The sequence below is a fragment of the Cydia pomonella genome, chromosome 3, assembly GCF_033807575.1.
Source record: "Cydia pomonella isolate Wapato2018A chromosome 3, ilCydPomo1, whole genome shotgun sequence".
Classification (NCBI taxonomy): domain Eukaryota; kingdom Metazoa; phylum Arthropoda; class Insecta; order Lepidoptera; family Tortricidae; genus Cydia; species Cydia pomonella.
The window spans coordinates 12,208,162-12,445,681 of NC_084705.1; the positions used below are offsets into that span (position 1 = coordinate 12,208,162).

Below are 237,520 nucleotides of genomic sequence, written 5' to 3' on the forward strand. Positions count from 1 at the left end.
TTTTGCAAAAACTGACTTGTATTTATCAATTAATGTATTTATTTTAACTTTTTCTTCTCCATTCAAATGATCTATATTCATTTCAAAATCATCTTCCTTTACATGTTCATTAAAGTTTATTTTGTATTCTGTTTCACCTCGAGTCGAGAGTTTCTTTAATACTAAATCGTTAAAAATGTCTACTTTTTTATCATTTATAGGATCTTCATTATTACTTCCTTCTTCTTTTTGAGAGATTTCTAAGTTTTCATCTTGTCTCAGTCTGAATAATTTTATTAGGTCTAATCCAATCAAAAAGTCATCTTTGAATTTTTCATCATCTAGAATATCTATATCTACATTCTTTTCCAGATCGAAGATTTTTATTTTTAAGTTTGTCAAACCTTTTGTCTTATTAACACCACTAATTGTAATTAAATTTGCTTCGTTCAAACTGTTTCCTTTCCCTTTCAGTCTTAAAAGCTTGGAGTTAATAACAGAAACATTTGAACCTGAATCATAAAGGGCCTTCAATTCAAATTTATCATTTACTTTCAGTTTGACATATATTAATGGTGTTATTATTCGTTTTTTTGGTGCGTTTCATTTAATTCAGCTTCAATAACTGAGTTGTTGACATGTCTCACAACATTCCTTACATTCTTATCTTCGTCTTTTGTTCTAAACCAGCATAAGTTTTCTGGGTGGTAACGGGGTCCTTTATTTAATTTTTCGCAGATTTTACATGCGTTTAGATCTTCATTTTTATTGCTAGTTTTGGAGCTTCCCACTCTTCTCTTAAACACGTAACTTTTTCTATTTACCATGTGTTCCAGCTTGCTGACCTCATTAAATAAATCAACAGTATCATTTAATATTTCCCTGTCAATCTTGTTTATTATGTATTCCGGCAAACCAGATGCAATTAAATCCACCAATGTGCCGGCATCTATCGATCTTCTCATATCCAATAATAATTTCTCTTTTTTAATAGCGTAGTCCAGCAATGAACCGTCTTTATATTTAAAAAACATTGCATTCGTAACTGGGTTCCATCCTTTATTTGCAAAAGAGTCACAGAATTTCTTTTTCCATTTGGACCAATCCGCGTCCATTGTTAATTTTATGATCATTGAACTAAACCAATCTGCACAACTCTTATCCATGAATAGCCTCAATATTTCAACCTTCTTCTCGTCTGCAATTTGAAAACGCTCACATTCTCTTTCGAAAATGTCTATCCACTGAACAGCGTTTGAATTCTTGGTTGAAAATTTCTCAATAACAAACTTCTCCGCAATATTTTTCAAACTCTGTTGTCGGTTTTCTTGTGTATTCTCTATTAATTTTTCCAATAATTTACCTAAGGCATCCGTATCTTTTTGAGGTTCGGTGGAGGGTTGTTTTTCATTTAATTCTTCTAGGTATTGATCTCCGAATTGTATGTTACCATCCTCGTCTATATAATTTTTCTTAAGTTCTTCGGTCATTGTTATCCAGACTCTTCTTATCTGATATCTCTTAGTTAAACTGTTTTTTACTTTACTATAAGCAGCTGTTTTCAGTATTTCTTTATGATAACCGACTGATTGTAGCTCTTCCGGAATAGCATAGATTTTATTATCACTCGTAGTTATAGAAGTAACACAGTAAATATTTGTCTTTCCATCACTTCCCGGCAATATCGTAAATTCGAAGCGAAGTTTCTCCATTTCCGATCGACTTAATAACAATAATGTCGTTTTATAAGATATTTCTTTACCACTAATAAGATAGACAAATAAAAATAATGCGTTGCTTTATCTGAAACGAAAATATTTTATTTAATCTGTGTTTCTACCATTGAAACCATTTGTAAGAAAATAACTAAAGGAAAACCTACATACCTGAAACGAAAATAAACGACATTAAATGTCTATTCGTCTATCAGCATGTAAACTTAATCACTGATATTACTATTTGATAAATTATTTTAAATAAACGTTTTCTTTCGTACATTTCACATTTTTTATGACATATGTGACATTATCGACAGCCACGCATCCATAGAGTAGGCGGCGGTCAAATAGGAAAAATAATAAAGTATAATTAATACTTTTTACATTTATATCATTCCGCTTTTTATAAAGTTCATGCGACTTTGATTAAATAAACACTAAGTGTTCCAATTATTCGTTTTATTCGGATATCCGGATAGTAATATTATTAATATTAGAAATATCCGGATACGAAAAATGGGCGGATATTGCAAGCCCTAATTACGTGGAGTGCAGGTACGTAGTACTTTGCTTAGCCACTGTAACTTAAACCTTGAGGTACTACCCATTGCATGATTAAGGAGGGCGCTCGTACTGGTTTTCCTTAGCGTTGGTCACAGAGGCGCTTGATAAGCAAGTGGATGAAACACTACATTTGATTGGCTATAACATTCTAGCATCCCTTCCTAATGTATTATGCTTGCTATAGTATTGCATAAATCGAAACAAACGAGTACAGTAACCATATTTTTTTTATTTTTGATGGATAAAAATGTCAATTTTTTTTAAAGTACCACTTTTTTCCAAAAATGTGTTTTACTGCTGATCTCTAATGACATATTCAAATATGGCTAACGGTTCTAAAATAACCCTGTATATGTAGATCAATTCGACTGTAGCAATCTTATGAAGGTGAACTGTCAAAATTGATCTCTACCTATTTGGTAAAGAATTCCACGGGGGCAGATACTTTTGGGGCGTTGTTTCATGCTCTACTTTGATACCGACTGTACTACGCCAATACCGTGTTAACTGCGCATCATGTAGAAAATTACAGGGGAATCTTTTTTCAAACTCAGTTTGCATAATATTAGCTCGTGTGCCGTGAAATCGCGCCTCTGAGGCATTTTCCGATGGCATACAAAGAAAATTGAAGATGGAGTTCGAGTACCTGAGAGACCGAAAACGAAATTGTTCCGTGATTGTTCAACATGTCAGTCGCGGTATTCGAAAAGTTTGTAAATAAAGATAATTCTGGGTACGAAGATTCACTACAAGCACGTACATATAAACAGAAACGTAAACTTAAATAGCATCAAATAGTAGCTTACTCATGCATAAAACCTTTATACTTACTCTTTTAGTAGGGGAGCCCAAGAGGAGGTTACGGGAGTTACTAAAGCGCGGTAGATTCACATAAGGGATCCCCCTTGCATCCTGTTGAGTGCCTCCACCATGTATAGGAAAAGTAGAGAGCTATTCTACATCGCGACTGTATCGATACTGAATCACGACTTTAGCTATGTTATATAGCGATAGTAGCGATGCAGAATCGTGTTTACGCGCGCGAGGGTATATGACTGCATCGCTACTGAATCGCTGCAAAAAATCGCCATGTGCTTCCCTAAGATGCCAAAAAAATATCATTATACTTATCACAAAACAGTTTTAAGACCTGTAATTTCAATACACTTATTGTCAACCTTTGGGTCGGGAAATGAAGATCTCATATCAGAAGTCAACAGGCAGTGCAAGGAGCTAATCGATGGGGAAAAAGTAATCGATGAGTTCGATTTGATCAAAAGTGAAATTGCCCATTGTAGCATGATTTTTAGAAGCAATTTTCATAATTTTAGCTTTTGTGCAAAAATAATTAAAAATAATAATAATGGTGCATTTTAGACCTATGTTTGTGATTATTTTTCTATCGAGCAAATGGCTGAGCAAATGTGGTTTAATTAGGTTTCAAGTTACTTGTGTAAGACCTCAAGATTGCCATTGATATTTATTGGCAACCGTATTATAATCTAAAAAACTACAACGATTTTACAATAACTGCCGGCTGAACCCACGGCATCTTAAGTATATATTATTAAAATAGATTGCCTATTTAGTTGCCGTTGTAATAATCAAACAAGTATAAGTTTTAATGAATATATATGTCGCGCGTGGATCTGGCTAAGGTTCACCTCGTAGCCTCTTGGAGCGGGTTCAGCAGCAATAATGTAACGACGCCTTTAGTTTTAAATACTTTTAATGACCATTTGGTACAAAAAAACAGAATAAAGTAATTACGTATTAAAAAAAGGGCACGTATGCGTGCGTCTATTAATGAGGCGAATAGCGAATCCGTGGAGTGGGGTTCGGTTCCTCCGTGGCAACATCCTGGGCCAATCACATGGGCTGTAGATGACGTGATATCGCCGCTGATTGGCTGCCGATGATGCGATATGCGTACGGTAGGCTGCGTAAGTTGCATCGGGTACGGTCTCCCACATAAGTTGCATTGACAATATATATCATCTTACCTCAACTTAAATAATAACTTTGTAAGGAAAAATAAAAGATTTTTTTTAATAAAGCATGTAACTTCATACATTAGGACCTATACTAACCGTATAATATTCGGTATAACTCCACAAGAGTGATAGTCATCCAGATACCTATTTTATATGCCAAAATAGGTATGAACACAGTTACGATACAAACTCGTCGAGCTCCAGGCCACAAAGTAGGTTACAAGTAGAAACAAAATACATAGGAGATAGAAGCCGGGCATAGTAAATCAATTTGCGACGACCACCATCGCGTACTAATTGATTTACTTTGCCACCAGATACCTCAATTAAAAACCTCCTTTTATAGACAATAACTGGCAAAGAAGGGGCAATAAACAAACCGCTGGACACGGATCCGTTTAATTAAATTACAACGCAGAGTACATGGCCGTTTACTGGAACAATTTGATACTTGGAAATATTAATCAACCGAGAACCTCAATATTAAATCTAATTTTATTAACATTTATTTATAGCGAAGAGACTCGAATATCTTATGAAACTCTTGCTAGGTGGCAACAGAATACAGATTTCGGATAGTCCACCGGTTCCTCTAACTGCGGCTCTGACTACCGACAGCTAGATTAGGTTTCTTTATATATATTTTGTATTGTTTTTGACGCATACGTATTTTTGTATGTTACTTTTTAATTCACTATATAAATGACGTAACTTAAGAATAAAAAAATAAAAGAAATAATATTACTTATTAAAAACAAGTATCTTGTTGGAAGTATGGATACATTATCGGATCATCTTATTGTCAGTTACAAGTACTTAGTACCTAATGTGTTGAATTTATTCCCACAGTAATAATTGGAATCTATATTGTAATTTGGGTTGTTATACCTATATCCGCTCTACAGTCTGGATAATCGGTAATCTAGTCCGGATTTACCCAAATACTACCTAATTAACTCTATTTGCATCCAACTATGTGCGTTATACAGTGAGTCATTTCACGAATTTGTCGTTACTGATTTAGAAAATTAAGGCCAGTTGCACAAACTACTCTAGACGGACTGATTCAACGTCGGTCTGCAGTGAACTATGAATATTCTCATACAATAAAATTTATCGAACGTTGTATAGGTGACACACCGTTACGTCAAAGGTTTGGTACCACCGACCCGACCCTAAAGGGCCGCTTTCACCAATCACTAACCCAGGGTTAACCGGTTAAATCTGGAGTTACCATGGTTACCAGGGTTACTAGTACAATTTAACACTGGGTTAACGGTTTGACCAGTTAACCCCGGGTTAGTGGGATGGTGCAAGTGGCCCTTAGTCATACACTCGTTACAATTTTCGAAGGATTACACATTTCACTTCTTATGAATGTTATTTTTAACGACCGGTCTGGCCTAGTGAGTAGTGACCCTGCCTATGAAGCCGATGGTTCGAATCCCGGTAAGGGCATATATTTGTGTGATGAAACTGATGAACACAGATATTTGTTCCTGAGTAATGGGTGCTTTCTATGTATAAGTATTAGTATGTATTAAATATGTACGTATGTATATCGTCGCCTATGTAGTATCCATAGTACAAGCTTTCCCCAACCCTTCAACCCACCGATCTGAATTTCACTAAACCTCAACCATTGATCACTGAATCCCGCCACCCTGAACACTCAACCCCTCAACCGCCGACCGTCAACCCCTCAACCCCACACCCCTTAACTCTTAATCCTAACCTCGCAACCCCCGACCCCTCTCCTCCCAACCTTCCGAGCCCTCAGTCCCCAACCCATCAAGTCCCCTCAACCCTCAACCTCTGATTCCTCAAACACCCTCAAAAACACCCTCAAACATCCTCTGCCTTTACCTCTCACGCATAGTCCTCACCTCTCAGTCCCGTTTGTCTTTTCCACTACTACCTACATCCACGTAGTCAGTTCCACATAATATAATCTATAAGTTTTCATTATCAGGTCCACTCCATCAAATTGGTGATTTTCGAGAAGAAATGCTTGAGTTGCTTAAGAAAATACACAAATTATCATACTTGTGCCTTTAAAACTGGGTACGTGTCGTTGGCTATAAATATTTTTGTTATAATATCAGTCGCAATAACGCTAAGCGCAACCTAGCGCCGCCTAGCCGAGACAATTTTAACAACTCCAAACACAATTAGTTTGTATTGTTTTATCACAGAGATCCCATAGTCATTTCCTGTCTCCATCATCAGATCATCATGATATGGAGTCATCATGATATAGCAGTCATCCGATTTACATATATAAACTAAAATTCAAGTGTCAAGTTTAGCTTCCAAGATTAAGTTTTATAAAAGCTTGTAAAAGCTCAAGTATCAGAAAAACACATTTACAAAGAAACAACTTGATATATATAATAAATAGTTTGTATTCAAAATACTATGGACTACTTATAAAGAAATGTATCGGAGAACTTTCCCGAGAATATTCTTGGGAGTAATGAGAAATTTGCTCTATTAAGTTTAAAATATTGTTTCGAGACCAGGTGGTCGCTTTACTAATATCAATAAAACACATATAAGAAATTTATTTGAGCTAAAAAAGAAACATTATCCCAATAAATTAGTACGTTTCCTTCAATAAACGGACAAAGAAAGTGCAGAGAAAGTGCTCGAGAAAGTTCTCGCGAGAACATTCCCGAAAATATGCTCGGAAATTTCCCGAGACTGTAGAGAAAGTCACCTTTATAATATAGTATTGCATTTGAATGTTTGCAGATGTCTGTCAATTACTTAAATAATGATAAACGAATACTAAAATTTGAACGTTTTTGCAAATTTTTAAAATTTGTACACGCGTATGTACCATATTTTTTTCGTACGCGATATTATTAGCTATATTTTGGCGTAAGAGTTGGACCCCAATACGCTGTTATGGTTGAGAAAAAAAATAAAAACTGTTTTTCTTTAAATTGCTCTATCTCAATTTCTGTTGGGTGTACAGAGCTGAAACTCGGCAGAATTGTGTATTGTATAAGGGTCTAATTATAATTCAAACCCAAAAAAAAATTAGTTTTATAACGAATTATTCGTGTTTTTATTTTATTTTCCGGTATCGGAGTTTCGCTAATTTTGAAAATTATTATTTTATAATCTATGTGCACTAGAAACGCGGGAGTTTCATGCAGTCTAGTGTTTAAATCCACATAATCTATCATAATGTGGAATAAAAAGACCGATTCACTTTTTGGGGTGTTTTAAAAGACTGTGCGGACGGACAAACAGACAGACATGACGAATCCATAAGGATTCCGTTTTTTGCCATTTGGCTACGGAACCCTAAAAAGCCACAACCAAATACAGAAGGGGTGGTACTCCTTGGAATTGAAGTCGGTTAAAATAACTAAGTTCACATATCCAATTTTACAGTCCCCCGCAGGGTGGACATGCAAAAAATACTTAGTCAACGCAGCTCATAAGTTTTGTCACAAAGGTTTTGAATGGTAAAATGTAATACAAATATTTTAATTTAAAAAATGTAAAGGCATGATTTGAAAGCTTATTCAATGCTCATCAAGACGTCATACAATTCATTAAAATTTTAGATCATCACTTAATATACTTTTTGATTACTTTGTGATTGTCGTTAGACGCGAGCACGTGGCTGAATCCTGAAAAAATATCCTTCACAAAGGGGAACATTAGTACAAAAAACTCGAGGTAGAGATGAGTATTGAGCAAGCTAAAGGCAGTAGGTATCAGGCAGGAATGATTTCCATAAATAAAGTGGGTATGTACTTTTACAGCTCGCTGTGCATGGTTTCTACAATCTACAAATTTACTGATGCCGCCTGGCATTTTTTAAGTATTTAAAAAAAATGTTCTGCATTACCTAACATTTATATGAATGTATGTATTTTGATTATGAAAGTTTAATGGTTCGTCGCTTACATCGCCAATTTTTTTTAAAGCCGCTATGTCAACAGTCGTTATAAGAAAACGTCAAATTTGTCTCGTGCAACTCGATTACGGCTCGGTAAACTGGCCCTACCAAAATGGCTATTTGAATAGATTTATCCTCGCCCCGAAACCAAATGCTATTTCACGATCGCTGGAAGAAGAAACATGGACGGCACGTTAAAAATATTTCCTCTCAGTTTTCAGTATACCCGGCTTTCATTTAAGCTAGCCTCTTTGAGAGCTGGTGTGAAATTAGTCCCAGAGCAGTGTTTATGCGAGCAAAACGAACTCTGCAAAATAGAACCAGTGTTCATGCGAAGTTGACAAAAACAAACTAGAAACATTGCCTGAATAATTGAGTATGTTTACGACAACATAAACGCCTTGTTTACCTGTTGTTGGATGTTAACAGTTTATATTCATTATTTGCAGTTTTCCATGAAGTTTACATAAGTCCAGCTATCAACCAAGCAAAGCAAAGGTCTTACTTTCAGCTTAAACTAGGAACATCTGTCAGGTCAGCTAAGCGAACCTCATTTTTTACAGTTTGTCTCACTATCACAATCGTGATTTGAATCGTATTGAAAATTGATAACAGCGTAACTGAGATCAATAACCGTATAATTATGTTAATTTCAAACATACAGTAGCAATCATAAGCCAACATTTTGACAACAGTATACGTTTTGATATTTTAGGAAACGTATAAGCTATTTCGATCAAACTAATTTGGAAGTAATTAACAGCCTAAAACCTTATCCAAACAAGCAAAAAGTTTTACTTTTATTACTACATGAAAAATCTGGCTACAAAAAAGAGCATTTCGCAAGATCATAAGTATTTTGACAATAGTTTTCGTTCCATTGCACCTACTAGTACCTGGGCGACCGAGCTTTGCTCGGTTATAACTATTTAATGTAATATGGTGGTGTATTAGGTGATAAACTTGTATAAAACAATAAAAATTAAAAAAAATATATAAATGTTTTATATTTTATATGTAATATATTTTATATGTTCTAGACATATAAAAAAAAACAAAAGTTAATCACCGGGCGAGATTCGAACCCGTAACACTCGTTTCTAGCCGTCCGCGTCTTACTCGTAACCCGCTGGACCAGACGGACAGTGGCCGGTAACACGAAATTAGCAACCATATTCTGCGTCGAAAGAAAAACGCATGAAAACTCGAAAACACGCGTTTTCCCAAACATAAGACTAATCTAGATCGATTGTATAACCCCAAAAACTCCCATATACCAAATTTCAGCGAAATCGTTAGAGCCGTTTCCGAGATATGCCAGAGAGAATATGCCACCTCACTGGGTTTTTCAGCACGAGAACGACCCTAAGCACAAATCCAAACATAGGCTTTCCTAAAACAGAAAAAGGTGAAGGTTTTTGAATGGCCGAGTCAAAGTGCCGATCTCAATCCAATAGAGCATTTATGGGAAGAACTGGACCGCAGAGTAAGACGCAGAAATTACTCTAACAATGAACATACAACATACCTTACGAACAGAAGAAAACTTACAGAAGATTCGATGCCGGCTCGATGTGCTGCTGTTCGGAAGGCTAAAGGATTTGCAACCAAATATCGAAGAAGTTTTTTATTTAGCAATCTTACCACTTAGACTAGGGAATTTTATATACGTGTCAAAGTACTTTTGAGCGACCAGATTAGTGAATTTTAAGTTTTTCTTTCATGGTTGTTTTTTACTTTTAAGAATAAAATCTAAAAAACTATGCCTAAACAGGCTGACTTAACGTACGAAGAAGTAATGATCAGTGATTGGATTTTCCGGTGCAACACCGTGGGATACCAAATAGAAAACGTAATATGGATATGACATAAATTCCCGGATTTCGTTTGAACAAAAATTATATCGATATGATAGGTATATTTAGATAGGCAGCTCAAATTACGAATATACTCGAAAACTAAAACTTTATCAATGCATTGAATATTCTTTAATTTAATGTAAACCTGTATAGTATTTTTAGTAGATACCCATATTATTATTTTTTCTGTACTTCAATAGGTTGTATACATATATCATTCGATATCTTAATGTTACTGGCCACTTATGGTGCAAAGCAAGAAAACAAATAAATATTAGTGAATCGTCAAACTGACTGGATGACTGAAATATGTTTAATTATGTTCTTTAATTCTTTACTTTCGGTAGTGATTTTTAGTTGTTTGCTAATTAGAAGACTTTGGCTTGTTTTGTGGACTCTAACTGGACATAGGATTTTGCATCTAACTGGACTATTTTAGTGCCTTTGTTGGTGTTGAAACCATTCTGTCTACTTACTTGCAACATGGCTTCAAAGGCCAAAGGCAGACCTCGCTTCAAAGCTAAGGAAGCTACAATTAAAAGTTGAATTGAACCCTACCCTGAGTTGATCTACCAAATGTAAAATAGACATTGGATGTAGGAAAAGTACAATGAAACAACATATTGAAGGAGTTGTGCACAAAGGATCACGGAATCAACGTCGCGATTTTTACTATGACTTGATCCAATTCTTCATTCTCTGTAACATTCCATGGCTTCAAATAGAAAATCCAGCATTCATAAGTTTTTTCAAAAATACTTATGTTGCAATTGTGCTAATGTGCGTACTCGATATTTACCTAGTGAATCGACACTGAGAAAACACTACCTTTTTTTTTCTAGGGGGGAAAATGCATTCCGCATACCACCCGGGTGCGGGGGGTGACCCGAGTGGTTATGTGGGACTCCCGTCTAGGCTAATGAGGCCCACGGTATACCCACTAAAAACCCCCCATATGCCACCTCGCCGCCTTATTGGTGGGGTTACAGGAATGCTTGCGTACTCATCCGCGACCCCACCGGCGTGAAGGCCCTTCACGCGAGGCGCGCCAGATGGATTGACGCGCCTTCCTCCTCGGCCTCCGTCCTGCAGTGTAGCGGACCCCCCCGAGCCCGCCACAAGGAGGCCACGGGCGCCAGAAAACTCCCCAGCGCCCGGCGGCAGATGAGGTCCATGGTTCTGCCGCAAACCACAACTCGGCTGCAGAGGACAGGGAGAACGGCACACCGTAACACCAACACTCCTCTTCCTCTGCAGCCCCACCAACGCCGGTACAGCGGAACGGCCCCGCCAAGGTCGCAGGGGATAGGGAGAGTGGCGCATCGTGATACCATCACGCCTCTTCCCCTGCGATCCCACCTCGGCCGTCGAGGATAGGGAGAACGGCTCACCGCAATACCGACACTCCTCTTCCTCGACGGTCCACCTCCAACGCGTCACAAGCGGGCTTACCAAGCCCACTTGGAGCGTCCTCCTCGGGCCAGCCCGCACCTCAAATAGGCCGGCCCTGGTTGCCTCTTCGCTTCACCGTGGGAGACCAAGCCACGGCTACTAAGCCCCTCCACCACGACAAGGTGGGCAACCCTCGGGGGGGGGAGAAAACACTACCTGGACAAGTTTTACCAAGATAAGATAACTGTTATACACGGCGAGGTAGCTAATGAAAAAGTATGGATATCCCTTGATGAGACTACGGATTTTCTTGGAAGATATGTAGTACATTTTTTAGTAAAGCCTCCAAACTCGATTGCTTCGAAAAAGACATACTTGGTTGCGTGTAAAATGCTAGAAGTAGTAAATGGGGAAAGTATTGCTGGATTTGTTGTACAGTGCTTAAAAACTTGTGGGACGAATCGTACGAAACCAAAGTTGAAAATGTTCTTTTAATGTGTTCGGACAGTGTTGCATACATGTTGAAGGCGGGGTGAATTTTGAAAAAAACTTTTTCAAAAATGAAGCACGTTACCTGTTTGGCCCACGCTCTTCACCGGGTTGCAGAGCATATTCGATCTCAATATCCAAATGTTGACACGTTGATTAGTAACATAAAAAAAATATTTTTGAAGTCTCCAAGTAGGGTAAAAATACTCATAGAAAAATACCCTAACCTGCCTTTACCCCCTAAGCCGGTGATAACAAGATGGGGCACTTAGCTTTCAGCAGTTTCGTATTATGTGAAATATTTCAAAGAAATTAATGACGTTGTATGTAGTTTGAAATCCTCGGAAGCAGTTTCCATTAAAAAAGCTAAAAGGATTTTACAGATGCCAAACATTCAACGAGATCTGTATTATATAAATGACAATTTTAAATGAATCGAGATCGCCTTAACCAGACTAGAGAAACGCGATATTACAATTGTTGAAGCTTTACAAATTTTTGATGAAGTGAGAACAATTGTAAACTGGAGTTCAAGTTTAGCTACACAGTTTAAATTAGAAGCAATTATGGCACGAAATCCAGATTTGGATGACATAAGAGAATACGCGGACCAAATTTCAAATAATACCGCACCCAATGAAGTGTCTCTTTTCAAATTCGCTCCACTGCCATCTGTAGAAGTGGAAAGAACTTTTTCCGCGTATAAATGGATTTTAGATGTGAAAAGAAATCGATTGAAAATAGAAAATATAGAGAGAAAAGAATTATATGCTATTTCAATTTTTTACAACCTAGTAAGCCATAATTGTTTGGTAAAATATATATTTATTATAATGTGTTCTGCTACCTATGTTAAGTCTTCATACTTAAATAACATTTTATTCGATGTTATATACAATATGATATCTGTGTTTTATTTTTACGTTCGAAATTTCTCGAAGTGTTATCTGATTCTGCCTTAATAAAAAAAACTTCTATTTTTAATGAATTTAATGATGAACTATGATTTTTTATTTATGTACCCAAATTTTGTATTTAATACCCAAAGGCTATTTGATACCTAGGTCAGTTTTAAACAGAGTTTTACAACCTATCTTTTGTAATTGTTGAAAGAACATACGATATATGTACTTTCAACAGTTTCAATAATTACAATAATAATAAACGCCCTGGCAGCATCCTAGGTTAGGTATTTTATGATGTGTTTGTATGCATTTTTTTATGTTTTGGTATTTTATTATTATATGCATATTATAAAAAACCTATATCTAAGAAAATACTAACGCTTATTATATGCACAATGCACATTCACTTATTTTCCGAAAATATTTATTTTACGCGAAAAAATGTTACTAAAATTTACTGAATGTAATATAGCCAGTAACTTATTAATTAATATAAGTTGTGGAATCCCAGGGTATATCCATATTAATATAATGTTTGAGGTCATTCACCGCGTGTTGCACCGGGAAATCCGATCACTGGTAATGATTAAATATTTACTGTTTTCATAATATTATTTAAATATTATCTGTCAAAATACTTATGATCGCTACTGTAAACACTGCTGAAAGAAGTAAGGCCTTGCTGTATATGCAACTGCTTAATTTACATTTAAGTCATTATACATGTATCCATATTGAAATAAAAAGTTATTAAACCTCGCTCGGTTATAGTTTTTTTTAGTTTAAGATCTTGGTCAATTTGACAAAATATCGCACGCTACCTATATTTCATAGGAAGTATACCTACACCTATACCATTATCTCAGAGTCTCACTAAAGTCCACCCGCACCGTGACCGTAAAAACAATAAATCGGTTATTTAAACCTGAGCTGTAACGATGCGTTTTAATCGTGCAACAAAACACAACTTAAACGAGAACTAGGAATTCCTCTTCAGTGGCCGAATTGGTATTTGTTAGAAGGCATTTTAAGTGAAATAAATTACCTGTTCCGGTCGGGGTCGCCACCGAGCGGGGATCAGGCGAGAAAACGAGAATGGAATTGTGGAATCGTCGAATACTAAAAAAAATTATTAGTGTTACAATAAAGTATTTATTTACAATAACAATATACATAATGAATATATACAGATGATTACTATAACTAGCGTATATCTTAAATAGACCCTTGAGACTCCTTGTATCGCAATGTTGTGCGAGGAAGCCGCCAGCTCTTCGTTCATCAGTTACGTCAACCAGACGTTTCGCGATTTCTCCAATTTAAGTGTTATTATATACATATCGCTAAGTAGTTTCAAAGTTTTCGGATTTTAAATTGTGTTTGTCAAAGTGTGTGTAGGTATCTAACAGCGAAGCCAATTAAATTAAAATTTAATTCGCATTTTTTACGTCACCGTGTAAACATTGACGGACAGGGACTGTTACCTGAGGGTTCCCGTCTCGAATTATTTAATCGTTTTATTTGTTTGGGAGCTACACTTAATCTATATACTCGTAAGGTACCTACATCGTAGCTCTCGAAGTGTGTGTCTGTACACTTTACTCTTTGTTGTTTACTGAAACACCTGTCCGCGTACAAAAAACAAAAACTTAACCCAGTCATAATTTTTATAAGTGTTTATCGCATTGAACACCAAAAAAAAAGCTTTAACTATTCTGAATTATCTTTCTCAGCTTTTGCCACTGGTAGAGTCCGTCTAAGCTATCTCTTCATTGTGTTTGATAGCAGAGTGTGGAGTGTCATTTTAAACGTCAAACTTGCATTGACGTTTATAATTTAACTTCCATACTATGCTTTAGCTTAGACGGACTCTAAATTAGCGAGAAAAAAGATCCCTTTTTTGTGGTTCCAATTAGTAAAAAATATTTCAAGCCTTTATATTACAAGCCTTTGCAGACATGGCTCTCTGGCCTCCACCAATGAACAGCTCAGTAGGTACCATATGGTCGAACTTAGAGATAGGGATTGTTTCGTTACTATTTATAAATAAATATTCATTTTACAATGTGTTGTTAAACCACTGGTGCTAATATTGAATACCCGAGCAAGCGAAAGATTGCAAAATTGAACCACGAGCGTGGCGAGTGGTTCGAGAAGTGGAATCTTGAGCGTTGCGAGGGTTTCAAATCACGCGGGTTAAACAAATTTTTTGTATTTTTCGAGGCGGTCTCTGCTAGAATTTATATTCAAGCACAGATCGCCTCGAAAAATACAAAAAAAAATAGTCACTTGGTTATCCAAGTGACTATTTTCTAGCAGTCAAACTCTTTGCTTCAATACCTATAGTATGATAACATTATGACGTAACCCAATTTAGGCGAAGGCTTTTGTACAGGTATTTGTTAGTGCACCGTTACAGTCATTACATACAGATCGGGCCGAAATTGATGGCTATAATCCGACCATGTTGGCTCGATTTTTATTGAATTTGAGCTCGCTGGCATCAGCTCAAACACTACGTTAGCAGAATTAAATTATGGTAGCGGCAATTACAGCCGTTTTTGAACCGCACGATGGCCGAACGCCAATTAATGCACTTTCAGAGTGTTGCAGTATCAATAATGCTCAGCATTATGCGTTATAGGTAAAAAACTTAGTAAGCCCCTCTTGCATGTCGAATTTCTATTCTACATGAAGTGTAGAATAGAAATTCGAATAGAAATTCCAATTTTGGAATTTGCAATTATTTCAATAAAATGTATGGTTTGCAAACTCGTTATTTGCTTAACTTTCAAGTTTGGTTATTCCTGACCTCTTATTTTATGATGTAAAACAATACAGTTCAGCACAAAAGTAAATTTAAAAACATCGAATTTGAATTCAGCTAGGCAAATTAGTATCGCACCATTTTCCTGAACTTGGTAGAGGATGAGCACTCCATAAATCGAAAAGAGTTTTGTGTAATTTGTTAAAATATTTCCAAGAGGATTGCGGTGAAGACTCAAATAGGATGAACAAATGCCAAGTAATTAAGGTGAAAAATGATGTAGTGAAAATTATTAATAATATGTAGAGCTTATATTAAATATTTATATAATTTATTATGCTTATGCATTTTAAGGCGTGACTGATTTTTACATAATCTCAGTTTTACGTTAGTAGGCACAGTACATTTACTTTGGTAATCATTATTATTATTAATTTTTTAGATACTTTGATAATTGATGTTGCAGTCCGTACAAGAAAACCAAGGTTCTAGTTTGACTGTATGATAACGGAAAGGTTTGCCCGTACACAACAAGGTAAGTACGGCTTTTTTTCTATAAATTTGAGTTTGTGTATTTTTTTGCAATGATAGAACGCAAGTAAAATATTTTTTTACTCACAATAAAAACGTTTGTCTGAACTTCACCAAAAAAAATATACACTACTACTTCACCAAACAAAATATGTGTATTTATGTATCTTACAAAATATTTATATGCAGAAAAAGACCAGACAATTAAAGGACCATTTTATTCTGAAAAATAACACTAAAAATATTTTTTTTATTTAAAATTTTTGCCTTACGGGGCAAGCAAAATGAACCTACTTTCCTAGTCTTTAAAAACATGATTTCAATAACTAGTTACCTATATTTAAGTCACAATAGGTATTATTAATTTGCAGAGTACCAAACTTGACAATAATCTATTACTTATGTCAATTACAAACACCAGTAAAAATAATGCACGATAATTTGTACCGCCAAATTCATTCAATAAAATAATTTCTCTGATCAGTCTAAATATATCTCCAATACGCTCGTGTCAAGCATGTCCGAATATTTCCCGGAATCGTTAATCAAATCTTGTGTTAAATGGCCCGACAAACAGTGGCAGAGAATAAACGATTTCGACTCTTAAGATATTTCCGCCCATTGCGAGGTTACTGATTATTTCCTGCGCTATATTTTTTTCTTAAGGAATCAATGGAGAGTGTAGGGGGAACAATTTGTCAAAAGTCTATTTTGTCTGTTTGGATTTGGGCGGTTTGTGTTTGCGGTAAAATCGATCAAGTATTTGGGCCTTGTCTATAGTTCTTAATAATAAATAATAATAAAAATATTTATTTATCAGCTCACAAAGGATTTGTAACAATTTTACAATAAGATAATAAAATAAGAGATGACGTTGTAATCCTTTGTGAGAGACTGGAGTCTGAACTAGATACCTGTAGTATTACACATCACCAGGCTCTCACCCCGGAGAAAATATTATCAAGCAACTCTCACGTTTACGGCCGGTATACGTCGGGTTTTAAATAGTTATAAAGATAAAATAAAAGTAGCAACAAACAACAAAAACAAAAAAAACAATAAAGTAAAAAGTAGTTGTTTATAACTTTAATGTAAGTTACGGAAGCGAGTGATAATTTATTTGCTTTTGCTCATTAATGCTGTTTAAAGTGTAATACTGTTTAAAGCTTATTATACAGTAAACGAATGTGTAAGTATGCGTAAGTGTAAATAATGAGGAATTAATAGTATATTATTGCAGAGGCCGGGAAAGGGCAATTCGTGGACGAGTTTGCGTCGTCCGACAAAGAAGACGAATCCACGAATTCCTGTTCCTGCCGAGGCATATATAGTGCTTTTCTCCAAACATGTCAGGAAATCAGGTAAAATAATCATAATTTAAGCATTAACCAGCACTCAAAATCTCAAATCGAACCTTCAAATCAAAAACATCAAAAACAATTTCCCTCTTTTATTATTATTTAAAAGTTAAAGGCACAACTATTGAGCCATTCAGTACCATTCAATATTCGCTCATTCAATATAATTGTGCAATATAAGCTGTTTTTGTCCTCATGAGATCCTTAAAAAAATATAAAAGTTATAGTCTTTGATTTTATTAAGCAGTATTCGCACGATCATACACGACTCTGTCATATAGCTTGAAATGATGTCAGCATCATGGCAGGGTCGTGTAAACGCAGCCCGCAGCTATATTAATTGGCTGTTTACGTTTTTCTTAGTGGATACATGTTTAAAAAAAGTAAAAAACAATACAGTAATAACTTCCCGTCCGCTAAAACACGACAATAATAGTGTGAATTTTTTTTTTGTTTTGAGTGTTTTGACCATAACGAAGAACTTCCCGTACTATTTTTGCTACAATAAGGTGAACATTTCCGAGCCATTATGCCATAAAGTGTCTAAAACAGCCATGATGCGCAAAAGTGTGCAAGGAATGGCACCTCAAATATAATTATAATAGAATTCCGAACAATATTAAAGAATTAAATATTGCACATTTTAAGAAGGCGTTAAAAACGCTACTACTCAAGAAATGTTACTATAGTATACAACAGTTTTTGTATGATAATGATTTATAGCTCTTTCCTATTTTTGACATTATTTGTAGTTCTATAAAATTTCATTGTTGACATTCTTTAATATTTTATTGTTATTGTGAGTTTATCTTTCTGAAGTGATTTATTATTTTTGTAATTGATTTGACTAATGAAGAATGAATACCTTAGACCTGTGCATGTTAACTTAATTTTATATAAAAACGAATTCGTACGCCAAGCGGCAAAACATAGTGTTCGCAATATGCTTGACCTCTAAGACCAATACAATGTACCTATGTTATAACGAATAAATATATCAATCAATCAATCAATCACAGAGCATATTGGAAACAAAGTTTAACCACCATTCTGGAGTCAACGCCAGGTTACCCACATCCACGGGGCCCATTGTAAAATTCAGCTTTTGCTTTACAAGAGCGAATAAATAACCGTACACAGTCTTGTACCGTACAATATTCGTCGTATATATAGCGCCCAACACCTTGGCTAATAGCCCCACTGGATTGAAGCCATTTAATATTAAAAAACCTGAACCTGAACTCGAGTCTTTTGGAGCAAGTAGGAATTGAGATACTTTCGCGATGTAACGTAAGCGTCGACAATTGTCTACGAGTGTCACAAGGTACGGTATGGTATGGCATAGTTTGCCGCATAGCCCCGAGCTTCAGCCTCCTGACCGCAACCTAAGATGACAATGTTAGCGCGATATTCAGACTATGTGAATTATCTTTCAACGGCAATGTAGGCGTGAATTATTGATGCTGGCTTGTTTAACAGGAATTTGATTAAAGTCGCAAGACGAAACTCCAACGTAATACGCCTTGGCTTGGGATCTTATATAATAAATTGAATTGATCAATCATTACCGCACGTTTTCATTACCATTAGAATAAATATACATATGTCATATTCCGTTTGCAAGAATTTTGGACATTGAATATTAGCTGTAATTTAGACAAAAAACAAAATACATACCTATGAAAATAAGAGTAAGATACTTCTTACAGTTTCAGAAATTGTAGCGAGGTCTAGAGATTTCTCTATCACGTGTAATTTTTTCATACCGGCTTGATATGATATGTGTATAATATTTGGAATCATAACTTATTTACTCTCTGAGGAACAGCCTAGTTAGACATGGGCACAGTTAGAATAAGTACCGCACTTAAATAGTAAATACCTATTACTTAACTTAACAATTGTGCTCATAAATTGAGATGAATAGAGCTTCAACAAACTTTTATTGAATACGCTCGATATGTTTTGGCAGTGCCGCAAATACAATGGTTGTTGAATTAAATAATGGAAAAGCCGTTTTCCGCAGGTTTTAAGCGGAATGGCAGAGCGCCAATGTTTGTCGCGACCCTACTCTTAAATATTTTTAGTCACTACCAGATGGTCGGTGTGATTATCATTATTAAGTCTTGGGACAACGTTTTTATTTGCCTTACTTTCAGTGGTCTACTTCGTTCGTTGGATTTCATACCTACCATGTAGTCCTTGCAACTTTTCTCAAAGAGTATAAAACTTTATTGCTTTGTTTTGTTTGACTGGATTGACGTATTTAAAAAAGAATACCGTCATGTTGTTAAAAATATTTTTTAACCAAACGAGCTTAGAAAGGTTCTCTTTATTAATTTACCGACATGTACCCTCTCGCTTTTCTTGAATCGAGTTTCTTCGGGATTCAGTCGGGATTTTTAAAGCTCTCATTGTACAATCTATTATGGCAAGTTAAAATGTGATTTCATGACTTAATTTAGAAGCAATTTCATGCTTGAACATTAATCAGCTAACGTCGATGCGTCGTCTTGTGCAATCATATTTTTGTTGACGCAGAAGCCTTCAGATCCATTACTGCAAAACACACAAGACTAAGCGGCATGCTCCGTTCTAAACCATTTATATTAAACGTCATATATTGCTTTTGTGGGTTTGCTCAGTTTCAATTAACAGAGCAAACTATAGGGGTTATGCGGACGTTTTGTCTATACAAACGAGACATTTTAATAAATCATAGATAAATATTGACGACTCATGGACAATCACCTAGATTTAGCCCGTACAAGTATGAGTAATTATTGTGTTCACTTCATCTTCTGACTTCTTAGCATGTCTTCAGTCTGATCATTTCGATGACCTTGTCCACCGGCCTAAACCTCAAATGAGATATATGATTTTCCTATGTCTAGTATATTGTTCCGACGGAGATTCTTATAATTTAGTTATTGTTAATTTATTTCGGGTAATTTTCTATATTATTTTTATAACCGACCAAAAAACGGTACCTTTTGCCTGTTAACGATACAAATAGGTATAACGTCTCGACATAAACTCGGCGGTGTGGATAGCGCAGTTGGATGCGAACGTCTGCAGTGTATAACGTATTGCTGCTCACGCCTCGGCCGCAGCATGACAAGGCCTGTCTAACTTGGCGAGAGGGATGATTGACTAACGGCAGTGAAGTGTAATAACTTGCAAACCATTGACACAAGTTTGGCTTGCTGAACAAACTGTGGATAAATTTAAAAGAAAAGATTATTTAGGTATTATTATTAGTGTGATTTTTTGATTATATGATATTATAGGGATATAATTACGAAAACTGGTACTGAAAGATGCGACAGACACGGCTGTCAACACCGCTGCCTACTGGGCATTCATCGTATGAAAAAGGAACCTCGACACGAAAAGAAGAATAACGAAAGGGTATAATTTAATCGACCACCAAACCATGTAACTATTTTCTATGGCATACTTAATAGTTATGACTGGTGTCTAAACTAAGAGACCTATCACCAAAATTGAATGATCAAATAATTTCAAAGGGGTTAGGTATTTAAGTTAATTGTTAATATCTTTGGCAAATAATATCAGTCCTCATAAATGAATAAAATAAATAAATATTATAGGACATTATCACACCAGTTGACTAAGTCCCGCAGTAAGCTCAATAAGGCTTATGTTGTGGGTACTTAGACAATGATAAGCATAATATATAAACATTTATAAGTATTTACTTAAAACATAGAAAACATCCATGACTCAGGAGCAAATAAGTGCTCTTACCAAGATTTGAACCCGGGATCATCGGCTTCGTAGGCAGGCTCACTACCCACTAGGCCAGACGGTCGACAAAATATAATTTGTATTAGTTCATAAAATAATGGATCCCACCAAAAACATATCAAGTAAAATTGGCAGCCCTGATTTTACTGTAACAAAAAAGTTACCCTATATTTCGGTGTAAAAACTGTGGCTTGACCGTTTCATATATGTATCTTCTTTTTAAACTTATTATGTATCTTTTTCTTAAACTTAATTTCTTACCATATGTAAGTGCCAGACTGTCTGATGGACTTACTTACAGTAGGAAGTAACCTACATCGCAGGACATAAATGTTATGATGATCGACTGTTATGACAGGCAAATAGAGCTATGCAACGGCCAAGCTATAGTTTTTAAACCAAGGTATAGGGTTAGTAAAGTAAGGCTTTTGGTGAGATCTGTTTAACTTTTGTTCAGTAAAAGCTAGTGAGACTTAGCCGCCAATTATGCATGAGATGTTTTTGGTAGGATTTCCTGTTTCTTTGTAAGGTCTTGTAGCTCTCTGAGGACATTGGCAAGTTTCCTAGGTATGTAAATCCTAGGCTCCATACCATACCAAATTTTAGCTTAATAGGACATCGGGAAGTGTTACATGTTATGTAAAAACTATTCAAAACTGTACCCTCTTTTTATAGGGATGGGAGGTAGAAGTTGCAAATAGAGCTAGATTGATTAAACTTATTATATAACATATGTTCCTACATCTTATCCTGTGAATTAGAGTTCTCTGGACAAAGCTATGAGGGTTTGAGAATGAGACGAATCGGTTCGAGAAAAGGTATAGGTAGTGGCCCGCCTTTTTTGCTCGTTTTGGCGGAAGTACTGCCGTGGCCCCAGATATATCACTAAAATAGAGTCATCATCATCAAATCAGTAATAAATTGAGAGCGCACTATTCGCCAGGAAACTGTCTTCAGTTCGGCGAAAACATTGTATACCCAGCCTGAAGTGTTTATTTTTTTAACTAAAAAGGATATTTTAAAACGATTACCGATGCCTAAATATATATCAACATTGTCTATAAAATGTATCTCAGGTCATGTAAACATAGTTTATTTTTCTCGGTGCAACAGAAACAGTATGAGGATTCCCTACAAGTGTTTCTCTAGCTCCAGTGGGTCTCTAATCCCATCTAACTACTGTCTAGTAAAGTAAAATCCATCCATATCCAGTATATTAGTGTTTCTTATTTTAGTCAGCAACGATATTTTCTGGTACCTAATTAATTTAAGCAGTTCAGTTCAATTAGTAATACAATTTGTTCCTGTTGGGTATTTTTTCATAACATCAAGAAACAAGTGCATTTATTTTGTAACTAATATTCATACCCCAGACAGACGGGGGCAATTTAGGTTTGACAACAGTTCAAAGGAAAATGAATATTAAAAATCAAGCAGATATGACTGCAAATTAAATAAATAGTAATAAATTAAATAATAACGCAGACATATCTGCTTGATTTTCAACTTTCATTTGTCTTTGCACTATTGTCAAACTTAAATTGAACGACTGTTTTGTTTAATACGATAAATAAATAAATAATAAATATTATAGGACATTATTACACAAATGGACTAAGTCACACGGTAAGCTCAATAAGGCTTAAGGCTCAGGGGGGAGACATAGGAATATTTACAAATACTTATATACATAGAAAACACCCATGACTTAGGAACAAATATCCGTGCTCATCACACGAATAAATGCCCTTACCAGGATTTGAACCCGACGACGACAGGATAGGTATTATAATTAGGTGATAAAAATTAGTAACAAATCAAGATTTTGGCAAACGGAAATATGGTAAGCATTACAAAAAAAAAACATACTTAATAAAATAAACCTTTTTTTAAGTAGGTTTATTGTTTAGGCAACAACGCTGGATAACAATGACCATGCGTCGGTCACCTATTGCACCAATCTTACCTCTAAAATTTTTCTTACTCCAGCCCAAGCATTTCGAACTGAAATTACTTAAAAGTCCGCAGCAAGCTCGGCCGAATTTCACCTTCCCATACAAACCGAGTTACGTTCTCATTTTAAAACTACGTGTTAAATTGTAGTGAAACTTTGCACATAGAACGATATGAGTTATAGCAGAATAGAACAAACCTCGAATATTTCTAAAAGAAAGCTTAATTTTAGGTACATAGTTGTACATATCATTATTGTGTGGAATTTAATAAGCTTCCGTTTCGCGATACACAATATTCACATAAAACTCATAGATCACGTATACTTCTCATGATGGCGCCTGATACTCGTGGTCCCCAAAGCACGAATTTTAAGGAACGTTAACATGGATCCCAGACATTGTATGTGTCAAAGGGTCTAGCAGGATAAGCTAACAAGAGTGATTTGGATATACTTTAAGGTGGAGTAGTGGTTAAACCTGTGTCCTTAGGTAATTTTTAAACTTTTATATTAGCTTAACTAAGCATAAAGGTGACAGTCCATTTCTGACCGCAGCTGCACTACTGCTCCGACATTACTGCAGCGGCCTGATCGTGTCGGTGTTATTGTCAATTTCCATAGTAAAATCAATGACGGTACCGACTGCACGTAATATGGTAATTTTAACGTATTTCCGACCGCAGCTGCACTACTGCTCCGACATTACTGCAGCGGCCTAAATACGTCAGTGTTATTGTCAAATTCCATAGTAAAATGATGACAAGACCGACTGCACGTAGCATGGTGATTTTTAGTGTTTCGTGTACATACGACCGCAACTGCAAACCGCACGTCAAATCTTTACAGAAATGTCTTTGGTCACAGATATTAGTAGCTCTAAGCAAAGAGGATATAACCACTACAATATAAGGAGTTTATTACACCCGCGGATAAACAACCCCGATAGTTTCTGTGTTTCGTGGTAGTTCCTCTGTATCTTGGCGTTGCTCTTATTGTTTTTTGTTTCCTGATAAATTCATTTTGCCTACCTTGAAAATCTGAATTTGAAAATCGTATATTTGGCTCTCTATCGTTCTTGCCCTTTCGAGCTTATAGCTGTTCTCGGAAAACTACGAAAAAAGGAAAGAACTGTTTATTTAATGAATTTATCAGGTAACTAATAATAGTGAAAAACTGGAAAACTAGTTCGCCTTTGTATTAATGATGAGTGTTTTTTTCCTGTTTTGTGTTAATTTTTGTACAATAAAAAGTTTTACTACTACTACTACTAAATTACAGGACGCACTTATGTGTTAGAATAAGATCGATGTAGGTATGCTAACCATAATCGTACAATCATGTACACATAGCATAAAAATGTGACAACATAATATTTCTATGATGATTCTAATACTGAACGGAGTGGTCGTATGCAATTTCCTCTCTCTTTCCTCTTTCTCTCTTTTTCCAAATTTTGACTGAGAAAATGTTTTGAATGAAATAGCTGACTCTGTATCCTCTATATTTGTGTTAGGATACTACGAAACCACAGTAGATTACATTTTTTAGTGGCAACAATGGTCGCGCACTGTGCGGCTTAAGAGGAATTTCCTCCCGCGGGCGCTCCGGCTTTAGTATGAGCTCCCTGGCGAGGTTTTTCTGAAGGTCTACAGTAGGGGTTCTTGAAAAAAGAAGTGTACAGATTTTTAAAGGGTCGGCAACGCGCATGTATCACTTCTGGAGTTGGAGGCGTGCTTAGGAGTTTCAGTGACGCTTATATTTAACAGGATTAATTACTGAATTCTCGCTGACAGTACCGTGGCACAGTGAATTTGGCGTGATAAAATGTGAAAGTGTCGTAATATCATATTATATACACCGTGGGTTGGTAAAATCCGACAGATCTTAACCACGCATTCCTGAGGATCAAAAAATGTTTAGTAAAATTCGGAAAAAAAAATTCTGTTTTTTTTTTTAGCCGATTTAAAAGCCATTTTCTGCACACAGCACGTTATTTCTTTCTACATCTTGGCGAAAAAAAAAACATTACAACGAAGATGTAAAGTTTTCTTAATTCATCTATAGATCAAAATTGCGAGTGTTCTTTTTAGTTGAGTAATGTTTGTCAGAAGGTATGACTAAACCAAGTCACATAGAGGCAGCGCCGCAGCGAAAAAGGCGTTTTTCATAAAGTTATTGCAGAAACAAATTTTCGCAAGAATTGCCATTATCTCTGAAAGAAGACCGATTACAGAAAATTTGTATGATATTTTAGCCTCTAAATGCGATTAAGAATACAACTTTAAAACTATCAGGTTTTACCAGCCCACGGTGTATAATATCGTGACACTTTCTCACTTTGTCATTTCAAAGCCATTTTTGAGATAAAATAAGCAATAATTCAGTTGTATTACCTAGAAATACAAAAGGCAAAGTTGTTGTTTAACACCTCATGGTAGCATATGGATACTCAAACGTAAGAAAAATTACAAAATTGAACCACAAGAGAAGCGACAGCGGTTTTAAAATAAAATTGTATTGACAGTTGCGGGGACTTCAAGGCATGAGGGTTAAACAAACTTTGCTATAGAGCGCAACACGAATTTATTTTATCACACCATCACGAGGAAAATATTTATTATTCCAATTAATTTATTAAATATTCTTTCTATCAGCCCCTTGGCTAACGTAAATAGCTTTCTTCATAAAGGATTTCTTGTCTCGCCCATCAAGTTTTATACGGTCTAGTCATACACTGTATCTGCCACGACCACGAGTTCCGTCACCCATGGACACCTGCAACACAAGAGCGATTATAAGATTTAAATTTGTGCTTTAGTTTGAAATAGGAAACTGGACAATATTAAGTGTAAATTGCGTAATTATAGCTCTTACAAATCAATTTATTCGTTTATTCTTTACTTTTAGGTAACTAATGAAAGATTGGTTTAATATGAAAACTCAGAAAGATAAATCTGTAATATTTTGCTAACACTGAACGACTGCATTGGAGAATTTATTTTGTCGCATCGCCATCTCCGAAGCCCACGAATCCCTTTGCAAAAATAAAGTAAACCCGGGATAAAAGAGCCTACCTAGCTTTTTGAGGGGACGTTTATCGCAGACTTCTACATCCAGGCGGTACTAGGCCACTAAAAACGTGCAGACACCACCGGCTGGATTTGGCTGCATCACGTGATGCAAGTGGATCAAGTGCGCATACCGTATCCATCACGAGCAACATGAGTCCCGCTCTCGTCGGGTTGCTGTGTGCAGTGGTCACGCATTTAGTCAAGAGGATGGGGAAGATAATTTCAAAATGTTAACTTACCTTAAGTGAAGAAATATTTCTCCTCTGCATTCATTTAATTTGAGTAATTTGGTTGTATTTCTTCAATTTGAAGTTAAATTGTTATTCATTTAATCGGCAAACAAACGATCACCAACAATATCTGGTTTTTTAATAATATTGCGTAGCTGCCTTCGACTGAATGTGACTTTTGTAGAAAGGCAAACTGCTTTTCGTTTTCGTGTACCATGTAGCATTATCGTCACTTACTTCTTCTCGTAAAAAATACAAATAAGTAAATTAGTAATTTTATTTATACGTCTGACAGTGACATTATTCATTGACTTTGGCAATCAACTGACGAACGCTGCCGCGACTGCACGCCGCAAACAGCAGCAGTCGGCCGCTGCAGTAATGTCGCACCAGTAATGTCGCAACGGTAGTGCAGCTGCAGTTGGAAATGGACTGTCACCTTACGAGTGAAACCAAATGAATTCAGAGTTGGGGAGGATAGAATGGGGTTAATAATCCTTATTTTAACAGACATTCATGTTTTTCATCTTAGATGAAAGAAAAAAACATTTTTTTTTCACTTCCTTTTATTGCTATTTCTTGCTTACACAACTGCCAACTACCTAAACATTTTTTTTTAATATCTTGGTGCGTCATGTCAAAAAATTAAAATAAACGAACTCGTCTTAGTACCAACTAAATGACGACCTGTCTGGCCTAGTGAGTAGTGACCCTGCCTATGAAGCCGACGGTCCCGGGTTCAAATCCTGGTAAGGGCATTTATTCGTGTGATGAGCATCAACATCAACATAAACATCAAACATTTATTCAGCAAATAGGCCACAGAAGCACTTTTATGTCCATTTTTACAAACAATAAAAATTACAAAAAAACAATTACAAATTATATGGAATCGATGAAATAATAAATACTTTATTAGAGATGTATACTGTCTCTAAATGTCAAATTACTCAAAAAAACTATGATAAAAAATAAAACCAACAAATACTAAAATTCTTTAGAGATGTATAAGTCTCTAAGTGTCAGAGATAAAATATAGAAAAAGATATTAAATTATCCTTAGAGATGTAGAGGGTCTCCAAGGCTTGAATTCTTATATAAATAATTAAACGACAAAAATTAAAACAGACAAGAACCGAATGAAGTGTCTCACGTTAATGCCACTCAAAAGTAAAGTTAAATACTTATAACATAACCTGTACCCCGTGTAAGCTTAAACAGACCGGTCTCCACAAACAGCAGCCGTTGACGAGAATGACGTGTATCCCAGCCATCGCCTCCCTCAACCTTCATTCGGGAAAGTGGCGACTCGATCAACGACGCCACAGTAAGTAAAGACTTTTAAGCGAGTATGGCATGTTCAAGCAGCATGGATATTTGTTCCTGAGTCACGGGTCTTTTCTATGTATTTAAGTATTTATAAATATTTATATATAATAAATATCGTTGTCTAGGTACCCTCAACACAAGCCTTATATATTGAGCTTACTGTGGGACTTAGTCAATTTGTGTAATAATGTGCAATAATATTTATTTATTAAAAAAAAAGTAAACGTGTCTTAATCATTCTTCGAATCGAGCCGATAGTTAGTGGAAAACGATTTATCCCGAAATGGAATTTCATAGAAAAAATACCTTTATTTCGCTAGAATCGCAACGCTAATCTTCCCTCTTAAGTACCTACTAATAATTTTATATGTCACGATAAGATGATATACAAATATTAAACCATTTACGTAAATATTACAGGATTGGCAAGTAAACGCAATTATCTCCATCAACTCGCCTATATTTAATCTACATTGATGAAAAACAGTATTGACTGTTCAATAACATTACAGATTCCGTTACCAGCGCAAAATACTTGCTGGCTGAGAAACAATCCCGACCTCGTATCTTCTCCCTGCGGGATACACTAACGAGAATGGAGTTTCAAATCATTCTATTTTTATTCAATTTATTGCTTTCGTTGTTGTAGTACCTACATGCAGTTTAAATGAGCAAATTTCTAACCGTTTGGCTTAGGTACCTACTGAAAATGTGAAAAGTGACATTTCTCCAACCAAAAACGTCACTTTTGACACTACCTGAATTTCCTACTTTCCGCACTTGTATGGTAAATAACTATTAACTACATTTTGCCTGAACGTTATAGAAACTATTTACCATGATGCCTAGGTATTATATGGATAACAACCCAAGGATAGATAAATTGTTTTCAATAGATAGCTAGCTGAGAAAGTGTAAGCATTACTAAAGTTCATTGAAACGGTTAAATTGTAAAGTTGTTAAGGAGTGACTTTGGTTTTTTGAATAAAAGTGCTATAACTTAGTAAAAAATGTTTCGGAAACTTGCCGCAAACTGCTCAAGCGAAAGTAATTCAAACAAAGTAGATAAAAGTTGTGGCGCTAAGGAAGCGATTAAAAGAAAAATTAGCATTCTTTGAAATTAATTACTCTCGTAATAAAAGTTTTTATGAGGAAATATGAGAGTTTAATATCATATTTTTATCAAACAGTATATTTTGTACCATATTTTAGCATAATAACAATAGCAATGGGAGAATAAGGTGCTACACGGGCGGTTCTACAAGGCCCTCCTGGGATCCGACGTGGACCTGCTCGCGTCGGTGAACTGGTTACGATTTGGGGATCTCTTGGGAGAAAACGAGGGTTTTGCCTGTGCAATTGCGGACGAAGTTATGATGACGAACAACTATCGGAAATATATCCAGACGGACGGTACGGTCGACATTTTTCGGGCATGCCGCCATCCCGGAGAGTCACTCAGGCATATCATTTCCGGTTGTTCTCATCTTGCTAACGGTGAGTACTTGCACAGACATAATCTCGTAGCCAGGATTATTCACCAGCAACTCTTCTATACAGCCTTGTGGACCGCGAAGTACCGTACTACAAGTACTCACCTGCGCCAGTTCTCGAAAATGGTCGTGCCACGCTCTATTGGGATCGATCTATTATCACTAACAGGACTATTGCAGCCAATAAGCCTGACATCGTGATACTAGATCGATCGCAACACCGGGCCGAGCTCGTCGATATCACCATCCCCCATGATGAGAATCTCGTGAAAGCCGAGAAGGACAACTCCAGTAAGTACCTAGACTTGGCTCACGAGATAACCGCCATGTGGGATGTTGATTCGACGATCGTTGTCCCGATAGTCGTTTCAGCGAACGGTCTGATAGGGAAGAGTCTCGACCAACACCTTGAGAGACTCCTTGTGAAGCGGTGGTGGCCGAGTGGATATGACGTCCGACTTTCAATCCGGAGGTCGTGGGTTCAAATCCTGTCTCGTACCAATGAGTTTTTCGGAACTTATGTACAAAATGTCATTTGATATTTACCACTAGCTTTTCTGTGAAGATATGTGATACATGTATAAACGACCCACAAGAGATTGCCAATAGTTTTAACGATTTCTTTATAAAGACTGTAAGCACTAATTCAACTACTAACTCTATCTATGATATTGATACTGATAATAATCACTTTTCCATATATCTCAAACCTGTAACTATCACTGAACTCCATAGCATAATCTCGACTCTGAAAAATTCACCTTCAGTCGGATATGATGAAGTGAGGACTGATATTGTTAAAAAATGCGTAACGTCTATTATATCGCCCATGTTACATACACTAAATCTTTCATTGATCCAAGGTAGCTTTCCAAGTATATTAAAAAGATCTGTGGTAAAACCCATCCATAAAAAAGGCGATAAAACTAATATGGTAAACTACAGGCCAATTACTTTAATTTCAGTTTTCTCAAAAATATACGAGAAAGTAATGTTCAGTAGATTAACAAGTTTTCTTGACAAATACAATATAATATCCGATCAACAACATGGGTTTCGTAAATCTAAATATACTTCTTTAGCCACATTCAAACTAGTAAAAAATGTACTAGATGCGATAGATAATAAGATTCCTGTCACTGTATTACTATTAGACATGAGCAAAGCTTTTGATTATGTATGTCATAAGCGCTTGTTGGTAAAACTGTACAAATACGGGATACGTGGTCCAGCTCTAGAATGGATCAAAATGTATATTAGTGATAGAACCCAATGTGTAGAGACTGTCAGATACTGTCCGGTAACTAAATCTCTAAATCATTACAGATCATCCTTCATCAATAATCATTATGGAGTGCCTCAAGGCAGTATTTTGGGCCCTCTTCTATTCATAATTTACATTAATGATATGCCCAAAAGCCTGCCACATAAAAGCCTGTTGTTCGCAGATGACACGTCAATTATTGTGAAATGTAGAGATTTTCCGACTTATAATGATGACCTAAACAGAACTCTAGCCCTAACAATTAAATGGTTAGAAAGAAATAACTTGAAAATAAACCTAGACAAAACTAGCTACATTCAATTCCATACTAGTAAAGGCAAGTCACAACAGTTAGACATACAATATGACAATATTTCCATAAAAGAAGTACAGCATGCGCGATTTTTAGGTATTTTTATTGACAAACATCTAAACTGGAGAGAACATGTAGACACATTATGTTCCAAAGTAAATAGGTTTGTATTTGCCCTGAGAAGAGTTAGCCAAACTATTTCCATTCAGGCAGCGTTAATAGCATATCATGGATATGTACATTCGATTTTAAGATATGGCATAACAATCTGGGGATACTGCACTGATAAACATAACGTATTCATTGTCCAAAAGCGCTGCATTCGAGCCATATTTTCAGTTCATCCTAGAGATTCATGCCGTCCATATTTTATAAAACATAGCATTCTTACTTTTCCCAGTCTCTATATTTATGAAGTTTCTGTTTTCGTTCACAAATATAAATACCTATTCACGGATAATAACCCATTGGATTGCCGCGTAACTAGACCTAAATACAGACACAGATTACCTAAGCCATATGTAAACTTGTCACTCACTGCAAAAAATGCCTATATTATGTGTATCACAATTTATAACAAGTTACCTGATCGTTTTAAGGATATGGATCTCAAACTGTTCAAATCAAACACAAAAATGTGGCTTATAGAAAAATGTTTTTATTGTGTTAATGATTATTTAAGTGACTCATAAGTATCGTTATTCTTTAGATAAATATGTAAATACCTATATATGATGCAAATGTATGTACTTACACCTGAAAAGGTAAAGTCTCAGTGTAACGGAATGTGTAATTGTATATTCGACCTGCAATGTAACCTGATTCTTATATACAATAAATAACTTTGAACTTTGAACTTTGAAGGAAAACATGGTGAGGAAACCTGCACACATCTGCGAAGAAATTCAAAGGTGTATGTGAAGTCCCCAATCCGCATTGGGCTAGCGTGGGGACTATAGCCCGAGCCCTCTTGCACATGAGAGGAGGCCTGTGCCCAGCAGTGGGACGTATATAGGCTGAATTATTATTATTATTATTCTCTTTATTCATTTAATATCTTAGATTAGGATTTTTTATAATATGGATATAAAAGTAAAATATAAAACCACTTACAAAACAATACAAAAAATATAAACACATTATAAAAAAAACCTAACCTAGGGTGCCGCCAGCAGCGGGGCAAGGCCCAAGCTGCCGGTGGTCAGGGCCGCAGAGAGAGGAACCGCCGCACTATCCGCGCCGTGCTCAAGATCACCGCCTTCTGCATCTGACCCTTGATCCAACCACCTAGCGAGAGTCTCTCAAGGTGTTGTTCGAGACTCTTCGCTATGAGACCGTTCGCTGAAACGACTATCGGGACAATGATCGTCGAATCAACATCACACATGGCGGTTATCTCGTGAGCCAAGTCTAGGTACTTACTGGATTTGTCCTTCTCGGCTTTCACGAGATTCTCGTCATGGGGGATGGTGATGTCGACGAGCACGGCCCGGCGTTGCGATCGATCTATTATCACGATGTCAGGCTTATTGGCTACAATAGTCCTGTCAGTGATAATAGATCGATCCCAATAGAGCGTGGCACGACCATTTTCGAGAACTGGCGCAGGTGAGTACTTGTAGTACGGTACTTCGCGGTCCACAAGGCCGTATAGAAGAGCAAGTTGCTGGTGAATAATCCTGGCTACGAGATTATGTCTGTGCAAGTACTCGCCGTTAGCAAGATGAGAACAACCGGAAATGATATGCCTGAGTGACTCACCGGGACGGCGGCATGCCCGACAAATGTCGACCGTACCGTCCTTCAGGATATATTTCCGATAGTTGTTCGTCATCATAACTTCGTCCGCAATTGCACAGGCAAAACCCTCGGTTTCTCCGAAGAGGTCCCCGAATCGTAACCAGTTCACCGACGCGAGCAGGTCCACGTCGGATCCCGTTAGGGCCTTGTAGAACCGCCCGTGTAGCACCTTACTCTCCCATGCCGCCTTGCGATCCGCAGTACTTAGTACCACAGGTTTGCGCCAGTTCTCGTTTGCCAAGGAGAGCGGCGTGAGGTTCCTGTCTACTGCCACCACATCACGATGCATCCCACACTCGTTGTTAAGGAAATAATTCCTGAGATTGCACACCTCGCGGTTGGGGAGATCTTTGGCGTTTAGGAAGCCTCGACCTCCACACTTCCGTGGGATGTACAATCTTATAATTGACGAGCGTGGGTGCAGCATACGGTGTGTGGTGAGCAGTAGTCGGACCCTCCGGTCCAGGGCGTCCAGTTCGGTCTGAGTCCACCTTAGTATGCCAAAGGAGTATGTGAGTAAGGGCATTACCCAGGCGTTGAAGGAGCGCACTTTGTTGCCTCCTGACAAAAGACTGTTAAGGACTTTTGTGAGTCGACTAAAAAAGCGCTCCTTCACCGACTGTCTAATACCCTCGTCCTCAATACCCAACGACTGTGACATACCAAGGTATTTGTAGGTTTCTGATTCAGAGATAGATCTGAAAGACATTGCCTCAGATAGTTGTAAATTTGTTGAATTTACAACCTTCCCCCGCTGTACATGCATAACCGCACATTTATCGACACCAAACTCCATGTTGATGGCACTACTGAAAACTTCGGTGGTTTTCAGTAGCTCCAACAAGTCTTGGCTATTTGGTGCAAATAATTTGAGGTCATCCATGTACAGAAGGTGAGAAATGACTTCACCCTCTCTCCGAAGCCGGCAACCTAGTCCCGAATCCTTCAGCAGGGTGCTGAGGGGATTCAGAGCTAGGCAGAACCACAGGGGACTCAGACTATCACCCTGGAATATTCCTCGCTCAATCCTTATAAAATCCTGCGGGCCAAGGCGGTCATCCCCACCTCCTGGTTGACGAAGGACTGTGGTCCACTGCCTCATACACGCGCTTAGGAAGGCTCTTAAAGCTGTATCAACTTTATACAGCTCTAAGACCCTCCCCAGCCATGAGTGAGGCACCGAATCATAGGCCTTCTTGTAGTCAATCCAAGCGGCAGAGAGGGCCCCCTTATTCCGCCGGATTTGTTGGCAAATGGTCATGTCTATGAGGAGGAGCTCTTTAGTACCACGGGACCCAACCCTACATCCATTTTGAGCGGAGGCCAAAATGTTGTTTGCGACAATGTGCGCGTTTATTTTTGATCTCAAAATGGATGTAAGGAGCTTGTAGAGTGTAGGCAAGCACGTGATGGGTCTGTAGTTCTTTGCTTCCGTGGTACTACCGGACTTATAGAGCAGGAAGGTGACACCAGTTGTTAATGAAGGTGGGAGAGAACCAAGCTCGAGGGCTTGTTGAAATTGTGCTGCCAAGCGTGAGTGCGAGCATCGGAACCATTTTAGCCAGAAGTTGTGCAATCCATCCGGCCCAGGGCTTTTCCAGTTCTGGGCCGTGCGGATGGCACAACTTACGTCATCGGGGCTGATGGTAATTGCCCCCATAGGTTCAATGGACTCGCACTCACGCTCGACAACACTCATCCAACCCCCCTCGGTGTGTTCGACAGGCACTGACCAGATGCTACGCCAGAAATCAGTCATGGCAGTAGCATCCGGCGACCGCGTGTCGGACGCATGAAGGTTGGTTTCCTCCCACTTTCGGTATACCTTCCTTTGATCACTCTGAAAAAGACGATTCTGCTGGAATCGATCCACACGCTTTCTGTAGCGGCGAATACGGTTTGCCCATGCATACACTTTCTGCTTAAGAAAGTCGATGCGCTCCGTGAGATTGGCAATATAGTCGCGGGGCTCAATACCCGTCCCCGCGAACGCCTGATTCACAAAGCGCATTACTCGGGGGCGGTGGTTGCCCCCCCTGAAGCAGATCAGCTTTGCAATGAGAGTCCTAAACGAGTTGATACGTCGCTCGATCCGTATTTGCCATGCGGGGGCACCTCCGGCGGTCCTAGGTGCACGTTCAGCGTCCGGAAACTTGACTCGTGCAACACGGCACGCCGCGATGGCTCCGCAATACATGATCGCGTGCGTATCATCTAAATCTTTACTAGTCCGCAGATATGGCTCTAGTAAAGCGTTTAGGGCTCCCATTAGCGCTAGATTGCGTTTATTCATAGGCAAACGTGGTAATCGTGGCCTAGTGTTGGGTGTGGACCGATACTGCGTAATCACCTCTTCCAGAGTCCTCCTCAATTGCTCATTGGCAGATGTACTCACGCTCTGACTCGCAAAGTCCCCCTCATCGGTACTGAAATCAACCCGCGGCGCCCCCGATGCCAGGTCGGGTGCGGGCATCGGATCCGGCGACGTGGCGGGCAGATCTCGCACCGAGGAGTCCGCGCGAGCAGAGAGAGCCTCCTGGCGAAGCCGATCAAGTGTCGCGTCATCCAACCGCTTTAGCCGCTGAATGACGCGCACCTGATCCGATAATCGTTGTTCCGATACGATGATGGTAGGTTCAAGAGCCTGAAACAGAGGAAGTATTCTTGAGCGATACGCGGATAGCTGTGTTCCCCCCTCTGTAGCCCCATAGTAGGCGCGCATGACGTTCTCATTCATGGATTGAGACCATCGCATGCGACGCACTACACCACCGGCAGCGGGAGCCGTGGGCGGGGCAGGATGTCCCGCAGGCCCCAAGCATGCCGGCAGCGGTGGCCGCCCTCGTCGCGCAGGTGGTCGTGGCGTCGGCGGCGGCGGCCCGCACTCGTCGCTCGACTCGCTGGTGTCGGGCGCGGTGGCGAATTAATCGCCCGACGACGATTGCGAGGAGACGGACGAGGCGGGCGAAGGTGGTGGGCGTGCGTTGAGTGTACTTGTAGACGCTTTTTGACGCGCTTTACTTCTTGTTAGCATCTTTTCATCTTCCCTGTCATTGTCGTGTATGTTGGCAAATTCTTTGCATTAATGCGTATTGCGGTCACTATCCCTTTGCACGGTGGCGCATTAAAGTGAGGGTAAGTTTTCCCACAAAATTTCTACAAAGTAGGTGTAAAAAGCCAATAAATTGCATATTTTATCAAAAATAACAGGAAAAATGTGTAAAAACACGTCTGACGTTGACTGCATTATTATAGGTAAGCAAAGTTTATTATATATTTTAATAAAAATCGATTTCGATCACTTGAACGCTTAATTTAAGTAGCTGTATATTCAGGGTTTCGTACCCCAAAAGTAAAAAAACGGAATCCTTGTGTGATCACTCGTTTATTTTTCCGTCCGTCTGCCATGCCTACACATATTTAAGCTAGAGACGCAAAGACAAAAATTACCCTAGATAGAAACCCTAGTCTCCGAAACGGAGGCCTAAAATAAAATAAAAAGTAAATACAGAAAATAGATATTTACGTTTACATTAGGTAAGTACCTACAACTTAGAGCATTTAATTTCTGTACAAAAAAGTCTGCCGATTTTTGCGGGGGCGGGGCACGTCATGTATCACAGATAAACGTCAGTCCATACAATAAGTACCTATGACCATTGGCCGAAGTTTTCGACAGAGGGGTAAGCTCTTAAAGGCGACCCCGGTTGGTTAAATGCTCTAAGACCTCAGTCTCACACCTAACCAAAAAATTTAATATACCTTTAGTATCAATGAGCATCCATATTGGTTATTTATATTTATATACATCCTTTACCAAGGATGTGTAAAGAGTACAATAACCTGTTTAAGGAAACCAAAGTTGACATTCTTAATATCTCTTTACACAGGTTCAAAACGTGTTTATACTTATACTTATAAGGCGAAGACAATACAGTTAATAATCCGAGCTCTTTCTAGATGTAACGATGTCTCTATCCATACATCCATCTCCTGCTGTATACAAATACAAATAATTTATTGAAAAAAGTATAGTACAGTGGTAGCTCTTAAAGACTAAGGATTAAGGATAAGGAAAAGTTTACAAATGCCTGAACTAGGAGCAATAAATAGGAGGTGTGTAAATAAGTGCGGCCTTTGTGGTTTTTAAATGTTACGTATGGCGCAAACGTATATAACGATTTTTTTTTCATCTTAAATAAATTTGACACTAAAAATACTTATTGAAATAGAAATCATTGTTTACATTGAAATGTAAACTATGACTTCTAATAAGTAATAGGTAAGTAATATAGTATAATAATTGTTGTGACAAATCAACTGGATAGCCGCTGTGTTTCGCCTGATACATTTTTTAAAATTCATGCAATTGTATGCACCTACCTCAGTAATAGTATGTTGGTACATAAAATTGTAGTATTCTTGGAGTCTTTGTAGTTTCTCATAGCTTAGAGGTTAGTTCTAGAATAGTACATCTGTTTTATTTTTCATTTAGCTTTCTTGTATCTTAATGCTTGTAGTTTTTTTTTTGTTTTGGCTAAGGTTAAGAATTTTGACATAAGTACAAAATGTAAGCGAGTAGTTTTAACAAGTTGTGTTTGCCTATTGGGTGAATACTTACTCTGATATGTTTTTGTGGTTATTATTTAAGTCCATTTGTATTTGTACACCTGTTAGCAAACCTTAATAAATAAATAAAATAAATATTCTGACTGAATATCCGTTCGTTTTGTCAGAACATTGACTGCAATATTATCTTGTTGTTAGGCAGGAAGGAACCAAACCCGTTTTGCACTTATCGATTACTCGTTAGCTAAAAGGCAGTTTTTACTGGCATAGATTTCCCTAACGGTTCAGCTGCCAAAGTTTGCCATCTGTTGATTTTCGTTCGCAAATACAAAAGCCGATTGTCAAACTATTTCATAAGTATAGGTAAATATATGTAGTCAATATAGGTAATCATATGGTGATTTTATACATGCAATAAATTTTTCGTCATATCGCCTCAATAAATATACACTTGTGAAATAAATACTGCATACATATTAAGGCAATCCATGTAAAAAAAAACCTTTCAAGTGCGAATTCGTTTAACTCGCGCACCAAGGGTTCCGCACAAATTTTCAATTTTCTCATGTATAATGAAAATATTACAGGAAAAATACAATTACAACTTTAACCATCTTTGCGGATGTTTATTATACTTGAAACTTCAATGAGATTTTGTATTTCACTAAAGACACCTTTTTTCAAATAAAACAAAAATTGTTGAAATCAGTGTACATGATAAAGAATTATCCCTTTAAAACCAACATAGGTACATAAAGGTCTCACAAATTAGTGAGCCGATTTACCGATAGACGGCGCTGTATACAATTATGCTTAGTATATTTCAAAGTCTTTTGTGTTTATAGTTAAATAAAATAGTTGAAAGTTTGTACGGAACCCGAGTGCGCGAGTTAAAAAAACTCGCACTTGTCTGGGTAATTTTATCTAAGCATTGTATTTTACCACTAAACGTGACCAAGAATAAGCCAATTAAGAGGAATTCCTAGTTGCGATTTTTCCATACAAACGCTCTCGACTGATTCCTCCCTGGATTTTTAACCTAGAGCAGTGATTTTTTCAAATAAGATCAATATCATCAATATATCTGTGCCGCTATGTTTTGCTTTTTTGGATTATTTTACTTTGAAGAAAGATACAGCGCCTCGAAAATCGCAAAAACGGCTCAATTGAATTGGCTGTAAAAAAAGGCACAGTATACAAATATGACAAAAAATATCCAAAAAATCAAAACATAGCGGCATAGATTATTTCTTCCTCTTGCAATTTCCAAAATTTAATAATGATTAGTTGCGTTTTGGAGGAGGAAACAGTCGAGAGCGAAACCTCGATTTTTGAGTTTTTTGCGAGTGAATTTCGGTCCGAGCTGCAGTTGTCCTTATCGCACGAATTGGAGGCGGAGACAGTTCCTAAATATACGTACACAGAAGGAATAGTGATGGGCATAACATCCTTATTAGGGATTGCAGAACCGGTACTGTTTTAAAGAACCGGGATTTCCCGGTACTTTCGGAACTGGTCTAATTATTTCATTATTTTAAATAAAACGACAGCATTTTGCTATTTGACCACCTTTCGTATTATAATTTAATAATCACATTTTCTTTTATTACGTAGTAGGCAATTTTTTTTTAGAAATATAGTATTTTACATTGCTCACACTTGTGCGTCACAAGTAAAAGATAACTACTTTGATGTTTGCCACTAGATAGCAAATTTAATGAAATTACATTGACGAGGGGATTTATATATAAGTATCGCAGTCGTATTGTATAATCCACCGTATTACATTACGGCTAGCCGATATCAAAATAAGGGCCATTTTGAAATGCGGCGGTTCAACGATTAAGGTATGTTGGGTAAATACCGGATGCGGGTGAATAACGGAGGACATTCATTTCCCCCTAATTTGGCTTTATTTTTTAATGTTGGCAACATTGTGTAAGACGCCATTTCATTGCGCCTCGACTGTTAGTGTCCCCGCGTCACTCAGGGAGTCGGGCTTGTGCTATGTGCAATCACAGAGAGCAAGGTAAATTTCGCGAATTCTTCCTTCTATCCGATCTTCGCTCTGTAATTTATTTTGCGTATTGTGATGAAACTGTGTTTGTTTTTGTAATTGTGTTAACAGACCTAGCACTGCTGTAGACCGATATCCGATCTTGACCCTTCCAGGTAAAGATCGCACCAGAAACAATCAGATCTTTACCTATTTAAAAAACAGCAGTGATTATCAAACTTTAAATTTTCTTCAATTTACCTACTGACCTTAATTATCACATTTATTGTTTTCTTGATCACACTTTCGTACCATTATTTTTATCCAGTACCACTACCAGCGCGACGGTTACTGACAATGTAATTTTTTTAATTTCCGCAACCCAAAGGTTGCCTTTTAGCGATAAGACCGCATGTTGTTTACCTGTGCTTATGTGTATGTTTTCTTTTGTATTGTTTTCTTTTATTGAGGTGTGCAATAAAGAGTATTTATATTGTATAGGGATGATGATACATGTTGAAATTTATAACAAAATCGAGTAAAATAGATAGCAAATGAGCAATTTTTCGCAATAAAGTACCTACACATACGGATGCATATATAAATGTGCACGCATACATACATTGCTAGTTTCGGATACAAAATAGAGATAGGGCTTCGAAATTAGTTTCCTTAAAATGCTTCAAGAGGGTTCTCTTTTCCTATATATGTACTTTACTCTTTACATACGATCCTTACATTTTATCAAAAAAAAGATTGTATATCAACTATATATACATATATATACATATATATATATATATATATATATATATATATATATATATATATATAAATAATTGCAAAATTAAAACAACAAAATCGCAATTTTAATTTTGATTTCTAAGTTTGATTCTTATTTTTTGGCGACCTTCATTAAAAATGACTGGGCACGATTATTTTTTATTTTGATTTTTGTCCCTCCTACTTAAGTACTTAATATCTTCCAGTACATTCCATTCAATAAACAATACATTTACACTTTCCCTAAACCTGTACAGTTCACGAAATCTTAAATTGTCAAAACTTCGCAACGTATCTATTATTTTAGTGTTTTTTTTTTATTACTTCGGGTAAACCTTACAATAAGAGGTTTCTTAGCACATTGTTTACTTATCAAATTGCCTTATGACATAGGTATCAAAGTTTAAGAGCCACAATTTTAACAATTTTTGTATCAGGGTTAAGATCGGATACAAAAGGGTAGACACCGGACCTATTTCTTTGTGATACCTTATTCTCTTTCCATTAGAAGCAACTTTTTTTCACCATCCAATGTTCTCCCTTGATGGCAAAACACTCGTTACCCTAAAAAAAAGTATGTCTCATTTTTACACAGGTACAAAACTAAAACCGTTCTATATTGAAGATTACCAAAATTCAGGCCGAATCTACGGTTATTAATTAACGATTCGCTACGTACTTCAAGAATCTGTCACGTGTTGAGATCTCGAAAAAACATTTTTCACGAGTTCTCTCAATTGGTCCCAAAATTGTCCGGCATTATCCCAACATACTTTACCCAGATTGTCATATATATACGTTCGTACGATACGTTCTTCAATAAGGCGGCCCAAGTTTAGCCCCATCGTACTACAAGTTAAATAGATTGTAGTTTAACCATAGGTATATTTATACCTACTTACAAAATTTCACAACACACCATGATCACTCCCAACTTACTGATACGGATAGGTACAGTCAAGTGTAAAAATATGGGTGTACACATCTTACTCAAAAATATGTCCCATAGCATCTTATTCCAGTGTAATAAGAGCGTAGTACCATATTTATGAGACGATTCTTTCGATACATATTTTTGCACTTGACTGTACGACGACAACCGAAGCTGAGACATCATTATTTTTTGCAGTTTTTACCTATATGGTAATTAATATCATTCAATCAATCAATCATTTATTATTTCGTCATCATAGGTGTAAAATACATTTAGTACAGGTGATAGGGTGTTTGGTATTAGGGTGTAATAGATACAGTATAATATAAAAATGAAAAACAATATTACGTGGTAACAACAAAAACAACTTGCGTCGGGCAGCGCAGAATAAATTCCGTCTGGCTCGCGGGCGATGTCGACGGAACGCCGCGCAATGAGCGAGCGCACGAGTCTCGCGTCGGTGTGCGCGCACTCACACTTAGATAGCTCCGGCTCCCGCCCACCGCAGCGCGACAGAAACATAGCTTCAAAAATTCGAGATTTGAAAAGTTGCTCAGCTAGGAATTGCTCTTAAATCCTTTAAATACCTTTCTTAGAATTAGGTATGGCCATTCCATCTGATTTCGACAAATTTAAAATAATAAATGTGCGCCGCATGAATTTAGATTTAATTGAAAAAAATTGAGGACAACCTTTAGAATACCAGAAGTATTAGACCACCATCGTTTATTTTTATTTTTTATTAGTGCCAAATCCAAAAGAAAAATCGGGAAAAATTTCTGCTTATGTAATGTGCTCTAACTTTTGATTTGGAATAGTTAATCAAATAAATCTTTCTTTATTTGATGATAAGTCATAAAATGAGTATTTTATATTGTATGACAAAAGTTAGCTTAACAAACTACAAACAAAATGGTGGCCACAGAAAATAGTTGAAAATCGTAAAAATTGACCAAAAGCGTGAACATTTTAGCTGGTTTAGCTAACTTTGTCATACGTTATAAAATACTCATTGCTCGTCTAATCAAATAAAGAAAGATTTATTTGGTTACCTATTCTAAATCAAAAGTTATAGCACATTATGCACAAGCAGGAATTTTCCCCGACCCGATTTCTTCCTTCGAATGAACTCTGCTCTCAAATCAAAAGAAAAAAAAATATAAGCATCTTTCCTGACTCCATAAGAATGGTTCTCATTTTTTTTATTCAAATTTGAAATCACACGGTGCACCCCATTTGTCGAAATCAGATGGAATGGCCCAGAGTCTGTTCGGAAAGAGAAGAGTTGTGGAATGTATTGGGCCCCATACATTCCACGACTCTTCTCTTTCCGCACTGACTCTATTCTATATATATTTAAATATAGATTGAGACAGGAACTGGCGGGTCGATGTACCTACAAAATTTCTCGCGTTAGGCGTCCTTTCTTTAGGTACTACATTGTCAATGTCCAAATTTTGTAAGTAGTCAAAATTTTGCACTGTGTTAATATAATTACTATATCCTTAGCTTTAAAGACATTTTCGCAGTAGGTAATGAAACGAACACGTACCGGTTTGTTAAAGTAGAAAACTTAGTGGTTTAATCCTTGGGCATGCTTCGGGGATATTGACTTACAGTTGCCTTTTATTTTATTTGAGTTTTTCTCATCCTCGCTTAGTTTTCTCCACTTCGTGTTTTTGTTAAGATTTTTTTCTAAGCTACCGGTAAATCCGATCCATTGTTTTCTGAATTCGAACCATTAAGCTCCACAACTTACGGCAACGGAGTTGTTTATAAATAGGCATCGTAAATTCATTCCATTTGTTTGGTTAGAGTCGTTCAGTTAAGGAAAAGTCAATGTCAATTTAAAAAAATAATTAGTTAATAACGTTCATTATCATATTTCTAGCCTTGTTCCAGTTTTTTGCGATTATTCGAGGCTTATGGATGCCTGGGGTTCCATTGACAACCTGATCCTATGAATTGGCATAGACACTAACAATTACCTAGTTGGTTACTAAATTCTGTTACTGCAATAATATTGATCTACATAAAATATACGAAAGAAAGTTGAATAAACTATATATTAAAATGAAGTACACAAAATCAGGAATAACATATGACAATATCATTCAAAATGGCCTCCTCTGGCCTTGACACAGGCTCTCAAACGACGAGGCCAGTCATCAATAGCGGCACGCACGATTGTCATGTCTAATTCCGTCACTGTCTTAACTATGGCCCGCTTGAGGGAGTCAAGATTTGTGTGGGGTTTAGCACAGGCTTTCTCCTCAATAACCTGCCATATGGCATAATCCAGGGGGTTAAGATCCGGGCTGGAGGACGGCCAGTCTTCGAGGGCAATAAAGTAAATTTTGTTCCTTCGAAACCAGGCTTGAGTTGATTTTGCCTTATGTGCAAGAGCTGAGTCCTGTTAAAAGACCCATGGCTGGTTTAGAAATAGGGTGTGGCTTAAGGGCTTCACTATTGGTTCGAGAACGGTTTCCTGGTAAACTTTGGCCTCAGTTTTCACACCTTTTTCACAGAAATGAACCTGTGTTAGCCCTGAGTATGACACACCCAGCCAAATCATCACATAAGAAGGATGATGGCCTCGTTGCACTCTCGGAACAGCCGCAAACATCTCTTGACTGTTTTTTGTATACACTCTGTCATTCTGGCGGTTACAAAATTCTTCAATGGTAAAATGTTTTCATCTGTAAATAGTATTTTTCGGTGGCCATTTTGTGCGTACCGCTTCAATAGCACGCGACTTCTCTCTAGCCTCATAGCCTTTAATCGTCCATTAAGCAAATGACCTTTTTATCTGCGGTAAGCGTGTAGTCCAAGATCTTCATTGATAACCTTTTTAGGGAGTTTCTCTTCACAGACATCTGTATTGCCAACAACTTTTGCTTCCGGAAGGGGTTTCTTGCAATTCTCGCCTTCACTGCCTTTATTAGAGCTGGGGTCCGAACGGTGCGTGGTCTTCCAGACCTCTTGCTGTCATCGAAGCTCCGAGTACTATTGTATCTATTAATTGTGCGATAAACAAATTGTTTGTTGATTTTTAGGTTTTCAAGCAACTTCAAAATCATGTTTGGCGGCTGCCCACATTTGTGCAACGCAATTACTGCGATACGATTCACTTTTAGGCCCCAATTCATTATAGATACGACGAGATGAGCGTTATGTGTGGTATATAATTATAGCTCACAAATCCACCACATTATGTATTTTTTTATTTTTTCGGTAGCATTTGTTTTAACGGAAATAAAGAAGTTGCAAATCGAGTAACAGAACTTAGTAACCAACTAGGTCGTTTTTATGAAAGCGACTGCCACGTCCAAAGCAGAGAGAGAAAATTAACTCTCATTGCGATTATATTGAATTAGAACGGCCGATTAAAAAAAAGCTTCCCATGGGTCAAAATCAAAAAAATCAAAATCAAAATAGTTTATTTGGTATCTATTTGAATTTAAACAATATTGGTAATGGATACCTCCTGGTAAGTATAGCAATACTTGTGTTAGGAGAGGAGGTACCGCTCCTTCCTGACGGAGTTTTTCGGGTTTATCTCAGTTGACTTATTATTTTATAAGGTACATTTTGCTAGTTTAACTATATCTAGCTAACTATATATAGCTTATTTATATAAATATTATTACAAAACCATTTTATGAAATTTGTTTTAACTATTCAAAGAAAAATATAATTAATTATGATACATTTCATTTCAATTCAATTTTAACTAAATTTATTATACTAAGTATAACATGTAATTACAATCAATATTCAAATTATAATTTACAATCATAAGTATAATTACAATAAAGCCTAATTTATTTACTTACTTAATCCTAATTCTATTGTATTAACTTTAAGACTAGGCTAAACCTGTAAGTTTGTGTGTGTGTGTGTGTGTGTGTGTGTGTGTGTGTGTGTGTGTGTGTGTGTGCGTGTGTGTGTGTGTGTGTGTGTGTGGGTGTGTATGTGTGTATGTGGGTTTGCGTGTGCATGCATGTTTAGCATTTAAGGCTTATGAAGCGATTCAGTCTCATCATAGGTAAGTGTCAGTAACCATTCTGTGATTTTCCTTTTACAATTTATCCGTTGCATTGGATAGATGTTGAGAACTTTGTTAATTTTATTATACATCTGTGAAGATATTGCATAAAATGGGTGTTACTAGATAGGTACTAATCAGTAATCAATCAATGTCATATTTTAATTTATTTACACAAAATCGTAACGAATTATACATCTAAACCTTCCTACTATCTAAAACCACACTAATATTGGGTAATTTAAAAACATCATACAGACGGATACCTATATAGCTCAAGAAAATTAGTAAAATCAGGAGAAATAATTCGTCTAGTTTTGGAAATTGGTACAGTTATAATAACTCGTGGTGTCCAGATAAACATACTAAAAGTCCTTGGGGGTGGGGGTTATGCTGAGGGTGTAGGGGGGTGTCTCTACACCCCCTACACCCTCAAAAGCTTCTAAGCAAAAATCTGAAAAAGCTACCTTCAACCCCTGTTGAAAAAGGTACCTTTATTCAGATTTTTGCTCATATCTCGAATATCAATAACATAAGTTTAATAAAATTGCCAACAAAATTGGTCATAATTATTTTTACACTACGATCAAATACTCTAGGACAAACATGTTGTTTAAATTAACAAAGAGATAAAAAATAGACGATTTAAAAAAACGTCGTTTTTGCGTAGTTGTTCATCAGAACTCAAATTTGTAGGTTAGAATAAGCAAACTCAATCTCCTGCTGATCAATAATAATAAAAACCGGTCAAGCGCGAGTTTGTTTTACTCGTGCACCGAGGGTTTCGTACAAACTTTGAATTATCTTGTATAACTATAAAGGCGAGAGAGACTTTTGATCAAAAGTACCTATACTAAGCTTAATTGTGTACATCGGCAAATTGTCTAACTAATTTGTGCGATGTAATGCACGTATGTTGGATTCTCGAGGATAATTCTCTATCTTGTGAACCGATTTCAAAAATTGTTCTTTTATTTGAAAAAAGGTGTCTTATATGAAATTTGAAAAATTGCAATCTGAATTCGGAAATGTTTTTTGTTAATTAAAAAAGTAACGTAGTTATGATTTTATTATTCCTGTAAAATTTATCGTAATGTTATAATATTATGTAATAATTGTATTTTTTTTCGGTAAACTTCGGAGATAAGGGGTGGGGGCGGTATTTTTTTTCACATTTTCCTCCATAAATCATTGTTTATCTCTAAGAAAAAAAAAATATTTGGAAAGTAACTCTTCTAATGATACCCCACTTGACCTTACTCACTAGAGTTTGATATCTTGCCCCCCCCCCCTCCCCCTCCCTCATATTGCGCATTTTCCATAGTTAATACATTTAAAAAAAAAAATATTTTCAATGTGTCTGGGTTAGCATTGTTTATAACTATTCTAAATTTCAAATCGATAGCTTAGATATATAGTACTTAGATAGATAGTGGTTGTCGAGATATTTAGAGTTGTGACAGACGGACGGACGGATGGACAGACGGATGGACGGACAGACGGATGGACGGACAGAGTCGCACCGAGTCGATTGATTGATTGAATATGAGTGCCCCCTCTAACTTTTGAACCAAAAAATATGTTTTTTTGTTTAATACTACGTCGGTGGCAAACAAGCATACGGCCCGCCTGATGGTAAGCAGTCTCCGTAGCCTATGTACGCCTGCAACTCCAAAGGAGTTACATGCGCGTTGCCGACCCTGTTTTTGGAAAAAGTTAATTTTAACGGGCGGGTAATAACGGAACCCTTCACTGAGCATGGCCCGACATACTCTTGGCCGGTTATCCCAGAAACTGTAGGTTTCAAATTTGATTACTTTCACTATTGTTTGAACCTCATTTAAGTCAAAATCTGTTAATTTTACTAACTTCGTATTGCATAGCACTTGTACGGGTCGTACATCTGAGCTGATATGATTCATGATGGTTGATTGTAGTCTTGATGGAAACACTGATTTTGGTATATGTATTTATTGATAATCAAGGTATATGAGTACTAGCTAGGAGCACGTATAAACGTAAACTAATTCATAAATCGATGTATGGCGTAATCGCAAATACAGCAATTGTTATAAAGTCATTATATTTAATTTTAACGCTGACGCGAGAAATGTACGATGCTTGCATTGTAGCACTCATGTACCAATTATGAATCTACTGAAGTCTATTTTTTTTTGAAATATCTACACTATTAGTTTAGGCGCTAGAAAAAAAAAAATATTCAAACGGAAACAACGAGGATTCCAAAATACGACGAAACGTGCCGAGAAAAGATAGGCACTGCCTTTAGACCTTTGTCTCGTCTTGGCGGGGGCACGACCGTGCCCCCAGATTTAGTATTGGGCGTCCTCTCAAGGCGGTTGTATTGATTTTTCCTTAATAAAACAAGTGTAAACAGGTTGTGAACAGCAAGAGGAACCTACCGATAAGTCATTTAAAAAAACCCGTCCGCTATCGTAAGCTACAGGATGTTCTGAATCATCTACACTTAAACCCATAACCCTACTTTCTGGTTAAGTCGCATTCGATTGGGGTAAATTATGTACAAATGTATGGTCAAAAGTGGAATCCATATTCCTACAAGTTTCCTATCGAGAACTTATCCCCTGAAAGGGTATACGCGCTAAATCTGGGTTGAGCAAGTATTTTCTATAACAAGATGTATTTTTTCCGCAAAGATATAGATCTAGGACTTTTTGTCGAATTGAATAAGCTTAATAAATCTTCCTTTACACCATATTTTCATAGAGAACGTAGATTTAAAAGAAGTAGCAGAAGACAGGGAAGGCCTTTGCCCAGCAGTAGGACACAAATTAAAAGAACCGGCCAAGTGCGAGTCGGACTCGCACAGCAAGGGTTCCGTACCATTATCTATAAAAACGGTCACCCATCCAAGTACTGACCCCGCCCGACATTGGTTAACTTCGGTGATTGGATGAAAACCTCGAGATTGAAAAGAAATATTCATTTTATTCTGTTTTTCGTATTTGTTGTTATAACGGCAACAGAAATATATATTAGTAGACATTTCAACTGGCTAACTATCACGGTTTATGAGATACAACCTGGTGACAGACGGACGGACGGACGGACGGACAGCGGAGTCTCAGTAATAGGGTCCCGTTTGACCCTTTGGGTACGGAACTCTAAAAACAAACTAGAGACCTGGAGAAACGCGAAATTCTCCAGGATGGTACGATTCCTCGAGGTCCCGAAATGTTATGGAGTGGGCACGAAACAGGAGCTTCCAATTTATACTTACACATACCAAGTTTCAGGACTGTTCCAGAGATTTCGAGGTCGGTCTTATTCCGATAATGTACAAAAAATAACCTACAAATATGTAATATATTTACAAATATCGAAGTCTTTAAAAGCTTACTTCGAAACATTATTCATCCTATTTTCCTGTTTAGAAATTACAATCTTTTTCGATAGGTGTACTATACGATAGAATAGTACATTGTGCTACGAGGGGGGTAGGTGAAATATTGTACGAGAGTTTATATGTATATTCACGACAGCCGCAGGCTGGAGGGAATTAAAGACTCGAGTAACAATATTCTTACCCCCGGAGTTATACACAATATTCTTCATCACACTTGCGAAGAAAAAACTAAATTTCAAATATTCGTCCGCCATATTGTTATTCTTTGACAGGTTAGGCATCGAAGGCCCAGACCTATCCAATGTTCAGCCACAGTAGAAAATAGTGTAAAAATATTTCAAATGACTATTAAATTAATCAAATTAAATATTTTAAAACATTAACAAAAATACTAAATAATAAACGTTAATATTTTAAAAGTAAAACTCATTTATACCCAGTTAATTCATATGAATTAGTAACAAAATTTAAAAAGCTTTTTTTTCACAATCCTTAACTCTCGCGGGAACAATATACTTAGGCCTTTCTCCTTCAGTACACCTGCGTGAAATAAGATCTTTTTCGAGCGAGTGTGATGAAAAATATATAAATTGTACATTAACACAAAAGTCACCGTAGTTAGTAGTTATTTCGATTTGTACAATTATATTTTTAATCAAATTTCAGGTGTGTATAACTGTATAAGTCCCTCATATTCAGAAATTTCAGAATACAAAATACAGTTCCAAAGCAGAAATTCGGTTCTCTGTAAGTACAGCTAAAGCTAACAAATATTTTATGGAAAATTCAACTGTTGTGTTTCTGCGCGAGGAGCAAAGTAGCCGTGAAATTATTCTGTACTCGACTCCAAAGCCAGTACGCAATCGTTTGAGAGAAAATTAAGTCGTATGGAAACCGGAGTCACTTGATAAATAACTCATAGTCAACGGTGCCGAGTCTACCACGGCCTTGGGGTGATAAGAGGGTGGAAGTGATCTAAATTCAGTTCGACGATTGAGTAAATTCTAGGACCTGATGTATTTTCTAACCGACTTCAAGATTTCAAAAGGAGGAGGTTATCAATTCGGTTGGTATGGTTTTTTTCTTATGTTTGTTACTTCATCGTTATCCGTCATTTCTGAACCGATTTTGAAAATTATTTTTTTGATTGAATCTATATACACCGTGAGCTGGTAAAACCCGACAGATATTAACCACGCATTCCTGAGGTCATGAGGAACAAAAAAAATTATATAAGTTTTGGGAAAATTCGGCAAAAATTTTTTTTTATAAGACAAATTTGTTTTTTTTTGCTTTTTCTTCATACGACACGTTATTTCGTCTTACATCTTGTCGAAAAAAAAACTAATTAGTTACAACGAATAACTAAAGTTTTTTTTATTTACACTAAAAATTGCGAGTTTCTTACAAAACTTTTATGTCTGCCAACAGGTATATCTAAACCAAGTCACATAGTAGCAGCGTCGCAGCCAAAAATGCATTTTTCACTAAGTTATTACAGAAACAATTTTTTACAAAAATTGTCATTATCTCTAAAACAAGACCGATTTCAGGAAACTTTGTATCACATTTTAGTCTCTAAATGCGGTCAAGAATATACCTTTAAAATTTGTCGGGTTTTATCAGCCCACGGTGTATATACAGACTGCTTCCGTTTTTGTCAAAACTCAGGTCTGATGATGGGATCCATGAGGAATCGAGGGAACTCTTCAAATGTGAAGAGCATACAATACATATAGTGATTTTTGTATTTTCATCAACAAATCAAGCATTTAGATTTAAAAAGTGTCATTTGATGAAGTGGATCTGCTGATGATGATCAGAATGAAACTCTTCAACGACGCATAGTTCACGTTAAGTGATTTGTCCTCTTCGCTGTGATTGTGAAGCAAATTAGATTTTTAAGAAAAAAAAATTGTCAAGTTTGAGTTCTGACGATGGATTCCATGAGGAATTGAGGGTACTTCTCAACTCTTTTAAGCAAACTTATAGCCATTTTTATTATTATTTCACGCATGGTGTGAAATAATTTATTTTAAATACAGTCGAATACCCTATTGCGGGTATTTTACCTGTCAAATAGCAAATCTGAAATGTGTCTAGATGGGTGCAGTGACAAACCTCCTTTTACCTCCTTTTCTACATAATTAGGCGTAGACGTAAATAATAGTTTCGCAAAGTGCCTAACTAGGAAAATCACGTATTCGCTAAAACTTGTTATACTGAACATCACATCTGCCCATAGTGTAGGCATGCAAATTTTACTTACAATCTAGCATTTAATGACTGCTTTATTTGATGACAGTCGTACATCGACAAACACCAAAGGTAAATATACTACTGCACAAACTTTATAGCGTGGGAGTCCGTGGCATTACGCATGAATGGTTTAAATCATATTTAAAAAACAGAACCCAGTATGTCGAGATCGAACACATACATAAAATTTCGCAAGAGATACGTACTATTAGGTCTGAAGTCCAACCAGTTACGGATTCCATCCCTCAGGGGAGTGTGATTGGATGCGTACTTTTTATTATATACATAAACGACCTCCCTAAAATATTTAAAGAACCGTGTGTCATGTTTGCTGACCACTGCTCTCTATTGGTTTCATGTGAAAATAATGAAAATCTTAATGAAAACCTATACGAGATTATGTCTAACGTTTTACTTTGGATGAAAGACCATAATCTTGAGATAAATTTTTCTAAAACAAAATTAATGCAATTTAGGCCTTGTCAGAAATCAGAATTAGACGTAGATTTTACTTTTGATAATACCAAGATTGATTGCGTTTCGACATTTTCTCTTCTTGGTATAACAATAGACTGTAATATGAACTGGAAAGCCCACATACAGAAAAAACAAAAATAAGCCAATTTATTTATGCATTAAGGGAACTTAAAAAGTCAACAAACATCCAGTCAGCTATGGTGGCATATTATTCGTTTGCACACGCATGGCTTTCTTACGGAGTTAATTTGTGGGGAAATAGTAGGTACTGACGTTCAGGAGCTATTCATTCTACAGAAGAAATGCGTTAGAATCATTGTAAATATTAAACAGTTAGATAGCTGTAAACCTTACTTGCAAAGCTTAAGAATTCTAACTTTGCCATGTATCTACATATTTGAGACCTTTAAATTCGTGAAAAATCATCCAGAATTATACTCCACATTCGGTGGTGTGTCAATACGAATTACGTTTCAAAAACAACTTGCTCCAAACGTCATCAAAATTACAACTTCATAGAAATGGACCATACTCTATGTCAATACGAATTTACAATAATTTGCCAGAAGAACTAAAATCGGAAGAAAATTATAACAAATTTATAAAAACTTTAAAAAATTACCTAATCGAAAATGCTTTTTACACCGTTAATCAATACTTGAACTCTTAAATTCATCTTGACATTAAAATATAAACAGTCCTAGTCATAATGATATAATATTATGTTCACCTCCCATCCAAATTTGAATAAGTACCCGTATTGTTAATTTTCTTATTACTTTGTCAATTTTACCAATGCTTTATACAGATGTTTTACTAATTTATTTTTACAATGTTTTGCCATTATTATTACCGTAATTGTAGTGAATTGTGCGTCATTCATTTTGATTTATATGAGTTTTAACGAATAATTTTAGTTTACCTAAAAATATAAATGAATTATGTATGTATGAAATCTAGATTAGGAATATTCTGTATTTTGCTAAGCCCTATCCGGGTCCTAGTAGATATGTATGTACCTAGCATTAAGTTGCATTTGTCTACTGTAATCTACTTTGGTTGCAAATAAATATTGAAATTGAAATTGAAAATAAATATCGAGATGACAGATGCTACCAAACGTCACGTGACTATTTTTATAAGTACATTATATTATATTTAAGTCTCGATTGGCGTTTTATATCCACGATTGTCATCTTGGCTAGACAGTAGTTAATACGGTCCGACTTGCTTCCTCTTCTTTACTTTGTCTGACTTCGACCTTCTATTATGAATGACATACCTACGTTTAAATACATATTCTCTAATTATTTATACACATCGCCTTCAACTGTAAAATAGATTTTTAATGGCAATTTGTAGTTATTAATTGATGGAATTGGGTAATGAACTTGCCAATGAAGCCCATGGTCCCGGTTTCAAATCTTGGTAAGGGCATTTATTTGTGTGATGAGTATTTGTTCCTTAGTCATGGGTGTTTTCCATGTATTTATATATTATTTATTATATATCGTTGTCTAAGTATCCACAACACAAGCCTCATTGAGCTTAGTGTGGGATTTAGTCAATTTATGTAAGAATGTCCTTATAATATTTTTCACATTGTACCTAGTCAATTTAGTCAATGACCGATTAATATATCTACATTATATATATGTACAGTCAGCTGCAGAGAAAAGGGACCTCCCTGCATAGAAATTTTGTATGCAGGGGGGGTACCTTTTCTCTGCAGCTGACTGTACTATCCAACTATTATGTACTTATATAATATCTACCGACACAATTTATTTAGACAAAGTGATAATGTTCACCTATAGGTACTCGTTTTATTCATATTATGGGTACCTATTTTCTAATGCTATTGGTAGGTACTTCAAGTAACTTTGAGAAACACGGCAGTTAAGTTCCTACCTAATGCAATACCCCTGGGTAGAACTTATAAGTAATAAAGATAGATTTGCATACGAAATAGTAGTTTTAAACTGTTCAGCAAGTTTTGAATGTTGGCTAAACTTTTAATGGACTGCATTCAGTTTGCTTGGTCGGAACGGCCTCCGTACCATTATTGTATTAAATTTTGACATAACATTTGCGTTTATACAAATATGTGCAAATACCGAAATGTTATGAATAGGAAAGGAACTTACGTAATGCGGTTGTTGTTAAATACCTATATAAAACACTGATTTAAACTTTCACGATTTTTACACACGTTATTGACGTTTCCTTCCGATATGCAGTCTGCAATAATTGCTGTTGACTGCATTGTATTCTTAAAAGTATTCGAATTTGCAAGAGCATCAAAACCAAACATCTATTAGCTAAAACAAATGTTGTACCCCTACCATAGGTTTACTTTATAGGTATTTGGTTTTTTAAAGCAATTATATAACAATTATATTTATAGCATATAATATGATCAATTGATCATTTATATTCTTTTGGTTTCATATGTTTAAAAAAAGACCTTTTTCTAATACAAAAAGTATACTTAAGTAGTATAAAATAAACTAATATGCTTAACATATATATATATATATTTCAAAATACAAAGCGGAACCGCTTTCGAATTGCTTTCCTTAATCGAGTGAGGTGAGACCGCAGTTCACTCTGTCGCTTCCACAGCCTGTTTTCAATACACCTTTAAATTGGTCTATTAAAACTTCGCAAACTGCCTTAACCCGAATTGTTAGCGCTCTGCATCGAATGCAAAATATCGAACAATGACAGAAATCTCACAAAGTGCTCTATTATATCCCGCTGCTTGTTAGAAAATAATGGCCACTTAAACAGATAATGATGTCTCACGAGAAACCAGATGCATTCGCAGTAAATAGTGCTACTACTAGGGTTACCAGTCCAGATAGCATCCTGTGACCTAACCAGACAGTCCTCACAAAATACCTGGTTCTTGCACAAAATGGCTGACGTCTTGTCAGATGGGACTGGGGCTGGTGGTGTTTTCTTCTTTCAGTACGTTTACGCCTTCCTAAATTTAATAACTAACAACAGGGACGCAGAAATACATATAATTGAGGTAGAGATATCTCCAACAAGGGATGCATTGCGGCGTCCTGACAGCTAGGTACTAAATTCATGAAGGTATAACAAGCATTTTTACACTAACATTTATGTAACGCTGTTTAACAGCTTCCTAGCCCTCTCGGTAGTGAAGTAACCTTGCTTACGAAGCTGGAGTTCCCAGGTTGAAATACCGGCATTTATTTGTGTGTTATCACGAATATTTGTTCTTGGGTTATGGATGTTATCTATATATAGGAGGTACAAGCACGTACTGCTCACTCTTATAGTTGGTCAAAGACGCCCAGTCTTACTAAGATGGCATATACAGTTGAGAAATTGGGACCGGTTCCGCCGTAACGGGGTGACTTAGGGGTTCAAGGCGTTAGCCCGCATAGCTTAAGACGCCGGTTCAAATCCGGCCTTCACCATTTGGGGTCACCGTGTCTTGGCATCTACTTGAGTTTATTATTTATATAGGTATAGCAGTTTGACTACTTACAACACAAATCAAAATATTTGGAAAAAAATAATTTGATTTGTTCCTAGTATGTATAATGTCGCCTAGTACCCATAGTACAAGCTTTTCTTAGTTTGGGGCTAGCAGGCCAATTCAAACGTGCACCGAGATCAAATCGATATTAGAATAACATTGGAATCATACCAATTAGCTGTTATTCGCTTCACGGGACATCTCGCTCGCACTAATTACTTGTACGGACAAGTCTGAACAAAATGAACAAGCAAATGACAGCTAACTGATATGATTCCAATATCATTCTAATATATCGGTTTGATGTATGTGCACACGTTCAAATTGTCGATGTGTGTAAGGTTGTTCCAAAATATTTATTTATATTATCAAAGGCTGGCTGTAATAAAAAACAATCAGACTCTTAAGATTTTCATATAGGTATGTCGTAGTCCATCCTTATGCTTGGTAACCCTAGTGCTCTTTACATGCGAGACAATGTAGCTACTTAGTGTGCTGTGATGGATAATGTTGCAGATGCGCCTGGACGTTAATTATCTACTCACTCATTCCGTTAAGTATGGCTAAAATTGTATTCCTAATTGCCTCAAGGGCCATTTCGCTCTACTCTTTTGTTGTCTCTCTGAACTTTACTGACAGATCATATCCATAACAAGTTCAAGTTAAAATCATAACCTTATTACAATCAAAATACGCCGCCTATAATATTAATTGAATGTTTACGTAATGTATTTGTCCACGTATAGTAGCGCCGTTAACCAAGTATAGTACGATAAATTTTATCGACAAATCACCCCCCATACCTATGTTTTCTCTCAACCATTTTAAAAATGCACCCTTGGTTAATGTACCATCTGTCTATTTACCTGTCGTACATTGAAAAAAAAAACAATCGACATTCGATAGCTCATGAATTAGGTCATAAATTCGAAGCATAAATGTCACAGAGAATTTTCCACAATTACTCGAGAATTAATAACAAAGATAAAAAAATATCTTCAAAATTTAAGTTTTTTTTTTCACATTTTCTCTTTTTTTCAAAAACGAGGTACTTGACCTGTACTTTGTTATTGTTAAATGATAGTACAGGATATCAGCTAAAAGATGACAGCAAAATTATAGCCCTTATTATAACATTTCACAAGTTACACGAGTCCAAACAAGACCTTCTTACTTACTCAACGTAACAATGAAGCTGCTCAAAAAATGCTATTTTGCTAATACGAGTAGAAATATACCGGGATAATTTGATTTATCAATAGTAATTTAGTTCTGTAATATTTGTTATATTACATGGCCCTTTACATAGGGTTTTTATTGAATTCCGTTAACTCCGGGGTATGGTAAGTACGTTTAAGGAAACTTAAAAATTTTTTACTAAGTAATTTTTATTTTTATAAAAAGTTATTAAATGTTGCATATAATCGTTGATGTAACATGGGCATAACATTTAATTCAACCAAACAATTTAAAACTATGACATATCAATGTCATTTCGAACATCAATCGTCCGAGATAGTATTTACGTTTAGTAGCAAATATACACAGTCGTCCTAAACACTAATCAATATGTAAAGAGGCTAAGTCAAGTGTATACGCTCGGCCCTATAAGATAAAAAATAAATTATTGATTATATCTCCGAAATGGAGTTAATTAGAATACCGGTGTCTTTGAGAAAGTTACTTAATTTAAGCTCAAGAATGCACCCTTGAAAAAATAAAAAAAAACACGGTGTTAGTGTATAATTCGTCTTTTAGCAATTAGAAAGAAGATAATCGATCTTGATATGACTTTTGAAAAACGCTTTTGAAAAATAAGTCGCGGCAAATATGTAACAATTACCTATAATCATATACGATTTTTTTATACTACGTCGGTGGCAAACAACCGTACGGCCCTACTGATGGTAAGTATTTACCGTAGCCTTTTTTGGACCCGGGTACGTCCTTAAACTACGTCCACAAGAGAGGTATATATTTATATTTATATATATATTTATTTATTTATTTTCACCTCACAAAGGATACATTTAACAATTACTATTATTAAGGCAAATTCGATTTATACCCTTTGTGAGAGACTGGAGTCTGAACTAGGCGTAAACCTGTAATACAGATCTCCAGGCCCTCACCCCGGAAACTAGGAGTAAGATTTAGAATTTATATATTGGTATGGGCATTGTAAATGCCGTCTAGCTTAGTGTGTTAGGGCACAGCACAGCGGATGTCATTCCTGATCTAGAGCAGAGCTCAACTGGGGAAGTACCTCCACCTTACAGAAAACCGCAGCCAAATAACACTAGACCCTATTCATAGTGTTGTTTTCCTGCCAGTGAGTAAGGTTGCCAGAGCTCAACGAGGGGAGGGAGGGTATTTAGGGTCGGCAACGCGCATGTAACTCCTCTGGAGCTGTAGGCGTACATAGGTTACGGAGACTGCTTACCATCAGGTGGACCGTATGCTTGTTTGCCACCGATGTAGTATAAATACAAAAAAGCCTATGCGCGTTGCCGACCCTTAACACCCCACACCCTCTTTAATCGTTGATTTACATTATTTTGCTTCCATAAGAAGTACTTCCTAACTTTTTATAGTTTTTTAATGAAGTAAAGTAATGTAATGAACCTAAAACGAGACGAATTAATGCGACATTTGAGGGTTGTAGTTTAAAAGTTTCAAAACATGAAAATCGATTGAAGCCAGAACGATAGGGGACGGAGCAAGGCAGTTTTTATTTCGTTGGTTAACTAATAAATGTTTAAGTAGCTGAAAATGTGAAGGTAAAGAAATACACTACGGGCACATCACGTGTTATACGCGTGTTTTCTTTTTACTTATCACAAGATATTTATTTATGGCGTTCTCGATGCGTTGAGGTTTTATTTCGTTTCGACGAAGGAAAAATTTCTCAAGATTTCTCGTCTCGAGAATTCTTGAGCAGAAACCTCATACTGAAGGCAGATAGTCATTATAGGAGCTTTAAAAGTATACCCAAAAGCACCGGAAACTTGTCTTCCTAGTCAACCTTAATTGTCTCGTAAGCTTCTAATTAATTTCAAAGTGGTTAAACTTGGTATAACTTGGTTGGTTGAGTTAGGTTTAGAAAATTCGGAAGAATACAATTTTGTGACTCATGGGCTTTAAAGTATTAAGACGGGGCAACGATAGGCAAGAAATTGCATCGTCTTTACAAAAAAAGGTCAGTTTACTTTGCACGAAAATTAGTTTTTAGGCAGTCAACACGATCTGTTTAGGCAGTTTTTACCCGACTACGGAAAACTGTGTATGTTTATGCCATGTGTAGCGTTAAACCTACTGAGCCGATTAAATGAGGTGTCTTTAATAAATGAGGTGAAATTAATGAAAAGCGATATTACCTATATTGTTCTCCTACTTGGTCGAACAATCTTCTGTAAATTATTCCTTGTCTATCGAGCAGGCAAAAAAATAATACCAATTCATAAATATTCATAATGTAAAGTTGTCTAGGTATACCTACATAAATCAACTCTCTCAGTATGAATTTTAAAGACTATGTAATAGCAAGCAAACAACTACGGAACTTTTTGAAGGAGTCGGTGTAATCATCCAAATCGGTAAACTTTAACGACCAGCTATTTGGCACACTTTCAACCTTTCATAGCTTAGCTCGCCATGGCCTTTACTGTTTTACTTTTTGTAGTTCAATTAAACCATGCACTCGCTATTTCCGTTCTGCGATCGTGTATGCAATGCACTTGATGTTTTTGAATGATGCAAATATTGCACGAATTGTATTCTGTATACCTGTTAAGGCTTCGTTAGGCATTTTGAGAGCTAGCCTAAAAATTCTATTGTAACTTTTTTACAAAATAATACGTTAGGATAGGACTGTATTTTCAGGAATATGGAATTTGCAGTATTTTTATTTCTACTTTAGCATAGCATATAATCAAAGTAGCAATTTGCTTGGACAACAATCTGTACAGAAGTTAGACGGCTTAGACATTTTTGCATACTTTGGAGGACAATATTTCTCCTAATTGGTTGAAATTGGGCAGCCAAAAAAATACGTGTCGGTTAGACTGTTATTCTAGGTGACTCTCTGACATACACAGTGTAACCTCAATAACACGGACCTCAATAAGAGGAAGTCCTCGTAAACGCGAAATAAAATGCTTTTATTATTAATAATATGCTATTATTTTCCCTTCCCTTCAAAGTCCTAAACCTCCATAACTCGAAATATTTAACCTCATTAAGACAAGTAACCAAACATTCCCTTCACGGCTATCCAGTACAATTTTTACCTCTATAACTCGGAAAACTAAATTTGACCTTTATACCTCGGAAAAATAGGCGTATTGCCTTTGTATAATTACCTCTCTTAACAAGATTTTTTCATACGTTTTACCTCTGTAACTCGAAACCCCTTTGTAAGAACAACAACCTATAAGAACCTCCATAAGTCGATGCCCTCTATATGACGAAACCTCGTTAACAGAAAGTTTTTGGCGTTTTCCTTAAGATTCGTGCTATCGAGGTTCCACTGTACATATCAAAATAAATCAAATCGGAGCCGGACAGTTGGGTGCCTTTCAAGTTAATTTTATATGACGGATGCTAATTCAAACTTACTTATATTTTTACATCATATTTTTATTACTCGCCCGTGAATATGATATAAAAATACATGTACAGACAAGTACGAGAAAATGCACGTGCGAATAATAACTAAATTACACTGAAATTACATCATTACGATATCAAACTGTACGTTCGAATTGGCGTACAAGTAGGAGGTACAATTCTATTCTAATAAAATCATAATAAATACGAGTATACATATGCGTCGATGTGTTATAGGCTCATCATTCCTATGATTTGGAGATTCATAGATTTATTTAGAAAAATGTTTGATTATTGTCTCTTTAAGAGCCCGGTAACGATTTTAGAGCAAAAATGTAAAATTGCCTACCTAAAGCTACCTAAAGGTTGTCTGGAAGAGATCGCTTTTTAGCGATAAGACCGCCTGCTGTTTACCTCTTCTTAATGTGCTGTATTATTTGTATTGTTTCTGTATTGAGGTGTGCAATATAGAGTATTTGTATTGTATTGTAAAATTGATAGATTTAGTCGTTGAAATTAAATAAATAAATATTATAGGACATTATTACACAAGTCCCACAGTAAGCTCAATAAGGTTTGTGTTGAGGGTACTTAGGTAACGATATATATGTATATATACTTAAATATATAGAAAACACCTATGACTCAGGAACAAATATCTATGCTCATCACACGAATAAATGCCCTTACCAGGATTTGAACCCGGGACCATCGGCTTTATAGGCACATAGGTAATATCGAAATAACAAGTATTGATTTCTATTAGCACGTCTTCTCATCTTGCCTTTTAATAATGAGGTCGCAAGCGTGCGTCCCCGGTAATATGTGACGAGAAGGGACAGTTTTTAAAAAATCATCAAAAATTATGGTAGTAAATTATACAAAATGATGTATAAGAACAGTTTCATCAAATGTTGGATTGTTTAAGTATCAAAATTACGTTGAAATTAAGTCGATTTTCAGAGAAATTGTCACTTGATTGAAGTAATTTCGGGAGAAAATTGATTTCTGCTAACTTTCATTTACACTACTTCAAATTTATAATAACGCAAAATGTAATTTATTAAAGTTGAAGTACAGGATACGTGTAATAATACAAAATTACCATTTTTAGCAGTCCAAACTTTACGAATTTTACGAATCTCAAGAGCTTTAAAATCAGTGCTCTACGCGCGTTTACCTAAACGTCCATCAGAAAAAAAAATACTACTTAATTGAATTACCGTTTTCAAATTTTTTTTTTACTAAAATGAAAGATAACAAGACGTACTAATAGAAACCAGTTCTTGTTATTTCTAATAGTTAACAAAAGGTGTAAGTACATACAATTTCATCGACTAAATCTATCAATATGAAATTTTTGCGACTAAAATCGATAACGACCTCTTAAGTACGAGAGGGTCATTTATGAATAAATATTAAGGATTTTCGTCGTTTACGTGTTACTCTCTCATAGTAAAAAGCCTGACAATAATGTTTGTATTTATAAATCGTACTTCCATACGTATGTTTGAATGCGGGGCAGAAGTGACTCCATTAAAAGTTTGAAAGCGCTCGTAGTTTAGATAATTTACGGAACGAGTTATGCCTTGAAATAAAGGCATGTGGTTAATGAAAACTAATGAATTTACGCTCATGTTTATGTTCAGTACCCCTAGTGTAAATTTAATGGGCATCATAACGTGACGAACGCGTTTGCGTTAAGTCTCATTTTGTATAGGATTTTGAGTTTCCAAAACGTCCCGCTTGGCGCGCTCTTTCTAAATCCAATACAAAATGAGATTAAACGCAAAAGCGTACGTCACATTTCGAAATCGAATTTATTTACACTAGGGGTACTGGTCCTGTCATCACAGACAAAGTTCGACGTAATAACTTAAAAGTGATGATGGTCTACAGAATCGTAACTCCTAAGTTTTTTTAATGAGATCGTATCAGAATCATTTAATTTAGTTATCGTGCGTCTCGCCCGCGCCAATACTTGTACGAACAAATACGAGAGAAACTCACTTTGCACGATAATTCGATGACATCGGTTGGATGTCATTCTGTTGTCAGTGTACATTCGAATTGGCCTGCAGTTCATTGAATTAGGCGTAAGCAAGGCAAAGTATCATAATTGGAAATTATACTAGCAAAAACACGCTTACAACAGTCTCAAGACTACAATTTTTTCGCTCTTATATTGATTTTATATCATCGTATAAGCCCGGATTTGGGCACAAATTATAAGCGTATTTATTTTAATATCGTTCTAATATCAGTCTAATTGAATGCTGTTTGCGTTTACAGTAATTTTCCCAAAACTAATTTAAGCTACCTCAGGCTAATATCGCTTTTACATAAGTATCTTGTAAGCCTAAATAAACTTATTTTGATTTTTTGGAAGATCACACAGAGTTGAAACATTCTATTTGTAAAGTATAAGTGTACGAATAAAATTAACTGCAGCGTGACAAAAAAAAAGTGTAAATATTTATCAAACTGTTTATGAATTATGTTTAAATATAATAACGTGCTTGTTATCATCGTGTGTGTTCATGTTTTACGGTAAGTATTCACGTGGGAAAATATTATTTACTGTAAAGTAAACCCTGTTTTACGCTTCAAACTTCATGCGCCTGATCAAATATGGGTATTTGTATCCTCTTATAATTATTTTATTTATTTATTTGTATTGATAGTGAGCCATTGCTGTAGGTGTATTTTTCAAGCGCACTATTAGAGTATTTTAAGATTATTTACACTAACTTTGGCATTCTGAATACAAATGATATGGCCATGTTGAATTAAGTAGGGTTTCTTGCTTTACTTAGTAAAACCCTTAACATATTTGTTTATCCTTACTTGATTACTAGACACATACTAATAAACTAAATGTCTTTTTATTTAAGTGACAAGGTTGTTGATGCGAAATGGTTAAATTTATGGATTCCCAAAATCGATTTAAGATCAAACCATCTTATATTGAACTTGTCTTGTGTGATTTAGTATCCTGATCCTATATCACTCCAATATCTTACTAAAGTGCCGCTGTTGTTCTTATTATAGCTTTAAATAAGATCAACGTACGTACTTACAGTGTCCTTATGCTATGCTGATATTAGCCTTACATTCTTACAATAGCATTTAGAAAGTCTAATATAAAATCAAATGAACTTAGAGAATGGGGATATAAGACCAGGTACTCTCAAGATCAATGAGACTTCGTTAATGTTATTGTAGGAGCAAGAGGCTTATAATAGTATTATGCTATGCTGATATTAGTCTTGCATTCTTACAATGGCATTTAGAAAGTCTAATATAAAATCAAATGAACTTAGAGAATGGGGATATAAGACCAGGTACTCTCAAGATCAATGAGACTTTGTAAATGTTGTTGTAGGAGCAAGAGGCTTATAATAGTATTATAAAATGCTCTTATAAACATATATAAGACTAGGTAATAAGACTGACCTTCCTAAAGTCTGTCCTAGCTTGTCTAAGACTCATATAAGAGCGATTGTTATTCCAAAACAATAATAAGAGCGCTATAAGCTCACCACTCTTATAAAGTGCGCAATCTGAGACTTTTTTGCTTGTTGATGTATCAATAATTTTTAAGAAAAAAAAACCGGCTTCAATGAGGGAGACCAGTGAAAGAACGACTATTATTGATTGTAGATTTCATCATCATATCAGCCTTTTATCGCCCACTGCTGAGCATAGGCCTCTCTTCTAGTACGCCACTTATCCCGGTCCCGAGCCAGTCTCATCCAGAAGTGACCCGCAGTCTTCCGAATGTCGTCCACCTAACGAGCCAACGGACGCCAGGCACTCCTTTCGTCTGAAAGCGGCCACCATTCCGTTAGCATTTTGGCCCACCTGCCATCACTCTGCCTGGCAACATGTCCCGCCCAGCTCCATTTTAATTTGGTAATGACGTGTCCGACGTCTTGCACCTTGGTGCGACGTCGGATCTCGATATTCCTCACTCGGTCTTGAAGTTTGATGCCGAGCATGGCGCGCTCCATGGCTCTCTGTGCCACTCGAATTTTATGCACAGTCTCCTCAGTGAGCGTCCATGTCTCGGCACCGTAGGTCATGGTGGGCAGGACACATTGGTTAAAGAGGCGAGTTTTCAGGCATTGTGGAATGTTAACGGGTTTGAGGATGTCCGCCAGTTTATTGAATGCTGCCCAACCCAGCTGGATTCTCCTGGAGATCTCCTTCCGTTGGTGTGTTTTGTCAAAAGATAGAATATGTCCAAGATACACGTATTGCTCGACCACCTCCAGTACTTCGTTCCCAACCATAATAGTTGGAATCGATTCACTAGAAATGTTCGTCATAACTTTAGTCTTGGACATTATTCATCTTAAGACCAATTTTCAAAGGAGCATGGTAAAGGCTTTCAACCATGACTTGAAGCTCTTCCAGGGTCTCGGCGAACAATACAATGTCATCGGCAAATCTGAGATGCGACAAGAAGACACCATGGATATTGATACCAGTTCTGTCCCATGCAAGCGTTTTTATCACGTCTTCTAGTACCGCCGTAAAAAGCTTGGGTGAAATGGTATCCCCTTGACGCACTCCCCTTTTGATGGATATTGGGTTGCTGAGTTTGTGAAGCCGGACTTGCATTGTTGCCGAGCTATATAGCTCCCGGAGCACATCCACGTAGCGATTGTCGATTGAGCAGCGATGGAGAGAGTCAAACACGGCCCAATGCTCGACACTGTCGAAGGCTTTTTCGTAATCTACGAAAGCCATGCACAGGGTCCGGTTGTACTCGTGACTTTTCTCCATTAACTGCTTTACCGCATGGATGTGGTCAATCGTAGAAAATCCGCTCCGGAAACCAGCCTGCTCGGGAGGTTGGCATTCATCGAGTATACAAGTTAGGCGTTTACATAAAACTTTTGCGAAGAGTTTGTACGTATGGGAAAGGAGGCTTATGGGGCGATAATTACTCAGCTTCGATATATCTCCTTTTTTATGTAAGATGGTGACTGTGGCAGTTTTCCAGGATTCTGGTGTGCTCCAGGACCTCGCAAAACCTGATTAAAAAGTTTTACGAGGACATTGATGACTGGGTCACCTCCAGCGCGAAGGAGATCAGATGTAATGCCATCTTCGCCAGGAGATTTATCGGCTTTCATTTGGTGCAATGCCTTTTTGACTTCACTTGCTATTATTGGTGGTATGCTCTCGTTATCTTTGCAAGGAATTGGGGCTGTTTTCGGATCAATTGTCGATAATTGTGGTGCGTCTGATTGCGATGAATATAGTGTGCAATAAAACTGCTCAACAATTTTAACAATTTGGTCACGGTCCGTTACTAAATTGTTATCATTGTCTTTCAATTTGACTATTTCCTTCACTCCTGTTCTTAATTTCCTTCTGAATACTTTTGGACCTCTGCAATCTTCAATTGTATTGACTATTATTTTAGTTTTATGTTTCCTTAAATCTTTTCTGATACTTTTACTAATTATTTTGCTAATGCGTTCAATTTGTTTCTGATCTACTACTGTTGCATGCCTCATTTGCCTTCTCTCTTCCAACAATGCTAGAGTTTCAGGTGATAATTTTCCCTCCCTCTTCTGTATTTTGCGAAGATGTTTCTCTGCTGTCTCCGTTAATGCCTTATTTAACAGACTATTATTGTAATCAACGTCAAGGTTCTGTTCTTCCAGCCCCTTACACTGGTTTTGGAGGTCTAGCCGGAAGGCTTCCTGAAGAAAAGCGATATCCTTCTTGTAAAATCTTGGAGGAGTGATAATCATCTTGGTTCGCTCTTTCTTTAGGTTAAACCTCAACGTTGCCCTAACTAACCGATGGTCACTCCCAGCTCTGAAATTTTGTAAGACGGTCACATTACATATGTAGATTTCATACAATGTAATTAAAAAGACAGCGTCCTACGCCTAATTATGTTGAAAAGGAGGTAACATGTTTTTTTTGCCACTGCACCTTGACACATTTCAGATTTGCCCTATGGTTGACTGGTATAGGGTATTCGACTGTATTTAAGATAAATTATTTCACACCATGCATGAAATAAAGCACCAGATCATTATTAAAAAAACTAAATAGGATAGAAATATAAAAATGGGCCTTAAAAACCTACCTGCTTGGCAAAGAGAACAAATTGCCAAACGTGAACTATGCATAATTGAAGAGTTCCGTCCTGTTCATCATCAGCAGTTCCACTTCATCAAATGTCACTTCTACAAATGTAGATACTTGATTTGTTAATGAAAATACGTTAAAAATAGTTCCCTCGATTCCTCATGGACTCCATCGTCAGAACTCGAACTTGAGAAAAGTTTGTCCTGAAAATCTGATTTACTTAACAAACACAGCGAAGAGGAGAAATCGACAAACGTGTACTATGCGTCGTTGAAGAGTTCCGTTCTGTTCATCATCAGCAGTTCCACTTCATCAAATGTCACGTTTTAAATGTAATTGCTTGATTTGTCAAAGAAAATACGAAAATCACTATATGAAGCCTTTCATATTTGAAGAGTTCCCTCGATTCCTCATGGATCCCATCATCAGAACTGAGTTTTGATAAAAAACGGGACCAATCTGTATAGATATAAATTAAAAAAAAATCGGTTCAGAAATGACGGAGTTATGGAGTAACAAACATTAAAAAAAAAATACAACCGAATTGATAACCTCCTCTTTTGAGATCTTGAAGTCGGTTAAAAAAAGATAAGACGGGTACTTTATATATTATGTTCATGCGACGAGACGGTCTTTCCACAGAGATACAACCGGCTGACAATTGGGATGTTTCCAAATATACTTCTTTGTGGGATATCGATGATGTCCTTTTAAAAAAAAATACATAGTATACATAAGTACTTCTACTATGACTACGACTAGTGACTACGTGAGCTTTACTCCTCGCGATAAGATCGATTAGGTAAAAACAACAATAAAGAAGTACTTACTTCGTTGAGCCATTTTCACAGCGTACTCACAATAGTACGCGCATGTAACTCCTCTGGAGTTGCAGGCGTACATAGGCTACGGATACTGCTTACCATCAGGCGGGCCGTATGCTTGTTTGCCACCGACATAGTATAAAAAAAAGTCTTAAGTGCCATAGACCGTAATGGCACTTAAGTCTTTTATGGTAATTTCCACCATTTTGAACATTTTCCAAAAAACGAGACCAATCAATGAAAACGAACATAATATATCAGTACATGGTTTTTCTTAGAAGGAATTCTTTGACATGGCGCCTGGCCATTTTTAAGACATAATTTTAGAGTTATTTGAACTGGCTAGATTAAACTTAAAAGTACTAAAAATAATTGTACCGTAGCGTTGTTTGCAAAGCCTGCAAAAGTGTAAAGTAAGGAAGCAAAATGTAAAATGAGTAAAACTTGGAAACCACAAATAAATTACTCATATTATTTTTTAATTTATTTCTTTATTTCAGGCCAATTTGCCCATAGATGATTATAATTGAATAAGAATATGAAGGTACAAAAATTTGGTTCTTATTGAATTTATCAATAATCTCGGAATCACGTAATACCTAAAGTACACTCTGACTGTCAGAATGACGGGTGTACGGCTTTTTGGTGATAACTTCAAGTACAGTGAGGTATAAATTTTATTAATGGAGGTACTAAATAGTAAAAATTAGGTACAAAAACATGGTAAGCTTTTTTAAATTTTTATATAGGTACACCCGTCATTCTGACTCACAATGTGAGCATGCCTCATGTCATGTGATATTAGGTAATAGGTAAATGGGCGTGCAGTTTAAAACTGATTTACTTAACTTATCTACTTATATCTAGTCGGTGAGACGGTATCATGTACCCATTAACTATTCAGTTCTGTGCTAAGCATTTCACAGAGTTCTTGTTGACTACGGAACCCTAATGGAAGATGGGGTCTCCTCCTCAATAAAATCGTTATTCAATTATTTTATATCAAATTCAAGTGTGCTTTACGTTTTACTTAGCAAAAGTCTGATAGTAATAGATCAGTACCCCTAGTGTAAATATTTTCGACAGCGAAACGTGACGTACGCGTTTGCGTTAAGTGTCATTTTGTATGAGATTTTTGACTTTCCAAAACGTCCCGCTTGGCGCGCTGTTCAAAAACCCATACAAAATGAGACTTAACGCAAACGCGTTCGTCAAAATTAGGATACTCAAATATGATTCGTCAAAGTGTATGATAAGATTGATAAGCATGAGCTCTGTAATCCCAAATAAAAACTCTTTGATACATAAAACTGACACAGTCTAATGCTACGGCCACATTATAGGGCGAAGATTCGTGGCGCGTTGTCGCGACAAAAACTTCGCGGTACAACGAACACGAACTACATGGCCACATATTGTCGCGATAAAAACTTCGGGCGAACTAGATCGGTCAATGTGGATCTGGCGGCAAGATGGAGGAAGCGTGAACTCTTGAAGTGTAGCCACTTGCACGAACTTTGTCGCGATAAAATTCCTTTGATGTGTGGCAAGAAACCGACAGGACCCCGAACACAGTTCGAGTTCGCCCAAATGATTCGCGCCACTGCGAACTGCGTGGCTATACGTGTCGCGACAGGTCGAACATTCGCCGAATCCCGATAATGTGGCCGCAGTATAAAAGTGATAAAGATATATTTCTGTTTTCAAACCATATTTTTGCCACTAGCTGGGAGTCTTAGTTTTTTGTTCATCTATAGAATTTCAATATTACGATACGTCAGAGACGAATGTTGTCATTTCATTCGATTCACACTAAGTACTCGAATTTGCATTCTATGTTCTCTGTACCAGTTTCCGCTGGAAACACACCGTGGTCAGTGGTACAGAGACATAATTGATAAGAGAGCTCGGAGCAGGACGCAAGTAATTAGGGGAGCGAAAAGCAATTAGGACTTTAATAGAACAGCTATGTTCGCGGCTGGAATAGGTAGTTATCCACCGTTAACGTTTGCTCTTTTTATTGGCTTGTTTCCGGCTAATGAAATATGTCTACGTATATTTCAAAGTTCACACATAACGACTCAACAGAGGCACGCCATCCTGTCTCATATAGGTATAATCATTGACATACTCGTATATATGTAAGGATGGGCCTTACGGACAATAAGAATTGGGCCAGTACAGCGGTGTCACGCAGACGAATTCGAGCCAATCGTGCATTCTAAAGCCGCAACGCGATTGGTTGATGAGTTGGCACCATGCGCGCAATTGGGCGCAATCATAGATTTAAAAAGCATAGATTACTAGTCCGCACATCCTTAGTGAAGCCACTTCAGCTGCGACATAATGTTGCACTCGTTCGTACGGCCCTCGCAGTACTCAAGGTCGAGTCGGTTTGTGTACACCTCCCGGTTGTAAATTAAAAAATACAGGAAAGATGGCTTTTTGTGCCGTGAATGGGTATCACAATTTATCACTTTAATAAGCATCGAGTTTAATATGATATTTTTACGTAATTGTGAATACACCCGGGTACGTCCTTAAACTTACGTCCAAAAGAGGTATGGGCATTGTGAATGTCATCTCGCTTTGTGTGGTAGGGTTCCTGCCTGTGAGTAAGGTTGCTAGAGCTCAACGAGGGAGAGGGGGAGGGCGGGTTTATGGTCGGCAACGCGCATGTAACTCCTCTGGAGTTGCAGGCATACATAGGCTACGGAGACTGCTTACCATCAGGCGGGCCTTATGCTTGTTTGCCACCGACGTAGTATTAAAAAAAATACAAAAATCCAAACCTTCGTCAGCCGCCATTGCTTATAAATGTTGCCAGTTAAATGAATGATTTTTCCTCCAAATGAGGCATGGCGTTTACATTCTAAAATAAGTAGGCTTACTTTAAGTTCCTTGTATTATTAAAGAAAATTATATTTTTCATTATTTTATTTCAAAGTGTATTTTTATATAATATTTCAGTTTAATTTTTATTTTATGTAATGTTCGTTTTAGATTTCCGACACTATAGCGCCAATACTGAACATAGTCGGCTTGTGAGGTACCTCATTGTTTGTAAATAAGGATAAAAATGTATTAAAATATTATATTATTTTTTGCATATTTGTAAAACAAAATAGTAAAAGCTTATTTATTTAAACCTTATTGCCAAAAAACAGGCGTGGCTCTCCCCGCGATTTCGTCGCGTCACTATTTTTATTGAATTTGTATAACAATAGGCACGACATAGTGATACCATAGTACATTATGATACAAGTGTGCTAAGTTGGTCATTACACACGAGGCGATATTGTGCGCGCGAGCTGTAAGCGAGCGCGCAATAAGAAAGCCGATGTGGGTAATGACCAATGCACACGCGTTTCATACGACGTTTTTTAACACACTTGCGAGGAAAAAACAAAACTAATAAATCAGATTTTTTTGTCAAAACAGTAAAGGTATCTACAATTTTCAAAATGGTAGCTTACAGTTTTAACATCGAATAATTGCACCAAAGCGTGCTGGGCTTGTAGGCAAGTTTATTCGCCAGTTCATTGGAATAAGCTACCAACACGCTTTCCAAGAAAAACTGGGCGTTTTTGCTGATTTTCCATTGAATAAAAGTTTCATATGCCGCCAATTATTTTTCACCCGATTTTGATGGTAAAAAGCTATAGTTCTCGGCTCTTGCCTCTATTAGTATTACTGCCAGAGTCAATTTTATGTGTTCTTCATTTTCAATGCTTGAAAATGACATGTTCGTCAATATATAAACTAAAAACATGCAAAACTATTTCAATTTTATGACGAATACGGAAAATGGCTGGCGCGTTATTTTTTTTTACGCACGATTCCAATGCGCGCGCAAGGCAAAGGCGCGCACGAATTCGACAAACAGCCAATTAAAAAAATGAAAAAAAGCTAATATTTTCGTATTTCTTTTCGACGGATGGAGATCAAATCGATAAAATGTTATGTTTATTAATTAATGTAATTTACGAGATAATAAAAATAGCCTAAATAAAAACAATATACTTTTTAAAAAAATCTTTAAATAATAATATTGAAATATTATATGTGTTTTTATCACTATTTTATAGCTCATTATGTCAAGTCAATTCAAATATGACATTATCTTCTATTCATACATAGGTGAACCATGAAGGCCTAAGAGACGCCTTGACAGGTTATTCGTATAAAGATTTAAGATACAAGCAAATCTCGTTTTATTATAAGTGGGACTTTTGGCGGCCACGGTCACAATTGTATTTTCCTGTTGCAGAATTATAGCCTGACAATGTCAAGTCAGTTTTGGCAGTAGAAAAGGGCAGCAAATTTTAATTTCGCTCCTTTTTCTGCTGACAAATTGGTTAACCAAACTAAAAATTATCCTCTATTCAAATTGATATCAAAGTTGATGCACCTGTAAGCCCCCTTAGATTCGAGTAATAATTATATTATCTTTGGATTTAAGCGTCAATGTCAAAACACTAGTGATCAGAAGCAGAGTTGCCTGGCGTACGATAATTATCGTACATATACGATAATTTGGACTCCCGGCTACAACCGCGTAAAGTTCGTAAATTTTAAGCACCTATCTCTGACATTATAATTATGCATTTATTGGAGTAAAAGATAAAGATGCTCCAGTACGATGAGCAGTATACCTTTGGACGATACCACCGAAGAAGTCTAGTATCTTATGTTATGTAAAGCAAAATATGACTCTGTAGGAAGTAGAGAAGAGTCATTGAGAGAGTACTCTCTCCAGGCGGGTGTTATGCCGCCTGGGGACCGAAGTACCCTGACAGTTGGTCGGTAGTTGTATATAATGTTATGTGCACGTATAGTGGAGCCGTTAACCACGTAAAGTACGATTAATTTTATCGACAAACACACCTATGTGTTTTCGCAACCATTTGCACCCCTTAAAAGTTTTATGGCGTCAAACACGACTACACTTGATTAATGTACCATTATCTAATATCTATCCATTTACCTATCGCACATTTAAAAAATAATAATCAGTCGATAGCTTATGAATTGGGCATAAATTTCAGGCATAAACGTCACAGATTTTTTCCACAATTACTCTTGACCTCAAAAATTTACTTTTTATTTACATTTTATCTTTTTTTTTTCTAAAACAAGGTCGTTGACCTGTACTTTTTTTATTGTTAAATGATGGTATAGGATATCAGCTAAACGTCGACATGAAAATGATTGCAATTTAAATGAAAATTATGTGTTATATACACACCGCGTCACATGAATAGGACCAGCATATTTTTCTTTATTATCTAAGACATGAAATAAAATAAATATATAAAATGGTATGTATAAGCATCTTAGGACATGCGAAGTTTAACTATAAACAATTGAGCTGCTTAAACATGCAGCGCGACCACAAGCGACGCTTATGTGGATAATGGAACGCGTCATTTGAATACCACCAACCAATTTTCCTCCCCTGCGCGGACACATCTGTAAAACAAAAGCAGCACAGTGCGTAAGTATTGCATATATTACAGTGAAAAATATCAAATGGTGACGATATAATATTATTTTATTAAATATGGGTTGGACAAGGTGTTTAAATGTAGAAGATATAGGAAAAACAAAAAATATTTGTGAAGAGGGCTATACATTAAGAAAAATCTAAAAAAATGAACGTTAATACCAGGTGATAACTATTTTTTTAATGATCCTGAAAATCATGGTATGAAATTGAAAGGTCATACTAAATAAATTCACTACAACTGAAAGACAGCGCCGAGCAATATTACGCGATGCGTCGAATTCTACGCTGACAGCCGGACAAATAGCTCATAATGTTGGAGTTAAAGCATCTGTAAGGACTGTTCAAGGGATTAAACGCAGTTGTCCACATTTAAAACGTTTAAAATTGAAGAGGACACTATGTTTGAAAGAATATTACTGTACGGAACGTCTTCGGTTTGCTCGACATAAAATGCATTGCACCAAAGAATGGTATAAAGTTATATTTAGTGACGAAAAAAAAAACTTTAGATTATACTGGCGCGTATTCTTACTATTTACATGATTTAAGAAAAAATAAAATAAATTTTGCCTTGTCGGCGAAATGATGCAGGCTCAATAATGGTCTGGGGCGCGATATCATACAACGGACCGATTAATTTAGTGGTGATACAAGGTAGACAAACTTCTAAAAGCTACATTAACCTTCTAAATACAAAAATATCTAAGTTTAGCAGTATCACAGATGGCGAAAACTTTACTTTCCAACATGATAATGCTAGCATTCATAGATTACATGATGTTCGTAAATGTTTTCAAGAAAATAATATCGATGTTCTCGATCGGCCATCGATCTCGCTCGCCTTAAATATAATAGAAAATGTATGGGGATGGTTGTCACGTGAACTTTATAATAACTGGAAACAATAGCAACAAGCAAGAACTCGACAAGGGTGTAAAAAATGTCTTGGAGCTATCTATCGATTAAGTAGATACGATATAGCGAGAATACGATAAGAACTCTTTATGATTAAATGCCATCTCGGATTTTTTATTTAATTCAGAAGAAGGGAACAAATCTTGTTTATTAATCAATATTTCTTTTTAATTATATTATTAAATGTCAGATTTTATAGTTTTTTTTTCAATGGTCGTATTCAAGTGTCGCGTAATAATTGCCTACCAGCATTGCCACACGTGCTCGGTGATTGTTTAAGCAGCTCAATTGTTTACAGTTAAACTTCACATGTCCAAAGATGCTTATATATACCATTCATATATATTTATTTTATTTCATATCTTAAATAATAATAAAAAATATGATGGTCCTATTCATGTGACGCGGTGTATATATATATATATATATATTATAGGAAATTTAAGCTTATTTTTATTTCGTCGGTACGACAATTATTTAATCGGCGCCATAATTTCGACACTCATCATGAACTACAATTCTATTCCGCTCACCTGGCAACCTTCACCAGGAGTGTCACTAATGTCAGTGACGTCAGTGTCAAAACTGTCAAATTGCCCGCCAGCGCCGAGTCGATTTACACTGTTATTATGCTAAATTAAAACCATTTTGTTTCTCTTGCTTTGCATTATTAAGCAAATTGGTAAAAATTAAATTTGATTAATGTATTTAATGTTGTGGAAACTCTATAATTAATCCTAATACTCTTTGCATCATTTCTAGGAGTGCCAGGAGTGTTAAAGATCAATATGGCCTACGGCAGGGTCCATAGGTTCTTACTAAGAACCATCGCTAGCAGAGGAGTGCTAACTTTTAATGAAACTCAGCAAGTAGTGAACAAATTTAATGGTATGTAACTTTTGTAGCAAAGTATATTAATTAATTAAGTAATTAATTATTCAATTTGAAAGTTACGACATGCGAGAATGCTGCTAAACTCTACATTTGTAAACCGACTAATGCTGGCTACATCTAGCCGCTCAGAGGCTTATAAAGAGGCCTTTTATTTTATTTTATTATTTCTTTCAGACTAATTAAAATTGCCTTGGCAGGTTTTTTTCGTGGGCAGCTAGTTTGTCGTATTTTTGTCTTGAAACATTATTACTTACTTAGATTAATAATTTTTACTTTTATTTCTTCAAGGGTCCACTGTAAATGTGATGTAATCAGAAAGTGCCTGCAATTTTGTACTCCATGTCTCACTGTTGTTCTATAAATATCTAAGAGGTACTATGAAAATCTGAACCCTTGTTATCAATGTCAAATGATCAAACTGCATGTCTGATCATAATTTTAGATAGTTTTATTTATTATTTGGGTGATTCAAAGTTAAGAGGTATTAACAAATGTAAATTATGTTCCCTTAATAGGTTGCAGTTACTTTATAGACAGTTAATTTTAATTCATTAGGCAGGTCCACACTGAGTAAGCATATGCGCGAGGCAATTTCCTCACACACAAATTTCCTCACGCCAGTGTAGACGTGCCTAGGCTGAAGCGACACATGCATTTTCCTCACCCGAGCGCACTGTCTCGGCCAAGGCATGTCTACAGAGGCCGTTTTATGCGTGAGGAAATTGCCTTGCGCATATGCTCACTCAGTGTGGACCCAGCTATTAATTAACTTAGTTTCCTCATAATGGCAATTCAAACATGCAAAAGTCTCTCCTCTGGCCTGTCCCAGTTTTTTACAATAAATCAGTAATTTTATCTAGGTCTAAATCTCTTAGATCTGTTAAATTTGGTATATTTTATAAATAATATAAATATTGATAGTAAATTGGGAATGTGGGAGACCCGAAGTATAATTTTACTGTGACATCATTTGTTCAACATTTTCAACTTATTTATTTTCAGAAAATAATGAAGCAACAGTAGAAGACTTGGTACAAGAAATAAATGATGAAATAAGAGCACTACAACAGCAAATTAAAATAGCTGATGATGAACTTACAAATGAGCAAGTAGTCATATTCATGTCACTTGGTCATGATGCAGCATCTAAAGCACAGAATATATTTTCTGCTACAGAACTTGAGTACTACAGGGTCCTGATTGAGGAGATAATGAGCACAGAAACAAGACAGATCACTGGGATACATGCCATGAATTTGGTGAATAGATTAAAATCTTCCTTTACTAAAACAGATGGACAGGTAAGTGTAAATTTCTTATATTATTGTATTCATGTACAGTCAGCTGCAGAGAAAGGTGACCCCCCCTGCATACAATCAGTCTATGTAGGGGGGGTCACCTCTCACTGCATCTGACTGTACCTACAGTCAATCCCCTAGTTGGTTTCCTAATATAAGTATTCACTTTTGGATACTTAAGTTGGGGCACTGTGTACAAGTAACAAAATTAAATCATCACCTTCCTTTCTATTTATTTAATCTTCATTCTCTACCAGTCAACCAATGGGCTAGACCAGAAAGATTAATTAGGTGCAGGGTCTTTTAAAGTAAATGAATTTGTAACCAAGACCATTTATGAATATTAAGCTATATTGATAAACTTAAATAATACATATACTTTTTCAAAGACATATATGAATATAAATAAAATAAATAATTATAAATATTTTAGGGACATTCTTACACAAATTAACAGAGTTCAAACATTGATACATATATTTATTTTTCTTATAATTTTTCCATCCCTGTATTATTCTGGCTTTTTGCCATCACTCATGAGAGTCTGGGGTCCGCTTGGCAACACAAGTAGAAAAGCAACTGTAATCTGGCCATCTAACTCTAACCTGATTGTAACTATATGTAATAATAATAATAATAATGTACAAATTTAAACTATAGTTATGACTACCAATAACAACTGGACAAGAATCTATTAAATAAAGAAGACAATGACATCGACCCTTACAACGCCTCAAGAATCGTCAATGTTGTAGATGGGTGTATTCCCATTTGTCCTCGCCACGTGACCATCTCCATACATGAGGCAATGATTCATATGAATGCAAATGGGAACACACTTGTAGATAAAATGACATGAAGTATTATTTGTACATTTTAGTTATTTGCATAATTATGAAAACTGCCACCCTTTTGCTATTTATAAGAAGCTTCACATTGTTTAAGTTTAATTAATTTTGTTATTTATTTAATTTTATTGATGCTGTGATTATTTATTTTTTTCCAATGCAGTGTAACTATGACTATAATAGCATTTTTATTTTATTTTTATTTGTATTTTCTTTGTCAATCAATTATTTTTTTATGAAATACTTTTATGGAATGTTTATTAAATTATGGAATAGTTCGAATTGTAATTATATTTTAATAGCCATTATATACCATAAGATTAAAATTAGTTTCATGTAGTCTATAAGGTTTTGCTGCGGCCTATCAGGGTCCACATACTGTACACCTAGCATTAAGTTGTATGTGTTTTGTACTTGGTTGCAAATAAATAAATTGAAATTGAAAGTTGTACTGAACTCCATGTATATTGTTAAAAAACATCAAGTAACACATGAATTAACTGATTAATTTTTGATCTGTTTCAGAAACTACTCGATACTTGGTGCCGCATGCGCTACTTGGACAAAGATCAAAATAATAATAATTATGCTTTGGGTGTTAGGGCTATCCACGAGTTTGAGAGCTATCTTCGGGAAAATATGCCAGACGCCATTGAAGAATGCTTTTTGTGCAAGAGAATTGTCTTCAGGGTATGTATTTGGGACATGTGGGGAATAAACCTATCACTATTTAGCAGAGATCTATAGCACAGTTAAACCAAGAAAGTGTATACTAGAAAATTTATTCAGTGTTTACATGAGAACTGTTATTGACCGACTGACATACATAAAAGTAAACAAACAATTCATAGAACCGTTGCTACACAAATACAAATTTGACAGGGTTCCGTCTACTGCCAGTACTGTGGTCCCTTAAAATAGGCGTAACCAGATTCTACAAATATCACATTAACATAATATTTCAATACGCCCCCTTAATGTGCATATTCAAAATAAACGGTAACACAAATAAAACATATAAAAACAAATCAAAGTGATATCAAAGAACAACAATAAAAAAATAAAAACAATTAACAAGCAATGCCCAAACCGCGTATGCACATATAGTGCTTTTCTCTAGGCAGAGCCTTCGTTAATATGTCGGCGAGCATTGAGTCGGTCGGTAAGTACTTTAACTCAATACTCTTATTGTCCTTTAATACACTTCGTACAAAGTGGTACCTTATGTCAATGTGTTTACTCCGAGAATGAAACATTGGATCGTTCGCAAGGCAAATCGCCCCCTGATTATCTACATGTAAAGATAATGGTGCAAACTTACGTAACCCAACTTCAGTAAGTAAGCTGTTCAAGTAGATAGCTTCCTTCATTGATGAGGCTAGACTTACATACTCTGATTGACAGCTTGAGGTGCTGACACATTTTTGCTTCTGCGACTTCCACGACACACATCCACCTCCTAACATGAAAACATAACCGGAATAAGAACGCCTATCTATCAAACATCCTCCCCAATCAGCATCCGAGTAACCATGCAAAGATTTACCTGTCTTTTTGTAAACAAGTCCATATTGTTTTGTATGCTTTAGGTATCGCAGCACACGCTTTGCAGCATTCCAACATTCCTCATTAGGGCAATTCAAGAATTGACTCAATACAGCCACGGTATTCGTAATATCAGGTCTTGTTCCCGTAGAGAGATACATCAGTGAACCTATAATCTCACGATATGGGTACTGTTCACTGTCACTGCACTTATTTACAGATTTTTCAATCTTTTGCTTAACTTCCATAGGCGTAGATATTGGTTTACTTTTATCCATATTAAATTTGATTAATAAATCATCAATGTATTTTTCTTGTGACAATTTCATGCTTTTGTCACATCTGTCAAACTCTATGCCTAACATATATTTCACAATGCCATAATCTTTCAATTCAAACTTAGTGGCCAGTTCCTTTTTGAAATCTTCGATGCATTCACCTCTTTGCGAAGCGACGAGAATGTCATCCACGTAAACTAATACAAAGAGTTTAGTTTGCGAATCTATATTTTTAAAATAAAGACAAGGCTCATTTAAAGATGCTTGTAATCCCATGGACTTCAGCTGCTCGTCCAGTCTGATGTTCCATTGTCGACCAGCTTGTTTAAGCCCGTACAGCGATCTTTTGAGCCTGCACACACTGCCTCCAGACCTCAGGTCACATAACATCTTGCTAGCTCTTTCATGTATAAGTGAACCTGGCTGCTCCAATCGTGTTAGATCTTGTAAACATTCATCTAGGAGATCTGGCACCTTCATATATATCTCCTCTTCTAATAATCCATTTAAATATGCCGTATTAATGTCCAACTGATGAATTTTAAGATCCAGCTCCACTGCAAGTGCAACTAATAGTCTTTTCGAGTCAAGCCTAGCGACTGGCGCAAAAGTTTTCTGATAATCGATGCCGTAACGTTGGCTAAAACCTTTTGCCACTAGTCTGGCTTTCTTCTTCTCAGTTCTATCGATATTCAACTTCTTTGTTAATATATATCGGCAACCAACAACATTTCGACCCATAGGTTTCTTAACAACATCGAAAGTATCGTTTTTGATTAAACTTTGAACTTCTGAAATTATTGCGTCTTTCCATCCTTTTCGTTCGTTACCGGATAAGGCCTCCTTTAGAGTTATTTCGGCGACTCCAACGAAATCCACACAGTCTTCATACTCTCCAGTCGACTCAACGCCTTCTTCCGTGGAAACCTGTGGCTCTACATCAACCATGTTGTATATCTTCCGTGGACGCCCAACATGACCTCGCTCCAGTCGTGGTCGCCCTGGACCTATCTTTACTATCCTCCCCCCATCAACATGAACATCGTCTTGATGATGATCATGTTGAGATGGTTCCATGACAATATATGGATCGTCTGTCATTTGGCGGGTTTCAACGGGAACATCATCTCCTCCTTCAGGTTCTGTATCACGACTACTCGATGACTCGATGCACTCATCCTCGTGATTGGAGATATGTATTACCGGATTTTCACTAGTTTGAGTCGGATGGAACTCTACATCTACCGATACAGGTTGATTTTGAACATTTATCGATTCTCCCAAGTCGATTTCAAAGGGGTCAATCTTCAGGTTCACGTTTTCTTTACCTTCACTTTTTGCTTCGTGAAATTTCACATCTCTTGACATGATAACTTGTCGTTGTTTTGGCATCCATACTCTGTAACCCTTGCGATCTCTAGGATAGCCTACAAAGATTCCTTCCAGGCTTCTTGGTGCGAACTTATCTTTCCCAGTTGACTTGTCCAAGACGTGTACCTTAGATCCAAACTTGTGTAAGTAGTCTAACTTGACAGGTCGTTCAAACCATTTCTCAAAAGGTATCTCACCTTCAAGACTTCTGGTCGGACAACGATTTCTTACATGGCAAGCTGTTGCTACAGCATCTGCCCAGAAACCCGGAGAAAGTCCTGACGAAATCAGCATACATCTCGCCATTTCTAACAAGGTCCTGTTTTTTCTTTCCGCGACCGAGTTCTGCTGGGGTACTCCAGGAATTGTCAATCTTCTTGCTATTCCTTCTTTCTTCAGGAACTCGTCGAAATCCCGATTACAGTATTCGCCTCCGTTATCTGTGTGGAGATAAGTTATTTTACGTCTGAATAGATTCTCTACGTGATTTTTATATACCTTGAATGTAGTGAAGACTTCACTTTTCTTGCTAAGAAAATATACTTCACACCATCTCGTATGATCGTCGATAAAGGTTACGAAATATTTCGCTCCATTTATTGACGTATGCCGCATGGGTCCTACGAGGTCAGAATGTATGATTCTCAACTTTTCATCGCATGGCCCACTCGATCTAGAAAAAGGCAACCTACTCATTTTTCCTTTCGCACAAATATCACAATCGTACAACTCGGCTACATCTGTCATCTTTAAGTTCATGCCAGATTTGTTTAAGACTCGGACAAGATCTTTCGCATTTAAGTGACCTAAATACTCATGCCATGACCATACGTCAACCTTTCGCTCAGAAATCGCTGACACTCCATCACAATGTTCCTCGACGTAATATAGATTACCTTTACGATTCGCGACAAGTTTAGTGTTACCATAGCTATCTTGAACACTAGCTATGTTTTTCTTGAACGTAACGCTATACCCTTGATCAGTAATTTTAGCTACTGAAATTAGGTTACATCGCAAATCAGGAACAAATAGAGTATTTGGCAGTTGCACTTCAGTTTTAGAACCATTATTACATGAAGAAAATCTTACTGTCCCCTTACCTTGTACGTTTGTGCTCGAATTTGTCGCTAAATTTAGCTTACCGGGCAACGGTAGTAATGTAGTACCAAATTTATCTGTATCGTTGCACAAATGTGACGTACACCCACTGTCGATGATCCAATTTCCATTCTCGTTCCAAACAGCATTAACATCTGAAACACAATTGAATGTTACAAAATTGGAATCAACATCTGGTAATTCATTTAAGTTCGACACATACTTTGTACTATCATTACGTTGTACTTTCATCTTCTGTGTACACTCAGAGGCTTTATGTCCATGCTGGTGACATTTGAAACATTTATACTTAAATTTCGAATTAGCCTGCTCAGGGGCATCATAATATGCGTGTTGACGATGCTCTATTTGTTTCTTAGGCTTAGAAGATCTCTTTCCTTTTACAAGAAGTGCCTTATCTACACTTTCTTTATCATTTCTGGAATGTTCCTCTTCTAATATCTTAATTTTCAATGCGTCTGGTTTTGGCAATGCATCTCGAGATTCTATGGCACATCTAAAATTGTCAAAACTGGACGGCAAACTATACAGAAGCATTATAGAGATCAAATCATCATGCATTTCAATATCCATGTCCGCTAATTGGCTTACTACATCGAAAAATCGCATGACATGTTCTCTTAAGTCACCACCTTCATCCAATTTACGCAGTAACAACTCTTTTAATAGCGTAGCCTTTCTCGCAGGTCCCTTGGAAGCATGAATGTTCTGTAACTTTAACCATACGTCACGCGATGTCTTACAACCTCTCAAATGTCGTAATTCGCTGGGGGTTATGGATAAAATTAGGTCAGACTTAGCTTTAGAATCGCCAATTTCCCATTTTGCTGCTTCGGCTACCTCAGCTGGTTTCTTGATACTCCCATTAACGTATCCCCAGGCGTCGTTTTTTATTAACACTGCTTCAGCTTGGATCTTCCATGTTTCATAATTACTCTCGTTGAGTTGATCAATTTTTACAGTACTCATTTCCGCTGAAAATTTCTTTCTTTTACCGTTAACACTATTATTGAATCGTGCGTAGGCTACATAACCACTGTGGGGAATAAACCTATCACTATTTAGCAGAGATCTATAGCACAGTTAAACCAAGAAAGTGTATACTAGAAAATTTATTCAGTGTTTACATGAGAACTGTTATTGACCGACTGACATACATAAAAGTAAACAAACAATTCATAGAACCGTTGCTACACAAATACAAATTTGACAGGGTTCCGTCTACTGCCAGTACTGTGGTCCCTTAAAATAGGCGTAACCAGATTCTACAAATATCACATTAACATAATATTTCAATAGGACACAACAATAAAAGAATTTTGATAAGTAGGTATGTTAAGTTTATTTATTAAATTATTATTTTGATGTGTTTATACTCTTAGATATAATAAATAAAATACTAATTGCAGAGTCTTCAAACCTAAAAAACTGGGTTAGGTACACATTGTCCTTGGTATGTAATCTGATTAACGATTATATAGTATAATCATACATCTTAACTGAAATTTCTTATTACCCTAAATTTACCATGCTTTATTTTGATTGCAAATGATGGCTGATGTATGAGCCTCTGACGTTTAAGCAAAATATTAAGTTATTTCTTGATTCATAATCAATGCTTTAAAGAAAATTTGAAAAATAATAAAACCGAAACCATACGAAACCTCTAGAATCCATATCTTAATGCTCTTGTGGACAAAAATATGGTGTAGCATCCGAGGCACAAGCTGCGCATCAAATGGAATTTTGAATATTTGACTTTAAAACTTCAATTTTATAATTTCAGGGTTATAATTGCCCAGTAGCTGCATGTGGACGAGCGGTGCACACAAAATGCCTTAACCGGTATTTACAACAAGTGAAGAAGTGGCCGTGCTGTAAAGCAGACTTCAACCAATCTCAGCTGGACAGGCTGAATGCAGATAGGTTCGTTTGTTTTTAGGGTTCCGTACCCAAAGGGTCAAACGGGACCCTATTACTGAGACTTCGCTGTCCGTCCGTCCGTCCGTCCATCTGTCACCAGGCTGTATCTCATGAACCGTCATAGCTAGACAGTTGACATTTTCACAGATGATGTATTTCTGTTGCCGCTATAACAACAAATACTAAAAACAGAATAAAATAAATATTTAAAGGGGGGCTCCCATACAACAAACATAATTTTTTGCCGTTTTTATAAATAATGGTACGGAACCCTTCGTGCGCGAGTCCGACTCGCACTTAGCCGGTTTTTTTGTATATTATCTTCTTACTCGTACTTCGTTTCGTATGCATCCGGGAATTGGCCAAACTAGCCACAGACTGGATCCCACAGGATGGATCTTTGCAGAGGAAGACCAGAAGGAAGTACCAAAACGTGACCTTGATACATTTTGAAAAGAGTAACGCACACTGCGTTTGATAGAAATCTGATAACCAAATGGCGGGAAAGGGGCAAAGGTCTTTGCCCTGCAATGAGACACTAGTATAGGCTAGAAAAAAAAACTTCTTACTAGCATACTCGTATCGCTTTCTGGTGCCAGCATGTAAGCATCAACGGGGTGAGTGCTATCAGTAGTTCTGTGGTATTCACACTTTATCCAAATGTTGGCTCGTCGATACAGAGCATAAAGTATACAGACAAATGTACTTAAAAACTAGTCCTAATTATTGCATGTTTATTACTGCACCTGTGAAGTATGAAAAGAGTATATAAACAGTTCCAGGCTTACCCAGACTCAAGTGTTGGACCAATCCAGCCAGCAGTCCGCCGCTTACGACACTATCGAGGAACCCACGCAAGACTTGACCCAAGACCAGACACAAAGCTTGTTCCCTGAGCTTTCTCAAGGCTTATTGCCTGAGATATCTCAAGATGTGCTGGATGAACTATCGCAAGAACCCAGTCCTGAAGAACCACGAAGAGTCACGCGAAAGAGGAAGAGGAACTAAAGTCTGGTATATTTGCTCATTTATTTCTAAAAATTGGGGATTTCTCCTTAAAAGTTGTCGTTTAGCCAAGCTGCTTATGTTAATTTGACATTTCAATTTGTTTTTTACTCTAATTGTTGTAGTGTTATTGATTATAGATGTTTGCTTAAAACATCAAAGGTTAAAGGTTTAGTTATATAGGTATTTTATGACTACTTATTTTTTTTAGTAGGAATGTAAAGTATGAACAATACCTATGTTCCATTAATGATTTCATAAGGATAATTAATAAAACATTTTGCAATTTACGTATATCTATATTTCTACATTACTAAGTCCTACATATTCTTAGCTCATATTGCTAAATATACATTTTGAACTTTCTTTTGAACCATTTTGGCGGATTTTGGATAGAAGTCCAACAAATATTTCCATTGTTCCAACTTGAGGTATACAATATCGACGACGGTTCTCGCGCGGAATGAGAAATGGTGTGACACGCCAACAAAAAGACCCTGATAAAGGAAAAAATAAGATAAGAATTTATTCAGTAAACTAATAAAGATAAGAATTAATGGGGCTTCCCAGATAAATTACTTACTTGCGCTAAACCAAAGCAATCTTCAGGTCCTAAAATATCATAAATAGATTCTGTCAAATTTGGATGCACAGTCAAAACCTCCACCTAAAATAAATATTTACAAATGAAATCTCAAGTATGTAGGAATATTTAACATTACAATATCATGCAGTACTAATAAAACACCGGTTATATCTTATATATTTCCTTTCAATAAGGTTTACGAATTATCAGTTAATTGTTTTGATGATAAAATAAAATATTACAGTGTATAATAATACACGGGAATAAATGCCCTTATGTCTGACGGCGTTTTTACCTTCTTTATGAACCTTAACTTAACATAAGCGTCTCGTCGTTTAGAATTGTTATATAGTCCATAATTTTGATAGGTGGATTTGTTGGAAACAGACAAAATTTAGTAGAGGTTTGCTATATTTTATGAATAAGGGGATAAATTAAGTTCCTAATCGTATTATTTATGTTATCTAAAAATCTTGACCTCTCCTCTATGAATGAAGTAAATGCATTGGTCGGAATCACCGCACTGCACGATATAGTTTCCGGGGAAGAACACGCAGTGGTTTATCCACATAGCTAGCATCCTTCTAAAATCAGCATCGGTTCTACTAAATATAACCGATTCTCTGATGTGTGAGCCGTATACCGCTTGCATGACTTGGCAGCGAAGGCGAAAAGGCAACTCGTAAACTAGTTCGGGCATCTGAAATAAAATAAAAATAAACTGTATTACACGACATATTATAATTGAATAAATATCTTAATTGAACTTACTCGTACCTACTTTCCGTAGATACTAAGTTGTAGAACACAAATCGAGTTATAATAGACTAATGATTAATGGAAAGAATCGTATATCGCACACAAAAAACAAAAAAAAAATACATTGGTTATCTCTTATAAATAAGAATCAACAAACCTGCCTGCCCTGCTGCCTATTCCAAAGCTCTCTAACATAGTCCCACATTTTGTTCATCTGGTGATCACTCAGGTCCATGTCGCGCAAACCGTCTCGAAGCTCGTTTATGCCGTAATCGTAGTCGATTCGAGATGAAGAATGAGCTGATATCATAGCTGACATTTCTGATATTAGGAGGCCTGCAATTTTATACAAAATAGCTACAATGGAAGCGCTGGTGGCCTAGCGGTAAGACCGTGCGACTTGCAATGCGGAGGTCGCGGGTTCAAACCCCGGCTCGTACCAATGATTTTTTCGGAACTTATGTACGAATTATAATTTGATATTTACCAGTCGCTTTTCGGTGAAGGAAAACATCGTGAGGAAACCGGACTAATCCCAACAAGGCCTAGTTTACCCTCTGGGTTGGAAGTTCAGATGGCAGTCGCTTTCGTAAAATCTAGTGCCTACGCCAAATCTGGGATTAGTTGTCAAGCGGACCCCAGGCTCCCATGAGCCGTGGCAAAATGTCGGGACAACGCGAGGAAGAAGGAGGAGCTACAATGTTTGTTATATTTATATTACAAATTTTCAGATAAACACGTCACGAATCCTTCATAGTTTTGCCATGTCCGTCTGTCCGTTCGTGTGCCCGTACACGTTTTTGCTCAGGGATTCGAAGTATCAGAGAATAAGCTTGTTGACACGTGTTAAGTTAAATAGATTGAAAATATATTTAAAATAAATTGGAATCTTATAAAATATATGGAAATAATAAAAAATACGAGACCTCGAAAGATTCAAAACTAAGTTTTTTCAAAGTTCTAAGTTTAAAGTTTTTTATTTGCTAGAATCATGGTCAGGTACAATGTGATGGACTTAAAATAACATGGATCAACACAATTCACCATTTTTAGTGGCATGCAAATGAAGCCAAGGATTTTAAACATCCAAAAGGGGAAATTAATAATGTAACATGTACAATTCGATTCCGAAACAAAATATTTTAAAGCAACTATACAATGTGTTTGTACACGTATAGTGGATCCGTTACTCATGTCTAGTACAATTAATTTTATCGATAAATCACTCCCCCCCTCCCCCCCCCCCCCCCAATATAAAAAAAAAAACATTCGATAGCTTATGAATTAGAGCATAAATTGAAAGCATAAATGTCACAGAGAATTTTCACAATTACTTTTTTTACTTAATTTTTTTACATACAGAAGGTCTTGTTTGGACTCGTGTAACTTGTGGAATGTTTTAACTAGGGTTATCATTTTGATGTCAACTTTTAGCTGATATCCTGTTCTGTTCACATCAAAATGATAGCGCTTCCTCTGAGTTCAACGCAATATTTCACCTACAAAATCGCAATTTTCTTGTTATCCATACATCAAAACGGCTGCAAATAATATAACGTGACGTCACGATGTATTGCCATTTTGTTAGGAGCGTTTGGTCAGTAAAATGCGATTGTCAGACTTTGACTATCATTTCTGACTTGTTAGGCAATGGGTCCCATATAGACATTTGATGCTCAAAACAAACCTGATCGATTGATACTTGATACCATAAATAAAAAAATGTTAACTAGCCTATTGGTGTTGACTGTGGCTGGATATAGCTATGAAGGATATACGAATATATAGGTGTTTGGAAGTAGCTGTGAAGTTAATATGCAGATATTTTTTAGTATCAAGTAAAAGATACTTGACAAGTATACAAGGCGCTGAAAAAATATATTTTGCTCTTACCTGTACAGAACTTAATTATAACGATAATAACGATTGTTTCCACCATTTCAAACGCGTTTCTAGACGATACATCCCCGGTGCCAGCGATAGTCAGCAAGTTAATCATGTACCACAATGATGCTATGTATAACGAGAAATAGTCCTTCTGTAATGTACAATAGCGTATTTATTGCATTGTATAAAATCTATATTATACAGCAGGTTTTTAAGCGATACAGCAGAGCAGAGTGTTTTAGCTTAGACAATCTATAGGTAGGTGTTTGGTACTTAGGTGCAAAGCGAGGGTGTGAGAGCCGAGGTATGAGGTATTTTTACCTAATAAAATGCGTTCTCATAGTTCAGGTACGTCAACGACACCAAATACTTTTGGCATGAATCCTCGCGTGCGTTGTCTAAAGTATTATATATTTTTCCATGAAATCAAACTAAAGGACATACTTTAGTTACATACCTGATAGTATTTTGGTCGTAAATTGAGTTCTGGCTTAGCCATCCAGTTAGACGATGTACATTGTAGAGGAGTCAGGCATGACAACTTGAAGAACAAACATGCGTTTATATGGGAAAGAATCGATGCCCAAATACCAATCGTTCTGAGAAACAAACGACACATTCAATGAGTTTATTTATGGCCTCAATTGAGTAGATATTCCCTACTAGATAATTGTTATTTTATTTTAGATATCCCCGTTTTTGATGTTACTCCAATACGAGTACACATTATGTCGCGCGTTTTACAGTAATGAGTTGATTTGGTAAATGATGACTAGATGAGGTAATCGATTCGTTCTTAAATATGACGTGGATGCCGACGTACCTTAGGTACATTTTTAACCGCTTTGAAAGAGGAAGAGACTTTAATTTTGTATTAAGAAAAAAACCGTAGTCATATTAAAGTATTTGAATCGTTGCTTGTTCGGTACAGTGCTTGTAATTAACGTCATAATGTCAAAAACTTGAATTCAAAATAATAATGTACTTACGCTAGTTTAATGAAGAGATTTGCCGAGCCTATGTTTACTTTCCGGTGAGTTCTGTTGGTAAATAAATATGAAATCCTCGAGAGCTGTGGCGTTCGCAGATAGCTGAAGAAAACCATTTTTATTCCCGGATTCAAATACTTTAGCGCATAAACAACGTATGATATAGGCAAGTTAGCCAAAAAATCACGCCTTCTTTGAAATTTTCTTGAGAAGAACCTGAAATAAACCGTAAAAATAAAAATAACGGCTAGATTACTTGGTTTTCTCTGCATAGTCTGCATAAAAATTATAGACTAGACGCACAATGAAATCCAAAGCATAGGAATATCAATCAATATCATAAATATACAAAATATTGACAGTTAGCTTTATATAGTTCAGCCTAGCAAGCTTAAAATCTTTTAATTGTACGCTGCGGGTTTTTATTTTGAGAATTAAAGTTAATCAAAAGTTGCTTATTGTAGATAAAAAGGAACTTACAGTTGTCTTACTCTCTTTGGGTTTAATACATATTCCCCATACCGGTTCATGTAACCGGTATGTATGTCCAAGAACAGTTTGTATAAAAAAATCATGTCTGTCATAATACATATATGGAAAAAATATGGCACTGATTGGAATGCCAATTGATAAACTAGAGTCATGAAATCTACGTAAGCCAAGAAACTGATGAAGTACTCTGAAACCGCAAAGATACAGCATTAAAACACTATAATAACTAAAAATAACATTCATAAAGCAGAGTTATAAAATATCAAACAAACATTTAATTTTTTTTGTTATTTCATAAAGTCAATATAGTCAAAGAATTAAAACCCTGTTGGGTATAAGGAAATTGCGAAAATTGAGCTAGCTATTTAAGATACTTAAGCAGGAAACGTGATACGATTTTTACTAGTAAACGTACCTAACTAATTTTAAACGTACCTATATGATTCAGTCAAATTATGTTTTTTGAAAAACAAATTATATCCAAATTGAAACTAACGCAGTATCATAACTCAGTGAATAACTGTCAACCGGGACATATTTCATGCTAAAAGGGGGGGTTGCGTCAGGGGGAGGGGAGGGACGCTAGTGCATAGTGTGTGTAAAGCACCATACCCAAAGGCATTATACTACATTCATTTTAAGCTGGATATAATTTGTTTGCCTTCCCCACACATTAGAATACAACTTGACCGAATCAATATACGGAGTACAATGATGATGATTGATGTATGGGTATTGACATACCCATAAATTGTATCCATTTGCAGTCCGGTATCACGCTACTTCGAAACCATCTGTAAATAGTACCTATCTATATTAGAATCAGGTAGATATAATATATGTATAGGTACCAGAGATAATATATGGGTAGGTATGGAGAGGTGGATATTTACCAGTCGCTTTTCGGTGAAGGAAAACATCGTGAGGAAACCGGACTAATCCTAACAAGGCCTAGCTTACCCTCTGGGTTGGAAGGTCAGATGGCAGTCGCTTTCGTAAAAACTAGTGCCTACGCCAAATCTTGGGATTAGTTGTCAAGCGGATCCCAGGCTCCCATGAGCCGTGGCAAAAATGCCGGGACAACGCGAGGAAGAAGAAGATAATATATGTATAGGTTTATTATTACACTGTTAGTGAACATATGGTACTTAGTTACATACTTACATAATAGATATATCATAGAAAGTGAATTTTTATGCTTCATGCTTATACACTTAGGAGCAAAACTGTCCCAATAGTAGCATATTAGTAGAATGTGGAGAAGTTGATGTCGATTAAGGGGAGGGGCACATGATTAATACATAACAATACTCCTTGAAATTTTCTACAAATCGGCCTAACATATGATGTACTTGGCATTTACGGTTTTTTTGTAATTTCGCATCGAAAAGTAGAAAAAAAACATTTATATTTTTTCAATATTTTTATTTCCTCCTATGGAAACTCCAAATAGGGAACCATATATAATTAAGAATCCCCTTGATCGACATCAACCTCTCCACATTCTCCTAATATGCTACTATTGGGACAGTTTTGCTGATAAGTGTAGATATTACCTGTGGGGTTTAAACAGTAATAGTATAGCTGATACATATTCTATATTCCCCGCCGAAGTGATAGATCGTGAACCATGCGATTCGGCTATGCTTCTCTGCGGGCTCTAAAAAGCAAAAATAACTATTAAGTCTATTTTTGAGTGAAGTACAAAGTAAACGAGTACTTACAGCTTAGTGAAGGCTAGGATTCAAGGAATGATCAAACTAATTGTGGGTTTTTTGATTGCCAAAATAGATATCATCGAGTGTACACTGTTTTCTTTAGTTAGTTGTTAGTTGATTATTTGGGTATTGTCAATAGTTAATGTTAAAAACTTACTATGCGCTCGGTTTGATCATATCATGTTAGATAACTCGAATAACTTTACTGTAGTCTACTCCACTAGGCCTTTAAAACAATGTAAACAAAATGCCTAGAATCTGAATGAATTATCTCGATAAACGAAATGAGACCAATGAGATTCGACAGCTGTAGAATACATTAAGAATTTCAAGGTCCTTAAGGAATATACTATAGGCGAAATGTTGGATTGTACAGATGGTTTAAATTTATGACTGGTTCTATCTTACTTCCATATACACGTCTAGATCGTCATTGTCCTCTTCATCCGAACTATCTGGCATTGTACTGGGCCTGTGAACCTGTGTTAAAACCAAAGTTGCAATAGGTAAAAAGCGTTTAAAACTTGAACCAACTTTTTTGTGCACCTAGTTGCCATGTATATATTCTCTACATCGGAGGGTAGAAAATATGGCAAATTTTCTTAGTACCTACCTACTATTGCACGGGGTATACTTAGGGTTAGGTATAATTATCACAGTATTTTTCGATTCATGTTGTACGTTTTTTACTGTTGTTAAGATGAATTTAATTTAATGGTTGTTTTAACGACGAGCGGAATAATACTTGCGGACCTTTTATACCTACCTACATTTGAATAAACATCTTTCGTTCAACTTTATTAATTAATTTTCAAGCCGGTATCTACCACAAAAACTAAACAAACAATACCAAATGATGAAAAGGCGCAATAAAAGGGTTATAGAGGTAGTCCCCGTTGGATATATCAGGGTGGCCACTTTTTGGAAAATCGGGAAAAGTTAGGGAATTTCGCGAGTCATGGAAAAGTCAGGGAATTGTCAGGGAAATTTAATGGAGGTCAGGGAAAAAAATGTCTCTGTATGTACATAATAAAAAAAGAAATTATTAATTTTACCATCTCCAAACATCATATATCTACTATAATAGGTTAATAATAGGTAAATGCGACCCGACCGCGCGGCGCGCGTGCCACTGTATTACTCGGAAATTGCCGCCGGCGGGGCTGTCAAAGGTTGTAGTGTTTATACGTTCTTTATACTGCCTATTCTGCTATACTCGTAGCCCCGTGCGACGTGAAGACTATACAAGGTTTTCAGGCTCGAGTATACATTCCCACTAAAATTTTGCTCAGTACGTTGGCTCGAGAAATTTAGCGTTGTTAATCGCGCCACTAAAATTATACCCAACGTTGAAAAATATCTGCAGGGAATTAAAAACGAAAATAAAGCACCTGACAGCGCATACTTTACAGTAGTAAATGCTGCATTGGAACACAAATTATAAAGGCTAAATTGGCCTTTTTTTCAATCGGTGACGCAAGTGGAGCCGTTGTTAACATTATTTTTAATCCAACCTCGCTCCACTTTTATACGAATCACTTTTGGTGACACTGAAAAAAATCATGCAAAGAGTTGTTAAAGCGGATGTATTGGATTCTGCAACTGATATCACGTCGATTGACTTGAAAAAGGAGTCTAATCTGATAAACGCGAAAGAAATCGACTTGGGCTTCGCTGTAAAGAATGCTCTTCGAAATAGCCGCGATATCAAAGATATCGATATATTGCGTTTTCGTTAAGACTGTCGAAAGAGTTTAATAGAATTTTGCGTGTCATTGTGCCAAACATCCCCACTTTCGTATGCTTTGACTAAGGGATTATCTTGTTTTGATCCCGTAATCGCAGTCAATGCAGAATTAGGACATGGCGAAACTATAAGGTTTCTTAGTTGACTACGGAACCCTAAAAACGCCAACAAAAATCATAAAATAAAAACTAGTAGTAAAACATTTTTTTAGGGTGGCTCCACTGGTTCCACTACACCAAAAGTGGCGATGAATTATTTTTTCGGTTCAACCCAATAGTGTTGGGTGTCGTTGGATAGGTATTTCAAAAATAATATGGGTCTTCATTAACCATTTTTTGATAAACGTAATATTTTCGGAAATAATCGCTCTGGAAGAAAAAATAATATGTTTCCCCCTCTACTTCCCCTAACTTCTGGACCATGGGTCCAAAATTCATGAAAAAAATCGTGAAAGTAAAGCTTAGTAAACACTTTTAAGTAAAACTACAGCGAATCTGATCGGCCTAGTTTATTTTGACGGACGGGTAATTACGGATCCCTACACTGAGCATGGCATGCGACATGTTATTAGCCATTTTTTTTTATTGTATTTTGCTAGCAGATAATTCTGCAAAAACTCAAAAATGTATTCCATTCCAACTATATATTTTATATTTATTACATTTAACCCTTTAGTCCGTAGCGGCAACATACAAGTTGCCATCATACTTAAAACAAAAACGCATCTCGACTATAAGAATTACGGTTCGAATTCGAATGACTCGATAGGAATGTCAATTGGTTAAAGGGTTAAGATTATGGTCAGGGAAAAACTTGAAAAAACGCCTGGAAAACCGGGAAAAGTCAGGGAATTTTGGTTGTATGAAATAGTGGTCACCCTGATATATGGATATTACGTATCATTTTATGATTAATATGTACCGTATCTGCAGTACAGTTCCATAAGTCTCTTAAAATAGGTACTGCAGTAGAACTGTGTCACTTTATAATATTGAAAAAAAAAAACTAAATGACAGACTAAATCAGAAAGCCCTTTCATACGATACGACACACTATAGGTTTCTGAAAGGAACTTTAGGAACTGCGGGTCAAAAAATTTGTTTTGACCTAGCATGTGTGCCAAACGGCTAAACTAATTCAATTTGCGGTTTTTTTATGCGTACCTGCACGCACAATACTGTGCGGTTTACGAGTAAGAGGAATTTCCTTCCGCAGACGGTTCGGCTGTGGAAGTGTGAAATGAGCTTCCTGCCGAGGCTTTCCCGAGTGTGGGGCTCTACAGTGTGGGGTTCTTCCAAAAAGGAGTGTACAGGTTTTTAAAGGGTCGGCAACGCGCATTTAATAATCTGGTGTTGCAGGCGTTCATAGGCTACGGTGACTGCTTGCCATCAGGCGGGCTATATGCTTGTTTTTTTTCTTAATACAAAAGTGAAACACCCAGTACATATGGTGTACTTTACCGCACTAGTGTGATAATTAGCACATTACGTGACTATGTCGAAAATTTCAAGGGCCATATGTATTTATACAGTATAACGTTGTACGATACAAGTGGGAATAGGTACTTGTGTCGATTTAAAACACTCCTATCGGTCGTGTTTTAATTTATCGCCGTTGCGAGTTTCCTCTTTTCCGCACTTGTATCGGAATGTACTATTTTCTAACGATCTGTGGTATCGCTATCCCCTGACTCACGGGACAGAATGTACAATACCTTTTCCACTTTTTATTTATTTATTTAAAATTTGATTCAGGCAACAAGGCCCATATTACAAATACCTTACAGACTAACATACATATACATTTTATAAAATTACAACTAAACACTATTTAGGCGACAAAACGGCGTGGCTCCGTTAAATCGGCTGCTCTGTTACCATACTTTCCTCAACTTTGCTACCATACATTCCTCAACTTTATCTGTATTGTATCCAAGTCTTTCGTAAGTGTAGATAACTGTAAGTATATTCTTTATATGTGTAAATTAGTTCAAAGGCTCACATGTAGGCTGGATTTTATTGTCACCATTGAAGGCAGAACGTAATCTTTCGGCGCGTTGTCAACTGAATTCTTTACTTTTTGCAACACTGATGGGTAACTCTGGAACAGTTATGTAATACAATAGTATTTTGTTCAACAAGTATATATATGGGTTCTTACCACGTTCTTATTAATTCAAGAGCCTACGTTTCAAAAGGTTTTGTAAAAATAAGCCCGAAAATTGTATGACTATTTATGTACCGTCGCACACAATATTTCTAAGACAGCAGCAAACATCTAAATAAATGAAGTCGAAGTATACAAGAGTAAATCAATTCTATTTATAGATTTTTCTGGTAGCAAATCATTTCTTACTCTTTGGGCAAAACGCTTCGTAAGTAGGCACACTGCTTATTATTTCTAGTCATCCCGCACACTGTAGGTATCCAGGTATAATATGTGAGGAGCGTCTTGTCAAAAGGCCTTATTTTTGTATAGTTTTTATAGAGAAATAAACCCTTTTGAAACGACATTCCATGTATTCCTTACACTAACTTCTTCCTTAACTACGTATATATTTCTTCTCCATTACATTAAATCTTGCAATTAAGTGACTGATAGTGAATATTTATTATTACTTAGTTTAAATCAAAAACTTTGTTACTACATATTTGTCGGTATATTTTTTTAACTTTATCGCACAACATTAAAAAAGAGCGCCTGTGATCAATATTAGTTATGATGATATGTATCCAGTGTGATATCTATTTTTGCAATAGACATGGCGCTACTTTACCGCACTAGTGCCGTAATTAGCACTTTACGTAAAATTTAAAGGGCCGTATGAACTGTACAACGTTACACGTTCGAATAGGTAATTCGCCACTTCTTGCGAATTTCCTACTTTTCGCATCTGTAGGTATTCTAATGTACTATTGCCAACGGTGCGGTCCTTAATGCTGCTATCGGAACCGGAAGTATGTAATTTGAAAATTCACCTTTAAAAGGGCATAGAACTCTACGCCATCAATGCGTAGCAAATCTATATTTCTTGAGGCTACAACATTCGACATAGTTAGATACATAGATGCCCCTCGTATATTGCCGAAGATCCCACCAGGTCCCATACAGGCTTCAACTTCGTTGTATTCTGATATAATGTCCACCTAAATTAACCAAAAATAATAATTATGCTACACATAAATTAAATAAATTCAGTGATCCTATTTCATGAAATGCACATCATTTCAAAAATGTTATGTCAATTTCAAGCAAAATATTTTTTCTTACTATTCAATGATGTTATTCGAACTGGACGAAGTTCCTAATTTGAACATATTTTTAAATTGAGTGATTCCGTCATCAAGTAGCAACATTTTTTTACCTTTCCTCTATAAATTATGTACATGTGGCTAATCACTTCGTTAGCCCGTATAACCATATATCTCTTCTGAAAATACAGCTCACTCAATTTCTTCGCAAACGCCCTAAAAAATGAATATTCAACACCTTCAAAGAGAGGTATCTCTTGCAATGTCTTTTCATACATGTATAATACTGCGTCTTCATTCAGGTTGGCATGCAGCTTCCCCAGGATGGTCTGGTGCTGTTTGCAATAAAATATATGCGGTGTTGTAACTTATTAAAAGTCTTCACGCCGTTTGTTTATGCTAAATAGCAACATCTGGCTTTTAAATATGGAATGCGCTTACTAATTTGGAATGTCATTAGTCGTATCAAGTTTTTATTAAATTATTAGTTTAGGCGAGATTAGAAAATATGAGGTCATTAGATTTTGCTGTTATTTGATGCACTGATTTGATTTCATCCCGGTACCAAAAATAAGGGCCCTAATCATGATACCGTGAATTATCAAGTAGGTATTTTCAATTTCTCTTTTAACAAAAAAAAAATGTCAAGACATTGTCATCGCACGACGATCATTTCATGGTCTTCGTCAGCAGTTCCGGTTTATTAAATGTCGGTTTCCGAGAACAAATGCACTAGTAACCATAAAAATACAGATATCAATATAGGTAATTATAGATGTGCCTATAATAATTGAAGAGTTCCCTCGATTACTTACCGACCAACCGCCAGTTCGCTTCCATTGATATTTCCAGTGTTCCATCACATTTTGTTTTAATACCGTAGGTACTTTTTCTCTGGTTAAGAAAAAATCTAATTGTTTTAGGTTTTCTTGAAATTTGGTTACCATCTGATCCGCCATGGCTTTTAGTGACGCAATCCTTGCATAAACGTATCTGGAATAAATAAAAAAATGTTCCTTTATACATACTGTAAATCCTTCCCAGGAGTCTCAGGTCACATATAAAAATATTGGATTTTGATAGTCATATAGGTAACACATAACATTCGGACAAAGTCAAACATAACCCTTAGAGGCTAAAAGTGACTTCTTCTGCTTACAGTTGGGCAGTTGAAGGACTTGAAGGAGGTTTTGTTAGCGATAGAGTCAATAAAGATATTTGGGATGCAGCCATACATACAAACATCTACGAGTATAAGTACAGGGGTATAAGCACAATTGTTTTAATTATTGTACACAGTTACTTACCCAAAGAACAAAACACCGTGTATTGATATGCATATGGACATGATCATGTTGGTAGTATCCTGGGGCGTGATGTCTCCGAAACCGGCCCCACTGAAAGTCGAAGCAGTCCAATAATAGCCCAGTAAAATTGCTGTTTTGGGCGATATGTGATCTGAGATAACAATATCTCTTGCATTATCTATCCACGAGCCTGTAAATATTAAAGACATTATTTGTTAATTTGTTACCGACTTCTTATTTTTCTTTTTATTGAAAACAGGGAAACTTAGAACTCAATAACGCTCTTGAAATAAATCGCTTGAAATAAAAACCAAGTTAATGTTTAATAGTTTCAGTAAAAGCTGAAAAAATTTACCTAGAATTAGTTGGTTAATATCGGCAGTTAGTTTAACTTTTATGAATCAATTAAACTAGACTAACCTTTTTTACATATCATGTTTCCTGCCGGGTAGAATACGGTATCTAAGAGTGGCCCTTTCAACGTAAGATTTTTTAATATAACTGCAAAGTCATGAGCATTCGAAGCTATGACAAAACGACAGGACATCATTATTATTAACGAGGTGTACAAGTTCAGAAAGAACAACATTAAAAGAATGAATTGTACTACACTCATGACGTAAGCCTGAAACATAAAATATCAGCTATTAGTAGGTAATCATTTTTAAAAACTCATCTACTCGATGAGATTATTGTAACGATTCCCAATTCAATGAGATTGCGCTGTTTTACTGCTATTGTATCCTCCAGTCTCCGTCAAAACACTCAAAACCCTAAACTAAAGCTCTAAGAGCGTTTGTACATTGTCGTATCCGATATCCCGTACATCGGATGACCCTTGGAGAAATAAAGCTTGTACCTAGAGAGTGCCCCGTGGCATCAAGTCAAGATATCTATTAAATGAATAGGTAAATATGAAACACATAATATAATTATGTACCTATACCTAAACCAGATTCATCTCGCAAAGATGACGAAGATTTTATTGATTGGTATGTTAATGTAATGATTATGTAAGGGAAAGCCTTTGAAAATGTGGGACTTGATCAATAACCCATCAAATAAGAAAACAAAATCTGAAAACTCAACCTAAAATTGAAAACGGGATCGGAAATAATATCAGATACTCCACAAATCTGCGAATGTTTTAATAACTACTTTGCCAATATAGGCACCATATTAGCAAATCGAATACCTAGCGAATACAAAAAAAATATATGCGGGCTTACAGTATTTAATAATAAACTCACTAATCTTAAACCTGCATCAAAAAGTGACATTTGACAAATTATTGACCAATTAAATTCAAACACAAGCTCAGGAACAGATGGTATGACCACAAAAACACTAAAGTGCATTAAACCTCTAATCTGTGATACCCTCGCGAAATATATTAATCAGTGTTTCGATAAAGGTATATTTCCTGATTCTTTTAAGGTGGCTAAAGTCCGACCCATATTTAAATCTGGTGATAAATTAGACCCCGGCAATTATAGGCCAATATCTGTCCTACCAATCCTATCCAAAATTTTCGAAAAGATCATCCATCAGCGACTTACAGAACATCTAGACTCTAATAATTTCCTTTCCAACAAACAATACGGTTTTCGTTAAAAATCAAATACATTATCGGCAACTACAGACCTACTGACAGAAATAAAAGTTTACATCGACAATAAAAATATAGCGTTTGGTATTTTCGTTGACCTAAAAAAGGCTTTTGACACGGTGAGCCATTCTCGCCTACTGTCAAAGCTGAGTTCGATTGGCATTACTGGAAATGCATTTAAAATCCTACAATCGTACCTGACCAATCGAAAACAAATTACCAAAATAGGTCAACTGAAGAGCGAAGGCCAAGAAATTAAATACGGCATTCCGCAGGGATCCATTTTGGGGTCATTACTTTTCTTCATTTACGTAATCGACATGCATAACATAGGGTAAAAAGCCCATTTAACATTATACGCTGATGACACCTGCTTATTTTACTTTGGTCCTAATGTGGATACTTTAATTGAGCAAGCGCAAAATGACTTAAATTTACTGCACAGTTGGCTTCTTAGTAACCTGCTAACTATAAACGAATCAAAAACTAAATACGTTATATTTGCTGCAGAAAATAAAGTCGTATCAAATCATGAACCGCTAATTATAAATAATGTAACACTGCAGAAAGTTCAACAAGAAAAATACCTTGACCCTTGACAACAAGCTAATATGGAAATCACATATTGACTCTTTACGCTCTAGAATCATGTCACTAACCGGTGCACTTCGACAAATTGTACGTTGTCTGCCGAATAAGGTTCGCTATACTATCTACAACTCTCTTGTCAAACCTCACCTAGACTACTTAATAGAAATATGGGGATCTGCTGCTAAATCTAACTTACAAACCCTGCAAACCGCGCAAAATAAAATTGTGAAATTATTAATATTATTATTCAATTATAAGCATCTCACACCAAGTAATACTGTATACAAAGAAACTAAAATATTAAACATTTCACAAACATATATTTATAACACTTGCATCCTGGTAAGAAAAATAATATATAAAAATATACACAGCCACATAACATTTACAAAAAGATCAGAGGTGCAAAAAATACTTACAAGACAAGCTAATAATATAATACTACGTCCACCTAGAACACTGTATGGGAAAAAGAATATATGAAGGAGCTCAGCTATACAATAAATTACCTACGGACATTAAAGATGTGAAATCAATAAAAGTTAAAAAAAAAACATTAAAACATTATATTTTAATAAAATAAATGTCTTAACTATCCGAACTTCGATGATACTATAATTAATATCACATATTGTAAGGCTCGGTTATTGCAAACATACTTGATCACAATATATAGGTGTGTGAATATATACATATATATATATATAATATGTTTTCTCAGTAAGTGATTTATTATGTAAATCTTATGAGAATAAAATATCTTAAACCATAATTGAAACAAAAAAAAAACGTCAACCTACTCAAGTATGTCGTGGTAAATATTACCCGTTTCAAAGCTCCTATTGATTCAGTCCAGAAAACAGCGTACAATTTATAAATTTGCAATACGTTCACCATTCTTAGTAAGCAGTGATACATGTGAGGGCTTCTGTAATGTTCACTGGCGGTATGACCTTCATTGTGTTTGGGCATAAATCCTTCCCAGATTGCATACCACGGCCAGCATGTTAGAAAATCTATAATAAATGCCCTCTGAAATGATACGATGTATTATTTTCAATAAGTTTTTTAGTTATAATATTATGTGGTCATTATTTTAGGTATTCTTTTAATGACTTGTCGTTTCCAAGCGTTAATAAGTTTTATTTTTTAACATACTTGGTTAATAATCGTATGAATACCTAGTACGCTAGGCTAAACAAGGAAATAGCTTTGCGTAAAAATAAACGTGTAGCTTAAACGAAAACTCTAAATTACTTTTAGCACTTAATTAAACATGTATGTAAATGAAATATAAAGTAACCTTTAAATAGTTTTTAGCAGTCAAATACGGATGGATAATCAGTTGGTTTTTGGAGCCGTAGTAAGCGACATGGAACATCAAGTATAGATCTATGTAGCAAAAAATTTCCAACACTAATATTGGAAAGTTAAACATTCTGAACATTGGAGCCATTGAAACCGTGATCTGAAAAATTAAATCGAAATCGATAAAATATCTCTTGTATTTTGGAAAATATATTATGTACTTATGTAGAATACTTATTTATTCTTTAAAATAACACCGTTCAATAGGAATTACTCTTACTAGGATGACATTTTATTGTAAAAATAAGATCTAAGTACTAGCAATATCAAACTGTAAATGTTTTCCCAGAACCTGTGTATAACATATAACACACATAAGTGGCATCAATGTGCCTGCTCTTCTTGAGCCGATCGGAATTATCAGGGGTGATAGCAAGGTGAGGTGTTCTTAGCTCCTTGGACGGACGGACTTATGTATGTAAAAGCGGGCGGAGCGGTGGAAAGCGCCGAAATTTTGAACCGTAACAAATGTAAGAGCATCCTTGATACAATGCCTCAAGGGTCTAAATATTTTAGATTTAAGCTACAGTAATACTTCTTTAAATAATTAACTTACAGGTATCATTAAACATAATAAAAATGCTGCTGCCACACGTAGCAAGGCCCAAGTTTTGAGGAAAATACCGTCAGGTTTGATAACTATAGGAATTAATAAATATGGAGCAATATATTCCAGAGTATTAAATTGTTTGTATGACTTCAAGTAACTCTGTTTCTTATTCGTATACTGTTTGTAAACATTTATAAAAGACTCTGAAAATATCAAAACGTATATATACCTACTCGAGTGAATAAATATAACAGGGTAAATAGTTTCCATTAGATTGATTAAAAGGAGTTAGTTATGTTCTATGAAACAAAAGGGTTTTTGGTGGTTGGAGAATTGACACAATGTTATGTTAATATTGCCACTGACTGCCAAATCTGGCGATGATGACGCTTGTAGATGAATGAATCATTTTCTATTTCTAATTATTAAATCAGGCATATGATGTTCTAATATAGTACAAAAAAACACACACACCGTCAAAAAACTTCTGAAACATGCTGGTAATCTTGATTTTTTTATCTGTATTATGCATATGATGTTTTAAATAGTCATCAGTAGATTGAGATGCAGCTAGTTCTTCTATATACTGCAGTTCATTAGGTGTCAGCAGGTCGTCATGTTCTCTCATAGCGGGAAAAAGGCTTAGGGCTGAAGTATACGCTGAATGTCCAATGCTTATTAACTGTAACATCATTAATTGCATGATCGTAATTATGTTTAAACCTTTACTTAACTTTTGGTGATATTGTGTGATATAACGCGATTTTAAAAGATTAGGCTGTAAAATAATGAACATACCTTACAATGTGTCAGAGTTACCACCGAGCTCACAGCAGGCACACCGTAGAGCAAAACTAAGAGGCCTAGATGATTACCAGGTCCTATAACCCGTTCTTTCTTTGTTTCTCTGAGTTCTTTGGAAGTTAATAGGCAGTACCCACTTTCTATAACGTAAAGCTCCCTTGAAACAGTACCACCGTAGTAAACTATCTCCCCAGGAGGAAGAATTATATCTCTTGCCGCTGAAAAGTGAACAGCAATAAAGTAGGTGGTCGATCACAAACTGTTCTAGCCTTCTAGCGACTGTATTGGACAAGAACTTACATTCAGTCAAAGTATGAATAAATTCCTTATTCTTCACTTGAAAGAATTTTATGGACGTAAGTGTTTTAAATCGCGCTTGATGCAGCACTTTCTTCCGTAGCTCCGTAGGGACTACGGTCTTTTCTAGCCAATTGTCGCTCGTTAGTTCCACTCCCTAAGTTAAAATGAGGACTGATTACGAACTAATACATAGTTAATCGGACATTTATAACCCTGAACTTTTTCTTAGTTTTGGCCCAAATGCTGACTGAATACTTAACACAAGTGTATGAAATTTTGAATTTAAACACGTTGTACCTAACTCTAAAATACATGTAAGAAAAAATACCAAGTTGTAGTGCCATTGCAGTTCATAGAATGCCATTATTCTTTCTTTGATAGATCGATGCATTTTGTTTTCTTCCATAAATTTGTCGATTGTTAGTATTACTTCTAAAAATGCAGTTTTTGTCCTGTCAAAAAAGGTTCATGGTAAGGTGCAAAAAAAACCAAATTGATAACGACTTTGTAATTCTAATAAGTAAATGAATAGGTTGCTGGGAAAATAGGTACGAAGAAAATCTCCTCAAGTGAAGTAAATGTGACCTATTTGTTGTATACAAACCATTTTGTATTTGTACATTGAAGTGCGTCTATCTCCACTGACTGCAGCTCCACCGTCCGAATAGATCAACATCTATTTCCATCTCTATTACTTCTAAGGATTTGAACGATTGAGATACCGGTGGCCGATCGTAAGTTCAGGCACATTGTGAAATTCCTAGGCATCGCGATCCGTGAAAAGCTTTGTCTCGTACCCTGAGGCGACCGAGGCTCTTATTTCTGGATTGTTTGCCCTTGGGGCATCTGAAGCAATCTAACGAATCCATCCTACCTATCTATTCGTTTAACGTGACTAGCGTCAAAACATTACTCAGGAACATTAGGATCTACCTGATCTTTCGATCGGCCGCCGACAGAGATAGGCACTCTTTATTTCTTCATTCTTCAAATCTTTCCTTGTACCTACATATTGTCCCAATAACGTAATCTCCTGCTATCTTTAAATTTACCAGCGATGTAGCTCTCAAGACACCAAGGGTAACGTACAGCCGAGATATTTATGCTCTTATATGTTTATTTACCTGGACGAATGTGTAACGACGGCTGAAAATTCCGCAACACAGTATCCGATTAGTAATACACCATAAAGACTGAAAAATGCTACGAAGCTCATGTCGTACATGTCTCCGGGAGCTAAGTCTCCGTAGCCAACCGCAAGTATCATGGTGGTCGCAAAATAAATAGATGTTACTAACGGAAACTCTTTTCTAAAATATATGAAAACCAATGGTAATTAAGCCAGTCCAAAGTTTAAAATATGAAATATAATTTAATCACAGGTCGCACCTGCTTATAGTAACTTCTGGTACCAAATTTTCCCAATTTAATATTATGCTGTACCATGAACCTTCTGAACATCTTGGCACAAAACATGACTCCATATATAAAATAACACCACACCAGTAGCATAGCAAACAAATATACACACAATATTTCACAACCTGCAATTAGCCAACATTATTCAGTTATTGTACATTACTATAGCGACCGGGAAACTAAGGGTTGCAGGCGTTGCAGGCCATGTAAATTATAGATAGTAGCGGATAGTGATACGCGGCCGGCAACCCCGTGTCTCGCCGAGATTTGTATAGTGCTTTTCTGAAACTTGCAATTATATAAAAATATATAATAATCGTAGTCAATTTATTTTATTCGTAGGTTTATACGGCTATAGTCCGTTTATTTAGGATTAGAAAGAAGTTAAGCGATTTGGACGTGTCTTTTTATTAAAAAACACTTGAAAAATAAGTCACAGCAAAATTCGATTATTTACATTATTGTGCTTTCATAAGTATTATAAACAAATTTATAAAAACCGTTTTTCAATAATTTTCATTAAAAAGACAGGTCAAGATTGTTAACCTTATTTCAAATGCTAAAAAAACAAACTATGAAAACAAATTACGAATCTATTTATGTTTGATGGTTGAATGCCAAGACGTTGTGTTACAATTTGACGTTTAAAAACAAAAGAAGGTGGCTTTACAGGCCTGGGTGTGTAAGGCTGTATGATTTTTTTTACTACTCGTATCTCTCATCGCACCGGATACGTAGTATTTCCAGACGTAATTTGAAGAAGAGATGTGAACATTTCCTTGCAAGTTTGAGAATAGTACATTGTGCAACGAGGGGGGTAAGTAAAATTTTGCAAGAGAAGTCTTTAGATGCACAACAGCCGCAGGCTGGAGTGCATTAAAGACTCTAGTTTTTTCTAATCCAGTACTCCCGCGGGAACAATACATGCCTTTGTCCATCAGTATACCTGGATGAAATAAGATCTTTTTCGAGCAAATATGATGAAAAAATATAGGTATGTCCAGATGGACTGGACGGATTTCTCATTTGTCAACCTAAAAACGCATTAATATTACTTACTTTAATAACAATAGTATTTAGTAACAACTTTTTCTCCAAATTTTCAAAAAAACTTGAAATTCTCCAAACAAGGCATAACTTTATTCCTTTACTCATATAATACAAATGGTTTCTGTGGTCGCTTCGATGCATTGTATATGTGTGTATCCAAAGAATATATTCCAATGGGATGTTTGCTAGCAAATCTAGATAAAAACCCAGCGTATTTAATCGGTATGAGACTATACCACGAATCTTCCTTATATATTTCTTTTTAGTCTTAACTGCAGTAGCGCATGTTATGACGATGTTAAATAGCAGAGATATGCTTATCACAATTTCGAAGTAATACAGGATTCCTCCAGGGAAAGTTCTCATAAATCCGATGTAATATGGATATACGATACAGATGTATGATACCAAAGAAAGTATATAGAGCTCCCAAAATCTAACGAGATGACAATCAGCTTCCAGTATCCACGGAAATTTACCGCTCATACAGGTAAACATTGTGGTCTTCTTCTTTACATGCTCAGATAAAATGTAAAGATCCAAACAATTGAGGTCTAAGTTTTCGTCAACGTTGTCGGTTTTAACCATTCTACCTGGAAAAATATATACGACGACTAGGTTCACAACTATCTAATCTTGGATATAAAAAAAAAAGTTCTAGGCAATAATAGCGTAAAACTGACAAAAATACTTGATCTATCAGTTCTATGACCCCCTTAAAGCTTTGCACCTAGCTACCAAGCACCCTGCATTAGTGTGATAACCGCTTCCTGCAGAACTGAATACATAATAACAACTTTTGGCATGCTATTGGCAGGTATTACCTTGGATAGATCTCAATTTGTCCTTCAAACATTTGATGCTGCTTTTCTTGATATTTTTAGAAATGTAAATATTGAGTGTCAATTTTTTTTCATTGTTTCTTGTTTGCTTCCTGCGCTGGCAACGCTTAATTCTGTCTTCAATTTGTAATCGAATTTTGTCTTCTAAATCCGGGTAAGTAATCATCAGTTTTATGAAGTCTTTTTTGTGAAGAACTTGACATTCAACATAAGTAGCGGCTTTGACTGTACATTTAGCTGCAAATCAATATGTAGGTAATTAATAATGAATAGTGGGAGCAGGGGAGTGCACTTCATAAAGACATAAAAACTTTTTACAAAAAAAAAGTAAACCGACTTCAAAAAGGATAAAATAAAGTCTTATAATTGTTTTAGTATATGTGTTACCAACTGATATGTTTGAAGTCGGTGCCCAAACCCCTCAAACTCCAACCTCAGACCCCCGTCTACCTTCACCACCACCGTCTACCTCATATACCTTTCCAACACTGCCTACATCAAAAATCATAATACACCCATTACATTTATTTATATTAGCATATACAACTTAAATAATAAAAAAGTTATTCCAAAAAAACTTATATAAATCACTATTATTACAACAAAAAAATACATCCAATTATAACAGGTAAGTTCCACATATCGCCCGTGGTCTTCATAATCAGTAAGTAGACTTACCACGAGTTTGACACTGACATATTTGCTATAGCGTAAGTTATTTTCTATGCATCTCGCTCGCACTGGCTTCTTATTAGTGCGAGCGAGATGTATAGAAAGTAAGTTACGAACACATCAGTTAATATGTAGGGTCAAACTCGTGGTAAGCCTACATTTGCACTACATCAAATTGGTAGTTTACGAGAGGAAATGCTTCAGTTGCTTAAGAACTCAGTCAAATCACCATACATGTGCCTTTAAAAATTGAGGAGCTCCCTCAATTCCTCGTGGAACCCACGATCATAAGATCGGAACCAAAAATATTATGGGACCACCTTGGAAGTAACTCCTTTCAAATAAAAAAATAATTACTTACTGAAATCGGAGCACGGGTGTCGGAGTAATCGGTGAACATATTAACATTAAAAAAAAACATCATTATCATCAAAAAATCATCATGATCAGATCCACTTCATCAACTTGATGGTTTTTGAGAGAAAATGCTCGGTTTGCTTAAGAAAACACCGAAATCACCATACACGTGCCTTTAAAAATTGAGGGGTTCCGTCAATACCTCGTGGATTCCGTCATCAGATCAGAACCAAAAATATTAAGGGACGACCTTGGAAGTAACTCCTTTCAAACAAAAAATGAATTACTCAAATCGGAGTACGGGTGTCGGAGTAATCGGTGAACATATTACATAAAAAAACATCATCATTATCATCAAAAAATCATCATCAGCAGATCCACTTCATCAAGTTGATGGTTTTTGAGAGAAAATGCTCGGTTTGCTTAAGAAAACACCCAAATCACATTAAAAGTGCCTTTAAAAAATGCGGAGTTCCCTCAATTCCTCATGGATCCCATCATCAGAACAGAACCCAATTAAAATGGGACCAACTTGGAGGTAACTCCATTCAAACAAAAAAAGAATCACTCAAATCGGACCACACAGGTGTCGGAGTAATCGGTGAACGTATATAAAAAAAAATAGCCACAACCGAATACAGAACCTCCTCCTTCTATGAAATTGAAGTCGGTTAAAAAAGACACGGTCTAAGTAACACACGCACACGTAAGTACGCCGTGATAATGACTCGTCGAAAAGTATTATTTTAAATTTTTAAACTTATGAATCTAACTTCATATCGCGAGGTCTATAACTCACAGAACCACTAGTTTGTTTTTGTCTACCCAGCCTCAAAACTCTGTGCACGCCACTGAGTGGGAGGCATACTTTATTAAAAGTATATGCATATGCAATTTATTTTTATACTCTTATAATTATTAAAAGCTGAATCTGATATTTTAGAATATTTGTACTTAAGTATTTTAATGTTTTTAAGTATACCTTCGAGATAACGCACATTATACCTTAGAATGTATGATTAGCCAGTAAGTATTTATAATAAATAGCAAACGTCATTTTTTATCCTTAAATACACATTTATATTTATTTTATTTTTGGGTGTAACATGACTATCACATTTATTATGATGTCATTATATACCTGGTATGTTGTAAACCAATGATACTTCGCCCAAGCATGTGCCTTTCGTAAAGGATATCATTGGACTTTCATCATCTTCGTCAGACAAAAGTTCTAAAACTCCATTGGTGATGCAAATCTAGAAAAAAAAATGACACTAGAGAAGTTAATTAGCTATAAGTAGTGCCGTACTTATTTGTATTGGTATGTAGGTAGTACTTTTATTTGTAATCCCAACCTAGTTTTTATGTTTTTAGAAATGGGATAGCAGCAATGAGAAACTGCAGGAAGTTAAATACGTGAGAGGTGACGGGGCTGACGGGAAAAGATGACCAGTGACCACACACATTTCTTCAAATCATTTTGCTTTTATTTTTAGTGACGCATTTGGATAGTCCAGAACAAGTAACTTCTAAGTTGAAATGAAGTGAAATACCTACTTACCATAAGCGTCTTTGTTTGATTTTGGTTGTATACTATATCCCCGGGCAAATAAAATTGGTGAGACATAGCCAAAGATAATCTTCTAAGAAATGGCTCTGGTAACTTTCTAAATATTAAGGAACTGTACAATGGCACTGCGTTCAAGTCATAGCAGATTTCCATTCGCAAAGGGTAGGGTAATAGGTTCATGAGTTTTGGTTTGAAAACACCTGATTTTTGGTACCACAAGTCTTCGTAATATCTATAATGAATAATTTGATATGACATGAGTGACTGAGCTCGATTAATTACATGTATTCGCTAACGTGTTCGTAACTTATTTTCTATGCATCTCGCTGGTATTGGCATATTAGTGCGTTCGAGATGTATAGACTTTCTGCCTCGCACAGCTAAACTGTGGAATGATTTGTCGCCTGCGGTATTTTTGGACCGATAAGACCTTCAAACCTTCAAGAAAAGAGCGTACTCCCATTTTAAATGCCGGCAACGACTTACAAACCCTCTGGTGTTGCAGGTGTCCATGGGCGGCGGTAATCGTTGACCATCAGGTGATCCGTCTGCTCGTTTGTCTCCTCTATCATTAAAAAAATTAAGAAATAAAGATATGTAGATGAAAGTAAGTTACGCAGATGTTAGCAAATATGTCAGTGTCAACCTCGTTAAACGCAACTTCAAAAATAACCAACTTAAAAAAATCACAGAAGTTACAGGTGACGTTTCGAAACGTCACCTTCTGTAACTTCTTTCTTCTTGCATTGAAAGTATTGTTTGTTGGTCAAATGGAAAACTAAGTACAGTCAGCGTCAAAAGTATCTACTTCTCTTATATCTAACTTAAAAAAAATTGAAGTTCCTGTATGCATAACAATTTGACTATGACAGATATGTGCTTAAGAACGCAAAGTGAAGATATACCTATAATCTCTGTTTAGAAAATAATTTGCAGGATAGCAAATCTTTTGGAGCGTTGTTTCATCCGCTATTATTGAAGCTGGCTGTACTACAATACATAATTAATTTAAATATTCTCGTTAACCTTACCTTATTATTCGTCTTGTGGTATCATCATTCATACGTATCAATTTTAAGTGATTTTGGATCTTCTTTAGTTGCCGAACGTATTTAGAACGTCTTGTAGTAATTGTCAGAAATTGAGAAGTAAGGGAACCCACAAAAACAATTGTAGTTAATAAAAAGCCTATCACAATAGCCACAATTGCAGTTATTCTCTCGGCCGTCGTTATGGGATACAGGTCGCCCAGTGAATTTGTAGTCAACATCATGATAGACCAGTACGCACAGACACAGTACCAATCAGTCACAGACGCAGTTGGTAAATGTATGGCTCCAGCAGACCACGAAGAACGAAGGTTCTTTAATTCGAACCCTCTATAAGCAAATTGGAACCATATGCAAGTTAATGTATGAACGCCCAGTAAAAAGAGGATTAGATATTGAAATAAAAATGTTGTCCATTGATTGCGTCCAGCTTGTGAAGACTTGTTATAAAAGTACATTATAACTCTATAGACACGTATGCCAGCTACCAAAGGCGCAACAAAACTTAAATCGAACTCAACAACGTGTAAGTCAAAAAAATAGAATATTCCGTAAGGCATAGCAAGTATGACATCTAAAATTACTCGAAAAGTTTCAGGCTCAACTAGGTTCAGTGTTCGTCTCCATCTCTTTATGAATTTCAAACAAAAAATAATGACGACATCAAATGTAAATATTAAATTTAAACAAATTATAAGCGCTATGATGCCGATGGTTCTATCCTTTGTCACACAGAAGGTGTAGAGCCAGGTTTCTAAGATGTAAGTGGTGATCACTACGGAAAGCATCACAAAATTCCAGATGTTATTGGTGTATATCAACATGACATATCTTAAGTTGCAGTTGGTAAATTCTGTTCGATTCTCTTGCAGTATTGCGTAGACCTTCGGCTTTTCCGCCGTACCGTCTTCAATGGTTTCATTTTGAACATCGTATGTATCTCCATCTGGTTCTTTGAAAAGTTCATTTCGGTCTTTTCGTTTTCTGTATTTGTATATATCCAGACTATTGCTATTTGAGCCACTGTCATTATAGCTCTCGTCTGAAATAAGCATATTTGAAAAATGTTCATTACTTATAGTTTTACTATTTTTGACGCGGCCAATAATGATCTCTATGATAGTTCATTTTTGTATGGAGTAACTGTCAATGTCAAATGTTTTGGACTTTATTTGGTACTTTACCCATTTATCCAAAAGCGAATTCGAGGAACTGTCATACGCAGCGGCTTACGTGAGCGATTACTCGCGAATGCGACGCGACGCGGCGCGGCGGCCCAACGGCATTCGGAGATCGCCCGCGTAGGACACTTCCATAGGTATCAAAGGATTGAATTCAACCTCGCCGCGCCGCTTCGCGTTCGCGAGTTATTCGCTCACGTAAGACACTGCCATACGGTCATCATTGGTTGCGTCAAGTATACCTAGTTGGTTACTAAGTTCTGTTACTCGATTTGCAACCTCTTTATTTTCGTTAAAACAAATGCTACCGAAAAAATAAAAAATGACAATGTGGTGGATTTGTGAGCTATAGTTATATACCACACATAACGCTTATCTCGTCGTATCTATAATGAATTGGGGCCTAAAAGAGAATCGTATCGCAGTAATTGCGTTGCACAAATGTGGACATGATTTTGAAGTTGCTTGAAAACCTAAAAATCAACAAACAATTTGTTTATCGCACAATTAATAGATACAATAGTACTCAGAGCTTCGATGACCGCAAGAGGTCTGAAAGACCACACACCGTGCGGACCCCAGCTCTAATAAAGGCAGTGAAGGCGAGAATTGCAAGAAAGGTCCGGATGCAAAAGTTGTTGGCAATACAGATGTCTGTGAAGAGAAGCTCCCTAAAAAAAGTTATCAATAAAGACCTTGGACTACACGCTTACCGCAGACAAAAAGGTCATTTGCTTAATGGACGATTAAAGACTATGAGGCTAGAGAGAAGTCGCGTGCTGGCACAAAATGGCCACCGAAAAATACTATTTACAGATGAAAAAAATTTACAATTGAAGAATGTTGTAACCGCCAGAATGACAGAGTGTATGCAAAAAACAGTCAAGAGGCGATTGCGGCTGTTCCGAGAGTGCAACAAGGCCGTCATCCCTCTTATGGGATGATTTGGCAGGGTGTGTCATACTCAGGGCTAACACAGGTTCATTTCTGTGAAAAAGGTGTGAAAACTGGGGCCAAAGTTTACCAGGAAACCGTTCTGGAATCAATAATGAAGCCCTTAAACCCACCCTATTTCAAAACCAGCCATGGGTCTTTCAACAGGACTCAGCTCCTGCACATAAGGCAAAAACAACTCGAGCCTGGTTTCGAAGGAACAAAATTGACTTTATTGCCCACGAAGACTGGCCGTCCTCCAGCCCGGACCTTAACCCCCTGGATTATGCCACATGGCAGGTTATTGAGGAGAAAGCCTGTGCTAAACCCCACACAAATCTTGACTCTGTGACGGAATTAGACATGACAATCCTGCGTGCCGCTATAGATGACTGGCCACGTCGTTTGAGGGCCTGTGTCAAGGCCAGAGGAGGCCATTTTGAATGATATTGTCCTAAGTAATTCCTGATTTTGTGTACTTCATTTTATTATATAGTTTATTCAACTTTCGTTCGTATATTTTATGTAGATAAAGATTATTGCAGTAACAGAATTTAGTAACCAACTAGGTATATACCTAATTAAATTACCTTCTTGGACGGAACATACTATCAAAGATGATTAATGGTTTTATTTGGAAATTTTATCGAATGCAAGTTAAAGACCGCTGTGTTAAAATTTTGGTACCTCTTACCTAATTTTTTTTTATCTTTATTTAACGAGCTTAGTCGAAAAGACGATGCCGCTTAATAGTACACATCGAGAAGTGTTCTTACACTAAAACATTTAAAAGCTAAACAGATCATTAGGTATGTTCGTCTTCGGATGCCCACCATCACCATACTGAACAAAGCTCTCGCTTCCCTTGATTGAGGGAAAGCTAAAATCCTGTTACAGCCGTCCAACTCCTTAATATTAATGCCTTGGAGCAAAAGATCATTCCTTCTGTCCTCGTTCCGAACACACTCCATCATGATATGATAGACATCTTCTAATTTACCACACTCTGAACATTCCGGTGACTGGACTTTTCTCATTAAAAATGCAAATTTATTGAACCTACCTAATTAATATCGAAAACTGGCATCTGCTCATGCAGCAGCTTATAAGTAATTTAATCCTATGGACCTGTATTTCCTGAATGTAACCAGTGCAACCGAAAGTGTGTACCTATTTTTTATTTCTTTTCCAATGACACTGTAGATGCATATATTATGTTTTTGTTAGGCTAACATAAGCGTTACATACTAACAAAACGGGGGGGTAACAGGAATTAAATGTTTAGGTACAAAGTTAATTAAAAAAGGTACATTTAAATAAATTAGACTTACTTACCTTTTTCATTCATGTTTTGATTAAAAGGGTCCTTGCAATAATAATAAATTAATCAATACACGTATGTTAACCGATACTCGAATGCCATAGTGTATACAATTCTAATTTTATTAAATCTAGTGGGTCTGATGTGGTTTTAATCTAGTAGGTCTCTTTGTTAATTTAAGATTCTCTGGTTCTTGTGTCATCTGCTCATGATATCAAGAAATGACGCGGAGTTTGGTTCAAAGCGATCGTATTGGTGCGCAGGGTGACGCAATGTTTTCATCGCAGTATGAACCGTAGGCCGAAAGGCGGACATGTAGATCCAAGACGCAAGATGTGCGCACGGCACACCAACCTACATACATGAACCTAAAAATCTGCGGACTTGACGTTTACTATGATATTAAATTTCATATGCCTGTAGCATCGGGGAAACTGTTTTCATTTTCAATTATTGAGCAAGCTCAATTAGAAACACATGCTTCAAACTTGTCATGATTTACTGCTGGAGCAATTTAACTATTGATCAAAAAATATAAAAACATACTGAAATCTACAGTCTGCGTTTTTAAAACTTAGATCTTACAAGGGTACCGTCAACTTGGGTAACTGGGACAGGAGGGTCAGATTAGACAAAAGAAATATTCCGAAAGTATATGAACGTGGCTTACAGCAATGTAGGTACTTTTATAGTACCGTACCTCAAAAGGAAAAAACGGAACTGTTTAAAGGATCACTTTGCTGTCCGTCCGTCTGTGCGTCTGTCTGTCTGTCTGTTTGTCAAGACCCTTTATCTCGGGAACGCGTGGAGGTATCTAGTTGAAATTAAAACCATAAATATACTTAGGTCTACAGTCCCTTGAAGTTGTAAAAAAAGTTAATGTTAAAAGAGCAAGCCGCAAACGTATATTTCGACATTCTCAAGGGAATCAAAATGTATAGGGTACTCTTTGACCTGGTACTATGAAATTTGGCAAGTCATATTGTATTACACTAAAAGTACCTACAGGAAAAAAAACAGAAAACTAAAAATAATTATATAAAATAATTAATATTGTACTGTCTTGACAAATATCTGAACAAAACCTCTGTTATCGAGACATTAAAATAAAATGCATATTGAGATATTTTAAGCACCCCTCGACTAGCGGGTGACTCTGTTACAGATGAATAGATAGTGACCGCCACAGTAGCTAAATATATCGGATCATAATATTATTCCTGTGATATTAAGGTTGTTTTGATAGGGTTACCCTCATGTGGCAGAACAATATTGGTCAGAAACACACTTGGCATAACATGTTTCGCAGAAACACTTTCGGTCGAATGGTAATTTTGCATAAAGGTATAGTTGGCATTATTAATACCACGCATACGACACATTTTGCAGCACATTGTTTCGTAGAACATTACTTTGGCCGACTTTGGTTTAGCATCATTTTAGGTACCATAATAATCCTATAGCATACTATTACAATTGCATAATTATTTTCTGCTAAGTAGGCATAATAGGATTGTTAGGTATCTTGCGTCCCCAACACACCCGACTCGCTATCAAAAAGGAAATAGAGTCCCAGAGTCACCGTTAGGTACGACGACGAGCGTAGCGAGGAGGAGTGTTAGGTATATTGCGTCCCCAACACACCCGACTCGCTATCAAAAAAGAAATACAGCCCCAGAGTCACCATTAGGTACGACGACGAGCGAAGCGAGGAGGAGTGTTAGGTATCTTGCGCCCTCAACACACCCGACTCGCTATCAAAAAATAAATACAGTCCCAGAGTCGCCGTTAGGTACGACGACGAGCGAAGCGAGGAGGAGTGTTAGGTATCTTTTCCCAACACACCCGACTCGCTATCAAAAAGAAATAGGAAGAATTATAAATAAAACAAGAATAATAATAATGGATTTATGATAAATAAAGAATAACAATTGTAATCTTTTTATTTTAATTTCAAATTAGCACCTAGCGCCTTCAATAAACCAATTTAGGCGGCATGACAACTTTATGCCGCCTAAATATTATGCAAAAAAAGTATCTGCGAAAGTACTATTCGTTTAGAAGACGGTTATGCTCATAAACATTATGGCAATATAAGATTCGATATTATAAATATCTGCGAATTGATTTATGCCAAAGCATACTCTGCGTAAGGTGTTTCTGCCAAACGTTAATTCTGCCAAGTATCATTATGCGAAACAAATATATGTCAAAAAAGTTTCTACAAGACAACAGTGAACCGTTTTGATATACTTGACTAATTTGGTCTTCACTATCTACCTCTGTACAGGTATAATGCTAACTGTATTAAGTAGGTAACAATCTAAAACCGCAACCGTTTTCTTGTTTTATATAAAGTTACGTAGTTCTTCGTAGATCCGAGTCCCAAAGCGCGCCTAGATAATTAAACCCCAAGCAAGCTACCATAGGCGGCGCGGCCGCATAATCGAGAGGCTTTTATGGCGTCCTAGCGCGCGTATCGGTGAAAAATGTTGTCATAAAACGATTTTAAATACCTTTTGCATCTAGCAGTACATTCAATTCATTTAAGTAGCTAGTCTCCTTGTTAGTTACTATACCTACTGCAGAAGGCTATTTGTGAAGACACCGGCCATTTTCGTTCTAGGAGAAAAATAGCAGTGAAACTAACTTTTAACGTGTTCTTCTGTAGGTAGGTACTTAGGGCCAAGAAGATTGTAATTAAACCTTTTCGAAAGAATGTAAAAAGGTAGTTAGTACATTGCGCCCTCCCCAAGTCAAGTCAGACTATGGGTCGGTTGCACCAAACAGTCTGTCACCGCTCGCAAAGTTTTAGTGTAGGTATGGTAGGTTTCATATGTCTGCTGAGTGACGTTCATCAGCTCTATAAGTGTGGTCGGCCCTAGATAGTGAGCATCAGGGGGCTCGCCACGGAACCCACACATTTCGACTAACTCCCCTTGCGAAGGCCGCTAGCTAAATGTAGAGTTGGAACACACACCACTATTATACCTATAAATAGGTCATTAAAATTATAACATTAGTGCGTTAAGTATTCCTATTTTGTATTCCATTCCATGCCACATATAGATTATAATATACAGTTATAAACAAATACAAAGCTCACGGCAACATAAGATGAATTACTGAATACAGTTATATTAAGGTATTTTATTACCTAATTAATTAATTAATGAAAATACCTACCAAACAAAATTAAAATGGACAATAATCAATGAACTTATTTAGAATAGCAAAATAATATACAGAATAAATCTAAATAATTAAAACGTTTAAATGACGCATAGATACACTAAGCTTATTAAGTTGTTAGATTCGACAAACGTTTATAAGTAACGCTGCTACTATTATTTTAGAGTATATAGAAGAATAAACAACGATATACTATATGAGATACTAACGATTATTGACCAAAATGTGGAACGTGGAACTGTTTAATCCGCTTAATTTGATAGAACTACCAGTTCATCGGATAGGGGTCAATTATCCATTTATCCTTTTAACTAAATTGATAAAACGTACCAACTGGGTGATTTTAATTGATCGAAGGCATTGCTCTATTTAAAGGAAGTTTGGCCACTGCGTTGTTAAGCTAATTCTTTATTGGGAATAAACGAAGTCTAACCGATATTTTGAAACTGTAAGATAAAGGTTCTTTATTTATAAGCTTAATTTTATTAAGAGATGAATTGTGTAGATCAAATAAGTACCTATATTAATTATGCTGAAGAAAATAATTTCCTACTCATTGTATTGTATTTTCCCCAAAAATCGATGATAAAAACAAATGCTGATAAATCAGAGTTTGGCTGTGTGATAGTGATGGCGAAGGCACCGATGACCGGCAACAACATTTCAAGAGTTTTTCTATTGTTTGGGTGCTCTAAATCGCATTGCTGTGGCTGCATCCGAAGACATAATCAGTGAGATAAACGTGTTAGCTTAGAGCTAAGCCTTCCTTTAACGCTGTACTTAGGTACGCTGCCCTGAGCTTATGACGTGATATTGTATTGAAATACAGCATATTATACAGTACCTATACGAGTATAAGTAGGAATATTTATATTATAGTAATACAAGACTACAAGGCCAATATTATTTTAAAAGAAAACTGTTGCCTGTGGACCTCGTAGCCACCACCACCAGCACCAGTAGCAGGGACCAGCGGCCCTAAATTTGAAAGGGCACAGTAATCAAGTTATTTCAATAAGTTTAGCGTAGTTTACTAACCAGTCCAATAAGCTATTTATTAAAATGAAATCTGTGACGTCACAAAGTGCCTATTTTCTTTTAATATGTTTTTATTGATTATAAAATAATTGAATGTGCCAAATGTTTCTGATCTCGTTCTTTGATATGATTCCATACACTAATAATAATAATATGGCTGGAAAACAATTAAATTTATCATTAGGAATAAACCCTATTAATTATTAGTTATTTTGAAGGGTAGGTGTCGTATATGTATATTATTTGTCAAATACTCGTACTTTGTGGTTACCTAGGTGAACCTATTCAGTTATTTAAATGTACTTACTTAGTGAGTAGGTACATTTAATAACAAATATTATTATTTTATTGCCATACTTGATTCATAATAAACAGAGAGACAATTAAGAAACAAATTTCTTGCATAGGTATATCATAATTGTTTGAATATGCACAGGAAGTTATAATAAACCAGGTGTTTAACTGCGCAATCAGAACCATAATGTTTTGCGTAACCTTATGGGACTAGGTATAATATTAAAAACAATTCGACGCTCGCCCACTACTTCCTTTTAAGAGAATGAGAAAAAATGTAGGCTCTATTCACTCTCTAATCGTGACAACTCTGGCAACCTCCAAATACGTGTGGAGCGTTGGCGTAACGTAGGTTGTTGATGTTGCACCTTTACCGGCTCGGGAGCAAAAACTGGCGAGTCGGCTTGAATTGCCGATTATCGGATAGTTGAGATTGCATGACGCGCTAGTCGATGCGGGGCAAAGCTTAACGAGGACTGATAAGAACCGAGTCGGTCTATCTCTGTTTCCTCTTAGGCAGTATATTTTCGCCTATGTAATTTCATAACTACTATACCTAGCTAGGTCTACCACTAATCTCAGGATGTTGGTAAAGAAGTAGCGCGGTGATTTTTCAGTACAGATTTGATGAGTTATGGGACAAAAATAGTGGAAGACCCCTTAATAAGTTAGACTTTCACTGATCTGCCTACTATCGGAATGAAACTTGCATTTTATGAAATAACATACGTTCCTGAACATATGCCTTACAAAATAAATTGGTTGCCTAAAAATATAGTCTAGGCTAATTTCTAAAAAAAAATTGTTTTTAATTTCACTGACTTGCCAACCGATTGAAATTGAACTTAGTTCCATTGGAAAATATACAACATCCACAATATGAATCAGTTAGGTTGCCTAATATGGCTGGACGACCTGTCTGGCCTAGTGGGGTAGTCAACCTGCCTATGAAGCCGATGGTCCTGGGTCCAAATCCTGGTAAGTCCGATGAACACGGATATTTGTTCCTGAGTCATAGGTGTTTTTTATGTATTTATTTTTTATACCTATCGTTGAATCCCATCACGCCTTTATAAGAGGTTCAAGTATCTTCGCTGCGTGACTATGCATACTATGCGTATATACCAACATTACTAACCAGAGAGAGGGCGAGATACTAGTCCGGATCCAGAACGCTCTACGCTGTGCGGCTGCCCTGCACAAAGTGTTAGTGTCCAAGTTAGTGACCAGGAACACCAAGCTCCGAATATACAAAACGGTGATAAGGCCAATCCTTATGTAGGTACATACGCGAAGCTTAGACACTAATAAAAAAGGAAGAGCGCGCGCTACTGGTAGCCCAGAGGAAAATCTACCGAAAAATCCTAGGAACCACACGTGGAGAGGATGGAACCTGGAGACTCCGCAGGAACCAGGAGATCGAAGATCTGTTGTCCGAGCCGAACATATCATTGGAGAAACGACAGCCGCCAGACTTCGATGGCTCGGGCACGTAGTCCGGATGGGTGAGGATAGTGCAATCTGGAGGGCGTACTCTGAAGTTCCAAGTAGCCGAAGAGCCAAAGTGCAAAAAGACCTTAGCGAACTCGGCGCCGTCGACTGGACAGAAACGGTTTCGGACAGAGAAGCATGGCGGTCGTTGGTGTCGGAGGCCAAGATACACTTTAGGTCGCTGCGCCACAGCAGTAAGTAAGTATACTTAACTTATCCTTGTCTACCCACAACGCAAGCCTTATTGAGCTTACTGTGGGACTTAGTAAATTTTTGTTATAATGTCCAATAATATTTATTTTATTTAATATCTTTTTTCTGGTCCCTAAGTATTATCTGGTTGCCATGTACAAACAGGTAAAATGATAGCGAAAATTGCACTTATCTGCCTACCCTGCCACATGAAAAGTATATCAAAATGATGGCAATTTTATTGCGAATACAGTAATATACCTACGCTTGCTGCATGGGAAAGATCTTTTTAATTTTTTAAATCGCTATGCAAAGTTGTATTTTATCCACATGTAAGCAAACCAATTTATTGCAAATTTTTAGTTTCTGGTAAAATTGACTTTTGAGCGATGATTTAATTAAGATTAGAATAGTAATGTTTCAGAGGTACCTAGTATTTTCATGGCGGTGGTGAGGTGAACAATTTTGTGATACACTTGACAGCAAAGTTTGTTTACGTCTCTTGCTTCGGAAGCCTCGCCATGCTCGAGGTTCAATCTTGAAGTCTTATTTGCTCGGATTTAAATACTAGAGTTTTGAGGCTTGGCACTGACTTCAGAAATATAGGTTGCTAATTAACGCATAAGTATAAAAGGGATAACATTTATTTACCAATTTTTAAGTCGGTTTTTCTTTTTTTTTGTCTTAGTAATTCGGTATTAAAATTGTATTTATCCAGGTCCAACCTTTCTCATTCGCAACTAATCTGGTTGTTTTGTGGTGACAAGAGATTCTACTAATAATAAAAAATGGCTAGGTAAGTTTAAACCAATCATTTCTGTATCAACCCAATGTCTTGTCTATTCACTATCTTAACCTAATTGCTTAATCGTAAACCTCAAAGAAACTTATGTATCTTTAATTTCTTATGAATTGAATTATAAATGTGTAGTTAAAAGTAGGTTGACTAGATGGCGACTCTTGATCGGTCTCCAGCGCTAAAGTAGAACAGTCTATAGGCATAAAATGCGAGAACGAGCGAGACCACTATATATCATTGCTACACCTACACTGTGAACGGCGCCGCACGCGCATAAAAAAATCGTTCGACAAGAGCGCATGCGCGGCACTATACTCGCCCACAACTTCACTTCGGTCAACTCCGTCATTTAGTGGTGTTCGAAACGTCGATGTGTGTGGAAGTGAAGTTTAACTTTTCTAACATACTTATCTCAATAAAATAACAATAACCTAGTAACAAAAGTACAATCTCTTATTTCAACGTGCTTGAATAAACATTTTACGTGACATTAGTTGTTCAAACAGTATCAAAGATGTGTGATAATAACAATCCATCGACGCAAAGTATAGCGGACTACTTAGCTCAGTTGCTCAAAGACAGGAAGCAACTGGCCGCGTTCCCGAATGTTTTCATGCACATGGAACGACTTCTGGATGAAGGTAGGTGGAGATGATAATCTACTGTCTAAAAGAGGTGATCTAGCGAAAGTGCCGACATTATTGTCGAATTTTGTCACCGAGGTCAACATAAATTGGATGCGTCGACAACTAGCCGACAAATGTAACATACAACGCACACGATATTAAGTTTATTTTTGTCTTCGCCCGCCGAGTTATGGTCCAGTGGTGTTTGTAATGCGATCCTTTAATACGAAAAGCGATATAAATCTGTGCATTTTATCCGTCGCGTCGGCGATTTGCGGTCAGTTAGATTCTCGCAGAGAAGAGACAGATGAATTGAATGTATCCAGGTAGTAAACGGGTTTAGCGAAACATTCTTCATTTGACAGGACAGCTGTTGTAAATAAATATCTGTTAATTATCGCAGTGCATACACCGATGTGGGAGATTACATGTTATATAATACTTATTGGGGGCAAGCAGAGCGAAGGATATTGGTCGCCCTGTAACCTGTTGTAGGGCCGCGCATTCCGCGGGACTGGCGGAATGTCGCCGCGCGTAGGTACCGTACGGTCGGTCGGTCGCCACGAGATGTGTACGGCCGGTCGCGGCGCCGGCGCACGCTGTAGCCTTGTTTTATTGCAACCAGCCCGCGGTAGTAGCCCTTATCTCGGCTACTTACGCGGCCTTACAGGCGTGTCACTGTTTAGATTTCAATTAAACGAGTTGTCATTTGTGTACCTAGATGTAAATTCCTTCTTCTTCTTCTTCTTCGTCGTTCCCTCATGCCTGAGGATCGTGACCAACAACTATGTCCCTCCATTAATTCGATGGTGATGGCCATTCGATTTAATGTAAATTCCTTAGGTTATTGTTTTGATTAATATTGGAGTGATTATTAATTTGTAATTTAAGAACAATTTGTAACTTATTTACTTACAGCCTGCTTTTTATGAGCATTTTTATTCACAAAGGGGACAGGTAAACATCCTATCTCTACTGTGCCGGTCCTATCCTCCTCGTCCTATATCCTATCTGTACAGCCATTGGAAACTGCTGGTCTTCAAGTAATTACTTCTATCTCAACAATTACAATATTTTCCTGCCTTCCATCCTATCGCACACCCAGTTTTCGGTAAAAGTGTACCAAACACCTAAAAAAAATTTCTGCTCTTTGTTTTGTTTTACCCAAGAATATATGACGGGATTTCGTATTTCCTACCTATACTCTGTATCTCTAGGTATTTAAGTAAAAGTAAACAAAATCTACCCTTAAATGGCTCCTTAAGCCAGTTGAGGGTAGATGAAAACATTACGTAATCAAATAATGTAGGTTAGAGTCAGGTCGTTCACTCAAAGATCCAGGCGGTTTTTGGTATTTGGTTGGTTAACCAATGGATGTTATAACTAACCGAAAATTTACAAATTGTTAGTTTACTTTTATTGAAATGCGTGTGACATTTAGAAAAAAATGGCTATATGTACAAGGCTTTATTAAACTTGGTTATTTTGTTTGTGGAAGTGGTAGCAGATATCTTCATACAATATGAAATTGATGCTAGCATAGGTAAAAATGAGCGTGTTCATATAACAGGTTATAGACTAAGAGTTAGCCCCGAAAAATGCTTAACGATTTCAAAATTAAACCGTCTAGTCTACTGTCTCTTTAGTATCCTTATTCTTAGATCCGGCCGCCTGGCAACTGTCCTTCGGTGGAGTGGTGAACTTACAGTTGGACAATGCATTGGCAAAGTACAAAAAAGTGCCGAAATTGTCTTGGCTTGTAAATAAAAAATAATTTCAATTTATACGTATGTAAGTTAGTACTTACATAGTAGGTATGTAGTCATACCTACTACATATTAGGCCCGCCGATTTATTTCTTATCTTATCTTATGTTTTTTTCAATAAAAAATGTATATCAAGATAGAGGTGATTATCTGATTATATTTAGTTTTTTTTGTTAATGTAAAAAAAGTAGAAAAAAAAATGTTTTGGAATGTTACAACTCAAGCTCTCTTAAATAATACTCTACTTGAAGAAATAAGTAGACTGAAATGTTGCCCTCCTCCCTCAGTCAATAAAAAAACGGACAAGTGCATGCCGGGCCATGCTTAGTGTAGGGTTCCGTAGTTATCATTGTTAGAATAGGCTAAACGGGGGATATTAGTGTACTTTACAAGCATAACTTTTTTTTAATACCACGTCGGTGGCAAACAAGCATACGGCCAGCCTGATGGTAAGCAGTCACCGTAGCCTATGGACGCCTGCAACTCCAGAGGTGTTACATGCGTGTTGCCGACCCTTTAAAAACCTGTACACTCCTCTTTTGAAATTCCTCTTAAACCGCACAGTGCGCAACCATTTAGGCTCTAGGGTATAAGGATGAACACCCTGCCGACGGCGAGCGGGGCGGTGATAGAAAGTGGCCGTTGGCATCATGTCAAACAAATCTTCAGAGCACAGCCCATTGTACAAGCGGTAGAACACACACAAGTAGGCAAAGTCTCTCCTTAAACTTAAAAGGTTGAATGCCGCTTGTGAGTTTGAGATCGTCGATGATTCGTATAGCGTGACTGAGTCGAAGGGTCCAAGCTGGCATCCAGGTGCTCCTGCCCAAAGGTGACAGCAGTACTCTACGTGGGGTCTGACTTGCGATTTATATAGTAGGAGTCTTTGCCCCGGGGTAAAGTATCGCCTCGCTTTATTGAGCACACCGAGTTTTTTGGATGCAAGCTTAGCCTTCCCTTCCAGGTGGCTACGAAATTCGACGTCACTGGAAATGTCGACACCAAGGATCCCATACTCCCTGACATGGTAAGAGCCTTAGAACTGTGGGATTTGCTCGTTTATTTGAAGATTTTTTTAAATTATGTATTTACCTAGTTTTAGGCGTTTTAGAGGGCGGGCAAAGATCTGGAGTTCGCCAACATTGCCCATATATTATGATGATTTGGGCAATACTACCATTCCCTGTTAATAGGTAAATAACTTAGCGATAAGAGTATAGACTTTTGAATAAATTGGGTGGGCAATGTCACACAACTCGCCGAAGCATTTTACAAATGCTAGGGTTGCCACGGCTTAGAAAATCTGTTACAATTGTTTAATAGCCGACAATAAGTTTTTTGCTGTATTTTTGATACGTCAAAAGGAGAAAAAATCTAAACAAAGGATAACGAGAGAAATTAAATAGCGTGTACATTTAAAAACTTACCCCGGAAGCAAAGTTGGCTAGTTTAACGGTGCCTGTTAATTTGCTCGTTGCAAATTTAAAAGAGAAAAAACTATAAAATAACTACCTATACGATCTACCAACGGCTTAAAAATCATTATAATCCAAGTCACGTCCAGTGGCAAAGCAAGGTCTATTGGGGCGACATTGCCGACTATCATATTTGTCGTCACTATAATGATTTACTGTTACTGTACTAAATTACAAAGATTACTAATATGCGAGTATGGTTGGTTCTTGCCATAAGCCCGAGTTTTACACAAATACGGAGTGTTTAAAAATAAGTAAATACCTATGTAACACTTGGCACCAGGGCCGGATTTAGGGGAGGGCAACCGGGGCTACTGCCCCGGGCCTTCACAAAAGAGGGCCCCCCCACAATAGAGAATTCGGTAAATTTACCATTTTATTTGGAAAAAATTTGGGGCCAGGGGGCCTCCACTCCTTTATTGCCCGAGGCCTCCAGACCTCTAAATCCGGCATTGCTTGGCACCAGCTGATTAGCATGTTGAAAATATCTTGTTAATAATTGTATCTGCAAAATAAGTAAGTAGGTACTTCATGAATGCCTGAAAACGTAGTACTCGTAAACTTTATAAATGGGTCTTTAAAATAACTATGAAAAACAGGGTATATACCATGTAAAGCTTAACCAGAAATATATGATTACAGAATATCATTATTGCGCCATATTGCGGAATTTCATTGGAACTAAATTTTTCATACTAAACTGAACTGTCACCCTATGAGAATCTCACATGAGAATAACAGCGCCCTCTTGACAATGATCATATTTTGAAAATTCTCTGTATTCCGGCACAGTTGCATAACAAGTAAGCAATTTTCTCGTAGTCGCGGGGGTTTTTCATAAGTATAAGTAGTGTACCTATGTTACAACCGACGGTTATTCCCACTAGTTACCACCAAGTTGTTACCAGTGGTAACAACTGGGAAAATAAATCCCACTAATTACCACCAACTCGGTTTGGTGGTGATAAAAAGGTGGGATTTTTTTTCCAAATAGTTACCACCACAATTTTGTTAGAGTTCAATACTAATAGTAAAGTATAAATAATGAGTGCTTTAATAAATAGTTATATGTCGATTAGTGTTTCGGTTAACTGCTATAAAAGTGATCAAAACTGTAAAACTGGTGCAATTGCATAAAATTAAGAGATAAAGAGAAATTAACGCTTGGTTGAAATTTATCTTGTTAATTGTAAATTTAATTAATTGTGACGTTATCTATGAAATCTGAATCTTTTGTCGAGGGCGCTTACGCCGCACTGCCTAGCGCAGCGTTGTATTTATATATTGGTTTGAACGAGATCTAGTAATAAGTTTTTTTTTAATACGTCATAAAATTAAAAAAAAAATTTTCATCAAACCCATACGTGTGGGGTGTCTATGGATAGGTCTTCAAAAATGATATTTAGTTTTCTAATATCATTTTTTTCTAAACTGAATAGTTTGCGCGAGAGACACTTCCAAAGTTGTAAAATGTGTCCCCCCCCCCCTGTAACTTCTAAAATAAGAGAATGATAAACCTAAAAAAAAATATGATGTACATTACCATGCAAACTTCCACCGAAAATTGGTTTGAACGAGATCTAGTAATAAGTTTTTTTTTAATACGTCATAAAATTAAAAAAAAATTTTTTTCATCAAACCCATACGTGTGGGGTGTCTATGGATAGGTCTTCAAAAATGATATTTAGGTTTCTAATAACATTTTTTTCTAAACTATTTAGTTTGGAAAAAGTTTGCGCGAGAGACACTTCCAAAGTGGAAAAATGTGTGTGTCCCCCCCCCCCCCCCGTAACTTCTAAAATAACAGAATGAAAAATCTAAAAAAAATATATGATATACATTACCATGCAAACTTCCACCGAAAATGGGTTTGAACGAGATCTAGTAAGTAGTTTTTTTTGATACGTCATAAATGGTACGGAACCCTTCATGGGCGAGTCCGACTCGCACTTGCCGCTTTTTTTCCCAGTAGTTACCACTGGTAACAACTTGGTGGTAACTAGTGGGAATAACCCCAACCGACCTATCTAGAGTAAATGGTAGGTAAAGCAGGTGTTCTGACTCTCGAAAAAGATCGGTGAAAATATGTTGCTATATTGTTTATACTTAATAATAACATCACAGTGACCTAAATATGACGGTACCGAGGTACCGACCTACAAGATACAACAGAGGATATAGTTATCTAAGTACAAAATAGGTACGACAATGATATAGAAGGTGAAGCATTTGGCCGCATATTTAAATGGACTAGCCCAACTAATGTTTACACAAATTTAAATGAGCTGTGTACGGAATGTGCCAAATTGATTGGTCTCGCTCAGAGGTCTAGCGGCAGTGGAAATTTCAATAGGGACAAACAAGTACAACACCATATTTTCTTGAATTAGGTACTTATACTCGTAGAAGACAAGAGTATTGTTTGAAGATTAGCACATAAGCGAATATTTAAAGGAATACGGATTAAATTACGAGTAACTTTCTGATTATATTGCTACATAAAGTTTGGCATGCCAGGGGGCAAATTAAAAAATGTATTTACAAAAGGTTGTCTGTCCACAGAAAACTTGAATTTCGCGCCTTTTATACTGACAATGTGAGTTTGCCAGAATATATGGTCAATGGTCATACTCACTAGAAGAAACCTGGAAAACTGAACTGATGCGTATAAGATTAATTTACTTACGAGAAATAAGCAGATGGAAAAATACCACTATGGGCCATATTCTGATTACCCAACTCTGAAAAAACTTGTTGATTTAACATTTACCATAAATATCAAAGTGTTTCGAAAAGGCTAGCAATACTTTTTTTTATTAAATTCAGCTTTGATAGCTTTGCAGTAGGGAATTAGATTGAGAAATAACAAGCGGTTTAAAATTGGTTTAAATTATTTGCTGTTGTCCAAATATAAATACGAGCGCAGATCGTTTTATGGTTTGTTTGACGCGTCGCCGGTCCAGTCGCAAAGAGTTGACGAAAATATCGACGGCAAGCTGACAGGCAACAGGCGTGGGCATCGTGTTACGCCAAATTGAGGAACTACCTATTCTGGAAAAGAAAACAACATTATTATAATGACTGACGTCATGTCAAAGACTGGAAACCAAGCAGAGAACTTAAGTTAGGGAACAGCGGGGCATATTTGAGTTCAACGCGTTGTAATGCCGAAACAGTTGGTCTTAGAAAAATCGAATCTACTCAAGTCAGAAGAACATTTATTTGAGACAAAACATCATCAGACAGAAATTCATGTTAATAAGCGATAATTTACTAAGTAGGTAGTAGGTACTAATTCTTACCTGATGCCTGAAACATGCGTTCTTACAATTTTAGAAAACCAATACTACAGTTAACTTTTGGGTCCCAAAAAAAAATTAAGCATGTTATAAACTCCTGCGCTGCGTGGCAACTAGTATGGCGGATTGTGTTCCTCTCCCGTAGACCTCATTTTTCGCCATATTAGGTTCCCGCGTCGTAGGTATGTTTAGTTTTGTAAATATTTTTATTTTCCAACTTACACGCTTGCTCAACATGCCATGCCCCTTCCCACCCTACTTCTTCTTCTTCTTTGCCTAGCCTTTTCCCATGTCATTTGGGGTCGGCTCTCCTCGTCATTGTTCGCCAGGCGTATCTGTTCTGGGTCGTCGAGACATTTGTTTGAGCTTTCTTAAGGTCGTTGTTTATGACGGACATCCAGGTCGTAAGGGGTCTACCTCTGCCCGATCTTTTGGAGCCAACGTCTTCCCACCCTACTAATTACATATTACTGAAATGTCATTCGAAGTTCAACAAGGAATTCATCAGCCTGTATGTAACATTTGCCACATTGTTGTTCCTTGACATTTAACAATACAGAATCATCACAAGCAATTTCATTTGATCATATTTACATATCGAACTGAGCAATTGCGCTGTTTACATTCCGACTACATCCAATGTGAACATCGCTAGATAACAATGTGTTCACGAAAGTAAATATACCAATTTGTCAGTCGCAACAATGCCTGTACCGATAATATTTGATATATCCACTACAAGATAAGGGCCATCAATGAATAATCAGTTAGCAATTGAACGATTATGGATAAGAGAGAAAAGAATGTGGTTTTAATATTAGGTACGTACCAGATTTACAGATAAGGTTTATCAGTCATGTTTCACATGCTCCATTTGCAGATTAAACTGAGATAAGAGAAGAGATAAAATGGAGTTTAATAGCCTTACTAAGGCGCTGACGTCTACTTGCTAAACAACTACGAGTATACTAATAGGCGTATTAGAATGCGAATTGAAGGGTTTTACATTGATACTTACACTTATACTTACTGTAAACTAATAATTCTATATTTATTGAGCTAAGGCCAGTATTAATATTGTAAATACTGCGTTCGCGTAGGCGTAACGTACTTTGATGTTGACGATTCCGCAACCCTGTAGCAAAAGTGAGTTGGATCATTCATTATGCAGTTGCTTAGCGTGTGATTAGGCGATTGCGCCTACGCTGATGACCAAATGAGGGTAGTCGTGGGTAGCGCGGAGGTGTAGAAGCCAAGGTTGTGCCAGTCCCTCTCCAACAGGTTGTAACAGGCTGTGGGCTGCTTAATTAAAATGTCTAAAACGTCTGACGGTCTTCGAATTATTGCTTTGTTATTATAGACTAAATTATTTATGGGTCAACAGCGCCGCCGCTGTCGCCGTCCGCACCTTATAAGGGCGTCTTTTGATGGCTCTGATCTCAGTTTTTATGAACAGTCATGTATTTTTGCTGCCGTCTCGTGTTTATAACTGTACATTAGTTATTCAAATTTTAGACGAACATAGTTATTTTTTTAGACTAATTTAGGTACATAATAATACATTGCATGTATCAATAGATGTGGAAGAAGTATTTTCGTAAAATCTGTCTCTTTCACTTCCCATTTCAAGTTAATCAGGTCCATCACGCGTTGAATGATTGAAAATGTGGAAAGCCAAGTTGTCTCGCAGTTTACATAGACATTTTCTACCCTAGACAAGTTTCAATCTGAGAAATGCCCTAGAAACTTAATATTGACACGCGACTCATTATCTCGTCGGTGCGACCTCGATAAGGCTACGTATTGCATCTCTAGAAAACTGGATCACACTGAGGCCTATTCTTCATTGTTCCCACGACACTGCCGCTACACGTATCTCCGACTCGTTAAAGCGACGTGATCACTTTACTAATGATAAATATTGTTCTAAGGTCGAGAAAAATTATGTTGTGTTGCGAGTGCACACAAACAAGAAAATGTAATGATACGCTTACAAAGCAAGCTTAGAACAATACCAGCAATCATTCCGTTCCCGTGTGTCTTCAGCCCAGAATAATGGCGTCTATAATTCAAGAACGGCAGGAACATTGCCTTTTGTTCCGCCAAACCACAATCAAGCGACAAATACTTGGAATGTTAATGAAAGCGGGTGACCATCGTGCTTAGTGTACTTGAACGCAACAAGAATGCGTTCGGGAAGGGCGCGTAGGCAGCGTGCGCGTGAGCACTGTAATTTGAAATGAAAATCAATCGCTTCAGAATGCAGAGCGAACCTGTCCTGTGGGTGGGACTCGAGGCCTACGCTTACTGACAAACAAACCTAAAACGCTTTTAGCTTTTCGGTTCCGTAATATTTTACAGTTTAGCCTCCTATGCGGTAACATGATTTATTGAATTGGATAGTTTGAAAAATGGTTATTTGTTCTCTATGAAGAAATTCGCTTTTGTCGGGTAAAAGAAGCCTAATTCATTCACAAAAGCGCTCATGAAGCGCACTTAATAATTCCATTTCCATTACAAAATCAAAATTATACTGAAACGGGATAATTTTATTGGAATGCATAATTAGCAACAAATTTATCATAATTGCCGCAAGAAACAACATGATTGAATTTTATCACCTACCAGGCAAACATTGCTTAGCATATGTGAATATTCAGCAACTAAGCAAGCCAGCTGAGATCAGCCAACTAGTCGTCAGTCTTTGTGGGGAAGCAAACAAAAAGGTTGATTCAAAGCGTGGGAGCTGGCAGCCTACAGTCGACGAAGGTGACTTGATGGGTGGACCGGGTTAGATTAATTGTACGCCTTACGACATCACCTTCAACTACTAGCCCATTTAAGATACTTGTTTTTAATTAAATATAATATAAAATACCGCCCCTGTACCTGGTCGAAAGATGCAGACTCTTTATCTTAATCGTTATAATGCTATAGCAACCTCAGAGCCAGAAGAGTTGCCTTTTTATATTTGAAACCCTTATATATCCAATAAATTCTCAGAATATAATCTGGAATGTGTACAGTAATTTGTGCACCCCCGTTTATTCTATTCTACCTATCTTTCTCAGAACTCAGGCGTTTCAGGGGTATAGGGTACATTACATGTGCTATGTTCTGTATTATTGTAAGATCAACAACTTTAGATAAATACTAGCTGCGGTCGCACCCTACAGACTCAAGCTAAGATATGATGCATAGTCGTAACATTTTTTGACGCCGACCATCCTGATAAGTAATTTCCAAGTGATGAACTTTAAGAAAATCCGGCGGAAGTCTGCGTTATCTCGACTAAATAAGGTATTCCGTGGGAGTGCTGTGTGAAACGGACGCTATGGACGCACGAGACTGAAATGAAAGGATACGAGAAGGCAGCCTAAATAACGGTCGTAATGGTAACCGAACCGTTTAAAAACATTATCACCAGTTTTTCAGTTGGTATTTATGTAATACATGTGGGCGCATTGCATTTCGTTAAGGGAAATAACTTTTGACATAAGTCCGTCATACGAGTATGATCTCTCTAACTTACAGCATATTTTAATCTTTACGGCAGTTTGGCATAAAGGGTACCTGGCACATTCCGCTTCAGTAAGTCTCTATATTTTGTAAACAGGAAGGCAATTAGATATACATTCTATTTGTCCGCTTCGCTATGTTTTGCCAAACAGCGTTCTAGTCTCCAGTGTGTATTGATCTTGATGAATTTACATTACTAATGCGTGGCAATGTACAAACATGCACTGGTTTAATACACCAGTGGTCACAATGAACGTTTGTTAGCGGTCAAAGTAAACACAGTGTTGGAAAACTGTTGACCCACATAGTAGTACAATGGGCGAATAAATCTTGCATGTTTAGACAAAAAAGGTTTTCGTTATTTTAATGGACGGTGTGGGTCGTCACTGCTATGGATGTGACTGTTGATATTTTACGCAGCACCCAATTGAGGTGATACTTGAATTATGTCGAAAACATAGGTACTTTGTCAAGATTCACTGTTATGCTATCTTTGGCCTCTTTTATATCCCTACACAGATTAAATAGATAATTTCCCAATTATAAAATATTTTCTGTTAATTAGGAAAGTAAATATGCGGGAAATAAGTATGAATAGTTAATATATCGAACATTTTTATTTCTGTCAAATTAGTCGTCAAAGTGGCTGTGGTAATGAAGGACTCTACAGAAAATCGCTTACCATCAGGTGATTCGTTTACTCGTTTACCTCCTATATCATAAAAAAAAAAACACTAAATCTTATCTCACAAATGGATCCTTGAATTATAAAAGTGTAAGGGTGCGTTACCGTAAATCTTATCCTTTGAATATTTATTGTATCACTTTGTCCGCGTTGTATGTAACTGTGTCAACTAGCATTGTAGGATTGTAGCTTGTATGACAACTAAACTAAACCGCGGACGGATGGACAAACAGACACCCAAGAAATTATAAGACCACGGAACGAATGTTTGACTTATTTATATATTTCTCGTACCGTGATATCTAATACTTTAACAGGATTAAGTTGTTTTTGAAATCTGTGGCGCCTTTATCTAATGTAGTGGAGCGATAATCCCCAATAATGATAGTAATCTCTTTAAACAAGGCAATAAACTTATCGTAAATCGTAATCAATCATAATAATCTATCTGTTCCTGTTAGATGCAGTGTGTTTTTTTTCCTTTCATTAAAAATATAACAAAATGAACATGCTAGAGTTGTGTGGCAAAATAAAAAAGTCTAGTTTCCGCAATATCTTGCGAAGAAATGGTAGTAAAATAACACGATAAAACTAGTTTAATTATTGTGAGAAAGTATTAGAAATTGCTGTTACGTTAGTAGATTAGCATACATTTTAGTTATCGCCCAGACTCATGACATTTTGGCCGAGTATATATAGGTACTTTTATGTAGATTCAGACTATTCAGAGCCGATTGAATAAAAAGTGGTAGGAATATTAAAATAGACATCTCACGTATTAAATTTCATTATTAGATGTGCTTATTTGATTTTTGTATATCACATAGACATTTTAAAAACGTTGCCTCCGTGATCTTAAAAATGCTTCCACATTTTACCTACAACGAAAGTAAAAATAAATTCTGTTCTTTTTTTCAACTTTATGCAGATTGCGATAACGCAATACGGAAAATTAATTGCGTGCTGTTCTTTATTTAATTTTAAAAACATTTTTTCTTTTATTAAGTGTACATAATTGTGTAAAAGTGAGTTGTCATAGGTTTAAAGTTATTCTGTCTTTTATGCAATATCATTTAGGTAGGTACTACTTATTTCTAATCCTTATAAATAGTCCTTAGTCCTTATCCTTACTGTCCTTAGGCTAACAGGGATCGCGAATGCAGGAATAAATGCAGAAAAATAGTGCACTTAATTTTCGCCCCACCACTCACATTGGTGTGTAAATCAATCAAATTATATGTTCTACTGTCGGATACCAATTTTATTTTCTTTCAAACCAGTTAGTTACCTCTACCTACACCGCAGACAGTCAACAAAATTTATGTCTAATTTGCATAGTCGATCGCTACGCAATTGATAAATTTTCTTACCGTCCATTATCAACATTCAGATTGCTGGGAACTTCTAAATTTGATGACATTCGCCTACGCGTGTTCGTATTTGCTTCTGTTGAGTGAAAATCAAAACAGTCCGTGTGAGTCATTTCGTAATTCGTCCAAACAGGGTCGGTCTAGTTCTTCAACTTTCTACGAGGCATGTAGGTGGCGAGCGGCTTGGCGCCGTTGTGGGACTCGCAGTGACAGTTTCTTTCTTATAGATGCCACAATTTGCCTTTACCGATACGTGAGTTATTGCCGACTTATTGGTTATTCTAGTATAGATTTTTCCTGTGTAATATTTATCTTCTGAAGAAGTAGTTATAACACAAAAAATCATTATAACATAAAAGAAAAGGTGAGTAGTTCTGTTTCTTTTTTTTCTTCCCGTGAAGACTGCTAATCAGCACCAATGTTTAGCAAGTTTTCTATTGCGTGGTGTGATTTACCCTTTCTGCCTACATTTTTAACAATCTATGTGCAACATCGGGTGCTAATTAGTGGCATTTAGATAGTGGTTATGACATTATTAAGGTCCAAAATCCTATTTTTCACACGGATATCTCAGATTCGCTCTTCGAGCATAATCGATAGGCAACGCTACACTAACAAGCTGCATAAACAATGTCGAAAGTGCCTCTCTTACGCCACCACGTGTGGGATGCGCTGGCGCCGTTTTGACCGTGCAATTCCCATTGATAGCTAGTCGCACGCTCAGATGAATCATTGTAAGGCCCTAACCTAACATCGACAAGTCGGGGTACAGAATCCATACTTCAGTAACTGACGACAGGAACGCAGCTATACGTTAGGCAGGGTAGAGATCTCTGTATCTCATTTCTATGTATTTCTGCGTCCCTATTGTTGGTTTGTTCCTGATTAATGCGGGAATGAGGGACATCCGCGTCTGATAGGTAATATGGGCCGATTTCTTACTGCCTAGTCAGGTTCGACCTAACTGAAATCTCGAATGAATAACAACTATGCCTAAGGAGTATAACAAGTCGGACAAGGCACGGACAGCGTAGCGTGAGTTACTTATAAACTGGTAGCACCGTACCTTATAAATAAATAAATATTATACGACATTATTACACAAATTGACTAAGTCTCACAGTAAGCTCAATAAGGCGTGTGTTGAAGGTACTTAGACAACGATATATAAAATATATAAATACTTAAATACATAGAAAACACCCATGACTCAGGAACAAATATCCATGCTCATCACACGAATAAATGCCCTTACCAGGATTTGAACCCGGGACCATCAGTTTCGTAGGCAGGGTCACTACCGACTAGGCCAAACCGGTCGTCAAAATGTCTAGTAAGTCATTGGAATAATTCCCCTTCCGTCCTCGGCGGTGCGTACACGGCTTAAGGGTCCCCATTCATTTCGCGTCAAGCAATTTGTTAAAGGCTGAACGTTTACCGATTCATTCATGCGATTGTGCAACTGTTCATGTCCGGTTTAACTTCACTTATAACGATGTTAATGTCATCTTGAATTCTGAGCTTCATAATTCAATTATAAAGCTAATTTTCTAGCTGTCATTTGTACTTATTGTAAGAACAGTGATATCTTTTTGTTGGCATCAGTACTGTTATGAAATCAAGACAAAATTAAAAAGACACACGTGTCGTATAGGTCCATCATCAAATTATCTATACGTAGCTTTACGGCCATCAAAACTGACAAAATAACACTGAAAATAACAAAGACTTTTAGTAAATTGAAACGTAGAATACAGATGCAGTGACTCATCCAAGAACTCGGCACATATGTTTTTGTTTCACTCTAACCAATCTATTCCCCATTAACCCATCTATTAGACATATGTCTTTCACCGTCATTCGCTCCGACTCGACGTTAGCCGCCTCTGTATCACGTTTGTTAAATTAATTAAGTTTAATTTCTCTGTAGTGTAATAGGTAGGTACGTAATTATCCATACTATGTATTTTTATGAATGCGAAAGTAACTCTACCTGTCACCTCTTCACGCTAAAACCGCTAAACCGATTAAGATGAAATTTAGTATGGACATAGTCTGAGGTCCGGGGGATAATGCATATTTTTGTATAATCATCATCATCATTCCACGCAGATGAATTCGCGGGCAGACGCTTGTACCTAAGCATATACGCGAATGCAGGTCATGGGTCACATTATTTGATTTGGCGTAAATCGCACATTCTCTGGCGTTTTTCGGTACTAAACAAAGTCGTATTTTTACCGTGTCTTATAGGTATTTATTTATAAATAAAAAAATATTAATAACGCCGTTTTCCATTTCACGCTGAATAGGCAATATTTTGAAACAATTGGTCACTCCGGTGTACAATAGTTAATAATTTTATCAAACAGGTAAATAGAAAAGCAGGAAGTAAGGTAGGTACTTGTTTATGTAGAAATATATTTATGAGAGACGTAGCCCGTAGCCCGCCCTTATCGCTGTTAATGAACTGAATATAAAAAAAAGCGGCCAAGTGCGAGTCCGACTCGCCCATGAAGGGTTCCGTACCATTTATGACGTATTAAAAAAAAACTACTTACTAGATCTCGTTCAAACCAATTTTCGGTGGAAGTTTGCATGGTAATGAACATCATTTTTTTTTAGTTTATCATTCAGTTATTTTAGAAGTTACAGTTTACACACATTTTACCACTTTGGAAGTGTCTCTCGCGTAAACTATTCAGTTTAGAAAAAAATGATATTAGAAACCTCAATATCATTTTTGAAGACATATCCAAATTTGACTTTCAGTTCTAAGTATGGGGAACCCCCAAAATTTATTGTTTTTTTTTTCTATTTTTGTGTGAAAATCTTAATGCGGTTCACATAATAAATCTACTTACCAAGTTTCAACAGTATACTTCTTATAGTTTCGGAAAAAAGTCATAGTCAAGTCGGACATAAGCGGACAGACAGACGGACATGACGAATCCATAAGGGTTCCGTTTTTTGCCATTTGGCTACGGAACCCTGAAAAAGAGTTCGCTAGTCTATAAGCCATAATGACGCTTATGTAGCCATATGGTCACCATGTCACTCAAATTTGTGGTCATAAAACATGGAAACGATGTATTGTATAATCTACTCATAATATAGCTGTAAGTGCGTACCCACAGAGTCTGTATTACGTCATTTACAGGATTGGAATCAAATATTCTTGACCTCATTTATGGTTAGGGCATACTGCTTGATTATCAATACGATACTAAAGATGTTAGCAAACACACTATTGGTAAAGTCATTAGGTGTTTTTAATAACGCTTTGATCTATATTTAATAATGCTAAAGTGCATTGCGTATGCGGTTATATTTTATTACTTCAGCTTAATTAAACTATACGACGGAACCTCAGAATTCCTAAAACCAACAGACAACTAAGGCTTCTTGAATTCTAAGCTAGCAAGCTTCAAAATAATTTAATAATGTTTATCTACTACGAACCTGTCCTGGTGATGACCGTAATATAAATAGTTGTACTGAGGTCAGTGGGTTCCTCACATGCATTTGATGTTTTATCATTATGCTTCTTACATAATACAACATTAATGAAGATAGTGTTTTAGCAGGCAATGTTGTTTATATTTAGATACTAACAATGTTGATTTACAACTAAACGTCACCTTTAAAAGGCCGCATGGGCGCGACAGATACGAGATACTTTTGTGCATAAGTACTTACTTGTGATCATCAAATCCAGCTGTCAGATTTTTCAATGCATTTTATACTGAAATAGTCATGTGTGACTAGAAAAATACATCAAAACGCCCACGCATTAATAATCTAAATAGAGCAATTTCATGTGATTCATAATATCTAGATTGTAGGTATCTGGATCCGAGCCAATTTTAAATACAAGAAAACTTACTTTAAAGATATGTTCCCTATTTACCACGCCAAGTATTAAAATCGGAGCTCAGTTAGATACATTTAAACTTTATTATTTCATTGAAACAAACATTTCATCCTACAGTTTCAGAATGTTTGTAAAGATTCTAAATAACTCAATAATGATTGTAGCTTTTGTACGTTCCTGTCTACCAAACACTTTGCCAAATATTGTACAAGGGTAACTTGTATCATACTGTAAATGAAAATAATTTATATAGAATTGGCGTCAGGCCCGCATACGCCGTCATCGACCTCTCCTGCATTTCATTTAATATTTAACGGTAACACTATTATACCCCGATAAAGTACGCGATAGTGTCCCCTCCGATAAACTACCGGTCCAATAGCTGTTCATATTTTCGTATTGGACATTATGTTTAATCACAGCGAGCTATCGGGTTAAGCGGCTAACAATAGCAGCATTGTCGCCGTCTAAAACGGGAGTCGTAACTCTCATTTCTAAAGATTAAAGGATCCGAAACACGCATTTAAAATTATTTCTTTTAAGAAAACAAGGAATAAACCGTCTTCTGAGTTAGTAGGTGTCGAAATGTTTACGTAACGTGTTCTTTTTTTTATTAAAAATTATTAAACATTTGCCGGAACCCACCAACGACTTATACAGACGTCTGCCTAATTTGTCCGAAAGGCACAGGGGCCGTCGTCTACAGTTTTACTCTTCCTCACTCGGAAATGAATCTTCCTGCATTTGGTTAAGATCTAATTTTGCCTGGTAATGATCCGCAAATAGGTCTTAATACGAATTAATTGGATATTTTTAATGACATGCCGTTGGTTATTTATAAAGCATCTGGAGCGGTGGCCTCACGGATGTGTGTGATATTTGGGAATAGGCAACGCAAGGGTTTATTTTAAAACATTCGAAAGGCGAAATCAATCTTCAAAAAGAATGTTTGATATGAGGCAAATGAATTTCATAGCGAAATAAGCCTTTTTGAAAAGACACTTCTCATATGATAACTGAAATTACAGTAGTTTTTTTATTTATTCTTATACGATTTTTTTTTGTTGCAGGTTTGTAGCAGTTCTGTGGTTGATCTTACAAGCAGATATCTAAAAAAATCACAGATAGTTAGCTGGTAATGTATTTAAACAGAACATTGTATTCAATACTCAGGGTTCTTAGGCCAAAATGCTAAAAACAAAACAGTATGTATTTGGTTTATGTCTTGCTATCTTTCTTTCTGACATTGGAGAATACAAATTAATAGATTATATTAGACCTGTCTTGTTGTAATACATATTTAGGTTCAGAACTGTAAAGAAAAACTCATTACAGTTGGAATTTTGTTATCCAGGCTGAACACATGCAATATTTAATAGAGATTCTTGCGCTGAACAGAACCGCTTAGCAGCTACTTACAGTCATTTCCTGTCTAGATTTTAAACGCATAAGATACAATAAAATCGACGTTTATCTAAACGCTTCGTTTCCGCTCTCATAACGATTGAAATGGTTGTGAATTACCAAATAGCGAGCTGGCAATGTCTTTAAATGCCTTAAAATAATCATTTGAAAAGATATTGTAGCCCTAATTTAATCAGTGCTCTCTAGATATAATGTTATAGTCATTCATAATTGTTAATTGTAACAACCAGTTTGACTCCTTCGCCATGCATTATTTATATTCAACTAGTAACGAGTAGGTACCTACATTAGCAATGTATAAGTAACTGCAACTCAATACTATACAAAATCTTTATTTACAATAGATATATACAGAGGTATTACTATAACTAGCTTAAATCTAAAATAGGCCCTTAAGGCATTGTACCAAGGATGCTTGCGGCATTTCCTCGTTATATTGCAATGCTGATACGTTTACGAGGAAGTCGCCAGCTTTTCGGTCACCCGTTACGTCAACCAGACGCTTCGCGATTTTTGTAAAAAAAACTTGTGAGCGCTGGGACCCCATAAAGGCGGACCTTAGAAATTCTGGGTGCAATCACCTACAATCTTGTCGTTCTTCCATTTATTTGGGGTCTTCACATTGTAGACTTTAAATGTCCGATTTAAAAAAAAATTGCCGTATCCAGCGTTTTATTCTTTGGCGTGCGCCATCGCGACGCACGAAGGCACAGGCTGTGCACGCTCATTAAGTCCTAAAACAATGCAAGGCGGGGTTGTCAGCGCAATAAAAATTACAAGACAACCGGGATGGGAGCGCCTAATGGTTCCGTACTTGTCGCTCGATGGATCACGATAAGAACTAAGTGTCGTATTATAATTTCTTAAAAATACCTTTGAAAGAGAATATGGGAGAGAACGAGAGAGAAAGAGACAACGTTCTACGAAAACGAAAATCCGATGTGCAATATTTAGAGCCGTGTACTGTAAATATGTGACAAAGATGACGCCTGAAAGTTGAAACTTTGTAAGAATCTGAGATACAATTATTTAATATTTATTTACGATTCTTTGAAGTTTTTCATTGAAAACTTGCAAATATGGTTACCTACTTCCTCTTGTCTTCAACCAAAAGTTTCAAATAATCCGTCATTGAATATATTTAATGACGGTATGCTGTTTATTTTAATCTGGGAGATGACGATAACGGAGTGACGCAATGGTCTATGGCTATAAGCATGAATGGAGCTCAGGGATTGGATTCCTCTCTGGCGGTCACGGGCGAATCGATATAAGTATGATCTATGGTTACGCATAGTTATTATAAATCTAGAGGTCACAGTTACAATGGTTTTTGAGTCGAAAGCCAGGTTAAACGATGGGAATCCAGGGTCTGATGCCCGGCCAAGTTTTGGGCGGTCGCGGGCCAATGGCGCGGGGATCCTGCTTCCGGCGCCGCGCCCGCGCAGCTACGCGTAAACAATCGCACAGATTCAATCTAGGGGAAAAGGGAAAGGTTCCAGTGAATAGATAATAGGAATAATAATGCCCTATTGGGCATATGACTTTTATACCTGCGTTATCTGCACTGATACTATCGCGGTTATCACATTTTGCCCGCTCGCCTACCCCGCTGCAAACGTGCATGGCCACTTATTGAATGAATTTCATTAATAATGTGTCCATGCAATTTTGGTGCTCGCTGTACATCGCACTCCCTAATATATTAGTGAATACTGCCTATCTTCGTTTTATTTAAATAGAACTAGTGGTTATCTTTGCTTTTTTATAAAGTAGTAATTCGTGTCAAACATTTAAGATACTTTGAAGTGACAAAAGTTTGGAAATCACACAGGCGGTAGTTGGCAGCCAGACGCAAATTTGTAAACCACAACAAATGAGCTGTCCTCTAAAAGAAAGCACCCAGTGTATTAATGTCACGCGCGTGTTTTATAATACCACGATAGTTTTGAACGATCTTTTATATCATATCCACATGTAAAATGTATTCTAACCCTCCTATTAATACATGGTACAACAACATCATAGAGAATATTTAGATAACGTATACCTCGCAGATGACTTGGAAAAACGCAATGAGTCACAGGTTTTTAGTAACAGCCGACTCTAATTTATTAGACCGGGCGCGAACTGGAGGTTCTCTGTTTAATTCAGATTGCAACCATTCGTAATTATTTCGACCTTAAACGGTTTTCTCTTGCAAAGATCGCATTTCAGGTTACGTAACGAGTCGGCGCGGATTTCGTCACCGCGGAAAGCGCGCTGGCCCATTAAATTGTTTTATTATGAACCGACGCCATCTTGTGTATTTTTGGCCGAGGTTTAGGTGTTTATCTCTTGGGACTCTGTCCAAACAGTAATTAGTAGGTATGTTCAAGTTGTTTTCGTTTTCTTGCTTCGCGTGAAAATCGCCCCGGCGATCTGGCCTACTTACTGACTTCACTGGCCTGACGTATGGAAACGCTCGATGCGAGGAAATTGTTGTGTTTGTCTTAATTATTTCATACGAAAATTTCTTTAGACTCGTTATAATTAATCTGATGTTATACCAAGTGACACCACAAGGCGAAGATTTTTTCTTCTAACTATACCTAGTTGAACGACCGATCTATTTGTCATCCCACTTCTCGTCCGCATCACCTGCTTCATTTTTCACTATAGTCGTAGTCGCAGACAATCTCTATTTTTATTTCCGAGACTAATGTTATGAATGAGCGGGCAGCGGACATGGGTGACACCGGACTCGGAACGCCCTCGTTAACTCGTAGAAATAATGATTTCTAATCAGCTTGCTTCTCATTCAGAATCATTAACTAGCAATTTTCCAATGTCCATGCTACTTGGTAACCTATGCGTTAATCTAATTCATTGGGTATGAGTATATTGGGCATGACGCCTTAGAGTATGTAACAAGTAAACATCCCGGAGATCACGCTTTGTGCTAGTTTGCCGTAGAATAGGGATAGCATGCGTCAATTCGCGAAAGGAATTATAGACCAGGGGGTGTCATTTCAACATTTACTCAGCACGGGCGTATTGATCGCTCTGATGAACCAGTGTAAGAGCCATTTACGATTACCCGTAGTTGTTGGAGCTCGAGGTCACGTAACACTGATTTGCTCAAGCTCGCTCAACTAATAAGACAACATGACCAGGTTTCATAGCGTGTGATGTAACCTACGTTTTTGTGCATTGAATGTAGGGGTCGTAAAGTGCCCAGTGTCCGTAATAGGCAACGCACGAATTGTCGTCGTTGCATTAACAAGCCTACTTACTCGCTTACGGTTTGCCAGTTTCGCACCACTAACATGGTAAACACTAGCCCATACCTGAGTAGGCCAATTATTACGAAGTTAACTATTCAAAATGTACATTAAAAATAATCAACAAGTTTTTCCATATCTTCTATAAATAGAAGTTATGAGGTTAGACTCATTTAGAAAAAAGATGAGGATGACAGTTTTGGATGATTCACGGCTAGTTTCACTAGTACGGAAGGTGGAGGTAAGGAAATAAATCTCTATGTACCAAAAAGTGTCATCAAAAAACCTTTAATAGGAGGCGCTACAATACCTAGAGTACTTGAACAAAAAATCAAATCATAGACAGCGCACTTCAATCCGTCAATAGCGCCTAGGTTCTTAGCTACTCTAGCGCTACTCTGGAGAGATTTGGAACTATTATTTATAGCTAACAGCTGGACACTTTTGCAACAGTTCTACCATAAGAGATGTCACTCCTCTTAATTCCACACTCCATATTCACTAGACTTAAATCGTCCGGGATATAAACCGAATATCGGGAGCTCAAAAACAATATAAAAGGTAATCACGGTTTATATCCCGGTCGATTTAAGTCAATATGGGGATGAATACGGAAAATTCTCTGCACGTGTGGTTTGTAAATTATATTCGAATCCACAAGAAATAATACATGGAAATCATACCAAAAAGATGTGTTGCCTTACATCAAATGAGGTAGTTCTGTTTTTTATATATATTGGTAGTGATGAAATGTAAACCTTTTGAAAAACCGTATCTTAGAAACTATTTGGCTTACTAAGACTAAATTATAGACAATTAATTGCAAATATCATCTTCTTAAAAGTGTGCATAGTGACTTTTGCCTTAACTCCGGTTTTTAGTGGTTTTTTTTTACAAAAACTGAAAAAATCCTCAGGTGGCGTTCTCTCGTTTCGGAGGTCAAGATTATTTTTGGATCGCTGAGCCAAAGCAGTTAGTTAGTTAGTTAGAAAAAAATCCTAAGATTTAATATATTTTCATATACTTTACAATGATCCCAACGGCTTTCGAGGTCGAAAACTTGGATTTGTTAATACCATTTCATCACTACCAACATATTAAAAAAAACAGAACTACCTCATTTCATGTTAGGTAAAATGTACCAATTCTATGGGCTAAAAATAAAATTCATTTTAATTTTAATCGTTCTAATTTCACTTATCTAATGACTTGTCAGAATAAATTTAAACCTTAATTTTGCTGATAAGCAGTACCGGTAGAGCGCATCACACAAAGAAGACACAATACCTAACCCAGCTTTAGTACGTACGTATGTTATTTAGTCTCACTTACTTATTATTATTATTATAAGTTACCAGCATAAAGATTAGACCCCGAGTAAGACCCCGAGAAATGCCCGAAAACATCATCTTAATCAACTACCTACATGCACTTATAAATTGTAGTAGTGTGATTTAGTAGAAGTTAGATTTGCGTTCAAATACTACTTAAATAACTGGTTTCATGCCGCCAAAAGCGGGTCAGTTGCACTAATTATCTCAGCAGGCGCTTACAGTTTCGTTGTAACTTAATTCATAAAACATTCGACATTCGTGTAACTGTTTTCTAGATCCCCTCGCGTCCCGTGTGCGCGGCGTGGGAGACGTGGCACGTCGACCCCGCGGGCGACTATAAATACTCGCGTCGCTTATCCACCCGTCGAGATTGTCGGAAACTCCCTTGCGGCTAGCTCCGTATTTTTGAAAGTAAATATAGAACATCGGGAAAGCTTAATAATATAGATATGCCGCGTGTTGCTAATTTGACTATACACTATTCACTGAGGGATGTTATTTGTGACTAGGGTTGCCATCTCTAAAATTTGGAAACCAGGATTTTAGAGTCCAGAACCCGGACATGTCCACAGGTTTTTTTAAACAGGTTGTGCGTGTGTCGCGGGCGGCCTAAGACTAATTTTTTAAATCCGGACTACAAATGAAGCCCCCCCCCCCCCCCGCATGCTCCCCGAATGCCCTCTAAACTAGGACAAATCCGGGGAAACCCGGACGGAACCCTATTTGTAACTCGTGATCATAAAAGACATTCTTTATCGCTGTTAAAAAAAATCACAACTTTCTTGGTATCCATTAGGCGAATCATCTTTATTGCCAAGTAATAGTGAACGGTTTTATTGTAATCTAGGTATATGTATTTATTGTATATACGATACGATAGTAATCAATCTTAATAACCTCACGGTGTCAACAGATTAAGAGAAATACCAGCTGAGCTCCTCAGATTTGAGAATTTTAGGTAAATATATATCTCCGTCACGCTGAAGGGGGCGGCTTCTTAAATTAGTGCGATAAGGACAACTGCAGCTTAGATGAAAAACCCTGTGTAATAATCTCATAAATCGAGGTTTCGTTCTCGACGTTTTCTCCTCCAAACTTAACCAATGTTAATGAAATTTTAGGAACAGAATGAGAAAGAAGTTATGTGTCTGACCGTTTTGATTTTTGCGTTTAGTGATGCCGATTTTGTATGATAGGCGTCTGTTTACGGCGCATATTTGGCTGTTTTTAGCGCTGTTTGAAGTGACCTAGTTTTAATAAAAACCAGAATATCAAAAAAGAAAAACGCACAGACACAAGTAATAATAATAATCAACTCATACAAAAAATAAGAGGTAAATGTCGAGAACGTTTGTGTGGAAAAATTACCAAGTATGTTTCCCCTTAATCTGTACACAAACTAATAGAAAAAAATGGAGGCTAATGATATGTTAAATGCAAATGAATCCATTTTAAGCTACTTTTTTTTTGCTTATAATGTTGATTTAAGTCTAATATCTTTTCGTACTTACTTAGGTGAAGAAATAAGCCTTAAATAAGTAAATGTTATATTCTCAAAGCGATGTGGATATAGGTTCAATAAGGACTTTAAAATCTTTTTTATGGAAGTACATCGACATCATTACACTTATCACTAAATATTGACTTTGTCCAGGTACATAATTATATGACATGCATTAAGTACTTATCTATGCATAGTATCTTCTTTTTCTTATATAAAGTGTGCGGCACGGGTCAATGCCGTCTGTAGATTGGTGATAGCAATTGAATCAGTTCCACTTGCATCAAATTAATGTTCATTAAATGAGTACAACGTGACACGGTTGACCACCTAGTTACACCACTAACACAACGGCTCAGAATATCTGTGCAATGTTGATCTGAACGATCATTAGGATGTCCTGTTCCATTAAGTTCTCTATTTTGCCGTATGACATCATCATGATTCCATACCGAGGTTGCGTGTTTTAAAAGAAGATTCTTAATTTTCACAGTAATAATTTACGCATTCGTAAATTCTCTTAAAAACCTGATGTATCATGGTCGTAAAGACGGAACACGGCCGTCCCTGATATCGTCCCCGCACTAGGTCAGTTCAGCGCGACTCTTGTAACGGTACAATCAGGTTGTTGCCGTCCACTGCCACGTAACACTATGATTGCAGTTTTGAAACGTTTACTGTAACAATTCTATTCAATTGTCGTGCCCGAATTCAAGCTTTATTACGCCGTGATAGGCGCGATTTATGTCAGAGAGTAAATTGAAATGCGGTTGAGGTGTGTTCTGGTTTTAAATTGTTTGCGATCTCAAGTAAAGCTTCATCGTCTCTGAAGTCGTAAAGAACCTTAGTTTCAGTCTAAGCATAACAATCGAAAGGAGAGCCATCAAGAATCAGACTGGGTGACAAACATTTTGAACAGTCTTACTGCAAGTAAATAATACCTACCTTTCGGCATCGACGGTCACGTTTAATTATCACCGTGCTGTGGCGTGGTCCGTTAAGACATTTCCTAATTTGCTTCCAAACAGAATTTCATAAAAACCAACTTAGAAATAATACCATGTTTAATAAAATTTATTTAGTTTAGTGTATTTTACAATATCAAATCTTCGATTAGGAATTAGGAAATCGTGAGTTAAGTAGTATGACATCACTTTTAGGCGCTAAAAAGATTACTAATTGTGTAAACACTCTTGTGTACATTTTATACGTTTTGTAAGTAGCGTCACGTCTTGTTTATTCTATGAAGCTAAAGCGTAGTGAACTGACATACGATACTGCTAGTTTGTTCTGAAGTAGACATGTCACCAAAATGATGGTCACATGGAAAGTAAGACACAATTTTATATAAGTAAGGAAAAAGTGCTCCACAACTTACAATGACGTTCATTTGTAAACATGCCATAACTTGTTGATGTATAATTTATTCATACAAAACTCTCAAGAGGCTTAAGTCTTAAAACAGTCTTCTTCGAAAGTTAAATTGATTCATAGTATAATATACGATATATAAATTTATATTGTATCACATGGTTATTTTGTTATCGACACACCTAATAATGACCTAGTTGGTTATATATTTTTGTATCTGTTATTTTTCTACGATAGTTCCAATCTAAACCGTTGTAAGTACCTACATAAAAACCTTTCCCCCATATCGCTTACAATAAACCACAGGTGTAATATTGTACCGTTTCTACCTGCTGCGATGCAGGTTCCCATTTGTGTGCCGAAGGATCCCCATTATCAACTGTCTCGGATAACTGCGTGACGTCATGTGGGGAGCGCCATAAGAATGAGGTAATCTTAAAACGATAGAAAAAAGTGTTAGGACCTTTTTTTGTCTAGTCCTTATAGATTACTCATTGATTTTGAATAATAGTACCCGTCGTAGTTGGCAAAAATGTGTTTTATTTTATAATATTATTAATGGCTTTTAATAGTACATTACGATACAAGTGCGAAAAATATGAAATTCAAAACGAGTGGCGATAGAAAACACGATCGAAGTGAGTGTTTTAAATCGACACGAGTTGCGAATCACCTATTCGCACATGTATCGTACAACGTTTTACAGAACATTTACTTAGCCCTTTAAATGTTCGACACAGTATAACGTATTATGCTAATTTTCGCGCTAGTGCGGTAAAGTAGCACCATATGTACTGTAAATACAATTAGATGATTTGAATTAGCTAAAAATTATACCTTTAGTAATATACATATATTATAATTAGTTTTTTTCATTCATATTTTCAGAGTCAAGGTATACTACATACGAGTAGGTATACATATTTAAGAGACATGGTAAAATAGGTACCGTATATATTTTCGTTTCAATACCAAATACAATTCATAGTTCTATATTACCAGTTGTTTGAGAAAATTGAGGATGATTTGGAAAACTAATACATACCTATTTCAAATACAATAGCAATAATAATAAAAAAAAACAATAATTTACGCCGATAAATTGTACGTTGGGCTATCCATCACTTAGGTATTTCTAGGAAAACATCTAATCTATTGACGCAAAATCAACAGCTGCAAGAAACTAGCTTCCAAGAATTATGTTTTGCTAATTAATTTGGGACAGTTACATCTATTGCAGTATATTCAAATTAATAAGCTCTTTATCTAATTCAATATATTATTTGATAATTACATTTAAAACGTAAGTAATATTACACTTCTATTGTTCCAGGCCAGTAACATTTTATATGCCATGTATTCTACCTACCGCGTCATAGAAAATTATCGTAGGCTTCTTGCAAACAATCGTCAGATTGCACAATGGCTAGACGTTTCTTGTACTCCGTAAGACAAAGGGATGACCGTTAAGTTGCTTTTTCCCTTTTTTGTTCTCCTGCCGTTGTTACAACGTTTGTCTTGTTTCCTGCCGTTCCACATGCTGTACTAATGTTGTCTTTTGTTGTGGTACGACTCCGTTGCAGAAGGCTTACAAATTTTGACCGACTTAACTCATAATTTGCTCTCAAATGCTCGTTGGGAATTTCAGTAATGATTGGATTTTAACTTTCAACTAAGAAAGAATGTTTGAAGGACTTTTTACGTGACTATGTTGTGGTCAAGCTGCAATGCCTGCAATATTACAATCAGAGCACAAATCCGTAACAACACAATAACAAGTGATCTCGGTACTATTGTGCTGTAACCGCAAGTATTACCGAGTAAGAATATCACCTACTACTAAAGATTTCAGTTCTCACGATATATTTATATTTTAGTTCCACTGATTTTAGAATACGTTTTGGATGTTTCTTGTAAAAGGTATTGTTTTACTGACATTGAATTCTATTGCAATAATACCTTTTTTAGGAGAATTGTTTATCGCACTGTGTCGGCCGCGTCAGTTGGAGTAGTTGCAGAGATCATGTTTCAAGCAAGCGGAGTAGGTGTAGGGTACAGCGTCAAGAGATCAACCGCCCTTTGTGCTCCACTCTTGAGTGATAGACTATTATTTATTGTTCCTTACCTAAATTTATAACTGTTAAACAGCTATCATTCCTATGTATTATTCTATTATTGATCTTGACCTTGAATACACCGTGTTTTTTTAAACTCTGTTAACTTCGGGGTATGGCTAAGTACATTTAAGTAAACAAAATGGTAAATAGATTTTTTTTCTTAAAAAGTAATAAAATGCCGCATACAGCGTGGTTATAATGCGGGCATTATGTTTAACTTAACCAAATCCGAGAGAGTACATACTTCTGTTCAATAGCAAATGTATAAACTCATACTAAACACTAATCAATATGTCAACGCTCGTAGGTTCCTTATCAGATAAAAATAAACAATTGATTATCTCCAAAATTGAATTCATTAGAATACCGTTGTCTTTGAGAAAGTAACTTAGTTTAAGCTCAGGTATGCACCCTTGAAAGACCACCGTAGGATTTTAAAAAAAACCGTGTATAATTTAAATAAGTGTGATTTTTATCAGAGCGACACAATATTATTTAATATCTATACGTTTCAAATTTGTGTTGATCAATGTTAAAGTGCTTATCTATTTTCAATGGCATTCTTCTACATGAACTGTACAATCGATCTTGAGGTCAAATTGTAAAACTTTTAATAATATGCAAATCGCTAACGTGAACTTATGATAAAGATCTATAATATTTTTCGTGACAGATTATACGCGTGACTAGGTGCAGATTATTTTCATTGTGACTTCATTTCATAGGAGGTATTTAATACAAATGTTTACAAATAAGAATTAATATACTACAATTCGAATTGTTATTGAAATTAAAACATCAGCTGTGGTCGCTGCGTTCGTGACTCGTGAATATCAACATTGGTGACAATGCTCGGCCTCGAGTACGCAACTACTGATCGTTTTATCTTCATCATGATACCAGCTCTGACTTCATAGGCTTCATAGGCGAGCTATTTTGTCTCAAACATAAGCTTATTTGTTACAAAGACTTAAAGTCAGCCATGCTTTAGGCATAGTTCAAGTAACAAACTCTGTCAGTTACAAGGTAGGCTATTATTTATAAACCTGTAACAACTGTAAACAGGGAAACAATCATTTGCTAAAACACTTAAAAATGAATTTATCATTCAGCCATTTGATTTTATTTATTCGTAGTTCTTAGATATTTAGGATATTTACATAGTTGCTATTTTAAAACAGGGTCTAGGGTTTTGTATATCTCACAAATGCATCTGCGGCTCCATGGTGGAAGCTAATGGCCATCATGCATTGAGTTGCTGTCGCTGCTCTGGGAGGTTTCCCAGACACCACGCGCTAAATGACATCGTCCGGAGGGCCCTAGTATCTGCTAACATCCCGTGTGTTCTGGAACCGCCGGGCCTCTGTCGCACTGATGGCAAACGGCCGGACGGGTTAACTTTGGTGCCATGGCAGAAGGGGAAGTGTCTGCTGTGGGACGCCACGTGCGTTAGCACGTTCGCCGCCTCGCACCTCGGCCGGACGGTGCGGACAGCCGGCGCTGCGGCAGAGTTGGCAGCATTGAGAAAGAGGGCAAAATACTCTGTTCTAGAAGCGAAGTATTATTTTGTACCTCTCGCCTTCGAGACAACGGGGTGTTGGGGGTCTGACGCCATAGCGTTTATAAGGGAAGCGGGACGTAGGATTAGGGAGAAGACCTCTGATGCCCGCGCGGGTTCGTACCTGGTGCAGAGGTTGGCCATCGCTATCCAGCGCGGTAACGCGGCAAGTGTGATGGGCACCTTTGCACCCGGTGCAGCCGATGGAGGTCTTTTAGAATAAGATAGTAGTTTATTTATATATTATTGTTTTGTGTGTATTTATTTCTAATTGTATGTCACTTTTTGTTGTACCTACTGTAAAATGTATGTTTCAATAAATGATTATATTCCGTCTAGCAATTACAGCACCAATAACTTGTAGTTGGGGATTTTGCGCATATTTAATGAGAATTACTTTTATAACGTTTATTCCATATGCAATATAACAGTATAATAGGCACAACTTGTTTTACAGCCGTCCTTCTAGTGTCTGAATAATGATTTAGAAAGGGCTTCAAGCATTACGGTTCTTGTAGTTCGTAGAGTGCCAGAAGTGCCATAACAATTTGTCATAGGGTTTACAATTCATTGTGAGATATGAAATACTGTGCTCTCTTGATGTAGCCATTTGTACGAGCATTGTCGCGCTCTGCGCTTATGCTTTTGTTGACTATAGACAAAATACTAGTGTAGTATGTAGTACCTACATACGCGTTGAAAGACAATGACATCATTATTTATGAATATTTATTCTCTGGTTAACTGAGATATTTGACACTCCCAATAGAGCTCTGTCATCTTTTACTGTAAATGTCTGCAAGCGATTTTTTTTGTTCAGACTCCGGACGATCATATAATGTAACGAAAAATTAGATTAGCTTACATCTTATTTCAATCATGGCTTTGCAAGGTAATATCGCCACATAAAACCATGCTCAAAAAATGTTTCATTTGTCAAACTATTATAGTTCAAGTTAAATACTGTTAGCATAACACTACTAGATAATTTAAAATTAATCTTGAAATCAATATAATTATTTCGCTACAGACGCTGTATGTGACTCAATAAAAAACAAATATAAGTTGATCAAATGATGAAGCTTTTGAACCACCTTATAAGGGCCGCGGCAGAATGGTTCTTCCTACACAGTATTCTAAACTAATGTCCATATTCGTCAGTATGGGCGTTCTGAGTAACGCCGCCGACGAATCAGCTACCTTTGTTAGAAGACGATGATGACTGTTTTTGCTCTTCACGTGGGCGGCCAATTCACCTTCGATACTAAGATCTTCATGTAGGTGGTGCCAGCCACTTATTCTTGTGTTAAGGAAATGTCATAACATGTTATGCTTCGATTTTGTAATTACAGCCTGTACTTTGCTACGTGGGATGCCTGAGTTGCAATCTAGATTGTGTGATTACGATTCTGTTTAAATAATTGCGAGTACATTTTTTAAATATCTTAGTACTCGTATTATCTACGTCCCGTACGTACCTACATATTAGGTCTCTGCATACGTTGTAAACATATGTTTATCCGACCACCCGCCAAATGACTATTACTTAACTAGACCCCATCATATTTAAATGCATAAGTCGTTTCTACACGGATCTCTTAATGATTCATAATACTTACTCCAAAATAAATAAAGCCGTAGGTTTGCAATATAGCAATAAACCTTAATTTTATAAACATTTGTAAGCACCGCTTAGCATTATCCTTCGTAAATACATGGCATTAACTTGATGGCGATTCGAACCTGTAATTTTGTCATAACTGCGGCATCGAATTGTTTCATCTGGCTACCGCGCGGTAGATACCGGTAATGGATACCCATGTGAACGAATTCAAGTACCCGTAAGTAAGCCTACAGAGCTATTTTAATTTATCGTTTCTTTAGTGGCCGCTTGGATATTTTACGCGTGGCTACTTAAAATACTTATAAGTATCAATGTATTTTGATAGGTATAATTCATCTTTTTAACGAATATGAAGGCAAAATAAATAAATAAATTCACTTTTTGTATTTAAAATACAGCAGAATTTAACACATCTACATGAGTATAATTATTAAAAATATGCCTATACCTATTTCAGTAATACAGACAATGCAAATAAGTATGTTAACATAATGAAAGTGCAAACATAATTACTAGGTTACATTAGTCGGCAGTAGTTTGATTGATGATAAATTTATAGCCTAACACTACCGTGCGTATACGATATTATTCTTTAGAGTTGCATTAATATCAGGGCTTGGTTTTTTAAACTGTACAAATAGCTGTTTAGTTTAGAAATAAATTAAAAGTGGAAAAAATCACTTTTAATTTATTTGTAAGCTTAATAGCGTCGTTCGCGGATGTTTCTGCTTGATACAGAATTAATTTAGTTGTATATTTGTACAAATATTTTCATAGTGAGAATCATTGGCTGGTACTCGCAAAATCTGTTAAACACCTGTGTATTTATCTACTTTCTTAAAAATAATATAGGTAGGTACTGAGACTTATAATTTTTTGAGATGCATTAGAAGACAAAAAGGAAATACACTATTACGTTATCTTACTTTTAGAAGAGGAAGTACTACCTAATTGTTTAGGTGTGTGATGAAGGTTGACTCATACTTTTCTTTATAAGCATTTTTCTTTGATATGTTCTACAAAAAGAACTTGATTGGCAGGTAATCGGTAGACCTCTGAACTGTTAAATTCGTTCACAATAGGCATGATCAATTAGAGGCAGAAGCACTGTGGGTGGTCTAAATATAACGCAACACGCAGTGAACTGTTAAAAAAACACGAATATGATTAATAATAATAATGCTCACCCGAACACTCAGGATACAATCTTCTCGTATACGAAAAAGACGTACTAAATAATAAATATTCTGTATTACACCATACACCATACACGGTGAACACCAATAGATAGACGGTCGCGGGACGGGGTGCAGGCAAACCGAAAGGAGATGGCGGGACGACTTGGACGCATCCTAAACAAAATGGTGGGAAAATGCTAATGACAGGGTCGAGTGGAGAAAACAAGGGGAGGCCTTTGCCCAGCAGTGGGACACTAAAGTAGGTAAAAAAAAATACACCGAAAACTAATTTTGTTACAGAGTACAGTAATAAGTTCTTAAGGAATAACAGGCGAATCTCTTTAAGATCACCTATTTTTATTAATTTACTAAGTATTTAAAGGTTGAAACTTCTCTATGCTGGTTGTGTATTTAAGTAGATACCTAGAAAACCTCCAGCAACAGTTTCTGTTGTACTGCGCCTAGTGGTTATGTTTCAAAATGCATAATTATTGACATTTACCGAAGCCCATTTGTAATTAAGTAAACGAGTTGGGATGGGTCCCAGACAATGCTGTAATAAAACTGGCACGTTATGGACATTAAGTTCTATAATTTTGTCTTTGCCATTTTGCATGGCATGTTAAATATTCTTAGAGATCTATTCAAGGAAGTTTAACTAACATAACGTTATGCTCGCATGTCCCGTTTAAGACAACAAAGCGCAAGCTGTTCTTAGTGAGTTGTAAGAACTCAATGTAACACTTTTACAGAACACTCTCGGTAGACACTACGCAAAGTACAACCTGTCGTTCTTATTCAGTACCATTTTGTATGTTTTCAGAGTGTAAGTACTTTCTATAAAACGGATGAAAGGATTTTTACGAGTATGTGATTACTATATGATGATCGACAAACTTGTGCTTGTGCTTGTTGTAATAAGAGCAATGCAAACTAATCCAATTGCAGTGTTCAGTAGATAAAGGTTGGGACCCTAGCCAAGCCGCGGCTCATGAGCAATATTTGTGTCTGCCCCAATATGATTTTAATAAAAGTGATCCAACACGATCCTATATATTATACGAAATGTTTGTATAATATCTACTTTCAAACTATATTTATCAATCATTTCCCTAACTGAAAACTGTTAAATATGTGTAATTGTATTCATGTGAATTTAAAGATCATGTTCTTATTGATTATTATTCCTAGCCTATATGGTTTCCCACTACTGGGCAAAGGCCTCCTCCATTCGTCTCGTTTTCGAAAAATCTCCGGCCAGCTGTTGAGATATGCGTCCAGGTCACCCCGCCATCTTTGCCTAGGCCTGCCAGCTTCTCGCCCATTTTGCGGTACCCACACCGTGGCTGTTTTCGCCCGCCTCTGTGGGTGCATTCGGCAGATATAGCCGGCCCAGTCCCATTTCAGCATGGCGGTCTTGGCGCCAACATTTTTGAGCACAGTGTAGAGTTGCGGACTCGATCAATTCGTTTAATCCTAATAGCATGCTGCACTCCACAGCTCTTTGGCAAAATTTCAATTTGTTGCGCCTCGGTGAGTGACCACATTTGAGCACCATAGGTTAGGACAGGCAAAATGTACATGTCGACGAGTCTCCGCTTTAAGGTTAACTGAATGTCGCCCTTCAGCAGTTCCTTCACAGACAAAGCTTTTCCATGCGTTTTGAATCCGTGCCTTTCGTGATAACATTAATATTAAGCTAAGTTTTCGGCTTAACTGACGTGTTTTGGTCACTCGTGCGACATGATTCTTAGAGCCTGGGTCTCCTTTTTCAAGAACTAACAGTGGGAGTAGCGTTCACGACAGTTTAAATTCGAAAATTCATATTGTTCCTTTCTTTTTAAATATTGTATGTATGTATGTATGTCACTTTATTCCACATAAACAGGTTAACATAAAACAGACAAAACAAAACAAAAAAAAATGTTATGTAGAAAGGCGAACTAATAAGTTCAAAACTGTCCACACCTCAGATTCAGGTGTCGAAATGTTTAACTCATCGCTGTCCGAAGCGGAATGTTCGTCACAAACAGAGCGATTAACCGGAACGTATCTTTAGCTTCGCTTTATTATTCGTCGGTTCCTATGTATATGCGTGCATACTCGATGCCGTGCCAAAGATTCAGACGCATTAGCATGCTCTAGTAAGATATAGGGACACATCGTTCAGAAGAAACTAATACTAAACGAATATTTGTTCGCCAAATACCTTGTTTTATGTTTGAATGCAGGCTACATGGCCACATGGCTGCCTTTCAGATACTGTTAAATATTTTTTTAAAGTAATATCACCCCTGATCCTTTTGGTATATTGGTTTCTTGTATGATAAATGAATTAATTGCATTACATTTCATGTTAAAACCGACTGATTCAATAGTCATTGTTACAAAATAATTGACGGTCCGGTCCAGTGAAATCCGAGGCGCACCCAGTAGCCACCACACAAATGCTAAATATTTCCTCAAAGTGTGATTGCGTCACTTGCGCTAAAGAAACAAAATACTTTACTTACTCGTTACATATGAGACAGGGAGTTACTGAGGACAAGATACATTTTATGCAAAATACATTATGAACTCCGTGTTAAAGTTAGATACATCATGAAAAGTTCTAAATTGGTGTTGCACATGTCTATTTGGCATTTCCTTTTAAGTACTTTTCCAAATTATACCTATGTATGTTACGGATTATTTTGATAATCCTTTAAGATATAGGCCCTAAAATGAGATTATCACAGGCTTTGTAAATCTAATATACTACTTTTTGCGCTCTCAAACTTACTTGTTTTAGGGTTTATTTCTGATTTTGATCATAAACATTGATCAAATCATAATCCCCGCGTACCTTGTACCGACGTTCGTTTCTTCGCCACGAACTAATTAACGCCTTGGGCTTCTGGCGGTACAGACCATCGCAGCGGGACGTGGAATTTATCATCCAATTTATTGAAGACACTCATAGTGACTGCTGCCAACTATCACTGATTTCCTACGATTGTAGTCTGCATTCATTTATTTCCAAGTTGAGAACGATAGAATCACAACAATACCTCTATAATGACATTAATAACCTGAATAATTTTACAAGAGGGTTATATGTTATATTTCCTAACCAATTTCCAGTAGTAAGTTAAGCCTTTTATTTATTAATATTGGTTTTCTTTTTTCAGGTATTTAAGACATTCAAAGCCCCGTACTATTCACAATGGGTGAGAAATTCTACAAAGCGTTGTTACTCAGGAGATACAAATTAAAATAATGTTCTAATGTCTTGCACCGTGGTAAATGTGTGACTTTCAAGCTTTGCTTAATATTTAACACATTTTATTTAATAACAAGGCTGCCAGATTTATAAGGATAGTTGACGACCGCTTCTTCATACAAAGTCCCCATTTTTCTTTCTGGATATTGGCGGTATGGAAAATGTTTCTACACAATTTATTTATTTCCTGGGACCTATCAAGAGAGATGCCGTCATCTCTCTTGATAGGTCTTGCACCTGGAGGATCCGTAAGAATGCCGAAATCGAGGAGTTAGTGGCCGAACCCAATATCATCGGCGAAACAAAATGCCACAGACTTCGCTGGTTCGGCCATATACTGAGGATGGGTGAAGATCGGGGTGTTAAGAGAGCTTATTTGGGACGACCGACTAATCGCCGTCCAGTTGGTCGGCCCAGATACCGCTGGAGCGACAGTGTCCAGGCGCATCTGTGCCAACTCAAAGCCGATAACTGGCAGGAAGTGGCACAGGATCGGGACAGGTGGCGTTCTCTCGTTTTGGAGGCCAAGACCCTCTTTGGATCACTGCGCCACAATAGTTAGTTAGTTACAAGTGATTGTATTATGACCAAAAATTAGGAGCGATAAACAAATTCCATTTGAGCAAAAAAAATTAAAAGCTTATAACTCTTATGATAATAAAAAAAATAGCAAGAAATGAAACGAAGGGAATCATAATGATATACGTGGTGCATATACGTCAAATCGCGTAAAATACCTACGTTTGTATGGAGAAAAGGTCGTCGCCTTTCGTTTTACAAAAGAGGTTCATATTCAATTTCCAAAATCACAATACAAAATAAGTTCCGGATCGGTACACGCATGCATAAATCATAGGCACATCTCCAGCATTTGGCGTTTTCCGGTAATGTTCATTATTTTGAAGCAATTTTTGCTTCGCATAATTATTATCTGTTTATATCATCTGTATTCATGGTTGGCTGCATCGCCTGCATTGGATGATTTACTAGTTTATATGGACGTAAATTACTTCGGCTCTGAGTGTTTGTACGACCTTTTAAATGAGCTCAGCAGATCGGCTCAGGCGGCATCACAAAGGAGCTCGTACATCTTTCGCGACGCCTTGCCGTGGTCAGGAATGGCATGTAAATGTTATACGTTTATTATTGCAACGGCATTCCACATCGTATTGGGTTAGGGACGTTAGATGCATTAGAATCATCACTGTGTCAACAATATAAGGCGTGTCTAATAGTTAGAAAATACACCTATATTATTTCTATTTATTTGATACAAATGTTATTATTCTTAATATAATTAGGGGTCTCTTTGTAGGTACCCACGCAAATAACATAGTTAAGAATAAGTACAATTCGGGAACCGCATTAGTATGTATTGCAAGTGTGTCACTTATTACAGTTATTACTAAAATGCACCGAGAGCGCAGTTTCACTGTAATTAGTAGACAACGTCATCGTACATCATGCTCGTTCTCATATACATATACAAATCAATTGTTGAAATTTATACAAAAATGTAGGCTCGTTGACAGTCATAAATACCTTCAATGTTCTGTTTAGTGTTTCCTATGAAATGTCACAATAAACTAGTTGGCTCAGCCATTAGTAGGTACGACTCACAATGCAAGCATTAATGTCACAATTATCCCTGTATTTACTGACTAGGTGGTATATAAACATAAATGGTTTTGCATACATTTAAACGCTTGTTGTGATGCAAGGCGAAATCTAGTGGTTCTAATGGGCGGTCCTTACAGACCCATGTTATGAATGAGCCGATTGACAGGTATTGGATTGTCCGAAGGTGCCAAATGCCGTCGGGGCTGGCACGTGTCTCTATTGTCAAATATTTGGACATGCGTTAGAATAACATCTGCAGATTTTTAAATACAAAAGTAACATAGGTAAATCAAAGAATTACCTAGTTCCTGAAGTTAGGTAGGTACTCTATCTAACTTCAGGAATCAATCATTCTTTGATTAGATTAGTATCTATTTTAATGTATATACACTATGTAGTATAACCTTAATTAGCAAATTCTAGTCGTTTAAACTATATCTGACAGAACTGTGTTAAAATAGATAAATTGTGTCACGATGAATCATCCAAGTTAATGACGCTGTTTCATCTGACACGAAGCAAACTTGTATGGTGGCAACTTGTGTGATGGTGATTCACATAAAGTTCATATTTCAAGACCCAAGCTAAGACTTATATTGCGATGCATCTAAAAATAAATATGGTTCTGTATTGAACTTCTTTTCTTAATGACTATATCAGATGTGCCAAAAATCGTAAATAGCAGCCACGATTTTACTGTCACATTTCACATTTCAAAATAATTTATGCTATTTCGGGTCAGCAACAAACACAAGATTGACGCTTTTTGCTAGTTCAAGTCAAGTTGTCAATATTTGTCATCGATATGAAACTACCTGTTGAATGCTATATTAGATACGCCCACTAGACCTCAATGCATATTGGAACCGCCCTATTGACAACGTAGGTATTGTAAGTCGGTTTTACTTATTCCGTGGCCAAATTTTTTTCATTTCAATCTTTTTTGAAGCTTTATGTTGTTAAATTCATTAACTATTTTATACGGTCGCTACTGTCATGATCCTATTAACGTCGAAGTCACCGGAGGTAATAAACTTTCTATTATCTATTGGACGTGCTATATGATGCATAAAACTTGCAAACTAAAACATCATGGTTAAGTATATAGCTTCCGCTGTCCCTAATTATTTTTCCGCGGGGCTGACTTTACTAGTTTTGTTTATCGTCAATATACATTATCAAATCTCATGTCAAAAACGGCATATCTATGTAATAAGTATTTGCAATCGCTTTAAACGGATGAAAATATCCAAATTGCAGGCACCAGATTTACAGAACCTGTTGTTATATAAAACCCTTGATCGTGTCCATAAGAACTATAAGAACTAACTGGCTTCTTGCGTTACGGACGTTTGTTCTAAAATAACATATTAAAAGAGAAATCTAGTTTCCAAACCGTAAACCCGTCCTGTTTGCGTTTGGGCCAGCGAGTAAACCGTGAAAAATAAATATTGAGCGATATATCCGCAAAATCGTTAGCCTGAGCTTTATAGCTATAATAAAAGAACCGTCAACTACAGACAGTGTTCGGAGAATAAATAATAACACAACGTGGCCTGCATTCTAAAAGCGCAAGCGCGGAACTGCGTTCATTGGTTCGGCTTTAAATTCGACACATTTAGCTGCTCCCGACCAACGTGCTATTTACGCGCGTCGACGCGTAAATTCTTACAAATAGATAGTAAATCTAAAAGCAAAATTTCAATGAATACCTACAAAAGATATTGAGTTTGCATATACAGTCTTTATTAATGGAATCATCTTAAACTTGTAGGTTTGTCTAGCTAGCTAGATGCGCTCAGCTTCATTATACAAATCATTACGCCACCACATGCTCGTGTACTGTCTCTTTACCTATTTGCTAACTTGAAATTGCACTTCAACAGTGTTTTCTCTTTTGAAACTGACAATGTCGTTCTAAGTTTTATGATCTTTGCTAGAAAGTTATTTAATAAATCTGAACGTACTTAAAGCAGCGTGGAGATGGGGCAATAGCAATAGATCAGTGGTCAAAAACGTCACCAATATGGCTATATGCCCCGTTCATATCTATTCCAGTAGCATTCCAGTCCAGTGATCGAATCCAGCACTGAACTGGGTCGAATCGTAAATAAATGTAGCAGTCGGGTATTTTTATTTTTATAGTTAATTTACTTGTTATCTTTACATGTGATTAAATTATTTATAATGCAGCATGAAGTACAGCAACTAACTACTAACTCCAATTGAAGATTCTTATTTATCGTTTACTTTTTACTTCCGTATACTTAAGTATTTGCCGTATATCAATAAATATACAGACATGTAAATTGTTTAGTGCGTTCGCCTCTGCGAAACGAAACCGGACAATTTCTTAACCAAACTACTACAACGAACAAACATAAGTATCCCCGTGTTTTCTTTAACATTGCTCGTCAGCAGAGAACTGTCGTTCTTAAATACGACCTAACGCTTAACTCGAATATGACACTTGCGTTGTAATTATGATAAAATCATTCGCTTCTTAGTAGGTATATATATCGTATATCGTTAGATAGTCCAAGTAAGTTGAACAAACACATGTTTCAAATTGGAAAGAAACAAGATGCGTCATGCAGGTTCTGCCAGGAGTCCGAGGAGACTGCAATGCACATTCTCTGTTCCTGTGGACCACTAATGTCAAAAAGAAGTACTTACTTAGGGCGGCATGTATTGCAACCCTATGAGGTACAGAACATTACGGCCCAAAGAATCTGGAACTTCCTGGATCCCACGGGCATTAGTAATGAACTTTAAAGGGCCGTCACAATAGATCACTGCTTGGTCGATGTGGCACTCAAAGGCCCGCAACACCCTAATAATAATAATAGGTAGTCCAAATTATTCATCAATGAAGAGCGCAGAGTTAACACAGTCATTTTCTCATTTACATATTATAAAATTTATCAATATACCGTGTCATCAGTATTTTTTATACATAATTGGCGCGCCCTTTGACTTTGCATATATTGAGATATCACGATAAAATCATTTCAATCAAAACGGTTAGGCCTACCTGCTCTGACATTTCGAAACTGGTTTCCTTTTGAGAAACTTCAGCCTAGCCTTCAGCATGACCCATATCAGCCGCAAATACAATTTGAAATCTCGGTCTGCGTCTATTTGCATTATGTCGGGACTTACTTGAGGATAATAATATACTTATTCATTCATATTAGAGTCATCGTTAATGCAAATTTCGTCACCGTTCTATGAATGCAGGAGAATAACAATAAGCCCACGCGACGTCTTAGTACTTCAATCAATCTCGTGTCACTGCTGCATCGACCGCTTCGGGTAGCTTTTTGCTGTTGTACTATTCATAAGTCAAAATTGTAACGTCATGTCTTTGAAAGTGGGTACTGGTTACTGACAACTGTAACTGATCTACTCTTACTTTAAGTGTATGTAAGATAATTCATGTACCTACACACACTGAGCTCATCCGTGGCGTGTGATATCGTCGACAGGAAGGTTCCTCTTATGTTAAAATTTCATCTCGTGGTACTTAAATTGTGAAGAGTTTATATAAAAATGAATAATAATGAAGTTCACAAAGTCAGACCAAGATAAGTTGGCAGCGATTTTGATAGGCCAGTGCAAGTATTAAGTAAAAGTCATAATTTCATAGAAGTTTGACATAAAAAAAACTTGTCGGAGCTGTCAAAATTGCTGCCAACTTATCTTGGTCTGACTCTAAAATCATACATCTATGTTCACCTCAAAGATAGTTGATAGCCCGTTAAAATCTTGAGGTTGTATGAATTGTTTGTATGCGCCAACTAAAATGAGTATAGTATATGTTTTTCTTAGCAACAAACTCCACGAAATACAACGGCGACCGTATCGATGGCAAGTATTTGTCTTTAACTACCGTTCCGGCACCCTGACGTGTGCCGGCTAGATTATCTTACCTCTATTCATCATATCAAGTGTGATGCATTCAATTTGTACTTTATTGTTATTCATCGAACATTAATCTGACAATGTGTTTTGATTTACTTATGCCCGAAGTGATCCGGTAATTTGAACTTTTTTATTTATTACTTATTCTTAGGTACCTAGGTTCTTAGGTACCTTGTTTGCTACTTAGTTACGTATGTACTTAAGACTTAAGACAGAGGTGTGCTGCGAATATTCGTTCTGGTGGTGGACAACCGAACCGAACTAGAACCGAAGTAGGTATCTATATAAGCGAAATAATGCACATTCCATTGAATATATGACGAATGTAATTGATGTAAAATTAGTAATTAATGGCCGTGATAGCGTGCGCGATCTTTGTTTCGCCGGGCGGCCGAGGAAGGCGCAAACTAACCGTAGCGGCGTACGCGCATGGCTGCTTCGCGTGAGAAAACTAAGCTGACTCACACTATCCCAATTTTGACATTATCACATTGAACTAGAATATTTGAACTAGTGCATAAAATACGAACTTACGTACCTTTGTTTGATTAATCTAGAGAAACCTTTATTCCACTTGTCTCTGTTTCACAATATGTATCCATTCAAAGTTCATAATTAATATTAACCTTCTCCCTACTGTTCGACTGAGCTCTTATATTTTGCATACATAACTGTGTGAGTTTGGTGACATTAACATTTCAAGATCAACCTCGCCTGATGATAATGGTGGAAGGCCAAGTAGTCGACGACGATGCAAGGAAGGTAGTCGTCTAAAAATGATTTTTCTATAAATGATTGTATATGTTTTATATAAATACGCAGCGCTCGTAAAAAAGATCGTCTTGATAAGACTGGCCCTACGTAAAACATGCACCACTTGCTGTCGACGCTAATTAAATCGTTCCACTGTAATTTCTCCGTCTAGACACTACGACCGCAAACAACTTCACGTTGTTATTACGATGCACCGAGCACTTACATCCGCAAACATCAGTTATGGTTGTCGTGGAAAAAATTGCAGTTTCCATAGAGTAGCACTAATAATGAAAGTGATTTTGACACCGAGTCTATGCTACTTGTACTCGTACATGCAATCAACAATGTGTAGGTGTAGTCATTGGAACTAAAAATGCAGTAAAATAATTAACGTAATTTATAAATTGATTAATAAGAGCAGTTTTCAAAATCATCTGCTAATGTAGCCGTAGACATTAGGCTTCAGCTCTTGTACTAGTAAATTCGATATGTAACTAGGACAAATAAAAGCGGCGACAATGATTTTCTCTATTCCTTTTTAGAGTTTATAAACGGGTTAGAATGTTCAAAGATCAAGTGGGTGGGTGGGTTTATTGGAGGGGCACGGCAAGGATAAATCTGTTATTTCACTGCACCTAAGTAAGATTGCCAGTGAGCTATAAAAGTATTCTAATGGGGATCATGATCATGATGCAAACGTAGGCGTTAAGTTGGACGTAAAAATCTAATCACGTAAGTCAAAGATTTCAATTCCGCGTGCCGATGGTATCATATGCCTTAAAAGCGACTGGCTACATTTATTAGCGTATGGAATAGAATGAGGGACTCGGGATTACGGATGCAAAGAGGCGACTCGCAGGCTGCCATTGTGGATGGTGACAATGGAGATTGCATTATCTGTAACCAGAAAGCATACGTGCACTCCGGGGAGGAATTGTACTTTGTTAATGTGATTTAAATATAGATGGTATGATAAAATATATCACAGACGCCCTGTTCGCTCATATGTATAAGCATCTAAGCTAAACTTTCTTTCAATCATGAGTACCTACAAGTACGGAATGAGCATTTTACATACTAATTTATTCTGATTACGAAGTATTTTTCTACTCGTATTTATAATCGTCTTTTAATACCTAGCTTCAAATTACTAACACCAATGGACGAGGTTGCGTACTGCGGTTATAGTAATCTGAGGCATTAACAACATTAACTGAGATGGTGTATCTATTATGTGTGTATTATACTATTAAATGCGAACCAGTAGTCTATTGGAATAGTTAGGCGGTATTTGATTTCAATGGATATTAGGTTTAAGCGATTAACGTATCTGTAAATTTCAATTTAGATGTAAATTATATTATTTACAATTATTTTATTTTACTGTTTTTATAACCTACATGTAGATATTAGATAATTTTATTGAATGCATTACTAGACTCCACTGTAATTGCAGTCAAGCCACATACGGTGGTAATTTCAACACAGAAACGGCACAACCCTGTCCGTACTCCTTATATGTTGTTTATAATAAACACTGCAATAACTGCGTGGTTAGCTAAAGTAAATAAATCATTATACCATCAAGCATCAGCACTTCAAATGCTTGCGCAAGTTTACGAGTCTCAGAGGTGACAACCTTTCTGACTTGAACTGGTCCCGTCAAGTGAGACTACATTAATCAAACCAAAACTGTAGTCGAGAAGTGACAGACGGACAGCCCCCAATATCACCTGTGTCAAAACACAGGCTATTAAATTCAGCCTTTGTTTTTGTTTAGAAGCCTCATTTACTACACAAAGCTGTATTGTTCGAACGTCCATTACAAATGTTTCGACACCCGTCAACTCTGTGACAAGTTTGAAAAGTTTTTTTAACATGCTCTGACCTTGCTATGTAGACCATCAGGTGATTCAGTCAGAGCCAAATTGATTTTGTTGTCAATAATTGTTTGATCTATTGTATCGAACTTCATAAGTGCCGAAACGAGCTTGATGAGTTTTATGATTAATTTTTAAAATATCGCCCAGTGATATACTTACGTCATTAGAAATATTAGCTGCGGGGCGTCACACATAACATTTCTATTTGTCCAACTTTTCTTAGAGAAGAGGTTCTGATTATTGTTAAAATAGTTGAGCAGGTGGGAACCGAGTTATATAGACGCGACCCGTCACTTAAATGCTAATTCTTCATTAAAGCCACATTATGATAGGTAGGTATTTAAAAAAAATCGTAAACCTTTTGATTCTAAAAGCATGGTTTTATATGCGTGAGAGGGTGGCAATTAAATACATAATCCATTGACGATCACACGTCGCCGTACGGGTTAAGGCTTGTCTACCCGGCGTGACCCTTATATGGTGTGAAAGCGGCGCATTGTCGCACGCTGCGCTGGACATACGCCTCTTATCTGAGAATCGGATGTACAAAGTAAAATAGGTGACATGCTAACCGGTTTCACGTAATTACCAAAAGCTGCGTTTTGTTTTCAGTCGTAGCGAGTGGAAATATACGCTACAAGCTATAATGTGCACTTACGAAAAAGGTTACCAATAGTTTTCTATCTTGAATATTTATATAGTGCAGAATGCATCTTGAATATTTATAATCAGAGAACAACCAATCAGATAGTGCCAATTAGTAAAACTAATTTCAATATGTTATTGACATATTGTGACGAGATTTTGCAATTCAAAGTCGACTTTGAACCGTAGAGTGTTTATAAGGTTTGCAGTGTCTTCCCTGCGTTTCTACGAACATATTGGGTCTTTTCGTTTTTAGACGCCTCTTTATCCTTCTTATAAATTTGATTGTTTATTTTTGCATGTGTCAGCGATTTTGAAACGATATTTCATTTCTGTGGCCTGAAGTTTAAGTCCAACATTACAGGATATTTCAGACTACGAGTACTAAACCATTAAATGTACATTTGTACATTTATTTTGTTGAAAAGGTACATATTATACGTTATTTTTGTTTGATTTACTTATATTAATGTCAAATAAGTTATAATAAATAATAATAAATATTATAGGACATTATTACACAAATTGACTAAGTCCCACAGTAAGCTCAATAAGGCTTGTGTTGAGGGTACTCAGACAACGATATATATAATATATAAATACTTAAATACATAGAAAACACCCATGACTCAGGAACAAATATCCGTGCTCATCACACAAATACATGCTCTTACCAGGATTTTAACCCGGGACCATCAGCTTCATAGGCAGGGTCACTACCCACTAGGCCAGACCGGTCGTCAGTTATTGATTATAATAATAATGGTTTACTATTGTAGGAGAAAAAAAAACATTTTTCTACTTATCGACTGTAATGGGTGAATTAAAATTTCATATACCTAACTATAATTGCGTACTTTTCATTTATGGTCTCCCAACTCAACTATAATATTCTAATTCTTTTCTATACGCTGTAGTCAACTATAAAAAAAATACCAATTACGTGCCGCCGCGCTCTCACCTCATAGAAAAGGCTAAACGGGTGACTTCGCGCATTTATGTCTTACCAATTTGAGATACTTACCAATTTTCACTGATTATTTAGGTTTTATATAGTAGTATTATTTTAGATGACTCGTAGAAAAAGTATTTTATACTTACATACATACAAGTAGTGATTATAATCAAGCTTTTCAATCTCGTACCTTACTTAGGTAACTCAGCAAGGTTCGTTGCCTAAACACGGAACTCGACTGTTCTCTATTATATTACGATTGTATAAAATCTCTTATTTCGCCATAACGCTTACATTCAGAACATACCGTTAAGCACGAATTTTGCAGAACCAAAATAAAACTACAAGCAACATGCAATTTACTCGCACTCATTGTGCGAGTGTCAAGATTTGACACACTTTTTATGCACATCGCATAAGCATATGGTGTTCCTTATTCGGACGCCGGAAATCATCTGATGACTCACGAGATTCTTATCGGATAATGGCGATAACGTTGAATACTTTACGGTTACAAAATAAAGAAGCTCTTTACACAGATTTTTTAAAGATAAGATTTGTGATTGAGGTCACAATTCAAAGTTAGGCTATTTAAGTTTACATACATTAACTATTAATTTCTTTCCAAATTCTCATAGTGAACATTTTGGGAAATTTATTCAAAGTTTTATATTCTGAATGAATACAGTGAGCTGCAGAGATAACTGACCCCCCTCCTCCTGCAAGAAAGAGTATCTGCATTTGGTGTCAGTCACCATAGGGGATTCTACTATGTAGTTTATAGGCTTACCTTAACAATAGATTAAATATGTTTTATGCAATTGCATTAGGTACCGTAGGTTGTTTATACCGGCGAATCGCAGTGTGTCATATAATTGTGAGGTTCACCCATTGGTGCATTTATTAAATGATGTCATGATGACTGATCAAAGGCTTGATCAAGTTAAAGAGGCGGTCCTTATGATGATAACAATGTCGTCATACTTTAGGTAGGTACCTTGAAAATCAACTATATAATGAAAACGAACGGTTCGAGTCTGTATTAGGGATGTCACGAATGTCGCATTCTTCACATTCGCGAATGCGAATCCGAATGTCCGAATGCGAATGCGAATACGAATGTTAGGGAAGTAGTTCTATATTATCATTCCTAATTAGAAGAAATTTGTTAATACATAAATATTATGTAAACTTAAAACGGAATGTTATGAAGTAAGTATTGAGAAATGCTGTCTACTTACAAATCGACGAGACAAATTATTCGCTTCATTTGATACGAATGTTTAAAATGATGCGAATATTTATTTATTTATGTAATCTTTATTGCACAAAAGAAAACCTTAAAGTACAAAAGGCGGACTAAATGCCATGAGTCATTCTCTACCAGTCAACCTTTAGGCAAAGCAGAGAGATTGTAATATTCGTATATACGAATGCGAATATTCGTGACATTCCTAGTCTGTATCCCTTCGTAGGTTTAAAGCGTTTTTTATAACTTTCATAATTATCATATCACAAAACGAAAACATGATCATGATTAATCAACTTAAGTTGGGCTTTCATATAATAGTTAAAATTATTTACTTAATGGATTTGTACTAAAATAAAAAAATTAACGTAGCTAAATGCTTGCTATAGGTAAATACAATAATTGGAAACGTTGCATTAGCATTCCTAGATTTGTAATAAGGTCTCGTAAAACTAAATTCTCCGAGCCACATAAACATCACGAGGCCAGCATACAGTAAACGTTAGGACAACATTCTAAAATTATCAGACCTAAATGATATTTATCTACGAAATTTAGGATGGCACAGCGGGAGTATTTGCGATACTAATAGCTGTATTCTTCTTGTTTCAGAAATAGCAAAAGTACGAGCGAGTCTATTCCAAATAAATGGCGTTAAGAAGGAACCACTTATTCTACCAGAAGCAGAAGGAATGGTCACAACACTCACAGAAAAAGTATACGTGCCAGTCAAAGAACATCCAGATGTAAGTGTAGTAATTATTACCCAATAGTTATTAATATTCATTCAAATAAAATCACAAGAGTTTTCACATGCTATATATCAATAACAATAAATATTATCACTTGGTCTTCCGAGAAAGACCAATTAAAACTGTATCTGTGGAAACTTGGAAAGTTAATGGAGGTGCGGGTAGGTTATACGTGCCGCTGATTTTATGCCTTACGTAGCTTTTGCTGAGCATTTACTTCTACACTGATCAACACTTTAGTGTTACTGATGTATGTAACTTGAAGATCTTAGTTCTTTTTTAGAAAATTAAAAATATCAGAATGGTACATAAATTATCACACATTCTCAGTAGGTAGGTATTACTAGTTCTTGGAGCCACGACTATAGTAAATGCTAATCCATGGTGAAAGCCATGTTTTAGTCGAAACAAATTAATAACTTTAGTACTAGTTAAACGTAAATCAACCAGAACTGGATACGGTTTGGTCTTAATATTGTGGCTAACAAATTCCTCTTGTCCTATAAATCTGTCTTGGACAGATTAAATGAGATATTGTTATTCATTCTTGTTGTTAACAAGAGTAGCTCCGAGTATGAAACCTAAACACTGCTTCAGGGCAGGCATTCCAAAACGGTTATCGGTAAAATTCTTTAGTTTCTTTAGCCTCAACCCTTTAGTTTTGTATATGGCAAAGATTATTCCGAAAAGACTTTCGACGGCTTACTACTCTAACTAGAATTAATTGCGATAGTCATACCTGCATGTCGTCACAAGGTGTTCAGCTTGCTACATTTGGTGACTTATGTCAGGGCTACCCCGCTATTGCTACGACACACGAAGCGAATACGTTATCAGATTTCTGTGTATAATTTGTATGTTACTCATATTGTGAAAGTTTATTCAAGAGCAAGTTTTAATATTTGCCGTTTAACGGTTTTTTGTTTGGTGAAACACGTCCAATACTAACTTTATAAAGAGTAAATATGCTACACAGGCTACTCGGTCGACATCCATGATTGTGTGTTGTCCATTCATTCGCATCATACCGTTCCAGGCTCATTTGCAAAGCACGTTTCTACAAACCTTTATTCGGTGTTCAGAGTTCGTCGAACCGGATGACACATGCTCATGTTACTATTTAATTAAATAACTTGTTATTCTAGGGATTATGTCTTGTAGTGCCTGAGGCACTTTTGTAAATAATGTTAAAAATCAAATATGTCAATTTTAACTGCGGTGCACGGTAAATACCTACAATATAATTATACAATATATTATATTTTGTGTTTTGTATCACGATAGTTTTTTAATTGTTAATATGAATACTTTCGAAAGGAAAATTTTGTATCCTTATACTATAATGTTCGAATAATGTCAATAATCTTTTAGATTATTTTGTCTAAAAGGGCCTCTTCGCTGTTGGCTTCGGCCCCCGCACGCCTACCAACGGTCCGGGACTCTATGGTCCCGAGATGCGAAAAATACACAAATAATAATAAACTAAAAACATTGCACATCGCACAATAAGTAAAGATTTCACAAAAATTCAAATGACAGAAGAAGTATTTTCTAGAAATACACACATGAGGTAATCGTGATTGAAGTAATGGTTTCTTGTTACCATGGCTGAGAATGGCTAATGCCGGTGAGAACCAGGGACAATTACATCCTTCGGCGGTTCTTAGTATTGGTAGGCACTAGCAATATCGATGATTTATAGAAATTCAATGAACAAACGTTGTAACTAGTATATTTGTTTTGCTACGAGGATATTTGATTTCGAGTAAAGTTGGTGCTTTCACTTGGGTATCCACAGGCACCGACGGTACTGTACTACAAAGGTCTAAGAGAATATGTAACTATGGATATTAAATAGAATCCTCATCAATTTAAATTGTTCTTATCATAATTATATTTGGAAATTATAGTTTTAGTAAAATCTAATAAAATATAAACAGATTTCTATTTATTATAAGGTAATGTAAGTAATTTATGCAATCATTCAAACGTATATGAGGTTGAGTAAACGATTAACCCAGCGGTTCTTTGTAAAATAAAACTGAATCCGCTATGTGTATACCTGTCTCTATTGATTCCATATTCTCGTAGATCATCTAGATAATTGTCAGGAATTCAACAATGTGAACGTAAATCTTAAGATAAATTGAACGTTGAATGATATTGATTGTCGATCAAAAGGGCCGTACGAGACATCGGTCACGTACTGAAATCATGATGGAATCTGTCTTAACGATGTTGATGTCGCGATTCTAGTCGGCAGGCCTTTCGGTGCTTATTTACAAAATAAACGACGACATTCCCTCAACATATTATGTCGTCTAAACAGCTTAATGTAAAGCTTATTTTCAAAATGAACTACTTTTCTATAGCCTCATAGACATTTTATAAAATTGCCTCAAAACGTGATTCAACTGTTCCTAGTTGCAAAAACTGAACTGTAAACATTTTCGTCCACGGAAATAGACCGAAGAAAATTTGTTTCGTATGTCGAACAGTATTGTGTATTGTAGAAACAATAGTTTCGAAACCTTGCTGCCAATGAGTAATATCTCGAAAATGTTTTTAGTTTTGTGACTTTAACGTTCCTCTTTATAGGTAGTTAACGCTTTTATACTCGGCCGCGCACATGCTTCTGTTCAGTTTTCGGAAACAAATTCCAAACCGTAACATCAGTTTAATGTTGATGATTCGTGCACTACATTTTCAAGACTTTGACTAAAATCAAATCGCAATTGGAACTCTTTAGTCATCATATCTCAATGATTAATGCCAGTAACTCTTAAAAAGGCTTAATGCGGAACCTACGATTTCGTCTACTGCCGACGTAGTGAATGTTATGCAGGGCACACACGACGGAACGCAGCTACGCTCAATCATAGTTGTATCGCCTTGACGGGACCTGGTTTCCAGGACTCGCTTCACTGCTTACTAGTCACGACAAGATAAACTGCAATAATGTTAATATCGATGTAATTTTAAATCTACATCGTTTAAAAAAAATCTTTAAATATTCGTCTGAGATTTAGATATAAATAATTAAATAAATATTTGGGGACAATCTTACACAGATCAACCTATCCCTAAACTAAGCAAAGCTTGTACTATGGGTACTAGGCGACGATAAATAAGTTATTGGGCTTTGAGCCTAAGTTTTAGAGAGTCAGCAATAAAATTAATGTAATGGCCCTTTTAAACTTCAATTTTAGCGAAGTAAACCTAAGTTTTTTTTAGTTTCGTTGTTTATTTATGTATAGTTTTGGGCGAAAATTCACATTGTGCCAGCATCAGAACTGCAGCATGTATCAATATCTTACATGAACAAAGAGGCACATCTTCAGCAGATATTCAAATGGAGATATCAGCCTGCAGTATCATATATTTTTATGGACTACTCCATAATATTGGAATCTTAAATACATCTTAGTTATCAGCTATTAAGCAACCTTCTCATTAAATTTCGAATTTATTGCCGTAAGCGCTTGTTCACGTCATCATCATGTACGACGCCTACAATACATACATTAACAACATATTTAATATGATTGTCGATATCGATGTAACGCGTGTCCCCGCGCGGAAACTGCGTCTTCCCTTATAGGGAAAGGCGCGTTATTAAATCCGACCATATCAGTGTGCCCGTTACTTCGACTTTTTGCTGGCCATCATGAGAAACTTGCCAGCACTCGCGCACCGACGGCGCAAACTGATTCCTTGTAAGCAACGCCGGAGAATAATGAAAATTGTTCGTCAGTCGCAGGAAGTAATTAACGAACAGATGCTTTGTCTAATTATTGCCCCTTATTTTGTTTAAATGCATGTTTATGTCTTCAATATTAAGATGGAAAAAGAATTTGGCATGTTTTATGTATTCGTTTATACTGCAGCAAAATAGGTACGACTGTTGAGATCGGCAATGTGTTGACGAAAGGTGCACCTTTGTAGCTTTGTACATTTTCTTTACCTAAATGCAAAAAACTATCAAAGGTTAACAGGAAGAGATCCCTCAAAAGAATAAGTTCGCCTTTGTACTTATTACTAACTGTTACTTTATGTATTTTTGTACAATAATGAGTTTACTACTGCTATATATTAAAAAACGATGCATGTTAAGTATAAATTAATAATTCCTGTAGTGATTTTCGATAGCGAATACCTAAACTGTTTATACGATATTCTTGTTTTCATAAAACATATCAGCAGACGGTATGCGGTTTATCATTCGCAAGTGCAAACATCGGTAAAAGCTCGCGAATGTGTTTCAAACATTAAACACTTTCAGCTACGTAACTAACGTACCTATGTATCTATTGTACTTACTCACTAGCTGCTCATTGCACGGTGCACTAAGGAAACTCGCAGTTACGATTACGGCTGCCACAGAAATCTACATTGCGTTTAGATCTTCCTGCATCATTCAGGAAGTTTATAAAAGTGTTACTTGATATTTACGAACACCTATTTAACGACGTCTGTGTAGGGTCATAGGGAATTGGGATAGCAAAAACGGAATCCTTATAGTTTCGTCAGATTCGTCATGTCTTCACTTATAATAAGTGTAGAAAAACATGGCTTTCCTATACCTGAAAAGTGCAGATAAGAAAAAAAAAATGACGATAATACCGTAGTAGTTATGTTATTCTTCGCGGTTGCAGAATGTACCATGTTGCAGAGATTTTGGACAAACGTCGAATGTGGGTGTCTGGTGTTTATCTTGTTACTTAATAATAATTTCTGTATTTAACGTTTTTTTATGGAACATTTCTTTTGTATTAACCTATAACTTGCGCAGAAAATGCCTGCGTGGGTTGTTAAAGCATTTCTCATTGAATACACTGTGGTAGCATAAACATACATGATTCTTGTTTTTTGACACAGTTCGATTCTATTCTTGCATTCGTTTTTTCAACTGTTTTTGTTATAATTTGTATTGTTTCATTATTTTTCCAAGTAATACTCAAGTCCAATACAATGCTATTAGACAATAAAAACTGGTCAATTTATAGCGGAGCATTTAGTGACAAACTGAAGTATTTAGTTATGCAGCACAAATCCTGAAAAAATCTAATAAGCTATCTAAATGAAATATGTATTACATACTTTATAATTTTTAAGCAAAATAAACCGACTTCAATGAGGGAGACCGGTGAAAGAACGATTATTGTTGATTTTAGATTTCATACAATGAAATTAAAAAGACAGCGTCCTACGCCTAATTATGTATAAAGGAGGTAACATGTTTTTTTTGCCACTGCACCCACCTTGACACATTTCAGATTTGCCCTATGGTTGACTGGTAAGATACGCTCAATAGGCTATTCGATTGTATTTAAGATAAATTATTACACACCATGCATGAAATAAAGCACCAGACAAAATCTGCCTTGAAAACCTAACTGATTGGCAATGAGAACCAATTGCCAAACGTGAACTATGCATCATTGAAGAATTCTGTTCCATTCATCGTCAGCAGTCCCACTTCATCAAATGTCACTTCTACAAATGTAAATACTTGATTTGTTAATGAAAATACTTAGATCACGATATATATGCCTTTAACATTTGAGGAGTTCCTTCGATTCCTCATGGACCCCATCGTCAGAACTCGAACTTGACAAAAATTTGTCTTGATAATCTAATTTACTTAACAAACACAGCGAAGAGGAGAAATCGCCAAACGTGTACTATGCGTCGTGGAAGAGTTTCATTCTGATCATCATCAGCAGTTCCACTTCATCAAATATCACTTTTTTAAATGTAAATGCTTGATTTGTTACAGAAAATACAAAAATCACTATATTATTATGTATGCCTTTCACATTTGAAGAGTTCCCTCGATTCCTCATGGATCCCATCATCAGAACTGAGTTTTGACAAAAACGGGACCAATCTGTATACATATAAATTCAAACAAAAAAATAATTTTCAAAATCGGTTCAGAAATGACGGAGTTATGGAGTAACTAATATTAAATAAACAAAAAAAAACATACAACCGAATTGATAACCTCCTCTTTTAAAATCTTGAAGTCGGTTAAAAAGTACGTAAATTTATTACAGAGTTTTTTTTTATAGGTAAATATTAAAACACTCATTTTATTGCACATGAACAGATCGGCGTTTTGTGCTTGGCTGTGATTAAAATCCATTAAGAATAAAATCTGTTTTTACAATAAATGAGGAAAAAATACCTCATAGTTTAATTTGAATTTGAATCAAATGACTGACCTCATTTAGTGAATCTCATGACAATTGGGTATAATTAGCCTTAACAGGGCCACGATACATTGTTGTTTCATTACGGAGTTCTGTTGATCACTAATGATCAGCGGCTGTAGCACGGTTGCATTGTTATCACTTTTCACTATGCCTGTCACTTTCGCACTTATATACTTATTAAAACGTGACAGGCATAGTGAGAAGTGATAAAACTGCACCCGTGCTACAGCCGCTATATGATCTTCACGGTCAGTTTCACTTTATCTGAAGCACTTTTATAACACATCTAAAATGGGACCAATTTGGAAGTATACTTGAAAATAAAAATAAGAGATTTTCAAATGGATTTGAGTCTCGACTTGTTTTACTATTTGCTCCTCTAGCATTCGCAAAAAAATAGGGAGGGAAATATGAATATCAAACGATCAACGATGTTGCTCACGGTTTTAGCTATGAGCCAAACATAAATAAAACAAGCCAAGAGCATGTCGGGCCATGCTCAGTGTAGGGTTCCGTATTTATTCTTCCGTCACAATAAGCCAAACTGGGGCTTAAAGTATAGTAGATTGTTAACCAAGGGATGAAACGGTACCTTTCACCTACCACCTACCACAAATAGGCAAATTTGCACAGTACCTAATTAAAGTAACAGAGTTTTTTTTCTTCTTTTTTTTTATTAAAAATTGATCGGCGATTGGCTCTAGTCACACCTGATGGAAAGTGAAGACAGGGCCTAAGATGATGGAGCTCACCGGTTCAGTAGTACTAAACTGATCATGTCCGCTATTGTTTTAATTTAATGTCTTTCTTAAGCTCTACTTCCACGATTTTTTAATATTTTTTGGACCTATGATTCAAAAGTTAGGGGGGGGGGGGGCACACTTTTTTTTTCTTTCGGAGCGATGATCTCCGAATATATTCACTTTATCAAAAAAAAATTGTTGAAGACCCCTATTAGTTTTGACAGACCTTTCCAACGATACCCCACACTGTAGGGTTGAAGCAAAAATAAAATTTCACCCCCCACTTTACGTGTATCCTAAAAAAGAATATAGTTTTTATTGTTCGACTTTATCGGCTTTATTGATTTATATGTTTCTGCTAAATTTCATCTTTCTAGCACTAACGATAACGGACAGACAGACAGACAGACAGACGTTGGCCAAACTAGAAGGGTTCCTAGTTGACTACGGAACCCTAAAATAGAACAATTTGAGAACTGTTGTTAAAATCAGTGATAATATCTGTCGGTTACTTTATTTAAACATTTTAGCAAATCTATATTTCACGTACCAATTTTTGTACTCACTCAACAGTGACAAAACTCGGTCTAGAAACAAGGATCCTATTCAGTGTAATGTATCACCTACATTAACGGTGATAAGTGCAATTGGCCCGGCGGCAATGAGGTTGATCGGATTGGTCATGCTCCGCAGCGTGGTCACGGGTCACGGGCACCGCTGCTCTCGTTGGCTCCCTGTTTCCACTTTTGTATCTTGCGTCTTTTACTCATTTCTCAGTTGCGGCATTTCGATACTTACCTACTTGTTGACAATACAATAGTCACAAACATTTTTACTGAAGCAATTTCGTCCATTACGGTATATAGGTATTCGCAGCCCGACCACATGCTACAGATTTCGAAGAGTGAAAATCACTTAGTCAGTTTATAATACAAAATATGATGTAAATTCTTTCTGCATTTCACTATTTACTTAATGGCGCAGCGTCCCAAAATAAGTCTGGACCTCCGACACGAGTACACGCCAGTTGTCTCGATCCTGCGCCATCTCCCATCAGTTATCTGCTTGGAGATCGCGCAAGTCCACTTCAACAGCATCGCCCCTGGGACGTCCGATCAGCCTCAGCCTTATTGATCGTCCCTTATATCCCTTTTAGCGCCGCGATCCTCCTCCATTCTTAAAACGTGGCCGAGCCAGCGGAGACGGTGTTCAAGTTAACGCGTTTGTACATTCATTTCCAGTATAGGTATATAATAGTCTTCCGATGTATTTCTTATTAATAATTAATTGCATATTTAAAAGGCTTCGTGATGACACACCTATAATGACTAATAACTAATTAACAGTTAAATTATTTATTACCGTCGCGTTGATCTGTTGGACATTCAGGGTCTTTTTAAAGCTATGTTAAAAAGCTATAGGTCTGAAAATTTTATTAAATAATAGTTGAAACAAGTATTTTATGTCGATAGATATAATTTCCTTTTTAGCAACTTAAACAAACGTACTTGGCTACAAAAAATATTCCGCGTAGTGCAGTAAAGTTGCATCACCCCACTTTACCGTATTTGCTTCCTCGGTATGTAAAATCAGTACACGCAAGTAAATCAGCAAACCAATACTGCTCTTTGGACTTACAAAAAAAGGTAACTATTGTTCCAATCATCACGATGCTACTCGTATCGATGATATATAATTAAATACTCGGTGTCAAAGCTTGGGGTAGGTACTATTACTAATAGTTCCAAATACCGAATCACCATTTTAATTCTAAACTGCACCTTCGGTTTTTGAATTTTTTCATTTAGGTACCTACGTTAACTATGTACCATTGTGAACCGTATTTAATTTAAGAAATTATTACAAATATTATGGTCAAAATAACATGAGATCGATCGTGACTAATTCTCGCAGGCGCAGCTTGTTAAGTCATTAGTAAAAATGATTTACTGCTATAAAATAATTCATAATAAACTGCAAGTTACCGCTTACATTGTTAACTTGGCGCCTATTATGGTGAGCCCGATTTGATCTTATTGCTTGTTTGTTTTTGCTATAAATTGTCTTTTGTCTCTCCGTCGTTATCGGTTTTACTAGCGGGGAGAAAACCGTTAAAAAACGAGCCGCAGGCATATAAATATGCACCGGGAACGGTAATCGACATGGTTTTGTGACATAGAGAATTTGATCACATAGGTATGATAACGAAAACTTTCATTTTACTAAAAATACTATTTTATTTCGTGTCATTCAACAAAAAAATTATTCATTATATCCTAAATAAAATTAAAAATTCAATTATTTCCACCATAAATTCGTTTAATGAAAATTAAAATCTTAGAAATATTTATAGGGATGTCTTTCATGTCTTGTTTGTTGGCAAGATCATAAAATTATTAAAGTCAACCGGCCATGACGGTAATAACTCATATTACTCACAGGGTATAGGGTACTTGTAATATACATATTACGAGTACAAACTCAATCGGCAAATGGAATCGAAACCCTTGATCAAGGAAGCTTCGTCGTGCATTCTGAAAACGTCATACCGCCAGAGGCAGCAACGATATCTCGTCGTGACCAATCGCTGTACGACAATTATGTAGGTATTAACCCATCAGTCACAATGTGGGATTGGCAACTATCCGGTATTAATGACTTGTGATTACCAGCCTCGGTCAATAGTTCACTTGTTCGTTGTATTTATTAAGTAATGGGCAAGACGTGTAATAGGCGAGTAGTGTTAGTCCTAATACCTACCGATTTGTTTAATTTAATGACAAACTGCAATAAATATCGTGCGTTTAAGGTGCGGATTAAATCTCGGCGACAGAAACGCAAAGCAAGTAGGTAAGTAAAGCTCCCACTATTGAGAGCCTCAAATAGCGCTTGCAGGCAAATTGAATGATTCATACTAATGTCATACTATTAAATTCATACAACATACAGTTACAATAAAGCAATGAACGCCAACGCGTAATTATCAACCAAATGAAAATAACTAGGCACCCAGTTTGCTTGTGTATTTCATGCACCCTAAATGCATGAAGCGTCAGCAAGCGTGTAAAATTGGATGAACCTACCTCGGTACTTAATACCTCGAAACCTAACTCGGTGCATAATCAATGCGTATGGTCTGCGCCATATCATTTTTATTTCATCATACAATGCAACACTTAAAATATTCACATTAGTGTAATACTTCTGCTTGTACGTAGACTCGGTAGGACATAGGAAATGTCGTGATTGTCCTCTAATGTAAGCAAAATTCTGTACTTTAAAACAAAATATCCGACTGACTATACTGTTGATGGGGAGTGTGCTGTTTGGACCTTGATTGTAGTTGTAATGATAACGGACACAGAACACAGTAGATGGCTTCTCGCCACGCGCCCTGGGCCCGTGGCTGACAGTGACAATCAAATTTGCAACATTTGTAGTGTTAGCCGGAATAATCTGTACTTTTGTTATATCGTTTATATCATACGGTGTCGCACCTTAATAAATATTATCAACCGCATGGGTTGCATGATTTTATTCAGAGTGGGGCACTCTTCTTAAAAATCAGCGATTTGAATAAAAATCCCCATGATCAAATCAAAATGAGGTACTGATTGAAACTTGAAAAACGCGAATCAAGTACATCGAATCATGATTACTTTATCTGATTTGTAAATCTATTTCGAGTAAGTCATATGAATTACAAGGTTAATTAATACTATTAATTAATTGTATCTGAAGGGAAATAACTACGGTAACACGAACCTTATTCTAAATATGCTTTAATCAACTAAATCGTTAGTTTAAATGACCATCCGTTTGAATAAATTTACTTTTTCAAATCATGATTGTGACAAAAAATCATATGATTTAATCATATCTAATTCAATTATTAGTAAGCTCATGATTTAATTCACAATAAAGTTGATATGATTAAGAGGGACGTTTCCAGTTTTAATCTTATACTTAATTTTATGTTGGTTCAATCAAACTAAATAACTTTTGCCCAACTCTGATTTCATTAGCTACTTCTAAAAAAATTATTGACTTTAATAACTTTATGAACCCGTATAAAAAACACGACGTCACCAAAAAGTCATCTGGCATCGTACAATATTTGTCATTTATAGAATTAAGAAGTCCGTGGGAGAAAGGCTTAGGCTCCTTGATAGGCGTAACGACTGCACTTCGCCTGCGCAATGCAATTTCTATTCACGCCAATGACAATCATGGCAACTGGTTTTGTATCGTTAACCCAGATTTAGTGACAGTACCAAATTGATACAACAATACATTTGTCGAGTAAAAATAGCTTGTTATATTGTTCATTTCATTATAATATTCATTGTAAAGATCCAGAATTTTTTAGGTAGTGATTTTACTACAGCAATGCCTAAATAGATTCAGAAATAAAATCTTACCGAACATATTTTAAACATGTTAATCGTCAGATTTACATTGAGCATCGCTCTGATTTCATCGGGGAACATGTCGTAACTGATGAGAAAATAGGTTATGTCTTGTACCTACCTAATATTTTCATGCTGACACATTAATTATCTAAACTGAAGCCAATCAAATACCAAATTAAATAAATTAAATTATTCATTAAAAACATTGATACACTTTAAACGAGTAAACGAGAAATTATTATTAAATTAAATTAAATTTTGTAGTACCTACCGTATAGTGGACGTTATTTTCATGCGATAAATTATACCAGATGCCTTAGGCCCCGAGATAGATATGAGCATGCATCCCATAATTACTTTCTCTATATTAAGCTGCAACAGTTCAAAGATGCAAGTACCTAAATATAAATTTATAATTTTAAACTGCCCGTGGTTATTATTTTATACCTTTAAATATCACTGTGAAACTACACTTTTTGCTACTTTTAATGTTTTTCGAGGCACTGTTTTTGTACAAACTGTTTAACACACGGTATAGCTATAATGACGCGAACTTTCACCCCCATAAAGTTTAAATACTTTTTGAAAATATAATCTGTGTTTGAAGTGAAGGGAAAAACTAAACTTTTGCTTAAATTTAAAGTTGTTGTCTAAAAAAAACATTCAAATATTGTATTTATTTTTCGAAGAAAGGTGATGGTTCCGTTATATTTCTTTTGCTGGCGACTGCGACTAATCGACGCCGTAGAGCTGTCGTCGCTCGCTTGTTTTCGGGCTTCCTAATTCCGTCACGACCACAGTTTCCTCTAATTCCAGATAAAATATTGTCCAAGACGCCGCTACGTTATCTGCTAAACTAAACTAAACCCGCTGGTTTCTATCAGCATGTGGAACATATTTAAATGTTTGAAATTTTTACCGGAATACCAATCAAGACACAAATTTAGTTTAAGTAACTGCCGTGAGGTTCCTGTTTTATTATTTATAAACTTTATTTAATGTCATGCATCTTCAGGTATTAACGGACAAAATATTAATATCAAGTAATTTGTTGAGTAGATTATAGGTGACTAAAAAGATATATATGCTTATTAGGTACAACAGGCCAATTCCAACAATATAATGTGATACTGATCTAACATGGATCTGACATCATTCCAATATGAGATGGTGCCAATCTCCTTTAGAGGACCTACTGAATTGCGCATTATATCAACCTTCAACCAATACGTGACTTTTGACACTGACAGATCAGTATCAGATCAGTATGATATTAAAATAAGATTTAATAATCAAAACTCGAATTGGCCTGTAATTCACCCAGATCTAAATCGATGCTATATGATAATTTATACGAGAATGTAGAGTCGGATCCAGCTAACTCTGCACTGTACAGACTTTGCATTGACCGTGTATGGAAACGCAACCATTAACATCAAATTCTTATGAAAATAATGGCTTTCGTCACTTCAAATTCTGTGCAGAATAAACGGTTTCTATGGACTTCTAAAAAACGAGTCAAAATGCTGGGCAAGCAGCCGCAGACACCAGTAAGATGCTTTTCCTGAAATTACGGGATCTGCAAGCGCGGGCGCGAAGCCAACTGGCGCGCGAGTTTCAAAACGGCGTGACATGTCCGGCGAGTGGCGACGGTTTGCACAGTATTGTGATATGCATTGTACGTTGATGGGTACCTATTTAACTTAATGACACGGAGAGACTAGAGTCTAGCTAGACTATAGTATAATATACAATATTGCTGTAAATCTAATAATTATTATATTCGACGGTTATTTTGATACGTCAGGATAAAATGATAAAATATAGCTCTGAATACTCATACCTAAAGATACACTGTGGCGTGGGTTCTGTTAGTATGCTATTTAATAGAGCTTTTAGTGCTCATCATTATTTACAAGGGGGTATAATAATAGTTGACATGCAAAGAGGAAGTCTTCTCCCGCAGGCCGTTTTGCGGTGTGCCGCTAAGCAGTCAAGCCCTCTACTTTAATATAACTATTACGATTACAGCTAGGATTTTATGCTCTGGAAACCGCAATAATATAAACTGGAGTTTTACGAAATAGATTGTGTGCGAGTTCTATACTACAACTTGTAATTTGTGTATACCTATTTTTTTAATGGTTTGTGAAGTTCCTTAAACATGATCTTTCCAACCCTAACGGATATCCTCTATACATTCAAGTTCTTATTTGTTGCTGCTTTTCAACGATGAAATAAGAACAGTAATGCAGCAATAATTATAAAATAGCAATCTTGACGGCATATCGCTAAAATACATAAGCAAGTTACAGTTTGTATGTGATGCGATTTATAATCCGTCAAAGCCAAGATCTAAGCATGTAGATGTTAGTTTATGATAAACTGTGGTTTGATCAGATTCATTACATGCAAATCAATATGCCAAACTTCGGTTCGTTTGTTTTCCCATTGATTTACAATCGGTGGCCCGCCATCGATCGTCACGGTTGCCCGACCGCGACGGATGCTGAATGTCCCAAGACTGTTTCCGTGTCTCATATTTCATCAGTTGCATTGATACAATAGCTAATCAACTTAATAGCGTCGAGGTATATACTTCACAAGTAATGAGATCTTTGATCATAAAAAACTACCAAACTTTTTCGAGATTCAATGTTTCAAAATACGTGCGAGTTTTCAGAGCATCCGTTAGCAATTTTTATGCTGTCACAGGTAATTAGTTAGTTTGACAAGTATTAAATTTTACGCTTCACATTTAATTTAGTATTTAGTAATTAACGTAGGTAGTTGAATCTTTAAGAAAAATTGTGAAATACTTTGTGTGTTCTGGCGAGGTGCCAAGCGGGTTGGTCCATTTTCCTAGTGCAAACTGCAAACGTACGGCAGAGTGATACTGGTTCACAGTTCATATGCCTTACTGGCTGACGCTTTGAAGCTAAGGAATTGAGGTTAAATTAGTGTACATACATGTGAACGTGTGTAGGCACAGAGGAAACGATGTGTGCGTAGCGAAGCGCGTAATTAGTCCTACGGCTAATAGCAGTACTTGTACTGGGGCGTCTCAGAGCTCAGAGCTAAGATGTAATATTGTCTATGACTAATTGATCGAACTAAATGGTGGTGAAATTCAATTTACGTATATTTTATTTGATAGTAGCCTTTCAAATGTCTATCATGATTTTATACCTACATTTTTGCTGTCTGAAATTATTAACACTTTGTCTCGCGAATTGTCGCATGACTTCAATAACGAAATACCTATTATGTTGAGTTGATACCTTTGGATGTTTTTAAAAAAGTCAAAAAATTTAAAGAAGTACTATATTTAATGAATTGTGTTATTTTGTTACAGTTTAACTTCGTGGGAAGGATTCTGGGGCCCAGAGGTATGACAGCTAAGCAGCTAGAACAGGAGACAGGCTGCAAAATCATGGTCAGAGGCAAGGGATCCATGAGAGACAAGAAGAAGGTGAGCATTACTGTAAGCTAATCATTCAGTCTTATAGCATACAATCTACTCTACTTATATTGGTCTACACAAATTACTTTTGTTTTTCATGCAGCCCTAATGGAGGATCAGGTTACAATTTACTGAAATCCCTTGATAATACAATTGAAAAAAAAAAAACACAGCCAGATGTCAATCTCATGTAATAGTTTCAGTACAAACGAAATAACGACGTAGACATTCATTTCATATATTTATTTCCATTGCGAGGTTTCTGAAAACTAGGTTGAAATTACTTTTTTAAGAATATTGTATCTAATAGATGCATACTAATAGATAAATAAAAGCTGGTAAGAAACCATAGCTCCATTTGAGCAAATTACGTCTTTAATAACACGACACGAGACTGCTGACTGACGATTTTAACCTCTCAAAAGGTAGGTACTTGCGAATTGATATCGGGTCTACTGACTTTAGGCTTGAAATTAAATTCTAAATTTAAAACTTCATGGTCGCTTTTGTCAGACCGATATCGAGCCTGTGGTTTGTGATGGTGGTTTTGTAATTTGTGGGACTTTGAGTTCTTGATTCCATTTGGTGAAAATTTCAGGAGGATGCGAACAGGGGTAAGCCCAACTGGGAGCACCTGGCAGACGATCTGCACGTGCTGCTGACGGTGGAGGACACCGAGAACAGGGCTAAGCTGAAGCTCGCCAGGGCCGTCGAGGAGGTTAAGCGTCTACTTATTCCCGTAAGTACCTTATAGGACTACTTTTACCCTGTATTGTAAAACCTGGCGGGAGCAGGTATTTTCCATTTCCATAATAAAATTGTTACAATTATCACGTTGTCCAAGTCCAACCGGACATGGAATGGCACCCCTTGTTGAGGAATTATGAGCTTAAATTCGTGTTGCTACCTGAATTAGTTCGGCACACCGTAATCAGGTGACACCCTTGGATCTAGAATCTGTATTCAGATTCGGAATTCAGTTGCAAGTAAAGTTGAATTCTGCAAGGTACGAGTAGCTATTACGGATGTGTGTAGCTAAGATTAATTAAAAACGTAACCAGAATTGCAGAAGCACTGCATAAATTTAAAACAACATCTTTATTTACAGCAAGCGGACGGCGAAGACGAATTAAAGAAACGTCAGTTAATGGAATTAGCCATTATCAACGGCACCTACCGCGACTCCAGCGCGAAAGCCGTCGTGCCTGTCAACGGTCAGTGCCTCATAAGTATGGTCGCATTCATGTTTTGTCACTAACTAATCCGGGATTCTGTTATCAAGCGGCATGGAAATGTATATCCATGATTGCACCATAAACTGGTAGAGAATGACTTGTGGCATTAAGTTCGCCTTTCGTATTATTTTTACTGTGCAATAAAGTTTAAATAAATAAGATTAGGTACACTGCCGATTTTCTTTTAATGCAGCTTCTTAACAGAATCCATCAAGAAGTACTAACAAACAATCGGGTTTCAAACACTGTTTATTTAAGTTTCGAGTGGGTACCGACTTTTATATGTATGTATTGTGTCTTCTATGTTGGTGCTAGGCCTGCTAAATTGTTTGATATATAATTACAATGTCTCCCACCTTTGCTTCAGTGTGATTGATTAAAATGGGTTATAACTGCATTTTGTTCACGATCAGATGGCCATTAAATTCACTGTTTATGTGTTTGGGGATTTTCTGTTTGTCATGGCTGTAATATTATTTCACGATTTTTATCACCCTTCAATGGCTTCGTGTTTATTATTGGTTTAACAAATGACCATAAATTGTCTTAATTTATGAATCGTTAACTATCTTGGTAAGACGACTTAGGTTAAGTGATTTGTAGCATGTTTTGATTGTTCCATTAACTGGGCTGTTTCAATTCTAAGGTCAATGTCAAGATAATTTGAAGTTTTTCATGAATATATTACCTTACATCTTGTTTGCACATAATTTGACTGCTTTTCAACTCGAATTTTCTGTTTTTAGGGTTCCGTATCATAAGGGTTCCTATGGTGCGACTCTGTCCGTTCGTCCGTCCGTCTGTCACGCTAAATATCTTGAGAACTACTTAAGCTATCGATTCCAAATTTGGAATAGTTATGAACAACGCTGGCCGGCAAAATTTCAAAGTACAGTTAATTTGCACTTTAAACTCCTTTGCTATACTTGAAATTTCTACGTGATTACATTAAAAACACCTTCATACAAATATGTTTTTATCGGTTCACATAATAATGCGGAAGCGCTGGTGGTCTAGCGGTAAGAGTGTGCGACTTTCAATCCGGAGATTGCGGGTTCAAACCCCGGTTCGTACCAATGAGTTTTTAGGAACTAATGTACGAAATATCATTTGATATTTACCAGTCGCTTTTCGGTGAAGGAAAATATCGCGAGGAAACCGGACTTATCTCAATAAGGCCTAGTTTACCCTCTAGGTTGGAAGGTCATATGGCAGTCGCTTTCGTAAAAACTAGTGCCTACGCCAATTCTGGGGATTAGTTGTCAAGCGGACCCCGGGCTCCCATGAGCCGTGGCAAAAATGCCAGGATAACGCGAGAAAGAAGAAAGACAGAACGTTCACATAATAATGGATAATCCCAGAAAATTAAACCAACATTATACACAAGTCGCTAAAATTAGTTTTACCGATAGATGGCGTTGGCGCTGTTCGTAATTATGTTCAGTATACTTCTGGTCCGAAGCCTTTCGTGTTTATTTTTACATGAGATAATTGAAAGTTTGTACGGAACGCTCGGTGCGCGAGTTAACCGAACTCGCACTTGACCGGTTGTTTTATCTACAAGCCCTAGGAATATCAAACGAATGTAACAAGGAAGGGAAAGTTACTGGAATTGTTTCCTTACCATTTGGCCAATTTGACTAACCGGTGTAAAGTTACTAACATACGGAATTCGATGTATCTTAGCATTGATACAATGAAGGTGACTCCACAGCGGACGAGGAATGGCGTCGCGTTGCCGCCGCCGCGGCCGAGACGCAGCGACTGTTGGCGCCAGGCGGTGGCGTGGGCGGCGTAGCCCTACGCACGCAGGCCCCGCTCGGGGCCCCCCTGATTCTGTCCCCGAGGATGTCCGCGGGCCCCGGCGCCCAGGCTGGCCTGCTCAACGGCACCGGCGCAGGCGCCGCGGCCGGCCTGCTGTCCCCGGGCGAACCGGCGCACCAGCTCATCTACGCGTCTCCCTACGCCGACTATGCTAACTACGCGGCCCTCACTGCCGCCGCCAACCCGTTACTCACTGCGGAGTACGCCACTACTGACCATACGGGTGGGTTGTTCGCCCGTTGATCTCTTTACTCGAACACTAGTCTTGTTTTATGACATTTAAATAGGTGAGCAAATCGATTTAAATGTCATCGAATGACGCTGGTCTAAGGTCTTACTAACTAGACGCGGAATACACGGTACTAGGTTCGTATCATCCAGTCAATTGACTACAAACAACTCATATTAGTACTCGTATTACTTTCAGAACGTAAAAAGGTAGATGTTAGAACAATTTAGAAGAATTAATGCAAAAAGACGTTAAAAAGTATGTCGATTATAAAGCATTTTGTCATCGTGTTTGAAATAACCGCATGCCTTAAAAACGTAGAGGTGCTATCGTGTTAGTATGTAAGTACATACATTTCATTATTATAAGTCTATTTCACCAAATCATTGTGAATTAATGGACGCGTTTTAGTGCCTTTGTAATAAATAGGTACTTAAATAGTACAAATATACATACTAACATGTGGGCACCCTATACAAATAAGACTTGTTTTCCGATTGAATCATTTACGTGCATGATATTCGTAATATCAGATTTTACTTTATTAGGTACCTACCATAAATTTTTAAAATTTCTAACTTTCTTAAACAAACTAATAACTTAGGTATGAATTACCGCGGTAAAAAAAATGTCAACTAGGTAACCTACCTAAGGCAGCGAACTGGCAACGTTTATTAACAAATATTGAGGGCTCGTGAATACACAACACTAATCGACTAATACGATACGTAACACAGTATTGAGCTTACAGTGAACTGTGTGTGATATATTTTAATGGGGTTTACAGCGTCGAGATACCTACTTGCTGGCTTTTGACATTGGCCGCAAACGCATCATCAGTCCGCCATAAGATACGACCGCCACCACGCGACGTATCGACCTCCGCATCATTATTGACGTCCTTTGTAAACACCACTTGCCCCCAGGACGCACTATTACAGTCATTTAAAAGCCATGATCAATCTAGGTTAAGCTATCTTTTAAGTAAAATACTACAACACAATCATTTTGTACCTACGATGATGTTATAACGATGATGTCAAGTTTAGAAAGCTTTGTTTCTTCGACGGCTGTTTGTACCAGTTTTACAAAAGGTATTATTCGTATTTGAAAAAGCAGAGATATATTTATTTATATACATTATAAAGGTTTTTAAATACTTATTTACAGATAAATATATTTCAATTATTTATTATTTAATATTTACGTTTTTTTTACATACTCTTCTTGTTAGGATAGGTGGATCAGATGACGTAACTGTTTTAAAAATAGACAATACTTAATTTTATAAATAAGTTGAACTGCCAACAAAAATCTTATTAGTTACCGATGTATCTTAACAAAGATGTAGAGTTCTTATATTTATTTGTTTGTTTCGTTATTTTCTTTTAAATAATGATAGTTATAATCAAGCCCGTCATTGTATCATCTTGTGATAACCCTTGCTTGTAACACCACTAATTATATTAACATACTGTTATGTTAATACGTATCCAATTTTCTTTGAGTTTTTAGACTATTACTAATACGTGTTATACTGTCACGACTTTAGCCACACTCTAGTGTCATGGTCATGCATGCTGTTTTGTTGTGTCTAGACTCAGCTCGAAACATACTCACCACTTATCTCTGGAACCCAGAATAAGTTACAAAATAAGCATCCGCTAATTACAAGCAAAAGGGACCAAAATATGTTATTTGATTTTATTTACAAACAATAATTTAATTTTAACTTTATAACACACTTACAATTTAATACTACGAACATATACATTTCGATCAAAACAGAACAACATTCTAGGCGGTTCTAAATGTTATAAATGATGTCGTAATTTATTAATTTATTAGCCATACTTATATTTATAAACATACCATAGGTTAAGTATTATTATCTTATAAAGATTTAGATAGGATAGAAAAGAGTGAGCTTTATGAAAATATTGTACCCGTATTTTGTGTAGGTTTATAATATGTAATACAGTTGATTGTAGAGTCAATTTATTTTATTTAAAATGAAATTACGAAGCCAGCCATTACCTGTACCTTGACCGGGATACTTTTACCCGTGATTTTATTATTTTATTTCCAAAGCACTAAAATAATAGATAATATGTAGGCGTAGGCATAATATTATAAATAAATTAGGGTTACTGCCAACAAAAGCTTCGATAAATATTATGTAGTTGACAATGACGAGTATTTGGCAGTGATAGATAGCTATCAGAAAAGTTTAGCATAGGAATATTTGAATATAGAATAATGAGATTTTCTTTTCAGCATTTAAAATACGCAGAGCTTGAACCACTGAATTAAATTCAACTATTATCTAATCATCGCCAATAATTGCCTTAAATATCTATTCACGTTATTTGTGTGATAAAAAAGTTTCTTTGCAATTTTTTTTATGTGCCTACCAGATACAAATAAATGTATCTACTACATAGTTTTCATAATAAATTATCACGTTTTCAAGCTCTGGTGTATAATGGTGACACAGATGATTTATATGCATATGCCGCTAGGTGTCGTGCGGCGGGCGGGTCGGCTCGCGCAAGTGAGGGAGCACCCTTACCAACGCACAGCCTTACCGGCGCCTTAATTCCCGCCAAAACGCTCTCACGCCGCCATTTTGTTCACAAGGTGAGAAGCGCACCCACGCATGCCGTGTACGACGAGTATGATTGCTTGTTACAAATTGTGTTGATAGTAGAATTTAACTATTGCTGTGCTGTGGGTACTGCCTACATGCCCATAGTAAATTTTATTACAACTATTAAGGTAGCTCTAATGGTTAAAATAGATGGAACCTAATATTTTTTCCTTTCACTCAGTAATACTTTGACAAGCAATCATATTCTCGGTAATAAATGCGTGAGTGTATTTGCTTTGTTGTCTCTCTGTGTCTCTTATAATATTTGTTGTGTACTTATTAGGTACGTCCTTATTATTAGTTCGTTTAGGTCTTTTATCCGTCATACCGGTTCACACCGGGTTGAAGAGTCACTGCATAATTTGGAAACTGTGATTTTTATATTTCTTTTTATAGATTTTTAGATCTGTTACATGTTGTGTTGTACGACATTATTATGAGTATGCAAAAGGCATTATAATAATGTATTTTCTTATATTTTAATGTATGTTGTAAACAGCAGTATTACCAAATTTATTATACTCTTGTTGTTGTTTATGAATGCTGTTGTTGCAACCGACTACCACAACATGTGCTTCTAAACAGTCATGTGTCTATACATTTCATATAGATAAATAAAGGAATGGAGGATTTAATTTTGTACCCATTGAAATGAATCATATTTTAGTAGCCTTTTTAAAATCTGGGTAGATTGCTAATTATAGGTCACGAGGTGCTACTCCGGGTTGTGAAATCCTTCTTTCCTTTTCTCGCCCAGTATTAGTCAAAGGAAAGGGTATTTTCAGAATCGTGCCATCAGTCCAGTATTAACAAAACGCCCCTCCTTTGACTTGACAGATTCTTAATCATCACAACTTTCTTAGTCAATTTAAGATTTTTATATGAAAATTTTAAGCTAGTTGTTTCTATTTTGCCTAGGTATTTTAGGATATATTTTATTTACTTTCTTATTTGAAAGTGGTTATTATTGCACTTGTGTCCTTGTGGATCTATGAGGCATACAAATGCCGTTAATACGTATTTTCAAGCTTCTTTTATCATAAAATGAATTTTGGATCAGCATATTTTTCTGTATTGAAGTGTAATGTTTCTTTGTAAAATATTTGTTCCAGTTGTTGATTGTAAATAAATGCATTTTCAGAACGAATACATGCAATAAATTGTCTGAAATTTTAAATAAGCGTTTTCTTTATATTTGTTTATATAGGTCCGCGGTAAACTTGTGTTAACTTGCTTTTTGATGATAAGTCAATAAAGTTGATGACGTGCAATCATTTTGGTCAGTTGTAGCCTCACACGACTAACATGCAACTCCACAAGGCCAAGTTCCCGTTTGTGAAATAATAATAAAGTGCACTTTCATAACTGCTACTGCCACTACTTGCAGATTATTTGTAACTATGTATTTATATTATATGAGTAACTAACATGCAAATATGTAACGAGATTGATATGTTATCGCAAATTATTAACATTATGAGAATGCTATATACGTTATATTGAGATGTTACAGTCATGTTTTTAACAATTACATACTTGCAGTTGGGTGCTATGGTTATATACTACCTAAGTGGTAAAATTTATTATGCTTGTTTGTTTGAGTAATATTTGATGCAGCGATTGTATTAATTTCATACTGCGGTTTCAAACATTACTCTATTGGGAACTATTGGGCATTTTAATCCTATATTGTAGAATTTACTCGTATCATTATCATACTAAATTAATTTAACATTTCAACCATTAACTGCGTAAACTAATAGTACCTATCCGATGTAATATAATTTTATTAACTGGGCAATAATCGGAACTGAATGTCGCGGCGCGAATGCCTGATAGACTCCCCTTGACATTTTTATCAGATTACCTACAATATTACAAAAAAATCTGTACCTACACAAGTCATTATCAATCCGAGTTAACGGTTTACCGCTTTTGTTGCATATCTGCATGTCGAGGCGATCCCTTCAAGCTTGTAATACCATGGAATTATAAAGATAATTTATCGAATCGAGTTCACCTAACATCGCCCCATTTTGCGCAGTGCAACGTCAGCGTCCGTTGGACTCGGTATTGGGGCCACTCTTGTAGTCGGACCATGACATTTCGATCGATACTAACATTCTGTTTTTCTCTCTTCTCGTTAACCCGGCTAGGAGAGTGCTAACGGCGCAGAGGGACTAACCGGAGCCGCGGCCGGTGCTGCCGCCCTCGCCGCGTAACATTATCATCGGAACATCGACCACCATGTAGCTATAGCTGTTGGGCCTTTCACGTTAACATATACTATGTATTATAATAGTCTAACTATTAACATTTATCTGCCTGTTATGTTTATAACATGATGAACTTTATTAACAATTTTAAAATGGCACACGCCGTCGACTATATTTACTATTTCTGTAACTTAATTGTATTTTTGTTGTCGCTTGAATGTATTGTTGTTTAAGCACGATGTGTTTTAGGCTGCCCAGTTCTTGCGGTGCTAAATTTGTTGACTGTCAAACCGGAGACGCCTCAGGTATTGTGTCACTAAATGACTTATTTCTATGCATTTTACTATACACTTACTTTTCAAAGACTGTCGTGTATTTTGTATTTTGAAACTAATTTAGCACCGTATATGTTTCACTATTGAAATAAAACTATGACTCATAATCACAAGGTACATGTATCTTGCAATTAAATAATTCGAGTGAGCCTAATTACTTAGGTACAATAAAACCTGTAAATCTCCTATGGAATAACAACGGATATCCACCAATGGAGTAAAATACCTAAATAAGTTGAGATTGCCATTTTCTGCAGTCCGGTTAGCATGACACAATCCAACCAGATACTTCTATGTTTTCAATTGGCTAATGCAAACGCTAATTTAAGTACCATCTGCTTAAAATGCATCAAATAATACTTTTGGTGTGACGACATGGCGGTATTAGGAAGATATATTTTACATCAAAACTCTAAAGGTAAATGATGCTCTTGCTAGCGTTTCTTTTTATACTTTAATTGCTTTTCGTTATAAATATTATAATTATTTAAAATGTTGGACTGATATTCGATTTATAGTCTAATATAAATAGGTGATTTTCACATACTTATTGACCTCACATATTTGGCATCTGGTATATCTATCTTGAAAACCAAAGACTAATATTATACTTGTAGCGATTTTGACAAATATTTTCTTATTGAGAAATCTATATAAAAAAAGTCTTCCTTGTTATATAATTAACCTATTGGTCAATAAGTGTATGAATCGAAGGTATGACATTTATCTTTAGAGATATGCATAGGATTGTATTTGATATAATAGTAGTGCTTAAATATTTAAAGATAACCCGTTATATAATGCGCATCCCAAGTGCCTTAGTTAAATGTATCATGTTCTTTGGGGTTATATATAAAAATGTTATTTTATAACTTAGTTAAGTTAGAGGAGATTAAATTATTGTTAACTTTGCTATGTTTATCGTTAATCTGCAGTTTTCGATCTAGAATTTATTTAAATATATATAGTCCAACGTCATACTAGTGTTGGAAAGCATATAACTTATCGACCTTATCGTAAGTGCCTTTCTAATCATCTCCGGTAAGAATCTCTTATTTACCCGTTCAAGGATTAATCTCAATTTTATCTATATACACATTACTCATACAGTTTATAAGTTTATATACTTACATTATTAAAAAAAACTTAGCAGTTGCTGTAGCAATATTTTTCAAAAAAAATAGTGCAATAGAAATGTTATTTCTTCTTAATATTTTATTATTAAAATCTCAATTATTAATATGTTGAGTAGATATTTTTTTAAAGTAATTCATAGAGATCTGATATTGAGATTACTACGAATAATGGATTCGTCACTGAGAAAGTCTTTCTTGATGGTTAAAATATCTCAAACAGCTAATTTAGTTTCAATAAATTATAATTGCTAAATTATGGTTTAAAAATGCACTTAACCTCAATTAATATACCTACTTTTTGAAGTTGTTAACACTCCGTCCATGGATACATTATTTTAAGTACTTAATTCGTTGGTCTCGTGAATAGTTAAGAGCGGATCCGTTGATGCGTTTCGAGATCATACAATTGTGTTAACACTTATTCTTAATAATAGTCATACGTATATTATAAAATAGGTATTTTCCTTTCCTAAGATAAAAAAAGAATATAAAAAAATACAAAGGTCAAATTAAACATACTACATTTTCTTGTTAGTACCTAATCTTCTTAAATATAATTTATTGTGTCCGAGTGCCTAATAGAGTGTACAAAACAAAATACCACAGTTTATACAAATGACGCATTTACCGTGAAATTATAAAAATCAATGCCATAAACCGATGGAACATGGAATAGGAATCGTATCTAAATCAAAAATAAGATTGTTGATCAAGTAAAGTAGGTAATATCGTACAAAGTATAAATAATCGTTCTGCTTATAGTTAGTTATAGGTTATTTATTGTGTTTCATTGCGATAACAATATAATTTGTTTCTTGAAACATGTCTAGTGCCATCATCAGACGTCAGCGAAGGGCTTCTACATGTTATTATTTTTTGTTTAAATTTGTACTTATTTTACCTACATACATTAACGGCAATTCACAAAGCAAGTGCCTTAAATGAACTTTGTACATATTTATATAATAATTATTTTTCAATAAAGTATTATAACGAAAAATAATAAATATCTTATACTTATACACCTATGTAATTGTTTTCCAAAAACAAATAAAGAATACTTTTATTACTTCTAGTTAAGTGAGATTGTGCATATGTCTGTTTTGATGTGTGTAATATTGATTTGGCATTAGTAAATATTTGGATAATGCATCTTGAATTTTTATATGGTTCCTTTCCCTATAGATTTAGGATTTGTTTTTTCGACGCATGCAGTGACGACTTTTACGTCGCCTGAGGCTACCGCAGACATCATAGTTCAAGGACAGTCTTCGTCTAACGCACTTTTATTAGTTGCAATTGATATGCAATTAGTACATTACAATACAAGTACGAAAAATAGGAAATTCGCAACGAAGTGGCGATGAATGAAAGGGGCACGAATCGACACGAGTTGCGAATTACCTCTTTGCACGTGTACCTATTGTACAACGTTTAAAACTACATATCGCCCTTTAAATTTTCGACATTAATGCGGGAAAGTAACACCATAACCATATGTATTGTAATAAGTAGTATGTTTCAACACTTGCTCGTAGGTAATGTGAAACTTATTGAACCGCTCTTAGGATCGTGCTTTTTTCATTACAACTATCGAATATGTACAGTTATGTTATAATTATCGAACTAGTGCGGTAATGTATGTTGATACTTTGTTAATTTTTTGTTTAATTATTTAGGTTGTATAGTAGAAAATAGTTTTAGATTTTTTTTGGTAAAATAAAAAACCTCGTATCGAAATTTATGTACGTATATGCCGAGATACTTATAAATAGGCTTTCTTATTGCGAGCTCGCTTTCAGCTCGAGTGCACAATATCGCTTCGAGTGTATAAGTAATGACTAACGTAGTACACTTGTATCGTAATGTACTATTGTGCGACAGGTACATAATAAGAGTTCTTAAAATTCAAGGTCTGAAGTTAAGAAACGAGACGATGTCGAGCCGAGAATTTTAAGACCTAATTATGTATGGTTGCATATAATATTTTTTCTAAGAGGGAGCAAACACCTAAAACGATAAAAAGTAAATACTTACATAGAGAACAAAATTTCTAACTGCATGCATGCCCCGCCCGCTCTCCTTGGCCATCGGCCATATGAATAAAGAGGACGGCCGATTCTCTATACAAACGCAGTCCCCATTTTCCTCTCTGGATATTGCTATTTTGGAAACATTTTTTTCATAATTTGATGTATATTAACCATAGCTATGCCCCTACGTTTGAGTTTTTTCGAATTTTACATTATTATAAAAATTTGGAGTGAAAAAAAGATTTCATACAAAATTTTAAATGAATACTTCAGAATTCGAAAAAAATCAAACGTAGGGGTATAGCTGTGGTTAATATACAACAAATTGTGTCAAAATATTTAATAATCTTAATATCCAGAGAGGAAAATGAGGACTACGTTTGTGTGAAAAGGTGATTTCGCACGGTTCCTTCACTTTCGTCTTAAGAATTGGAAGAAAATACGGCAATATGACGGCTGAGGTCAGTTTTGTGGATACAAAATAAATATCGCCGTCGATTTACATTACACAGTATAAAAATAAGTAACATTTAAAACGAATTTAGCTGTAGTTCGACGAGCCCTAAAACACTTGGAGAGACCCATTTTATTGTAGACTAAGAGCTAACCCAGGCAAATAAGTAGTAGGTATTTAATAATGAGAGCAAAAAATTTGCTATCCTTATTCCTACATCCAGGTGCCTAGTAACTGTTTATCGGTGGAATAACATGTCACCAGGCCATTGTTTCCTATAACAGAAACGTCCGGCAATATTATATTCGAATTTCGAATCAAATACATAGTCACACTTCAAGTTATCTGCATTCTTTGAGTTCCACCAATAAACAGCTGACAGACGCCTGGATCCACTGATAACGATTACTTGCAGAAAATTGTTTAGTTTTGTTGCTCTCTTTATCATATACCAACTTTCGGAACTGCGAAATTATCCATCTATTATCTTCGAGAATTATTCATCTTTCTTAAATATAAGCTTCAAATTACGAGTTTTTAAATAAAGCGCCATCTCGCAAACTCGCTCTAAACTAATAAAACGCGCTCTTAGAGATAGGTTGCATTGAAAAGCACCACAGTTGTCAATGAGAGACAACGCCTAAGGATGTAATTGTAACCACCATTTTCGCTAGATGGCGTTGCATTCAAACTTTAGCATTCAGTAGTAACAGTAATATGAAACTGACACTCATCTCCATACTATTCTGTGTGATTCCATTCATTCATTTATCATCATCATCATCGACCTAGCGTTGTCCCGGTCTTTTGCCACGTTCCCTTGGGGCGCCTGGGGTCCGTCATCATTTATTTATTCCATCCCGCTATATTTCAACCTCTATGTATATCTACTTCATAATTAGATGCTATAGACTAAAAGAGTAAAAGATAATCCTGGTCAAAGAGTTACGGACTGTAATAGTAAATTTTTGACGACCGGTTTGGCCTAGTGGGTAGTTACCCTGCCTATGTAGCCGATGGTCCCGGGTTCAAATCCCGGTAATCGGTATGAACACGGATATTTGTTCCTGAGTCATGGGTGTTTTCTATGTATTTAAGTATTTATAAATATTTATATATTACATACTCGTATATCGTTGTCTAAGTTCCCTCAACACAAACCTTATTAAGCTTACTGTGGGACTTAGTCAATTTGTGTAATTATGTCCATAATATATATTTACTTATTTATTTATCTATTTATTCCGACGCTAGTGCAGAAAGTATGTCAGTGTGAGTGGTACTTCACGAGTAGCGAGATATTGCAAGACTCGGGACGAGTGAAGAATGACATTTCCGCACGTGTATCGAACGTCGTTTATTAATACAGTTGCGAAAAAATAAGAAAAACAACAAGTAAGTATATTTTTTTGAGACAGAAACAATTGTGTAATAACACATTCTACTATTATTACTTATCGTTATTTACCATTATTTGTGTATCGTATATTTAAATATCAATATCGAATGTTGCTTTAGGAAACTTAAAACATGTTGCAGTAAGAAAAAACGCCTCTTGTTTGATAGGCGTTTCGGCAGCTATTCCGTTCCCTTCAGACAACTTATTAAGAACTGTTTTTCAATATTAAAAAATAAACGTGTTTAAATGATGAACAGGTAAGTAATAAAATATGTATATTTTTATTATTCTTACATTAACAGTAGGTTTTTATGTTCATAAACACGTTTAAAGGAAACTAACATTAACAGTCATCAATAAGTACCTAGTCATGATTTGAAACAAGTATAAATTTAAAAAAAAATTGGAAAAGTGAAAAGCACTAGTTCGCGAAATCCAACTTTCCGCACGCTAAACAACTACGTAAAGTAGCCTTTTTTGAGCAACTGCATTAAAAAAAATATGTACGGCCTAATTATAATTTTAGTAAACGTCAAAAATTTGATCTGGATACAATATAGATGTTCTTCAAACAAAAACGTCCCTTTTGATACTGACAGGTCCAATCCATATCGTATCTAGATCAAATTTAATACGTATATTAAGAGGCTGCTAATACCTAAAACGCGCAGAAATCGGAAAAAAAAATTGATAGCATTGTCGCATGTTACTGGGCCTCGGCAAGGAAATAAATAATAAGTAAACTATTGAAAAAAAAGTGGATTATTTGTGTAGCATTACTTGTTAGCGGTTTAGATATAAATGTTTTGAAATTGGGATTTTAATTCCTGACCAAAAGTCAAAAAAATAAAGACAGTACCGCTTATGACCGGTGATTTGAAGACCAATCTATGAAATTATTTTTTCTATCGAGCCGATTTCGTTTAATCATATAAATATCGAGTACGGCCACGATATTTTTTACTTAGAAATACAATGAAAATATTAACCATACTAAATAATTCGGCCCACAATGTTTGTGTGTTGCTTACACAAATTACGAGATACGAGCTTTTATAGTAACTCAACCCTTGTAAAACCTCGTATCTCGTAGGTATATATATGTCATTACAGGGACATATTTGTCAGCAAACCGCAGCCAAATAACACTAGACCCTTCTCCTAGTGTTGTGTTCCTGCCGGTGAGTAAGGTAGCCAGAGCTCAACGAGGGGGGGGGGGGGGGGGTTTAGGGTCGGCAACGCGCATGTAACTCCTCTGGAGTTGCAGGCGTACATAGGCTACGGAGACTGCTTACCATCAGGCGGGCCGTATGCTTGTTTGCAACCGACGTAGTATTAAAAAAAAAGTTGAACTTGAAAATAGTACTTAATTCACGATAAAAGAGTCCTTGCATGGTGTGATTTATTGCCCGTATTGGATTTACATACATATGGAAGTATATAATACATATATATGGAAGTACCTACCTATCTATGAGATTTTATTCCCTCGGATGGCCTCCGATGAACTTAATAATATAATAGTCGTTCACAATAGTTATTTACGATACAAGTGTAGAAAATAATAAATTCGAAACGAGTGCATGGTGATAAATTAAAACACGACCGAAGGGAGTGGTTTAAATCGACACGAGTTGCGAATTACCTATTCGCACGTGTATTTACGCGACACCGTTTTACAGTACATTTTCGACATATGTACGGAAAGTGCTCATTCCCGCACATGTGTGGGAAAGTAGCTCCATATGTACTGTAATGTATTTTTCAATATTCTTATGCCACTTTACCGGGGTAGCTTCGTACCTACTGTCCGGCAATTTGAACTTTTCGCAAAGCTCCAAAATGGAATTTTAAATTCGCAATCGTAGCACTGCGAGGCGCGTGGGAATAAACAGCCGCATTTGTGTGTTGCATTGCTTTTGCCAAATATTTCCAGCCCACCAGACTATTTTGCATTATCTACAGGTTTGGCGACATCACTGTACCTATTTACTCAAATTAAACCAACCTATCAACTTTCAAATTGAAAACTGAACATCATTTAAAAAAAATTGTATTGTAAGTAAATATCTAAACTTAATTTCCCTATCTCTGACGTTTTACAAAAAATGAACGTTTGTGGACACGGTAGGTAAGCACAAGACTGTTACAAGAAGATACAAGATTGCACTCAACGTATCGCAAGCGATATAGCCGCATCTCTGTCGATTGTTGTAACCAATAGATGCGTCTATTTCACTAGAGATTCTACCACAGTACGTAGGCTTCACTTAATTGAATGTCAACCTCACTCAACCACTCTCCGAACAAGTCTAGGCAGTGTATGCAGACGCCAGTTGCATAGGCGTCGGTGCCGTGGCCTGTTATTAGGACATGCGTTATTACATTGATTTATAATGCATGGGCTCTTATAAATGATGCATAATTGGGCCCCTTTTTGTTTTACCGTTTAAGTTGGCGGTAATAAATCATCGTCACGTGAGCGATAAAACTGTTCCTACATGATGATAAATGGGGACTTTTATAGAGATTATTCATAGATAATTATGCCCATATAGGATTTAGGGGTAAGTCGCGTATATAGTGTGATCCGGAAGGGATTGATGCTATTGTTCGGTAGAAAATAAATCAGGGACAAGGTACTCGCAGTTGGCTAAGATACAGGCGCAGCCTAGTTTGGTTACTGAAGTATAATGTATTAATATTACGTGAAAAAACCTGTTATTACAAATTTTTTATAAACCTGTCATCGAACTGGTAGTTATAACTTCGACACGTAAAATTTGATTTGTCTGGCTGGTTCCATTGGCACAAAACGCTTCATGCAACCGGGAAAGTGTTAACAAGAGTCCAGTTATTATTTATTAAATAACAACATTGGATTTTATCATTCAAAACTCAAGTACAAGCAGAATTAAATTACTCATACATTTTCATTAAAATTATTGTAACATTTTTTATGTTTTTAAGGTGGAACGATTTTTAGTCACATACCTTTTTTCTTATACAATGTAGCCAACGTCAAAAAGACAATAAGTAAAAACCTTTTCTATGAAGTATAACCAATTCTCATAGTATTGATATCCCTAAAGGTTTTTTACCTTGCCCAAGGGAAAGCTTTTTCACTAGGTATATCTACATGTGTCTGTATGTGTAGTATACTACTACACTTGTCTAAATAATGCTTGTGTTTAACTTTATGCACACAAAGTCAAAAGTAAGAGATTTATACGAAAAACAATTTTCATGTGTTTGTAGCATTGTACGAGAATGCTAGGGATGCACACCAGGGGCAGGCTAGGGCGGCCGCTCGTAAAATTGCAGCCAACCTTGGGGGCGACGTCTCAAGACGGCCGTGCATTCTTATGCGTGTAGACAACCCGCAGTTTGCAGATGATGCTCTAAACGTGCAAGGAATGAAAAAAAAATGTGCGTATTTAGCGATTTAGCGCAAGTCATGCGTTTTTGGTAATGTGTTTTATTTTTAACGGGATATACTTAGTTATAATTCATAAATAAAATACTTGATAAAAATAAGTTGGACGTCATTAATCAAGTCAAGGGTGTTCACATTCAATTCATTCAATATAATGTAATTGGCGTGAGAATAGCTTTATTGTATTTAGTCAAAATCAGTTATATAATTTTTGGCGCACGTAGCACTGGCTATTACAAGACGATCTATGCGCTAACGGGCCGACCACGCCATTGCATTGGTCTAAGGCGGTCTATTCCGTATGATCACGCACCAAACCCAACTCGGTTTGGTGGTTTTTATTAGTATATTAAACGCTAACAAAATTACCAATAGTTACCACCGGTAACAACTTGATGGTAACTAGTGGGAATATAACCCTGAAATATAAGTTGCGGCCCTCCCTGCAGCAGTTGTTACAGCAAGTGTGTATGAGCCTTTATAGTACGGGGTTCTTTATGAAAGAAGTATACAGGTTTTTAAACGGTCGGCAATTCGAATGTGTTCTAAATGCTAGCAAACACTTTTTACTTATCTTTTCTGATACTAATTTCAAAAACGGATGCTCGAGTGGAGCGACCGGTAGGTTTAGCACAGAGGCTTCGTGAAAGTATATCACCCGTGCGAGATAGACTACCCGTCCATCTCTAATTAATACAGTGAAGGACGCTTCTGTGCTAAGCCCACAGACCCCACAGTATAGTGTGTGGCGCGCTAATGGAGCATCCAGGCTAAGTAAATGCAAGACCTGAAATGAGACTATGTGAGCGGCCTTGGTGGACGCTGCTTAGACCCCTCCAAAGAACGACGCGCTCGCCAACCTGTTATCCGAACACCCAAGAGTCACAGCTTTCTATTACTAATACGCTTAATGAAAATTTTTAATTACACTCTGAAGATACTAGTGATATAGTTTGTTTTATTACCATTAAAAAAAAGGTAAGCGATTTCAACGTGTCTTTTTATTGAAAAACACTTTTTAAAAATAAGTCACGGCAAATGTGCAACAATTATAAATCATATACGATCATTTACTTTATTATGATTTTATAAATAATAGTAACTGATTTTGAAAAAGCGTTTTTTATTAAAAATACATATCAAGACTGTTTACCTTTTTTCTAATGTTAAAAAACGAAATATAAGCATTTGATAGCGCGATGTACAAAACTGTCATAGCTTACTCGTATTATTTTTTTAAGTTTAGCACGCATTCGATGAATTCTTGTTAAATAGGTTGAAACTGAAACAGAATGTGCTATTCCGACGAATACTGCGTCATCAAGGAATCAGTCCAGACTAACAGTCAGGGGCCCAGGGCGGGGTCATAAAACTACTTCCCCTACGAGAGGAGTGCGACACCTACCCGCTTTCTTACGCGTTTACCTACCACTGAATAAAGGAATACAATCGATACGATACGATCGTATCTGTATCGCATCTATTTTATTTTCGAATACTTTTTAATCAACTAAAAAAAAAAGATTTATCCCGCGGGTTAAAAATATAAATAATAAGAAGAATTAGGTAATGAATACTAAACCACTAAAATCATAACTAATAACATTTTTATTTTAGTAATTAGCTACGAGTATATATGTCACTTGCAATGTAGTATTCGCCACGATAACCGCAAACACCTCACGTAAGCACCTCTCTAACTCGCTCAAAGTTAAATGATCCACATGTTACTTATATACTTGGGTACATAATATATTTATTGATATATATATATGTATGTTTTGTATATATGTAGGTATATATTGGTTTTAAGTATATTATATGTGTGAGTATATAAATAGAATGTTATATTGTTTCGAATAACTTGAATTGTGTTTTATATTTCCTCTCATTATCTACAATCCTGCACTAACTACAAGTTGACTGGTAAAGAATGCCTTGAGGCATTAAGTTCGCCATTTGTACAATTTTATATCGCGCAATAAGGTTTAAATAAATAAATATATAACTAGTGATTAAATATGATATGTATCAGACCACAGACTCTTTAAATCCAAGAGCAAAACATGAAACGTGTTATTCACCTACCTAGGTAAGGGCCAGTCAGCATCAATAATAGCGGAATTAAAACAATTTTCTAATTAGAGACAAATCTATAGGTACAATTCGCGTTCAAAAGTATGTATCTATATATTATAGGTACAGTCTTTTGTTTGTTACATTTATAGTCATACCGCTTTTTGTCAAGCTGTTAGGGAAAGTAGATACTTTTGACGTGTAGTCTGATTCGCAACTTGATGCTGACTGCTGACCTACTTATACTTACGTACTAAAACTGCCTTAAAATTACGAAAATGTTCGTCCCCGAAACGAAACAAGAGTAAGAAACTCCTTTCATTATACTTTTTGCCTTGTCTGGTTGATTAATACACCTATTCGAGTTTTTCCGCTCCAATTTAAATGAAAAATTTCCCCGGAGACCTTAGTTGTGATTTAGTACAAGCAAAGTTTAATTATTTTATTGCTTTTTGAAGCAAATTAGCAGTTTTTGATCATATTCTTAATAGAGAAAAAAACTAACTGGAAAGCTGCATATTACATATTTAACATAACTTATTGGTAATTTAATTCTTAAAAACCTAGGTACGGACATATCAAAAGAATTTGAAATAGAGGTGGATTAGTTAAGTATCAAAAAGTGGCGCCATCTAATAGATCATAGGCCAAAGGTATGGCGGCATGTTTCGAGCGATGGAAAACCTTTGGCCTATGCTCTATTAGATGGCGCCACTTTTTTATATTTAACACATATCATTGAAAGAATATGGATCAAAGTCAAATAGCGTTTTAAAATTTTAATCATATTATGTCGAAAGATGACAGTAAATTTACAGTGACTACAAAGTTTTCTTTGACAATCCACCTCTATTTTAAATTATCTTTACCTATAGCCTTAACAGTGTAAGTATGTGGGTAGAAATTATGTGCATAGATTTCGCTATTTTGATACAGTCATGTTACTTAGAACAAACAGACAGACTGGCTTGGTAAGAATATTAGGTTGATTCAAACTCACGACATTAACTCATAGAAATATTTATGATCTGCTCGCAACCACGGGCGTTACGACACTGCCGAAACATTGGTGTAAATTAAAATAATTTATTTTATATGCAATTAAGTCCCGTTTAGTAAAATTGCTTTCCTATGTCGAACATACTTTCTACTAAGTAGGTATCTATCTAAAAACCTTTTCGGTTTTTATGTGATAACTAGTTATTATAAAACTGATGGGAAACTAGATAACAAATTCAGATTACCCTTTGACCGAGACCATTATAATTTAATTTATTGTTGCTATGCTAATGAAGTAGGAGGTAAATATAGGTATGAAGGTATTGGTTAGGTTAGGTTAGGCTATAGTCTTTAAGTAAGTGTTGCCGTCTAAAAAAATATTTCAATTAATAATGTTGACACGAATGTGCTATTAGGTATGTATGCATTTTATGGTTAACTATTTATATCTGTAGGGTTCAGTACTGATCAAACGAAGACTTATGAATAGGGAAACATGAGTAAGAGCTACCCGGTTTGACCACATAGGTAACAGACAAGACAAAGTCAAGTTACCGTCCTACTTATATGTATAAAATGGCACATAATACCTTTAATTTATCTTTATTTGTGTCTAATCAAAATTCAACAAAGACATCGCACACACCTATTCCGAATCGTAAACGTAAATTAAAACATTCTGACATTTGTAGCCCTGCGCTCCGCGCTCACGTTCGCCTTTATTATTTTTCCTGGATTACGGCCGACGTCTACAAACATTAAAATATATTTAATAGTTTCTAATGTTCTCACCTCGAATGGCTCTCAGAATAGTATTCCTTTCCACCATGTAATTACGATGTGTCAAATATAATTAAAATTGTTTTAGTTTGCGGTCGGCGACAGACAGCCAAGTCGTTTTTTGATTTTATAAATAGACTATTAGAACATTCCTTTGAAGAGCCATTGCGAGCCCTGTCTAATGGTTGTCGACAAAATGATGTCCATAAACCTAACTCATTCTTAATGTGTGACACATTTGTAGGCAGCGAGAGGAAAGAATGCGAAAATGCTTCCGAAAAAGCTTCTGCTCGTTACAATGATGTATATTTGTGAATAATGGTTTGAAGGAATGGTGTAGGTAGCTGTTGGATACGGATGGTTAACTTTTACCCGGCATGCAAAATAAATAACATCCTTCTTAGAGTGAAGAAAAGATAAATAACATATACCTGAGTAACAAAACAAAAGCTTATAATGTGCGAGTTATCTCCGCATAGTATTAAGATTTTTTTTCTTTAAATATTGTTGTTCTTATGTCAGAGAATCGCTCAGTACTTTGTGATTTAGGTATAGTAAAAGTTTGGCTTCAAATCTGCAGAACATAATATTGATCAAGATAATTTTCGCGCAGTGGCACAGAAATTTGCGGTTTAATTTTGTGTTGCGACAGCCATGTTATACAGAAACTTAAAACATTTTATCTGCTTACAAACTCTCATGTGACACGTTTTCTTTCAGACGGTTCTTTTGCATTTGTATTTCCGGAATACCTACACATTACGTACTAAAACGCTCTCGCCTCGGGGATACTTTTCAGTTCAGCGGCGAAATAATTCTCGGTATCATTTGCAGTCGTTTGTATGTGGCGGACACATTGCGTTGCTAGGAAACTTTCCCCTAGCCAGCCCTCGACAGTTCTGAAGATTGTTTCGTGATTGTTTTACAAGATGAGGAAGGAGTTGAATAATTTTAGGAAGTGTAGATCTGGATCAGCTGTGGGATTATAATAAGATTAATCAATTTCGGATTTCAGACTGGCTTTGTGAATCAAAAATATTTGAAGTGAAAACTTCTTTAGCGGCGCTGTGCACTTTTTGTGATGGGGAAAAAATGTTAAACTCGCGTCAATTTTCACGTGACCGACAGATTGAAAATTCGTAAGAGGGACACGTGACATCATGGTGACGTGCAAATTGAAAGTCATCGGAAGCTTGGTTACTTTTGAAACATCGTATCTCATTCAAGTGTGACATTTTATTTTCTTCATAATCAAAGTGCTGTCATATAACGGTTAAAGATGTTTAATCTTTGTTAATTGTGTTGTATTGTATCTTTGTGTTGTTGGGTGTCCATGATTGTAGATACTCAAATTTTTCCTTACCAAAAAGTAACAGAAAAGAAGCGTAATTATTTTACTCAATATGATGGTGAACGATTCATTAACATTTACTGATTGTGTAGGCTGCAGTCCTGCTCACGTCTCATGAATTACTCTGTATATGTTATATATTAACACTAAAGTATCTTCCACACTCAAATTTATTTACGTAGGATAATAGAGAATTAACTATTTTTATAAAACTGTTACTCAATTTCAAGTAATATTCAAGTTTTCACTTCTGCCGGCCGTTGTTTTTTTCATTATACTCGACAACAGGAGACAAACTTTAAATATCGGTAATATCGTTCTTGAAGAAAACACAGTCAATACCTAAACTAGTATTAAAATAAAACCCTATGTGGAACTCGATCAACACCTGAAACGGAAGAGGTAACGTCGTAAATGTAAATTCAAATTATCGTGTTTTTCCTTTGCACACATGTTACGAGTATAATTGAAGAAATGGATAAAAATAATCTTATTCACTTTTGTACATCTTATTTCCTTCAGAACTTCAAACTACATAATCAATAGCATAATGTTGACGTAATGGAAAAAGGCACATTGGAGACAATTTTCATTTCTACAAAATGTAAGTTGGTGGCTTATCTGAAATTCTAATCAATCCTAAGCTTCCTTTTACGATGTCTCCGTCACCGTGTAGTGCTTCAATGGGAAACAGGCTTTCCAGCAGGTCAACAGCAGCAGCCAGGTTGATTGTCTGTCTGCAGCGCAGTTGTAAGTAGGTACCTAATGTACCCCTAAGAAAAAAATACATATATTTACTAGCGGCACTGTGAGCTGTAGATCTCGCAAGCATAATGATGTATTTATTAATAAATAAAAAATTGCAAAAACTGTATCGACAAAACAAAAATAATCGAAACTGTCCACAAAATTTCACGAGAATTGGTAGAGATTTGCGACCTGTAGAGGAGAACATCCAGGCATACGCAAGCATTTTTGCCCAAGTTGAAACGGAGACGTTCGCTAGCGCTCGGTCAACTAGTAAATAGGTAGGTTAGTGTTGTTGCCTATTATAGAGAATTGCTGACAGTGGAAATATGTCTGGAAAAATAATATTTCCGGTAATAGATATACATATTGACTGTAATAGAAATAAATATAATTATTAAAATGAAGGAATAGCTGTTGGCAGGTCATTCTACTTATTACTGCAGGTTTTTGCGATTTCAATGAATCCTTAAATTTTAATATTCGTAATGCGTTTTAATCTACCTTACACTAGCTACTAAAACATGATAAGCACAGAATAGGCCTCAATATTTAACCCATGACTTTTTTTATTTTTAGAATGTTATAGGTAGCCTGGAGTGTTCTAATATACGTACAACTATGTTACCGTTCCTTCATTTTAACTTATAATGATAATTTTGCTACTTACGAGTATAAAAAGACAAAATACTTTTTACCTTGGTTCCAAGGTATCGTTAGTGCGGCATTAAAATGTGCTTTATTAATATAAATAAATATAAAAGTATAATTTTACAAATATAAAAATCAAACACTTGCTTATGGGGAAAAAACCTGCAGTAAAAAGTAGAATGACCCTGCCAATGGTCCATTATTTTAGACACCTACTTACATACATTTTCTTCTTCTGCGAACCAAAATTATGCTCGCCAGCTCTCTTATCTGTGGTGCAAGTTATTTTTTTCCGAGCAGACCTTCTGGACTTCTTTACCAAATGCTAAAAGGGAGTGATCCTACATTTTATATTCTCATGCCCTGATCCCGGTGGAACTACTTTACGACCTCAAATCCCGTATTCAGCTCTTTGAGACCTTTTACTTATTAAAGTCTGTGGTTCCGGTTTTATTGTTTATTTTAATGTTTATCAACTATATTTTACTTTAACTTTGATGTTAGATAAGTGAAAATGTCTTTCGATTTCCTATTTTCGGCTTAAGCTTTAAGTAAGTAAAAGTTTGTTAGAAAACGCGATGAAATAACAATGTATTTTTATGTCAGTCGTAGTAGATGACGTGCTACATTATTATTATTATTGCTTTTTGATTGACCAGACTCCGTAAGCTATCCATCTGACTAACTTTATCCAAATAAAACTGTCATTGCTCATCCACCCTCACACAACTTTCGAAATGATAAAACGACGTGATATTTCATCATTTTGCAAAATAGCTTCTAAATCAAACACATAGAGCTACAAATCACCTCAAAGCTGTGTTCCAAAGCCGGTACGCTGAACACAAAGAGCCATACAATGTATGATACCCGTCAACGTAGCAAGCCTTAATAGCGAAACAAACGGGCAAATTAGCCTCTGCCTCCCCGACAGATCCTGATTGATGGATGGGCCAAACCCGCAGCGGTACCAAGTCTTACACAATTAGCTTCTCAACAAAATCCCTTAGATATACGACGTCCGCTAAATTAAAATGTATAGGGAAATCGAATCTTAATTTGGGACGCGTGGGCTTTTGGAAAGGTCTGGCGGCTGGATACTTTTTCCTATTACTGGGGAAAAGGTAGGTAGGCAGACGATAGGCAGAATCAGTTGTATGCATTTTATTATGTAAATGGATAGAATATGAGCAAAAGAGCTCAAAGTGGACATTTATAAATATTTATGTTGATTTAGATTGATGAAATATAATTTATACCGATCCATCAAACAACTTGTCCTTATTTTGTAAATCGGTAAAATTACAAAATTGTAACTTTATCAATCAATTTCACCCGGATGTCATGTTATTCTGAAGTGGCGCCACGGTTGAAGTGTGAAAATTTAATGTATTTATTGTTTATTTTTATGTGTAAGGTGTGGTGTATTCGGGTAATTTAGGAAAATTCAGAATGTCGGGTATCTAATTCGAAAAGTGGACTCATATATTATTATGGGTGATATTTGGAATAAAATTAGACATTTTGAAGTAGTTGGAATTACCAGAATACACATTAAATCAATATATCAATAGTAGTGGATGAAACAACGCGCCAGAAGTATCTGATATTCCGGATAACTTTTCCAAATAAAGATAATTTGAAACCTTGTGTGATCCGCTACTTTTGATGCTGACTGTACATGTATGATGAACTTTTAAAACTAATTTATTTTAACGTTTCTTCTTATCATAAAATACTACGAGGTATCTACTCGTATAAAGGAAGCTTAGGATTGAGCAAGTTACCCTTTTTCGTATATATACCAAATCGCATATATGTCGTTCAGTTAACATCAAAGCCTTTGTTGTTACTGTTACGGCATTCTTTTGTGCATGCCTACCCACATCAAAGTTCATTGACTCCCGATAGCAAGCTGACAAAGCTATGAATCGGCCAAAATGGATAAAGAAATGGGTTAATGACTCCCCTTTCAATACAATCAACCGCTGGTAAAGTATCTTCATTCAAAATGTTGTGATTTGATACCTATTGTGTATTCCGTTCCGTATATATTTAAGTCAAAGATAAGTCATTAAAAACATAATTATCTAATTAGCGCGTTTTGTTATTAAGTTAGGTACTGAGGATACGTAGCCTACATTAATAAAAAATAAAAAATAGTATAAATATTTATTGTATTTCACAGCGTGAATTAAACTAATACTTCAAAGAATAATAATAGTAACTATTGTAATAGATAATACGAGTAACTAATCTATTCAACTTTCGTGTCAAGCATACTAATAACATGTTTCCTTCGAATCAGCTACGTTCCAAAAACTTTTTGTGTCGGTCCGATATCTACCTACATATTGGCCTATTTATAAAAAAATGTGTGCAAACCTGTTTTGGATAGCATTTGAGGAAGAACTGTATCACACAAAACAAAACTGTATAGAAAAACTTGAGACTGATGAAAAACCTGATGACTTTTTTTAGTGAACGAGAATTACGTATAATTCTGGAAACTAAAAATTTTAGAAGATCCCCGTTTCTATTACAAAAATGCTAAGTTTTTAAACTGAGCATCGAGATGCTATCTGATGGCCCATTCTTTGGAAGCTGAAAACTCTTTCAAATTTACCTTTAAGTAGCGTAAAAGTGTCTATACAATGTTAACTTTGCGGAATGGAATAGAAAATACCGATCGAATTTGGTACTTATTGCCTAAGGAATACAGTCAGATGATACTTTGTTTTGTCTTTATAGTTAAGTCGGCGTTAGTGCATTATTGGAAATTCCTGAACGTTGGAAACGTACCCGATATCGAACGGACTGAGTACGGAGCCCAACGATAGTTTGAGCTGCGATTGGAGCAAAGTCCCGCCTCGGACGTGCAAAATTTTCCGTTAGCTAGGTAAGAATTTCCTTTCCCCTAAAATATATCACTTAGAAAGAACGACTGTAGTATTTTTCCGGGAAGCTTATAGTGTGAGTCTTTATCCGTTTCTTATACGATATAATATTTTAATTTGTCATGTCATGTTATCATATCATTGTATTTATTTACGCTACACATAGGTTATTAAAATATGTACTTGTTTTCTGAGTAAGTATGTATAAGTTTAACCGTCTCTCGTTTATGAACAGTGATCGCGACGAGAAAATGTACTCGTAGTGTAAATTCTTAAAGTTTTAATAAAGTGAGCCGGATATCTATAATTCATAACAAAAAAATATCGAAATCCATCGATGATTCTTGGTTCAAATTCCAAATAACATATTTCTGGCTTCAGCACGTTATCGCTGCCCAGCACGAACCAACTAGCAAAGTAGGAACTCTCATAAAACAAAGTGTCAGTTATTACATTAATAACGGAGGGCCCGCAAAAACCCTACCCTTTTTGTTTATCCCTCGGGCCTGCAACTTCCGCCTCTATGATGGAAGCGTAGATGTACTTTGCCAGGAAATTTATGAATAGAGAATGTGTTTCGCTTTGGTTATAAATATAGTAGGCCTTGTGAAAGTGTTACGCGTTGTTATTATTTGTTGATGGAGAAATAGCAGGTCGTGTATCTTTTTTTCTAGAATGTTGAGGGAGATTAGAAGCCCGCGTGTTTCGAGTCACTGAATTAAAACAATGTGCGCATCTGACACCAGTGCGGCTTGCTGTTCCTACGCAGTGGAACATTAATTTGTGGCCAAATTTTGGTATTTTTTTACAGTCCTGTGAGATTTTGTAAATAATAGCAAGAATTTGTTAATAATGTCGAGAAATAAAAGAAAATCTCACTAATCTCAGTGGCAACAACCACTGTCTTGTCATAACAATAAAAAATTGTGAGAATTTTGTAAACATGTTTTTTTTAAATTAAAATACTTCTGAGAGCTATTCAAATATTGGAAAAATCACGGAAAAAATTATGGCTCAAATGTACATAGGTACTTTTTACTCAAATGTAGGTAAAAGTCATCTTGGATACCTACCACTTTACAGGTTCTCGGGAGTGATGATTTAAAAAATTATGACGATATTTTAATGCAATGTGGCTGATATGTAGGTAATTTTCCGTAAAATCATTATGGATATAATTTTCTGGATTGTAGGGGGTGCGGATTTCAAAATTTTCATTGACTGGCGGTACGAAGTTCGCTGGGAACGCTAATTTCAATATACTTAGTATAGTCGTTAGATTTGAAGCTGGCCCTCAACGGCTTATCCATTGTCTATTGTTAACTAAAACAGCGCGTGCAAAAAAAGGGTCGTATAATTCTAATAGGCACCTGAGCGCGGGCTAGTCTAACGCTCAACAAACTCAAGTGTAGTGCTCTCCTATAACGCGCCTTTGTTACGCATATCGAGGACACATTTTAGGCTGGTTCGGTAGCGTTCGACTCGCCGGCACTCAGTAACCGTATAGGGACCACACAAGAATTTTATTTCAATTACCATAGGAGTTGTAATTAAATAACCGGTTAAAGTGACCGGGCCCTTTTTAGTTAACAATGGATAATGGATAAGCCGTTGAGGGCCATCTACAAATCTAACGACTATATATCAGTCTAATTTATCTACTGTGAAGTTTTGAGGTTAGGTCGGTACTTGAAAATATCTGTTATATAATATGTCAAGAGCACACGTCAACTATCAGTATGCACTTATGCGGCAGAATCAGATGCATGTATAGATGTATGCAACATGTGTAGCCTGTTGAAGCTCAGTGGCGCTCTCAGTAAATTTCTACAATTTCTTGTTGGACTGTAGTACCAGCTCCAAATGTTATAAAAAATGTGATTTTAGTAGGAAGCATTACGGATGCGGGAAACTTTATGCTTGTTCTTCTTAATAGAACAAATCAATTTACTTATCAAGAAATTTTGAAGAAGATTTGTGAAATTGTACATACGTATTTGCAGATTTATTATTATTATTAATTCAGACTCCCTAGTCTGAAATAATTATATAACAAAATCATTTTGTGAATGAAACACACACCATGTAGGTATTTGATGTGTGTTTCATAAAAAAAAAATTTAGATGCCTATTCTTAATTAGGATAACTGTAGGTAGACAACTGCTTAACCCATTCAGTGCTAATCACGATATGTTGTTGTTTTACCTCTACGAAGCATTATCTGCTCAGTTTCCACTACATTCCGGGAAACCCATGTTATTGACTACGACGTAGCACGACGAACGTAGCTCAGCGGTGAATGTGTTTTATTTGCTCCGTGCAGGACTGAGGCGCCACCCTAGTGGGTGTGGGCCATATTGCTTTTTTGACAGTTGGCACCTGCCAAATAGTATGAAGATGTCGCACAACGAAAGTTCATATTTTTACCACGTCGTGCGTTGGCGTCGCTTATAATTCCCCCATCACCAACTTCAAGCCTAACCAATATTCCAAACGTTTTAAAATTACTTACAACACAACAGTTGAAAGATTGGGCTACAATTATTTGAGTGCAGGGTAAGTAATTCGTTTAAAGCCCAAATCCAAATTAGGTACTTACTTCTTAGCAACGCCTGTCAAAGTGAAAAAGGGTTAGCGCATCCAGTCTCAGTAGATATCATTGACCCCTGGACATATTTATTTCCACAGCAGGCCAAAGCACGTGTAAGGTGAATAAACATATCCATGTATTTCGATTACTCATAGTTGCTACAGATTAACAGGTCATTTTACACTAGTCGTTCGCGGTCGAAGAATCGCTTGTGCTTAGTAAACGATAAGTATACAGGGTCTGGTCGCTTTCCCTGATTTATTGCTGGCCTGTCCACAAAAACCAGCCCGTAAGCTGTTTCCGTGCCCCATGTCCAAATATTTTCTGCTCTTCTTTAATCTAACAAAGGTTTTTGTTATATTGATTTATGGAACACGCGATCCTTGCCGTGAGTTGGGATTAAAGTTTTTGTTTTATTGGAAGTAATGGAAGGTTACTCGTTTTCCTTCGAAGCGACTGTGAAGGATAAAATGTTACAGGAAAATAGATTTATTTACAAGAAAGTATATTTTCGTCAGAATTTAATACTTTTTGTCTAATTTTGATAATATAAATTCATAAATAACAATATATAATGTATTATTTATGAATTCAAGTTCAACTTATTGCCTTTTGGTAGCAATACTAGAGTTCACAAAGGAGGCCGTCGCTTTTGTTAAGCATTGGGCCCAGAATAAACTGGACGTATATGGTTGAAACAGAACGAAATATAACGAAAATATTTAGAAATCCTGCAAAGAAAATATGAACATGGCAAGAAAAAAACATTGAAATACTTTTACAGATTTGAAAAAGATACGTTACGTTGTATGAAAGGCCTATTCTGAATAAATTAAAATCTCCAAACTTTGAACTAAAATGCAAAGTCAAGTAACCATTTTATAAACTACGTATTTACGTTCAACGTACAATAGAAAGTTAAATTTTAACATTACGATATATTAATTTTGGATAGTTTCGAAACGCATGTCTATCAGCGGTATCTTGTCTTCCTAGCTTTTGTTCCGTGGCAGATATTGGCAATTAGTGTCAGACCAGGACACAGACTTATCTATCGCCATAAACAAGTAAGAGAATACAATTCCTTAGTGTAAAAAGTCATGGTTTAGTCAATATAAGAACGGTGATAAAGACAAAACTTTTATTGCTGTATATGCACTATGTACCCTCCTTACGTATTTAACAAAATAAATAGAATCCCGGAAAATAGAAAGGATTTTTATAAAGTCTAATTCCAGTTTCATTTACACTTATAATATCTATTTCGCCAGTAAAATGGGTATGTATTTTACGTAATGGTTTGTATTTTATACGCAAAGACTTTGGTGGGCCTAAAATCGTCGGTTTCCTTTGGTAAACTAATTTGACTTTCGGGTCATTTAGTAATATTAACATTCCTTCCTGCCAAAGTTATTGATGATGTCACTGATATAGTCGACGATATATTGAATACCGTCTGTAGTTAGTTGCTTTGCCTACCTATAACAACTATTCATAAGTCTGTGCCTTTACGTTCTACAGCCTCCGAGGGCTCCGAGCTCCGACGCTGTATGGGATTGACGGCCGTGAAATAGACTCTCAGGAACAGCTAGTGTTCCATGGAAATGCATAGGATATTTCCCTACATAGACCTTAAGTAATTATATAAATATCAAACATAAGATACTGGACGGAACAAAGTGGAACTTTACTTATTACTTTTCTGAATATTTTATATTATTTTAATATTAGTACATATTACAATTAAGTTGGAATAGACTAAAATTAATTTTGGATTAAAAGTCAATAATCCTCGCAATTTTGACACCTTGATAAATATAATATCCGGCCTTAATGTTTTGAATAAGTGATAGTTTTACAAAATATGTAAAAATGATTAAAACAGCTGACTTTTATAACAGTACACGGGAAACAAGTCCTGTAAAGGGTTTCAAAGTGTGTAAACCCGGGAGAACAAAATATATGACAATCATATCCACTTTAATTGAAGTAGCTATAGTTCGTTTTTTAGCATTAGAAAAAAGGTAAACAATCTTCACATATCTTTTTAATTAGAAACGGTTTTGTTAAATCAGTTACTTATGAAAGCAAAATAATGAAAATGGTCGTGAATTGTTAATTATATTTGCCGTGACTTATTTTTCAAAGGTGTTTTTCAATAAAAAGACATGTCAAAATAGCTTTCCTTCTTTTTAATTTTAAAAAACGAACTATAGTGTAGTATTAGGCATCTGCCTAATACTACACTATAGTTCGTTTTTTTAAATCTATTTCTATCTATTTGTATCTACAAGGGCTGCGTTTTTACTTTCCTACTATAGTCTGCATATTTGTATAGTATATTTAAGTGATGTATTTAAAATCAGCATGGTTATCTTTAGGTTTAAATATGTCATTATAAAAAAGGTATCATAAATGTTTATTCACTTACGAGTACAATGCCTTATTGTAATATTAATCGACCTAACATTACCTTAACAATAAGAGATTCATATCATAAATATGTAATAATAGATCCGTACTGTAGGGTTAAAACCAAACCTACTAACTTACGTCATTCACAGTTTGAGTTTCGCGTTTACATGTATACGAGTACTTATGTGATAACAGAATAGTCGGTATAAAAGTTATATATTTATAGATTACGCAGTACATATGGCAAAGTAGCCTTTACCGCACTAGTGCGACAATCTGTACATTACGTGACTATGTTAAAAATGTAAAGGGCCATATGTACTGAAAAACAACAGGTCTCAATTTAATAACACGGTTACTGTAGTTAATTACGATACAAGTGTGAAAAATGGGTAATTCGCAGTAAAACAATGTAAAAAAATATATTTAGGTAATTGAGACCTAGATAAATGGGTAATATAGTCGTTCGATATGAAGCTGGCCCCGAGCGGCTAATCTTTTGTCTATTATTAACTAAAACTGCACGTGCCACTACCTGCAAAAAAAGGGTCCGGTCACTTTAACCGGTTATTGTATTACAACTCCTATGGTAATTGAAATAAGATTCAAAATGAACAAATGGAAAAAAAACAAAACGACTCAATAATTGAACTTATAGAATCTCTTTAAATGGAAACCATTAAATGGACATTTTGAAAATTTTGTTTCCGTGATTGAACATACCTATTGTATCTATAAGGCATATAATGAAGGCATATGTTTATAGACTTTATAGTATGTAATGTCCTAACTAAAGTCGTAAAGGTTTGTTGATATCAGTCCAAGTAAATTAATTATTTAATTAACGTTATTCATAACTGTCTATGTAGTTTGTATCTAAATTAAATAAAATACGTACTGACTTATTGGCTACAAGAAAATTGATAAAGTCAATATTTAATGATAATAGGTAAATTTGGTGTTTTAAACTTTATATATTACACTTATCACATATAGCTTAAAACCTAATTATACATTTTTATTTACAATCATGGAAATGGTTTAGTCAATCATGGACAATCGTATTACAACGTTATTTTATTTAATACACATTACCTACATTAAATAGTATTGAGGATTATTTACAATAACAACAAATATAAATTTGGTTATTATCATGCAATAACTTTATATTCGATGGCCTCAACTCACACGACCGGGCGTTTACGTCAAGGTTTTATTCATTGTCACTGCAATAACTTGGCAGCTTACTTAGCTATTGTGCCCTTTTTGGAAACTTATCAGATGTTTTCTACACAAAGGTTACAATGTTAAGACTTTCTAGTAGGTAGGGCAATATATTTTTTTACTAAAGCATTTTATCTTTATTTTATTTAATGTCCCATTTCAGCCGATAACATAGGTACCTACTTAATAACTAACCAGAAGAACCTTCACCTTTACTTTCAGCTGACCATTTTGTTTGTCTAATCAATCGAGTATAATTAAGTCTTTCTATACCTATATGTTAGTTACCTAAGTAGGTACTACACATATATTTCAACTTCGAAATTGAGTGGATGGTGCCTCTGACTCTTCATTCTTACTGTGACGAAGTTCTTCCCTACTCCGCCTTCCGTAATATTGGCGCTGGCATGTGAGAAATCGTTGTCTATGGCTGCGATACCCTGTAATCAAAATGAAAACACGATATATAATCACGACTTCCTTAACTACTTACTTAGGGAGTAAAGTTTTCCTTCTTGTAAGTGTTCCTTCTTTCTCGGACTCGAAAGAAGGTCACGGCGGTGACAGGTCAATTGTATCTGAACTACAACTTGTATTGCAACTGCATAGTTCCCAGAGAAGTTGCAGATTTTAATTAGGTTGTATTACAACTACGTTATTTATACGTATGAATGATACAGAGTCATTTTTAAATGGCTACTGATGTAGATGTTAGACGCTGACTTTTTATCAGTTTCTCGTAAAAGGTTTAGAAATGTTAATTTACCATTATCAAGCAAATAACAGTCGCCAATAACGGGACTTTAATGGCAAAGCTCGCATTTCCTTAGAACTGCTTTTTTAGCAAAAACTTTAACTCCTATTTAGAGTCAAGAACTTAGCGTAGTCAATCTATGGACACGGCAGTGCCCGCGCCAAGTCGAGCGGCACTGCCATGTCATCCTTTTCTCGAAGCAGTTCAGGCCATTTTCAGTAACCAAGCAGGCATTGTATAAACATAATATATTTTTCATCACACTTGCTCGAAAAAGATCTTATTTCATGCAGGTGTGCTGAAGGACGAAGGCCTATTTTGTTCCCTAAGGAATTATAGCTTTTGTTTAAATTACTTACATAAGTAATTTAAAAAAAGTATGAATAAGTGACATCACTTATTCATAAAAACCAAGATAGCATAAATGAGTTTTACTCTTAAAATACTGACGTTTATAATTTAATATTTTTGTTTATGATTAAAATTATTTAATTTGATTAATTTAACAGCCGTTTAAAATATTTTTACATAATTTTCAATCGTAGCTGAATGCCGAATAGGTCTGTGCCTTCGATGCCTCACCTGCTAAGAAATTACAAAATGGCGGACGAATTCAATTCAATTCAATTCTTTATTACAGATAACAAATGATCCATATTACAATAAAATGCTTAAAATTAAATTTAAATCCTATACAAATAAAAAGGTACATTTTAGCGTTACATATAATCACAAAGTAAATATTAATAATGGTTAAAATTATGCCTATTAATTAATTACATGCAGATTATTCCAGTGTGTAGCTATGGGAGAGTCTAAACTGCTAGCGCCGCTTTCTTAATTTTGTCACTCACTGAGTCACTGACTGATCGATCATTATAACTCTAAGGCACTTCAAGCAGACATAAAAGCTTCAAATTTAAAATACAATTAGTGTTTAGTTACATTTGATGTAGATCAAGGAAAAACTCAAATATATTGCAATTGCGGTCCAGTTTTCTAGATACACCAACTGCATAAATGACCTTGTAATCCCATATAAATATATAGGATTACAAAGTGACATTTGCAATGAATGAATCAGTGTACCTGTATATGCATAATGTAATGGAATTCAAGAAGTAAGGTACCGTTAAAGAAAAAAGTAGGACTATCTACAAAAATACATGAGATACCATCAAAAACATTAATTTCTTCAGTCCCTACTTAAGGGACCTTCTGTCTTAAGTTATTAAGTAATTACGGAATGACTTGACCATCGCATGAAAACACAATGTATCTCACCAGTCATACATATTTTAATTAATTAGATTGTTTAGTGTGATTGCCAAGTCAATCTGTTTATTTAAAAATATTTTTAATATTGATATGGTCACTATAAGATGTTGTTAGGTTAGCTAATTACGTTATAACTTAAGACAGAAGGTCCCTGAAGTAGACTACATAATACTATTACTAAATAAATTAACCGACTTGGTATTACATAGATCTCACTACTTTTTACGGTAGATGAGTTGCGAGGCTTGGATTTTTTACAAGTTATGTCTTTGATGGCATTGTGTTAACATCATCGATGGGCTTGGGAGGATTTTAAATTAATTCGCTACGAGTACTAGTATATGCATTTGGTAGGTAGGTATAAACGTAATTACAACGTGAATATTTTAATGTACTTATTACCCCAGTGAAAAATATCAAAAAATAGGTAAAAACTTACAAATGAAGGTAGATTAGATACCTATTCCGTAATCACTCACTCTTAAAGAACGAACATGATCTTATCCACAACATATTTATACCTAAGGTACCTGGCCCTGACCCATGTAAGGCCCTTATAAAGCCCGCTTTTTGAATATTAGATCCTTTTTACAAAAACGGCGGTTATAGTTAATATGAACTATTGTTTTCTAAGCCAAAGCTACTATTAATACGTCAATGATTCAATAAAGGTATAATAAATTGTTATTTTATTTTTCTTAAAATTCATAGTTTTTTATACCCAATAATAAATAAGGTGGATGATTGTCAGGTGACTTCCTCGTAGGTAATTTTTTCATTTACCTTCATATTTAGTTAAATTAACTGTTTCACATATAAGGTAATTTTGTAATATTTTAGTCTTACTACTTACTTAACTTTTTGACATTAATTTATTCATAATAATTCATATTATATGTCACAATATTATTTAACTATATTATATTTTATCCTACCATAGGTGTGTATGGGTATTTTTTGTGCAGAATTATTTTAACGTGACACTGAATCTTTGACACCTATTATCATTAGTTGTCCGTCACTAAAATACATGTAAAAGTAAACTATTTACTTACGGACTAATGGATGGGGTCAACAATGTTATTATTTATTAATGAATATACTTAAATAACATTAAGTAATTAATATTTACTCATAGCTTTTTATCTTTGTTCTAGTATATATTACTAACTTAAAGTGTAATTGCAATTCAAAGTTTTATTATTTTATATTAAACTTAATAAAATATGTCCAGTCAGCTGCAGAGATAGTCCAGCTATTTCTGCAGCTGACTTCTGATATGCATTGTAACATTTGAAAAATATTGATTATTGATACTCCTAAATACATATAATACGTACTTTGATTATCCTTTTCTCGGGGTCCGTATACGATAAAGTCCGAATCCTCTTCTTGAACGGTATCGCAAACTCCTTAACCCTTTGGTGGAACACCATCTTGCGGTGCACAGTATCCCCAACGATCATGTCGTATGTCACGCACACACCAAACAAACCTAGTAATAGTAGTAATGTCAAAAACGTTAGACGCATTTCGAGCACATTTCACATACTCGCAGTTGCACAAAAACAGACTCGGATGATGCGCTGCTCGCTCGGTCGGCCGTCGACGAATGACTAATGAATAACCGATAACCTTTCCTTGTGATAATGCTGCTATTCGAGTCGGCGGAAACAGAATTAAACATGCTGGTACCTTCTTTTGCGTAATGTTTATTGTGCTTCTGTGAGCTGTCTGTTCTAAGTAGGAATAATAGAATTGATTAAATTTTATGTAGCTCAATTAAAAGGCGACAAACGAGAGAGTACATATATCTTCTGCATTAAAAAAACAACTGCCAGCGTTTTAAAAAATAGATAAGATAAATTAGTTAGGGTTCACATGGAATCAAGTTCATAGTTAATAAGTATACTCGTAAAATACTTTTTTAGGGTTTTGTAGTCAGTCTGTCTGTCCGTTCGAGGCTGATGCTCCGTGATCATTAGTGCTAGAAAGTCCTAAAATAAACACAAAAAATCAAGGATACCTCCCCTACACATAAAGTGGCCATGATTTTTTTTTCGTCTCAACCCTATGGTGTGATGATTGGATAGGTCTTTCGAAACGAACAGGGGTTTGAAACAACTTTTTTTGGGAAAAGCGAATATTTTCGGAAATAATCGATCAGAAATAAATATAATGTGTCTCCAACCACCACCACCAAACCAACCATGAACCATGGGACCCAAAAATAAGAAAAAAATTGTAACAGTGGAGCAGGCAACCTATTGTGATGGATGGGTAACGGAACCCTACACTGAGCATGGCTCGACATGCTTTTAGCCGATTTTTTATGATACACATTATATTCTTATTAGTTATTTGTCAATACATGATCACGATTAGTACAAATATATATTATATTATGGGTAAATATTGATTGATTTATGGTTTCACTGGAAATCTAATTTAAAACTTTGCGTATTAGTTGTAAGCCCTCGCTGAAAGCTGAACGAGGATACCTCCAAAAAGTTTTTATCGTTTCTTTTTCGTCTGACAGGATGATTAATATCCTTTCACTCAGGCACTGACAGGAAAATTTCCGAAACTCCACAAAACAATCCGACTCGGATAAATTTTAAAACTCCAAAGCCTCTATAAGTGGCAAACTTGTTTAAGTGTCTTGTTGTAGGTACCTAATTGTAGGTAGGGTACTGAATAAAATAATAATAAGATATTCTTTATTGTGCACCACATAATGAAAAGGGAATACAGAAAAAGAACACACATTACAATAGGTAACAACAGGCGGTCTTATCGCTCAAAAGCGATCTCTTCCAGACAACCTTTGGGTAGCAGGAAACCAATAACTTACAACAATGAACGGGTAGTGCTAATACGAGATTAGATTAATACTAATAGGAACAGCATCACATGTCAAGCATGAATACATATGTTAATGAATATAATAATAAAATATATATATGACATACATACATATAATACATATACATAAATAAATAAAGGCAAATTAAGGCAGCGAGAGGTAATGAGATTTTAAAAGGTTTTTAAATATGGGAAGGGATTTGGCGCATCTAATATCCAACGGCAAAGCATTCCACAATCGAACAGCCCGAAAGGTGAAGGAATTAATATAAAATTTAGAAGAAGAAGGCGGAGGAGCAAGGAGATGCTTTCCCGCACACCGAGCAGAAGAGAGATATTTAAAACGTTCTTTAAGATATGGGGGGGGGGGGGGAGTGGGGTTGAAGAGAATATTATAAAGAAGAGGGTAAGAATGTGAGAGTTGCGACGAAGACGAATTGGCAGCCACTTGAGCTGGGTACGAAATTCCGAGACCTGGTCAAATTTGCGTAGGCCAAATACGAGCCTACTACAAACATTTTGCAATCGTGAATGCATATTCGCAATGAATATTTTGTTTATATATTTCAATTTAATTACATAATTTGCATGACTGTTATAAAATAATTACGAGTACTAAGCACCGGGAGGTCCCCTATTCTTTTACTATTTAGCCTCAATGAGTAACTTCCCGGATTTTTTACGTATTACTTAATCCACTTAAATATGAAGCACCTATCAAATTGAAACTATTTGCTGACTTTTCGACTAAGTAACACGAATTTAACATTTCACTGCGCCCAGTAGCAGCATATCTTTTTTTTTTATGTTAGAGGAGGCAAACGAGCAGACGGATCACCTGATGGTAAGCGATTACCGCCGCCCATGGACACCTGCAACACCAGAGGGGTTGTAAGTGCGTTGCCGGCCTTTAAGACGCGAGTACGCTCTTTTCTTGAAGGTTAAAAGGTCGTATCGGTCCGGAAATACCGCAGGCGACAGTTCATTCCACAGTTTAGCTGTGCATATCTAAAGTAAGGCAGCTGTATGAGACAAGCTTCCCGTTTATTGTTCGACATAAGAATCGGTAAAGTGAATGTAAGGGGCAAACGACAAAGAATATCTAAAGCTATCTGTCTGTTGGAGCCAAGAACATCTCCTAAGCAGGGATTTATCCGGCTAGCTCCTCTACAACTAAATCTTATAGGATAGTACGCCAATATATACTCCGCTATTGACTACACAACTGCTGGAACATGTTGAATAAAATAGCATCTAGAAAATGTGGGTGAACGATGTATAGGTACTATTTTTTAAATCTTAGAATAAATATACGCGTAATATTGATTTTCGTATGCTGAGACAATTTTAAATATAAAAGTAGTTACTGCACAGTTCTTTTAAATTATATTGCGTTTCTCATTTGATATTATATGCAGTATTATATTCTATAAAATGTACCTAAATCAAAAATTATAATATATGTTAAACCTCACGTGAAAATTTAAGCCGGTGTCTTGTTTAAAATAAGCAAAATCGAAGGTTTAGTCAAATTTTTCGATGAACAATAAAGCGAAAACTACCTAACTACGTCAAAATAACGTATTCTAAACAATAGGTAAGAAAAACTTAGCTTACAACTATGTTATAGTAAATGTTGGATGGACTATGGTATTAGCTTGAAATAAACAACATAACTAATAATGTGGTAGTTGCAAATGTTGTAAAATTAACGCTAAACATAATGACGCCTAATGTTGTTCGTTCTATAAGTATTTAACGCAATTGGTAGTGACTAAAGGAATGCTACTTAATTGAAAAACAATGGACCAAATTAACAGCATAAAAAATGCCTTCACATCACATTGGTACTTATACACATCTTAAGTGTATATAAGAAGGTATTTTAAAACATATAGTAAATCTGCATTCAGGGACTATAAATTAGTAAACAAATGTACAAAAATACCAAAAAAAATATCATACCTTTACTTATGTGTAAGTATATGTAGCAAACTATTTTGTCGTATAAGAAAAGATAGAGGAACAAGGAGCCCGCAATCCGACTACTGTTGGAAAATCCGAAGTAAAATCAGAAAATCCCCACTGTAAATAAAGGGGGTGAATAAACGTAGCGACGTTTGCCTGGGACGGGTTCCTTTTTCATTGCCACGTCGAGTGATATATTCTCCTCTCCGACTATTGCTTTTTTAAATTGAGTAGGCGTGTAACTTGATTGGGGCGCTGATATATTTAAATACTAAAGTCGCATTTACTTTAAACCATACAAAAAATTGGCATAGACGAGATCATTTTATATAAGGATAAGCATGGTCTCATAATACACAAGCACGTACTGATGTTGAGACCAAATTGCTATCATATTTTACATACATTGTTGATGTTTATTTGTTTTTGATCGGCCCGATATTTAAATGATTGAGGGAAACATAGGTACACAAACCTACGAAGAAACAAAAAAAAATATAACAAAATAATTGTTAAGTTTGAATTGAGGTACCTACTTAACTGCTTCATTTTTGGTTGGTACAATACAATATACCTACTTTGACATCCTTTGTAATCTGGGTGCATTCCCTATTGCCTCTTTTCACACACTATAAAAAGTTTTATAGAGTCGCTACGCGTATTAACCAGATCCTACTTTTATGACCTTTGTGTATACTGGTCTCAGGAAGTCTTATAAATGTTTGAACAGTACGTTTAATTATCTACTGTGTATAATATATACAGTGTATTTAGTATGTAACCTAATACTCATATTTGGAAGTATAAATACGTACCTACTTTCTATCTCCGTTTTTTTTTTTCGTCAAATAGGTTTCATAAATGATGTAAAACACACTTTACTTTGAAATTGAGTGCTGAACTACACTAGCACTCAAATTGTAGGTACAATCTGCAAGTAAATCTGGTAAAAACACATTTTCCGCATAGTTGCACACTCATATATTCTCTTGGATCTTCGTCTTCGCTAATGGCACCGACAAATGGTAAGCAAACGCTATCATTCGATCAGCTAATGATATTCACCTCCTCGGAAAACCGTTTCCTTTATCCATACACGTCGTGCGTTTGCCGAAATTTAGCGAGAAATCCGCATTGAGAGAGGGCGTTGCCATGACAACGAGACGGAGGCTCATGTGGGCTCCAAAACTTTAAATTGTATTACCAGTGCCTTGGAACGCAAATATCTTCTATGTTAGCTCTATCAATCTTTCATAGAATCAGAGAAAAAATACATTTGATTTCCTGACAAAGCGAAAGGAGTCGGAATGTCACAAGGAATTAAAGTTCGTTGGGTATGATGGATTCAATTTGTTTGAAGATAAAGTTGGAACATTATAAATGGTTTTTTTTTTATATTGGTATAAGTACATATAATATTTCGTGATAAGATTAAGTTTTAGAAAAAATGTGTGTACTGAAGTTTATTTTCCTGCTTCCAAGCGTAGGTATGTTTTTTTTAATACTACGTCGGTGGCAAATAAGCATACGGTTCACCTGATGGTAAGCAGTCTCCGTAGCCTATGTACGCCTGCAACTCCAGAGGAGTAGCATGCGCATTGCCACCCTAACACTCCGCACCGTCGTTGAGCTCTGGCAACCTCGAATTTACTCGATGTACTTGAATTTAGTGGTTTCCAGAGCGGGAAAGTAGTTACTATCTATTTCTGTATGAGATTATTTGTTTTTCTTTCCTGAACCATACAGTGTGTAAATCCAATACGGGCGAATATTTAAACGGTGGTTGGCATATGACCTAAGAAGTATATTGAGCTAAATTTTGCTCAGACATTGTACAATTAAAATATTACCCATACATAATAATTCGGCCCGCAATGTTAAACAAACACACAAGTTACGACTTACGAGACAAGAGCTTAAAGTAACTGTCAACGCTTGTAGGCACCTACTAAAAAACTCATATCCAGGGGGGCGACACTTAGAAATGTAGTTAACATTAGTAAAGATGGTGGCGATTTCTATTAATGGGATCCGATAACCTACTTTTGCGCAAAGTTGACTACCGATTGTGCAAACTACATCACCAGATGTCACTATAAAATTGGTACAATTTAAAGGCATTAATACAACATTAAGAAGGTTGCCACCTAGTAATTGTTGTTTACAGTCAAAAAAATGTAAACAGAGATATTATTGATATGAACTTATTATTTCTCTATTAATTTTAAAGTGCAGAGCAGAGTAAAATCGGAGCAGGCATTAAACACGAGTCAAATTCAAATAGGGAAATCAGAATCCCAATAGTTCCAATGTTACAAAACCTGGAGGTTTAAAATTTTAACAGTGTTCAAGGCAGTGCCGGGAGGTTTAGATATTTTCGAAGGTACCATCCTCCTTAGCGATCATGCAGCGATGAAAACAAGCGATGATTTTTTTTAAATTTTGTTTTAAACTTGTCCGATGACACTCTGCGAAGGTTTGTGCAATTTGATTCCGCTAATTTAGACGAGATAGAGTGCATCTATGGAGGTACGTGCGTAGACAAGACATCCTATGCCTGAAAGTCATTAGTACAAGAAGGACCCGAACCACGACATTATTGCTCATGTATTTATTTCAAAGAATATCTGGAGCGAATTGTTTACGGAGCTAGAGAGCGAGATGAAATTAACAGGAATTCTCCTAAGGTGCACTTTACCTGTCCTTGCTTTACCTCCGGAATGTCTTGAATGCAAGTCCAGTTGGATGTTAAGGTCAAAGAAGAAACGCTCAGTTGAGAACTAGGCAAGTCAGTTATACGCACATGAAAGAGTTCTAAGTCAGACTGACACACAAGTCACAGAAGACGAAGCTAATGCAGCTTTGTACACAAATGTAACGAATGAAGCTATTCTTTCAAAGACCAAATGCAACAACATAACGGCTATGCTGAAACAGTGACGACTCCGTTGGCTAGGAAAAGTTCATAGAATGGACCCTGACGGATTGCCACGTGAAGTCATGCTCGGACAGATTGCCGACACTAAGAGACCGGTTGGTCAACCCGTACTCCGTTTCTAGAATTCCTGTAATTGTGACATGAATGGCTTCAACATACCGGTTAACTGTTGGGAGGAACGTGCGGAGATGAGACCGGAGTAGCGTCGTAACCTGCGGGAAGGCATGGCAAAGCATGACGAGGTCTGGGTGGACCACCTCAAGCAGAAGCGAACTCGCAGAGCTGCTGGACAAACCCCAGGAGTCAAGATACATCTGTGATTGATGCGGCAAGATATGCCGATCGGCCTTATTCGCTGCAACTATCATCTGCAAAGATGTTGTGGCCAATGGTAGATGTGCACGCACATATACATAGCTAGTTTCGGATACAAATTAGAGATAGCGTTTCGAAATTAGTTTCCTTAAAATGCTTCAAGAGGGCTCTCTTTTCCAGATACTTATTTTACTCTTTGCTCGTATCTCGTAATGTCATGTTATTGTCATTTTATGTCTCGTAATGTTTGCAGTGCATTGCTGCTCGGTCGATTTTCCAAAAAAAATATTACAGGGCCATAATTAAGTATAACTTAAAAAAAACTTCTTAATTAATGAATTCACGGATAAATTGTATATCTGATTATTACCAGTATTGAATTTACACACTGTATAATTACCAGGGATCGGAACCGGTTTTTTGCAAAAACATCGAAATAACCATATATTTCGGTTTATTTTATACTCAAAATGTAGGACTCAGTTGTGTTTTTAGATAACGACTTCGTATTATTAGATTGCCCGATTAGGAATGAAATAATTAACAAAGAACGAAAAAATACCGTTTTCGTTCCCATACAAAAAATACCGGTTTCCGATCCCTGATAATTACATCTAAACCTCGTAAGTGAAAAGCAAATGCAATTCTATTTAAATCATACCAAGCAGGATAAAAATGAATAGAAAGCAAGCGACTTTTCGAAAAATTACATCATATAATTGAATCAGTTTGCCGAGACCCTTTTTAATCTCAACGAAATGGGATTACGCCAGTTCGCTACTGAGGAAAATTCCGATAGAGCGGAGGATATGAGAGAGGCGAAAATAAGTATATCTCTTAGAGATACGATACCGAGTGGAGAGGCGCTGGGAACCCGTATAAACAAGGCCATTACTATCAAAACTATGGGTCATAGATTGCGTTAACGTGCTTTATGTAGCGTTTTTGGCAAATAAATGTACGGGTGTTATAGGAAAGACGGGAAAACAATCATTTCCTTCATGCAAGTTGATATGAGTAAACAAAAACATTTGTTATGGACCTGAAGGGGTGTTGAAAGGTTAATATCAACAGAGTGGTTTTACCTTTTCCAAACTCTTAACTCCTCATTATCTCAGATTTCAATGGTTCGTTAGTTAAAATTTCATGATCATTACTATATTTTTCACAGTGTTCTTGTACTAACGGCAATATCCACTATTAACCGGGCTGTATATTAGATTGATGCTCCAAAAATGTGTATGTGTGCAATCTAAATTTCCAATATCCGTATAATTTCTTAATACAATCATTATTTCGAAATAATTGCCTAATTTACATCCAGTAACGTCACAGTGCATCTCTTTGTTCATTCATTCCCGCATAATATAGGGCGGTAGCGGTAATTGATCCTTGCTCTACGACCGGCCGGGTAACGCGGGGATAATTGCTGCGTGCAAATCGATAGACGGATATCCGGGTAGGCGGCTAATTGCCCGGCTCGCTGTGGATGTGAACGTACGACTGAATTAGTTCGATGGAATTTGGCTTTCAATGTTTTTTTATGTATTTAGGATGCAGACGGTTTGTCAATAACAATGGGGTTGTTATGCAGATAAATTAAAAATATTAGCATTTCATTGTTCAAACTCTCGAGGGACAGAACAATGTCCAAACTATCCTGTCCCTTTCACGATATTAGGAGGAAGAGATCTCTTTCTACTAACAACGTGAAAGGGACAAAGCGAATGGAATCAAAGTATCTCGATTCTGATGTAAACATGAAACGTCACTTGAAGGTGATTTTGTCTCACGCCCGCAGCAAAATCGAATTTTTCTCACTGTTTTAAGCAGTAAAGTATCCTTGTTAGAGCAGCTGAGGTGAAAATGTATTTTTTGATATGTATAGTAATTCAATAAGTGAAAAATTAAGTTATTAATGATGACAAATTTGTCGAATATGATTACTAAAAATATTTTTAAAGAGGCATAAAATTTACCAAGACTAGCATTGAATAAGTGTACCTAGAGATAGTGTTTATTTCAATGCTGTTATCTAGCAGAGCCTCTGCGAAATGTAACAACTAATTCGAAAAAAATCTATATCTTCTTCCTCGCGTTGTCCCGGCATTTTGCCACGGCTCATGGGAGCCTAGGGTCCGCTTGACAACTAATCCCAAGATTTGGCGTAGAAACTAGTTTTTACGAAAGCGACTGCCAACTGACCTTCCAACCCAGAGGGTAAACTAGGCCTGGTTGGGATTAGTCCGGTTTCCTCACGATTTATTCCTTCACCGAAAAGCGACTGGTAAATATCAAATGATATTTCGTACATAAGATCCGAAAAAACTCATTGGTACGAGCCGGGTTTGAACCCGCGACCTCTAGATTGCAAGTCACATGCTCTTACCGCTAGACCACCAGCGCTTCGAGAAAAATCTATGTGTAATTATAAAACCTGCTCACAAAACATTATAAAAATCGATTGAGAAATGCAACCCACCGAGCAGCTAGACTAAGAGCGGTTTCGCACTACGCCCTCTCCCTCATCCGTTTTCTTTCGGTTCTAGTGCGTAATTTACTATAGAAATAGTTCTACGGCTACTACGGACCATATTTTCACGGGTCACGGATCGGATTTGGATCGGACTTAGTGCGAAACCACTCCAACGGCGTAGGTACATACGGATGGTGATTATACATAATTATAAATTATGTGCTGTTGTGCTAATGACACTTTCCAATCGTATTCTGATTGCGGTCGAGTACCTAATAAGTATACATTTATTGATTAGGATGAAACGCTGAACCCAAATTGTGTAGAACGATAAATAGGATGAATCCCGATTGCGTTAGAATAACGACTGTGAGGAATCACGAGTGTAGTAGTCGTAAATTGCAACTGCATTGAACCCAAATTGTGTAGAATTAGGCCGCGGGCCAGGAGCATATTTCGTCACTCATCGTCTCCCGGCTTATACTTTGTCAGATGATAGTTTAGATGCTGTTTTAAATTTAAAATTTATTATTTATTTATTTATGTGCGGCAAAGTATGCCTAATGTGTAAATTGCGTAATCCGTTGATGGCTTTTCAGGCGTTAACGCCTGATGAAATGCTACATGCAAAATTTCATGATTTGTTATTGCTGTCATAAAAAGGTATAGCGCTTATTTTTTACATGTTCATGCGACCAACTGGTGTTCTTACCACCGTGATACAACCGGCTGACGATTTTTTAAATTAACAATATCATCTGAACTATCATTTGGCAAAGTATCAAACGGGAGGCGATGACAACTTTTTTTTTGTTTTACGTGTTTCGGTGGCTGCTCTTCCACAACACACCAACGGAGCGTCAGCTGACGTCCACACTACACGAGTTTTCGGCCGGGAGGCGATTGCCATGGGAATCTGTTCCTGGCTCGTGGTCTAAATCATGAAATAGGAAGAAACCCGATTGCGTTAAAATAACGACTGCGTGGAATCACAAGTGTAGAAAACTGCAATTGCGTAATTGCGTTTTAGTAAACTGTATATTGTGTGGAATCACGAATAGGAAGAATCCTGATTGCATTAAAATAACGGCTTCGAATCACGAATGTAGTAAACCGCAGTTGCGATGAACCCGAATAGTGTAGAATTATGAAAAGGAACAATTACGATTGCGTTAAAAAAACGACTGTGTGGATTCAGGAGTATAGTACTCGTACCCTGCAACTGCATTGAACCCAAATTGTGTAGAATCATGAAAAGCAAGATACCCAATTGCGTTAAAATAGCGGATGTATGGAATCAAGAATGAAGTAAACTGCAATTGCGTAATTACGTTTTAGTAAACTGCATATTGTGTAGAATAACAAATAGGAAGAATCCCGATTGCATTAAAGTAACGGCTGTGTGGAATCACGAATGTAGTAAACTGCAGTTGTGTGGAATCTATATTGTATGGGAATCACGAATAGGAAGAATCGCGTGTGTGTAATCGATCGCATAATTTTCTAAGTGTTATTTCTAACAGAGTGTGCGTTGTGCAACCCAGACTTTGTTCGTCGTTTCTGCCAGAAAACTTACCTGTCTAGTGTAAATGTTCCAGTGTTCGGTAGGTACTGCCTGAATTTTAATAGCAAACCTGTGAGAAACAGCCATATTAAATATATAAAAAGTCTCGGGTCACTCACGTATTTATAAGTCGAAGATTGCTCGACATGTGTCGACTGTGTCAATCCGCCAATGCATGCTCCCATTGAAGCTTCTCGTCATGGAGCGAAATTTGTCGAGCACTCTTGGACTTAAAAATACGTGGGTGACCGTCATAATATACTTTATATATCATGGCAATAGTATTGATAAACAGTCTGCCAGTATACAAACTAGTGGCTCTGTGAGATGTAGCCCTCGCGATAAGATCGATAAGCTGAAAACATGTAAAAAAAAATCTTACTTCGTTGAGCCATTTTCACAGCGTACTCACAATGGTCTTAAGTGCCATAAACCGTAATGGCACTTAATGCATTTATGCCAATTTCCACCATTTTGAACATTATTCATAAAATGAAACGAACCTGCTTACAAAACGTCACAAGATTCAGTTGAGGATTGTGACCTGTAGAGGAGAACATCCGGACATACGAAAGCAAATTGCCCGAGTCAAAACCTCGCTAACGCTTCGGTCAATTAGGCTGCTAAACGCGTTTTAGTACATACATAGTGGAAGAAACACAAACGAAGTCCCCATTTCCCTCCCTGTATATTGAAACTATGGAAAATATTTTTACAATTACAATTTTGTTGTATATTAATTACCTATAGCTGTGTCCCTTCGTTTGACTTTTTTAAATTATTTTGATTATTATTAAAGTTAGGAGCGAAAAACAAATTCCAAAGCTTGTAATAATTAAAATATCGAAAAAGAAAAACAAACGAAAGGGCATAGCTATGGCGAATACACAACAAATTGCGTAAAAATATTTTTTAATACAGTTGCCCTAAAAGAGCTACTTTACGTAGCTGTTTAGCGTGCGGAAAGTTGGATTTCGCGAACTAGTGCTTTTTACTTTTCCACTTGTTCCAATTCATGACTACTTATTGATGAGTGTAAATGTTAGTTTCCTTTAAAGGTCGTAACCAACATAAAAACCTACTGTTAATGTAAAAAATAATAAATTTAAGCGTATTTCATATTTTATTACTTACCTCTTCATCATTATATCACGTTTATTTTTTAATATTGAAAAACCGTTTTTAATAAGTTGTCTGAATGGAACGGAATAGCTGATGAAACACCTGTCAAAGCAGAGGCGTTTTTTCTTACAGCAAGAATAGTTTAAGAAGGCAAAATTCGATATTGTTTTCATACAATTTAAATATACGATACACAAATAATCGGAAATAACGATACTTTCGTAATAATAGTGTAATATTTTATATTTACAATTGTTTCTGTCTTATAGAACATGCATAAATAGTACTTGTTGTTTTTCTTATTTTTTCGCAACTGTATTTAAAAACGTCGTTCGATACACGTGCGGAAATGTCATTCTTTTCTCCGGTCCGCACTAGCATCGAAATGTACTATTTTATAATGTCAAAATCAAGAAAAGATGGGGTTTGTTGAAAGGTAAATGGAGACTACTTTTGTATGGAAAAGGCATCATTTACATTCATCTTAAGCCCCTAAATATTTTGCATGGCGATAAATGTCATACTAAATCCCTCCTCTTCTTCAACTACACAAATAATTCGCAAAATTATGCAGGGCGCAATCAAACTGCGTAACCTATCTGCCGAGTTTGGCCTACTATTAGCTATTAGGCAAGCTCCGTGCAGAGAAGTTGTTAACAAACTTAAAGTGATAATATATAACCGTACGCGGTCTTATTTGCATAGCGATTTACTGGGTTCCTCTATGCTTTACAAGCCAAACAGCAGTTAATGCTGAACTGACTCGCAGACGTAATTTATTGCGCTTTCTAATATTAGATGCTGTAGATATAGTTCTGTTAATTCATTTTTCGATTTTTGGTATACTACTAATATAAAATTAAATAATATTTATTCTATTTATATCTAATTATTAATACTTAATATGTATTTGTAATATTTTGGTGTTTGTTTAAATGTACTGAAAGGCTTAATAGTAATATGTTATATATAGGGGTCATAATAAGTTTATGATTATAATTAATTGTCTATCGCCGGAAGCTAAGGATTTGGAAGCAATCAATCTATTTTACTACCTACCTAATATACTATCCGAAAAAGTAGTCGACTTTTTTTTAATGTTGCATATTAAAATTGGACGCTTACTCATATTGTCGGTCTGTACGCCTGCGCCAGATTTTTTGTCGCCACTGTTTTGGGATCTGTCGCTGAAAGCCCAGCATTTTAATGAAAAACAGCAATTCTAATATTGAAAACACATTAGCGACGCAAACAGGCGTGCGTGCTTTATACAGCCGCGCCGCAAGAGAAAATGATCATATCTATTATAAAAAATATAATTTCCTTTTGAAAATGATTTCCAAACCTTCTCACAGTTAAATGTGACAAAAATATATAAAGGACCATGCGCATTTTATATGGATATCTGGGCCATGAGCGAACACAAATGAAAGTTATGTACATGATTAGGATTCTTCGTGACAAACAAGGATATGCCAGAGCTATACTAGAAAAATCGGTCCTTTAGAGAGAAAACAGTTATACCTAGGGAAACTTCTTTTCTGCACCCAGGGCACCTCCTCGTGGAGACGGTGGTAACAAGCATCGCTTGGCTAAGTCCCTGGTGTACTCTACGCCGTCATGGCAGAAAGAAGATTCGAGAACATTGACAACGATCCCTCTGGAGTTCACCCTGGAGGAAAGATCATGCGAGCGGTGAATGTATCGGATGGGGAACGCCAGCCACCGGTACGGGGTTACCCCGAAGAAAATACTCTTCAGTTCAAATCCCTTCAAGGCCCCGAAAATATGGCAGCATTTGATTTTTTCCTGAATCAACCCGCCTATGCTATTTGTCAAATTCAATTCAATTCAATTCAAGTGAACAAAGATGTGTTTTTGGCTGCAAGGAGTCTGGACGTTTCGTTAGTATCCATTTAGAAAACGTCAAGAAACTTCACATTTTCAAGCAGATTTTATGGTACTATATAATTGTACCATAACTAAGTTAAAGAGTGATTTATAAGGACAATGTCTTATATCGGCATGCATAATTTGATAAGACCTACACTTTACTATAGGTGTCATCTCTGTTCGCTCGTGGCCCAAAATGCCCATCCTCCTTTCATAATTGAAAAATAGGACTACATAATACTACATAAAAATAATTAGATCCTCTAATCTGTGGATACAACCAATGGACACATTGAAAAATATTATGAATATAAATACGACATACTAATATTTTTCTTGCAGCTTTCACCAGATTTAGAGCTTATGTTAATGTTTTACTTCTAAAAGTACCTACAGGTTCTTCCTTATTATATTTTCATTCATATAAAATCCGCACAAGTAAAACAGCACAACTGTTTTCTAAGTTAACGCATCAGTACAACTTTTCCCCTCTTGTTTTGAGCCTGTCAGAGCCACCCGGCTCTTAGAAATAGTATTATTACTCTTTTAAGCGATAACGTTTTTTTTATATATTTGTTCGTGTGTTCATGTTTTATTATATCTGCTCCCGTATTGTAATTGAGATAGGTCGGTAATACAGGGCGATTTTCTAACCATTCTGCTTTTCCATAGAAATCATTGACATAAAATATGATTCGTCGAAATGTATAAATAAAAGCAGGAGCATCTAGAGATTTGGCAGCATTATTTCTATAACTTCATGGTATAGAAACTCCGAAGCCACATTGTGCCATATATATGTCAGATACTTGAAAATACTAACTTGTTCGACAGAATACCGCAATGAAAGTATAGAAAATTGCATGCAAGTTCTTGATCCATCTAAATGGGGCTTAAGAATCAATGGTTATATTTAAATACACCTGAAATCAAAATAACGTAGGATTGATCAAATAAAATCGGATTAAAAGCCAATAGGTTACAACATGAGTAGGAGAGGTTAGAGGAGAGAGTAGGCCGGCAGAATTACGGCTATCAGCGTCTACCTGCTACCCTTTCCAGGGTAAACTTTCAACATTTTTATGACTGCCAACAACTGCAAACATGATTTTATAATTACCCTTTATTTTAACAACTGTCACCATTTATAGAAATTTGACCAGCCGCAAACAACCGAGAATCAAGACGAAATTAAAAATATTATACGAATCCTGGACCAAGCCATCATCCTGTGATCCTATTGCACCAGCCGACGAGTTAGGAGCGCGCTAAAAGCGTGTTGACACCTTCAATTCTCGTTCCAGTCTCAACACCACGGCGGTGATACAATTTGCCCTTTCTGTGAAATATTAGAAAGACGTGCAACTGAAGATTTAAGTTACATGTGCTCGGTAAAGTGGTTTAGGTGCTTTTGGATTTATATGACTGCCGTCCTGAATATTGATTTTTGTGGAGCAATGGTATTTTTGTATGAATCTAAAACAGAAGAAAGTGAATGTGAATGGGTATTACATGATTTAAGTAGGGCAGTATGATACGTGATCAAAAACTGTGACTTATACAGAGTGGGAAAAAATAAAGGGGCCTGTGGGGAAAGTGCCTTAAAAGCTCATTTAACTCAAAGGAAACATTCTTTTATAAAAATAAAAAAACAAAACTGCATTCAAACATTTGCTTGTCTAAAAATATTATTGTGTACTAAATAATCAATTTTATGGATGTTTTGTATGACAGACTAGTGTAAGACCTAATGTTTCTTAGATAAATTTTAACATCAACTGTATCGACTAGCAGAATACATTTTGAAATTATTAGTCTGATCGATTCTCGGGCTAGACAAGCGAATTAAATAAAAATGCAGATTTATTTCTTTTTAAAAATGAAAGTTCCATAAATTCCAATATAATATCATAGTCTAGATCTTTGGCGCGTTCGCTCTTGAGCAGCAGGTTGGCGTAGAAGTATAGTTGCCCACCAGCCGATACGGTTGCCTCCGCTTTCGAGTACAGGTACATATACCAAATAAAATAAAAAACTTACGAAATTATGTTGTTTAAAAAACAAGTTTGCTAAAAGGGTGTACGACATTTTAAATAAGGGATAGGGATCCTTTTATTCGAGGGAAAAGTTACAAGTTTTATTGAATGTTCGGACAGCAATAGCAGCGTAGTAGGTATTTCATTGATTCAATATATTGTTATCATCTGTTTGACTATTAATATTCTCTTTCCTATTTTTTCATGCAAACTAAATAAAAGCGGCGGTAAATTTTCGGAAGTTTGCATGGTAATGTATATCATATATTTTTTTAGATTTTTCATTCTGTTATTTTAGAAGTTACAAAGGTGGGGGGGGGGGGGACACACATTTTACCACTTGGAAGTGTCTCTCGCGCAAAGTATTCTGTTTAGAAAAAAATGATATTAGAAACCTAAATATAATTTTTGAAGACCTATCCATAGATACCGGACACGTATGGGTTTGATGATTTTTTTTTCTTTTTTTAATTTTCTGTCGTATTGAAAAAAAAAACTACTACTAGGTAATGTATATCATATATTTTTTTTAGATTTTTCATTCTGTTATTTTAGAAGTTACAGAGGGGGGGGGGGGACACATTTTACCACTTTGGAAGTGTCTCTCGCGCAAACTATTCAGTTTAGAAAAAAATGATATTGGAAACCTACATATCATTTTTGAAGACCTATACCCCACACGTATGGGTTTGATGAAAAAAGATTTTTTGAGTTTCAGTTCTAAGTATGGGGAACCCCCAAAATTTATTGTTTTTTTTTTTTCTATTTTTGTGTAAAAATCTTAATGCGGTTCATAGAATACATCTACTCACCAAGTTTGAACAGTATAGCTCTTATAGTTTCGGAAAAAAGTAGCTGTGACATAAACGGACAGACAGACGGACATGACGAATCTATAATGGTTCCGTTTTTTACCATTTGTCTACGGAACCCTAAAAAGGAATACCAAATACCTATTTGGTATTCCTTTTTATGGTATTGGTTTCCAATGCGTTTCTCACTCTGCTAACGTTGATCATGTTAAAGGAAAGTTGTATAGCAAGTAGACTAGGGATTACGGACGGTGCTGCAGGAAATACAGGGAAACACAAATGCATGCTAGTGTATTTATTTTCCTACTCCTCTACTGTTATCTGTCATTTATGCATTCATTAACACGAATATAAGAACATACATAAAAGATTTCAAGAAAAGTCTATATTGTCTATTCCTCATAAAAGCTCTTGTGCTTTTATAAGCTATAACGTTACTGCGATTAATGGCTACCAAACTAACAAAACCAAAACGAATACAGTTTTAAACTAAGTGCATTGCTGCCAACTTACAAAATATTCATTTGGTTGCATAGTAAAAATAATTACTTCATAAGTCAGAAACACGCATGTGACACCCGTAATATAGCAACACCCATAGACTACGAAGACTGCTTAGCGTTGCTTGTTAGTCTCCGTAGGCTACGGTGGCCAAAATTGAGAAAAATCTGTCCAAAAAATTAATTTAACAAGTAGCAAGTACCAGGGCCTCATGAGTTACGAGGAGGTGTCGCCGACCGGCCGGCCGCGGCCCGGGGCGGGCCGGGCGCGTAACAAGGTATGCTTGCGCGTCTTGGCTATATACTTTTGCTGTAATTTGTTTACCTAAATTAAGATTTATTTTTGTTGACTCGTAGGAAAAATATTGTATGCAACGTTGTATAAGTAGGTCAAAAAATTCTCGTGGCGTATTCCTTTACAATGTTCGCCTACGCCTTCGGCTCCGGCTCACATTGTAACTCACGCCACTCGCCTTTTTTGACCCTTCTTATACAACTGTTGCATAAAATACTATTTTGATACACATGTAACTAACATTATAGTATTCCAATCACCCGGATTCCCTTAAAATGTAACCGGCAGTGAACAGTACCCCTAGTGTAAATATTTTCGACAGCGAAACGTGACGTACGCGTTTGCGTTAAGTGTCATTTCGTATGAGATTTTTGACTTTCCAAAACGTCCCGCTTGGCGCGCTGTTCAAAAACTCATACAAAATGAGACTTAACGCAAACGCGTACGTCACGTTTCGCTATTGACTAAATTTACACTAGGGGTACAGATTAATTGTGTAACCTGTGAAGGGACTTTTCGAACGTTTTAATCTTCACGAGTACAATGACATCTCATACAGTTAGAAGAATATGCATTAAAAACACAATTTAACTACTGCTTAAATTATAATTTATCACTTATATGCAATTTTCCTGAGGGGTCTGTCAATATGAGCAGAAATTAAAAGTTGAAATGACAATTTACATCAATTTAATACGAATAGTTAATATTTGGAATATTGGTCGGTAGTTCAAATCTACCTGTAACTGATTGTCGTGTTTGAATTTATTGGACGTGTAATCATGATCAATTTTCATTAGAGCATTGGCATAAATCGTGACACAGGATTCCGAGCGTGTGAATTAGTTTAAGTTGAATTACATTTTATACCCTATTAGTATTACTTGTAATATAAGAATAGTAATATAAATTATATAAAGCTCAAAATGAGAAGATTTAAATGAAAGACGTAAATTATCAATTTCACAAGAAATATAATTGATAAAGCAGTATTTTTACTAAGCATGATAATACAAGATACATAGATTATTAATTTAAATACTTAGGTACGTTAATGACGGTTAGGTCCGACATGGAGAACTCATTTTTAATTCCCCTAGTAAATGGAATAAAATGGTACTGAGCAACCATTTGATCAAGCGGTTGCTGTTAGGCGCTCCCAGGATTAGGTAATAGTACATTGTGCAACGAGGGTAAATGAAATTTTGGAAACGAGGGTGGTAATTTAAGAATTAAAGACCCGAGTTTGCAATAGTGTTAATACCAATATCCCAGGAGTTACAAATAACGTTTTTCATCACACTTGTGAAGAAAAACAAAATTTTAAGCGAAATCATTCTTAAATACGGTGACATATCAAAGATTCGTCCGCCATATTGTTATTTATTGACAGGTTAGGAATCAAAGGCTATTCGGTATTCAGCCACTATTGAAAATTATGTGAAAATATTTTAAACGGCTATTAAATTAATCAGATTTAATATTTTTAAACATAAACAAAAAAAATAATTATAAACGTCAGTATTAAAAAAAAACTCATTCACTTGTTTTGTACTGTAATTATTTATTATCAATAAAATAATATCAATTAGTGACATTTCGACATAACATAACAACTTTATGGATACATATCAAATTATTTTATTAAAAAAAAAATATTTCATGGAATACATGCTAAAATATATCTAAACATAAAACTAATTAAAAACTAAAGCTAAATGTATCAGAATTTAAATATAAATTAAATATGTAGAAAATAACTTAATAAATAACCTACCTACTGACTAACGGGCCGCCACCGATGCAAAGGTGCCCATCGCGCTCGCTGCGTTGCCGCGTTGGATTGCGATGGTTAGCCTAATTAGGATTAGTGCCATAATTAAAATAAAAGCCATAACACCCGCGGGAACAATGTAGGTCTTTGTCCTTCAGTTTACCTGCATGAAATAAGATCTTTTTGGAGCAAGTGTGATGAAAAAACACTAGTAGAACTATTTTTGATTGCAATACTTCTTTATTAACGTGACGATTTATTCCGATCACTTTAAAGCGTAAACTCGAAGTGCAATTGGATATTCACTTGTTTTGTCGTATGCTTGAATCACTAGGAAAGGTTTTGCACAGCATTTTAGATGATTGAGCAAATCAAAATATTGAATGACACAAGTAAATGTACCTATGAATATTGTTTCTTTTTTGTATTGCAGTAATGAAAGAAATATTTCCCGTATAGGTATGCAGGTAGTGTAGATGTCTCAAATATTTGCATTTGGCCCGTGCAATGATTACTTTGTCACAAAAACATGAGTTAGGCACAAATTATTGTTTGTTGTTATAACTATAAGTACTTCATACCTCAAAATAATGATTAATCATTTTTTCCTAATCAATTACCACTAAACAAAGCTTTCCAAACCAACAATAAACAGACAAAGACAATCTAATGACTAAACGCGAGGCGGAATTAGAAACCTTTGTCGAATGAAATTTCTGTATTACTCGGAAGGGTTGCATGCACCGAGGCAGACAATGGGATACCTTCGGAAATAGCCAGCCGTTTTCTATTTTATGCGGGGTTCGAAGGGTCCGTTAGTCTGAATCCATTCCGAGTGTTCCGGAAGAATGTTCCAAACAATCCTGCCCTACCCCTTTATTGGACTTCGTCAGGGATTAGGAAAGGACTATTTGAGTAAGCAGAGTTTTGTTTATTCCTAATTTTATTTCTTGTCTAAATTAATTTAAGCAACATAATAAAAAATGCAGCTTTGTTTGAATGAAATGCATAAATGGTTCTCATGATCCTACTCCGATTATATAAATAAATGAGAGCACACCAATACGCGCTCTTATTATTTGTAGTTACGGTATTCATTGCAATAAAATTTATAACCGATTTTAAGGTTTACGTTACAAATTTCACATAGTCTTGAAAATGTTCTTATATTAAACGCCATTAAACTTGGATGCACAATTAAATACAAAACGCTAGTTACATCAAACTTTGCTAGGCGATGTGTAAAAGCCGTTGAAGTATCATAGCTGGTTTGATAAAGGACCCTCATCGTGGTAACGAGCACACTCGACGGTGAACATATTTGGAAGCCCGGGCCTAATGCGCTCATTTATTTGACGAACCTCATAAAAGTTTGCGTTCTACAATAGAGGGATTGATGATATGTTCTCACCTGGTTATTTTGCTGTTTTTGTTATTATAACTTTGATATTTGTCAGACGCGTTTTACTTGTTTATCGCTTTGAGAAATGTAGATAAGTATAATTTGTGCGACTTAATATATAAAATAAGATGGTGGACAATTTTTTTAATCAATTATATAGTAGGTATAAAGCTTTTTACTCGCTACACAAACATGTGTACGGTATTTCAAAGCAACCGCTATCGCACCAATTTTAACTGCCATTCACGCAATCCGTGAAAAAGGTAAACGACAATTTTGAACGGGGCTGCAACATTTGCAAAAAAGTGTTTGTCAAGATAACGCACAGGACAAAATGTTGGGGCGTCCTCGGCCCTTATCTCATCAGGGATCGAAGAGGGTATTACTTCTTTAGAATATTTGTTACAATATTTCAAATCGAGCGTTTTCAACCAGCGGGCGAGATAAAAATTAACTGTAAGATTTTGTTTCGTTGATTGAGCACACAATTTAAATTCGAAATAAAACTTAGGTATAGTCAGCATCAAAAGTAGCGGATCAAATAACGCTTCATAAGTATCATTCTGTAACAGCTTAACAAAAAGTGATGTCTTTAATATAGAACAACTAAGACTGTAAAAGATATGCTTTTGAACGCGAATTTTAGAAATTAATCTATATTTGGAAAAGTTATACAGAATATCAGATACTTTTG

General features: G+C 36.2%; 5 protein-coding genes across 18 annotated transcripts; 2 read left to right on the top strand and 3 right to left on the bottom strand.

Moving 5' to 3' along the window:
* Positions 1–494: 494 nt before the first annotated feature.
* On the bottom strand, positions 495–4,980 carry LOC133516067 (uncharacterized). Its single transcript, XM_061848779.1, has 2 exons — positions 1,866–4,980; positions 495–1,782 (listed from the first exon to the last, which is right to left on the bottom strand). Exon 2 carries the CDS (start codon positions 1,689–1,691, stop codon positions 561–563), a length of 1,131 nt encoding a protein of 376 aa, XP_061704763.1. The 5' UTR covers positions 1,692–1,782; positions 1,866–4,980; the 3' UTR covers positions 495–560.
* A 68,229-nt stretch (positions 4,981–73,209) lies between these two features.
* Positions 73,210–136,183, top strand: LOC133516093 (non-structural maintenance of chromosomes element 1 homolog). 4 transcript variants are annotated; one of them, XM_061848817.1, is made up of 7 exons: positions 73,211–73,323; positions 73,404–73,529; positions 74,538–74,836; positions 76,207–76,371; positions 81,784–81,923; positions 82,697–82,934; positions 135,971–136,183. In XM_061848817.1, the coding sequence occupies exons 2-6, from the start codon at positions 73,430–73,432 to the stop codon at positions 82,926–82,928; spliced, it is 936 nt and encodes a 311-aa protein (XP_061704801.1). In that variant the 5' UTR covers positions 73,211–73,323; positions 73,404–73,429; the 3' UTR covers positions 82,929–82,934; positions 135,971–136,183. The 4 variants fall into 4 exon arrangements, with proteins under 4 accessions (XP_061704803.1, XP_061704801.1, XP_061704800.1 ...); XM_061848819.1 differs by lacking the exon at positions 135,971–136,183 and having other exon boundaries at positions 73,210–73,323; positions 82,703–83,215; XM_061848816.1 differs by lacking the exon at positions 135,971–136,183 and having other exon boundaries at positions 82,697–83,215.
* LOC133516091 (uncharacterized) lies at positions 83,204–115,486 on the bottom strand. 3 transcript variants are annotated; one of them, XM_061848805.1, is made up of 32 exons: positions 111,295–115,486; positions 107,828–108,887; positions 106,788–107,028; positions 106,365–106,482; positions 104,177–104,431; positions 103,362–103,945; positions 102,273–102,427; positions 102,008–102,193; positions 101,212–101,335; positions 100,884–101,037; positions 100,578–100,801; positions 100,254–100,461; positions 99,786–99,982; positions 99,165–99,329; positions 98,756–98,893; positions 96,082–96,286; positions 95,662–95,851; positions 95,170–95,347; positions 94,468–94,689; positions 94,082–94,249; positions 93,105–93,203; positions 89,765–89,836; positions 89,195–89,298; positions 88,383–88,432; positions 87,627–87,825; positions 87,147–87,362; positions 86,615–86,756; positions 86,164–86,308; positions 84,428–84,606; positions 83,990–84,211; positions 83,509–83,592; positions 83,204–83,422 (listed from the first exon to the last, which is right to left on the bottom strand). In XM_061848805.1, exons 1-32 carry the CDS (start codon positions 111,305–111,307, stop codon positions 83,261–83,263), a joined length of 6,459 nt encoding a protein of 2,152 aa, XP_061704789.1. In that variant the 5' UTR covers positions 111,308–115,486; the 3' UTR covers positions 83,204–83,260. The 3 variants fall into 3 exon arrangements, with proteins under 3 accessions (XP_061704789.1, XP_061704787.1, XP_061704790.1); XM_061848803.1 differs by having other exon boundaries at positions 98,687–98,893; positions 111,295–115,485; XM_061848806.1 differs by lacking the exons at positions 101,212–101,335; positions 102,008–102,193; positions 102,273–102,427 and having other exon boundaries at positions 98,687–98,893; positions 111,295–115,483.
* Positions 118,613–190,928, top strand: LOC133516092 (protein held out wings). Of its 9 annotated transcripts, none has more exons than XM_061848807.1 (8): positions 118,613–118,927; positions 165,178–165,311; positions 180,046–180,174; positions 180,752–180,892; positions 181,262–181,382; positions 183,091–183,435; positions 185,964–186,081; positions 188,248–190,928. In XM_061848807.1, the coding sequence occupies exons 1-7, from the start codon at positions 118,801–118,803 to the stop codon at positions 186,038–186,040; spliced, it is 1,074 nt and encodes a 357-aa protein (XP_061704791.1). In that variant the 5' UTR covers positions 118,613–118,800; the 3' UTR covers positions 186,041–186,081; positions 188,248–190,928. The 9 variants fall into 9 exon arrangements, 8 of the variants coding, with proteins under 8 accessions (XP_061704791.1, XP_061704794.1, XP_061704796.1 ...); XM_061848810.1 differs by having other exon boundaries at positions 181,262–181,367; XM_061848812.1 differs by having other exon boundaries at positions 181,262–181,367; positions 183,103–183,435.
* Positions 190,929–211,594: 20,666 nt separating this feature from the next.
* On the bottom strand, positions 211,595–216,497 carry LOC133516097 (uncharacterized). The gene is made up of 2 exons (XM_061848826.1): positions 216,207–216,497; positions 211,595–213,274 (listed from the first exon to the last, which is right to left on the bottom strand). Exons 1-2 carry the CDS (start codon positions 216,396–216,398, stop codon positions 213,134–213,136), a joined length of 333 nt encoding a protein of 110 aa, XP_061704810.1. The 5' UTR covers positions 216,399–216,497; the 3' UTR covers positions 211,595–213,133.
* Between the last annotated feature and the right edge of the window lie 21,023 nt (positions 216,498–237,520).

Coding starts and splice junctions, on each gene's coding strand:
- LOC133516067 (XM_061848779.1), bottom strand. CDS start 1,691: ATGGAGAAACTTCGCTTCGAATTTACGATATTGCCGGGAAGTGATGGA.
- LOC133516093 (XM_061848817.1), top strand. CDS start 73,430: ATGGCCTACGGCAGGGTCCATAGGTTCTTACTAAGAACCATCGCTAGC. Junction 73,530..74,537: donor AGTAGTGAACAAATTTAATG/GTATGTAACTTT, acceptor ATTTATTTTCAG/AAAATAATGAAGCAACAGTA. Junction 76,372..81,783: donor GCAAGAGAATTGTCTTCAGG/GTATGTATTTGG, acceptor TTATAATTTCAG/GGTTATAATTGCCCAGTAGC.
- LOC133516091 (XM_061848803.1), bottom strand. Junction 99,983..100,253: donor GTTTCAGAAGTTTTTTGACG/GTGTGTGTGTTT, acceptor TGATATTTTCAG/AGTCTTTTATAAATGTTTAC. Junction 86,309..86,614: donor TACGACCAAAATACTATCAG/GTATGTAACTAA, acceptor TGTACATTACAG/AAGGACTATTTCTCGTTATA.
- LOC133516092 (XM_061848807.1), top strand. CDS start 118,801: ATGTGTGATAATAACAATCCATCGACGCAAAGTATAGCGGACTACTTA. Junction 180,175..180,751: donor AGAAGAAGGTGAGCATTACT/GTAAGCTAATCA, acceptor TGAAAATTTCAG/GAGGATGCGAACAGGGGTAA. Junction 183,436..185,963: donor CGCCACTACTGACCATACGG/GTGGGTTGTTCG, acceptor ATATGCCGCTAG/GTGTCGTGCGGCGGGCGGGT.
- LOC133516097 (XM_061848826.1), bottom strand. CDS start 216,398: ATGCGTCTAACGTTTTTGACATTACTACTATTACTAGGTTTGTTTGGT. Junction 213,275..216,206: donor CCGAGAAAAGGATAATCAAA/GTACGTATTATA, acceptor TTTTGATTACAG/GGTATCGCAGCCATAGACAA.